Source organism: Clarias gariepinus, chromosome 6, assembly GCF_024256425.1.
Source record: "Clarias gariepinus isolate MV-2021 ecotype Netherlands chromosome 6, CGAR_prim_01v2, whole genome shotgun sequence".
Classification (NCBI taxonomy): domain Eukaryota; kingdom Metazoa; phylum Chordata; class Actinopteri; order Siluriformes; family Clariidae; genus Clarias; species Clarias gariepinus.
In genome coordinates this window covers 29,519,253-29,779,104 of record NC_071105.1, presented here as the reverse complement: position 1 = coordinate 29,779,104, position 259,852 = coordinate 29,519,253, and the positions used below count along the sequence as shown (strand labels likewise).

General features: G+C 39.3%; 3 protein-coding genes across 6 annotated transcripts; 2 read left to right on the top strand and 1 right to left on the bottom strand.

Moving 5' to 3' along the window:
- Positions 1-15,080: 15,080 nt before the first annotated feature.
- On the top strand, positions 15,081-39,850 carry igfbp5a (insulin-like growth factor binding protein 5a). Its single transcript, XM_053499402.1, has 4 exons — positions 15,081-15,791; positions 36,904-37,109; positions 37,284-37,403; positions 38,790-39,850. The coding sequence occupies exons 1-4, from the start codon at positions 15,455-15,457 to the stop codon at positions 38,922-38,924; spliced, it is 798 nt and encodes a 265-aa protein (XP_053355377.1). The 5' UTR covers positions 15,081-15,454; the 3' UTR covers positions 38,925-39,850.
- A 21,732-nt stretch (positions 39,851-61,582) lies between these two features.
- Positions 61,583-120,288, bottom strand: igfbp2a (insulin-like growth factor binding protein 2a). Its single transcript, XM_053499429.1, has 4 exons — positions 119,796-120,288; positions 85,407-85,573; positions 63,687-63,827; positions 61,583-62,189 (listed from the first exon to the last, which is right to left on the bottom strand). Exons 1-4 carry the CDS (start codon positions 120,265-120,267, stop codon positions 62,031-62,033), a joined length of 939 nt encoding a protein of 312 aa, XP_053355404.1. The 5' UTR covers positions 120,268-120,288; the 3' UTR covers positions 61,583-62,030.
- Positions 120,289-142,069: 21,781 nt separating this feature from the next.
- On the top strand, positions 142,070-243,623 carry stk11ip (serine/threonine kinase 11 interacting protein). Of its 4 annotated transcripts, none has more exons than XM_053497653.1 (26): positions 142,070-142,219; positions 143,024-143,110; positions 143,205-143,407; positions 144,725-144,799; positions 145,655-145,750; positions 145,826-145,933; positions 146,069-146,140; positions 146,250-146,379; positions 151,453-151,556; positions 153,814-153,903; positions 154,009-154,050; positions 154,576-154,743; positions 166,736-166,805; positions 167,484-167,912; positions 169,344-169,546; positions 187,141-187,251; positions 187,813-188,014; positions 188,736-188,872; positions 189,126-189,420; positions 190,229-190,329; positions 190,862-190,959; positions 192,788-192,966; positions 205,353-205,437; positions 205,827-205,912; positions 237,962-238,188; positions 242,517-243,623. In XM_053497653.1, the coding sequence occupies exons 2-26, from the start codon at positions 143,044-143,046 to the stop codon at positions 242,643-242,645; spliced, it is 3,507 nt and encodes a 1,168-aa protein (XP_053353628.1). In that variant the 5' UTR covers positions 142,070-142,219; positions 143,024-143,043; the 3' UTR covers positions 242,646-243,623. The 4 variants fall into 4 exon arrangements, with proteins under 4 accessions (XP_053353628.1, XP_053353627.1, XP_053353629.1 ...); XM_053497652.1 differs by having other exon boundaries at positions 166,733-166,805; XM_053497655.1 differs by lacking the exon at positions 142,070-142,219 and having other exon boundaries at positions 143,205-143,245; positions 143,340-143,407; positions 166,733-166,805.
- Positions 243,624-259,852: the final 16,229 nt, after the last annotated feature.

Here is a 259,852-nt window from a genome sequence, read left to right as displayed (position 1 = left end):
TGTGTAGTAGGACCCACTCATAAAGCAGGTCACACTTTAGATTTAATAATATTATTCGGATTAAGTATAAGAAATTTATTCACAATCCCACTATCTGAAGTTATCTCGGATCACTATCTTGTCTCAATTCAAGTGTGTCACAGTAATAATGTACGCACAGCGCCGCGCTACCGTATGAAACGTACATTCACATCAACTACCAAACAGAGTTTTATCAGTAATCTCCCAGAGTTCCCAACTTCGATTAGATCACCGTCTGACCCCACAGAACTCGATCAGCCGACTGAATATTTAGAGTCGACATTTCGCTATACCTTAGATAATGTAGCTCCAGTCAAAAGAAAAATTATTAGAGATAAGAAACTTGCTCCCTGGTATAACGATCACACGCACACTTTGAAACAGACCGCTCGGAAATTAGAACGTAAATGGCGTCAAACTAAATTACTAGTATTTCAAATAGCATGGAAGGAGAGCATCTTGAACTATAGAAAAGCTCTTAGTGTAGCTAGATCAACATATCTCTCCACTCTTACAGAAAATAACAAAAATAATCCTAGAATCTTATTTAATGCTGTAGCCAAATTAACCAAAAATAAGACCACTGCAGAAATCTCCACAACAACATCATGCAATAGTGAGGACTTCATGAACTTTTTTAATAATAAAATTGTAAATATTAGGCATAAAATTGAGGTTTTGAAACCGAACAATGTAATTGATGCAGATGTTAATCTAGCCATGTCAGATCAGAACCTAGAATACTTTACTCCCCTTGAAGAGAATGAACTAATTTTACTTATCTCTTCTGCAAATTCATCAACCTGTATATTAGATCCTATACCGACACATTTTCTTAAACAGATAGTACCAGCAATAACAGAACCCCTGTTGAAAATAATTAATTCTTCACTCAGCATTGGTTATGTTCCAAAATCTTTTAAATTAGCAGTTATCAAACCAATAATTAAGAAACCTGACCTCGACCCCTGTCAGCTGTCCAGTTACAGGCCAATATCAAACCTCCCCTTTATCTCTAAGATTCTGGAAAAGATAGTAGCGGAGCAGCTATGCTCATATCTACATAGAAATGGCATACATGAACTGTATCAGTCAGGATTTAGGCCTCATCACAGTACAGAGACAGCACTCGTTAAAGTAGTAAATGACATCCTATTGGCCTCTGATCAGGGTTGTGTAACTATGCTTGTATTACTCGACCTCAGTGCAGCTTTTGACACCGTTGATCACGCTATTCTTCTTCACAGATTAGAAAATGTAGTAGGAATTAAGGGTACAGCCTTCTCCTGGCTCAGATCCTATCTGACCCATTGTTATCAGTATGTAGACTTAAATGGTGATTATTTTGCATTTTCTCTAGTGGAGTTTGGCGTTCCGCAGGCTTCCTCTGGGCAACATAATCTGTAAGCATGGTATTAGTTTTTTATTGTTATATGTTTCAGCAAAACCTGATGAGAAAAAACAGCTTACTAAAATTGAGCAATGTGTGCAGGACATAAGAAATTGGATGCTAATTAACTTCCTTCTGCTAAATCCGGATAAGACAGAAGTTCTAGTCATAGGACCGCATACAGCTGGGAGGAAAATTTTAGATCACACCGTAACTTTAGATGGCCTTTCTGTTCCATCAAGTGCAACAATAAAAGACCTTGGTGTGATTATTGATTCCAGCCTTTCATTTGAAGCTCATGTTGATAATATTACCAGGATAGCATTCTTTCACCTCAGAAATATTGCCAGGATAAGAAATTTATTGTCGCTAAACGATGCAGAAAAACTAGTTCATGCTTTTATCACCTCTAGGTTGGACTATTTTAATGCCTTACTGTCTGGTTGTTCAGCTAGATGCATAATTAAGCTTCAGCTAGTCCAGAATGCAGCAACGAGAGTCCTCACTAGGACCAGAAGATATGAGCACATCACCCCTATCTTATCTTCACTGCATTGGCTCCCTGTGAAATTTCGCATTGATTTTAAAATACTACTCTTGACATATAAAGCATTAAATGGTCTCGCGCCGCAGTACCTGAGCGAACTGCTAGTGTCTTACGAACCGCCACGCCTACTTCGATCAAAGGATGCAGGCTGCTTGTCAGTACCGCATATTATGAAAAATACCTCTGGGGGCAGAGCTTTTTCTTACAAAGCCCCAAAATTATGGAATAGTCTTCCAAATAGTATTCGGGACGTAGAGTATTATGGTGAACTGGTATGTTTGGATGCTGTCTTCCTCACTCTCATTGATCACTCAAGTTTGCTGACGGTGAGGTGATTATTTGCTTTACATCTCAGGAAGCCCTCATGTCTGTGTTTCCTTCTGGCTCTCCCTTTTAGTTATGCTGTCATAGTTAGTCCTGCCAGAGTCTCTGCTTGCACTCTACAGTTAATATACATTCACATTATACATTGTGTGACTGTGACCATACCTAACTGCTATCTCTCCTCTTCTTCTCTTCCCCCCGCCTCTTTCTCTTTCCTCTCTCCTCCTGTCTCACTCTTTCTCTCTCTCTCTGTCGAGCTACACATGTCGTTCCTGAGCTCCTGAGCTGCCAGTGATCCAGACTCCCTCTGCCCTCCGGACCTGTCTGACCCATCCTGGTGCCCCGCTTCTGGCTGAAGATCTAGTCACATGGATGCCCCGTGTGTCTCTCTGGGATGCGTCTGGTGTCTGGGGATGATTCTCTCTACCTAGAAAATGGGCATTGACTGGTGTTGGCAACTGTTTCTCTGGGGACTTCACAGTTCGATAGAAATAAAATTGAATTGAATTGAATCGTAGAGAGAGGAGAGACACTAGAGGGAGACACTAGAGAAAAGGAGAGACACTAGAGGGAGACACGTAGAGACACTAGAGGGAGACACGTAGAGACACTAGAGGGAGACACGTAGAGACACTAGAGGGAGACACGTAGAGACACTAGAGACGAGAGACCAAGAGAGAGAGGGGACGAGGGCTAAAGACATGGCAATCAGCTAGGCATGGCTTTTAGCTAAACATGGTTAAGCTGTGCTTAACCATGGCAGTTAGCTACACATACACCTAGCTAAGCAGGTCTTCAGCCCCAACATGCACTAAGCTACACTTACCTAATAGCTTAACACACATTAGGGAATGGGGGCACAGAAACACAGACAGAGGATACCCAGTGGCTAGGCGAGGCGGCCCTCCAAGACTAAGCAAGGCGGCACTAACAAGCTAGTCGGTACTCCAAAGCTAGGAGGGGCGGCACTCTAAAGCTAGGCGCACTGGGACACTAGGGGGATAGGAAACACAGGACAGCTAGAGACACAAAGGGGCTATGGCTAGAAGCATGCTAGTTACTGTAACTCAACATAGATTTTAGCTAAACACGCTCCTAACCAAACACACACCTAACTACTTACCTGGCTCTAGCTAAACACACAAGAACCCAGGAGGACAACAACCACAGTACTTACATACATTTAAGACAGGACTGAATCAGCTCCACTAACACAGACAGACAAAACATCCACAGAAACATTGCCAATAAGAGAGCCCAAGTCAACACAACTAAAATCAAAAGAAACTAAACAAAGAACAAAAACAAACTAAAACTAAATGCCCACACAAGTGACAGTGGTGATACCAAAAATGCTTGACCCAGTTTCCCAGTCTAAACAGCTTTTAATGGATTGATTGATGGCTACCTCGGTTCAGGTGTGCACTCGCATCACCTGACCGAGGTGCCTGCTGGGAAACTGAGTCAGCCAACAAAAACCACAAAATAAAATCAGTGACCTCTAGTGGCGGACCCCTACAAAGGGAGCCCTTTTTAAATCAATTAATTAATTAATTAATTTATTGGTCTAAATTGATATTCCAATTTTCTGGAAAAAAAAGGGTTTTCATTAGCTGTAAGCCAATGATACTTGAAACATATCAGTTTGTGTGTAATAAATAATATAGGTGTTCACTTTTTTGAATTTAATTAATGAAATAAATAAACTTTTCAATTATATTCTAATTTATTGAGATGCACCTGTATGTATGTGACCTGTATGACTATCTTAAAAATGACTACCACTTAAAAGTTTGGGATCAGTTTGGGAGTCTTCATAACGGCTCTAATCCGAGGTGCTGTTAATTAGTGATTTTTGAGGCTGGTAACTCTTAACGAACTTCTCTGCAGCAAGGGTAAGTTTTGGTCTTGCCTTCCTGGGAATGTCTTTATGAGAGCCAGTTTCATCATGGTTCTTGAGGGGTTGACCTCTGTGTCTTAAAAGTAACAACTGACTGTTGTTGTTTTTGTTATATAATTACCTAATTCCATATGCGTTAGTTCATAGTTGATGAAATCCCCAGTATTGTTGTAGAATGCAGAAAATAAATCACCAAACTAAAACAAATAAATTGGCAAGTGATCCCAAACCTTTTAGCGGTAGTGTAAATAAAAGAAAAAAGTGTATTTTTGTAAAAAAATATGTGTAAAACTAGATGTTGTGATGGAAAAACCTTTCTCTTATCAAATGGAACAATCAGCCCATTGTTTATTCATAAACATAGTATTAGCTTACAGTGCTGTGATGAGGGCACTTATCTGTAAGTTACAGAAAAATCAGATAAGATTGGTTGAAAAATGTGGAAAGGCAAATATGACAGTGGATGAAAATATTCCCACAAGATTGAAGTATAATGCAGATAAGTTATGCAATAAAATTAGTTTTTTATAATAATTATAATATTATTATAATAATAGTGCTAATAGTTCAACAAGAAATAATTAAATGCATACATTAATACAGTAGTTCTCAATCCTGGTCCTGGATAATCCCCTGTCTTGCACATACCATCTCTGGCCATGTCCACATGCAACCGGGTATTTTTTAAAACTGTGATTTTTCTTCTTTGTTTTAAAAAATAATTCTGTCCACACAATCTACATTAAAAAAAAAACTATGTCCACATGAAAATGCAAAACGCCCTGTTAATTGCTGTTAGGAGCATCCTTAATCAACAGGGGGCCAATTTGGCCTATACAAAACGTCAATACCTGTGTCAAAGTCGTCAAAGTTTTGTACAGGTTATAGCAGCATTGAGTTTAGTAGTACATTCAGGCACCTTTGTTCATTAATATAATGTGTGAGTAACTGCGCGTGTGTGTACATGGATGTAAAAAGTCCAGTACGCAACGTTACCACAGTCACTAGTTTACTGCACCACTGCACCTCTGCATAAAATATCCTCATAAACATAGCTGACATCAAATTAAGGAGACGAGCACACAGACAATTACATCATCGGCACAAGGTGCCGTTACAACAAGCCAAAATCTGTTTCCCCTGTCCACACAACACCAATGAAAACTGAGTTTTAGAAAATCCTCCCTTTGGATGGAGTTTTCCAAAAGCTTCGTTTTCAACGACCAAAACTGTGTTTGTGTGTGAACGAAAGGCATAATCAGGAGAGAAAAATCTGTTTTTCAAAATACCCAGCTACGTGTGGACATGGCCTCTAACACCCCTACTTCATTTCTGAGAAGGCTGTTCATTGTCTGATTATTAAAATCAGGTGCATTGGGAGCAGAACAAACATTAAACTTTGTAAGGCAGGGGTCCTCCTTGATTACCATTGAGAACCACTGGTGTTTTTACATGTGGCCCTTTTTAAATGAATTAGACTCTGTCCTCTGTTCTAAGTGGACCAGAGAGGAAACCAACAGAAAAGAGACTAAGTTCTTTGTGTATTTACAATGTACATTTAGTTAAATGGGTCTTTTTCTTGTCCACTTTAGCTCTGATGTGACCTGAGTCCCCCCTGAATCCCCCCTCACATGTGTCCTCTGGAGCTCTAATAATAATGTAATATACATTGTAAAAACTCAAACTAGAAAATGTTAAATTAATTAATATTTTTTAGTTGGCCCAATTTCTTACAATGAAATTTGTAAAGACAACAGGTAACATTGTGTACCTGAAAACTTTGAAGACGCATACTAAAAAATATATATTTTTTTACCTACACTAAGATGCAATCACGTAATTTTAAAAGACCCTTACCGCCTTCCCTGTGCCAGACTGACCCTGTCAAACTGCATTATTGAGGTGAATATTACCGTTTTATGGACTTTTTGGGTAAGTATTTATTTATTTTATAAAACATATTTGTTAGCTTACAGGTATTTTAGACAGTTAACATCATATACGTGTGGCTTGTGTGTTTCCGCTTATCGACATACTAAGGCAACATAACATAACTAAGATGATATTAGCTAATGTTAGGCCTTGTATTACCCTACAGTACAGGAGCTAGGGAGATAAACTTTCATAACCATGTCTATCTTTTTTGCTCACTGTTGCCTTGACTTTTCCCAGCAACAGCTCTGCTCCACCCCAGCACAAACGGCCATGCAAGGGCTCAGCTAATAAAAATTTGAAAACATTTAAGAAGTAGTGGTGCTTCCGTAAGTTAAGGAATATAAATATTGCCATTTTAGTTTGGCTTCAGAGTTGCTCATCTATTATGTGTATGAAAACTGTATTGAGTAGATACCTGGTAGTAGTAATTTAAATTATTACTCCTGAGAATGACAAAGTAAATAAAAATATGAAGCCCTTTTGAATATGAAACAAAACACAGCTTTAACCCATCTTTAGAATTCCAAAAAGAGTCTTTTACATAAGGACTCTTGGTGGTATGAGAGTCTTATGGTGGTATTCAGTCATGAATTTGTTTTATTATCAATAGATATTCTGTGAAATTTGCCTTTGCTTTTACAAGACATCTCATGTTTTCTTTAACCAGAGCTCTGGAGGACTGGGCCAGGGCGTTGAAGGTTGGCTTTTTGGAGCTACCGGAGAAGCATGAACAAGCTGTTAAAGTTGCTGTGGTGTTGAAGGGCACTGTAGTCCTTGAGGGCCTGGGAGACTATCCAGCAGTTTTAGGAGTGATATTTGGTAAAGTCTGTATATTGAGTTATAAAATGATTACACAGACAAATATAAAGCCATCCAAATGATTTTTATTGGACTTCAGATTCACATGTTGAGAAACACTATTGTTGCCATGGACTATTTTCTTGTGTCTGACACATTAGGAAAAAAGGCAAAAACTGTTCATCTTTGCTAGTTTTTAAAAATGTCACTTTGTTCCATTTATCTTAATGATAATTAATTAGTAGCTTAAAGTGTGCAATTTTGGCAAGATCATGGCATAGTGGTTAAGACATGAAGTGGTTGGGACATAAACAGAAAAAGTCAATGTAAAAAACTTTCTGAACATTACTTATAGTTTAAAATATGACATTTAATACAGATGCATCTCAATAAATTAGAATATCATCAAAAAGTTTATTTCAGTAATTAAAAAAAAAGAAATTACTTCATATATAGATTCATTCCACACAGACTGATGTATTTCAAGTTTTTATCTTTTTTAGTTTTGATGGTTATGGCTCAGAGCTAATGAAAACCCAAAATTCAATATCTCATAAAATTAGAATACTACTGAAAAGCAAAAAAAAAAAAAAGATTTTTAATATAGAAATGTTGGACTAAAGAAAAGTATGAACATGAGTCAATACTTAGTTGGGACTCCGTTTGCATGAATTACTGCAGAATGTGGCATGGCAAAGAGGCAAGCCATCTATGGCACAGCTGAGTTTTTATGTAAGCCCAGGTTGCTTGAGTTGAGGCTTTCATTTTGGCAGCGTGGGCAGGTGCCAAGTCCTGCAGGAAAAGAAAGAAATCAGCATTAAAGCTGCAGCATAAAGCTAGTCAGTAGAGGGAAGCATGAAGTGCTTTAAAATGTCCTGGTAGATGCGCTGACTTTAGACCTAATAAAACACAATGGACCAAAACCAGCAGATGACATAGCTCCCCAAACCATCACTGGACCACAAGCAACTTGGATTTTGCGTCTCTCCTCTTTTCCTCCACGCTCTGGGACCTTGATTTCAAAATGAAATGGAAACTCCTATTTTATCTGAAAAGAGGACCTCGGCTCACTGAGCAACAGTCCAGTCTTTTTTGTCCTCAGCCCAGGTAAGATGGCTCTGAAGTTGTCTCTGGTTCAAGAGTCGCTTGTCATAAGGAATGCGACAGTTGTAGGCCATGTCCTAGATATGTCTGTGTTGTGGCTCTTAAAGCACTAACTTCAGCTGCAGTCTATTCCCTGTGAATCTCCCCCAAATTCTTGAATAGCCTTCCATTCAACTTTCCATTAATGTGCTTTAATACAGCACTTTGTGAACAGACAAAACACTCTACACAGTAAGTACACAACATTCAGTAACAGAGCGATCACCTTGTACCTTGACCAGGGGGCCACTAGTAGGTTTTTCTCAGTAACTTTTCAGAGAGCGATTACCCCATTTTTTGTACCTTGACCAAGTAGGTTTTAGTCAGAAGAACTTAAACGTTTTGGTTAGAAGAACGTAAAACGTAAAACTTTGTTGAGAAAAGATTACTGTCTCACACAAGTAAAAAGGTGCCAGACCATTACTTGCACTAAAAAGAAACATAAAAAGTTTAAACTGAATCCAGAACTGTACTAGAAGCCAACGGAGGAAATACAGGATGGGTGTGAGCATGTTTAGGATTATTGGTCAGCATACAAGCTGCAGCATTCTGCACAAGTTGCAGGTGATGCAAACAAACTTGAGTGACTCCAACATGAAGAGTGTTGCAATAGTCTAGCCACAAACTAATAAAAATGTGAATGGCTTTCTCTAGGTCACTCAGATTCGAAAAAGGCTTGAACTTTGCGAGGAGGAAAAGTTGGAAAAAGCCTGCCTTGACAACAGTGTCAATTTGTGTCTGGAAGTTTAAAATGCTGTCTAAAGTAATCCTCAAATTTTTTGACTGCTTGGCTAAAATGAGGGACCAGCAGTAACAACTAGGAAAATTGGAGGTGTCAAACAGAATACATTCTGTTTTACTCTCATTCATGCAGAGACAATTCTGTGACAGCCAAAGTTTGATGTCATGCAAACAACTATGGATGGATTTAAGTGCATCAAAAGAATTTGGCACAACTGGCAGATATATTTGTAAATCATCTGCATACAGTACAGATGAAATGAAACATTGTGCTTTGAAATAATTGACCTAATGGCAGCATGTACAAGGAAAATGGATCAGGGCCCAAAATGTAACCCTGTGGTAAACCAGAGGTCAAAGGAGCTGGGGAAGAAGAGAGATCACTAATCATGACAGAGGAAGTCCTGTTTGTTAAATATGTCTGATTAGAAAACAGTTGACATTTTCGCAAAGCAGCTTTACACAATTTAAAGAATTATTTAAGTTTGTATGAAATGTCAATGTCCCTGATGAGCAAGCCGATGACGACGGCAACAGTGGCAAGGAAAACTCCCTTAGATGGCAGTAGGAAGAAACCTTGAAAGGAACCAGACTTGGGAACCCTCACTGGGGTGATAACGGATAGCAGGGCTTGATTTGCATCATACTGTGTGAGACAAGAAGTTCAGTATAACAGGAGATGTGTTTAAGTTAATATGGATACCAGTTCATTATTGTAAGCTCAGGTAGACTATAGGAAACTCCAATCCTGAACTATCAAGCAACTGCAGTCATAACTCCTAAGCATGCCCTCCTCACACGGGGCATCCATGCGACAAGATCTCCAACCAGAAACGGGACACTAGGATGAGTCAGACAGGTCCAGGCAGCAGAGGGGGTCTGGATTACTTGTAGTTTAGGAGCGATATGTATAGCTCGACAGAGAAACAGGGAGAGTTAAAGAGAGAAAGAGGGAGAGAGAAGAGAAGAGAGAGAAGAGGAAAAAGCAGAGAAGAAGAGATAACAGTTACGTATGTTCACAGTCACACAATGTATAAAGTGAATATTTAATGCAGAGTGCAAGCAGTGACTCCGGCAGGACTAACTATGACAGCATAACTAAAAGGGAGAGCCAGAAGGAAACAGACATAATGGATCCCTGGGATGTTAAGCGACCAATCAATTTACAGTCAACAAACCTGAGTAATCAATGAGAGTGGGGAAGACAGCATCTAAACATACCAGTTCACCGTAATACTCCACGTCCATGAGTCCCCCAGATCTGCTCCTTTACCTAAGACAAATCTATTTACAAAAATGCTTGGCTAAATAAATAGGTTTTAGCCTAGACTTTCATAGCTCATTAATTCCTAAATAGATAGATAGGTACAGTAGTACCCCAGCATACAAATTTAATTCGCGCCGGAGGCGAGTTCTAGTGGTTAAGCATTAAAATTAAGCATTGTGAAACACATTTTCCCATACTGTAGGAATTCATGTAAAAGAAGATAATCTGTTGCAGCCACCCAAAAAGTATTGCCAATATTACCAATTTTCAATATTATAATCATATTTTTGCATATAAAAACAATCAAATCAATCTAACATTTAGAAAAGACATGTAAAATATAAAAAAAATAGACATTAAACCGCATTTAACATTAATTTATGATTATTATTCTGGCTATGATTCTTTAGTTTTCCTCTTATTTTTGTTACTTTATTTCATTCAATAATTTTAGTAATTTTCTTACAAACATTAAACATTGTTTATATTTTAATGACTGCTTTTTAACTTGTTATGAATTAGAGGGGCAGTTACAAGGAGTACTGGGGCAGCAGCCGCTGGGACAGGGAGTTGGGAACCCCAGCTCTACTTGCTGTTTTGGCACCCAGGGTACCTGAGATGGGATTTGCTCGGAGTGATGTCCGAAGCTGTAGTTTGAGTCCTCCAAATCCTGTGGAGGATTGCGTATGGCTAGCTCATCTTTTAGCCATTTGGAAATTCCTTGAATTGAGCTGGTGGGCCGGTCACAAAACTCTCCTGTATTGTCCGCTACCTATCACCACCTAACCTGCTGGTGTTGGTCCACTGTGTTTTATTCAATTCAATTAAATTTTATTTGTATATCGTTTTTAACATTGGTCAATGTTGCAAAGCAGATTTACAGAATCAAAACATGGAAATGTAGATGAAAGTGAGAAAATGTGTGTGAGTCAAAATGATCAGATTGATCCAATGGCAAGGAAAAACTCCTTGAGATGGCAGTGGGAAAAAACTTTGAGATGAACTAGACTCAACATAAAATCCAGTAAATGTATATGTATTGCATACTGCAAGGAGAAGTAACTATGACAGCATAACTAATAGGGAGAGCAAGAAGGAAGCACAAACATGAAGGCTCCTTAAGATGTAAAGCAGTCACTCCACCATCAATAAATCTGAGTGATCAATGAAAGTGCATCTAAACATACCAGTACATTATATTACTCTACACCCATGAGGCCCACAGATCTGCTCCCTTACCTAAGCCAAATCTATTCACAAAAATGACTGACTAAATAAATAGGTTTTTAGCCTATACTTAAACACTGGGCCTGTGTCTGAATCCTAAGCATTAATTGAAAGACTATTTAATAAATTTCGCTTTATAAAAAAAAGTTCTGCCTCCTGCTGTAGTTTCATAATACCCAGTACTGACAAGCAGCCTGCATCCTATGATCGAAGTTGGTGTGGCAGATTGTGAGACACTAGCACTCTGCATCGTTTAGTGACAATATATTCCTTTCCTTGCCAATATTTCTGAGATGAAAGAATGCTATTCTGGTAATATTATCTACATGGGCAATTAAAGACAGGAATCTCCAATCACACCAAGGTCTTTCACCGTTGCGCACCGAACAGAATGATGATAGTGATGGCTATACTGTAGGACTGAGTCAGAACAAGTTAAAATCTGTAGCTATGGTGCAGTGTTCCGGCAGTGGTCAGGATCTACCAAAAGTGGTCCAAGGAAGAAAAAAAGGTAATCCAGTGACAGGTCATGGGCAGCCAAGTTTCACTGATGCATGTGGGGAGTAGAGTCTGGCTCTACTCTGAGGCTGGTCATTTTAATAAACTTATTCTTTAATAAACTTATTCTATGCAGCAGAGGTAGCTCTTGGCCTTCATTTCCTGGGTTGGCCCTCATAAGTGCCAGTTTTATTGTAGTGTTTGATGGTGTTGCACTTGGGGATACATTCTTCTTGAGATTTTTTTGAATGGATGTCTTTTCTTTTCACATAACGGAGTGTTTGTTGACATAATATTAATTTGTATAGTAGTAGTAGCACTAAGATGACTATTGACTTTTCCTCTGCAGAAGACTACTGATGGTATAAAAGCATAGTAAGAGGGCAAGAAATGTCACAAATTAACTCATTTTATGTGACTACCTCATGAATCTGATGAGAGAATGCCATGAGTGTGCCAATAAGTTATTAAACCTAAATGTAGCTACTTAGGACAATATAAAAACATATTCTGGGCTATTTATTACTTTGTTTACCAAACACACATAGTGAGAGAGAGAGAGTGAGAGCACAAAGATAATTATATTCCATTGAAAAAAAATTTTAATGTTAAGGTATACAGCGATATTATTTGCAATTCTGTGCTTTCAAGTATGTGGCAATAGTTCGGGGATGTCTACATATGAGCATGATGTTAGGTGTCCACGATTTTATGGCCATCGAGTGTATGCGTATGTTCATCATGTAAGCACATTTTTCATGTAAGCACTCTTCATGGTCCAGAGATGTTCTATTCTCTCTCAGCAAATCTGATAATAATCTGTTGTATCTTTGGAAATTTGGCCTTTGTATGTCCTACTCATATTACTGTCTATTTAAGTAGTAACGTGTTCTATTCTTCTATCCTTGTATCTTTCCTACTTTCCCTCTACATTGAAAGCAAGGTCATACATTTTATACATTACATCATTATACAATAACATTTTGACCCATAAATACTGAATACATGCATACTCTTAATTGTTTTTTTTTCCTTCCCACATTTAAGTAAACATAATTATATAGACAGGTGTGTGCCTTTCCAAATCATGTCCAATCAACTGAATTTACCACAAGTGGACTCCAATTAAGCTGCAGAAACATCTCAAGGATAATAAGGGGGAACAGAATGATCAGGGGAAACGGGATGTGCCTGTTGAGCTCAATTTTGAGCTTCATGGCAAAGGGTGTGAATACTTATGTAAATGTGCTTTCTTAATTTTTTTATTTTTAATAAATTAGCAAAAATCTCAAGTAAATTTTTTTCATGTCATTATGGGGTGTTGTGTTTAGAATTCTGAGACAAAAAAATTAATTTAATCCATTTTAGAATAAGGCTGTGATATAAAATGTGGAAAAAGTGATGCGCAGTGAATACTGAGGAGGAAATAGGACAGACGTTATCAGGTAAAGCAATAAGAGCTTGTGTGTGTTATTGGTGTTCTTTTTTTCAGCATTCCATGAAAATTTTAATACAAAAGTAGTAATACATGCTATTTTTTGCTTGTGTGTGTGCCTATGGTATATGAATGATAAGGGGAGCCATCTGACCCATTTAAAATCACACAAAATATTGGAAACCTAATGTAATATACAGTACCAATTAAATGTTTGGATGTTCTACTCATTCAAGAGTTTTATTTATTTATTTGTTGTAGTATGATAGTGAAGGCATTAAATCTATGAAACTATGATGCTGTGGCATTGTTATAATAAATGTACTGTATGCAATGTAACAACATTAATTTCTTTTCAAGGTCTTATATTGACCATGGGAGAGTCGGACTGCTGCGTTAAGTCTTTTTCAGCAAATACCAAAGATTCTCAATAGGGTTAAGGTCTGGTCTCTGTGTCCATATATGAAAATGCTTTTAGAATGCTGCCTGAAACTCTCTTTTTTTACACTTTGATCCTGAGAAATCTGAGCATTGTTATCTTAAAATATGCCTGTGCCATCAGAAAAGAAAAAGTCCATTGATGGAAAAACCTGGTCATTTAGTATATTTGAGTAGACAAATAACCTTATTTTTGGGAATATAATGTTGCTAAACCCAGACCTGACTGAGTGAAGCAACCCCAGACATTAACACTGCCTGCACAAACTTATGCTGGAGGTGCTAAGTGCAAGATACCATCATTTCACCCACCTCTCTGCTTACTCTAATGCCCCATTATCCTGGAACAGTGTAAATCTGGACTTATTAGATCACATGACTTTTTTCTTAATGGTCCACAGTCCATTTTTTATGATCCCTAGCACATTGTAGTCTTTTTTTTCTGATTAGCCCTTAATGTTAAGTGATTCTCTTCATTTTGAGTCTGTGGAAATGCTATGTTCACTATTAATCATAGCTGTGAATTCTATCGTTGTTGTTTTTTTATTATTTAATTTCACCAACAGTTTAAGTAGGCTATCTCAGATCACGACTTTAACTTTTTTGTATAATTCATCACTGTGCTTACAGGTTGCATTAGACATTTTTTAACGCAATTTTAGTATTTTCAGCAATCTCTAGTTGTTTTCTTTGCTTTACCCTTCCGAAACAGAGTAACATTGTTGCTAAGACCACAGAATGCCTCCTGACATGATTAGGAAATAAGAAACTACTCACTTCAGCAGTTAGGATTAAATAACTTGTTGCCAGCTGAAACATATAAATCACTGCAGTAATTATCCAATGATAGGGTCTCGCCTATTTGCTTGGATAAATCCAGATCCTGACTTTTTTGGCTGGGCAGTGTATATTAATGAGAAGGGGACAACATATTTCAGAGAGACCAACTGGATTTAACCAAGCAAATAGCAAAAATATCTGACAATTAAAGGGTTGACATACACTGCACACCAGCATTAAACCCTATTGATTGAGAATTGGATGTACTCAAGTTCAAATGCATGTTATGGCAGATGAGCAAATACTTTTGGCAATATAGTGTATTTTGCAATATGCTTATTAATTTTAATATTGAACGTTTACAATATTCATTAAATGAAAAATCAACGGCGCACTGTTTTTTAGCATTTTAACCATGTTTGGTGGCCTTTGTGAAGGTAAACCTAAAGTTCATTCATGACTTTCTAACTTTTAACTGTCTTATCATATGTCCAGCTGGTTTGTTTAGATAACAATCCTAAAACATGTCTTATTAGAGCTGGTCCCCATAGGAGTTTTCGAATAAACTATGCCTTTAAATAAGAGTCAGTGCTCTTGCATGGCAGTGGAGCGTAGCTCGGCAGGACCCGCCTCTGGCGTCGGGGAGGTTTAAACTGAATGCGGCGCTTCTCCCCAGTTCATAGAGATGAACATGTGCTGAAACCTTTGCATCCGAAAGTGGACTCTCGGCACTCTCAGGCTCACTGTGCTTATTTGGGAAAGAAGCACTGAGACCATCGCGCTTAATTTAGCTTTATTGATCCGCGGATTAGCGGAGAACGTATCAGTTAAACTCCGATTTTTTCCCCTCGGGCGGGAGACAGAGCCCGAAGCTGACGCATTCGTATCATCGGTGCGTTTGTATTTGGACCAGTCCAACGTTTAAAAAACGTTGAAATTGGAGACTGGGAGACTGCCACATTCTAAACCGATTTTATTTAATTGACCTATCGCCATCAGCTTACTGCTAAATGGATGCAGAGAAGAAGAAGACACTCTTTAGTGCGTGCGCCTTCATAGCTCTTGTGCCGGCCTATTTCACCTCCTACGTGCCGTGCGAACCGTGCGATGGGAGAGCAATGTCTATGTGCCCACCCGTACCCACGGGCTGCCAGGTGGTAAAGGAGCCGGGCTGTGGCTGCTGCTTGACCTGTGCGTTGCGAGAAGGACATGAGTGCGGTGTCTACACGGGCACGTGCGCCACGGGTCTGCGCTGCCTACCTCGCGACGGTGAGGAGAAGCCGCTGCATGCGCTACTACATGGCAGGGGTGTGTGCATGAACGAGAAGGGTTACCGATCAGCCCGCGGTGAGTTCACTTAGTGATGGCAAAAATGAAATTGTGGTACATGCATAGAAACCTTTTTTGTCCCTCCGTCGTTAAACACTAGCAGAGGCGTAGCAAGCTTTTCAAAAGTGTGGGGGATGAATGTGGTTTGTTTGTTAACAAAAAAATGATGAATACAATGACAGAAGGGTACAAAAGGTATTAACATACAAGATATAAAAAGCTTTCAATTTAAAAGAGTGATAGTGATACTAGTGATACTAAACACACTCAGAACACACTTGCTAGACTTGCTAAAGATTTAGAATCAGAAATGCTTTAATAATCTCAGGTAGAAATTATTTTGTTACTCCAAATATACAGACATTTCAAACAAACAACATACTGCATATTCAGAACAAAAATATAAACAACTATGTACATATATAAATGCAACCAAAAACAACAACTGACCAAATAATATATGACCAACTATATCTCTCATTTAAAAGAAAGTGCTCTTTCTGCTCTCCTTACAAGAGGCAAACTGCTCAGTAACCTTTTTTCTGTTTACCCTGTCCAGCTTGTCTTTATGTACATGGCACAAAGCAACACTGTTGAGGCGAGGCTACTGTTTAATGTCACCATTTTTCAACTTTCATCTCTCAACTTCACTTACAGGATTTCTCTTGAAAAATGTGTAAATCTTCTTCTGCCTCTTTCTTTTTTGCATCTTAATAACACTGTGTGACAAAAGGACAGTGGTAAGCTTGATAGTGGCATGGGTCTGACAGGACTGTGACTTCTACATTTTGCTTACTTGCAGATAAGCATGTAAGCAATGAAGATATAAAACAAAAAAAAGTCCTCACAAAAAGCTTTTTCTAAATAATAATAATAAACAAATGTATAATAATATAAATAATAGTATAAATAATTTAACAATTAACTGTTTTTAAACATTAAAATAATATAAACATTAAAATAATATTCTTCCATAGTCAACAGCTATGCAAACTGACATTATTTCTTACTTTTTTCTCCTCAACAGATACAATCAAACAAAACAGGCAAGTCAGCTAATGAACAAACAATGCTCAAAATAACAAAATCAATTGCACTGGCAATAAACCTAAAAATACATTGCTTAGCATTGTCAATTTGTCCCTCCTCATCAATTTCCTGCCTCATCACAGTTACTTTATGCATTGCATGCCACACACATAAATTTAGCTAAGTTAGCTACTGAACACTATCCCAATTAGCAATTGCCATTAGTCTAAAAAACGAAATATAATACAAAAAACATTCGACATGTCAACAAAACATAAACAGAACATCTTCCCAAACATATATCAAGCTTATTTAAAAACCTCAAAAGCATAAACATTCAAAGTACCTGGAAAACGAAGTAAATAATCATTAATGTAAATAATTATGGAAATAATCATAACAACCATAAGTTCCCGCCTCCTCTGCACGAGCTGACCGATAAATCTAACACACCAAGAGAGGCAAGACTTAAGGCAGAACAGCCAATCATCAGCCGGTGTCATGTTTGAGAGGGAGGGGACAGGAGAGCTGAAGCGAGCGTAGACACAGAGCGGCCAGAGAAACGGAGGAGCGAATGCGAAGGCGTTTGTTTAAAACTGCGGGAAAACTGTAGAAAAAGTGTGGGTGTTGAACCCTCTCACAAAGTTAAGATTTGCTCTGTTGTGATTCAGCAAAAATGATTGTATTAGCCGTTGGTTTGCATTGTACATCTTTTTAAAAAGATTACCTTACTGTACACATGTGGAAGAATTTGTTGATACCCTTCCATTAAAGAAAAAAAAACTACAGTGGTCAATGAAATAACTTAAAACTGCCAAAAGTATTAATGCATCATTTTATTTTCATTTGTTTAATTTAAATTCAGTGACAGTGAAAAGTAATCACTCTCGGTTTTGTATTGTGCAGGGGCGGAATGGGACCAAAAAGTAGCCCTGGACTTCCTGGCCCCCAGCAACCCACATCATAATACATTGGCTCATCAATGTAGAGATATACTTTTATACTAGTAACTGGTGTTAAAAATTTAACACAATACCAAAATAAATGCTATTTAAACATATTATTTGAAGTATTTCTGAACATATATTGTGTCAAATTAGTAAAAAAAAAAAATGAAACAAAGGAAAAAACATGAAGACAAACAAAATGGCAATAAACCTGAACAGGTATGTTGAAATAAAATCATTAGTAGCATTAGCTTATGCTAGTAAACTGGTTACTTATTTTAATTATTATGGTAGTCAATATTAATTCAAAATAATGCTGAGAAACACATAATTACTAACATGAGTTAATGCTACTACTGATTTTATCTTACCTGTTCAGTTTCAGTGCCATTCTTTTCACTTGGCTCTGGTAGATCAGGGGAGAGGTGTTGGGCATTATCAGCAGTCACTGTTTCATCATCACTCACCCTGCTTACACGGATGAGTGGTATGTCTTACATTGCATCACAATGATACCCAGATAGCACACACACGTCGCGGAGACGTCTATGCGACGTCGTCTTTTTCATCTGACAGAAGGCGTTTGCTCATCTGACAGACGTCGCTGGGACGTCCAAGCCCGATGTTGGAGCGACTTTTAGCCTACGTATTTAAGACGTAAATGAATTAAAACGACACTGATCCGCTTTTTAGACGATGTTAATCAGATGTTCATACATCTGCCAAAGGTCTGACTCATGTCGGATAGACGTCGTTTTATTAAAAACACCCCCCTCCCATTATTTTAATTAAATACACTCGGTTAATTATAATTAACCATGGACAACAGAATTCTGTGAAGGAAGGAAGCATAAGACAAACGGGATAAAAGGGAGAGTTTTTAAAAAAAAAAAATTTAATAAAAACATTGTTTTTACCAGCAGCAACTTACAAATGAGGTCTCAATTTGAAAAGATGTACAAAACATAAAACACCACAAATAAATATTAATTATAGAAAAAAAATTAAACACCAACAGAAACGTTTTGTACTTTTTAACTGTTCGTTATGACTTTTAAATATGACCGTTAGAGACGGTTGGTCAGGAAACTCCTGAAGTCAGATGCAGACAGGACACTTTTGTGTCACAAACTGCTGTGAAAAAATATAGAGATAGATTCAATGAAAATTCATGATACTTAATTTAGCAAATGAACAATATTTATACTTTGTTTCTCTCGCTTCACAACTCATGAGAACAGACCGAAACCAGAACCGAACCACGGATTAAGCACGCGCATATAACCGTCCGTATTTTAAGTGTGATTAAAAATACGAAAAATAGCTTAAACCAAAATAACTTGACTAAACATCGCTAAACAGGAGTTGACATTTATGTTCAGTATTTCGTTTCTATTTAAAAAGATGGGAATTGATTCCTGCTTACATTTTCCACACGCCCGCCAAACTTGTCTTTTCAACGAACTGTTCTTCTTCTTCGGAGTTTAATGGCGGCTTGCATCCATAAGTGTTGCACTACCGCCACCTTTTGGTTGATTCTCCTTTAGTGTTTCTCCACTCTACTGTATTTCCAGATATTATATATATACTCAGCAAAAAAAGAAACTCTGACTTTCAATTTGTATGAACACTAAAAGAGTCAACACCATAAGACATAAACTAAAAATGTTTCACAATGTGTCCCTGAATGAAGGGAGGCTCAACATCAAAAGTACCAGTCAGTATCTGGTGTGGCCACCAGCTGCTTGAAGTACTGCAGTGCATCTTCTCCTTATGGACTGCCTATTGCGGACAGTCTGAGCACTGATGGAGGGATTGTGTGCTCCTGGTACTGGATAGTAGTGGGTAGTGGGATTGTGGACTCGGGCAGTTGTTGAGGCCATCCTGTACCTGTCACGCAGGTGTGATATTCGGATGTACTGATCCTGTGCAGGTGTTGTTACACGTGGTCTTCCACTGCAAGGATGATCAGCTGTCCTTCCTGTCTCCCTGTAGCGCTGTCTTAGGCGTCTCACAGTGTGGACATGGCAATTTATTGCCTTAGCCACATCAGCAGCCCTCATGCCTCCCTGCAGCATGCCTAATGCACGTTCACGCAGATGAGCAGGGACCCTGGGCATCTTTCTTTGGGTGTTTTTCACAGTTGGTAGACAAGTCTCTTTAGTGTCCTGCGTTTTTAGAACTGTGACCTTAAATGCCTATTTTCTGTAAGCTGTTAAGGTCTTAACGACCATTACACAGGTGCATGTTAATTAATTGATTATGGTTAATTAAACATGCTTGGAAAACATTGTTTAAACCCTTTACAATGAAGATCTGTTATTTGGATTTTTACAACATTATTGTTGAAATACACAGTCCTGAAAAAGGGACGTTTCTTTTTTTGCTAAGTATATATACACAGAGGTGGAAAGTAATGAATTACATTTACTCGCATTACTGTAATTGAGTAGATTTTTTGCGTACTTTTACTTTTTAAAGTAGTTTTTAAAATCTGTAATTTTACTTTTACTTAAGTTTGTTTTGTTAAAAGTATTGTACTTCACTACATTTTAAATCATATTCACTACTGAGAAAAAGATAAATGAATGAAAATGAAAAAACAACAGGGAAGGAAAAAAATTGCACCCCAGAAACCACTGCACTGATTGATTGATAGATGTGGAGAACAAACGCGCTAAATTCACAAGAACGATGAAGTCGGACATAACATACTGAACCAGCTGAAAGTGAAATGCCAACAAATTCTTATGAAGCAAACCCCTGGTCATATTTAAGTGACCACTTTGATTTCAAGCACAACAAAGGGAACAGATTTATTATGCAAGGGTGTTTTATTCCCCATCCCACCCCCGCTGTTAAAAAAAAAAGTAACTCAGTAACTTTTACTCTAAGTAAATTTTTAATAAGCTACTTTTTACTTTTACTTGTAGATTTTTATACGGTAACTTAACTTGTACTTCAGTAAAAGTTCACTAAAGTAACAGTACTTTTACTTAAGTAAAAAATTTTATTACTCTTTCCACCTCTGTGTGTGTGTATATATATATATATATATATATATATAATTTCCCGTCCACAAACCAGCAAATTTCGGATGATAAAGATACGTTGTATAGATGTAAAGACGATGTATCATTTAACAGCTCAAACAGGCGATCTACAGACGTTCTCCAGATCTACGCTCTTTAGCAAACGTCTCTGTGACGTACCTGTGCTATGTGGGATACCCTCTGCGAAATGTTCATGATATCTCACAAACCAAACTGCCAATTTGTCTTTTCTTCATAAAGTGTTTAGGTGAAATTCCAACCATACAAGTTTGACAAATACAGACATGCAAAAGAAAAAAATCAGAAATCAGAAAGGGGCAAATACTTTTTCATGGCACTGCACATGTAGTCAGATTGTTCCACTGGGATGAAACTGTGGCAGGTGGAGTTATAGCACTTTCAAAATCATGCACATTTTGGCAGTATTGTCTTGCATCTTTTGAAATAAATAAACAAAAATCACAATACTGCCAAAATGTCTCATTTTGCTGTCAAACTTTATAAGCCTTCTGGGTCTCTGTAAGACGGGTGCTACTGGACACTGAAAATATTGTCTTTATATATATATAATTTTATATGTTGTTTGTCCTATTGTTCTTTCTTTTGTTTCCTTGTTTTACAAATATGACCCAATATATGTTTTTTATTTACGTTTTTGTATTGTGTTATATTTTTATACTAGTATGTGGTTTTAAAAATTAATCTCCACTTTAATGAGCCAATCAATTTTAATGTGGTGGGCTGCTGGATCCAGATTCACTGTCCCTGACCGTAATGTTAGAGCCATCAGAGCGGAACTGTGACTTTTCTTCACGCCAAAGGCAGAATCTGTTCATTTAAAGCATTCAACAGCATTTACCTTTAAACCTTTTCTTCTTTTTGCGTAACTTTCAGCTCCACCTTTTCTTTTTCCTCCTTTTCATTCATGGAAATCATCATTAATTTGCTCAGAGAAATTAGCTGCATCAAGAAAGGGTCAATATCTCTCCCTCCGTAAATTAAAAGTGATGGGGTAAAGAGGGGGAGGGGGGCTTGTTCCACGGATGGAATAGTCCTAATTAATATTGAGAGAGGGCGATACATCCGCATGCGCGGTAACATAAACACACGCTCTTTGTCGGTGGCGCCCGTGCGATCAAGGCATTCATAAACATGCGTATTGCGTAGAAAAGAGATGCAATATTATGGTTTCCGTCATTTAAATTATTTTTTTAATATTTGCGTACTGACTGGGAAGGTGTTCCAGGAAGTTCAGTGTCCCTATGTTTCCCCTTTTAAAAAATAAAAAATAAAAATTTACCCACTCAAACATCCAGTTCTAATAAACCACCTGGTTACATATCAAACACACAGGTACAGCGATTATAGTACACCACACTCATCGTTATTTATCTTATTCACATCTATCTATCTATCTATCTATCTATAGATAGCACCCGCATATGATGGGGAAACATGATATTCTGAAATCCATGATATACTGTATGGATATCTATGATAAAACTGACATACAGTACATAATTTTTTTTTTTTTTTAAAACATCATCTCACTGTATTACCACTCTATTACACATGTCTCTAAAGCAATTTCAGACATCCCTGATACTTCCACAGCCAGTAGGAAGGGGGAAACCGATTTTCCTGAATTTTTTTTTCAGGAAAACATGTTTCCCATACTTCAATTGGAAGAAAGTGTTTTTAAAAAAACATTATGTGCATTGTGTTACATGTGCCTCATGTACACTGAGGCAATTTCAGACAACTCTGATACTTCCACAGCCAGTAGAAGGAAGGAAACGATTTTCCTGATGACCAGGAAAATATGTTTCCCATACTTCAATTAAAAGACAGCATTTTTCTTTAAAAACATTCTGATCACTATTTTATCTTCGCTACAGGCACACATACCTCTGAGTCAGTTTCAGACATCCGTAATACTTCTATAGTCAGTAGGTAGGGGGAAACGAATTTTCCTAATGCTCAATTGAAAGACAGCGTTTAAGTATTTGGTCAGTAACTAAATTTCATCTCAATACTTCGATTATATATCCCTTGTTGGCAATGACAGAGGTCAAAAGTGTTCTGTAAGTCTTCACAAGGTTTTTACACACTGTTGCTGGTATTTTGGCCCATTCCTCCATGCAGATCTCCTCTAGAGCAGTGATGTTTTGGGGCTGTTGCTGGGCAACACAGACTTTTAACTCCCTCCAAAGGTTTTCTATGGGTTTGAGATCTGGAGACTGGCTAGGCCACTCCAGGAACTTGAAATGTGTGTTTGGGATTATTGTCATGTTGAAAGACCCAGCCAAGTTTCACTTGCTTATGGAAGGAGGTTTACACTCAATCTCACAATTCGTGGCCCCATTTATCCTTTTTCTTTATACTGATCAGTCGTCCTGGTCCCTTTTCCACCCCCGTGCTTCACAGTAGGTATGGCGTTCTTTAAATGCAACTTAGCATTCTTTCTCCTCCATATACGACAAGTTTTTGCCAAAAAGTTCTTTTCACACAAAGCTGCTTACCTATTGCAGATTCAGTCTTCCCAGCCTGGTGCAGGTCTACAATTTTGTTTCTGATGTCCTTTAACAGCTCTTTGGTCTTGGCCATAGTGGAGTTTGAAGTGTGACTGTTTGAGGTTGTGGGCAGGTGTCTTTACACTGATAACAGATGCTATTAATACAGGTAACAAGTGGAGGACAGAGGAGACTCTTGAAGTTGTCACAGGTCTGTGAGAAATCTTGTTTGTTTGTAGGTGACCAAATACTTATTTTACTTATTTTATCATAGATAGCCATACATTATATCATGGATTTCAGAATATTATGTTTCCACATCATATGCGGGTGCTAAGATAGATAGATAGATAGATAGATGTGAATAAGATGAATAACTATGAGTGTTGTGTACTATAATCGCTGTACCTGTGTGTTTGATATGTAACCAGATGGTTTAAAAGAACTGAATGTTTGAGTGGGTAAAAAAAAGAAAGAAAAAAAAGAGTATTGTGGTTATCACGAGTAGGCACTCTACCCTTAAGATACATGCTATAATTAATTACAAAGTATAACCTTAAATATATTCAGAATAAATCAGTATCACACATGGGTGTCTCTAGGCCATTTTAGGGTGGCTTTAGCCCCCCTTACATTTGTACTCAGTCCCCCTAAAAATTCTCCATAAACTTCACAAACACTGCTGATCGCCCATCACCCCCTTTAAATTTCATATGAAAGCGGCGCTAGATTTCGACTCCTTCGGCTCCTCCCCGTCTTTCAGCGCGGTCTTTAATTTAACATCACAGAGGGAGGATTAAGGCAAGGTGTGTGTTTTTCGATAAATTGTTATACTGTATCTGCATCAGTGCAGTCCTTTCTCATCAATACAGTTTACAAAATGTCATGAGGGATTAATCAGTTAAATCTTCGCTGTGTTCACCCTCATCACACCAGCTGTTTCCTCTAGTGATAATGAAGCCCTTAATACACACTCTATTAACCTATGGTCTACTTTATAAAACAATCATGCCGCCGCTGTTTTAATTGGAAAACCTAACTGTCTATATAAGACACTGCACAGTGCATATGGCATTAACTACCATAGAGTTATGCACATAAATGATTAAAAATAGTGACAGACAGCATTCAGTGCACTTATTTTAACTGCAGTGTGATTTACAGAGATAGAAAAATCCTTGTTTTTGTAATAAATATTGTATTGTATTAAATAATATCCCAAATCGTAAAATAAATTTTTTAGCCTTAGAGTAGGGTTTTTGTCACTTTGATTTAGAAAAAGTTACATTTTTAAATAAATAGAAACAAAAAAAGAATAATATTAAAAAGATGCTTTGTTTAATTACATTAAAACAATGTTTGTCTATATTAATAAATTTGAATAAATAGATGCAGTGCCGGTCCCAAGCTCGGATAAAATGGAAGGGTCGCATCAGGAAGGGCATCCGGCGTAAAACCTGTGCCAATTTGTTGTGCGGACTGGATATTCCGCTGTGGCCACCACTTGCTGGGAGCAGCCGAAAGACTAACAACAACAACAGCCTAGTAGCTATGAAGTTTTAAGGGATTTAATAGAGAACCTACTGTCCTATTTATGTAGCTAAAAGATTAAATTAAACAAGATAATCAAAGTTTTAATATTTATATTTACCTGTAGATGGAAGGTTTTTCAAGTCGCATGAAAAAAAAAGATGTTCTATTCTTACCTGCTGCTCATTTGGATGTGACTTGAAAAACCTTCCATCTCCATTTCTCTGTTCAGTTCTACAGTTCAGTTCTCTGAAAGCGCAGCCTCTCAGGCACATTAATACTGTGTCATTGCATCAAAAACTATTTTTCACATTTTTTATGTCTGCCAGTTTTCAACAAAAAGCAGCAGATTTACATTCATACTGTGTGTTAGTTGGCAGGTGGTTCAGCATAACAGTTGATGTTAATTGATGTTTATATGGAGTCCAGTTAGTTATTGAAAACTCAGGTAGACTTGTATGAAGTTCCAGTCCTGAACTATCAATCGGTCAAGTCCTCAGCTGCCAACACCAGTCGAGGCCAGAACCGTCTTCTAGGTAGAGAGAACCATCCCCAGACACGAGACGCATCCCAAAGAGACACACGGCGCATCCATGTGACGAGATCTCCAACCAGAAGCGGGGGGTCCGGAGAGCAGAGGGAGTCTGGGTGGTTGGGCGTTGGGGGCGGGGCGGGGGAAGTGTTCGCTTCAGAACTCCTGACCTGATATTTAGATATACTATTCTTCAATGAATATATTTGTTTGACAGGGAAGCTGTGCGCAAACAGGAATATATATTTTTTTTCAAAAAAAAAAAAAAAGCACCCCGGAAAAAAGGGCACTTTCTCTCCAGGAATAAAAAGGGCAGGTGCTCAAGCCCCCTTTGATCTCTATGTACGTGCCTGACTGAGACTGTGTCTGAGTCCCGAACACAGTTTGGAAGGATATTCCATAATTTTACTAATACCATGCTTACGGATTATGTTGCCCAGAGGAAGCATGTAAAGGGAAAAAAGAAGTGGGCCTAAAACTGAACCCTGTTGAACACCAAACTCCACTAGAGAACATGCAGAATAATCACCATTTAAGTCTACATATTGATACAGATCGGTCAAATAGGATCTGAGCCAGGAGAGGGCTGTACCCTTAATTCCTACTACATTTTCTAATCTGTGAAGAAGAATCAACGGATCAACGGTGTCAAAAGCTGCACTGAGGTCGAGTAATACTACAAGCATGGTTACACAACCTTGATCAGAGGCCAATTGGAGGTCATTTACTACTTTAACGAGTGCTATCTCTGTGCTGTGATGAGGCCTAAATCCTGACTGATACAGTTAATGTATGCCATTTCTATGTAGATATGAGCATAGCTGCTCCGCTACTATCTTTTCCAGAATCTTAGAGACAAAGGGGAGATTTGATATTGGCCTGTAATTGGACAGCTGACAGGGATCAAGGTCAGGTTTTTTAATAATCGGTTTAATAACTGCTAATTTAAAAGATTTTGGAACATACCCAATGCTGAGTGAAGAATTAATTATTCTCAACAGGGGTTCTGTTATCTCTATCTGTTTAAGAAAATGTGTCGGTACAGGATCTAATATACAGGTTGATGAATTTGCAGAAGAGATAAGTGAAATTAGTTCATTCTCTTCAAGGGGAGTAAAGTATTCTAGGTTCCGATCTGACATGGCTAGTTTAACATTGCATAACTTACTTTGTTTGGTTTCAAAGCCTAAATTTTATGCCTAATATTTACAATTTTATTTAGGGATGCACCGAAATTTCGGCCGCCGAAAATTTTCGGCCGAAATAGCATTATCGGTTTTGGCCGAAACGTAAGAAAGCGCCGAAAATAAAAGCCGAAATTGTCGCCACGCCTCTCCCATCCTCCCGTCTCGTTCGCGCTGTCATTACGCATCAAACACGGAGTATGTCAGCGGTTTGGAAGCACTTTAAAGTTTCAGATGAGGACAGCAAAGTTGCAATATGCAACATTTTTTTAATACAAACAAAAAGAAAATATTTTAAACATGTTTTTTAATGAAGCCATTTTCGGTTTCGGTATCGGTTTTCGGCCAAGTGCATCCAAAAATTTCGGTTTCGTTTTCGGCCCAGAATTTTCATTTCGGTGCATCCCTAATTTTATTATTAAATAAGTTCATAAAGTCCTCACTATTACACAATGCTGTTGTGGAGATTTCTGCAGTAGTCTTATTTCTGGTTAATTTGGCCAAAAATATATTTGTCTTATTAGTCTTATTTTTGTTATTTTCTATAAGAGTGAGAGATATGTTGATCTAGCGACACTAAGAGCTTTTCTATAGTTCCGGATGCTCTCCTTCCATGCTGTTTGAAATACTAACAATTTAGTTTGACGTCATTTACGTTCTAATTTCCAAACGGTCTGTTTTAAACAGCGTGTATGATCGTTTTACCAGGGAGCAAGTTTCTTATCTCTAATAATTTTTCTTTTAACTGGAGCTACATTATCTAAGGTATAACGGAACCTCGACTCTAAATATTCAGTCGCTTGATCGAGTTCTGTGGGGTCATCTAAAAATGACACACTTGAATTGAGACAAGATAGTGATCTGATATAACTTCAGACAACGGACTTGTAAATAAATTTCTTATACTTAATCCGAGGAATATTATTTAATCCAAAGTGTGACCTGCTTTATGAGTGGGTCCTACTACACACTGATTTACTCCTACTGAGTCTAGTATGGACATAAATGCTTTACGCACAGGGTCTTCTGGATTCTCAAAATGAATATTAAAATCTCCAGCAATTAACGCCTTGTCTACAGAAACGACTAGGTTTGAGAGGAAATCTGCAAATTCACTAAGAAATTCAGAGTACGGCCCTGGAGGTCTGTAAATGACGATTAGTGGAGTCGACTAAGCTGACTTAATATTTGTAGCTACACTTGTTATATTACTATAGAAAACTTCAAATGAATTAAGTAGGGCTGCAACAACTAATCGATAAAATCGATAATTATCGATAATGAAATTCGTTGTCAACGAATGCCATTATCGATTAGTTGGGCTGCTCACGTCACGTCACTTTCATTCCAGTTACACAATATTACCATTTCTCTCCAACATTCCAGGGTGGCCTTTTATTGTGGGCAGTATAAGGTACACCTGTGCACTACTCATGATGTCAGATCAGCATCTTGATGTGGCACACCTGTGAGGTGGGATGGATTATCTCAGCAAAGCAGAAGTGCTCACTATCTCACATTTAGACTGATTTGTAAACAATGTTTGAGAGAAATGGTAATATTGTGTATCTGGAATTAATTTTGGATCCTTAAGTCCATCTCATGAAAAATCGGAGCAGAAACAAAGGTGTTGCGTTTATATTTTTGTTGAGTATATATATATATATATATATATATATATAATATACTACATTTCATTTAAGGTTTAAAATGTCAAAATTAAAGATTATTAAACTCTTTATGTGGCTTTTGCATTTTTAAAAGTTTATTTTTATACATAAATAACACCCTGATTTTTTTTTTCAATAGTTATAAGCGAAATATCAAATTAAAGAAGCGGTTAGGCGTTATCCGATTAATCGATTAATCGAAAACATAATCGCCCAACTAATCGATTATCAAAATAATCGTTAGTTGCAGCCCTAGAATTAAGTTTGTGTCCGTGTTTTTGTAGAATAGTCAAATTATCATTGTAAATAACTGCAACGACTCCTTCTCTATCAGTTAACCGAGGCTGGTGTATGTAGCTGTATCCAGGAGGACTAGCTTCATTTAGAGCTACATACTCATCCTGTTTAATCCAGGTTTCTGTTAAACAGAGTATATCAAATTCCTGATCTGTGATAATTTCATTAACTATAACTGCTTTAGATGTGAGAGATCTAATATTTAACAGTCCTAGCTTCAGATCAGAGGTGACGGCTGCGCATTCAGTGTGATCCGAGTTTGTGGTATTTATGTTAATTATATTACTAAAACAGACTTTCTGAGTCTTTCTACATTTTTGTTTAGCTCGGAGAACAGACACAGTCTCAATACAGTGAACCCTGAGTGACGACTCTATGCAGCTAGCAGATGGTTGGTTTAGCCTGTCTGTCTGCTCCCTGACCTGGGCTCTGGATTGTCACCGATTAACTAGGCCTCTTCTAAGACTATGAGCTATACTACAGGAAATGAGAGCAGCACATTCCCGAGTGGGATGGACACCGTCCCGCCCTAACAGGCCAATTTTGCCCTCAAAGGTCTTTCAATTATCTATGAAGCCAACGTTGTTTTCAGAGCACCACCTGGACATCCAGCGGTTCAGCGACCATAACCTGCTGTAAGCTATGTCGCCACGTCTCACTGGGATGGGACCAAAGCATACTACGTTAAAGTCAACAACCATCTCCTTTGTCTTGTCAACATTCAGAGACAGGTTGTTGTCTTTACACCAGTCCGTTAGCCACTTCCTCTCTGTATGCTGACTCGTTGTTCTTGCTAGTGAGACCGACCACGGTCGTGTCATCAGCGAACTTGATGATGTGATTCGAATTGCGTGTTGCTACACAGTCGTGAGTCAGCAGTGTGAACAGCAGGGGACTGAGCACACACCCTTGTGGGGCCCCAGTGCTCAGTGTGGTGGTGCTGGAGGTGCAGTTCCCGATCCATACTGACTGAGGTCTTCCAGTCAGAAAGTCCAGGATCCAGTTGCAGAGGGAGGTGTTCAGGCCCAACAGGTTCAGCTTCCCGATCAGTTGTTGGGGGATGATAGTGTTGAATGCTGAGCTGAAATCTATGTACAGCATTTGAACGTATGTGTCCTTCTTGTCCAAGTGTTTGAGGGCAAGATGGAGTGTAGTGGAGATGGCATCGTCCGTTGAGCGGTTAGGACGGTACGCAAATTGCAGTGGGTCTAGTGAGGGGGCAGCAGGGTCTTGATGTGTCTCATGACGAGCCGCTCGAAGCACTTGTAAGTGCAACGAGACGGTAGTCATTGAGACAGGACACAGAAGACTTCTTGGGCACGGAAACGATGGTGGTGGCCTTAAAGCACGTGGGAATGACGGCGCTGCTCAGAGAGAGATATTCAATTCAATTCAATTCAATTTTATTTGTATAGCGCTTTTAGCAATTTTCATTGCCGCAAAGCAGCTTTACACAGTCAAAAGAATTATTTAAGTTTGTATGAAATGTGAATTTGTATGAATCAAAATGGTCAGTTTGTCTCTGGTGAGCAGGCCGAGGGCGACAGTGGCAAGGAAAAACTCCCTGAGATGGTAATAGGAAGAAACCTTGAGAGGAACCAGACTTAACAGGGAACCTATCCTCATTTGGGTGAAACAGAAAGCAGTAAATGATCCGTATTTATACAGTGTGTAGGGTGGGAGCAGTTCAGCTATAATAGCTGATGTTAATTGATGTTAATATGGAGTCCAGGTAGTTATTGAAGACCCAGGTAGACTTGTAAAAAGGTCCAGTCCTGAACTATCGAACTGTGAAGTCCCCAGAGAAACAGTTGCCAACACCAGTCAAGGCCAGAACCATTTTCTAGGTAGAGAGAATCATCCCCAGACACCAGACGCATCCCAGAGAGACACACGGGGCATCCATGTGACGAGATCTTCAGGCAGAAGCGGGGCACCAGGATGGGTCAGACAGGTCCGGAGGGCAGAGGGAGTCTGGATCACTGGCAGCTCAGGAATGACATGTGTAGCTCGATAGAGAGAGAGAAAGAGTGAAAGGGGGAGACAGGAGGAGAGAGGAAAGAGAAAGAGGGAGGAAAGAGAAGAAGAGGAGAGATGGCAGTTAGGTATGGTCACAGTCACACAATGTATAATGTGAATGTATATTAACTGTAGAGTGCAAGCAGAGACCCCGGCAGGACTAACTATGACAGCATAACTAAAAGGGAGAGCCAGAAGGAAACACAAACATGAGGGCTTCCTGACATGTAAAGCAAACAATCACCTCACCGTCAGCAAACCTGAGTGATCAATGAGAGTGAGGAAGACAGCATCCAAACATACCAGTTCACCATAATACTCTACGTCCATGAGTCCCCCAGATCTGCTCCTTTACCTATGGCAAATCTATTTATAAAAATGCTTGGCTAAATAAATAGGTTTTTAGCCTGGACTTAAACACTGAGACTGTGTCTGAGTCCCGAATACTATTTGGAAGACTATTCCATAATTTTGGGGCTTTGTAAGAAAAAGCTCTGCCCCCAGCTGTATTTTTCATGATACGCGGTACTGACAAGCAGCCTGCATCTTTTGATCGAAGTAGGCGTGGCGGATCGTAAGACACTAGCAGTTCACTCAGATACTGCGGTGCTAAACCATTTAATGCTTTATATGTCAAAAGTAGTATTTTAAAATCAATGCGAAATTTTACAGGGAGCCAATGCAGTGAAGATAAGATAGGTGTGATGTGCTCGTATCTTCTGGTTCTAGTGAGGACTCTCGCTGCTGCATTCTGGACTAGCTGGAGCTTATTTATGCATCTAGCTGAACAACCAGACAGTAAGGCATTACAATAGTCCAACCTAGAGGTGATAAAAGCATGAACTAGTTTTTCTGCATCGTTTAGCGACAATAAATTTCTTATCCTGGCAATATTTCTGAGGTGAAAGAATGCTATCCTGGTAATATTATCTACATGTGCTTCAAATGAAAGGCTGGAATCAATAATCACACCAAGGTCTTTCACTGTTGCATTTGATGGAGCAGAAAGGCCATCTAAAGTTACGGTGTAATCTAAAATTTTACTCCTAGCTCTATGCGGTCCTATGACTAGAACTTCTGTCTTATCCGGATTAAGCAGAAGGAAGTTAATTAGCATCCAATTTCTTATGTCCTGCACACATTGCTCAATTTTAGTAAGCTGTTTTTTCTTATCAGGTTTTGCTGAGACATATAACTGTGTATCGTCAGCATAACAATGAAAACTAATACCATGCTTACGGATTATGTTGCCCAGAGGAAGCATGTAAAGGGTAAAAAGCAGTGGACCTAAAACTGAACCCTGCGGAACGGCAAACTCCACTAGAGAACATGCAGAATAATCAATATTTAAGTCTACATACTGATAACGATGGGTCAGATAGGATCTTAGCCAGGAGAGGGCTGTACCCTTAATTCCTACTACATTTTCTAATCTGTGAAGAAGAATAGCGTGATCAACGGTGTTAAAAGCTGCACTGAGGTCAAGTAATACAAGCATAGTTACACAACCCTGATCAGAGGTCAACAGGATGTCATTTACTACTTTAACGAGTGCTGTCTCTGTACTGTGATGAGGCCTAAATCCTGACTGATACAGTTCATGTATGCCATTTCTATGTATATATGAGCATAGCTGCTCCGCTACTATCTTTTCCAGAATCTTAGAGATAAAGGGGAGGTTTGATATTGGCCTGTAACTGGACAGCTGACAGGGGTCGAGGTCAGGTTTCTTAATTATTGGATTAATAACTGCTAATTTAAAAGATTTTGGAACATAACCAATGCTGAGTTAAGAATTAATTATTCTCAACAGGGGTTCTGTTATTACTTGTACTATCTGTTTAAGAAAATGTGTCGGTACGGTATATAATATACAGGTTGATGAATTTGAAGAAGAGATGAGTGAAATTAGTTCATTCTCTTCAAGGGGAGTAAAGTATTCTAGGTTCTGATCTGACATGGCTAGATTAACATCTGCATCAATTACATTGTTCGGTTTCAAAACCTCAATTTTATGCCTAATATTTACAATTTCATTATAAAAAAAAGTCCTCACTATTGCATGATGTTGTTGTGGAGATTTCTGCAGTGGTCTAATTTCTGGTTAATTTGGCTACAGCATTAAATAAGAATCTAGGATTATTTTTGTTATTTTCTATAAGAGTAGAGAGATATGTTGATCTAGCTACACTAAGAGCTTTTCTATAGTTCAGGATGCTCTCCTTCCATGCTATTTGAAATAAAAGGAATTTAGTTTGACGCCATTTACGTTCTAATTTCCGAGCGGCCTGTTTTAAAGTGTGCGTGTGATCGTTATACCAGGGAGCAAGTTTCTTATCTCTAATAATTTTTCTTTTAACTGGAGCTACATTATCTAAGGTATAGCAAAATATGGACTCTAAATATTCAGTCGCCTGATCGAGTTCTTTGGGGTCAGACGGTGATCTAATCGAAGTTGGGAGATTACTGATAAAACTCTGTTTGGTAGTTGATGTGAATGTACGTTTCAAACGGTAGCGCGGCGCTGTGCGTACATTATTACTGTGACACACTTGAATTGAGACAAGATAGTGATCTGAGATAACTTCAGATAGTGAAATTGTAAATAAATTTCTTATACTTAATCCGAATAATATTATTAAATCTAAAGTGTGACCTGCTTTGAAGATGTCGGGAAGAACATCTGCCAGCTGTTCCGCACATTCCCTGAGCACTCTGCCTGGGATGTTGTCTGGTCCATCAGCTTTATGTAGGTTGACTCTGCGTAGAGTTTTCCTCACATCAGCTGTAGTGAGACACAGCACCTGGTCTTTCGGAGGAGGGGTGGTCTTCCTCGCCGCCACGTCGTTCTGTCTGTCGAACCGAGCGTAGAAGTTGTTCAGCGCATATGGGAAGGCCCGTCACCGTCACAGGCAGGTGATGTCGTCCTGTAGTTTGTGATGGCTTGTAAGCCCTGCCACATGCGCTGTGTGTCGCCGCTGTCCCTGAAGTGATTGTGAATTCTCTGGGCATGTGCACACTTCGCCTCTCTGATGCCCCGAGAAAGTTTGGCCCTTGCTCTTCTAAGGGCCACCTTGTCTCCCGCTTTGAAGGCAGTCTCGGGTCCTCAGAAGTGCACGCACTTCCGCAGTAATCCACGGTTTCTGGTTGGGTCGTGAGATGATGCTCTTGGAGACAGTGATGTCATCGGTGCACTCGTTAATGTAGCTGGTCACTGATGACCTGTACTCCTCAAAGTCAGTGAAGGAGAAAGCAAGGAAGAGAGTTGTCTTCTAGGAAAATGTTCTTTGGACAGATGCGGTAAACCTGGAGCTTTTTGAAAGTCACATTTTACAGCTGATGTGTAATATGTAATATTAAAAGTTTGACCTGCTCAGGGTCAGTGTCATTTCTTTCACTCTAACTTGGATGTATTTTAAATCTTTCTGACAATGTAATGCATGTTGGATTGGCTCACTTACCACTCCACTAAGGCGATGTCCACACAAAGCTGGGTAAAGGAATTTTTATCTCCAGTTTTAGACATTTGTACACATACAAACTCAGTTTTGGTTGTTTAAAACTGGTTAATAAAATTTTAGGTGAGGCCCATCTGTTTACAGCTTGTTACATCTCGTATTAACCTATATAACCAAAAATCTGATATGGAGATCTGAGGAACCGGGTTTGAGCACTGCCAATAGTGGCTGCCACACTCCATACCACTTAGCCACTGTATGCAGTGCGGTCCCACGCCCAGATAAATTTGTGGTACGACTGGTACATTCTTTAGTAAGCTAGTATTCTTATAGCTAGCTTAGAGAATTTAACATAGCTTTATACATGCATTGCTACGCTGATTTATAATTAAGTTGCACAAAAAGGAGTGCTGTTGTGCTGGTAGCCACCATGCCACCCATCATTAAAACATTAAGGAATGGTCTGACTCCCTGTGACCTCTCGGGGTGTGTAACCCCTGCTAACATAACAGCCCCAAAAAATTAATAATCCCTAATAAATTCATTTTACATTTGTGAGTTACTATAATTTTGAAAGCTGTGGAGTTTCACTTTTCTTCAAATGTAACAAAATTCCAGAATTGAAATACGAGCCCGCTTCTGGAACGAATTATGTTTATAATCCAAGGTTTAACTGTACATCAAATTTCCCCATAAAAAATAATGGAAACTTCCATAATTCATTCCACAACCCAAAAATATTTATATTAAACAAAAATTAATTAATAATTACAAAATTTTACACGTGTGATGCTAAAGTAAGAGATTGCTTTCTGACACTGACAGACTTTGGATCTTTAAGAAGGAACCTGTCTAATGACACTTGCTTTTGCTTTACGTGTGCGTGCATACGCACAGTCACAATGTTATAATAAACAGTACACACACGGACATTGACTATAACAGTGTGCACTAAGACTGAGACGAAGACGATTACCCACAATCCCAAAGCTTGCGCGAGAGAAGAACCATTGGTTCACTTGTGATCACTAAGCAGCACATATCTCTGTCATTCTCCCGAATGATTATTTGTAAATAAACTTGGCAAATAATTTACTCTTAGCATGAGATAAAATGTGTAAATGTTTCAGATCATCTGTAGGATTATGAAGAAATGGTGACATTTTGCCTCCTCAAATGCCTCCAAAGCCTCAAAACTCAACTTGACAGAGGGCTGCGAGCAAGTAGGAACATATGGGCATGTTTCTAATTGTAGCTTGATTCTAACAATGGTGAAAGTATGTGTAAAAAGTGGGTTTGAGACTAATGTGCTCACAGTGTTTGGAGAAAATTACAGACCAAAGGTTTTTTAACATATGCAATTGTCGATAAGGTAACACAATAAAAATGCATTTCTGTTGCGCCTCTCGGAAACTTCTGTTCTCAGCTCAGAATCATTTATATCTAAGGCTGACGAGCTTAGAAGTCAAGGTCCTGGCTAATCAAACGGAAAACCAGACAATTCTGGTCACTGGCCGGTTAAACCATCATCTCCATTATAAACGTCAAAAATATTTTTTTTATTAATTTTCAAGTTAGTGTGGTGATACATGAATCACCCCACAAAAGAATTCATAACAGAATTGATTTTCCCCCCATCTCTAGTATAAGGTGTGAATGTATATTTAGTGCAGAGTGCAAGCAGGGACACCAGGGAATCCAAATATATAACTCAGATGAGAGGCTTTTCACAAGTGGTTATACTAAATTTTTACAGCACTGAGCTGTTTATTTGGATGTCTGTATGTATAATTCTGCATTACAGCGCTTTTTATAACTGTTAATTATACTAACTCTCGGTCACCAGCATGGGTTCTTCTCTCTCTGCAGTATGGTCAGTAGTTTTGAGGACAGAGAATAGTTGTCTGCCAAAACTTGCATTCAAAACCGGACACAGATGTTATGTCATCTTAATAATTAATATTTGCTTCTAAATTGCATCTGAATTGCTCCACGGTTTATTTTCTTCTCTTAGCTACATTGTAAAGGAATGCATTTAAAACCATTTTTCATCCCTGTTAACTAAGTGACGGTTGCTAACTGTTGGTTGCCAGCTTCACCAGTCACAATTAGTTCTGCCACTTGCAATATGGATGTGTGGTAGACCCTTCTACAAGTGGCAAAACTAATTGTGACTGTTGAAGCTGGCAACCAACATTACGATGGCAGTTAATGTGAATTTTCAGCTGATGTCAGATTTCTTTTAGAATATGTAATATAGGCCTATCTGTCTATATGTTAGCCAGTTAGCTAGCTACGAATGGTTTAAATGAAGAAAACCCTTATATAAGGCATTACTGTGTGTCATTGTTTAGAGGAATATGTAGAAATGTTTATTCACCAGGAAACACACGTGTTGTGCTATTCATCGCTTATCATTTTCACAATTTCACAAGAGCTACTTGTAAACCCTCACTTATGTTAATATCAAGTTTGGATGCTGCAGTGTCGCATGATGGGGCATAGGGAATTGCTTTGCATTACATTTTTTTACTTTTTTTGCTTAGCCACCTTGATAGAAGCCAGGATAACATTGCAATTTTGTTTGGTCTAACTTTAGCAATTATTGCCTTCTTGTATTTATGCAGCCACAATACAGAAAAAGCAGTTGCCCTGGCATCTTCATTTCAGCGCTTGTTCATACAGTATGCATGTCCAAAAACATAAAGGGTTATTAGGAAATTTATGGTTAAAGAAAGACTTCACAAATAGAAAGAACAATATTTTCATTGTGCAAATATTATAACAAAATTGCAGACAATAAACTTGCTTTTTGTATTAATAAGATGGCTGCAGTTTGTATAACTTTCAGCTGGAAGCAGATTATTAACTTTATAGTTTGTTGATTCCCATCCATAGATAAAAAGTCTCCAGATGATGTCCTGGGTCCAGTGACAGAGGATCTACGTTACCATTCCAAGGTGTTATTGTTTCCTCAAGACCACATCAATAACAAGAGGGTCATGGCAGTTCTTAAGGCCAGAAAACAGAAAGGGACCTATTCTAAAGTCATGGACTTTATTGATTACCCCTCCTTCAAAGTAGAGAAGGTCCAGCCCGAAATGGTATGTCTCAAAGGTTATATCAAGCTTGCAATCTTTCCATTATGTCTTACCACTTTAAATGGTTCCATGCAGTTACCTTTCATCATGGTCCCTCCTTATTGTTTTCTAATGATATGGTGCCATGGTATACTGTAAATATATAAACTCTTTTTTGATGATTTGTGCTAATTACAGGGATTATGTCGGAGGAAGCTGGACAGAGCTGTCCGGCAGATGAAGGACATACCTAGAGTTATGGCTTTGTCTCTCTATCTGCCTAACTGTGACAAGAAAGGTTTCTTCAAGCGCAAACAGGTTAAATGATATATCTCTATCATGCTTTAGGCTTTAGAAAGAAAAGTGTACACACACAAACAGTATAGACTACCTGGCCAAAATAAAAAGGTCACTATTTGGATTTAAATAAACATATATTTGGGCAGTTGATTAGATAATTACTGCAATGTTTTTATGTTATGTAAAGTGCCAATAAATGAAGTAAACTACTTACCTGAATATATTGATTAAACCAGTTATCCCTTTAATTGATATTTTTCTTACCTGATGCCAGAGGCATGTTCCAGGACAAAATGACAAGATTTATCAGGCTCAAATTCTGAAATAGTGGCTCTTGGATCAAAACCTATAATTTTTATAGAAAAATAAACCACCACAGAATGCTGGCATTTACTCCATTAAAAGTATCTTAGATGTACATCAGTGGCAGCCAAAAAACAACGCACCTCTGGATTAAAAAAAAATGTTTTCGGAACAATGCCATGGAATGCATGTCTTAATGCATGACTTTTTTGGCCAAGCAGTGTACTTTGTGTCACTAAAGGTTTTATTATTTATTATTTCACTATTTTTTTACTTTTTATTTTTAACTCACTGAAGCTGTTCATGGGAGCCAATGTTCTTAAAGGGTTGGGTTAGTCACCTGCCCTCAGTCTAATTATAAGATATAAGCGTCGTACATCCTGTCATTCAATTAGATTTTCGAAACTATTTTACAAACGTACCAGACCACAGATGTATATATAGTTAGACAGTGCATAAAAGCACATTATGCTGTGTATACCTGCACTCCAATAAAGTGTTGTTTTTCAAAATTGAAACTGGTAAAGGAGGGGACAGATGATTGTTTTTGCATTGTAAACTGAATCTTTTTATTGTTTTTAATGTTTCTTACGAGTCAGTCATTGGAACTGAAAATATTTTGTGCACAACAAAACTGAAAACTTTTTTCTTTGATCCAATATGCTGCTGGCATGAATCAGTACAAAAATAATCAGAAGGACTTTTTAATGTTTGTTGGTATAGCGCAAGTAAATATTCACTTATTATATTTAGATGATTATGTTTTCACAGGTTAACAGTGTATTCACTGCTTTGACAATTAAAAGTACTGTCAGTTATTGTTTATGGTTTAGTGTGTAAATTTTTGTAGAGCTCTGGCAGCCAAGTAATGTGAACTTTTGACCATTGTTTAACATTATGCAAACTTTCTGTCTTTATGTGAAACTTTATGGACCTCAGCTAATTCAATGCTAACTTCCACATTACTACAATGAAAAAGGTTTTAAATTGCGTAAATTGCAGTTGAATTTTGTATAGCATGGGTTGCATAGAGGTGGTTACGTTTAAGCTTATTTTTTTGCCTAACTATTAAATGTTACTTGCTTCTACATTATGTTGCAGTGTAAGCCCTCCAGGGGGCGGAAGCGCGGCATTTGCTGGTGTGTAGATAAATATGGGGCCATGATGCCAGGAACTGACTACAGTGGAGGCAATATCCAGTGCAGAGACCAGGAGAACGACAGCAACAACAAATAAAAAGCATCTTTCTCTAAACAAATACTTTCTTAATCGTTTGCCATGTTCTGTTAAGTGTCTAATCAAGTATCTGTAAAAGCCTCTCAAATGTTAGTCATTTTAACAGAAAGATTTGTTTGCTTGTTTTACTTCACAAAGGTGTATATATAGTGAAACCTTGGATTACAAGCATAATTAGTTCCGGAAGTGGGCTTGTATTCCAAAACACTCGTTAATTAAAGCTCAAATTATTTGTTCTACAGCTCAAATAAATATATACATAAACATTATTAATACAAAATATAAAGTAAAAATTAAGCAAATTAACCTGCACTTTATCTTTTAAAAAAAGTAAAAATAAATCCGACAGATAAGTGTTTCTGTTTATGCGCGCAGGCGCATAAACAGAAACTTACTTTCACACACACACACACACACACACACACTACAGGTGAGAGCGAGAGAGTGTCTGTGTGTGTTTGTGTGTGTGTGTGAAAGTAAGAGTCTCCTCAACACACACATATACACAAACACACATACGCACACAGCGCCTGCGAGAAAATTGGTTTCTAACCTCTCTAATGAGACTTTCTTTTGCTTTACACGTGCGCACACATGTTATAAGAAAAAGTACACGCGTACTGTACACATGCGCTTACAAACACAAAATAAAATGTTTTACACACACACACGTGATCACAGTGTTATAGTAAACGCGTGCACAGATGTTGATTAAAACAGTAAAAGACACGCTCTAAAACCCAGCAGAGGAGACGATTACCCACAATTCTGCAGCACAAGAGAGAGAAAAAACATTGGCTCAGTTGTGATCATGTGGCGCTCGGCGTCGAAACAAGAATCTTTGCTCGTCTTGCAGAACACCAGCAAACCGCATTACTCGCAATTTGAGGTTTTACTGTGTGTGTGTGTGTATGTATATATATATATATATATATATATATACACACACACACACACACACACACCAGTCACTACCACAATTGCATGTTGTTGTTGTTTTTTTATTTCTTTCTACATTCTTGCTAAAGACATTCAAAATATACAATAATCTCCTTAGAACAGTAGATATACTGATGTAATGTTACTTATGCTTTCCTAAAGACCATCTGTATGCACGTACGTACAAGATCTTGCTGTAAAAAGTCCACATGTTTATATATACTGTACTGTATGTATAAAATGCGTAGACTTTTTAATGGCAAAACCTTGTATGTACGTGCATACATACATGGACGAGGTGCGGTCATAAAATTTTTATTATCGTATGAATAGATATGAATAGAAAATATTTGTCCAAATTATGTCTCTGAGATCATATCTCGTTCTGCATGATGACGCGTAGAGGGTGAAAACCAAAATGGCACACCTGGTGTAAAAAATTGAAGTGCGTCTTCCTCGTGACAACACTCCAGCTTATTTAGCTAATGAAACAGTGAAACTTGCAGGGGGCTTGGGTACGAAATTCTGCCTCAAACCCCCTTACGTCCCCGACCTCGCCCCATTGACCTCTTTTATCACTTGAACAAACCACTTCGTGGCAGGCGTTTGATGATGATGATGAGGTAATTACCAGGGTGGTAATCCAACAGACGTTTCCTCAAGAAACAAAAAGAAGGCGGCTTCTTCAAAGACTCCTAGTCTCCATAAGCTCATCCATCATCTGGAGAAGTGTGTCTCCTTAGATTGAGGATATATAGAGAAGAATTAAGCTCATGACCAATGTTTGTTTCCATAACATTATTTTATGTATATACTGTACAAACACATACATGTATTTACGAGGTCTTTCCATGAAAAGTCTAGTTTAATTTTTTTTAATTTAATTTACTGGATTAATTTAAATTTAAGTGAACTGGAATGTGTATGCGTGAACAATGATGGCTTCACTGTCATAATTGTCAATGTGTCACTGTGTGCGTCACAATGAATCTGTTTTGCACTAAGCTTGAAAATTCCTTTTTGAAAATGTTCATGCATCATGTCTCCGTTGTGACCTTTTTAAAAAAAATGTCTTTATTTATTTATTTATTATTTTTTTGAGACTTCTCTTTTACCCAGAACGGAATTCACCTTTGAAAGGAAAGGGATTTTAGAACGTTGACGAGATTCAGGAAAATACATGAGGCAGCTGATGGCAATTCCATGAAAAGGATATGCAGAGTGGAAAAGATGCTGGGATGAGTGTGTGAAGTTCCATGTTGCCATTTTTAAAAGTGACTGCAGCATTATTTTGTATACTTGTATCTTCTTCCAGTATTTACTTTTTTTAACATCAAAGTGAGAGATATAACACCAACATGAAAGAGTCACTGAGCTGGAAAAGGATCACCTCTTTTGTCGGTATTTTGTTGAATCATTTTTTGCGTTAATTACACCCTGTAGTCTGTTGGGATATCTCTATAATAACTTGCACAATACTTTGCAATATTTGCCCATTCTTTTTTTCAGAACTGCATAAGGCCAAGTTAAATTAGATGGTGACAACTGTTTGTAAACTGCGGTTTAGAAGTCATTTCACATATTTTCAGTGAAGTTTAAGTCTGGGTTCTGACTAGGCCATGCACAGACATTCAACTTTTTCTCCTTTAATCACTGTGTGCTTTGGGTTATTGCCATTGTTGGAAGGTAAACCTTTTTTTCTATTGACAGCTTTCTGCTAGAGGACAGTATATTTTTCTCAAAAACATGATGTCTTTGCCCCATCCCTTACAGCTTTACTGTAGAATCGGTGTTATTTGGATAGTGAGCTGTATTAGATTTCCGGCAGACATATTGTTAGGTGTCTGACCATAACTTTTTCCCGGTGGTCTCATAGTCCTCAAGGTGCATTATTGCACCTTTTCTTGAGAACTGGCATTTTTCTTGCAACTCTTCTATACAAACCACATTTGTAGAGAATATGTGATATTTTCACACAATGACCACTCTTTGTTATAAATTCCTGCAACTGCTCCAGAGTTGCTGTAAGCCCCTTGGTAGCCTCTCTGACCAGATTCCTTCTGGTTCTTTCATCCACAATCTGTTATTCCAAATACCTTCAACTTCGTAATAATAGGCTTCTTAGCAGTGATAAAAACTTTTAAATGTTTTTGTATCCATCTCCTGACTTGTGCCTGTGCACAACTTTATCCCAGAGATATTTAGACAGAGCCTTGCCACCCATAGTTGATTGTTTGCTTCAGTTGCACTAACAGGGACTGAAATGCTTCAGCTTTTTGCGCTAATCAAAATGACCATAGCTGATCACAGTTAAAATTCAAATGGCTTTGTGTGCAAAGTTTTTAAATAAATTTAAAATTAATAAACAAGCTAGGTCTTAATATACAAGTAGTACGCATGCACTTTGTCTGCCGAGCGTCACATGATCATAATGGTTCTTTTCTCTTGCCCGCTACAGGATTATGGGTAATGGTCTCCCATGCGCAATCTCAGTGACATACGTGCATGCGTACAGTTTATTATAACATCGTCATCACGTGTGTGCATTCATGTAAAGTGTTATTAGAGAGGTTCCCTGTTAAAGATCCAGAGTCTCTCTCTGATTAGCGAGAAACACACACACACACTGTTCTGTCAGGGATTCTTTTTAAAGGTAAAATGCAGGTTAATTTGTTTTATTTTCACTTTACAGCAGTGATTCCGTGTATGTCCGTGCACAAGAGTGTTATTATAGAGGTTCCTTTGTAAGACGTTTTCTGACAGAGCAGTGTTTGTTAGTATGTGTGTCCTTATTTGAGAGAGGGGAAAGGGGTTACTATGTAAGACAAGAGGACAGAGGGAGTCATTCTTACAGAGCCCCCTTCCTCCTCCTCTCCGCATGTATACAAACATACATATGTGCAAATACGCATAAACACACACACACTAATGAAAACACTGCTCTGTCGGCTCAGGTGCATGATACTTTGTTTTATCTTTACTTTTTATTTTGTATTCATTATTTCTATATAAATATTTTTGGGTTGTAAAACAAGTTTCTCCATTATTGCTTATGAGGGAAATTCGCTCTATTGTACAAGCACACTTTTGGAACAAATTATGCTTGCAATCCAAGGTTTAACTGTATATATATATATATATATATATATATATATACAGCTATATATTAATTTATAATCAGTTCACATTAAATATTACAAACATAGTCCTTAAATATTACAAACATAGTCCTTAACAAACAGTGGAATTATGGATTGATACACTTTTCGAGCATAGTGCACTTTAAATATCTTAGAGCCATTCTCCATATAAACTTAAATATGTGGCTGTTTGCTATTTTGAATGTCTTTCTTAACTTTGTCAAGGAGCATGTAAATAAATTCTAATATCATAACATCAACATTCTTTTTCTCAAAAACAATGCCTGTTACTAATTAAAGAAAGAAAACTCATCAACTCCAAAAGCAAGTAGGCTAATTAGTAGCATATTTGCAGTAATTGGGTTGAACAAACAAGCATATATTTGTTCTGTCTCAGTTAAATCTGAAAGAAGATAAAAACACAAGTTACATAAAAAAGTGTAGCATTACCTGATCATCACATGCTTATGTACTTTTTAAACATCCCATTCAGAATTAAGTCCCATTTTGTTATAACGTCCACTCTTTCTGGAAGGCTTTTCTACTAGTATGTATTGTATTGCTACCTTGGGGATTTGTCCCCATTTAGCCAGAAGCACATTAGTGAGGTCTGGTATGAATGTTGGGCAAGGAGGCCCAGGGTGCTGTCATGGTTTTAGTTCTAATTCCAAAGATGTTCAGTGGAGTTAAGGTCAAGGATCTTTGCTGTAATCACTTTAGCTTATTCTCTCCATTTCTGGCAAATTATTACCTTCATGGACCTTCAAAAACCTTCATGGATTTTGTCTCTCTGGATAAGACCGTTTGCCAAATGTAAACATGTTTGTACTAAGCCCTTCAGTTCTAGTAAAGGAAAATTGTCATGCTACAGAATGCTGATATTCTATACAAATGTTAATTTGTTTTGGGGGAAGGCCTATGTTTGGGTGTGGTTGTCAGAGGTCCATAGTTAACCACATAATGTACAGCCATGACACAAATATTAATTTTCACATAAAGTCTGCTGCTTTAGTGTTTTTACATATTTTTGTCAGATGTTACTAAATTATAATTACAAACATTTCATAAGTGCCAAAGGCTTTTATTGACAATTACATTAGGTTTATGTAAAGAGTCAATATTTGCAGTGTTGACCCTTCTTTTTAAAGAGCCCTGCAATTTGCCCTGACATGCCTTCAATTGACTTCTGGGCCCCATGATGGCAACCCATTCCTGCATAATCAATGCTTGGAGTTTGTTAAAATTTGTTTGTTTTTTTTGTTTTTTTCTCCACCCATGTCTTGAGGATGTGATTATGGTCTGAGGCAGGGGCAAAGAGGGACTTTATCATTCTTCATAACATTCTGTTGAATTCTATGGAGTATTTGCAAATTCACATCATAAGAACTCAGGGAGTTTATGAAAATGAATGTGTGTCATTCTTAAAATGATACAGTCATGCCTATATATTATTAGGAGACTTCACTATTTCAGTATTTCATAGTTTTTGTGATCTTGGCTGTCATGTAAATATGTTTTCCAAACAGATGCATTTAAATTTTTATACAATCTACAGAAGGAAAACACAACATCAGAATGACAAACATTTAATTAGTAAATGGGAATTTAGCGCAATATTTGTATAATAAATAAACAGTAGTTTGTTACTAAAAACATGTTAAAGATCCTACAAGGATATTTTGAGAATAATTTATTTGTGCTTTGCATAAAGATTAGTATTGCAATAATGAAATTGTAAACTATGGATTTAATACCTTTTGTGAGGTTGTAACACTGTAAAATGACCCTAAATATGATCATTAAAGGTTATCCAATTATGAGGTTCAAATATATTTAACAGTAAATTACATGTCTCTACCAATGTTACCATTTTAATGACAACAGTTCTTTACTCGGAGCCCATTAATATCTTTGTTGTTTTAATTCACATATGCTTGGAACAGGGCTTATCTGATTTCTATTTTTTTTTTAAAGAGCATTTGATTGCTGGCCAAATGATAATGTAATAAATTCAAATTTTACTCTGTAACATTTTATCATCAAACTGATCAATTCTATATCTAAAGAAAAATATAAGTGAGAAACTTTGATGAGATTTTCTTTGGTTTGAGCATAAAACAGTAATTTTATTGTCATAAATATGTGATTTAGCAAATTTCTTTGTATCAGAATATCAATATGTACTGTTTATTCGCTGCATAATTTATGTACTAATTTTTTTCTCTTTTGTAATAAAATCATTTATTTAAATAAAGTTATCTATTTGATTGTAAAAATAAAATACAGTACTTACATATTTGTTTGTCTGTGTGACCTGTGTGACCAGTAATAAAGCAATTATTACAATTAAAATTAAGCATTAGATACAGGTGTTCATCACTTTGCCTGTCCATGGCTTTAAGAAACATGCATAAGTGATGTAGTGTGCTAGGTAATTTGTTATGTTCAAAAACCAAATACAAATGCAGTGAATTATACATAAATTCTGTTCATACGTAAATATTTAGCATTTTGTACTGTACATATTTAAGGTTTATTTTTGTATTTATTAATTTAAAAAAAAGTGACAGTACAATCAGTAAGGTGAGATTATGGGCCAAGTACAACAAGGAAGAGGAGGCCTGGGCCTTTCTAAGGACAGACCCCAGTGGAACAAGGCAACTTCATCAAAATGACTTGTTGGTAGTTGGTAGTCCATGAAGTCTGGCAGCAAGATACGCTAAGACACAAGCCAAACGGGCAGTGGACAAACTGGGATGGCATTGAAAAAAATAAAGATTGGTTGGAAGGATGTGGGAAATGGAAGAATCAGGTTCCTACTTAAGTTAAGTCAAGTAGGCTTTTATTGTGATTCCAACCATATACAGTTCAGTACACAGTGAAATGAAACAAAATTCCTCCAGGACCAAGGTGCTACATACATGCAACAACATAAATTAACACAACATAAATTAACAACACACTTTACAGAAAGATTTACATTTTTAAGTTAACCTAAAAACTATCTATTTCTATACAAAAAAGAGACAACAACAGACAACAAAGTGCATGTGCAATGTGCAAACAAGAGCTACAGAACAAAGTAACACGACAACGTAGCACATTACAGTATCTTTTTTTTTTCTTTTTAGTAATGAGGTATGCTTTGAGGTTGTGGGAAGAGAAACAGTAAGCAGTAAACGTTGACATATGATGATTTTCTAAGGTAGCAGCAATGATAAAAAAAAAATAATGTGCAAATAGCAAGAAAAATTAAATATTGTGCAAATATTGCAAAGAGCAGTGCAGGTAGGTAGGTATGAACAATTGAGAGATGGTTGTAAATCAGGGTGATTGTGCATGTGTGTGTTTATCAGTTTAGTCCTCACGTTTTTTAGTTCGTCTAAATGATTGGTGTGTGTGTGTGTGTGTGCGCGTGTTTTTATCAGTCCAGTCCCTTTGTGTTGAGGAGGCGTACTGTATGGCTTGTGGGTAAAAACTGTTACATTGTCTGGATGTGTGTGCCCGAATGCTTCGAGACATTTTTCCAGATGGCAGGAGGGCGAAGTGTGTGTGAGAGGGGTGTGTCCGGTCAGCCACAATGCTGGTGGCTTTGCAGATGCAGCGTGTGGGGTAGATGTCTGTGATAGAGGGGAGAGAGACCCGGATGATCTTTTCTCAGCTGTTCTCACTATCCGCTGTAGGGTCTTGCGGTCCAATATGGCACAATTCCCAAACCAGAAAGTGATGCAGCTGCTCAGGATGCTCTCGATAGTTCCTCTATAGAAGGTGGTGAGGATTGGTAGTGGAAGCTGGGCCTTCCTCAGCCTTCTTAGGAAGAAAAGATGTTGTTGGGATTTCTTGTGCAGAGCGCAGGTGTTGAGGGACCAGGTGAGGTTCTCCTCCAGGTGGACACCCAGGAATTTTGTGCTCTTAACGATCTCCACAGAAGTCGATGCTGAGCAGGGAGTGATTGCTCTGTGTCCTCTCCGAAGTCAACAACCATTTCTTTTGCCTTATCGACGTTCAGAGACAGATTGTTGTCTTTACACCAGTCCGTTAGCCTCTGTTCAGAGCGACATATGATGTTCTTTCCTCACCCAAAAATCTAAATAAAAAAATCAATGGACGAGAACAGATACCACATGCCCTGTTTGCTCAGCGCCAGCCTCCCTTAGACACATCCTCACTGCCCGCAGAGTGAGCCTCTCTTAAGGCAGGTACACTTGGAGACACAACCATCTACTGAAATCAATAGTTACAGCTTTTGAGAAAGAGCCATTTGGACCTGTTTCCCACAGAAAAGAAAACACTGAGAGCGACAAAACCCTTTAGACCTCTATGAAGATAAAATATATAGTTTTTTTTACCTTTATGCTGTGTATAAAACCAATAATGTGTTGCATTTATGTAATCAATGAACTGCTACAGAGAAAACAAAATCTTACTTTTAAATAAAATGCTCAATGTTCACAGTTATTGTGTGTCGCCAGGCTTGCCCTTTAGTGCAGCAGCCCACAGGGTCCCCAGAGTGCAATGATGTTCGTGGCATTGTAAGCCACAAACAGGGTCACCCCAGGAGAAAGAGGGAGTTAGTTCCAACCCAAAAATTAAGGCCCATTATGCAGAGCTCTTCCTTCAGTACCAGCTGGGTGACCGAGTGCGCCCTGCTTGCCATACACTGGACCGCAAACCCATTTAAGAGTTCTATAGGGTCCAGATCAACTCTGACATTGTTTCCAGGTGACGCCACCGCAGAAGCAATCAGCGTGGACATGCTGCACCTGGTGGTTTGTCTATTTAAGGGTCTTGATACACTTTGTGTGATCATTAGGTGGCACCAGTAAAGGTATCAGCGCCAAAGACAAGGCAAAAGACCCAGCCTCAGTGTTCCCCAGATGTCAGCGACTAGAGAGAGAGAGTGTGCTCTCAGTTTAAGTGCAAAGTACATAACACATAAATTTGCGGTAAGGCCAAATGCCCTGAGAGGAAGTTTTATTTTTATTTTTCGTTCGGTCTCAAGGAGACAGCGAAGCTCTGTCAAAAAGCTGCATTATGTGTTTTCAGTTTTCTTTTGTTTCCTTTTTAGTTCACTATTTTATGATCCCACGCTACATCAAAATAGGAGGTTTTTCCTGTGCGTGTCACAAGCACTCTCACAGCTTTCTCACAACACAACTTTCTTTTCACTACTCAATCCAACCAAGCATCCATGGAGTGCCCCAGAAAAAAAAACCTGATCGAGAAAAGCCATAAAAACCATAGGGGCCCCACCCTGCATGACAGCACCAGACCAAAGGATCCGCCGCTAACATCCGCAGCACCCCGAAAGATCTTTTTAAGATATGCCCTGAGAAGTCAATCTTTAAGTTTTAATGTTATGGCTGATTAATGTATGTAGTTCATTTGTAATATACCGTAGTAAAACCTCCTTTCTACTAATAAGAGAATAATATAATAATAATATGGATAAAACGTGCCAAATATGGTAAGGGTCCACCGCTAGAGGTCACTGTTTTTCATTTTGTAGTTTTTTGTTTCCCAGCAGGCACCTCGGTCAGGTGATGCGAGTGCACACCTGAACCGAGGTAGCCGTCAATCCATCTCTATTAATAGCTGTTTAGAGTGGGAAACTGGGTCGAGCATTTTTGGTATCACCACTGTCACTGTGGGCATTTTGTTTTAGTTTATTTTGATTTTAGTTGTGTTGACTTGGACTCTCTTATTGGCAATGTTTCTGTCTATGTTCTGTGAGTCTGTGTTAGTGGAGCTGATTCAGTCCTGTCCTCCTGTGTTCTTGTGTGTTTAGCTAGAGTCAGGTAAGTAGTTAGGTGTGTGTTTGGCTAGGAGCGTGTTTAGCTAAAATCTGTGTTGAGTTACAGTAACTAGCAGGGCTTCTAGCCATAGCCCCTCTGTGTCTCTAGCTGTCCTGTGTTTCTTACCTTCCTAGTTGCCCAGTGTGCCTAGCCTTTGATGTGTCCTCAGCCTAGCCTAGTCTTTGAAGGTCCCCTAGCCTAGCCACTGGGTATCTGTAAGGTTTTATAATGTAGTAAGACAATGTAATCTAATAAGAAGATTCCTGTGCTCTGAGAACAGACCCCTCACTGTGCTTCCTCATGCCTTCTGTGGTAACACCTTCTATATCCTGTATCCAGACGAGGATACATCCAAATGGCTTCTGTCTGCTAGAATCCTTTTGTGTAATCAGGAGAATGTAAATGTATCTCTTCTCATCTGTCTGTCTCCGGGTCCCTCTATGACTGACATGTTAATGACTGGTTCTTTTGATGTTCAGGACGTAGCACCGTTTAAATGTGCTCTCTTTGCTGAGAATAAACAGAGATCTTTAGACATCATGCCTGCGTGTGTGTGTTTGTCTCTCCCGGTCGATCGGGCCCGGACGGGTAAGTGTATCAGGCCAGGGGTAGCTCAGTGGTTAAGGCATTGGACTACGGTTCGGAAGATCCCAGGTTCAAACCCCACAACCACCAAGTTGCCACTGTTGGGCCCTTGAGCAAGGCCCTTAACCCTCAACTGCTCAGATGTGTAATGAGATAAAAATGTAAGTCGCTCTGGATAAGAGCGTCTGCCAAATGACTAAATGTAAATGTATCAGGGTGCGGCGGACACAACAAGCTAAAACTCTTATTCAATTAGCTTAAAACTTAGCTCGGACACACTACATCGTCATTTAAAACCTAACAATTTGGGGGCTCAGTCCGGTCTTCCCTCTCAGAGAAAAAAGTAAGTGTTTATTTTGCTCTTTTTGATTTTTTTCCTCGGTCAGGGGAGAATTTGTTCTCGTGAGATTTGGTTAAAATAAAGTTTAATTCACGTTATGTTTTCTAAATAAGTTTTGTTCACCGTAATTAATTTTACTAGTCTTGTCTAAAAGGTTTTGTTATTTGGAGCAAGTTTTGTATAGCTTTCGTCACGGTGTTTTAAATTAAGAAAGCTTCATTGTGGTGTTCCGCCGTGTTTTAGAGAACCGTTGTTTAATTTTTAACTAAATTTGTTCCTCGTTTCGAGTCACGCTTTAAACAACTCGTTAATTAATTTAGTAAAAACAATTAAAATGGATATGGTATTTGCAAATGTTTATGACAAGCAGGCAAAATACTGTTATTTACAACAGTTCAGTACTTAGTGAAATAGAAACATTACAACGCTTCTGTCGCTAACTTACTATGTCATCGACCCACGTCCACGGTTGCTATGGGTTACTAGACGCGTGCGCTGACCCGCTGTCTGCGTGCTTTAACTGTAGGCACTGTAACATGGTCAGAAGGCCGAAATGGGCAAATATACATTCAGATGTTCAGTTGTTTTTCATGCTGTTTTTTTATTACAATATTCATGATAACTGTTGGCTTGCTTGTAGTTAGCTTCGGCTCTATTCCATGTTGATTCTTTTTCCATCGGGCACTGAATGCAACATTTGGCTCTTGTAGTATTATGTAATTGTAGTTAAGTGTTGTCACTTGTTTGGAATGTTACAAACTGAAATCTGGAGTGCATGAATTTAACAAATATTGAAGAAAGTTTTGGTGTGAAGATGAGAGTCCAAGCAGAGAACAGTAACAGGAATTATCTGTGCCAGAAAGGTATAAGCAAGTATGAAACGAAAAGTTTATAGAATTGTTGTGAAACCAGCGGTCTTGTATGGTTTGTAAGACATCGCTGCTGATGAAAAGAAAGGAAACGGGGCTAAAGATGGTGCAATTTGCTTTGATAGTAACAAGAATGGACAGGATTTGGTATGTGTATATTGAAGGAACAGTGCAAGTAGGGCAGTTTGGAAACAAAGTTAGAGAGGCCAGAATAAGATGCTGTGGACATGTGCATAGAAGGGATAATGACTTTATACAGAAGTGACTGTTAGAGATGGAGTACAGGCAGAAATAAGATTTTGAACAGTTTTGTGTACATTTTAACAGTTTTTAAACAAGTTCTCCATCTAAATTGGGCACCACTAGACACAAGGTCTAGTCACATGACATTTTAATTTGTTTTTAGGTTCAATAGATTCTGATCCTAAAAAAAAAAAAACATGAAAATGAAAATACGCTAATAATAATGATAATAATAATAATAATAATAATAATAATAAATTAATAATAATAGATAACTGTTTTTGTTCACCTGCTATACCTGAAATTTAAGAAGTTGCGTTTATTAGTTTGCGTTCGCTTCATAGGAAAGTCGAAATAATTTAAATTCCCTTCGGGAATTTAAGGGGGAATATGTGGCGAATGTATTTATACCGTGTAAAGCTATTTGTAATTTTTGGAAGAATTTCTGTAATTTAGTGAGGCATTTGTGATGTGCATTAGTGTATAAGCTGGCCCTGGCGTAGCAGCGCGTGGGTAACAAATAAAATAATTAATTGGTTAAAATATCCATATTCCTTAGAGTGCGGACTTTGGGACAGGGAGCGGCGTGCAGTTGCAGTTATACACTTATGATGTGCATAATTTAGCTTTCTTTTGGGTATTGCTCTCCTTGTCGTAGTTACGTGCGAGATCGGCCAGGCGCAACCGAGGCTCGTTTCACTGAGCGGAAAGGCAGAATGGTTAGGGACTGCCGAATGCCTCCTTAAATCACGGTAGTTGCATTCTAAATTGCAATATTAGTTTTGGATAAATATGTAAATCCCCACCTTGGTTAGAGGACATGGACTTAGTGTAAGGCTAAAATCCATTTCCTAAGCATTTCTCAGGAACAAGGTACGGTGTGTAAGTTACAGTATTTTAAAATTTTAATATATATATATTCTGGAATAAGTCAATAAAACAAGCTTAAAGTGTCCGTAATTAAACTGATCATCTTGAGGTGTCCGTCTAACTTTGATACACTACAATTTACCAACAATCAAGATTAATTCATGATTGAGAAATAACCAACTATTGCCACAAGTTGGAAACCAAATTATGCAGCGTTGAGCTCCGCTGCTGGAAATTAAGCACAAGACTCGGCTTGGGAGCTCATGACAGAGCGGCATGCACTCCTGACACAGACAAAGAACTGACTGACTGACTTCAACTAATATTCAAACTAACACACCTAACATGACAAACATTAGTACAGATTGTATGTGACAAAGATTCATGTCTTCCATGTTGTATATGACTGTACTCATGACTGTTACCCATAACTATATTGCTTTTACAGAAAAAACAGCAGCAGCAAGATTTAATCCTAATTTCCTCAACAGAACAAAAGTAAACTGGAAGGAAGCAGGCTGCATAACAAATCGTGACAATGTGTGATGCTATTAAACAACCTTCTCTTTTATTTCAGACACAGAAATTTCATTGGATCAGCTGATGGTTGATTTTATTGTGTCCAATAAAATTTATGAATTTCGTTTATGTCTAACCAAAAGCTTTCTCATAGCAACATCAGACAAGGAGGAATTCTGACACAATTCATCAGAGATATCGCTAAATCATCCATATGCAACTCTAATCTGAGATCTTTCTAAATCATATGCTGATGCATATCTTCTGTAGTGAAGGATTGAAGGCACGGGCCCATAATGAAGTGGTAGTAACCTCTCTTCTGGGCTCCAACTGACTCTTTACTATACGTAAAGTATCTGGGTCGAAGAAGAGATCAGCTTGGAAGATGACTTGGATGTTTTGGACACTGATTTTCCTCACCTTACCTCATACACATACAGTCTATGGCAGAATTGTACACACATTATAGATTGTATTAAGTTATAATTGGCACATGTTACATCTGATGTACAGGTAGATTAGTCAGACTTGAAGTCTTTTACTCTCTCCTAGTCAATTGTGGAGAGAGATGTTTGGCTTCATGGTCTGGGGAACTGGTTTTGAATGGAGTCTATTGATAAAAGACCAGAAGGGCTGGAGATGGCCTGCTGAATTCTTAAATGGAGGTTTGAAGTTCAGGGCTCTGTCTCTAGAGGTAAATATTACACTTAGAGAGAGGAAGTTCATTACCAGTTCCTGTAGCTTAATAGAACCACAGGGATCATGAAGACACCACAAAAGGGGGCATATCTTCTCATTCTTTACACAGGCACAGGGTTTTGATTAGTTAAATTTTTTAATTTGATTTTGTAAATCTCTTCTATGCCATAAACTGTAGTAAATTCTGTTAGAATTTAAGGGGGCACTGTAAGGTTTTATAATATAGTAAGACAATGTAATCTAATAAGAAGATTCCTGTGCTTTGAGAACAGACCCCCCACTGTGCTTCATCATGTCTTCTGTGGTAACACCTTCTATATCCTGTATCCAGACGAGGATACATCCAAATGGCTCCTGTCTGCTAGAATCCTTTTGTTTAATCAGGAGAATGCAAATGTATCTCCTCTCACCTGTCTGTCTTCGGGTCCCTCTATGACTGACATGTTAATGACTGGTTCTTTTGATGTTCAGGACGTAGCACCGTTTAAATGTGCTCTCTTTGCTGAGAATAAAGAGAGATCTTCAGACATCATGCCTGTGTGTGTGTGTGTTTGTCTCTCCCGGTCGATCGGGCCCGGACCGGTAAGTGTATCAAGGTGCAGCGGACACAACAAGCTAAAACTCTTCTTCTCTTAGCTTAAAACTTAGCTCGGACATGCTTCATCAATTAAAACCTAACAGTATCCCTTGTCTGTGTTTCTGTGCCCCCATTCCCTAGTGTGTTAAGCTATTAGGTAAGTGTAGCTTAGTGCATGTTGGGGCTAAAGACATGCTTAGCTAGGTGTATGTGTAGCTAACTGCCATGGTTAAGCACCGCTTAACCATGTTTAACTAAAAGCCATGCCTAGCTGATTGCCATGTCTTTAGCCCTCGTCCCGTCTCTCTCTTGGTCTCTAGTCTCTACGTGTCTCCCTCTAGTGTCTCTCTTCTCTCTAGTGTCTCCCCTCTACGTGTCCAGTCTCAGCTCCACGCATAGTCTGTGTGTCCTGTTATGTGTTTGTCCTCCTCCTGCCTGTGTCTCGCCACAGGATGTGTTTGTCCTCCAGTCTGTGTCTTGACAGAGAGCCCCTGTTAGCACAGAGTTAAATATTGTTTGAGTTAGTTTGTTCCTTTGTTTGTGTCTTTATTTATACTTTGTTTAACCATCATTAAAAGACTCTTTTTTTTGATTACACAACCCCTCTGCCTCTATGCCTGCTCCTTCCGCCCACGGCGTTCAACACCTGCAACAACACCCCGTTCGTGACAAATATAACCACTTTACTCTGTGCATTAGTAAAGCATTTCTTAAGAGTAAGCTTTAAATTTCAGGTTGACAAAAATGGAAAATATATATATATATATTTTAACTACTGTCCAATTAATACCCCTGAAGAACAGACAATTTTTAGTTCCAACAAAGACTGATTAGTTAAACTTACATTTACATTTAGGCATTTGGCAGACGCTCTTATCCAGAGCGATTTACATTTTTATCTCATTATACATCTGAGCAGTTGAGGGTTAAGGGCCTTGCTCAAGGGCCCAACAGTGGCAACTTGATGATTGTGGGGTTTGAACCTGGGATCTTCCGAACCGTAGTCCAATGCCTTAACCACTGAGCTACTCCTGGCCCTACTTGACATGTTAATTTTAGTTTTTACACAGAGACTCTGAAAACAGGGAAACAAATTAAGCAATAACCTCATATAATGCATTCTATACTGTAATATCTGCACACATTGTACATTACATACAACCTCACTCACTGGTACCAGTAGTCTGAGTCTATACCGCTTTATCCTGTATTCAGAGGCGAGGGGGCTGCCTAGAGCCTATCCCAGGAGGCTTAGGGCATAAGGCGCGGCACCTTGGACAGGGAGCCAATCCATCACAGGGCACACATACAATCATTTACACAATACGGGCAATTTGGGAATGCCAGTTAGCCTAACCTGCAGGTCTTTCCATGCACACAGAGACTACACTACACTACCGTGCCACCCTTTCAACCTCAGTAAAATTATATTTTATGCCAATGAGAAGAAACGAACGCATGCAATGATCATACATTAAGCACGCTACTGTACTTGTGTGGAACACATGTCTGCAACAATGGCATGTTTGACCCTTGTCCAGTTAGATAACCGTAAAAGCAAAATCAGGCTAAACTACATAAACACAATGACTCAAATGTAAACGCAAACTGAATAATGAAAGCAAAGCAGGAAAAGAAATGTAAACATAAATCAGTTTATGTTTTTCATTTATAGTGCGTTTTTTTTCGCAATTATTGTACTTCTTGTGTTGAAAAAAACAAAAATTTTAATCGAACATTAAATCGAATTAAAACCTGGAAGAATTGTGGTAAACCAGTGGTTTTGTAAAAGAAATGAATGATGGTGACTGGAGTCAAGTCACACTAAAAGAAGTCAGAATCAATACTTGACATCGAAATAAATTTAATACACAGAAAGAGCTGTGGATGATGACAAAATAGCTTTGTGGCTATAAGAAAACCACTAGTTTGTAAGAGTTAATAAAAAAAGGGCTCCAGTTTTCTAGGGAGCAAAAATTTTTGACTTTGGAGCAAAGGAAAAAAGTCATGTGTTCTATTGAGTCCAGATTGACCATGTACCAGACGGGTGGGCTTGAAGTGAAAGTGCATGAAGTGATGCACCAATCCTGTGTAGTGCCCACTATATGATCTGGTATGAGGTCTAGGCTTAGGAATGTTATGTGGCCCTGGGGTATGTTCTTTGTACGTCGCTAACTCAGTTAGCTGGATTTAATTGTTGTGGATTTGTCCTGATCTTGGATTGTTTCGTTCTTCAATGCGCTTCTCGCATTTGTTGACATAGCTTGAACCTGCTCGGGAGCAGGTTTATTTAATGTAAACAGGATTTAGCCTGCGCTCCTGGCGGGTAATGATTGGTTGAAATGGCGAGGTCACATCTAATTGGTTAAAGAGCACGACTGACTCACGTGGAAAAAGAAAAGTATATGCCCCTGCCATGGATGCCACCCCCCATTTTTCAGGGGTTTGTCATAAAAATATACAATTATATATATATATATATATATATATATATATATTAAAAATAAATATTTTATAATGATAAATTGGACAAAACTAATTTTATTATAAAATAAACAATATAAAAGTATACATAATATTTTTATTTTTTCATGTACAACATTTATTTTCATATTGCTTATTTTATTTTATTGTCTCATGTAATTTGTAATTTGTAAACCATTAACTTGTGAATTTATGTTCTAATATAATATTTGTATAGCGATTATGTTGGGCGGCAATCCATGGCAAGGGGGGCATTTCAGCGCATAACACGTGTTACAAAAAAATTGAGCCGCTCTTTTTCCATTTCGTCAACCAATCGGAGGGCTTGTGATCAGTGTTTCCACTATCGATGCATATCGCCTTTTAAACCAATGCACGAGCACGCAATAATCCTAGACAACTCAATCCAGCTATACTAATCATCAACAACAGGTGAGCTCGAAGAACTGATTTAGCCGGATCGTAATTAGCACGATGATCTCATCTTAGATGTGTCAATTCATCTCGGATGTGTCAAGCGACATACGAAGAACGGACCCCTGATTTACTCTATCCGAACTACACCGACACAAACTTATTAAAGAGGGGATTTGGGAAAATCTCACTGGCAGTGGCAGCCCTATGGTCTTCATAACAAAAGATAACAGCAAGAGATTCCAAATGCAAACAGCACACTTAAATCAACCCTTACTTTTTACTATTTCCCTAGTGTGCACTGGGACCTCTTGTTTTTTAAGAATTATTATTAGGGCCCAAGCACTAGTGTGCACAGGGCCATCTTGTTCTTCAAAGTAGTATTTATTTAATTATTATATATATTTTTTAATATCCAGGCACTTTTGAAAAAACTAATCAAAATTAGCACATACAGTAGGTTGGAATTAGGAGGTCAGTCTGGCTCCGTCCTAAGAGTGGCCCATGCCCGTCACAGCACCCCCTGGAAAATCTTCCTGCATAGTTCGTTGCACATATACTTATAAAACCCAGTATCCATCTACACTGAAAAAAATGACACTTTGGATCAACTTTAAAAAAATGCTTCAATTTGTTACAAGCAATTTTTTTACTTTCTCTCTAATCAAGCGTTAGAATATTCTTTAAGGTTTAATTTTGATTAAATATGAATAGATTTTTAAGTTTTCCCAAAGCAAAATAAAATTTATCCATCCAAATCAGAAACAAAAGTTATTACAATGCCTTAGGCCAGTCAAACTTATTTTTCTACTTTCTAAAAACTTGATTAAATCACTTTAGAAAAACCTAAGATTTAACATTATATTTAAGTTTAGTGTTTACCTTGAAAGAAACAACTCTACATGAGAAACAACTCATGTAGTATAAAGTAATAGGAGTAAATTATAGTAGTAATCTTTTTTATTATTCTCAAGTTAAAAATATGATTATGTACAAACTTAATTTTATGAATTATACAATATATAGTCTTTTTCTGAAATAAAAAATTGTATTATCTCTAAATCAAAAAAGTTATTTTATGTAGAGAAGTTACATTTATAAATGAAGTAAGCAACCTTTTAAAAAATAATTATGTTTAAAAATGAAGATAATGAACACACAAGTTCTTCTCCAAAAACATTTATTACCATCCTTGAAACGATACATTACCTTTTCGTTTTGTTGTACTATTATTTCTCCAATTAAAAGACAGAAAACAAAAATAAAATAAATAAAACAATGCATTTTTAATGACTTAATCTTAAGAACTGTATAAACCTATTTGCCAACCATGTAAAAAAATCTGACAATTGTTTGACAAATGAAGTGACCAAAAAGTTTATATTTTACTGTCAATAAGCTATACATTCCCTAAATATTTTCTACAGGGCCACAAAAGTGTGTTTAAGTTTACCAAGATAGCTCAAGTTTAGCGCATAGATGAGGCCAAACAACATGGAACATTCATGTGCGACTGATAGAAACTCAATAAGTCACAATCCCGATTTCATGTGGTGGCTAAAGACAGTCTTCTTCCTCCCTGAGGACGAACAGGGTTATTTCTGCCTGAACGTCATCTTTCTGAACAACCTAATAAAAGAAAGGACCATCGTTAAACAAGTTGCTCTACTTGGCAAAACAGTGTCTGATGTATGCATGTAAAAATAAATTAATGCTCCATATAAGTGCAAAAAAAACTACTGATTGTAAAAAGTATACTGATTGGAAGCTCACAGGTTCAAACCTGAGCACCACCAAAGCTGCCACCTGGACCTTAGAGCAAGGCTAATTTATCAATTCAGTAATATTTTTCAGTTCTAAGATTGAAATGCCTTATAAAAAACCGCTTGCCAGTGCTTAATCAGTTGGTCCACATCTTCCACTAAATACATAATGCCATAAGACATTTCAGGAGATACTCTCTTCATACATTCACCTCCAAACTCTAAGCATGTAAAAACAAACATAGTATTGTTGGTTAGGTTAGGCTTGTGAAGCGTGATAAAATTAACATGGCAGATATTGAAACCTGTATTCAGACAGCATACACTAATCTGTAAACAAGTTAAACTAAAATGTTTTATTCTGCTAGTAATTTAGTGCGTCACAGACAACTTGATTTGGATGCCTTGCTCAGCTCCTGTGGCTTCAATTCACAATATATATATATATAATTTGACACCAAGCTAATTTCTGCTTTTTTTGAGCAAGCACATACCAGATCAAGAACTTGAAGATGAAGATTATATCTTTGGTCTTCTCTCTGACCATTCCTTCCTTGTTTCTAATTATCTCAATGAGTTTGCAGTGTTGCTTGTTTAAGGAAACCAGCAATCTTGCTTGAAGTTGAGCAGTTATAATTTTTAGAAACTCATTACTGATCTAAAAAAAAAAAAAAAATTTTTAGCAAATCTTAATTACAGTGTGTATAGAAAGAATCCCCCCCCCCCCACACACACACCTTTAAAATAACTGCATTCTGTTGCTTTGTGCTCACTACTGATAATACAATAAACCCATGAACATAATTCAGTTTCGCAGGATAATTTAAATTATTCTCTGATATTATCAGATAATTCAACTACTAGTTTTCAGTGCTTCGTCATTTTCAGGGAGTTAATTTAGGATATTTAGATTACACTGACATTTGTAAATTCACGGCAATTCTATTGTATCATTTCCATTTCAAAATTTATCCACATAATGTTTTTATTTGTGCATTTTTGGACTTAATTTCTGCAGTATGGGTAACATAATGCCCTTTCAGAAAAGCTAAAAAACCTGTAAACACAAAAGTGAATAAAGATTTCATGTTTACTTTTAAACTTCATGACACAGTAATGGCTAACCTCAGCTTGTTGTTCTGTGTAAACACTAGCTGAAAGTGGGACAGTGCTCTGCCAATTAATCCAACCTAATACTACCAAGCAAATTTTAAGTTTTTTTTATAATTGTATATATAAATAATTTACTGTTTTGAGTTTTATTTCACATTTAATTTACATGGTTAATTTAATCAGTTGGTCTGTTGTACTTGTAGTAATGTTAAATCAACGTGTCAAAAATTGCTGCCAGTGTTTATATACTGATAACCTTAAAACGTGTAATAAAGTGTTACCAGTATGTCAGGGACATGTGCTAATGCCCCAATTCATACGAGGGAATATAGTTTAAGCGATATTACATTTCTTACACGTTAGCAAGTCCAGAAGGTTTTAGACATAACTATAAGTAAATTTAGGTCACTTTCCTATTAATTTTTCACGGTACTTAAATGTAATTAATTTTATGTTATTCGGCACAGCCGACTTAGCGTAGAAACTCCTGTGTTTTTGAAAATAACCGCGTTAGTTCGCTAATGCTACTGTAGGTAATATAGGTGTTTTTAGCTAGTAAACACAGACGCAAAACTCAATCTACAAAGTAGTTGTTTCTGTGCTCATTGAAGAGATACATTTAACATAAAAATGACATGAGTTTGCTTTCTTACCTGTTGTTTTCTTTGAAAAACTATGGCCGCCAGCAAACGTGATTCAGTCCGTGATAATACTACGTCATGAGGTCACGTGACACGGCGAACTTTTGGTTTGAAGCAGAAATGTCCTTTCACAAACAGGGGGCTTCGATGTTTGCTTTTAAGCAACGTAAAAATATCAGTTTCGTATAGGAAATCAAAAATTTCCATCAGATCAATGTAGAAACATTCTTTGTATCAATGACACAGCAGTTTCACTTTTCTCAGTGATAGATCTCATTGAGATCAACTTTTGCACTGCATGTCATTAGGTTTAATACACAGGAAGTCTGTTATTTTGAGTTGTTTGCAAAATGCAGGGAATTGATACAGTTGCCACCAAACCAGGCCAATATGATCTGCACAGATTATGATGCAAAATTGCGAAGGGATTTTTAACATCTCAAACTGTTTAGCCGTGGTGATGCATTAAAATTATGGTGAATAAAATAAAACAGGAAGGGGCTAATAACTTCTGAGTACAGTACCATAAATTACATTCGTGGAACCTTAGGATTTTGTTAAGAGTACAAAGCTGATCACGTTGATATGAAAACCAGGCGTCTCAGTCATAGCACCACCACCTGGCAGCAGGAAATGTGTCACTTTATGAAATCTAATATTTTGTCCCTTACTTTCACTTGGTTTGGTTCAAAATCAGTCAGAATAATGAAAATTCATGACTGATTTTAAACTGTTTTTGGGAGATTTTGATTTGTGTTGCTATGGTGAGGATTTAAATAAGAACATAATAGATAAAAAAATATATATTTTCTTATCTCACGAGTGGAATGGCCTAACATTCCAATGTTCTATTTTACAGAGAGTGCGTGTGGTCATGAAAAAGGCCAGTGTCAGAACCTTTGTCAGAAATCTAGCTGCATAACTCATATCGACTTGCGCATACATGCATGAGACAAAGTAATGATTCAGATCTCATTAAGCTGATCAAAGCTCATCCAGTTGTTGTGGGATTTGCTAAACAGAAAGTCATTTTGCATTCCTTAAAAAATACACCTATTGGAATTTGATATGCTTCTCTTAACGGATTTATATGATTTTGACCAAACAGGGTCCAATATAATCAAGATATTAAAGATCTAACACTGTAAAGGAATGTTTGATGTCTTATATAGGTCAGCCATGGTAAGCCCTTAAACCTATGGCAAATAATAGGAAACAGGACATAGCTAATAACTTCAGTGTGAAGTGGGTGATGTACAGGGGTTGGACAATGAAACTGAAAAACTGGACAATTTAATGTTGGAGGTTTTATGGCTAAATTTGACCAGCCTGGTGGCCAATCTTCATTAATTGCACATTCCACCAGTTAAGGCAGAGTAAGAAGGTTTAATTAGCAGAGTAATAGCACAGTTTTGCTTAAAATATTGCAATGCACACAACATTATGGGTGACATATCAGAGTTAAAAAATTGTTGGTGATAATAAGGGACTAACACACCTTGGCCACTGAACAGCTTAACAATCCATAGTTTAATACTTTTATTACATTTTTTAAAATATAATTTGGAGAAAATTTACCCACGTTGAATGTTTACCTTCGAATTAAAACTGAAATATAATTTTAGTAATATTCATTATTTCATTTCAACTCAATACACTGTGGTAGATACATAAAGTAAAAATTACTTTAGTCAAAATATTTAATTACTTAACTGTAGCAGTACAATCTATGTATGATATATATATTGTATATTTTAGTAGGGCCAAATTCACTGTTAGGCATAATAATCTTTAAAATGAACAATTGTGAAAAATAACGCCAAACTTAAGGTCCATTACATACTGATAATATCTTGGTCCATTTAATTTACAATATGTGGAAAAGAATTACCCATATATTTTCTATATGATGTAATCAACTTCTAAAACCACTGGTTGTAAAACCAGCTTGCATTTTTCTGTATCACATACAGTATAACGTCACACATAACCCTGGTATATGCTGAACTTCAATTTACTAAAATCACAGACACTACTACATGTTTGTACTATTTAAATCATAAAAAAACAAGTTAAATGACTGACTCTATAGGTACAAATGGTTTTCTATGCTTTTTAGTTTGGTGGTGCTGAAGGTGGCTCCATCTCAAATGCATTGATGTGTTGACTGCAGTTGGGGTCACCTCTCACAACTGGGGAGGACTGGATGTGTCTGCCTGTGTGTGGATTCACACACCAGCACTCACCCCGGTGTCCGTTCACTGACATTTTACACTGAAACACATGAGATGGTCAACAATGACATTGATCACTAAATAAAGGGATCGACACATCACCTAAAGACCTTACACTTCCTCAAACAGAGATCCGAAGATAACACATGATTCTCCTGAGATACCAGTTATCCTCATTTTATAGTATACAGTTATAGAAGTACATTTTTAATTTTATTTTATATCTGGATTTGTGTTAAGTTGGTTTTTTGAACATGTCTACTTTAAAAGGGTTGAATAAGAATTTAATTTAATTGACCCTTCCTGTTCCCCTGAGTACAGGTAGTCCACAACTTACGAACAAATTTTCCCTGTTCTGGGAGCACGTTTGTAAGTTGGATTTGAGTCTTTGCCTTTGACATGAATATACAATGTAAAGCATACCAGTCCACTTGACCAAATCTCTGTCCACATTTCTCACCCTGCCATCATGTGGCCAAAAGCAAAGAAATAAGAAATTTATTTCCTAAAGAAATAAATCTTACACGTCAAATGTAAGTCTTGTCTGTGCTTCTTTAAACCGCGACGGTAACCCCTGAGCTGTTTTCCACTGTATTGGACTGTAAACTCTGTTCTGTTGAGGATCTTCCAAACTTAGGATAAATCACCATCAGGACAGAGATTTGATCCCTGCACCCGGACTGATTAATTGAAAGTGGGGAGGCCTACTCATTTCTCCCACACCCCCACAAGCACAATATACATACAATATACGGGACTTTGGACATTATATACATTAACTTACACACAGAATTTTTTTTTATATAATTGTAAATACTGGTATCTGGTCTATTTTTTGTACAATACACGTGAGCTACTTCAGCGATTTGTTCGCATCTACAAATCATAGAACTGTGGTCCAGACACATCAGTGAAAATTCATAACTCGAAAGTTTGTAAGTCGGGGACTACCTGTATATAGGGTCTACAAATACGGAAAACATTGCAATGTCCTAGCATACCTTCACATCTGAGTGTGTTCAAAGAATTTGGATACTGTTACTGATATTCCTGTGTTTTGGCCCTTTGACATGTTCTGACCATATTTTATATTCTACCCATTGTTTTCAAATATGTCCATGGGTTTTGACATTTGCTTAGGGTAACAACGCTGACTGTGGATTGTGTTGTTATATTGTCAACTTCAGCATATAGAAGATTTTTGTGAATAGATTTCTCGTTGCAATATTCAACCATTAATTTCATATGATAGTATATACAACAATTAACAAATGTGTTGGGGTTTACTGTCTGAAGAGATCTGTTCCACTGATAATGTCAGCAAAATCAGTTTTCTATTTAATGTTTAAATATATTTAATAAATAATTCAGTAGGTGTTAACAAATATTTATAACCTCATTATAAATGAGAAATGTGTTGTATGCATCATGTGTACACAATAATTGTACATTACAACATACAATAGTATGTATTTAAAATTTAACCTAATATAAAGGGTTTCTTTGATTTCTTTGATAGACCATTTTTTGTTTTCACCTGTTTCAAGTTGTATTGGCCCCTCTTGTCACAGTTGGGTATGTGCACCAAGTAGAGGTCTTCCAAAGGTCCACGATTGTCTCGGAAGGGCATTTTGGAGATTCTTTCAAGTATCTGCTCCAACTCCTGCTGACACTGACTCTGTTGTACACAATTTAAATAAATTATGAGGTAAGCTTGGCATTAAATATTAAACATTTTAAATTAAATAAGTATTTAATTTCCCTCTTAGGTAAAACAAGCAAATGGCACGAGGAAATAGTGACCTATGCAAAGTGATACAAATCAGGAATTATTAGGAAATACAGAAAGTTTCTATTGACTTTTCTTTTATCCTGCACAATCAAAAGTAAGGGTTTTTAATCGAATGCCTCTCGTTTATTGCATTGAACCTGTATATTTTGAAATGTAAATAAAGGAAATCGTTATTTTGATGCAAGTTAAGTTAGCTGGGCATCTACAATTTAGTTGACAGTGAGTTATGCAATACCATAAGCAATTGTTGCTTTGATTTTCCATTTTCTTGTAGGGATTGCTGTACAGTTCCTGTTTGGATCCCATCTACCTCCTGTGTTGCTTTACAGATTTTGCCTTATAATGGTGACTTCTTCTTCTTCTTCTTTGTCTTTCGGCCGTTCCCTTTCAGGGGTCGCCACAGCGAATCATTTGCCTCCATCTAACCCTATCCTCTGCATCCTCTTCTCTCACACCAACTAACTTCATGTCCTCTCTCACTGCATCCATAAATCTCCTCTTTGGTCTTCCTTTAGACCTCCTGCCTGGCAGTTCCAACCTCAGCATCCTTCTACCGATATATTCACAATCTCTCCTCTGAACATGTCCAAACCACCTCAATCTGGCCTCTCTGACTTTATCTCCAAAACATCTAACGTGGGTTGTCCCTCTGATAAACTCATTCTTAATCCTATCCATCCTTGTCACTCCCAAAGAAAACCTCAACATCTTCAGCTCTGCTACCTCCAACTCTGCCTCCTGTCTTTTCTTCAGCGCCACTGTCTCTAAGCCGTAGAGCATCGCTGGTCTCACCACTGTCCTGTACACCTTTCCTTTCATTCTCGCTGATACTCTTTTATCGCACAACAAACCTGACACTTTTCTCCACCCATTCCAACCTGCCTGTACCCTCCTCTTCACCTCCTTTGAACACTCTCCGTTGCTCTGGACTGTTGACCCTAAGTACTTAAAATCCTGCACCTTCTTTACCTCTGCTCCCTGTAGCCTCACCGATCCTCCTGGGTCCCTCTCGTTTACACACATGTATTCCGTCTTGCTGCGGCTAACCTTCATTCCTCTGCTTTCCAGAGCATACCTCCACCTCTCCAAATTTTCCTCCACCTGTTCCCTGCTCTCGCTACAGAGCACAATGTCATCTGCAAACATCATAGTCCATGGAGACTCCTGTCTTACCTCATCTGTCATCCTGTCCATCACCAGAGCAAACAAAAAGGGGCTTAGAGCATCCTTGATGCAGACCCACCTCCACCTTGAACTCTTCTGTCACACCTACAGCACATCTTACCACTGTCTTACAGCTCTCATACATGTCCTGCACCACTCTAACATACTTCTCGGCCACTCCAGACTTCCTCATACAATACCACAGCTCCTCTCTTGGCACCCTGTCATACGCTTTCTCTAAATCTAAAAAGACACAATGCAACTCCCTGTTACCTTCTCTGTACTTCTCCGCCAGCATCCTCAAAGCAAATACTGCATCTGATGTACTCTTTTTAGGCATAAAACCATATTGCTGCTCACAAATTCTCACCTCTGCCCTTAACCTAGCTTCCACTACTCTTTCCCACAGCTTCATTGTCTGGCTCATTAGCTTTGTACCTCTATAATTGCCACAGCTTTGCACATCTCCCTTGTTCTTAAAATTTGGCACCAATACACTTCTCCTCCATTCCTCTGGAATCCTCTAACTCTCCAAGATCTTGTTAAACAAACTTGTCAGAAACTCTACTGCCACCTCTCCTAAGCACTTCCATACCTCCACAGGTATGTCATCAGGACCAACAGCCTTTCCACTCTTCATCCTCTTCAACGCCCTTCTCACCTCACTTCTACTAATATTTGCTACTTTCTGTTCCACAACAGTTACCTCTTCTACTCTTTGTTCTCTTTCGTTTTCCTCATTCATCAACTCCTTAAAGTACTCCTTCCATCTTCTCATCACCCTCCTGGCATCTGTCAGTACATTTCCATCTCTATCTTTAATCACTCTAACCTGCTGCACATCCTTCCCATCTCTATCTCTCTGCCTTGCCAACCTGTACAGATCCACCTCTCCCTCCTTACTGTCTAGCCTAGCATATGCCTCCTTATATGCTCTTTGTTTGGCCTTTGCCACCTCTATCTTCACCTTACTCTGCATCTCCCTGTACTCCTGTCTACTCTCTTCAGTCCTCTCAGTGTCCCACTTCTACTTAGCTAGCCTCTTTCCCTGTATACACTCCTGGACTTCCTCATTCCACCACCAAGTCTCCTTGTCCACTTTCCCCTTACCTGATGATACACCAAGTACCCTCCTACCTGTCTCCCTGATCACATTGGCTGTAGTTGTCCAGTCAACTGAAAGCACCTCCTGACCACCCATAGCCTGTCTCAACTTCTCCCTAAAGACTTCACAACATTCTTCCTTTCTCAGCTTCCACCACTTTGTCCTCTGCTCTGCCTTTGTCCTCTTCGCCTTCCTCACCACCAGGGTTATTTTACACACCACCATTCTGTGTTGTCTGGCTACACTCTCCCCTACCAACACTTTGCAGTCCCTGATTTCTTTCAGGTTACAACGTCGACACAAGATGTAGTCGACCTGAGTGCTTCTGCCTCCACTCTTATATGTCACCCTATGTTCCTGCCTCTTCTGGAAGAAAGTATTTACTACTGCCATTTCCATCCTCTTTGCAAAGTCCACCACCATCTGTCCTTCTACATTCCTGTCCTGAAGACCAAACCTGCCCATCACATTTTCATCACCTCTGTTCCCTTCCCCAACATGTCCATTGAAGTCTGCACCAATCACCCTTTCACCTCTGGGCATGCTCTGCATCACGTCATCTAACTCACTCCAGAATTTCTCCTTCTCTTTTAACTCACATCCTACCTGTGGGGCATAACCACTAACAACATTGAACATTATCCCTTCAATTTCCAGCTTCAGACTCATCACCCTGTCTGATACTCTCTTCACCTCTAGAACATTCCTTACAAACTCCTCTTTTAGAATAACTCCTACTCCATTTCTTTTCCTATCCACACCATGGTAAAACAATTTGAACCCTGATCCTAAGCTTCTAGCCTTGCTACCTTTCCACCTGGTCTCCTGGACACACAGTACATCCACCTTTCTTCTCTGCATCATATCAACTAACTCTCTTCCCTTCCCTGTCATGGTCCCAACATTCAAAGTCCCCACTATCACTCCTAAACTCTTGCCTTTCCTCTTCTCTCTCTTCTTTCAAACACGCCTTCCTCCTCTCCTTCTTCGACCAACCGTAGCCCAATTTCAACCAGCACCCTGTAGGTCAACAACACCAGTGGCGGTCGTTGTTAACCCGGGCCACAACCGATCTGGTATGGGAATTATATTCATGATTCGCATCATTGATTTGGCAAATGTTTTACGTCGGATGCCCTTCCTGACACAACCCTCTGCATCTATCCAGACTTGGGACTGGCACAAGAAGACACTGGATTGCGGCCCCCGTGGTTGCATTGCCTTATAATAGTGACTGTTAAGTTTAAATAATGGGACCAGGCTAAGCTCCAGATTGTTGAGTTTAAAATGTGACATAAAAATCTCTTAATGTATTTACAGCCAAACACACACACACACACACACACACACAATGACATTGTTTGATTGTCTTTAACTTATTTACAGAAAAAGGATATTTACAGAAAATACCCTTTTAAACATGTTTTCACATTTTATTATGTTTCACTTTCATCTTAAAATGGATTTAAATCTTAATTTCCGCATAATTCTACACACAATACTCCACAATGAGGTAAAAACAGGTCTTTAATTGACTTTTATGGGCATAATTTGTAAATGCACACACCTGTGTATATAAAGTGCCAAATACAGAATAAAACAAAGCCATGAGGTTGAGAGCATCATTTTTCGAAGCTGTTTGTGTCGGCTCATATCGGGAGCATTTTGATTAAAGTGGAGATGAAAAGTGTGTAACAACAACACAGCACAATGCATGTGTGTATAAGCCTTTTAGTGAAATATAACAAACACACCTTTATACGTGTTAAAAAAAGCGCTGTCTTTGTGGCGCTGTGCGAAACACACGCCGATGTGATCCGCTTTATTTCAGATGGTTGTGTATCGAGCGATTAAAAACAATACAAGGCGTGTTATGATAAGTAAACTTTCTATCTCTTCCATTCCAGTGATTAAAAAACAGTAAAAATGTCAATTTTGGAATCCACAGACGCTTAGTGGCCCGAGCACAACATAATAATCTTTGCATAATAAAATAACTCGTGGCATGAATTTACACGGGGCATTTTGATCAAAGGGGAAATTAGAAGGGGAAAAGTAAAAGTGTCTACAAACAACATAGCACAATGCATGTGTGTGAATGGCCGAAATGTGGTTGTGAATAAATCTTTTAGTGAAAGTAAAATGTTCGTGTGAGCCCGCGGCGCATAAAGTAGAGCAATGATTATGAATGCTTCGGGAAAAACAGCAATGAAATTCACTCTGACCATTTTAATAATTAATTAATAAATTAGTGATTTCTTTGGTTTCGGCTGTGCTGATGGTGATAATGTCATTTCGTCATCTGCGCACAAGTGAACGCGCCTACAATTCACTTTACATACGAATTACATAATCTAATAATTTGTTTTTCATTAGTTTATATAAAAGCAGACATTTCGGTTTCTATAAGTATATATTTTTCACGTCTGTGAGGCGAGTATACACGAAGTTTCGGCTCATTTTCTGACGCGCTTAAGTTCACTGAAAACAATACAGAACAGCGCACCCTGTTTACTTTCTTTATTTAACAAAATCATAAAGTTTTTTCGTCATTGTGAGCGCACCTAAATAAAATTAGAGTCTTATAAAGGCTGTGTAGCTTATATAGTTTTACTATATAGTTTTTGCACATTAATCTGACAGTGTTTTAATTTTATGGGCGTTTAGTTTAATTTATTTCAGTTAATAAATCTACTACAAATTTAAAGAACACAAAATAAAAGATGACGCAAGACCCTACACGTGTAGCTTTTCTAATTACACATAAAATCTAAAGGCTCAGTGTGTTAACGTTTATGTTGCTTAAATTCAATCCTAAAAATATTTTTAAAATAATTGTAATTATAAATTTGTACTGTAATGTTAATACTGTGATTATGAATTCGTTTAATTACAATGGTTCACTTGATTTTATCTGCAACTACATGCGACTATAGCCGAGATGCGGCTCATTAATCCTGGAGAGAACGAACTAATGCCTGAGAAGTCAGTCTGTAGTTATATAGCGCCACTCAGCGGTAAAAGCCAGCAAACGCACAAACCCAAATGCAGTTGCCGTGCGCGGCGACAGTAAAAGTCGCATACTGCCTGTCCACCTACTGTACAGAATAGAACATTAAAATAACTTAAATATACACTTCTATCATTTGTATAATATGGTTATAGTATAGTATATCGTGGTTGGAATTTTGTTTTACTAAATAATATTATTCCAGTATAAGCAGGACCTCTTATTTCTATTTACTTTAGGTCATTGTTCTTGCATTGTGCGCTTTGCAATGTCAGACACATTCAAATGCAAATAATACACCCTCCCCAGGTGTGAATCGGCTGTTCTCACCTTTACACTCGAAGAAACTAAAATGCACCTCTTCTCACTGTGCATGGTTTCAGCAAAGTGGAGGATCTTAGATCTTGCTTCAGGCCTCTTATTAAATTTGTGTAAATTTAAAATATTCTGGATTCTACATTCTAAAATTGACATTGTTACCGTTTTTAATTCCTGGAATGAGATTTTTTCTTATCATAACACGCATGTTTTTAATCACTCTACACTGTTTTTAATTACTTTACAATGTTTTAATTTTAGATAAAAAAAAAAAAATAAACCAAAAAAATATATTCCATTTGTATTTTTTCCTTTGTAAAAAAGCATTAAAAATGATGGGTTGTATATCGAGCGATTAAAAACAATACAAGGCGTGTTATGATAAGGAAACTTTCTATCTCTTCCATTCCAGTGATTAAAAAACGGTAAAAATGTTAATTTTGGAATCCATAACATTTTGCATTTTGGTCCTAACACAACGTGATAATCTTTGTATGATAAAATGACTCGTAGCATGAATCTAGACGAAGGGCTTCATGTTTAAACAATAATTCAATAACATGATAATAATCAAAAGTAAAATAATATTGTTCTTTTTGCTGTTTATGTCCACCATTTAATAATTATTTAATTATCAATAATTAAAGCTGCTCATATCGCGTGCTTTCACTTTAAAAAAAAAAATGCAGTGTTTAATCAAGTATATGTCGCCTCTCTTTATGAAAGCAGAAATGCTTTATGAAATCAAAATGCTCCCGATATGAGCCGACACGAGCTCATATCGGGAGCATTTTGATCAAAGGCTAGATTAGAAGGGGAAAAGTAAAAGTGTCTCTGCTGCCTTCAGTTAAATGTATGGCTATTCAACCTATGCAACGAGCTAAACATAAGAGGAGGTGGTTCCAGGAACGACAAGACACATCGCTTCGTCTGTATGTCTTTAACTGAAGACTGTTTGTCCTCTTTTAATTCTGTAAGACTGTGAACTTACAATAAAACAATACACAAGCATCAGTATCGCCTCAGTTTGAAACCAACAACAGACGTCAGTGACGCAGCACTTCGTATGCTTTACGTTCGTCATAACATTTTCCTTATAAGTTTCAATAACCTCATAAGTAACAGAAAAGTAACAACTCTTGAAGAAAATGAAGTTACACATTGATTACTTACAGATTATGGCTCAACAAACTCCCAAACAATGTAAATTAGGCTTAAAGTTGAGCAGCTCGTGTTTCTGCTACAGAAAAATGAAAATGTGAAAATGTAATTTGTTAAAATGTTTTTATTATTTTTATTATTTATTAAAGAACATTATGATGATAAAATGACTCGTAGCATGAATCTAGACGAAGGGCTTCAGGTTTAAACATTTAAACCTGTTTAAACCCTTGCGTTATTAATTCTTATAATAATGCAAAAACACATCGACATCTGCTGATGCAGTAGCACGACCTGCCAATGTTTTAATTTTTATGGTAATTAATTTTTGTTTTTTTCAGTTAATAAATCTACTACAAATTTAAAGAACACAAAATATGAGATGAGAAAAACATACATGCGTAGCTTTTATAATTACACATGATAAAATCTAAAGGCTCACTGTGTGAGACATTTATAAGAGATTTCTTTTTCCCAGAAATATAACAATTACACATTTATACGTGTTAAATAAGCGCTGTCTTTGTGGCGCTGTGCGAAACGCACGCAGATGCGAGCCGCCTTCCTATCTCAGTCATAATATAGAAATATGTTTTAGCTGTGTAGTGGACCACGCGCGCACAACCTCTCGCGGGCGAGCCTCTGAATACGCCTTTTAACGGGGGTGGGGATAAGAAACACTCAGGAAAAACAGCAAGGAAACTGACTGGCCATTTTAATAATTCATTGATAAATTGATGTCTTTTTGTTTCGGCTGTGAGTGGATGTGCTGTAGTAATCCACGTTTCATACGAATTACATAAGCTTATTTTTTTACCCTTTAGTTTATATAAAAGCAGACATTTTGCTTTCTGTAAGTATATATTTTTCACGTCTGTGAGGCGAGTATACACGGAGTTTCGGTTTATTTTCTGACGCGCTCAAGTTCACAGAAACCGATACAGAATAGCGCTGTATCCCTGTTTGCTTTCATTATTTTACAACATCCTAACGTTTTGTCATTATGCGTGCACTTAAATAAAAGTAAAGTCTTATAAAGGCTATGTAGCTTATATAGGTTTATTATATAGTTTTTGCCCATTAATCTGACAACACCTGTGACTCACCCACGTTTTCTGATACACACAGCCAGAGTTTTCTGGCTACGCGAGTGTTACACATGATAAAATATAAAAGCTCACTGTGTTAACATTTACTTTGCTTAAATTCAACGGAACTAAGAAACCCCTATATTTAAGTTCTAAATTTGTACTGTAATTTTAGTACTGTGATGATAAATTCGTTTAATGTTTCATTTGTATTTTATAAGGTTTTCAGTTAATAAATCAACTACAAATTTAAAGAACACAAAATATAAGATGACGAAAAACATACATGCGTAGCTTTTATAATTACACATGATAAAATCTAAAGGCTCACTGTGTTAGCGTTTACTTTGCTTAAATTCGATCCTAATAAGATTTAATTTATTTTAATTCTACATTTGTACTGTAATTTTAATACTGTGATTATGAATTCGTTTAAGTACAACGTTTCACTTGATTTTATCTGCTACTATGTGCAGCTCTAGGGTTAGCTCTAACGGCGCGCGGCTTATTAATTCTTGAGAGAATAAACTGTCTATAGTTATATAGCGCCACTCAGCGGTAAAAGCCAGCAAACGCATAAACCCAAATGCCGCCACCGTGAGGCGTGACGGTAAAACCAGAATACCGCATGAGTAACATCTGTAAATGTTATGCCACAATGCAAAATTCTAAAACATTACATTAAAATAAGCATAAAAAACATGGTGGGGAGCCTAAAGATGCAAGATTTTTTAAGGGTGAGGTCTTTGCTAGAGAATGGGCTGATCATGGGTTGATTGTGACAGGTACTGCAATAAGCTCTAACTTGTTTTTTCCCTTACTGGGTGTTTTTATTTGTGTTGAACTTTTTTTTTTGTGTTGTCTCGCCACAACATTTGCTACAATCAATTTTTATACCTGGCATGTGAGGCCCTTTGTTCAACCTCCACAAGGTGCTGAGTAAATGATTTAATGCAAATTTGACCTCCCTATGGTGCTGAGTAAGAAGTGTGGCTTGGAGCAGAACTGTGCTGTCTGCCTCCTCCTGGGGCTCTCTGCCTTCGATCCGGAGCGCAGTACTGGTAGCCACCCACTGGTAGCTACACTCTGAGCACCTGCCTCTTTCTTCCTCCTGCCGACTTACAGACTTTTGCCTCAGATATAGCCCCTCCCAAAGTTTTTCATGGGGAGACTTGTACCTTTTTATGGGAACACTCTTTTCATTAGCTGCATGAACTCCACTATAGTACTCAAGTTGGTGTGGCGCTGTCCCCTTAAATATGCCAGTTCATATATCCCATAATTCTTGAAAGCTACTTCTGGTGGAAGGAAAATTAAGTCAAACACCAATATGCCCAGCCTAGCAAAATGACCTTGCTCAGATATGTAGATGCCCACTGCAACATCAAGTATTTTGTCTTGCCTTTTGTCATGAAGGTAGTCAGGATAGGATTTAAGTGCACACTGTTCTTTAATATGTTTATAAACATTATAAAACACAACTTGAAAAGTATGACTATGACCAGGCTATAAACTCATCCTAATAATAATGCTAGTATAGCTAATGCTAATAACAGCTAATACTAATGCTTACAAAAAACAGAACAGACGTACAACAGTGCTATTAAGTAGTGATGTTTTGATTGCGAGACTTTAAAGTACCCAAGTACTCAAGTCACTTTTCAGCGAAGCCTTGTGCTGTTGCTTGTATCAAAGTGAGATGAGGGCATTACTAATGTCCTGAAGAAGTTTTACTCAGTAATCCCTTTTGATTCTGAGAGTGTGTCGAGTCTTCCTGAGGCTTTGAAAAATTTCCACATTATTTTAATTTGTTTTCTCTCAACAAGGTATGGGCATATTAGTTAATATCTTGATATTATATGTTTATTATTGTTAGTTTGTTGTTTATATGTAATGTGAAGCCACATGATTAATGTGTTCAAAACTAATTTTGTGTTCAAATTCCAAAAAAAATTTATAACTCAAAAAATAAACTGAAATATATAAAAAAAAAAATAAATAATAATAATAATAATGTGGTTGCAAAAATTTGCATACCCTTAAACTAATACTTTGTTGAAGCACCTTTTGATTTTATTACAGCACTCTTTTTCGCTAGAAGTCTATTAGTATGGTACATCTTAACGTGGCAATATTTTTCCATTCTTCTTTGCAAAACGCTCCAAATCAGTCACATTGCGAAGGCATCTTCTGTGCACAGCCCTCTTCATATCACCTCACAAATTTTCAATCGGGTTCAGGTCTGGGCTCTGGCTGGGCCATTTCAAAACTTCAATCTTCTTTTGGTGAAGGCATTCTTTTGTTGGTTTGGATATATGATTTAAGTCATTGTCATGCTGAAAGATACAGAAGATTGTTTTCACAGGTACTACACAGCCATTACTTGCCAGAAATCTGCAAATTTCCGTTACTGCTTAGCGCCTGGAACCAGTACAATGGTCACTACTTGTTTGGAACTACTTCCTGTGTTGTTTCATAAAATCATTATGGAAATGGTTACCATATATTTTTTTTATTGGGACGGTGTCCATCCCACTCGGGAAGGTGCTGCTTTCATTTCTTGCAGTATAGCTCATAGTCTCAGAAGAGGCCTAGTTAATCAGTGACAATCCAGAGCCCAGGCCAGGGAGCAGACAGACAGGCTAAACCAACCATCTGCTAGCTGCATAGAGTCGTCACTCAGGGTTCATCATATTGAGACAGTGTCTGTTCCCCGAGCTAAAAACAAATTAAGAAAGACTCAGAAAGTCTGTTTTAGTAATTTAATTAACATAAAGACCACAAACTCAGATCATACTGAATGCGCAGCCGGCACCTCTGATCTGAAGCTAGGACTGTTAAATATTAGATCTCTCGCATCTAAAGCAGTTATACAGTAGTTAATGAAATTGTCACAGATCAGGAGTTTGATATACCCTGTTTAACAGAAACCTGGATTAAACAGGACCAGTATGTATCTCTAAATGAAGCTAGTCCTCCTGGATACAGCTACATACACCAGCCTCGGTTAACTGGTAGAGAAGGAGGCGTCGCAGTTATTCACAATGATAATTTGACTATTGTACAAAAACACGGACACAAATTTAATTCATTTGAAATTCTTTATAGTAACATAAGTGTATTTAACAATTTTAAGTCAGCTCAGTCGATTCCACTAATTGTCATTTACAGACCTCCAGGGCCGTACTCTGAATTTCTTAGTGAATTTGCAGATTTTCTCTCAAACCTAGTCGTTTTTGTAGACAAAGTATAATTGCTGGAGATTTTAATATTCATTTTGAGAATCCAAAAGACCCTCTGAGAACAGCATTTATGTCCATACTGGACTCGGTAGGAGTAAATCAGTGTGTAGTAGGACCCACTTATAAAGCAGGTCACACTTTAAATTTAATAATATTACTTGGATTAAGTTTAAGTAATTTATTCACGGTTCCACTATGTGAAGTTATCTCAGATCATGTCTCAATTCAAGTGTCACAGTAATAATGTACGCACAGCGCCGCGCTACCGTATAAAAAGTACATTCACATCAACTACCAAACAGAGTTTTATCAGTAATCTCCCAGAGTTCCCAACTTCGATTAGATCACCGTCTGACCCCACAGAACTCGATCAGCCGACTGAATATTTAGAGTCAACATTTCGCTATACCTTAGATAATGTAGCTCCAGTTAAAAGAAAAATTATTAGAGATAAGAAACTTGCTCCCTGGTATAATGATCACACGCGTACTTTAAAACAGACCGCTCGGAAATTAGAACGTAAATGGTATCAAACTAAATTGTTAGTATTTTAAATAGCATGGAAGGAAAGCATCCTGAACTATAGAAAAGCTCTTAGTGTAGCTAGATCAACGTACAGTATCTCTCCACTCTTATAGAAAACAACAAAAATAATCCTAGATTTTTATTTAATGCTGTAGCCAAATTAACCAGAAATAAGACCACTGCAGAAATCTCCACAACAACATCATGCAATAGTGAGGACTTTTTTTTATAATAAAATTGTAAATATTAGGCATAAAATTGAGGTTTTGAAACCGAACAATGTAATTGATGCAGATGTTAATCTAGCCATGTCAGATCAGAACCTAGATTACTTTACTCCCCTTGAAGAGAATGAACTAATTTCATTCATATCTTCTGCAAATTCATCAACCTGTATATTAGATCCTGTACCGACACATTGTCTTAAACAGATACCAGCAATAACAGAACCCCTGTTGAGAATAATTAATTCTTAACTCAGCATTGGTAAAATCTTTTAAATTAGCAGTTATCAAACCAATAATTAAGAAACCTGACCTCGACCCCTGTCAGCTGTCCAATTACAGGCCAATATCAAATCTCCCCTTTATCTAAAGATTCTGGAAAAGATAGTAGCAAAGCAACTATGCTCATATCTAGATAGAAATGGCATACATGAACTGTATCAGTCAGGATTTAGGCCTCATCACAGCACAGAGACAGCACTCGTTAAAGTAGTAAATGACATCCTATTGGCCTCTGATCAGGGTTGTGTAACTATGCTTGTATTACTCGACCTCAGTGCAGCTTTTGACACCATTGATCACGCTATTCTTCTTCACAGATTAGAAAATGTAGTAGGAATTAAGGGTACAGCCCTCTCCTGGCTCAGATCCTATCTGACACATCGTTATCAGTATGTAGACTTAAACGGTGATTATTCTGCATGTTCTCTAGTGGAGTTTGGCGTTCCGCAGGGTTCAGTATTAGGTCCACTGCTTTTTTCCCTTTATATGCTTTCTGTGGGCAACATAATCCGTAAGCATGGTATTAGTTTTCATTGTTATGCTGACGACACACAGTTATATGTCTCAGCAAAACCTGATGAAAAAAAACAGCTTACTAAAGTTGAGCAATGTGTGCAGGACATAAGAAATTGGATGCTAATTAACTTCCTTCTGCTTAATCCGGATAAGACAGAAGTTCTAGTCATAGGACCGCATAGAGCTAGGAGTAAAATTTTAGATCACTCTACTACTCTTGACATATAAAGCAGTACCTGAGCGAACTGCTAGTGTCTTACGAACCGCCGCGCCTACTTCGATCAAAGGATGCAGGCTGCTTGTCAGTACCGCGTATTATGAAAAATACAGCTGGGGGCAGAGCTTTTTCTTACAAAGCCCCACAGTCTCAATGTTTAAGTCCAGGCTAAAAACCTATTTATTTAGCTAAGCATTTTTATAAATAGATTTGCCTTAGGTAAAGGAGCAGATCTGGGGGACTCATGGACGTAGAGTATTATGGTGAACTGGTATGTTTAGATGCTGTCTTCCTCACTCTCATTGATCACTCAGGTTTGCTGACGGTGAGGTGATTGTTTGCTTTACATCTCAGGAAGCCCTGTTTGTGTTTCCTTTTGGCTCTCCCTTTTAGTTATGCTGTCATAGTTAGTGCTGCCGGAGTCTCTGCTTGCACTCTACAGTTAATATACATTCACATTATACATTGTGTGACTGTGACCATACCTAACTGCCATCTTTCCTCTTCTTCTCTTTCTCCCCCTCTTTCTCTTTCCTCTCTTCCCCTGTCTCCCCCTTTCACTCTTTCTCTCTCTCTGTCGAGCTACACATGTCGTTCCTGAGCTGCCAGTGATCCAGACTCCCTCTGCCCTCCGGACCTGTCTGACCCATCCTGGTGCCCGGCTTCTGGTTGAAGATCTCGTCACATGGATGCCCCGTGTGTCTCTTTGGGATGCGTCTGGTGTCTGAGAATGATTCTCTCTACCTAGAAGACGGTTCTGGCCTTGACTGGTGTTGGCAACTGTTTCTCTGGGGACTTGACAGTTTGATAGTTTAGGACTGGAACTTCTTACAAGTCTACCTGGGTCTTCAATAACTACCTGGACTCCATATTAACATCAATTAACATCAGCTATTATAGCTGAACTGCCTCAAACCCTACACACTGTATAAATGCAGATCATTTACTGCTTTCTGTTTCACCCAAATGAGGATGGGTTCCCTGTTGAGTCTGGTTCCTCTCAAGGTTTCTTCCTATTACCATCTCAGGGAGTTTTTCCTTGCCACTTTCGCCCTCGGCTTGCTCACGAGGGACAAACTGACCATTTTGATTCATACAAATTCACATTTCATACAAATTTAAATAATTCTTTTGACTGTGTAAAGCTGCTTTGCGGCAATGAAAATTGCTAAAAGCGTTATACAAATAAAATTAAATTGAATTGAATTGAATATCGATTCCGAACAGTGATCTTGTTAAGGGCCCGATAATCGATACACGGCCTGAGACCCCAGTCTTTCTTTCCCACAAAGAAGAAGGCTGCACCGACTGGAGAAGTAGAGGGACGGATAATGCCGGCTGCCAAGGACTCCTTGATGTAAATGTCTATTGCTTCATGCTCAGGAGGAGACAAGGAGAAGATCCGACCTCTTGGAGGGGAGGAACCAGGGAGCAGATCAATGGCACAGTCATAGGAGCAGTGAGGTGGTAGGGAGGTGGCTCGGGATTTGCTAAACACTTTCTTGAACTGATGATAGCACCTGGGAACTCGAGAGAGGTCAGTAGGCTCCTGAAGCTCTGGACTAGGTGAGGGTGGATTCCGAAGTACGCAAGTAGCCTGGCAGGTGAGGCCCCAGCTAAGAATAGTGCTAGCAGCCCAGTCGATGTGGGGATTGTGTGTGTGCAGCCAGGGGTAACCAAGGATGACAGGGGACTTAGGAGAGTCAATAAGATAGAAGGTCTCCTTCTGCTGGTGTTGAAGAATGGTGAGTTGCAGGGGCTGAGTGGCCTCTGTTACTCTGCCCGGTTCCAGCGGTCATCCGTCCAATGCCTGGGGATGAGACGGGGTTGTGTTGGGATCTTGAGTTGTTTAGCCATTGACAGGTCCAGGAAATTGCCCGCAGCGCCAGAATCGATCATGGCTTGGACCGGAAGCTGGTGACCCTCCCAGGACAGAGTGGCGGGAATGGCTAGAATGGCATTAGTTGGAGGATCTCTAATTTTCCCCCATCACAGCCCTCCCACAGCTGGGCAGGGACCCCCATTTCCCGAAAGCTCAGGGCAAGAGGAGCGAAAGTGGCCAGAAGATCCACAGTAAAGACAAAGCCGCTCCCTCTCCTTAGGAGTGAGCCTGGAGCGACCCAACTGCATGTTCTCCGGGAAATCACAATGCTGGTCAGGGACCACTGGGTGAGGAAGCCCTGACAGGAACTAGGATCCCCAGTAAAGTGTTTGGGAGGTGGTAGGCGAGGCTCTGAAATGGGAGAAGGCCCCTGGGATGGTGCAGTGGCAGGTGGGGCCAGGGATTGTGGGGGGCCAGGGAGCCGTTCAGCAATCTGGTGGATGGAACTTGTCACCTCTGCCAGGAGTTGAGAATGCTTAGCCATCAGCTCCTCCTGTCGGCTGAGAATGGCCTCGTGGCGCTGGAAGGATGATTCATGTTGAGCAACCACCCTCATCAGATACCTGGTACCGAGTGTTTCTGGTCCATGATTGACTTGGTTTTTCTGTCAGGCTCGGGCCTTAAACCCGGATCTCTGGTGTGGTGGCTGAAGAGTAGAGTAGAGGTAGAGTAGATTTATTTGAAAAAGGGCAAAGATATAAACAGGGAGTTAATAATCAACAAAGGTTCTTCTCACTTAGAGGAATTAATAAAAATAAACAAAAACAAACCCTTAAACAAAAGCTTTTACAAGGGGAAAAAACAGCCAGGGAATGAACAGTCAAAAACTTACAGCAGGGAACTCTGAATAGTTACCGAAGGTTCAGCAGGAGACACAGGGCAGGGACTCAAATACCAAGTGAATAAGAGGGGAGAAAATGAACAGCTTAAATACACTGGGGGAAAAACGAGACACAGGTCATCTGAAAAACTAATGAGGAAACACAAGGAAGAACTAAAGATAAGGGGAACACAAATGACCTCTAGAGGCCTGGGTAAACAAGTAAAGATTTTCAAAAAATAATATCAGTTGTATATTATCCGAATAAGAATTATAGAAGACTTAAAAACTTACTCATCATAAAAACTTGCTGAAATATCCTCATTTGAAGTGGTCCTCAGAATGCAATTGTTCGTCACTGGAGTCACAATCTTCTTTTAAGGAAAAGGTGAATTCTTCCTTATTGTCCAGAACAATTGACAATCTTCCTCACCTGCATAGTGTGCTATCTTTCAATTGTGTAGGAAAGTCAATGAATTTTATTGAGATCCGGAATTTTTGATTTTCAAAAGACTTTTCAAAATTTTCACCAAAAATACCTCATGTTTCACTGCTTTAGCACCCTGCCCATAAATCCATGCTATGAATTCAAGCGAATTTATTTTAAGTAATGATAGTTTTTTCTTTTGTTTGTTTTGTGTGTTTTATTGTACTTTTTTGCACTTTTTTTGCAGTTTTTAATTTAACTGTTGACTAGTTGATTGACAGATAACATTAAAAGAAAATCAAAAAGAATATCAAAAATTGCTGACATTCCGGCAGGCTTGATTAAAAAAAAAAATACAGAACACCGTCAACAGGATTGGTCAATGTCCAATTTAAATAAAGTATTTATTATTATTATTATTATTATTATTGGTTATAAAAACAACTGAAAACCACCATAAAAACCCATGACCATAAATATAAGTGAAACTATGTTTTTTCATTTATTTTTTGCCCTGTCATGTTTGTATAGTTGATTAAAATAAAATTTCTTTCATCATATTGCCTTGGTTGTGCTGAAAAAAGGATGGTTGGGGCTGAGATTCTTATAGGATTATTAGGAGGGAGGCTCTTAAATTCCTTGGAAATGTGTCTTTTCCAAGGCTGCTGAAATTTTGTGTAAAAAGAATCACCTAAATTTTTTTTTATAAATAAAACCTCAAACTTTGACCCCAGAAAAAGCTGTTCATTACCATCATCATACTAGCCATCCTTACCCTCCAAGTAAACACAAGCACACTCACTCACTTTCATACATATAGTTCTGTGTACCTTTTCACTTCCATCTGCCCTAAGTAACAAATGAATTCATTCATTCAATACACTAAACAAATCAAAATGTCTTATTTTTAACCAAAATTGTTATGTGGTGTGGTATGGAGAGTCGCTATAAGATGTTTTGATGTTTGTAAGAGCCTTAAAGCAGAGCTTCAGGAGGTACAGTAAATGAAACTGTAGTTTGGGAGAATGCTTATGATACGCACAGGGAGACCTTTCTGATTGGAGATAACGTGTGATTATTAATTTGGAACTTAAAAGGAAACAAAAGAAAACTTAAAAAAAAAAAACAGAGATACGACGTCTACGCGAAGAGGGACGGGGCTCTGGAAACTAAAACAAAAACTATGTCCCCTCGGGGCCTTCACCCTTACCAAGGATTTATAGGAGAGAGAGAATTTCTTTTTCTTTCTTTCTTTCTCTCTCTTTTCTTTGATGCCTTACCGGTGTTACCTAAATGATCGCACAAAGTTTCAGTATCATGACCCTTAAATATACACGCTGATTGCGGCGTTGCCTGGCAACCGTGTGTATAAATGCCCGCGTCTCTGCCTGTGCGGAGTATTTTTGTGCATCTCCACCCCTCACGAGACCTGCGTCGTTACAAAAATGTTATCAGTCATTAGTAGTCATGCATCAATAATTTACACATATAAATATAGAGATATAATTTCTACATGGTAAAAAAATAGTTTAAAGTTTATGTAGTTATAAAAAGTAATGCTATGGAAAGAGTAACTATGACAGTGGAGAAAAGGTTCTTGTCCTGAATGGACTCAGTGTGGTCAAATACTTTTCACTGAAAAAAGTATGCAGAGTTAATTTGAGTATTCCTTATTAAGGTACTTTAATTTAAAACAAATTCACTTATTTTTATTATTTAAGGTTGAATAAATTGCATCTTACATTTTTTTTCTAAATGTTAATTTTTGATTAAGATCCATAATGTAGTTCCTCTAATACTGCAATCTAACAGTATACAATATCCTAACAGCACACTTAAAATGTGTTTGATGATCTTAATCATTTAAGTGTGTAGGCAAAAAAACAAAACAAAAAAACAAAGGGAATGAGGCAAATATGTCCATCTTAATTCATTGCAGAGTGATAACCCATTAGTCGCTGGGCTCAAACCCTGACCGTTTAAACATCAAACCAGAGACTACCTAAGCGACCACTGCTTGAGCGACCACTGCCTGCATCTCAAGTTCGAGTGTATATAATGAACAGACAAGTCCTAATGCAACACAAGCACATTTTCAGTGTCACGTTGTGTTAATGTATCCATTGCTGCTGGATATCTGGAATTTCCTTTGGGATCAATAAAGTATCTATCTATCTATCTACATCTCTCTATGTACATCTATCCATCTATCTATCTATCTGCACTCTCAGCTTTGCACTAGGGGTTGCTATAGCATGGAACAAGGATTTGTTTTTCCCAACCTAGGATTTGTTTTTTAAAGTAATGTGCTCAATTTGCCCCCTTTTGCACACAGTCAGGAAGATAATACAGACTGCATGCTGTCTCTGCTAGAATGTGATGTTTACTGTTCCTCTGTTTACGCTTATTGTTTCTTATATGTGTTCCCTCTTGTGCTAAAAATTTCCTATGCCCATGTAATTATCACAAAAGGAAGCAGGATCGACTGACGTAAAGCATGATTTTAGTATTTTGGAATTTTTAGATTTTAGTATTTTTGAAATTAAAGTATTTTGGAATTTTTCGGGGGGCTTTTTTTAATGTTAGTACTGTATTTTTGTTTTACTTGGGAAGGATTAGCTTTGATTCATTGTCCAAACATTGTCTGGACATTATCTGGACATGGTGGACATTTTGGATTAATACAGACATCTTGACAACAAATTGCCACTTAACAGACTCTTTCTGTTTGCAAATGTAGCTTTATATGTTGAACCAAATGCAGAGGTGGGTAGTAGGTAGTACGAGTTACATTTACTCCGTTACATTTACTTGAGTAACTTTTTGATAAAAATTTTGGACTTTGAGTAGTTTTACTGCACCATACGTTTTACTTTTACTTAAGTAGAATTGTGAACAAGAAACGCTTCACTTACTCTGCTACATTTGGCTACACTTGACTCGTTACTTTTCTAACCATTTATTCTACGCATGTAGCTGAATGGATCTACCGCATGACTTTTTCACCGGTCAGACACAGCAACAATAATCACGTGACTTCTTTTGACCAATCAGGTCTTCAGCCTAGGTAAATTCATCCTACCTGTGAATCCGTCCTACAAAAGTTTCCGCATCTTTCTCTAATTTTGCGGAATGCCCATAAATCCGTGCTGCTACTAGTGGGATCAATCGGAACAATCTTGCAGTAAATATAGAATGCTTTTTTCATGTTTGTGTGATTATATGTTAACTTTTAATTGTACATATAATTTACTTTAAAAGTTTATAAATGTATAAGTATATTTTAGTACAGAATTAATTGCCAACACACGTGTTGTACATTTTTATGTAACCCAAAAAATATGATGCGTCCCTGTAGCCGTGGTTCATAGACAGCCTGCTACAGTGAGGAATGTGAGACGGTGGTCAGATATATATACTGTGTATATACACACACATTACATTACGATTGAAACAGGTACTCAGTACTTGAGTAGTCTTTTACCAAATACTTATTTACTTCTACTAATATTATTTTGAAGCAGCTACTTTTACTTGAGTACATTTTTTGCCTACTCTATCAACCTTTTGCCAAATATATCTGCTGGCCATTTTTAATTAAATGTAGTAGCATCTTAGTAGCATATTGCACATTAGAAATGAGAGCCAGATATGCCATTCTGAGGCTGACTTGTGGCTTTGAGGCTGACATGTGGCTCTGAGCGCTGACATCGGCGATACTCATGTGTGCTGTATGGGTAGGGTTCTTCAACTGTAGTTCTCTGAAGCCCTGGTTCAGAGACAGGAATGTGAGATGGTGGTCAGAAGGAGCCACTGCTACATTACAGGATTGTTTTGAGGCTACAGACTGGGAGGTTCTCTGTAAACCACATGGTGAGGACATTGATGAAATGACAGACAGCATAATGGTGTACATAAACGTCTATGTTGACACCTGTGTACCTATGAGACACATTCGCTGTTTCCCCAACAACAAACCCTGGGTCACCAAAGACATTAAAGCTTGTTTAAAGAAAAATGGGCTTTTGGGTCTGGTGATAAGGAAGTGGCGAAAAAGGCTCAAAGAACGTTAGCTGGCAAAAATTATTAATGGGAAAGAGTCCTACAAAAAAAATACTAGAACAAAGGCTGAAACAAAACAACATGAGAGAGATGTGGAGGGGTATGAGGAGCATTACTGGCTACCAGACAGGTCGCCAGACTATTGAGGGGAATGTGGAACGTGCAAACGATCTAAACACTTTCTTTAATAGATTTGATTTCTTTGATAGATTTGTGAGTAGAGGATGCCATAATACACCTGCTCCATTAAACCTACTCCCACCTTGACAAATGGGACCTGTGTAAGTATGATGTTTTTTGACTTCTCAAGTGCCTTCAACACCATTTAACAAGCAGTACTGGGGGAGAAACTAAAGAAAATGCACATAGACACTTCCTTGGTTTCCTGGACTATGGACTATTTGACCTGCCGTCCTCAATATGTTAGACTACAGAACTGTGTCCAAGACTGTGAACTGCAGCACCGACACTCCTCAGCGGACTGTACTGTCTCTTTTTCTTTTCACCCTCTATACATCTGAATTTAGATAAAACTCAAAGTCATGCCATCTGCAGAAGTTTTCTGACAACTCTGTAGTTATTGGATGTATAAAGGATGGCAATATCTTAGGGTACCTGTCTGTGGTGGTTGAATTCGTTTTCTGTTGTGAGCGTAATCACCTACAACTTAACATCGGGAAAACAAAGGAGATGATGTAACACTTCAAGAGAAATAAGACCCCTGTGATTCCTATATCCATCCATGGGGAGATAGTGGAATTCAAATATCTGGGAGTTCATCTGGACAAAAAGCTTGACTGGTCACCTACCAATGCTCTTAGGTCATACAAATTTACAAGTGCAATTTCAGATTTTTTTTTTTAACACATATAATTTACCTGTGCAATATTTACTTAACAGTGCTCTTGGGCATCTCTCTTTTTCCCCCTTACGTGCAATATCTGTATATAGAATTATGTTTAGTGTGCAACAAAGGATTACGTTTTTTAAATTATTTTTTTATTACTTCTTTCCTCCTGGAAATGACTGTAAGCAACTGTAACCAAGTATAAGCAATTAATAAAGTTCTTTGGATCTTGAATCTTGAATCTAAAGGGCCAGTGTCCAACACAGTGTTTGAGCAGAAGAATCATCAAACTCACAGTGGCCCTATGGAGGTTGGCAATATACAAAGACACCTGTTATACAAAGACATTTATTGTGTGTTTCTTTGTGGAAATGGTTTAGGGGGAAGACCTACATATGGTTGTGACTGTCCAATGTCCATAAAGCTTTGGCTATGTACCGTATGTATACTTTGTGGACACTTTATTAGTGTTCTACCATAAACTTTATGTTATTTTTCCTGACCACAGCTTATCAATTACTTTGCAGAGTTTCAGATGCAATCAATCAGTTCTGGCTGCATTTTGTATCACTTACCAGCTTGGTTCGTGGTATCTTGGGCTCCTCTGTTTTATACTTCATCTTTGTCCTCATCTGCTGCCTGTGATGAATTACAGCGCTCTCTTTAGGGCCTATCCATTGGCTGTCCTTTGTGAGCTTTCTGATCGGAGGAACTTCAGTTTGTTCTGCTTCCAGCACCTCACCTGCAAAACAAGTATTTTAAAAAGAGGATTTAAGATAAATATCAGTTGTTTGCTAGAATATTTCTAAATTTAAATAAAAAAAACAACTATAACTTAGCTGAAAGAACTGGCTCTTCTATAAACACCCCTATCTAGAGGCCTCTGTAGCCAATGGTGACCATAGTGTTTATTTCCATTTTGTACAACCATAGTAGGACCTCTGGTCAACATTCACATCCATATTCACAGACTACGGACAATGTGGGAACGCTAGTTAGCCGAATCTGTCTTTGGACTGTGGGAGGAAACCCTCCAAGCACGGGGAGAACATGCAAACTGACATTACCAATAAACAACAATTAAATTTGTTGGCAACTAATATGGTCATCAATTTTATGCATTTCTATACTGCCTGGCCAAAACTAAAGTTGCAAACTAATATTTCATTAGACAACTTTTTGATTTAGACAAACCTTTGATTACAGTAGTGTTTATTTTGTCAGCCATTTTCAATTTTAGTTTTAGTCCAGGGATAAATGTCCCTGTTAGTTTTTATCATATTTAACTTAACAATCAATCTTATTCTATTTTTGTTTTGTCACATTTTAGACAACCAAAAATATGGCTATTTTAGTCTAGCTTTAGTCAAAGAAAATTTTAAGTATTTTAATTTAGTTTCAGTCAATGAAACATTTTAGCAATTAGATTATTATTAATTAACTCTACAGTCAATCTAGTCTAGCCAAAACCATTTTTTAAGGTTTTCACAAAATAATTCTCTTAACAATTAAGATGTATGTTTTCATCTGATGTTTTCAGCTAGTTACATTTATTTTTACCTATTACAACAACTATTGCATGTCCATATTGTTGCATGTCCACCACTAGAGGTCGCTGTTTGTCCGGTGTAGTTTTTGTTGGCTGACTCAGTTTCCCAGAAGGCACCTCGGTCAGGTGATGCTAGTGCACACCTGAGCCGAGGTAGCCATTAATCCATCTATAAATAGCTGTTTAGTCTGGGAAATTGGGTCGACCATTATGGAGCACCCGAGAGCCTCACGTGGCGGCCCCAGCAGCACCCGAGAGCCTCACGTGGCGGCCCCAGCAGCACCCAAGAGCCTCCGTGTTTTTTAAACCACATTATACAGTAGTCTCGTCTTTTTCGTCAACAATATTGCATGCTGATTTAGTCACTGTTCATTGGTATCCGTGACACCTCGTCATAGTCTTGTCTTATTCACAGGAAAAAAGGTCCGCAACGAATATTTTTTGTCATTGTTTTCATTGACGAAATTAACACTAGATTACAGCGAGCAATGTGGTCACCAATTCACGTATGAAAATAATTCATTTCCAATACCAACTCTTTAACAGTGTGGGACCTGGAATATACCTGTAGAAACTGAAGCTTTTTTTAATTGGTCTCTAACAATTGGTTTCTTATGGCCACACAGCTGCTTAGTCACAATCCTGTAAGGTTTTAATGCATGGGTGTGAAAATGTTCTTTCGTGAATACATACAGTTAAGATTTCCAGTGTAAGTTTTTACAATGCAACTTTATTAAATGTTTTAGCGCTTGTATTTAACTATACTTACTAAGTTAGCATTAATCGTATAATAAGCATTCATAGAGGTCCCTCTAAAGGTGTTTAACACACCTAGCTGAAATATCGCAAATTCCTTCTATTTCACTTCTTTTTAAAAGGCAGTCGTTGCAGTGCCTATGTAAACGGGCTACCCCCAAACCACACCCTGTCATGCTTTGTGACATCTGTTTACCCATCTTTTCCTTATTTCCCCATGGGCTGCTTTTTTTATTTTTTTTTATTAAATTTTTCAACAAAACAGCAGTGATACAGGTACTGTATCTCGACAACAGGTAACATTTTGTAAATGCAAAGACAAAAATAAAAACAAATCACAAACCAAGTTTAGAAAGGCATAGTCAATGAGGACCTTCAAGACAGTTCCAGAGAGAGGACCAAATTCGCCAGAACACCTCAGATTTTTGTGGAAAAAAGAGTTAATTTGACCATAGTAATAATATACATAATATACATTTCTTTGGCCAAATATATACAGAAATTCAATACACATTCTCTATCACAGTCAAGACACAGTTCCACTGTACAATTCAAGAGATATACTGTACTTTTGGGGACAAAGCAAATCTCTTTCCAATTATTTTTTTAACAATTTTGTGAATCTCTTTCCAGTACATTTTGATTTTGTCACAATCCCAAAACACATGCATCACCGTGCCAATCTCCATGTTACATTTAAAGCACAGAACAATTGGAAAATATTTTATGGAGGCAAACTGGGGTTAAATGAGTTCTATAAATAGATTTAAAGTTTTGTTCATGAACCAAAATTGAAGCACTTTTGGGAAAGATATTTGTAATATATATATTCCTCCTCAATAAAAATAGACCCCAAGTCCTTTTCCCATGTCATCCTTAAAGAGTCAAAGGTCGAAGGACCAACATTGGACAGCAATACATACCCAGATAGCACAGGTATGTCGTAGGGACATCTGCTAAAGAGCATATTATCTGGTAAACTTTGCGTTAGTTTTTTTCATAGTCGTATTTTGATCGTCTGTAAATCGCCTGTTTGAGCTGTTAAATGATACATTGTCTTCACATCTATATGACGTATCTTTATCATCCGAAATTTGCTGGTACAGTGGAACCTCAGATTACGAGTAACGTGGTTTAAAGTGTTCTGCAAGATGAGCAAAGATTTTTAATAAAATTTAACTTGAAAAACGACAATTTTCTTGGTTTACGAGCACCGAGTATCATGTTTCACGCAGGCGCTTATTGTTTAGACGCCGACCATCAGGTGATCACAACTGAGCCAACAGTTTTTCTCTCTCTTGCGCTGCGGAATCGTCTCCCCTGCTAGGTCTTAGTGCTCGTCTCTTAATGGTATAATCAACATCTGTGCACGCGTGTACTGTTTACTATAACACTGTGACCTAGGTGTGTGTGAAACATATTTTATTATGTGTTCGGAAGCGCGTGTGTACAGCGCGTGTACTGTTTCTTATAAAACATGTGTGTGCGCGCGAGTAAGGCAAAAGAAATGCTCAAAACAGAGGTTAAAAATCTATTTTCTTCCTCATTGAAGAGACACACACTTTGCTTTTCGAAGAAACTCTGTCACACATCTTTTCAGAGGTAAGGTGCTCGGTCATTTGTTTGTTTGTTTTACTTTACAGCAGTGATTCTGTTAGTTTGCGCTCACACGAGTGTCATTAGCAATGTTTATTGCTTTTTTTAGATAAAACAGTGTAGCAGGAGAGAAACGTTGATTTATGACCTCTGTTTAGGGAAGTGTAGTCCAGTGCGGGAGATGCATTGTGGGTAATGCAGTCCGGTGTGTGTGAACTAGAATGTGAGATTTAAGTTAGGATATTGAGCCTGAGTTTTGTTCTTCAGTAGTTTTTTTAGTTGGATTTAAGTGCAGGATCCATCCCGAAAGTTTAAATTATAACCTGAAAATGCAGAAAATAAAAGAACGGGCATCGACGAGTTTGTTAATCTCATCATTACCATCGAGCTGTTACGCTGTCGCTTCTTCTTCTTCATTGTCTTTCGGCTGTTCCCTTTCAGGGGTTGCCACAGCGAATCATTTGCCTCCATCTAACCCTATCCTCTGCATCCTCCTCTCTCACACCAACTAACTTCATGTCCTCTCTCACTGCATCCATAAATCTCCTCTTTGGTCTTCCTCTAGACCTCCTGCCTGGCAGTTCCAATCTCAGCATCCTTCTACCGATATATTCACAATCTCTCCTCTGAACATGTCCAAACCACCTCAATCTGGCCTCTCTGACTTTATCTCCAAAACATCTAACGTGGGTTGTCCCTCTGATAAACTCATTCTTGATCCTATCCATCCTTGTCACTCCCAAAGAGAACCTCAACATCTTCAGCTCTCCTACCTCCAACTCTGCCTCCTGTCTTTTCTTCAGCGCCACTGTCTCTAAGCCGTAGAGCATTGCTGGTCTCACCACTGTCCTGTACACCTTTCCTTTCATTCTCGCTGATACTCTTTTATCGCACAACACACCTGACACTTTTCTCCACCCATTCCAACCTGCCTGTACCCACCTATTCACCTCCTTTGAACACTCTCCGTTGCTCTGGACCGTTGAGCCTAAGTACTTAAAATCCTGCACCTTCTTTACCTCTGCTCCCTGTAGCCTCACCGATCCTCCTGGGTCCCTCTCATTCACACACATGTATTCCGTCTTGCTGCGGCTAACCTTCATTCCTCTGCTTTCCAGAGCATACCTCCACCTCTCCAAATTTTCCTCCACCTGTTCCCTGCTCTCGCTACAGAGCACAATGTCATCTGCAAACATCATAGTCCATGGGGACTCCTGTCTTACCTCATCTGTCATCCTGTCCATCACCAGAGCAAACAAAAAGGGGCTTAGAGCCGATCCTTGATGCAGACCCACCTCCACCTTGAACTCTTCTGTCACACCTACAGCAAATCTTACCACTGTCTTACAGCTCTCTTACATGTCCTGCACCACTCTAACATACTTCTCTGCCACTCCAGACGTCCTCATACAATACCACAGCTCCTCTCTTGGCACATACGCTTTCTCTTAATCTAAAAAGACACAATGCAACTCAATTGCATTGTTACCTTCTCTGTACTTCTCCGCCAGCATCCTCAAAGCAAATACTGCATCTGATGTACTCTTTCTAGGCATAAAACCATATTGCTGCTCACCTCTGCCCTTAACCTAGCTTCCACTACTCTTTCCCACAGCTTCATTGTCTGGCTCATTAGCTTTATACCTCTATAATTGCCACAGCTTTGCACATCTCCCTTGTTCTTGAGCTGTTACGCTGTTGCAAGCAACATAAAATAAAGCGGAAAAGCTTTAATAATTTAGAACAGAACAATAGTTTTCCGTTAATGTGTGTGTGAGGGTGTTTAAACGAGAGAAGAAAGTTTAATGTGTAAGATGAGGAAAGGGAGACAGGAGGGGCTAAAAGCAAAAAACTCCACTTACTCTAGTCTCACACACACGCACGCACACACATACACAGCGCCTGCATGCACAAAGAAAAACCCTTATCTGCCGAGATTTATTTTTTACTTTTTTGAAAGGTAACGTGCAGATTAATTTGTTTTTATTTATTTTTTGGGGCTGTAGAACGAATAATTTAAGTTTCTATTATTTCTTATGGGAAAATAAAATTTGGTTTACGAGTGTTTTGGAATACGATCCCACTTCCGGAACGAATTATGCTCGTAATCCGAGGTTCCACTTTATGTGGACGGGAAATATGTATAAAAATAATCTGAAAATAGAGTGGAGAAACACCAAAGGAGAATTAACCAGAAGGTGCAACACTTACGGATGCAAGCCGCCGTTAAAGAAGAAGAAAAACAGTTTGTTGAGAACAGTTTGTTGACATTTGGCGAGCGTGTGGAATTAATTCCCATCTTTCTAAATAGAAACAAAATACTGAACATAAATGTCACATGCTGTTTAGCGATGTTTAGTCACGTTATTTTGGTTTAAGCTATTTCTTGTATTTTTAACCACACTTAAAATACCAACGGTTATATGCGTGTGCTTAATTTGCGGTTCGGTTCTGGTTTCGGTCTGTTCTCATGAGTTGTGAAGCGAGAGAAACAAAGTTTAAATATTGTTTATTTGCTAATTTAAATATTATGAATTTTTATTGAATATCTATTTCTATATTTTTTCAACCAAGAATTTAAGTCTGGGTTTTTTATAATTCCAAATATCCCTTGAAATTGAAGAATTAATCCTTTTGAAAAAATTTGTATCTAAGTAACATGGTAGATTTTGGAATAAGAAATTTAATCTTAGAAGGATGTTAATTTTTATGATATTGATCCTGCCGAAAAAAGAGTTTGAAAGAGTCGACCAATCTGATAAATTCTGGTTGATTTTTGTAAACAAAGGAGAATAATTGGCTTTTAAGAGGTCTTTCAAATTAGGAGTAATATATATTCCTAAATATTGAAATCCAGAAAGTGCTAAATGAAAGAGTGATTTAGAGATGGTTTCAGAAGGAGCATACATATACAGAGCTTGGGATTTATCCAGATTGATCTTGTATCCTGAAAAATTACTGTATTTTTCAATTACTGTGAGAATCACATCGGCAGAGATGTCAGGGTATTTATGATACAATAAAACATCATCTGCATATAGAGATATACGATGTTCCTCCAGACCTATTTTAATACCATGTATATTACTGTTAGTTCTCACAGCCAGTGGTTCGATAACCAAAGAGAATAACAAGGGCAAAAGAGGACAGCCTTGACGACAACCTCCTCTTACTGAAAATCCATTAGACAGTATCCTATTAGTGTTAACCTGAGCTAAAGTATTAGAATATAGGCGTTTGACCAACTCAATAAAATTATTTCCTAACTTTAATTTCTCTAAGACTGCAAAAAGAAAAGGCCATTCCACCCTATCAAACGTCATTTCAATGTCTAAGGATACAATGAAGGCAGATTCCTTGGTAAAATGTAATTGATCTATAATATTTAGAACTCTTCGAATATTGTCTGAGCCATACCTGGATTTCACAAAACCGGATTGGTCTGGGTTGACAATGAAGAGTAAAACAATTTCAAGTTTCAAGCCACTGGGTATCCCCTGTCTCTGTGTTTCTGTGACCGTGTTTCTGTGCCCCAATTCCCTAGTGTTGTGTTAAGCTATTAGGTAAGTGTAGCTTAGTGCATGTTGGGGCTAAAGACATGCTTAGCTAGGTGTATGTGTAGCTAACTGCCATGGTTAAGTCCAGCTTATCCATGTGTTAGAATTATTTTATATATAAAATGTGTGCACCATGTTTAGCTAAAAGCCATACCTAGCTGATTGCCATGTCTTTAGCCCTAGTCCTGTCTCTCTCTTGGTCTCTGGTCTCTACGTATCTCCCTCTAGTGTCTCGTCGGGAGTGTTGTCTAGTAGTGTCCAGTTTCAGCTCCACGCATAGTCTGTGTGTCCCGTTACATGTTTGTCCTCCTTCTGCCTGTGTCTCGCCACAGGGTGTTATTTGTCCCTCTGCCTGTGTCTTGCCACAGGATGTGTGTTCGTCCTTCTACCTGTGTTACGCCACAGGAAGTGTTACCTGTCCTTCAGCCTGTGTCCTGCCAGAGAGTCCCTGTTAGCACAAAGTTATTAAATATTGTTTGAGTTTGATTGTTTCTTTTGTTTGTTGAGTTTTTACTTATACTTTTGTGTTTAATGACCATTAAAGACTTTTTTTTTTGATTACACACCCCTCTGCCTCTGTGCTTGCTCTCACTGCCCACGGTGATCAACACCTGCCACTACACCCCGTTCATGACAAGAGGATCTGTCGCAAAAACATTATTTATCACCTGCATCAAAATAGGGCAAAGCTCAGGCCAGAACTGCTTATAAAACTCTATGGGAAACCCATCTGGGCCAGCAGCTTTACCGGATGGCATTAATTAAATGGCATCCCAAATTTCTTTCTGGTGAAAGGGACATTTAATGAGCTCCTAGCATAATCGGAAATACTGGGAAGAGAAATCTCATTTAAATAATTAAGTAAATCCTCATTTAATACATGATATTCAGCTGATCAGAAAAAGAAGTGTTGATGTCCTGGGGATCAAAAGTCATATTGCCAGCAAATGTCCTAATTGTTTTTATAGTTCTTTCATTCTGCTCCTTTTTTAACTGATAAAAAAACTGACTGGGCTTATTACCAAACTCATAGGAGCGCTGTTTAGTGTAAAGTAATAATTTCTTGGTATGTTCTGTATAGTCTAGGTTAAGTTTGGCTCTTGCACTATTCAGTAAAATCCAATTATCTTGATTTGGCAACCGTTTATGTTGTTTTTCCAGGTAAGAGCTTCCAGTTCTCTCCTTTTCAGTATTTTAAGTTTTTCCTTAAAGCTGCATAAGCAATGAGGTGACCCCGCAAAGTGGGCCTTGGGGCCCCTACGCGTCCCACTTTATCGCAGGAGAGACTGGTGAGTTCTAATTATCCTGCCAATACTAAATTATTTCCTGCCTAAAAACAGAACAAAAACTAGTATCACTTAAAAACGAAGTACCGAATTTCCAAGTCCCGAATTTAACATGCTCAAGGATAAACGGGATGTTTTTATGAATGAGAATTGCAGTGCTCCTAAAATTTGATGTGAATGAGGAAAAGTATATTTGCCCAACCCAATCTCTTTTCAGCTTTATGTGTTCTTTATCTGATAAATGCGTTTCCTGTAATAGCGCTGTAGGAAATATTTAATTCTTAGTGTGTTTCATGATATTCTGTGTGCGTGAGAACAAAGTGTCTTTCTTTACCACGACACAAGCTGCACTTTCAATAAACACATTCTATAGTAGTTTATGTTAAAGGTCGTAAAACTGTTGAACGCTCGTAAATGCAGAGCTACTCCTAAATTTATGTTCTTCTTTACCTTATCTTTTAAAAGCATTCCAGACTGGATGTAAACACTCCTGCATCCACCTTTTCTTTGGTTCTTTGTGTGTGTGCGTATATATACTCCTGTCTCCCACAATAAACTTTGAACGTCTTACTGAACACTGACTTGTGTGCTTCATTGAGGGGTTCCCTGAGCTCAGGCGGGACAGCAGAATACAGGCGGAGCACTGAGTAGACCAAAGGGGGGTCTACCAAAATTCAAGAAATCCTTACAAGCGCTATAGATACATTTTCTTTTTCAAAAAATGTTAAAATTTTCTTCCTCTTATTTACATGACCTATGCCTTTCACGTTCCATGTTACTAATTTAAATGAATTTAGCATATTAAAAATCTAGACAAAATAAAGTCACAAAAATTATGATATACAGGGAAAAAAAACGACAGTTGTGCCAGTACAAGATACCAAATAAGAACAAGTACAACATATAAAACGCAAAACAAACCCTTTAAAACCCTCCCCCAAAGACCCCATCCCCAAATGATGAGGCACAGGTAGTATCAAAAAGTCACAGAACAACATAAGAGACCTAGCAACAAGTGACAATAGTGCAATGAAACCACCAAGTTATAGCTCCGTCATAACCCGCATAACCCGTATATTTTAGCCAAGAGTCAAATCTAGCTATTCAGAGAGTCTAAAAATGCCTTGGCTGAGTCCGGATCGTTGAACAGGCGAATCTTTCCATTATGCAGACATCTGAGCCGGGCCGGATAGGCAAACGCTTGATACAAATCACAAGCAGCAAAAGCTTTTCCCACAGACCTGAACTCACAACGTTTCTGCAGCACACCAGCTGACAAATCCGAATAGAATCGAAGCTCCGATCCATTATGCGTTATCGTCTTCTTTATGGCGGCTTTCAATATTACTTCTTTATCGGTAAACCTCAGGAACCGAAGTAAGATGCTTCTCGGAGCTGGATTCGTATTGGCAGACGCAAAAGTGGGAGATCTATGAGCCCTTTCAATATCCAGTACAGGAAAATTAACAGGTAGATCTAATCACTTTGGGATCATGTCTTGAGGATACGACGAGAGAGGGCCAGGGCCCTCGGCTTTCTCCAGCAGACCCACAATCTTTGGATTCTTGCGACAGCCTCTGTTTTCAAGGTCGTCTACTTTGGCCTGCAGTTGGTCCACTATCGTCTTCAAGTTAATCACCTGCCCTTCCATAGTTGTCGGCAAATCCTTGGCAGATGAAATCCTCCGTTCGGCTTCTTTCAGACGTGATTCAGCGCCAGTGACTCTTTCAGAGAGTGCGGTGAACGAATTCTGGAGGCAAGAAACAGAGTTGGCAATACCCTCCAGATGACTTGTGATTCCATTCAGACGTGATCCATTAGCCTTTATTTCTGATAAAATCACTGACATGTCCAAGTGCGGTTCAGCGGTGCTAATGTTAGCATTTGGCAAGGGCGCATGAACAGTAGGCCTTTTCGCCTCCTTTTCTTTAGCCTTCTGCGAACGCATCGATGCAAAAATAGGAAAATCCTTATCAGAAGGTGTGTCCGACATGTTTATAGTCTGTTCAACAAAATTAAGTAAGAATTAATAAAAGTAAGACTAATAAGTGATTTATTAGTCGAGCGGAGCAAAAAACTTACGCTTTTGATACATTATCTATACCTTTGATAATGTAGCTTTGCTTAAAAGAAAAATAATTAGAGCAAAAAAACTAGCTCCCTCATTCACACAGGCACCATAAATTGAACCACTCAAAATGTAGTATTCACCTCACCTACAAGTACAATAAATTAATTAGCATATACAGATGTCGCCATTAAAAACGCACGTTTCGAGAAAAGGGATCCCGCGACTTGCCGCGGCTTTGGCGGCTGCGTGCGGCAAGCTGTGAAAATTCTTTTTTTTTTTTCTCCTTCAATGATGATACTTTTTCGACTCCGCTTTCTTCAATCAGTATTATAATTATTTTTAGTAGTAGTGCTCCGAATTTATTATTGTTATTATTCTTATTATTATTGTAACGCACCCGCGCTTCTGTGCAAAAAGACTCCAATGATGTATGATATGTTAGCCTAAAATAATTGTTTTATTGTTCTTATGTGCTTTAAATATACAATCTTATGCAAAGTGAAAGTGAGTTGCGCGTGCGGCTTTTTGATCAAAAGGCTGATAAACGCGTGCGCAGATATGAGCAGATTTATCCATAAAACAACAGACATAAAAAAAAAACCCACAAAAATATGTACTACTCTCTGAATACAACGCAACAGCACGCAGAATCCCTGGGCTTTGACTGCACTTCATTCGTTAGTACTGTAGTAGGCTAGTACACTAAAAGAAATGCTGAGTTTCTGTAAACACATTGTTGGGTTGTTTATGCTGGGTCAAAATTCTGTGTTATTTCAGGTACTTTAATCACACTGTTGGGTTGCTTTTGCTATAAATACTAAAAGTGCTGCATGAGTAAAATCAATTAAAAAAAAAGAAAAAAGAAACTTCTCTGTTTTGTCCCTAGACCTTTGTGTTTATGCAGTAAACCCATGGGTGAACGCGATGATTTAAGAATTTAATTAAACACGAATATAAGTGACATTTAAATTTAAATCCAGCATTTTAATGGTTAGTGACCAGTGCAAGGGCGTTAACTCGCACGTTCTGCGATATTCCATTGTCCAAGTGTTACTGTGCATGCCCACTTGATCGCCAGGCCTTCCTTCTCCACTGTGGAGTATCGCGTCTCTCTTGGTAACAACTTCCTGCTCAGGAAAGCAATGGGCCTTTCTTCACCTGCCTCTCCCTGGGCCAGGACTGCACCAATCCCCACAGCGGAAGCATCCACCTGTACAACAAACCCCTTAGTGAAATCTGGACTCTTGAGGACTGGACCTGAACACATCTGTTTTTTTAAGATATTAAAGGCTGCTTCACACTCCTCAGTCCAAGTAATGGGGTTCTTTACACTTTACACTTTTTCTTTACGTCGGTACCATCCTACCAACCCCAGGAAAGACCGGACCTCTTTCTTGGTCCTTGGTCTTGAGCTACGCTGAATGGCGTCTACCTTGTCTACTTGGGGTCTCAACTCCCCATTTCCCAGATGGTATCCAAGGTAATTGGTTTCTGATCTGGCCCACTCACATTTAGCCACATTAAAGGTCAGGCCAGCCTTTTGGATCTTACCCAGGGTTTTTTTAAGGTGCAGAAGATGGTCTTCCCAGGTTGTATTGTATATGACGACATCATCCAGATAGGCGGCTGACCATTCTTTACAGCCCCTGAGGACTTGGTCCATGAAACGTTGAAACGTTGCGGGTTCCCCATGCAGTCCGAACGGTAGAACCGTAAAATGGAACAGCCCCAACGGGGTACAGAACGCTGTGTAGGGTCTCGATGCCTCCTCCAGGGGTACTTGCCAATAGCCCTTGCAAAGATCCAAGGTGGTAATATATTTGGCTTGCCCAATTCTCTCCAGAAGATCGTCGATGCGTCGCATAGGGTAAGCATCAAATCTTGACTGGGCATTTAGCTTTCGAAAATCAATGCAGACCCGTAAGGTGTTGTCTGACTCCACTCACTCTTGGAGGTTTCAATAACTTCCAACTCCAGCATCATCTCAATCTCTGCCTTTAGGGGTGCCACCAGCCTTTCAGGCACTCTGTATGGCCTCTGACAAGAAGGTGTTGGATCAAGAAGGTGGATTTCATGTTGTACTAGGTTGGTCCGCCCAGGCCTCTGACGAAACAAAGGAGGGTACTGATCCAGGAGATACTGCAGCTCAGCTTGCTTGGGCTCTTCCAGATGAAGCAGATCAACCCCTGCTGGCTGTGCTGGTTCTCTCACCGTCGGCTCTGGTTGGTCGTCCTCCTGATCCTCTTCTACTTCTCGAATTAGCGGAGACGTTTCAGGTTTGTTGGGTGGCTCTTTCCACTCCTTCAGCAGGTTGATGTGGTAGATCTGTGTTGCCTTGCCTTTGTCAGGGTGATGAATCTCATATGTTACTGGTCCCATCTTGCGAACAACAGGGTAGGGTCCTTGCCACTTCACCAGCAGTTTGTTTGCTGAGGTAGAGAGTAATAACAGTACCTTTTGTGTACGAGCAACATTTAAGTCAACATGAGGGCCATCAGGGCCACTGATAAAACCTTTACAGTTACCTTTCATGGGTTGAGTGCGCTGACTACCACGGTGAGCATTGATGTACTGCTGAGCTAGTTTAGCAGCTTCTAGTCCAGTTGTCGGCTCATGTTCCTTTACCCACACTCGGATTTCATAGGGACGAACCCGAAGTAGCTGTTCCAGGACTACGATCTCGCCGATCTCCTCCTTGGTGTGTAGCTCAGACCTGTGCAGCCGATGGTAAGTTTCGGTTGGTGACTCCCCAGCTGGAATGGAGACGGCACGGAACCGCTGACGGTAAGTCTCTGGAGAGATGTTAAACTTTTCCAAGAGCGCCTCCTTCAAGTCTGCATAGACCTCCGCTCGATTCTTGTCCATAGCCAGGTATGCCTCCAGCGCCTGCCCGGTTAACAGTGGAACAAGACGATAACTCCACTCGTCCTCTGGCCACCTCCAGGTCTTAGCCAGACGCTCGAAACGACGCAAGAAGTTCTCAATGTCCTCCCCCTGTTGGAAGACTGGCAGCTTTGGCTCTGATCGTAGCGTCGGCTGGCTGCTGGGCGCCATGTCGGTCTCTGTCCCTCTGATAAGCTGTTCTCCTGTGCTGAGCTGGTGTTGGGAGCTCCATCCGTGAGCTCTCACCATTAACCGACCCCTCAGCTGGTCGAACAGCTTGCAGAATCGACTCTCGTAGATTTTGTAGCTCTAGAAAATATCGCTGCTCTCTTCGCTCTTGTGTGTTTAGGAAGTCACGCATCACAGCATACATCTCACCTCCAGATGACGCTGCCGGAGAGACGGGTCTGTCTTGAGATGATGTGGACTTGGGACGAACAGTCACGAGTCCTCTCTCTCTTCCTCCGTAGAGTCGACAGTGTCCCAGGCCGCATCCTTCTCAGCCACAGCTTTGGACTGGGAGCGAAGCCCCACTCTAGGCTTCCTGCCTCTCATCACTGTCTTGCGAGTAGCCATCCCACCGCTGCCACCAATTGTGATACGCCTGCACCTTGCCGACCAACGTCCAACAAAAAAAAAGGGTTCAACACCCGGAAAAAAAAAAAGATCCAAAAATGATGGCAATACTCGCAGTGGTGAGTTAAACAGATAAACGTATGCACATTCCGATTGTGAAATATAGCTCATGGCACCACAGTTGCACGCTCGCTGGCCAGGTAAACCGACAGGGACAGGTCACTTTGTGACATAGTCTAAATCAGCACTCAGCCGCACGCAAAAAGTTTTCCAGAGCGCACCGGCAGAAGTTGACTAATGATTGTGAATGCGTCGGGAAAAACATCAGGCAGACTCACTGACCATTTAAAAAAAACGTTTGCCATTATTTTCTGACGCGCTCAAGTTCACCAAAAACAATACAGAACAGCGCAGCTTATTTGCTTATTATTGACAGCTTATTTACAAAATCATAACGTTTTTTTCGTTATTGTGAGTGCGCTTAAATAAAAGTCTTCTAAAGACTATGTAGTCTTATATAGTTTATTATAGTTTTTGCACATTAATCAAAGTCCTCATCCTCGTAGTTCCAAGATGGCGCCGATGAGGTCAGCTGCCGTCACGACTGCTCTGACCACCTTTTCTCTGTTTTTGTTTTTTAAGTTAGTTTTCAGTGTTTTAAAATCGCCAAACTTATCACCATTGAGTACATTAGTTATGATAGAGACACTCTTGTTTCTATTGGTATACAATGTACTCACAATTCAACATTTTTAACTTCGGATCCGAGCTGGCCGAGTGAGATCCTGAGGGAGAACAAAGGACACGACGCAAAGCGGCGGCCACGAGGGAAACGAGCTGGCGTCAGGAACAGGCTGAGAGCCCGTGCACACCGCACACCTCTGCCTAGCATCCTGCTCGCCAACGTCCAGTCACTGGAAAACAAGCTTGATGACCTCAGAGCCAGGATAAAGTTCCAGAGAGACATTCGGGACTGCAATCTCCTCTGCTTCACCGAGACATGGCTGAACCCAGCGGTGCCGGACCACGCCATCCAATTTTTCCTGGTGGGGCTGATGTGACAAAATATTTCTTTGCTTAGTCCAATATAAGAATTAAAATCAACAGTCAGACGATGATTACAATTAACAGTAATGATTTAATCTCCTCCTCAAAATCACCAGTTTCACAGATAAAGTAAATGAACAAATTTCCATTGTATAATACGCCATGCATGCTTAAGAGAGTATCAAATACAATAATCAACATCAAAGGGTATGATCAGTTGGATCACCTTTCAAGCAAAGTTGCATCTCAAAGTTCACACAAAGAAAAACAGTTTTAAAAGTGCAATTTAACACAACAGTCTAAAACGGGTATATTAATAAGGATCTCACCGAATTTGGTGGAAACTGCTCTTCGCTCGTTAAGTTCGCCATCATTACTCTGATTGACCGCGCCTCAAAAGAAAAAAAACTTAAATCTCGCGGTATTTTCTGCTGCTTGGGGCAGAATTTTCAGCGCCCCAAGACCATAAAATTCTGAGAAACTGATTGGCCGCATATTTATTAATTTACCCTAGCAACAGTACATGACAGGCTATTTGGCTGCACTCAGGGGCGCTTTTTCTCAGCGCCCCATGACAGAAACGATACAAGTCTGTCTGTGGAAATTCACTGGTGAATGAATGTCATTAGGTGGGAAATGTTGTATATGTTATTTATATCGCATGTAGGCACATACTGGTGGGTAAACCGAATTTAAAAACTTAATTTGTTAAAATATATTTTAAATTTTTAGCCCCTCTTATCAGGGAGGGCAGTGCCCCAGCGCCCCCTATGGACCGGCCGCCACTGCCGCATGGACAGGACACGGGACTCGGGGAAGTCAAGGGGAGGCGGCGTGTGTTTAATGGTGAACAGCAGCTGGTGCAACAGCGCGAGCGTTCTCCCTCTCACACGCTTCTGCACACCAAATCTGGAACTACTGTCCATCATGTGTTGTCCTTTTTATCTACCTCGGGAGTTTACATCGGTCATAATCAGTGCCGTTTATATTTCACAAGCGGACACGGACACTGCCTTATGCGAGCTGCATGAGGCACTCACACAGCACCAAACACAACACCGGGACGCTGCGCTTATTGTGGCGGGGGACTTTAATAGTGCCAACCTCAAACGCGCAGCGCCGAACTTTTATCAGCACATCACCTGTCCCACCAGGGGCGAAAGGACACTGGATCATTGTTATACAACGGTCAAGGACGGCTACAAGGCACAATCTTGCCCACCGTTTGGTAAATCCGACCATGCCGCCATCTTCCTCATGGCAAAATACAAACAAAGGCTGAAACAGGAAGTTCCAGTTTAGAGGCAGGTCGCGCGCTGGACGGACCAATCGGTGGCCGCGTTACAGGATGCACTCGATGCCGCAGACTGGGACATGTTCCGAAACAGCTCCAATGATAAAGCCTATCAGAACGTTTCCCAACCAGAAGCCGTGGGTGGATAAAACTATTCGCGACGCTCTGAGATCTCGCACCCCTGCCTACAACACGGGACTCGCGTCAGGGGACATGGAACCGTACAAGGCTGTGTCATACAGCGTCCGGAAGGCGGTGAAAGAGGCAAAGCAGCGCTACGGGAGGAAACTAGAGTCACAACTCCAACAGAGGAGTGAGCAGGGATTAAGGACAATAACGGACTATAAAACACCAACAACCGGTATGACGAACGCGGACGCGACTCTGGCAGACGAGCTGAACACTTTTTATGCTCGCTTCGAGGCTGCAGCTAAAGACATTAGCGATGCTAATTCTAGCGGTGCTAACGGCTACAGACAGGAAGACACTGCCAGCACCGGAAGTGCGTTCATCATCACTGAACATGACGTGAGGAGAGCCTTCAAGAGAGTTAACACCAGGAAAGCAGCAGGACCAGACGGCATCTCAGGTCGTATCCTCAGAGCCTGCCCAGACCAGCTAGCACCTGTGTTCACTGAGATATTCAACATCTCTTTATCTCAGTCGTGATAAAGATCCCCACATGCTTCAAAGAGTCCATCATTGTTCCTGTTCCGAAGAAACCTCATCGCCTGGTCAGAGACTTTATAATTTCTTCACTACCGGACACACTCGACCCACTACAGTTTGCATACGATGCAATCTTTCATCTCCTCCACACATCACTTACTCACCTGGACACTAGGAAAGGGAATTATGTTAAAATGCTCTTCATCGACTACAGCTCCGCATTTAATACCATAATTCCCTCCACACTCACCACTAAGCTGGAGCACCTGGGACTCAGCTCATCCATGTGTCAGTGGATCTCCAATTTTCTGACTGGCAGACCACAGGCAGTAAGGATGGGCGGACATGTCTAAGCCTCACTCACTCTCAGCACTGCTGTACTCTTTGTACACAAACGACTGCGTGGCCACTAACAACTCCACCGCCATCACCAAGTTTGCTGACGACACTGTCGTGGTGGGCCTGATCTCTAACAATGATGAGTCGGCCTACCTAGAGGAGATTGTAAATCTGGAGAACTGGTGCCAGACGAACAATCTCCTCCTGAACGTCAGCAAGACAAAGGAGCTGATAGTGGACTTTAGTACAAAGCAGGAGAGGAAGTACCAGACCCCCATCATCAACAGGAGCCCAGTGGAGAGAGTGGACAGCTTCCGATACCTCGGTGTTCACATCACGCAGGACCTGTCATGGTCCTGTCACATCAACACCGTGGAAAAAAAGGCCCGGCAACGTCTCTACCACCTTAGACGCTTGAGAGACTTTAGACTGCTAGAGTGCTCAGGAATTTCTACTCCTGTACCATAGAGAGCATCCTGACGGGAAACATTACGACCTGGTTTGGAAACAGCACCATGCAGGACAGACGAGCTCTACAGAGGGTGGTGTGATCAGCTGAGCGCATCATCCGCACCGAGCTCCCTGACCTGCACTTGATCTACAGCAAGCGGTGCTGGACCAAGGCCAGGAAGATTGTGAAGGACCTCAGCCATCCCAACAATGGACTGTTTTCTCAGTTGCGGTCTGGAAAGCGATTCCGCTCCCTGAAGGCCAACACAGAGAGACTGAGGAGGAGCTTCTTCCCGCAGGCGATAATGTCTCTCAATCACATCACACCACACAGAAGTAATATCTTTTAAACATTGACACTGACTGGACAATCATGGACACATTCATGCAATACATATTTACATATCTGAAGCCATTGCACATGTCACTTTTCATAAGTCACTTTATACAATACATGTTTATCTGCCATTGCACAAGACACTTTGCCACTTTAAAACATTTTAATGTCACTTTAAAACATTTTTAAATTTTATATATATATTCCCCCCCCATATTCCTATATTCTATATTTTGTAATATTTTTACATGCCCTTATCTGTACAGTTTGTTTATTTTACTAGTTACATTTATTTTCCTTTGTATTTTATTTCTTTTTATTAATATTTATTCCTTATATATAGTTTTTTTAATTTCTTTTTAAGGTCACCGGCGGTCGTATAAGCATTTCACTGCATATCGTACTGTGTATGACTGTGTATGTGACAAATAAAATTTTAATTTGTTACATTTTTGAGGACAATGGGTTTTTCAGCCTGTCACGGCGTGCACCCAAATCAATATCGCTCCTCGCTCATTAGTTAGGCGTCCTCCCCTTCAGATATGCAAGAAGCGGGGCTTAGTTAGAATAGGACACTGCTGGTGAGCTATCCTTGCTAATGATCCCGCGCTTGCACCCCACTCTATAAAATCCTCGGGGTTTGTTGGGTTACAGTGGATTTTACTACACGGTGCAAATGCACTCTGTCCGCTGCCCACCGCTCACCAGGCCGTGTCCGCATTCCAACCAAACCTGCACATTTCTTTCTTTCCATCCTCACTCCTTTAACCCTTTTCTTTCCATTTTTTCCCGTAAGACCTCACCGCGAGTCCGTGCTTCATGGTGCTGCCCGGGCACTTAGAGTCAAACCCGTTACACGGCCCAAACGTAGTCAACAATAGGCCTATATATTAAACATTTAATTCTTGTTTTAATGTTATTTGGGAGTAAACGAAATAGTAATAGCTAAAATAGTAAAATTAATAGTTAAAATATTAACAAGGGGAATGTTTTATCATGTGGGCATTATAAGATTTGTATTGAAAACTTCTAACTAAAAAGTGGCAGCTGGCACGCCTTAAAATAGACGCAGGTTAATTTTTTTAATAGTCTAAATAAAAATTCTTCTTTTTAATTTTCTACATTTCCTACAGTGTAATCAGCGCTCAACCGCACCAAAACCTTTTTTTCCGAGCACGGAGGAATGTTGTTGTACTAAATAATATATGTGTGTGTGTGTGTGTGTGTGTGTGCAGTATATACAACGAGACAGCACACTCACATCCCTTTTCTCACCTTTGATGTAGGTGTGAAGTTATCAAACCGGTTTGCGGATGGGGGAATTGGCAGAATTGAGATTTATAATGAGATTTAATGATAGAATAAATAGAAATAAAATGTTTAATGGTCCCACTTAAATCAGACTTCATAATTACTTTGAGTGTAATTTACAAGTTTATTGAATATATTATGTTTATATATATATATATATATATATATATAGTTCATTCATGTCTTTTGATGATGGCGACTTGATTGATTGATGGTAATTGAATTAATTTAAGACCATTTAAACTGAGGCATCGCAGCGTCTTTTATTAATTTGTTTCTGTTAAGACATTACAAAAACTATATAAGAAACTTACTATGAATTTCAAAGCACGAATTTGGGCATCTCATTTCATCCTTATGAAAATAATATGAAGCACATACATTGTATATGAGACGCGCGCGCGGACACACACACCTTAAAATATAAAAATAAAAATAACCAGAGCTCCGCCGTCTACGCGAGAACGGGCGGGATTCTGCAAACTAAATAAAAAAAAAAGGTAAAGATGTTCTCGCGGCTAACTGTATGCCCTTACCGAGGATTTATAGGAAGAGAGAGTTTGTGCTCTGTGCGCTTTAACCCGAGAGCGCGCACTAAACTGTTTATGCGCGGCACTGTTCCTCGCGCGAGCCGCGTCGTTACTGTACATACATATCCACAAATACTTTAACAACATGCACTTATCATGAACTGCATTTAATATGAATGTTACATATGAGACACGCGCACAAACACATACTTATATAATATATTCACATACAAACACATACTGTATACACATAAAAAAATAATATAATCAGTAAATTTGTAAATTACACTCAAAGTAATTATGAAGTCTAATTAGATTGGTACTATTAAACATTTTATTTCTATATTGGCCCATACTATGTTTTGCTGGCGAAATACATTTTAGGCAGAGACGTCTGCTCAGTCTTGTTAAATAGTTTTAAACCCCTCAATTCTGCCAATTCCCCCTGCCAATATTTAACGTTTTTAAATATGTTGGCATATTCACGAATCCGGACATTCGCATAGTTAACACTATCAGATAGCCTACTATCAGGAAATTTAATTATAATTTCAATACCATTTAAACTGAGGCATTGCGATGTCTTTTATTATTTTGTCCCTGTTAAGACATCACAAAAACCATATAAAAAACTTTTAAAGCACGAATTTGAGCATTTCATTTCATCATTATGAAAATAACACGAAGCACATATGAACACGTTCATTATGAAATATCTGTTGTAAAACAAAATAAAATTCATGTTTGCTTTAGCTTTATAAAGTCCTTCCATGCGCCATCTGGCGGATGTTCAGTGAAGAACAAAACATTTATTTTAAAATCCCGAATGTTGCCTCCGGCAAGTTGCGGCACGCCGCGTGCTAAATTGCGGCATCTCGCGGGAAAACAAGCGCAGTCTTAATGGCGACATCTGTACATACAAATGCCCCTCTCAACAGCAGGATCATCCTCAGGATCAGTCTAAATAAGGAATTAGTAGTACAATAGGAAAAAAAAAACACCACTTAACTATTGCACTATCAGTAAAGTATTAGTACAGTGAAACCTCGGATTGCGAGTAACACGGTTTGCGAGTGTTCTACAAAACCAGCAAAGATTTTAAATCAATTTTGACTTAAAAACGAGCAAGTGTTGGTTTACAAGTACCGTGACACCGTCACATGATCACAATTGAGCCAATGTTTTTTCTCTTTTTTGCGCTGCGGAATTGTGGGTAATCGTCTCCCCTGCTAGGTCTTAGTGCACATCTCTCACTGGTATAAAAAACATCTGTGCACGCGTGTACTGTTTACTATAACACTGTGACCACATGTGTGTGTAAAACATATTTTATTTTGTGTTTGAAAGTGCATGTGTACAGCGCGCGTGTACTGTTTCGTGTAAAACAAAAGAAAGTCTCATTAGAGGTTAAAAATAATTTTTTTCTTCCTCAGCCTGTTGTTATTTTTGTGCGTTATGTGTGCGCGCACAATTTGAAACCGTGCCGGTTCACACACTCCCCCTTCTCTGCATTACACACACAGAAACACACACACACTGCTCTACACAGAAACACTGCAGCAGCAGTGATTCCATTAGTATACGCTCACCTGGGTGTCATTAGCGATGTTTCTTGCTTATTTTTTCCAACAAAACTGTCTTTCTGTTAATGTCTGTGTATTTGTGTGTGTGAAATTCAAATAAGAGAGGAGAAGGGTTTACTGTGTAAGATGAGACAGGGGTACCCTAGTAAAAAAAAAGTATACTAAGTATACTAAATCCTAGCATGCCAAAGCATACTTAAATGTACTTGCAGCCAGACTAATGACTAGTATACTTGAAGTTTGCTATTTTGGAACAACTAATTTTGTACTAAGTGTATTTAAGTTGTAATTAAATTGTACAAAAGTACAACTTTAAGTGTATTAAACGAAGCAGTTCTGCCTTCACATTTGGAACTAAATAAATGTTTTATTGAAAAACAACTGTCAGTTCAAAACATTCTGAATGACTAATTCTGTTTTTTGGTCTTGTTTAACCAATACAGAGTTAATAGTATTGCAAAAATATAAAAATTACATTAAAAAAAATTATAAACAGCTTGTGGTACTACATTCTTTTAAATAATTGTAATTTGATTTTGATTATGGGTTTAATACGGTTAAGGCTAGAAGGAATACAGCTCTAGCTATTGGGCATGCGCACATCAATCTAACATTATTTTTCTCTTACTGTACAACAACTTTTTGTATTACAGAAAGGATTAGGCTTAGACGTGAAAAACGATACAATAGGTATAACAATTTATTTCATTGTTAGTTTCCGGTTGGAGCTATATATTCCTTCTAGCCACGACCATGACTCAAATGCGTGAGGATGACATCACTAACCCGTGGCAACGCAGTAGAATGTTTAGACAGGAATATGTGTAATATCGATATTTTACAGGAAAAAAATCTAATTTTAATATAGAGGATTATTTTGGCTGCATTACTTAAATGCATTAGAAAGAACAATAGCGTTTAATATTATCCTTTGTGTGATACAGGCAACCTGCGCAAATAATTATAAAGACCTTTTGGCATGCCCCAACCTTACGACACGCCCCTACCTTTCGACACGCCCATTACTCCGATCTGCAGCTACTCCTGTCTCTGGTAAACTGGGAAAGATGGACTCCAACACCTGAAAGAGTAGATTTACAGGGTCGTGTATGTAAGTTGAAAGCATTTAGCAACGATTTGTATGTGCTCAAATGGTTACTGGGATTGCAGAAACTGATACGATAGAAAATTTGGTTGTGACAGCATCTCACAACAGACATAATCTGCAACCAACTTCTGCAGCACAGATTTTTGCCAGTAGTAAAAATCTAACTGACAAGCTTACCCAATTTCAGTGGTGACTTCTAAGATAGACTTCTACCACTGGGAAAGGGACTGGAAAACAAAGAGAACCCAAAAGGTTGGCTGAGGTTAAATAGATTCAGCTGGTGAAAAGCATTAACAACAAGATCGCTGAACAGTAGAAAAATCCCTGGCAGATTTCACAGACCTTGGAAACATCAGCGCAATCAAGAACTCACTAGTGATAAAGTCCTTTGAGAGCAAGTAACCAAGTTAAAGAGTTGAATCTACTTTGAACAATCATTGTGTAACCTGCTAAGCTGTCAAGCCAAGAATTAAAAAGTGATTCCAGAGTTGATCCCTGTGTCCCCTGTAGTTGGCTAATGGCTTTTTTTTTTTTTGAGTCAGAAGCAGAAGTTGATGTTCAAATTCCCAGATACCTCAACATGCTTTATCTGGGTAATGTAATTTGTATTATTTTTACTGTTTTATGTGATGACACAAAGCTGTATGTTTTAGCAAGATGAACAGTTTTAAGACAGATAAAAAACACCAGCTTAATAAAGTTTAAGAATGTGTAAGAATGTACTGGACACTGGATGCTTCTTAACTACTGTACCTTCTGCTCAATACTCACAAGACAGAAATATTGGTACTAGGACGACATGCAAATAGAAGTAAGCTTTTTACTTACTTTTTTTTGTGCAGCAGGAAAAGACCTCAGTGAGATTTTACTCTTTTAATTGAAGTTCATGCCCAAGTAAAAGTAGTATGCTATTGTGAAAAATACTTGCATGTGTACATGTATATACAGTATGTATACTTGCAGTCAGACTAATGATTAGTATAGTTGAAGTGTGCTGTTTAGGAATAATTCGTTTTGTACTGAGGGTACTTAAGTTGTAATTACATTTTACGATAGCACAATTTTAAGTGTGTAAAGTGTACTTTTATGTGGTAACGTGGAACAGTTTTAAGTATACTTACACTGTAAACCCAAATAAGTTGGTTTTAAGTAAACGGAACTTTGAGTTTTTGAGTTTGTTGTACTAATTCATATTAATCGTTCTTTACTTGCTTTATTGAGTAGCCTAACTCATAATATAGTCATTATCTTTTTTTTAGTTGTTGCAAATCAAATAAATTGTTGTTGGTCTTTCGGCTGCTTCCGGCAATAGGTCGCTACAGCAGACAATCCGATTAGCACACAAGCTGGGCACAGGTTTTATGCCTTTCCTGACACAACCCTCCCATTTTATCTGGGCTTGGGACAGGCACTTAATCCAGTTGTTGGGAATCGTACCCTGGCCTTTCGCATGGCAGTTACTGTTACTTAAGTACTTACAGATGCTAAAAAAAAAATTTTTTTTAGCTAACTTGAAAAGTGTAATTTATACAAACTCATAAATGCCAAAAAGTCCTGAATGCTCATATACGTCTATTAATTTGAACTAATTGTAATTATTTAAGTTAACAGGACTCACTCACAGGACTTACTTTGAACATTAGGGTTTACAGTGTGGTACAGGTTGTCCCCTACTTACAAACAAGTGGCATTTTATAAGCATGTTAGTAAGTCAGATTTGTTCATAAGTCGAGACAAAGTAAGTCTTGCACACCTTTGAGAAAAAAAATATATATATATCGACACCACCCCCTTTGGTGCCTATAAATCACGAGAGCAATCCCGGATGCCATTTGTCTCAGAGCGAATTTTCCCATAAGAAATAATGGAAACTCCAACGATTCATTCCACAACCCCAAAATATTCATATAAAAATGATTAATAGAAAATATTAAGTAAAAAGACAAAATAATTTATCTCTAATTTAATTAGTTTAATTATGGGGCTATTGTGTAGGACGACTTTGAAGAGACTAACAGGCAACCTCAAAGGGAGCCGTGAATCTGTCACCTTCCAGCGAAACGGTGCCACGCTGACAACGTTATCTCTCTTGGTAATACAAAGCAGCTGGAAATGTGACCCCGTCAATAGAGGAAGCCCAGATGCTTTCACCAACACCCTGACTCTGCTTCAACTCTTGGCTCAAGAACAAGGAACATACCTGCTTTAGGGACACTTACAGTATAATGCTAATCAGTTAAAATATGCCAGTTGGGCAAATTATATATTATGTGCTCATATAGAATGTTTGATATCTTCGTGTTGTATTCAACATGGTCATTCTTAACTTAGGAAGTGTAACATTTAACACTAATAACACTTACTATAGATAAGATATAATTGGGTATGCAAGATATGGGATGTTTGGTATCGAATGAAAGCTTAGTGTATTCAAAGAGCGATGATGTGTTAAGTTAGTCATACTGTATGAACTAGACTCATGTTAATACAATTTATCTAAATTACAAAAATTCCACTGAGATGGCCTTCCACGTGACAGACCAACCGCTAGGTTAATGTATGCACGAAAAGGAGGAACCATGCGGGGAGTAGCTACACCCACAACCACCTCTAAATGGGACAAACAGCTATGGGATGGACCCGCTCTGTGAAGTCAAAAAACACAAAGTCCGAACAGCCTTTTTACGTCTGAACATCATGGTTGTCTGAAGGAAGCAAGCTCGCCCACTTTTTCGCCATTCGTGCTTCGGCCCTTGCAGGCGCTTGCCTCACTGAGGCGCTTTCCCGATGGCGTTATCTCAACAACAACACACCAACCAATCAGCAACGCCATAATTCCCTTAACTGGAGACGAACCACCGGATGAAAACGAAACATAATAAAGCTGCATACCTTGCGAAAATTGGTGCTCGTTTCATAACTAAGCCGTAAGAGTAAACCCAGACTCTGATCTTGTGACGTTTTTTCGATCTAGTAAACAGTACTAGAATAATTTACTTAACTTTCACCTCCAAACTGTTTGTGTTTGTGTGCGTGCATTTAAGTTGTGTAATTTAATGTGTCGTAGATTAAGAAACAAAGCTTCATACCTTGCTGAAAATTGGTGCTTGCTTCATAACTAAACCATAAGATTAAATCCAAGGCTCTGCTCTTGTGACTTTCTAGTAAACAGTACTAGAAGATCTTCATTAACTCTTACACTCCAAACAGTTTGTGTGTGTGTGCGTGTGTGTATTTCGACATTTGCCCTGATCTTACGTTTCCTGGCTTATAATTAGTAAATACCAGATTTTGGTATTAAACTTAAGCGTAAACTTGAGCGGGTCAAAAGATTTACCGAAACTCTGTGTATACTTAGCTCACAGACATGAAAAATACATACTTATATAAACTAATGGAAAACAAAAATGTATGAAACGTAAATATAGGCACATCCACTGTTGTGGAGATAATGAGATGACATAGTTACAAAAATTTTATAAATAAATCACTAATTTATCAATACATTATTAAAATGGCCAGAGTTAGTTTTCTTGCTGTTTTTCCCTGACGCATTCTTAATCATTAGTCTACTTCTGCCGGTAATGCAACCACGGGGGGGGGGGGCGCAATCCAGTGTCTTTTTGTGCCAGTCCCAAGTCTGGATAAATGCAGAGGGTTGTCTCAGGAAGGGCATCCGACGTAAAACATTTGCCAAATCAATGATGCGAATCAAGAATATAATTCCCATACCGGATCGGTCGTGGCTCGGGTTAACAACGACTGCCACTGGTGCTGTTGACCTACAGGGTGCTGGTGGAAATTGGGCTACTGTTGGTCGAAGAAGGAGAGGAGGAAGGCGTGTTCGTAAGCAGAGAGAGAAGAGGAAAGGCAAGAGTTTAGGAGTGATAGTAGGGACTTTGAATGTTGGGACCATGACAGGGAAGGGAAGAGAGTTACTTAATATGATGCAGAGAAGAAAGGTGGATATACTGTGTGTACAGGAGACCAGGTGGAAAGGTAGCAAGGCTAGAAGCTTAGGATCAGGGTTCAAATTGTTTTACCATGGTGTGGATAGGAAAAGAAATGGAGTAGGAGTTATCCTAAAAGAGGAGTTTGTAAGGAATGTTCTAGAGGTGAAGAGAGTATCAGATAGGGTGATGAGTCTGAAGCTGGAAATTGAAGGGATAATGTTCAATGTTGTTAGTGGTTATGCCCACAGGTAGGATGTGAGTTAAAAGAGAAGGAGAAATTCTGGAGTGAGTTAGATGAAGTAATGCAGAGCATCCACAGAGGTGAAAGAGTGGTGATTGGTGCAGACTTCAATGGACATGTTGGGGAAGGGAACAGAGGTGATAAAAATGTGATGGGCAGGTTTGGTCTTCAGGACAGAAATGTAGAAGGACAGATGGTGGTGGACTTTGCAAAGAGGATGGAAATTGCAGTGGTAAATACTTTCTTCCAGAAGAGGCAGGAACATTGGGTGACATATAAGAGTGGAGGCAGAAGCACTCAGGTCGACTACATCTTGTGTCGACGTTGTAACCTAAAAGAGATCAGTGACTGCAAAGTGTTGGTAGGGGAAAGTGTAGCCAGACAACACAGAATGGTCGTGTGTAAAATAACCCTGGTGGTGAGGAAGGCGAAGAGGACAAAGGCAGAGCAGAGGACAAAGTGGTGGAAGCTGAGAAAGGAAGAATTTTGTGAAGTCTTTAGGGAGGAGTTGAGACAGGCTATGGGTGGTCAGGAGGTGCTTTCAGTTGACTGGACAACTACAGCCAATGTGATCAGGGAGACAGGTAGGAGGGTACTTGGTGTATCATCAGGTAAGGGGAAAGTGGACAAGGAGACTTGGTGGTGGAATGAGGAAGTCCAGGAGTGTATACAGGGAAAGAGGCTAGCTAAGAAGAAGTGGGACACTGAGAGGACTGAAGAGAGTAGACAGGAGTACAGGGAGATGCAGAGTAAGGTGAAGGTAGAGGTGGCAAAGGCCAAACAAAGAGCATATGAGGACTTGTATGCTAGGCTAGACAGTAAGGAGGGAGAGGTGGATCTGTACAGGTTGGCAAGGCAGAGAGATAGAGATGGGAAGGATGTGCAGCAGGTTAGAGTGATTAAAGATAGAGATGGAAATGTACTGACAGATGCCAGGAGGGTGATGAAAAGATGGAAGGAGTATTTTAAGGAGTTGATGAATGAGGAAAACGAAAGAGAACAAAGAGTAGAAGAGGTGACTGTTGTCGAACAGGAAGTAGCAAATATTGGTAGAAGTGAGGTGAGAAGGGCGTTGAAGAGGATGAAGAGTGGAAAGGCTGTTGGTCCTGATGACATACCTGTGGAGGTATGGAAGTGCTTAGGAGAGGTGGCAGTAGAGTTTTTGACAAGTTTGTTCAACAAGATCTTGGAGAGTGAGAGGATTCCAGAGGAATGGAGGAGAAGTGTATTGGTGCCAATTTTTAAGAACAAGGGAGATGTGCAAAGCTGTGGCAATTATAGAGGTATAAAGCTAATGAGCCAGACAATGAAGCTGTGGGAAAGAGTAGTGGAAGCTAGGCTAAGGGCAGAGGTGAGCATTTGTGAGCAGCAATATGGTTTTATGCCTAGAAAGAGTACATCAGATGCAGTATTTGCTTTGAGGATGCTGGCGGAGAAGTACAGAGAAGGTAACAGGGAGTTGCATTGTGTCTTTTTAGATTTAGAGAAAGCGTATGACAGGGTGCCAAGAGAGGAGCTGTGGTATTGTATGAGGAAGTCTGGAGTGGCAGAGAAGTATGTTAGAGTGGTGCAGGACATGTATGAGAGCTGTAAGACAGTGGTAAGATGTGCTGTAGGTGTGACAGAAGAGTTCAAGGTGGAGGTGGGTCTGCATCAAGGATCGGCTCTAAGCCCCTTTTTGTTTGCTCTGGTGATGGACAGGATGACAGATGAGGTAAGACAGGAGTCCCCATGGACTATGATGTTTGCAGATGACATTGTGCTCTGTAGCGAGAGCAGGGAACAGGTGGAGGAAAATTTGGAGAGGTGGAGGTATGCTCTGGAAAGCAGAGGAATGAAGGTTAGTCGCAGCAAGACGGAATACATGTGTGTAAATGAGAGGGACCCAGGAGGATCGGTGAGGCTACAGGGAGTAGAGGTAAAGAAGGTGCAGGATTTTAAGTACTTGGGGTCAACGGTCCAGAGCAACGGAGAGTGTGGAAAGGAGGTGAAGAGGAGGGTACAGGCAGGTTGGAATGGGTGGAGAAAAGTGTCAGGTGTGTTGTGCGATAAAAGAGTATCAGCGAGAATGAAAGGAAAGGTGTACAGGACAGTGGTGAGACCAGCAATGCTCTACGGCTTAGAGACAGTGGCGCTGAAGAAAAGACAGGAGGCAGAGTTGGAGGTAGCAGAGCTGAAGATGTTGAGGTTCTCTTTGGGAGTGACAAGGATGGATAGGATTAAGAATGAGTTTATCAGAGGGACAACCCACGTTAGATGCTTTGGAGATAAAGTCAGAGAGGCCAGATTGAGGTGGTTTGGACATGTTCAGAGGAGAGATTGTGAATATATCGGTAGAAGGATGCTGAGGTTGGAACTGCCAGGCAGGAGGTCTAGAGGAAGAACAAAGAGGAGATTTATGGATGCAGTGAGAGAGGACCTGAAGGTAGTTGGTGTGAGAGAAGAGGATGCAGAGGATAGGGTTAGATGGAGGCAGATGATTCGCTGTGGCGACCCCTGAAAGGGAACAGCCGAAAGACAAAGAAGAAGAGGAGTCTACTTCTGCCGGTGAGGTCTGACAAACTTTATGTGTGGGGTTAAGCTGATTAGACTACTGTTAGAATTATTTTATATATAAAGGAGTTATTTCTACTCTCTTGCTCTCTTCCTCATAGATCTGATATTAACGTGTTAAATCTTTCCTGTTGCTATCTTCCTGTCTCCTCTTGCATCTGCTCCTTAAGGTGTGAACGCTCCCACGCTCACCTTCCCATTCTCTCTTCATGTCTCTCTCCCCCTCTCTCTCTCTCTCCCCCTCTGTCTCCTTCCCCCTCTCCCCCTAACTCGAGCCAACATCTTGTGATCTGTCTCTGGACGGACACCTCTCTATCTTCCTCTCCTTTGATTCTTCATGATCTCACCAGGACATTTACAATGGTTCATGTTCTTTGTAGTAACATATGTCTATGGCACAGGCGTTTGGTCTAACATATATAAACCCCATCTTTTGCTGTTAATAAACAGAGACCTTTCTGACAGACAACATGTGTGTGTGTGTTTGACTGAGTCTCTCCTGGCGCCAGAGAAGCTTACCGAAGCACAGCGGACAGACCGAGCAACTCGCCTCTCATACTACGTAACTTTAGAAAAACTTTACAACTACGTAGAAAATTAAAGAGGAGGATCACGATGCTGGCTAAACATCCCGAGGCCTAAACCTCATTTGACCTAAAAAAAAACAAATATTGTAAGTAAACAACAAAAGTCCACACGTTTAGAAAAACATTTTTATTTAGATTTTAAAAAATAATTCTGCGTCTATTTTAGGTGTGCCCAAAATCAAGTGATCAAGTTATGCTCGGCATCAAAACAAGAAGCGCATACATGCCGCATGATACTCGATAATACTTGATACATATAACATACGTTTATCAAGCCAAATTTATTAATTAATTTTTTGCTCGTCTTGCGATGTTCCACTGTATATGTACCTTGGCTGAGTATACATATTTCTGAGTTTGTGGCATTTATGTCACATTGTGTTAGATGCAGTAAAAAAATACATGGCTGAAATATGGACATTGTTAAGCGAGTACGACATCCTAGCCCGAACAAAGGGCACAACAAATACAACCTTAGAGTTACATGTTATGAGTAATACTGGCTTCGAAATGGGCAGTTGGAATACCGAAACAGTTATAGATTTTTTTTTAAAGAAAGTGGGAATGATGCTCAGACTGTGTCTGCAATCTGAATAATGGTCCTTTAGCGTAGGTACAAAGCTCCAAAGATGTGGCTTTTAAGGCTTTTAAAGTTAAGGTCATGCAAACATCTTCCAATAATGGTCACATGAAGAATTTTAATGGGGGAAAGTGATCTCAGTATGTATCAGTATCCATGGCATGGTTTTTGGTACCAAATGAACGGGTTGGGTATTTCAAAACCTGATGATCACCTTGGATTTTAAACTTCAATAGTCCCTAGTCTCTAGAGTTTACACACAAAAACTTAGTGTGTGCAAAAGGTTCTGCAGGCTAACACAAGGCACATGCTATTATAGGCACAGGCTCACCCAAAAAGATAGCTGGAATATTAGAAAATAAATCTCTTTTTATGATTTTAGTCTTTTTTTTATATAGTTTTGTTTTGTTTATCCATGATATTTTCAGATTTGTGGCTGACAGAAATTAAACCTAAATGAGCTCTTCTACAGTTCTACAGTAGCATATCCACCTCAAGGTTCTTTTCTTCTCACCAATGTAATACTGTAAAGAGTGATTTACAGTATTTCTGATATTCCATATAGTGTTACTATATCCTTCCTTGCTGCACAAAATAATCTACCCATTTCCCTGTAACTCTTATCAATGAGGCATCTACACCTAACAGGTGTAATCTACCTGTTACTCCCTTAATGTTTTGTTGTTTCATAAAATACTGTGCAAATTAAAGATACTGTTGTTCACGACATTTCCAGGAGATCAACAGGTTTTGAAATACACAACCCCTCCTTGTACCACCATTAATTCTATAATTAAAAAATAACAGATCACATGCTTTGTTAATTCTGATGGTCATTTTAACTAATGCTCTTGATTTGTATCTGCATGATTATAAGATGTTTCTAATAAAGCATTAGCTCTGCCCCATATGTATGGTAATATCCTGGGGGTTTTATGCTTTTGAGTAAACAGCTGTTTGAGTAAATAAGTCTCTGCTTCTGTAAACATGATTGACTTGTAACCACCTCATTGTCAAATAGACACTTGCAGATTATGTAGTATAATTAGTATATATGTATTATACTAAGTTTCTGTTCAGATCTTCAGTTCTACTAATTCCTCCTGTATATGCAAACCTTACACAGCTCAAAAACATTTGTAACATTGTTTGTGTTATCTGCTAGCTGCAGCAGGGGAGCTAGTAAGTTTATTTTGGAGCCTGTCGAACTGAGATTTTTGGCATCCAATTTGCTGAACTGCCCAGCAGGGATACCAATCATACTTGCTCTTAAAGAAAAGCAGGGGAATTATTTTGGACTTTTGTTCAGTTAGGCAGCCTTTTTTATCAGATCTTTGAGTATACCTCCTAAGCAGGACATATATTTTTCAGCTGTTCTACCAGATGGTAAAGCTTGTTTTTGTCGGATGATGCCAACTTGTTCTTGATTTATTTGTAGATAAGACTTGTTTACAATGTCCCAACAAGCGCAATAAACATTTTGGTCCTTTTTTGTTTGTTTGACCAGAAGGTTTTTTTTTTTTTTTTTTTAAGCAATTCATCAATAATTACAGCAACAAAATGATGTTATATTAGCAAGAATTGCCCGATACTATAAAATAAGGAGAAAATGCTCAGTACCACAACTTAACAGAATTTCAAAGTGCTATCATATACAGTGCATCTGGAAAGTATTCACGGCGCATCACCTTTTTTACATTTTATTATGTTACAGCCTTATTCCACAATGGATTAAATTTATTTTTCTCCTCAAAATTCTACACACAACACCACATAATGACAACGTAAAAGAAAAAGTTTGCTTGAGGTTTTTTTTTTGTTTTTTTTATAAAAAATAAAAAAAAACTGAGAAATCACAAGTATTTCCAGCTTTTGCTAAATACTTTGTCGATGCACCTTTGGCAGTAATTACATTCTCCAGTCTTTTTGTCCTGATGCCACAGGCTTTGCACACCTATCCTTGGCCAGTTTTGTCCATTCCACCTCTCAAGCTTCATCGGGTTGGATGGGAAGCATCGATGCACAGCCATTTTAAGATCTCTCCAGAGATCGGGTTCAAGTCTGGGCTCTGGCTGGGCCACTCAAGAACATTCACAGAGTTGTCCTGAAGCCACTTCTTTGATATCTTGGCTGTGTGCATAGGGGCATTGTCCTGCTGAAAGATGAACCGTCGCCAAAGCCTGAGGTCAAGAGGGCTCTAGAGCAGGTTTCCATCCAGGATGTCTCTGTAAATTGCTGCAGTCATCTTTCCCTTAATCCTGACTAGTCTCCCAGTTCCTGCCACTGAAAAACATCCCTACAGCATGATGCTGCCACCACCATGCTTCACTGTAGGGATGGTATTGGCCTGGTGATGAGCGGTGTATGGTTTTCTCCAAACGTGATGCCTGGCATTCACACAAAAGAGTTCAATCTTTGTCTCATCAGACCAGGAAATTTTGTTTCTCATGGTCTAAAAGTCCTTCGGGTGCCTTTTGGCAAACTCCAGGTGGGCTGCCATGTGCCTTTTATTGGTGGATTGCAGCACAGATGGTTGTCCTTCTGGAAGATTCTCCTCTCTCCACAGAGGACCCCTGGAGCTCTGACAGAGTGACCATCGGGTTCTTGGTCACTCTCCTGACTAAGGCCCTTCTCCATCGATCGCTCAGTTTAGATGGCCGGTCAGGTCTAGGAAGAGTCCTGGTCTTTTTGAACTTCTTCTACCTACAGATGATGGAGGCCACTGTGCTCATTAGGACCTTTAAAGCAGAAGAAAAAATTTTTGTAACCTTCCCAAGATTTGTGCCTCGAGACAATCCTGTCTCTGAGGTCTACAGACAATTCCTTTGACTTCATGCTTGGTTTGTGCTCTGACATGAACTGTCAACTGTGGGGCCTTATATAGACAGGTGTGTGCCTTTACAAATTATGTCCAATCAACTGAGTTAACCACAGGTGGACTCCAATTAAGCTGCAGAAACATCTCAAGGATGATCAGGGGAAACAGGATGCGCCTGAGCTCAATTTTGCAAAGGCTGTGAATACTTATGTACATGTGTTTTCTCATATATATTTTTTTATTTTTAATAAATTTGCAAAAATCTCAAGTAAAACTTTTTTATGTTGTCATTATGGGGTGTTGTGTGTAGAATTCTGACAGAAAAAATTAATTTAATCAATTTTAGAATAAGGTTGTGACATAACAAAATGTGGAAAAAGTGATGCGCTGTGAATACTTTCAAAATTCACAATAAATACCACTAACTCTTTTTACCATAATCCTTTTTATTAAAAAATAAATAGCCATTTGTTTCCCTTACAAACACCAGGTAAATCAATAATATTTTGTAAAAGCTTAGTTTTAGGCAATGTGAGGAGTACACATTGTACTCTTGTAGTACACTGGGGTCTCATATTTGATATGAAGGACAAACACCTACAAAGAAACTCATAAGTCAAGTGTGTATCTTATGCCAGTCTGTCATTTCCAGATAACATGCTTTTTGCTCTTTTACTTACTTGACATGGGCTCTACAAAACAGAGATTGGAACAGAGCACATTGGTAGTCATTTACTGCAAACTGCATTCCTTTTAACACACACTGTGAAAAATTTACCACAAGACAAGGCCAAAGTCCACCTTGCTAATCAATCTCTATATTGTAGAGATAAAAGTAGCAAATATGTTAAAACGAAAAAAGATAACAGTAGAGCTTTTTTCGACACTTGTCCGACTCTTGTGAATATATGCCTATGTATATCTACAATTTCTGCATTTAAGTTGTCTAGATGCATATGCTCAAAATGTATAAAAATACTGAGGTCAAACCAATGCTTTCCTTATCACCAGACTTAACTGCTGACACCATCATTCTTTGCGGATAGGGCGTGAAATCCCAAAATACAGTATGCACAATTCAAGCAAAAAAAGTCAAGCATCCAACTCAACAGTTATTAGACCCAATTTTGATTTCAAATTCGCTAGGCAAGGATAATTATTTTGTACGTTATATATACTTTACATTTGTATAAAGGACAAAATAATTATGCTTGTACAATTTAATAATTCTTTTTTGCTGTTTTGCCCACAGCATTAAAGTTCTGCATTGAAGTAAAATCAGTCACTCACCGCTAAGTTCAGCGCTCCCCGTGCTGGGCTCTGCATCTGCTTTGAGCGCGCACCGACCGAGGCCGCGCACTAGCTGCTCCAGCGGCAGCTCCGAGTCCGGCTCAGGGTAACAGCGCAGGCCGCTGGCGCAGCGCGGTGTGTAGACACCACATGGCTCTCCGACCCGGCGTGCACATACAGGGCAGCAACCGCAGCCCGGTTCACGCACGATCTCGCCGCAGCTCTCAGCAGTGAGAGTGGGACAAGCCGCCTGGCGCTCGGCGCTGCAGCTTGGGCAGCGAAACGCGAGCTCTGTACGCGTGACGTCCGCAAATGCCACCAACAGCAGCAGCTCCAGCAATACGTGCGACATTGTAATTGGGTATTTTAAAGTGCTCTCCTTTCGCTTTTTATCTGAAGCTAAAGATAATGGAAACGCAGACAGGTGAAATACAACAACTTGGCTTCTGCTCGCTGGCCAATCGGGGCTCATGTAGCGCTGACATAACACAACAGCCTGAGAGGAACGTGTGCATTTAGGTCAATACAGAAATGCGCGCAAGCTGCTCCTTTTTCTAACGGTCATTGTAGACAGAAATATGCAGGCAAGTGATTATGACTCCTGCAAAACTTGTACACGTTTACATGCCCTGATTTGAACTTGACACTGATAAAGTGTCTGAGGCACAAAAAAGGGGGGGGGGGGGGAAGGGGGTTGACAGATAAATAGGAAGCTGTACTGTAAAAAATTACGGTAAAAAAAAAAAAAAGAAAACTGGCAGCTGTGGTTGCCAGAAATCCACTGTAAAATACGGTGGAAATGTTCTTAAGGTAAAGGTATAAGTGAACGGTAAATTTTACATTAAAAACTGGCAACTGTGATTGCAAGAATACTTTTTAAAATACGGTAGAAAATGTTATGGTTGCATATACCTAAAGGTGAACTGTAAATATATGCACCAGTGGCGGCTGGTGAAAATTTTTCCTGGTGGGGCTGATGTGACAAAATATTTATTTGCTTAGTCCAATATAAGAATTCATCATTTTCATGATGAACAACATCAACAGTCAGACGATGATTACAATTAACAGTAATGATTTAATCTCCTCCTCAAAAATCACCAGTTTCACAGATAAAGTAAATAAACAAATTTACATTGTATAATACGCCATGCATGCTTAAGAGAGTATCAAATACAATAATCAACATCAAAGGGTATGATCAGCTGGATCACCTTTCAAGCAAAGTGGCATCTCAAAATGGTCCACACAAAGAAAAACAGTTTTAAAAATGCAATTGAACACAACAGTCTAAAACGGGTATATTAATAAGGATCTCACCGAATTTGGTGGAAACTGCTCTTCGCTCGTTAAGTTCGCCATCATTACTCTGATTGGCCGCGCCTCAAAAGAAAAAAAAACTTAAATCTCGCGGTATTTTCTGCTGCTTGGGGCAGAATTTCCAGCGCCCCAAGACCATAAAATTCTGAGAAAGTGATTGGCCGCATATTTATTAATTTACCCTAGCAACAGTACATGACGGGCTATTTGGCTGCACTCAGGGGCGCTTTTTCTTAGCGCCCCATGACAGAAACGATACAAGTCTGTCTGTGGAAATTCACTGGTGAATGAATGTCATTAGGTGGGAAATGTTGTATATGTTATTCATATCGCATGTAGGCACATACTGGTGGGTAAAGCGAATTTAAAAACTTAATTTGTAAAAATATATTTTACATTTTTAGCCCCTCTTATCAGGGAGGGCGGTGCCACTGATATGCACCCTAAAAATACTGCGACCCAGTTTGGGTTGTTTTTACCCAGCTGCTGGGTAAATATTGGACTAACTACATGCTGGGTTAATTTAACCCAGCAAAATGGGTTAAATATTCAACCCAAATGCTGGGTCATATTTAACTATAATGCTGGGTTAATTCTACCACATAAATTGGTCAAATGTTCTACCCAAATGTTGGTTCATTTTAACTGGAATGTTGGGTTATTTCTACCTCACAAATAGGTTATTATTATTTTATTGTTTTACAGTGAATCTGTAAAAATATAAACTACCCATGTCTATTAAACAGTTAAATTACTTTGATATACTGGTCTATTGTTTATATATATATAAACAACATCCTATTAAATGTTCATAGAAAAAACATTTATTTTTCAAAAGCACAAGAGCAGATAATCAACAGCGACATCATTACTATACTATTACTCACAAGGGCAGAATGGAGTAATAACACAAATAGGCTGAGGCAGCTTCTACAGAGCAGAATCTCTCTGTGACTTCAGATATCTTTTCTGCAGAACAAAACTATCCAGCCCTGGTCTCATTTTAACATACAAACACTGTCTATGACTTTTCAGGTAGAAAATGACATTACAAAAAGTCCTCTACAGGAGCACACTGCTTTCGATAGTTAATGTCAAAAATATCAAATGCCTTGAAGCACACATCAACCACCCCAAGTAGTGTGCATTGCTCCAGAGCCTGTCCCACCAGAATGACGAATGCCTGAAAGCAGCGCTGGTCATTATCTCCCAACGTCAGGATGTAGGGGTACGGCCTTGACACTTCAGCATGCTGGAGGTATTCCACCATCTTGGTTCCAACCTTAGAAAGAAAGAAATGAAAGAAAGTAAAAATTTTGTTGAATAGCAAAGATTAAACTGAATAAGACTATAAATTTAGTGTGTTATCAGATTGATACTAAATAAAAAATGAAAAAAGCTGTCCATTAAGATAGGGTATACATAACCTGAAACAAAAACATGGAGACAGTTGCTACCAAAAATAAAACAACTAAATTAACATGGCTTTTAAGATAAAGCTCCTCCATATTATTATTATTTTTTTTTTAATATGTTTATATGTTTTTATATATTTTTGTTTATGTCAGACTAGTTGATCTTGTGGTCTGCGTTGATTTTAAGCTAATTACCGAAAAATGTCATAGCTGGGGTCACACTGACAAATTTCAATCACCAAAATATTAAAATTAATACTTCATCTAGTAGTTACCTGTTCAGCTGTGGTACTTTTTCCTGTGGTTGGCGTGTTGACTGATAGTTAATTTAGCCTAAGTCACAAGCAGCTTTGGTTAAAGAGGGCTACCTGGTTAGCTTACATGCAATTACTGGTGATACATTTGCATACTTGCCAAAGGGGGAAGGTGTAAAGTATTGTTATAACTCAGGAGAAACACGGAAAAAATTTGCAGAGTAAATTAAACCGCGAAGTGAATTACTAGCAAGTGAAAAACGGGAGGATTAGGTTATACCTGTATATTAGATTAGGGAGTCTGCATATTTGTGAGAAGATCAGTGTTTTGTATCACCCCAGCATTTTATTCTCTCAAGCAGTGAGATTAATAAAGTTCTAATGCTAGCAACCTAACAAAATGCCTTCGTCATGCTAGCACTACAGTTAACAGTGTAGCATTCATTCATCACTTTACCATCTTCGTACGCCCTGCAAACATTCTACAAAGAAAGCTAAAAAGCTCAGACATCTTAGCTGTTTCTTTCATACACAGGTGGGGTTCTTTGTTTAACTAGCAGCTATTCTCAGCTAAATTATCTTACCTCAGACCAGCCTGAAAGTTTGAGTGTAACCTTAACACGGTAACAGTAATAAATGTTACATTTAGTGATACTTTTTCAGTCATATGTGACTTAGGGGAGTGAACATGTGTATACAGACCTTGTATTTAACGTCATTTCTCCTTAAATGCACGAGGAGGATGACCCATCATCAGCGCTCAAAGGAGAAGACACGTATGGAACTCCAAAGTGTTCAAAATTAAATAAATAAATAAATAGGACATGATGAAATAAATAACTCTATGAATAAATAAGACACATCTATGTAATATGAAAATGATATTGTGAAATAATGGAACATATTTTGAAAAAAAGGTAATTATTTAAAGCTCACCTGCCCCAGGTAAATTCTCGGCATGAGAATTCTCCTACAACCTCAACCCCGCATGTTTCTCTGCCCAGGTCCAATTGTATCTGGACCGCTTCCCACATTTCAGCGAGGAATAGATAGGTTCAGTAGATTATTTGCCTTTAATGAATGGTTACAATCTTGGTGTCAACAACAGAGATTACCCTTTGTTGATAACTGGAATGTTTTCTGGGAGCGTCCTAGGCTCTACCACACTGATGGACTGCACCCTAGCAGAGCTGGAGCAGCGGTCCTTTCAGACAATCACATTAGCCACATCACAACTCACCATACTGATAGACACACACACACACACATAGCTTGTCCTATAGAAATTGTGTCTGTTCCCCGAATAGTGGGAAAAAAGAATAAATTTGTTAAATTTGCCCGAAACAATCTGATAACCAGAAAACCAGAAAAAGGCCAAATAAGTAATCAAAATCTACCTTTAAAGTTTGGACTTATTGTTAATGAAATGATCTCAGATTATTGCCTTGACGCACTCTGCCTCACCGAAACCTGGCTTAAACCAAATGAAAATATTAGTCTGAATGAGTCTGAATGAGTCTACTCCGTCAGGATATTTCTATAAGCACCAGCCCTGTCTAACTGGTCGCGGTGGGGGTGTCGCCACTATCTACAATGATTTACTCACTGTTACTCAGAAAATAAGGCCCAGGTTTAACTCATTTGAAGTGCTCATCATTAATGTTGCACTCAATGAAATACGTAATAAACTCCTTGCTATATTTTACCCTGGCCATGTGTACAGACCCCAGGGCCATATGTCGATTTTCTTAAAGAATTTGGACATCTGCTATCAGACCTATTGGTTAACTCTGCGAAGTGTTGACAGTAGGAGACTTTAACATTCATGTAGATGATGCTAACGACGCTTTAGCACTTGCATTTATGGATTAACTAAATTCCTTTGGGGTTAAACAAAATATAATTGGAGCAACTGACCGCTTTAATCATACACTAGATTTAATTATATCCTATGGTGTAGATGTCTCTAATATAGAGATCTTACCTCAAAGTGATGATATCACAGATCATCGCCTCCTGATATATACCCGTAGAACAGATTAGCTGTGTCTCCCCACGTTATCAATTTTTTAGAAATATGAATCCGACTACTAAAGACAGATTCACAAGTAATCTGACGGATCTGTCCCAATTTCTTATTTGACCCCTAAATGCAGATAATCTAGATGAAGTGACTAGCAGCATGGGCACTATTTTTACCAGTACATTAGACACTGTTGCTCCCATCAGATTAAAAAAAAAGTCAGAGATAAAACACTTGCACTGTGGTACAACAGTCATACTCGCGCCCTAAAGAGAGCAACCCGTAAGCTCGAGCGAAAATGGAGGAAAACTAAATTAGAAGTTTTTCGAATTGCGTATAAAGACAGTATGTGCAGCTAAAGATAGTCTCTAAAAACTGCTAGGACCGAGCATCTTAGCCAACTGATAGCAAGAAACCAAAACAACCCCAGGTTCTTATTTAGTACAGTGGATCACCTAACAAAACCTAAGATGCCCGCAGAGAGTATTCCATCACAGTTTAGAAGTGAAGACTTTATGGACTTCTTTAATGAAAAAATCAATAGTATCAGGAAGAAAATAACGGAGGTTCAACCTCTAATAGTATCTCACGATCCAGTTCAGCCTATAGCTTCACATTTAGATTTTCAGTGCTTTACAGGTATAAGACAGGAAAAGCTGTATAAACATATCACCTCAACAACGTGCCTGTTAGACCCAATCCCAACCAGATTTTTAAAAAGAAGTGATGCTTACAGAAGTGATGGAGAGCCACTTCTAAACATTATTAATTCTTCATTATATCTTGGTCACGTCCCTAAACCTTTCAAGTTGGCAGGTATTAAGCCGCTTCTTAAAAAATCTAATTTGGACGCGAATAAAATTACAAATTACAGACCGATTTCAAACCTTCCCTTTATATTAAAAATATAGAAAAAGTAGTATCAGCTCAAATATGCACATTCTTGCAGGAAAACACCATCCTTAAAGAATTTCAGTCAGGTTTCAGTCATAGTACAAAAACTGCACTGGTTAAGATTGCAAACGACTTGTTTTTAGCTTCAGACCAAGGCTGCATCTCAATACTAGTCTTACTTGATGCTTAGTGCTGCATTCGACACTATAGATCAAAATATTCTCATAGATTGCCTACAAAATTATATAGGTATATGTGAAATATGGGGTCCCACGAGGGTCTGTTACAGAACATGAAAAAAAGAGTTAGCCAACAATAGCGTTCAGCACAAAACCTTTAATCAGCCTTTTTCAGCGTCACAAAATTATAATACAAAACATCCAATAAAAGTAAAGAAAAGGGTAAAACAATAGAGCGTTTCGGAGCACAGCTGAGCTCCTGCTCCGTTCTCTCCTCCTCACGCGCACACTTTCTCTGCGGACACACGCAGCAACTCATAAAGGGCATCATACTGTACATACATGCACTGTAAAAAAATAAATAGTACATTTTATGTTAAAAAACTGGCAGCTGTGGTTGCCAGAATTCTACCATAAATAATACGGTAGCACCGTTATTGCACTGTAAAAAAAATATTTTAAAAAAATGTAAATTTTACAGTAAAAAAATGACGGCTGTGGTTGCCAAAAGTTTACCGTAAATAATATGGTAGCAATGTTTTTGGTAGTACGGGATTGCACTCATTGTACTGTATATTTTACAGATTTGAGTGTTAGTCTAATTAAAATGTTTATGTTTTTATAAAAACAGTTTATTTCCCTCAAATTCCAGGGTTTACATTGTAACAAATACGGATCATAACCATGCTTTTTACAGCTCAGAACTGTCTAATTTAAAGATTTATATTGTAATAATAATGAGAATCATTATTCATGGGAATCAAGCCTGGCCAGGAATCAAACCCAGTGGAAGGCGACAATGCTAACCACTACACTACCATGCTTGCTACACAATTGCTATCATTGTTTTTTATTATGAATAACCACAGTGAATTCATTCAGCAATTCTGTGAAAGCATCATTTTATCACACTAGCTGGGAGTTAAAAGAGATAGAAGTTACATTGCTAAGCATTCGGATTTTACTGTTAAGAAACTATAAAGAGTACTTGATACTAATTGATGAATACAAACCTAAATCAAATTGTCAAAACCCATGAAAATGTATTCAAGTCTCAGACATCAGCATGGACCTATGTATTTTTATTAAGACAGCAAAACAATATTTAAATTCTTAACATCAAATATACAAATGTCAGGGTGGACATTTTTAAGCGTTTTGGGCAGACAATCTAAGCATATAATTTTATAGAAGGGCTTTTATTACAACTTTACAGAAAAAATGATTTTATCACACACATGTTAAAATTGTTTATGTCCTCTGTCCTGCATTGTGGTTTTTAAGTGCACACTGCACCAGGGTGTTAGGTTCATGTATTTTGTAATGGGTTTGGCACAAGGGGGTCAATAAGAAACACGGATGAGGTCTTATGGAAAAGGGGAAATTTTACTTAGGGAAAGAAAGGGTTAAAGGAGGGGGGAAGGGAAAAAAAGGGAAGGAAAGGTGCTCACGTGCATGTCTGGTAAATTTCTGGCAACCACAGCTGCCAGTTTTTTACCGTACAATTTACGGTTTATTTATAAACCGTAGGAAAAATTATTTAAATACCTAAAATATACAGTATAATGAGTGCAATTCCGTACAACCAATAATGTTGCTGCCGTATTTTTGACGGTAAATTTCTGGCAACCACAGCTGCCAGTTTTTGACCGTAAAATTTACGGTTTATTTTTTACAAAGCAGATATTTTTCTGATTTTTAAACTCTATCAACAAAGGTTTAGTAAAATATAAACTGAGCCTTTATGATATTAGTAACAAATACCTTCTCTGAAGGTTTTCATTTTATAAATAAATAAATGATAATACTATAAATTTTACTCCAATAAACCATATTTTTATATGTTTTTAACTGTTAAATTTAAGGTCTTACTCTGTAAAACTAATTACAGTTTTTTTATCCCAAGTTTTGTAAAATACGGTTTGATTCTGTAGCATTTATATGGTATTTTACTGTTAAAATTACGAAAAAATTTTACAGTGTGATGTGATATACAACACAGTGGTGGCAGTTACAAAACACACACACTTTATCCGCGGCGCCTGTACGATTAACGCACTCATCTATCTGCGTAAAAAAGAAATGCAATATTATACATTCTGTTAAATTTACGTACTGACTGGGCGAGAAGCCCCTGTCTGCAGCCTGCAGATCGGGGCGGGGCTGAATCTGGGGCGGGGCTGCACGTGTTTCTTATTGGTTGTAAGTAAATTAATGACATGGACTCAAAGTTCCTCCCACAAATCCTCTCATTGGTTAGTGAAATGGATTGAAATCGCTGCCACGATAACAGGAAATGCCATGGAAACAATACTTATGAATTTTACACAAACGCTGAATCCTTTGCTTATTTATTCAGCTTTCAGATGCGTACAAATCTCACTTAATTTTTTTTTTTATGTACGCTTATGACAAGTTTGTGGTTTAAGGTTACATACATTTACAAGCGAGACTTATCTTTCCGCTATTTAATTCTCCCATTTCTGGCAATACGTGACTATAAATCAAAATACCAATCGAGTTTATTTACAGCTTTTTCAAAATATTGTTAATAAAATACATAAATGTGGAATATTCTCAGCAAAAGTATCCACTATTCTTATGTTATTAAATTAATAAATAGAAAAGGGTTGTTAAACATCAGAATTGTTTATAAATACAAACATTTATGACACATGAATGAATTATGATGACATAAATTAATTTCACTGTTATTTATTTAGGATGATACTGTTTACAGGTATTTCTGATAGAGGAGAAAGCAAGTATTTATACATCTCTCTGTAGTCAACCCTTTAATTCTCCCTCCCAATTTAATAATGGCACGTGAAACAGCAGTCTGGGTCCTCTGTGCCATCATAAAATCCTCTGAGACAACCACGTTTCCCATTTCCGTAATAACCTAAGCAGGTCTTGAATAACGTTTTACACATTTTACATTCTTTTATTTCAAAAGGCACTCATAATTCAGCCCTTGATGTTTTACTCCAATTTTCCAAGTTCACAACACCTGTAGCCAAAAACGCACACACAAAGCAGAACTCATCTAGGATTGTTAGCCATGATACAGCTTTAAAAATACAATAAGCAAAATTACATAAAAAAAAACCCGGACATGCTTACTGTCAAGCTATGCATAGTGTGCCTTCTGTCTGAACTGGGTCCTGTTCACAATTGCACTAAAGCAACTGCAAGTAAGCGAAAGATTTATGTAGGCAGCATCTCCATCCTGTAGCATTACTTCCAAAAGTATCATTTCCAAGATCTCCATGGGTAACTGGAAAGTATATGGAAAAGGTTTAACCCTTCATTTGCTTAAATGAAACAGGACAGTATTGTGGCGTGGGCGGGGTTTGCTTTGCGGGCAGTATTGTTGCACTTAAGAGACTTACATCCAAAAGTTGCAACTCAGGAGTCATGATTGCATTTTGTGCTTAAAACGGATAAAATAATAAGTGCTACGCCTTTAAAATTAAAAATTGACTGATTTGTATTAAACGTACAAAAGTTAATCTTTGTGCTTTTGTTCATGACCCTAAATAGATTAAAAAACTGAAGCGATTGTGCATATTGCAATATGTACATTTACAATACTTGAATCATTTTTATTACATTGCACAGGCCTAGTATATATAATGTAAAAGTGACACCTCAGCAAAAAGTTTAGTGCTAGTTCATATGTAGAGAAATAAAGGAAAGACAATAAACCTCAAGGTAAAATTCTCTAAAAGAAGCAAACACCACCATCTCCTAATACCAGGCATGTCTGTCTGAGGAGGAAAAAATATATACTTTCTAATTACTTTCTATTTATATGGCAAATATACATTAGAGTTTTTACTCACCTCTGTAAAATCAAAGTCCCCTGTGGTGCAAAGCTCAGGAATTACTGGAATTGTAAACATTACAAATACATTTGTTTTATACTGGATCAAAATCTAGTATAAAAACATCAGCTCTATAAACTTACCATCAAGATAAAGATTCAAGATTCAAAGAACTTTATTAATCCCAGAGGGAAATTGCTAATAAACAACAAAAAAGCGACGAAGGTGGGATGCCCACAGTTGTTGCTAAAATGTTGTTGTGAAAGGACCTGTTGATGTACACAGTCAATCTACCTTAAAAAACGAATTATTTTAAATGCTTTTACATTTATTTATTCAAATGATTATTGGTACCATATCGTTGACATAGTATTAAAAAATCAGACATACTTAAAAATCAGACATACACAGACATACTTAAAAGTTATGCACAGAGCATTACTGGATGGTTTGGCACCATAGTAAACAAACTAAAGTGACAAAAACAAAAATGTTAAACTCACTATCATGGTGCACTGCCAACTGGAAATGGTTTTTAATGTGATAGTACACCAACTGTGGCATACTGGTGTAGGGCAGAAAGGGCATTTGCTGCAGCAGTCTTTTAAATACTGCTCACACCACCCCTTGCTTAATAGTGTTTTGTGCATGTTTGCAAGGAAAATGGCTCTTAAAAAAAACCCTTGGGTTATGTGAAGAAAACAAAGAGAGAATTGATGAGTAGCGTAAGGGTTAGAGAATTACAGCAAAACAAAACAAGCTAAACAAAATAGAAAATGTGGTGCACAGGGAATATTAATCAACATCAAGGATCTGCAAATAGAAGAAACAGATCATTGGTTTTAGTATCAAATGATTTAAATTGTGCATATATAGAAGTTGCATATATAGTTGTTATTATTAAGTTTTTAGTCACAGAAACAAATCCTAACATTTTGCTCTTTTAAAGTACAAGTTAAAATCACTACATTAAAAATGAAACCGTTTAATGAAACTTCTTAGTATCATGGAAAATACATCACATACCCTACATGTGTCACTGATGTCATACAGGAGCTTGTTCAGCCATAGACTGAGACTAAAGGACATCATTTATACCAGTGGCAATTAAACTCTATAACTCCTCCCACTTCATTCGGGAGCTGTCATGACAGTATAACCAATAGAACTCTATCATGCCCTGATACACTGTGTATTATTATCACAATAACAATATCACATGCAAAACCACTAATTATACAATATTATAAAAATCATGTGCAATATTTATATATTTCTGGTGTGCTATATCATTACTACTCTATTTGCAATAACAAATATTATGTGCAATATAACCATGGGTGCAATAACATAAATGTACAATAGACAATTCTGCACCTTTCTGTACAGTCTGTAGTTTTTTAGTTTTCTCTCTATATTTTTTATTCTATTTATTATTTAAAGTTTCCAACCCGAGTGACACATGTGCACTGAGGCCGAGCATGCGAAACAATTCCGCAGTGCGCGAGGGAGAAGAACCCTTCTCACAATAAAAAATGCTGATGCTTTACTTACCCATGGGCTATCCAAGATGAACTTAACCCTTCATCAGAAAAGCAAGTTTTTTTTTTGAGAAATAAAATAAATGATTAAAACTGTAACATAAAAATCCCCCAAATGTAAACAGTGATGTCTCACTATTACTCACAGGAAATCAGTATCTTTTTCACGATTAATATTTGTTTCACACATCACTTCAAAATATGTTCACTGGTGGACAGGAATTTGGATTACTGTGTAAAACATTATGTACATCCTGAATGAACTGTAACTGAGTAAAGCAGTAAATTTAAACTTTTACTAAACTGCTCCATTAACATATATCAGAAATTCCATTGGTTAAGAACAAAATGTTTAAGTAAAGAAATGCCAGGAAAAAAAGTTATTGTAGAGACCAACATTGTAAAAAAAAAAAAAAAAGTCACAGAAAAAATAAAAGACCAAATAAAGTTGTGAAGCATTATCTGGGCCAATTTACTCTTCAGACAACTAGGTTTTTTGCCCAACCCTACTCCAAGGGTTAGCCAGGTCTGCTATGTGTGTAAGGACTCTGGGGTTTACTGTGAGCTGTTACTTGTTTTTCCTTCATTCAACTTTGGGGCCCTTTTTTTGGGATTATGCAGAAGAAAGGAGAATTTAATGACTGAATTCACTGCTAATACACCAATTAAAACGATGAGAGTTCACCCAAAACCTGTCATCATTTACACACCCTTCATTGAACCCACAACTAGTTCATTGAATTCTTTTGACTAGAATTTTTTTTTTACATTTTCAATAAATTGATATTTAGTTATAAACTATACAGGAGAGAGCGAATATTAAATTTTTACATGTACCTACATGCACTGTTCACGCACCTTTCTCAGAGAGACTCGCTAATGTGAAGCAATGGAGAAGAAGAAAATGGGTGGGAAGGAGGTTAGTGAAAGAGTTAGTTTCATTCATTTATGCTGTAGGAGCAGTCCATGGAACAGAATCCTTTAAACTCTCGGTCAGAATAAAATGACACGGTCTAAAACATTTCACGAGGCCTAAAAACATCTGTAGCGCAAAACGGACACTGATACAAACTGCCAAGCCTTACTTAGAGAGAAAACCTGTCCATGTTTCGTCTCACAGTAATATGCATCTGTCGACAATAATTAAATGACAATAATAAAGAAAAAAAATTATTTATATTGACGAACCAAACCAAGCCTTACCGCCGCCATGTTCTTCCACGCTAAAATAAAGGTACATATAAATAGGATTACCGCTGATTGACCAACGCAGAAGCTCCTTTCATCAAAGAAAAAGCTTTCGACACCCCCCCTACCTTTCGGCACGCAGATTGGCCAACGCAGAAGCTCCATTCACCAATGAGAAACCTTTCTGGCATGCCCCTACCTTTCAGCATGCCCCCTACCTTTCGACACGCCCCCTACCTTGATGATGCCATCTCTTATCTCCTCCACACATCACTTACTCACTTGGACACTAGAAGGGGGAATTATGTTAAAATGCTCTTCATCAACTACAGCTAAGCATTTAACACCATAATTCCCTCCACACTCACCCCCAAGCTGAAGCACCTGGGACTCAACTCATCTCTGTGCCAGTAGATCTCTAATTTTTCTAACTAGCTGAACACAGGCAGTAAAAATGGACGAACATATCTCAGCCTCTATCACTCTCAGCACTTGTGGATCCAAGATGGCGGCGCGGCAGTAGCACGCAGCGGCCGCTCCGGAGCCAAAATGGTGCTACGTTGTTTACGTTTTGTGTGTAGCGCGTTTATTTTTCTATGTGTATGGATATCTTCGCAACTGGTGTCCGTACATACAACAGCCAGACACTTTTCAACCTAAATAACCCGGTTAATGATATCGACGATGAGCTGCGGGAAAAGCTACGCGACCTCGGCTTGCTGCGTGAACCAGGCCTCGAAGCCTCGGCGTTGCCTGATGCCGGAGGCTGGAGAAAGGGTCATCGGAAGCGGTGCGCGAGGCAGCGGAAGCGCGCCAAGCGGGTGGGAGTCTGTGCTAGGCTAAAAACAAACCCTAGCCGGCCGGCTCTCCCGTCCATCATCTTATCTAACGTCTGCTCCCTGGACAATAAACTGGACTACATCCGACTCCAGCAGGCTACACAGCGTGAGGTTAGAGACTGCTGTGTCTTTGTTTTCACGGAGACATGGCTCAGCGACAGAGTACCGGACGCCGCTATTCAGCTAGACGGGCTAGCCTCGTTTCGCGCCGACAGAAATGCAGCTCTGTGCGGTAAGACTCGCGGTGGCGGCTTATGTGTTTACATCTACAAGAAATGGTGCAAGAACTCTGTGCTAGTTTCTAGTTATTGCTCATTGCTAGTGGAGTTTGTGATTGTTAGATGCAGACCTTTTTATTTACCATGAGAATTCACCACTGTTTTCATTATCGGAGTGTACATTCCACCTAGCGCTAATGCTAAGGAAGCGCTATGGGAACTGTATACAAAGATCAGTGAACTGCAAAATACACACCCGGATGGACTGTTTATTGTTGCTGGAGATTTCAACCATGCAAATCTCAAGTCAGTGCTTCCTAGATTCCATCAATATGTGGACTTTGCAACGAGAGGGAAAAACACGCTAGATCTTGTTTACACAAACATCCCCGGCGCATATCGGGCAGAGCCCCGCCCCCACCTCGGCTACTCAGACCACATCTCTGTTATGCTAATTCCAGCATACAGACCACTCGTCAGGCGCTCAAAACCGGTTCTGAAGCAGGTGAAAACCTGGCCAGCAGGAGCCATTTCTGCTCTTCAGGACTGTTTCGAGAGCACTGACTGGAACATGTTTAGGGAGGCTGCAACTTACGGCGACTTCACTGACTTGGAGGAGTACACGTCATCAGTGACCAGCTACATCAACAAGTGCACCGATGACGTCACTGTCTCCAAGAACATCATCTCACGACCCAACCAGAAACCGTGGATTACTGCGGAAGTGCGTGCACTTCTGAGGACCAGAGACTCTGCCTTCAAAGCGGGAGACAAGGTGGCCCTCAGAACAGCAAGGGCCAAACTTTCTCGGGCCATCAAAGAGGCAAAGCGCGCACACGCCCAGAGAATCCACAATCACTTCAGGGACAGCGGCGACACACGGCGCATGTGGCAGGGTTTACAAGCCATCACTCACTACAGGACGACATCAACTGCCTGTGACAGTGACGGCTCCCTTCCAGATGCGCTGAATAACTTCTATGCTCGGTTTGACAGGCAAAACGACGTGGCGGCGAGAAAGACCACCCCTTCTCCGAACGACCAGGTGCTGTGTCTCACTACAGCTGAGGTGAGGAAAACTCTACGCAGAGTTAACCCACGTAAAGCTGCTGGACCAGACAACATCCCAGGCAGAGTGCTCAGAGAATGTGCTGAACAGCTGGCAGATGTTCTCACCGACATCTTTAACATCTCTCTGAGCAGCGCCGTCGTTCCCACAAGCTTCAAGGCCACCACCATCGTCCCCGTGCCCAAGAAGTCTACTGTGTCCTGTCTCAATGACTACCGTCCCGTTGCACTCACACCCACCATCATGAAGTGCTTTGAGCGGCTCGTCATGAGACACATCAAGACCCTGCTGCCCTCCTCACTGGACCCACTGCAGTTTGCGTATCGTCCTAACCGCTCAACGGACGATGCCATCTCCACTACACTACATCTTGCCCTCACACACTTGGACAAGAAAGACACATATGTTCGAATGCTGTACATAGATTTTAGCTCAGCATTCAACACTATCATCCCCCAACAACTGATTGGGAAGCTGTTGGGCCTGAAACCTGTTGGGCCTGAACACCTCCCTCTGCAACTGGATCCTGGACTTTCTGACCGGTAGGCCTCAGTCAGTACGGATTGGAAACTGCACCTCCAGCACCACCACACTGAGCACTAGGGCCCCACAAGGCTGCGTGCTCAGTCCCCTGCTGTTCACACTGCTGACTCACGACTGTGTAGCAACACACAGTTCGAACCACATCATTAAGTTTGCTGATGACACGACCGTGGTGGGTCTCATTAGCAAGAACGACGAGTCAGCGTACAGAGAGGAAGTGCAGAGGCTAACGGACTGGTGTAAAGACAACAACCTGTCTCTAAATGTTGACAAGACAAAGGAGATGGTTGTTGACTTTAGGAGGACACGAGGCGACCATTCTCCGCTGAGCATCAACGGCTCCTCTGTGGGAATCGTCGAAAACATCAAATTCCTGGGTGTCCACCTAGAGAAGGACCTCAGCTGGTCCCTCAACACCAGCTCCCTACACAAGAAAGCCCAACAGCGTCTCTTCTTTCTGAGAAGACTGAGAAAGGCCCAGCTTCCACCACCGATCCTGACCACCTTCTATAGAGGAACTATCGAGAGCATTCTGAACGGCTGCATCACTGTCTGGTTTGGGAATTGTGCCATATCGGATCGCAAAACCCTACAGCGGATAGTGAGGACAGCGGAGAAGATCATCGTCTCTCCCCTCTATTGAAGACATCTACACCACACGCTGCATCCGCAAAGCCACCAGCATTGTGGCTGATCGGACACACCCCTCTCACACACACTTCACACTCCTGCCATCTGGAAAAAGGTACCGAAGCATTCGGGCACACATTCAGACTGTGCAACAGCTTTTTTCCACAAGCCATCCGTCTCCTCAACAAAAAGGGACTGGACTGATAAACACACACACACACACACACACACACACACAGACACACTAACACAAACATTATCACACAGCTTAACTCAACTACCTCAAAATATTGGGACTGGACTGACTAATCAACACAAGTGCAGACACACTGACCTACACCACCAAATTATCGTACACACCAACCTGTAAATGCTTCACTGTTTATCTTTTGCACAATGATCATTACTGGACAAATTTTTGCACTAATTCCTCAATTCTTGCTGCTGTTTTTAAAGAATGTTTACGTTTACCCACTACCTCAACACCATATTTTATGTTCTGTAACTGTTACGTTTATGTTTACCCACTACCTCAACACCATATTTTATGTTCTGTTATGTCATGGTTGCGCACTGTCACTTTGTTGTTGCTCTTGTTTGCACATTTGCACGTGCACTTTATGTTGTCTGTTAAAATAGTTATACTTAGCTAGTTAGTTTTTGTTAATTTATGTTGTAAATTTATGTTGCATGTAGCACCTTGGTCCTGGAGGAACGTTATTTCGTTTCACTGTGTACTAACTGTATATGGTTGTAATGACAATAAAGCCTACTTGAACTTGAACTGGAGCCCCCCAAGGGTGTGTTCTGAGCCCCCTGCTGTACTCTTTGTACACATATGACTGTGTGGCCACTTCCAGCTCCATCACCATAATTAAGTTTGCTGATGACACAGTCGTGGCCTGATCTCTGACAACAACGAGCCGGCCTAACTAAAAAAGATTGGGAGTCCGGAGAACTGGTGTTAGAGGAACAACCTCTTTCTAAACATCAGTAAGACAAAGGAGTTGATAGTGGACTCCAGCACTAAGCAGTAGAGGAACTACTGATGGGGGTACCAGACCCCCATCATCAACGAGAGCCCAGTGGAGAGAGTGGAGAGCTTGAAATACTTAGGTGTTCACATCACACAGGACCTGTCATGGTCCTGTCCCATCAACACTTTGGTGAAAAAGGCCCGACAGCGTCTCTACCACCTCAGACGCTTGAGAGTCTCAAGACTGACAGGAAACATCTTAACCTGGTTCGGGAACAGCACGACGCAGGACAGACAAGCTCTACAGAGGGTGGTGCGATCAGCTAAGCGCATCATACGCACCGAGCTCCCTGACCTGCACTCGGTCTACAGCAAGCGGTGCTGGACCAAGCCAGGAAGATTGTGAAGGACCTCAACCACCCCAGGACTAATAGACTGTTCTCTCTGTTGAGGTCAGGAAAGCGATTCTGCTCCCTGAAGACCAACACAGAGAGACTGAGGAGGAGCTTCTTCCCGCAGGCGATACGGTCTCTCAATCAGTACACCACACAATACTAATCCAGTTTGCACATCCACATACACGGTTTTGTACACACGGTGGACATTCTGCACATTCACTTACACTAGTGGCCACTGCACAACTACACATTCGTGGACATTAGTTGAATTATCACAAGTCACTTTAAATATGTCACTTTGAAGCATATTTGCACCCCCCCTGGACGATATTCTGATATCCGGATGCACAGTCACTTTAAACACTTTAAACAGTTTAAATCCGTGACATTTCTATTTATACTCAACTTATATTAAACCTTATACTCACACATACGGTCCTAAATTCTATATCTCTGTATTGCTCAGCTGTTCTTATTTTCTTATTTTCCATATTTTTCATATATGTTTCTTATATTGTATATTTGGTCCTGTACAGTACAGCTGTCTCTTATTTTTCTATATTTTTCATATATTTCTCTTATATTGCATATTCTGTACTGTGCAGTACAGTTATGTTATTGTATTTTAATTCTATATTTTATTTTATTCTTTCTTAGTTAAATTTACCTTCTGTTTTCCTTTTCATATTTATCTTCTATTTCATAGTCTTTTATTTTAAGGTCACGGGCAGTTGTCCAAGCATTTCCCTGCATATCATACTGTGTATGACTGTGTATGTGACAAATTAAATTTGAATTTGAAATTTGAATTTAAAATCAAAGAGAATTCATAAACTCCCAAAACACAATACAACACAAGCATATTTAAATAGCTAAGCAAATTTACATATTTTTAACTTTACAAAATGTATTATACTGTACAGTATATTATTTTTTACTCACCTTATGCCTGTTTCAGAAAAAAACACCAGTTGAAGGTGCCTGCGCAGGTGATACAATGCCCTGAGCACAGATTGGACATGTCAAACTTCCCGCAGTCACGCCAAGTCACACACTCATTTAATTCAATCCCCTTTAGCTTTAATTACAGCACACAATGTGGTGGTCCAATCTTGTGTGAACATGATTGCTCAATCTTCCAAAACCACAATTTGAGAAATATGCCTGTGCAATTAGGAAAGAAAAGATTCATTGATTAGATTACCTTGTCATTCTTTACATTCATGTCATCAGCTGACACAATGTTGCAGAGCCTAGACCTGAGCAACTGAAGCTATCACAAATGATAACAGTGCCTCCTGTAGGAATTATGAATCATGGGCACATTGCTTTATGCCTTACCCTTCTTATTCTGATGCACCCATTGCACTGAAATAAAGTTGGTCTATATTCATCAGACCATGTGACATTTTTCCAATGCTCCAAAGTCTAATTGTTATGTGCACAAGCAAATTTAAGCCTTTTTCTGCCTCACATACAAGTGGTTTTCTTATGGCCACACATCTATTTAGTCCCAATCCTGTGATTTTTCAGCACATTATATAAATATGGAAATGTTTATTACAATTACTATTGATTTTTCTTTAAAATGCAGATTTTTTTTCTCCATTCATTATTTTTATTTATGTATTTTTTTCCACAAAAATGACAGTTCAGCATACTTAAGATAACTACTACAGTATACCATGGTAACATCTGACAAAACATTACTCTTAAAACTGTTGCATTGTCACCCAGGCCCTCAAGGACTACAGCACTTTCCAAGACCATAGCAACTAAATTAGCAAGGTAAATTGCTGGGTCAACTTGATATTTATTTTATTCAATATATGTCAACACAATATTACCTGTTGTCTCAACAAATTCCACTGTAAGAAGTAGGGCCAACAATATTACTTTAACATTTATCTAGTTGGAGTTTTTACAGTGTATATTATTAGCTTAAATGCAATAGGGTGTATAAAATAATATTAACTATCAAGAGGTAGATATAGATAATAGATAATAGATAATATATTACTGAATATAAAATATGTAAGAAATGTAAATGTTATTGTGCTTTTCATCCACAAAAAACATAGGTCACAACTGCAGAAAAACTGCTCACAAAAGCTGAAAAAAATGTCTGAGAGCACCTAAGGACATATGAGAGAGGGGGACTCAGGTTACATCCGAGCTAAAGTGGACATAGAAAAAAACTGATTCCTCTTTTAACTGAATCACAATGTGCATACAAAAAGAACTTTTTCTCTTTTCTGTGGTTTACTTTCTGGTCCAGGTTAATAGAACCTAGTCTGGTTCATTTAAAAAGGACCATATGTGATAAGATAAGAAAAGATACAGTAAGAGAAACTTTATTTATCCTGAGGGAATTTTTTTGGTCACAAACATGCTCAACCGCTTCTTACACCTTAACCGCTTCTTGATGCAGTGGTTCTCAACCTTAATCATGAAGGACCCATTTCTTACACATTTTAATGGTCACTTAGCTTTCAGTGCTCCTGATTTAAAAAAGGAGCACTGGAATCTGAGCAAACATTAAAATGTGTAAGGAAGGGGTCCTCCATGATTAACATAATTATGAACTAATTTTATTGCATAATTTAGCTGCATTTAGTTTACATAGATAAGTAGTATTTCTAATTTGAAAAAAATGGCCAAGTATTGGCACTTAAAAGTTATTAAGAAAATATAAAAAAAATATTCTGTCTTGTGGGAATATTTTCATTGGATAAGAGAAAACGTCTTTCATCACAACAGTTCTGGTTGTACACAGACATTGCATTTTCCTTTCAGTTATATACATTTTAGTATAGTTTGTGACATACTCACATCTCAATAAATTAAAAAATCATAAAGTTGATTTATTTCACTAATTAAATTAAAAAAGTGAAACTTACATTTATTACACAGAGACTGATGTGTCAAATGTTTTTTTTTTTTCATTTTGATCATGGCACTAGTGAAAAAAACAAAATTTAGTATCTCAGAAAATTTAAATATTATAAACTAATATAAACCAATAATAATAAAAAAAGATATTTAAAACAAATGTTGGACTACTGAAAAGTATGAACAACATAAGCATGTACTCCGTTTGCATGAATTGCATGTCTTTCGGATGCTCCCGACAAGGGGTTGCCCCAGCGGAATACCCAGTCTGCACTACAACTTGGCACAGGTTTTACGCCGGGTGCCCTTCCTGACGCAACCCTCCCATTGTCTTCGGGCTTGGGATCGGCACTGCATCCAGTGGCTGGGGTTTGGGCACTGGCTGGGAATCGAACCCGGGACTTTGGGACCTTGATTTCCAAATGAAATGCAAAATTTACTTAAATCTGAAAAGAGGACTTTGGCCCACTGAACAACAGTCTAGTCCTTTGTCTTTACCCAGATAAGATGCCTTTGACGTTCTCTCTGGTTCAAGATTGTTTTGACAATCTTGAAGGAATGTGACTATTGTCCTGGAGATGTCTGTGTGTGGTGGCTTGAAGCCTGACTCCAGCTGCAGTTCACTCCTTGTGAATGTCCCCCAAATTCTTGAATAGGCTTTCATTCAATTTTCCATTCATGTGCTTTGATACAGCATTCTGTGAACCTGTGAGTCTAATGAATTAGACTGAAAGACCATTTAAAGGCTCAGGAAACCTTTGTAGGTGTTTTGGGTTAATTAGCTGATTAGAGAGTGATTTATAAGCAAATATTATATAGATATGTGTCCATAAGCACATAAAGTTGTTTTAAAACATTAAAGAATACAGAATGAAGAATTCCAGAAGATTCCATTAATTGATGTAATGCAGTTTAAGGTTCTGATTGGTCAGTTGCCATAAATTTTACTCGAAGTTAATAGGAAGTGCACATGTAGCTGTAAATGGGGCGAATCATTAGAGAGGGCAACTTTTCTATTAATATCATGGAGAAAACTAAGCAACTAGACAAGATCTCAAGAAAGGTAGATCTCCAAAATTTTTGTTTCTAGTTAGGAGCTATTTTTAAGCAACTGAACACAATGTATACAAACAGTTGTATCCGAATATAAAAATATTAAGTTAATAAAGAAGTTCAGAAAGGATCCATAAATTAACTGGACAAACTTTGGTTCAAAAGTTTAAATTAAACACAGACAACAGAGGAACAAACAACAGAAGGAACTTATTAAGAGAGAGTTAGAGGCATTAATTACCAAAGGATATACTGTACACTCATCTTTGTGAAAGGAAGAAGCCCATACTTTGTGAATCTTATAATCAAAAGGACAAAGTCTTACCTTTTGGAAAAGTGTTATCTGGTGAGATAAAAAAAAAAAAAAAACTATTAGGACCATAAATATTGGCACTATGTCTGGAGAAAAGTGGTGAGAGGTTTAATACAAAGTACACCATCCCAACAGAAGCATATGTGGATGGCAGCATGTTGTGGGGGTGTTCAGAAGGTAAATGGACTAGTTCGTTTTAGAAAATAGACATCACGAGAAAGGATATTTATTACTAATTATAAAACAATACCTCAAGACAATCAGACTAAAAACAAGTCCACATGACCCCAAGCAATGGGAACTAAGTTATGTAATCAAATACTAACTCTGCATGGCTAACTCATACTGTGTGCAGCAGTATAAAATCTTGATTTGATGAATTATTCCAAAATTTAATTTAAAGCACATGTACATAATATCACTAAGATAGCCCTCTTTTATATCAGAAATATTGACAAGATATATAATGTGATTACATAAAGCAAACTGGTTCAGGCTTTTGTAAACTCGGATAGAATTGCTGTAATGGCTTTCTATCTGTACGTTCAACTCTGTCTATAAACAAACTCCAGTTAGTCAAGAATGTAGCAGCCAGGGTCCTTATTACCAGTAAAATTATCTGATAAACGTCCCGTGGCAATTGCATAATGACTAGTTTGGGCTGTCCGGGCCACCGTACGTGTGTTTGGCGTATTGCTCACATGACAGGAAGTATTAAGTGACAAACAAAATATTAACGTGAAAATGGAGCAAAAAGAAGTGTAAATACAACAGTGTTTCTTACGCTGTAATGTGTCTTGGTATTTATTTTGTTGTTTCCACAATTTGCGTCTTGGTTGACACAGAAGGAAGGTAAAGTTAACCATTGCTGTCATTTATGAGAAGGAACATGTACGAGTGAAGTTTGATCAGTGTAACTTCCTAGACAGGAAAAGTGTTGTGGCATGTGGTTTTGATTTGAAATGAAAACCTATATATTCTGTTTAACTAGAAATTACAAATGACAGGAGTATTTATTTATTTATTTATTTTTTTGCTTCGTAAACGGGTCTGCTTTTGCGAAGACGTCTTATTAGAATATCTACATCATCAGAATATGCTACCCTACGTATACAAATGTTCGAAAAGTATATTAAAAAAAACATGCTCCTCTCATATTTATAGTACGTTTACTCCTTTAAGCAGCATTTTTCGAGAGTGAAGACTCTATCAATTGATACTACAGGAAGGGTTGCAGTTGGCCGTAGTCAAATGTGCGAATCTGAAGCCCAGTGTGGAAAACCCTTAACGGGAAAGACATCATGTATGTTTATGATGTATATATGATGTGTATTTGTTCCTGTGTGTTTAATTTTGCAGTTGGTGCTTTATTGCTGAAGTCTCATCCATTTGAGTTGATGCTTTTGTAATGTCTATGTAATTTATTAATCTCATATTGTTAGTTAAATGGTAAGTTTAAAACTAAACTAAATAGTTTAACAATCAATTTAAATATAGGTTTTATATTTTCATTGCAGAAAAAAAAAATGAAAATTCCTTTCTCAAATTGCCATTTTAAAATGTGCATTCAGGTGCTAACGAAGATTGCACTGTTCTCCAACTATCATAGAAACCATTTTTGGTTAAGTTGTGTACTTTCCCAACATTTATTTTCAGTGACTGTTGATTCTCTAAGCATGTCTACTACTCAGGATGATCAGTCCTCTCTAGTGCACAGTCTTGCCACACTGTTGCGGAATAATGGTACTGTCCTCTTCATTCTTTTCCCACTGATTGTAATCTGTATTTTGACCATTTACAGTAGATCGCAAAGATTTCACCTTTTTGTCATTCTTAGGTGACACTGTCCTGGACGGCTCAAGAACTCTAACTCTTCAGGTGACTTGCATACAGCATCTGACACATCTCTTTGAACAATACTTGATCCCTCACACACATCAGTATGGCTTTCTGGCTTTGCCATCACATCCAGCCGATACCACCTCTCTGCTCCAGTTGCAGTTTCTCTTTGACATGCTACAGAAAACCATCTCACTCAAGGTATGGGATTAATAAGCTTCCAAGAACATTTTTTGACAAATCAGAAAGGTAAAACCCTTCAGATAAGGAAGTATGATCTATATATTTAATTTAAAAACTATTAACAATTAGTAAAAATATGAGGAATAATTTAAAGCTAACTTTTTAGACTTGAGTTATCAGGAACAATTACTTGGGATTCCAGTTCATCCCAAAGGTGTCCAGTGTAGTTGAAGGAAGGGCTTTGTGAAGGCCACTTAAGACCAAATTTGGCGATCCACATCATCATAGACATCGCTTTGTGCACTAATTGTAATATGTTGGGCTTAGTTCTAGTGAAGGGAAATTGTAATGTTACAGCATACAAAACCTCTATGCCAGGGGTCGGCAACCTAGGGTTTCGGAGCCGCATGTGGCTGTTTCATTCTTGTGCTGCGACTCCCGGTGGCTTTGGAAAATAATGAGTATTCAATTAAATTTTATTTTATTTTAGTTTCTTATTTGTTACGTGTTTAATTTCTTGTCACGCAAAATATGCATCACAATCTCTGACACAACCCAGCAGGCAATTTATTAAGTTTTTCGACCCCCTGGTTTTTTTTTCAGGTTGGAATGACAGCACAAAGATGCAGATGGCATTTATGGTTTGCTGTAGGTGGATAATTTAAGTTTGGCGTTTTATTTTATTAATATAAGGATCTCTCAAATAGACATTGAGTATTTTATTTGAAAGTAACCTTCAACCTAACGTCTTTTTTCGGAGTTCAAAATGTTTTTGTTGCATGCAGATTTTTTTTTCTCTGTTTCTTTAAATGCAACACACACATACACTGCATATATAATTTTTTTATATATATGCAGAATATATATTAGAGAGAGAGAGAGAGAAAATATACATATATGTATATACATATATACATATACTGTGTGTGTGTGTGTATATATATATATATATATATATATATAATATTTTTTTTTATAGTACATACAGGTTTTTTTCAAGAGAGTTTTGTGGCTCCTGGTGTTTTCTTTTTTTGTGGGAAACGGGTACAAATTAAAAATGGCTTAAATTATTGTTTAAGGTTGTCGATCCCTGCTTTGTGCAATTCTTTCTTTCCAACTTGTTGTGCTAATTTGGGACAGGCCCACATATTGGTGTAATTGTTAGGTGTCCACAAACCTTTAGCCATACAGTGTATTTTGCTGAAGGAAATAACTTTTGTTTTGCATAAGACATTTGCACTTTATACTACAGACTAACTTCTAGATTGCATTTAGATTGTAAAAGAGCCTCTGCATACAATGATTGTTAATATTTTGTTTTGTGTTAAAACACAGCTTGTCCATCCACCTGGGGCAAGATTGCAGTCCATTGTAAAAATTTTCCCTTTCAAGTCTCTTAAGCACTTAGAGGTAAGCTAGGATCCTTCAGAAATGTTTATGTAAATATGTCATGAGATGTCAGCATTACCACATTAATGCCTGCAATCAATAAAAAATTACACATTAAAAGAATTTACCACCAATTATTTTTATTCCTCAAGCTTTCTCCATGTGTGATGCAGAACACATCCGACACATTACAGAATAGACATTCCATAGTCTATTTGGAATTGCATAGTTTAAGAATTCCAAAATACACATTCCATAGTCTTAATGTTCAAACAAAAACAGTTCTGTGAAGATATTTAGAATCTAAGTTTCATAGACAGAACTGTTTTTCTCAGTGAATGTCCAACTTTAAGGCTAAGATTGAGTCAAAATAGCTGCACCCTGCATCCCATTGAGGAAGTACAACCCCATTGGCAGTGAGTGTGTGTATGTGGGAGAGGACCTGCTGGATAGCAAAATAAAATGTCAATTTGCATAAAACTCCTGTTTCCATCCTTCACTTTTTACCTTGGTGCAGAAAATTAAGATAACTGGGAAAAAAGTAAATAAAAGCGCTTAATTGACTCCCACTGTCTTCAGTTTTAATATGCCTCACCATCTGACATCAGACATCACATTTTATAAGTCAAGTATGACATGCATTTTTTTGCATTCACCACTGAAAATGGAAGAACTCAATGTGTGTATGCATTATTTGCATAACAAGAGTTATGGAAAACCTGCTGACAGCTCCAGTAAATACAAATTATCAACTTTGCTTAGAAATGAATAAAATGAGAAATTATTTTCAACTTTTTTATTAAAATTGTTCTAAATGTGTACAAGTGGTTTTATTTTTTTTTTACTGACTGGGTTACTTAATGTGATTTGGTACAGCTGAAAAGAATTCCTTCTCATTGTCTGGAAGGGCTTCGTGGCATCTACTCTCAGTTGGAGGTCTTCATCTGCTCCAAAAGCCTCAACACTTTGGAGGTATTAGTTTCTGATATCGGCATTAAAACGATTACTCATAGTCCAGAATTCTAAAGCGTACTTTGTGTGCTAAAGGAGCTACTGTTATTATGTGGAGGAGATCTCAGCACTGCTCTGCCTTGGTTAGAACTTCACACTCTAAATTTCAGCTACAACTATATTTCATGTCTTGATGAATCCCTGGTAAGGCACAATGCTTTTCTCTCCTTATGTCCATGTAGATATGAGCGAAACTTATGATGATGTTTGATTTTTATATCAGTTGTTCCTCTAAGTTTCTGTAGTGCATCTTAATTTTTGGCATTGAAAATTTTTTAGAGTTTGTTGAATGTCCTGAAATCACTGGATTTAAGCCATAACAAGATCCAAGAATGTGGTGAATTCCTTAAGGCAGGTTACAGTCTTTGGTCTAGTTTTTAATTTGAGGTTCTGCTTTTATAGCCTTTGTTGGACAAAGAGTGTGGTGACACTGTATAATATGTGATCTTTTCATTTTTAGCCACTGTGTGAACTTGAACATCTCAATCTTGCTTACAACAACCTGCAGAGGACACCAGACCTCAACATAAATGCTAGAGCAAGACTGGTCTCTCTGGTGCTCAGACACAATGAACTGGAAAGCATTAATGGTGAGAGTACTGCAATAGTCTTTTATTGAAATATAAAATAGATTTATTATAAAGCCAACACATTTTTAAATCATACAACAACAATAGGTTAAGCAAAAGCTGAAATTATCTCCATGCAGTTATTTACACAGCCAGATATTGTATTTAACAAAAAGTGGTACAGAGCATATTGTTCCTAATGGGGCTACATTGGTATTCTGTATGTAGCCAATAAATATTACTTGGCTGGGCTTTCATTTTTTTCCTGTTTGGCAACATGTGTACCGTAACATTTCGAATGAAACTGAAAAGTGATTACAGTGAGAGTATGGTTATTGCACCCTTTTAAAATGGCACATTACTGCTTCTTATATGGACTTGGTTGTCATTATTTTGCTATGGTTTTTAATTGCTTGGATTGTTAGGACTGGGCCATCCACCCTCTATATATTTCATGATGATCAAATTGTAATTTAAGTGGTTATCATTATTATTGTTCATTATTGCTATTATTAAAGGGTCCAGGTGACAAAGGTGCTAAAGTTTGGTGTCTATGTACTAATCTGTATGCAGATTTTTCTGGTTATCTAATTAAATTAAACAAGTTGCCAGTGCTTATCCATATGCAAAAGCTATTTGACAGGGTTAACATTTAACTATTATTTAGACATATAAATAAGATGTTCAGGTAGCGAAGTGATGTGACCACACTCAAATTAGGAACAGAGGGTACAACTTATTATTATATTTTTGTAACTTGACAGTACATTTTTAAATCTGCACAATAAGAGTCATTATTTATATGCAAATATCAAAAACAGATGCAGCCTGTACAAAAACCTAAGGTATAATAAGAAATTTGTTTCTTACCTCGATTTTATTGATAAAACCATAGAAAATAGAAATTTGGACCATGTTTTCATACACACTCAAATTAAACTGATTTGCATTTATTTTCGTAAACCTAATTATTACAGCCATACAGTACTGTAAGTGATTGACGCAGTACTGCCACTTACCGTGTTATTAAATACTTAGCAATTTTTTTAAAAACTAAAAAAATTCAAAAACTGTTTTTCAAGAACTGTAAGAAATATTACTACTTTAGACAAATCAGACAAAAACACAAATTTTAGTGTTACTGTATCAAATCAAATTAGGAAATCTTATAGCCCAAAATTAAATCAAATCCAATTTTCATACTTTTTGTTTGGGATTGAGGAATAAATATTTCTTTTGTTTATGCTGTGCACACAGAATAGTTCTTTTTCTTTTTTCTTTTTCTTTTTAACCTGCTGTGGTGTGTTCTGCCTTGTTGAAATATGCCATCATCCAAATGCAAAACCCTTGGTATGTTTAAAACGATCTTGCGGTGGTTATGCTGTAAGGGCAGTTTACTTAGACAAGTGTAATCGCTGCTATTTGAGCTTCTGTGCACACCAAGCAAGTGAACCGAGGTGAAATGTGATTGTACCATGAATGAAAGATATAAATAAACATAAGTCTTTTTTGTTAACATTATGTGATGATGATTACTGTACCTGAGAACATTAACTGACTCTATATTTGTGACATTAGAAGTAGAGACAGTGTTTGGGCGTCCAGGAAGTGAGAAAGTTCTAGCATGACATAAATTAGTTAGCTCGGCACTGGACAAGTTTTAAAAGCTATATAGATAAAAAAGTATTCTGTTTAAATAGTTCTATGGCATAAAATTGGGCTTCTTTTCATGCAAAACCAAAAAGTTGCAAATTCAAAAAAAAAAAAAAGTTACCAGAAGCTGAGCCTGTTTTTAAGTGGGTGGGGGTAGTGTTCATTGACCACTGAGTGATGAACACTATCTTTGTCATCTGACTAGACGAGAGTCAAATGTGATATCACTGCAGACTAGTGTTGCAGTTCACTATGTTCAGTGTGAACAGATGGCTCATCATTTAGTATCATATGGGTTAGTTTATAGCCTTATTTTTTTTCTTATTAGTGTTTGTTAGTAGTTTGCAATTAAATAGATTTTAAAGTATAGAATGGCAGAGGTGAATGCTAGTTTTTAGTCAGAAATATGGCTAATACATGCAGTATACTGTATAAGAGTGGAGAGATGCGTTGATCTACTGTAGCAGCACTATTGGCTTTTCTATAGCTTATGATGCTCTTTGTCCATGGTATTTAAAATAATGCAAATTAAGTTTGACAATATCTACATTCAAGGTTTAAAACTGTCAGTAGTGTGGCAGTGTACAAACATTATTACTAAGACACTTAGTCTTGAGGTTAGTTAATTATCTGTGATAACTTTAGACTGTTGATGTTACTATATTTTCTAATACATAACTTCAACTAAATAGTATTAAATTTACAGCTCTGAGTTACACAAAAAAACTGAAGTTTACATACACTTACAGTGACATGAAAAAGTATTCATACTTTTTAAAGTTTTTTTTGTTTGTTTTAATCACACTTAAATTATTCACATCATCAAAAAAAAATTGCACAAAGATAATCTGAAATCATCAACAAACTGTGATTAGCCACATGTTTTGGAAAACTGATTTAAAGTTTACCTGCCGCACCCAGGCTTTGCTGTCAGACCTTTTGAATCAAGAAATTACTAAAATAGAATTATTCTGACAAGAAGAAATAAAAAAAAAAAAATTCAAGAAACAAAATAATTGACTGGAAAAGGAAAATCTGTCTGGAAAGAGTAACAAAAGTGTTTTTTTAGGCTGTGGAACTCAAGCAAACCATGGTGGGCCATTATCCAGAAATGGAGAAAACTTTGAACAGTGGTGAACCTACGTAGGAACCTACCTTCGTCTCACATTTGCTATTAAATATTCTGTATTTCCCCCTTGATTTTTGGGCGAATATGCTATGAACTGATGAGACAGAAGTTGAAATCCCATTACATTTCCCATTACATTTGGTGTAAGACTAACACAACATTTTATAAAAAGAACATCCTACTAACAGTTAAACATGGTGGTGGTAGTGTAATGGTCTGGAGCTTTGCAGACTTGCTGTAATTGATGGAACCATGAATACTGTGCTTAATCTGATAATTCTGAAGGAGAATTTGTAATGTCAAGTTTGTGATGTCAAGCTTAAGCTCACTTGGCTTATGTAGCAAGGCTATGATATAAAAACAACAACTTCACCTCTGACTGGAACAAATGCTTTAGTTGCAGTTGATGCAGCCAAGCAGGACACAACCAATTATTGGGTTTAATTACTTATTAATTATTAATATTTTTTACATACTGTAGGTCCAAGCAGATTTGATCAGATTATTTCCCTCAATAAATAAAATGATTATTTAAAACTGCATTTTTGTTTACTCGAGTTATCTTTGTGTAAATTAAAAATTAGTTTGATGATCGGAATTATTTAAGTGACAAATACGCAAAAGAAAATCTGGGAAAGGAAGAGTACATTTTCATGACACTATAGGTTGAAGTTAGTAAAACTAGTTTTTAACCGCTTCACAGATTTCATGTCAACAAATTAAAGATTTGGCAAGTTGGTTAGGGAATTAACTTTATCCATGACACAAGATTTTTCATTGATTTCTTTCCAGGTAGATTATTTCATTTATAATTCCTTATATCACAGTTATAGTTGGTGAGAGTTTTGCATACACTAAGTTGACTGTTCCTTTAAACAACTTGAAAAGTTTAAAAAAATTATGTCATAATGAATTGACATCATTTAAGGATGTACTTGTAGATACAGTATTTTAAGGTCTACTTTAAACTCTGTTCCTCTTTGTTTAACATGATCGGAAAATCGAAAGAAATCTGCCAAGATCTCTAAAAAGAATTGTGGACCTTCACAGTCCTGGATTATTCTTGGGAACAATTTCCTAATAAATAAACACCAGGGAGGCCTACAAACTTAATCAGACTGAGCTCAAGCTACATTGCAAAGAAGAATGGGCAAAACTTTTACTCTTTAAAAAGAAAAAAAAAAGTTTTCAGACAGAGCAGTGTTTGCATGTCTGTGTGTAAATGTCATCCTACACAGTAGCTCTCTCCCTACTTTTATTTGAGACGAGAGGAGCGACTTAATTGTCCTACTTGCGCTTCGCGGACAAACGTGCACTAAGGGAAACACTGCTTTGTCAGAATTTTTTTTCAAAGGTAAAGTGCAGGTTAGGGCCCAAGCACTAGTGTGCGCGGGGACCACTTGCTTTCTTAAGGATTATTAGGCCCCAAGCACTATAACATCAGCCATATGTGGCCATTGTGTGTGAAAGGCCCTATTGTTTTGCTAAGTATTATTAAGTGACAATGCCTTAAACATTCTGATAAGTGGTTAATACTTTTTCTTGTGGCATCACATTGAGTGACATCATAGTGTGATACTTTTTTTACAGCATCTGCTGCTTTTTGGAGGTCTTACCATAAAATCCCCCCTTTACTACACACATACACATCACAAATATTAACACTCACATCTCTCTTTTACACACATGCACGCTCACATACACCCCCACACACTAACAAGTCACATACACACATACTAACACACACACATCACAAATAATCACATACAGAATCACACAAACATGCACAAATATTCTGACATTCGCTCATCTCACACAGACTTACATAATTCTCTCGCTCACATACACTAATACTCACATGTCGCGTGCACACACACACACACACACGCTAATCCATTCAACAAATATTTAGGGCCCAAGCTTACTTCAGCCCTATTATGGGCCCGGGTGTAGCACAGTTTGTGTTTTGACTTCTGTGGGATGTGCGGAAAAAAATATCTGATTCATGGAGGCCCTACCTTGCAACTTACAGGACTTAAAGGATCTGCTACTATTGACTTGGTGCCACATACCACAGCATACTTTCAGAAATCTAGTTGAGTTTATGTCCTGATGGATCAGTGATGTTTTGCAACAAAAGGGGGCCCCTACTCAGTCCTAGGCAAGTGGTCATTACATAGTGGCTGATTTAGTCTATGATGGCTTTGTCATGACAACCTCATATGCTGATGGGAAAAACAGTATGTTGGCTTAGTCAAACCAACATAAACCCTCAAATTACCCATATCTGTTTTTTTTTTTTTTGCCTGTAGGGGTGGAACATTTATCTTCTCTTCAGCATCTTGACTTGGCCTACAACCTGCTAATGAAGCACACTCAACTAGCTCCACTGTCCCTTCTTCACAATCTCAATATGGTAAAAATTCTCTTCATTTGAAGTTTAAAATGTTCATTTAGTGACTGATGCTATGCTAGGTGTACTTGGTAATAACCATTGAATATAGGATTAATCTTGCTGTGCCTTAGAATGGAGACTGTCTTTGTAAACATACTGCACAGTACAGTGGAAAAGCATTTGTGAGAGCTGTGGTGTCCACTACTGTTGCATATGTCACATTTAAAGGTTTCAGTTTTGTATACAAAATGTAAAGTATGACAGTTTTACAGAACAGAGGGGAGTAAACATAAACAGTTTTTAATCATAATTTTTTTAAAAAGAAAATGGTTATGTAACCTACGAAAGCGCATTGCATTCACAAAAGAGAATAAATCTCAGGACATATGTCATAATTATGATAATATCTCATAAATATGACATCCTGATCTCATAATTACGACTTACTAACTCATAATTATGGGATAATATCTCATAATTATGAGATCCTAAAACTGGTAGATATTAATGTCATTAAGTAATTTGGATAATATTATCATTAGTATCTCAACACTGCACAGGTATCTAAAGTGCTTAGGACTGTTCAGGAGGAAAGCACATTTTGTCCTTCTCGAAGTGGCTCTCTGTCTTCAGGAGCAGCTAAACCTGTAACAATGCGGGTCTTAAGATGGGTAGAACCACGCATAAATACTCTGCAATATTCTGAACGGGCAGGTCCGCAGAAAAGAAAGACAGACAGACAGACAAAGTGTGCTGTTCAGAGACAGAGGCAAAGCCCCAGCCTCTGCCTGTCTGAGACGCCGACAAGAGCAAGAGAGAGAGAGAGGGGGAGCGGCACGCATCAGTCCAGCGTGCGCACTCAGGTTAAGTACAGTATGAAAGTACAAAAAAAAAGACACAAACCCCTCTCTCTCTTATAAATCCTCGGTAAGGGCGAACGTTTATTTTTAGTTTCCTGAGCACCGTCCGTTCTCGCGTACGGCGGAGCTCTGTTCATTTTGTATTTTCAGTTTAAATTTTGTTTCCTTTTGTGTTCCTAATTAATAATCCCCTGCTATCTTCAAACGGAAAGTCCTTCCCGTTTGTATCATAAGCACTCTCACAAAAACTCCTATTTCATTGATCCCCTCTAAAGACCTGCTTTAATGCTCTTATACACATCATAACACTTCGTAGTGCGGCTATCCATACCAACCTACGTAACAGAAACCAATATGGAATGCCTAATGGATACACAATCATTCATTTGAAATGCATCCAAGCTGGCTTTGTGGTATCTCAGAAAATTATTTGACACCTACTTAAAATTCTGGGTCCTTGTTTCAGAGCAAAAGAATGCAGTAACTTTCGTTTCCGATGTCATGCGCTAAAATGCCCCTTTCATAAACTGCCTCCCCTTATCTCATAATTATGAAATAATTGAGTCATTATTATGAGATCAGGATGTCAACTATGAGATATTAAGTCATAATTATGACATAAGTCCTGAGATTTTTTTTTTAAAATGCAATGAGCTTCCATATGCAACACCTGTTTCTCCCATATTAAAAAAATAATTGGTTCTTAAAATAGTGTACTGCGGAACATTGTCTTATGTAAACCAAATTTGCTCGAACTTAAGTTTGTAATGTAATTGTGTCAATTTGGCCAGGCCTTGAGGCAACACAGTATCACTACACAATCACTCTTGCATCACAACATTTGTTTGAACTCACATTCCACATTTGAATCGACTTTTGAAAAAAAGTCCTGGGAGTTATTCAGCATGTTTGAAATGTGGTTTGAGCCTCTTGCTTAGCAGTAATTCTTACTTCTCACTTAAGGATACTGCTCTGTTCCAATTTGGCCACTTATGGGAAGATTCATCTGTTTTTTAGACTGCTGTAGTATTTCTCCAATTAGGAGTAATGGCCCTTACTGTGGCTTGCTCAGGTCCCAGAGCCTTAAAATGGCTTTGTAATTTATTTAAATTACTGATTTATTAGGGTGTCAGTAATTAGGCCTAGGTATGTCTACTTTAGATAAACCCAGTGGTCAGTTATTGCAATTAAATTAAATGTTTGATTAAGCAACAAAGGTACAATTGCTTTTTCACAGATAATTATCTGGTCTTGGATAACCTTTTCCAATCAATTAAACAATGGATAATTTTAAACAATGTATTTAATGTAAAATTAGTGAATAAAACCTGAAACTCCTATCTATCTGCTGTCAACTTTAATGTATGTTGTTATTGTTTTATTATTGTTTTTTAACTTACTTTTTTATCCCCTTACAGTTAAATCTAGAAGGTAACCCACTGTACTTCCATAGGACACACCGAAACTCAACCATTCATCACCTTTCTCCACAAGCTACTTTCCAAGGAGTGTGTACATATAAATGCTGCTTTTGTGTATACATGCATGTTGTTTTTTGCTAACTTGTTTGTAAGTTAATTATTATAAATTTAATTTATGTGTTTTTCTTTTAGCTGCAACTTGATGGTTCTGCATTGTCTTCCGCTGAGCTTGCAGTAAGGAGTTACTTTTTTTTAACACTATTTGGATACAGATTGGATACAGTATTGTTTTAGACAGTGCTTGAAGTGTATCTCTTGAGCAGATAACATTAGGAATGTTTTTAAAAAGTTGGTTTCATAGTGTGAATAATTATTTTGGTAATCAATTATTCAGTTGATAGTTTTTTCTGATTACGTGATTAGTTGTATTTAAAGAAATGCAAAAGTATTTAAAGTATTTATTATAGCATTTTAATAAGCACCAATAAACTCTGTTAAATGGGCCTAATTAATTAACAGTTTATAAAGTATAATACAACATGATTTAGACATTTATCATACAGTTTGGCACAGCATGAGAATATTATCAAAGGCTCCTTTTAAACAAATGAGGCTAATAAATTATATTTCTTATATTACAACACCACTTATGTTTATAGTTTGACTCTGGTGGTCATGGCAGATTGATAGGGTATTTTTAATAAGTTTTCTGCATGCTTAGTGGGTGAAAAATGTCCAGGTTTGTGCATGATTCTGCAGGTCATGTCAAAAGCCAGGGGGCTAATACACCAGATGTCTCAAGCACCCCAAATTGCCATGGCACTTGAGCAAACCGTTCAGGACATGTCCAGTGAAGGAGGAGAGTTAAGTGACAGCTTGTCTATCAAAGAATCAAGAGCAAGTCAAGTTTACAGAAGAAAGTCCAAGGTAAGGTTGCCAAAGCCAAACACATTTACAAGCTTTGATAAAAATGGAGGCGGTGAAAAATCATAGAAAAAGTAGCTACATTTAATTTTGATGACATGTTGGCACCATTATGGCATTCTCTTATCAGATTTACAAGGTAGTCACCTGGAATGGTTTTTAATTTATAGGTTTGCCTTGTCAAGAGTTAATTTGTAACATTTCTTGCCTTTTTAATGTGCTTTAGACCATCAGTTGTCCTGGGCAAAGGAAGGTTGGGTACAGAGCAGTATTAGTGTTACAACTACTATACAAATCCATATTATGACAAGAAGCAATCGGATCAAGTAAAGTAATTAGATATACCATCATTATTTTAAGACATAAAGGTCAGTCAACCCCAAATTCAAGAACTTTATATGTACCCCCAAGTGCAGTTGCCAAAATCATCAAATGCTATAATGAAACTGGCTCTCATAAAGACCATCCCAGAAAAGCAAGACCAAAGCTTACATTTGCTGCAGAGAGGTTATAGTTACCAGACTCAAAAATCAAATAAGCACTTCAGATTATAGCCATTATAAAACAGAGCAAAACTTTTTTTTACAGAGCAAAACTTGGATTGTGAGCATAATTTGTTGTGGAAAATAGAATAGAATCAAAATAGAAATAATGAAAACTCAGATGATTCATTTCACAGCCCAAAAATAATAATATAGAAATAATGAATACAAAATATAAAGTAAAAATAAAATGAATTAACCTGCATTTTACCTTTGAAAAGAATCCTGACAGAGCAGTGTTTCTTTTAGTGTGTGTGTGTGTGCGCGCATATCGGTTTGTGTTTATGCTCACACAAACATGTGTTTAGAATGTTAACAGTACACGAGCACGGTTGTTGACTATGCAAGTAACTTTTGCACACTGTGTCTGGGCATTGGAGACAATTACCCATAATCCCGTAGTGTGCAAGTGAGAAGAACCATTGGCTCAGTTCTGTTCATGTGACCTTTAGCAGACATGGGCACTACTCATATATCAAGACCTCGCTTGTTTATTAAAGTTTTTTAAGTCCTGCAAGCACCATTTTAGAATTTAAATAAATGTGTTGTGCTTCACAGAATATACACAAGAAGAACTTACTTTTTTTAAAAGCCAGACCAAATAGCTTTTAATTCGGATTGTTAAATATGCTTATGGCTACATAGGTTTCTTTTTAAGGACATTAAAAAAGCAATTTACACATCAGTGCTCAGCTGGGCACTGGTGGCTCAGTGGTAGGTGTTTCGCCTGCCATGTGGAAGGCCCGGGTTAGATTTCCCAGCCAGTGCCCAAACCCCCCAGCTACTGGACGCAGTGTCGGTCCCAAGCCCGGATAAATAGGAGAGTTGCGTCAGGAAGGGCATCCGACGTAAAACCTGTGCCAAGTTGTTGTGGGGACTGGATATTCAGCTGTGGCGACCCCTTGAGCAGACGAAAAACCAACAACCACACCACATCAGTGCACAGCTGTAAAGCAAACAAAACTATTAATTTGTGTAATTAAACTTTATGTTGTTTTGTATTTGTTGTTTTTTTGTGATCCGAGTATGATTTGAAATAAGACTGCTCACAATGACTTTACTTTACAAAAGGCAGTGTTCTCAACGCAGTTTGAGAGTGTCCTGTAAGACGAGCAAAGATTTTTTATAAATTTTGACTTGAAAAACAAGCAGGTCTTGGTTTACGAGTACCGAGTATCATGCATGCGCTTCTTGTTTTGACCCCTAGAGCCATTGTTTCTCTTTCTTGTGCTGTAAAATTGTGGGTAATCGTCTCCTTTGCTGGGTCTTACTGGTATAATCCGTGCATGCGTGTACTGTTTACTATAGCACTGTGACCACGTGTGTGCACATAAAACATTTCATTTTGTTTGTAAGCGCGTGTGTACAGCAGATGTGAACTGTTTCTTATACTACAGGTGGGTGCATGCGTGGGAAGCAAAAAAAGTTTTTTTTTTGCTTTCCACGCATGTTAAAAAAGGTTAAAAATCCATTTTCTCCCCCTCTGTTTCAGCCTGTCATTATATGTGTGCGTGCGCGTACAGTAATTTGACACCAGGCCTCTTCACCCCCTTAACCCCTCTCTACTTCATATACACACAAACACACACACACACACACACACACACACACACACACACACACACACACACACACACACAGTCTCTGCTCTGTCACGAGGTAAAGTGCAGGTTCATTTATTTGTTTGTTTCACTTTACAGCAGTGATTCTGTTAGCTACTGTAATAACACTCGTGTGAGTGCATACTATGTTCCTTACTAATTTTTCTGACAAAACTGTCTTTCTGGTAATGTGTGTGTGTGTTCAAATAGGAGAGGAGAAAGGTTTACTGTGTAAGACGAGAAGGGAGAGACAGGGGCTGAATGTAAGAGTCTCCTCTTACTTTAGCTTCACACACATACACAAACTCACACAGCGCCTGCACGCATAAACGGAAACACTGATCTGTCAGGAGTTATTTTTACTTTTTTAAAGTGAAAATAAAAAAGGTAAAGTGCAGGTTATTATTTATTTATTTATTTATTTTACTTTATATTTTGTATTAATTATTTTTTGGGGCTGTAGAACGAAAATGAGCCCACTTCCTGAACGAATTATGCTCGTGATCCAAGGTTCCACTGTATATATTTTAGTTTTGTTGTTTTTCTGGGCTACTTTTATTGAGTTTACATCTTGCCTGCTTTGCAAATGTTGCCACTCTTTATGACTAGAATCAGGCTGTCCTTATCACCTTTTACAAAGTGGAAGTGCGCACGATGTGAGCAGCTTTATTGTGTGCTCTTGTGCGATGTGAGCAGCTTTATTTCAGTCATAAATTTACAACCACATTCCAGCTATTCGTGGTCAAATGATTATTGAATGCTGGACACAATCAGCAAAAAAAAAACATGGTAATTATTATTTAAATAATAAAAAAACCTGAAGAGCCTTGTGTGGATTTATGTGACAAGCGATTTTTTCGGGACAAGATTCTTACATCGATATAGAAGATTTTATTTTGTTTTTTGTTCTTACGTCTAAAAAGAAAACAAATTAAAAAAAACAAACAATGCATCAATTAGCATCTGAATAGAGCCATGTGTGTGGAGCGCTAAGCACAGGGAGGGGGGCATCTCCAATGCGTGTGGATACGAGAACCATTTATGTACATATGTTTTCTATTTACATACTGCTACAATATCATTTCACATTTATAAAAACACTTGCAAAGACAAAAAAGAAATTGGCAAAGCTGGCTCCACTTTTTCTTCAAGTGAAGAAAAAGAAATACACTTAACAAAAATATAAATGCAATACTTTAATTTTTGCTCCCATTTTTTATGAGCTAAACTCAAAGATCTGTAACATTTTCTAAATACACAAGAGACCCATTACTCTCAAATATTGTTCACAAATTTGTCTAAATCTGTGTTGTTGAGCACTTCTCTTTTACCAAGATAATCCATCCCACCTCACAGGTGTCATATTAAGGTGCTGATTAGACAGTATGAATATTGCAGAGGCATTAGACTGCTCACAATAAAATGCCACTCTGAAATGTGCATGTCGCAACCTTTGTGGGAGCATGCAATTTGCATGCTGACTACAGGAATGTCTACCAGAGCTGTTGCTCATGAAATTAATGTTTTCTCTACTATAAGCCTAGACAGCTGCAGTAACAATCGGTTTGCATGATCAAAGAATTTCTGCACAAACTGTCAGAAAGTGTCTCAGGGTAGCTCATCTGCATGCTCGTCGTCCTCATCTGGGTTTGTACCTGAATGCAGTTTGTCGTCGTAACTGACTTGAGTGGGCAAATGCTCATATTCGATGGTGTCTCGCATGTTGGAGAGGTGTTTTGTTCACGGATGAGTCCCTGTTTTAACTGTTCAGGGTAGATGGCAGACAATGTGTGTGGCATCGTGTATAGCCAGCATACTCACCAGACATGTCACCCATTAAGCATGTTTGGAATATTCTGGATCAGCGTATACGACAGCGTGTTCCAGTTCCTGCCAATATTCAACTTTGCACAGCTATAGAAGAGGAGTGGACCAACATTCCACTCCATGCGACGGAGATGTGTTGCACTGCGTGAGGCAAATGGTGGCAACATCTGTGGCATTGTGCTGTGTGATCACACTGCACATTTCAGAGTGGCCTTTTATTGTGGACAGTCTAAAGCACATCTGTGTAATATTCATGCTGTCTAATCACCACCTTAATATGCCACACCAGTGAGGTGGGATGGATTATCTTGGCAAAGGAGAATTGCTTACTATCACAGACAGATTTGAGAACAATATTTGAGAGTAATGGGTCTTTTGTGTATGTAGAAAATGTTACAGATCTTTGAGTTCAGCTCATAAAAAATGGGAGCAAAAATAAAAGTGTTGAGTTTATATTTTTGTTCAGTGTATTTGGGTAATTCCATTTTTAACACACTTTTATAGATTTGTAAAGACATCAATCACATGGAAAAGCTGCACCTAAATAAACCTGCTCTAAAACAGAGTAGGGAGTTATATAGTAAATGACACCGGCATCTCCCTGAAGATAAGACGATGTATAAGAGACATCATTGTGGAAAAAAATATTACTTATCTTTATTTACATTTAAACAAAAAGTGGCATATCCAAAATTATCCATACCCTTCTCAATAATCAATAGAAAAGGCTTTATTGGCTATTACAGCAATCAAACGCTTCCTATAATTGCTGACCAGCTTTTGCATGTTTCCACTGGTATTTTTGCCCATTCATCTTTTGCCATCACCCTGATCGTTAGTTCCCTCCACAGATTCTCTCCTGGAAATCAGGACTCTGGCTGGACCACTGCGAAACATTAATGTTTTTGTCTGCTAACCATTTCTTCACCAATTTTGCTGTGTGTTTTGGGTCGTTGTCGTGCTTTGATTTCCTGGTCCACCTGCTGAAAAACACCACGAAGACATAAGGTTCCCATCACCATGTTTCACAGTGGGGATGGTGTTCTTAGGGTTGAAGGCTTCATCATTGCGGCCAAACAATTAAATTTTTGTTTCATCTGACCGTAAAACAGAAGACCATAAGTTCTTTGTCCAGATGAGCATTTGTACTATTTAAAACAAAAGCTGAGAGATTTTTTTTTCCACAATGATGCCTCACTTGCGGTCAAAAAATAAAAACGTGCTGGTTAGATAAAAGAACCTTTAAGTTCTTTGTGTGTGTGTGTATGTATATATATATATACACACACACACTGTGTTCCAAATTATTTTGCAAATTGGATGTAAGTGTCATAAACATTAAATTTTTAGTTTTTAAATTAAACTCATGGATGGTGTTCAAAGATTCAAAATTCAAATAACTTTATTAATAAAATAAACTTTTTTTGGAAATTGTTGTGTCTCTGGGCTCTTTGTATCACTGAAATGAATCTCAGACACGTGTGATAATTAGTTTGCCAGATAAACCCAATCAAAGGAAATACTGAAGAAAGTTGTTCCACATTATTAAGCAGGCCACAGGTTTCCAGCAATATGGGAAAGAAAAAGGATCTCTATGCTGCTGAAAAGCGTCAAATAGTGCAATGCCTTGGACAAGGTATGAAAACATTAGATATTTCAAGAAAACATAAAGGGGTCATACGGTCCTACATGCACTTTTTCAAGCTGTTTGGACTGGAATGTGTGTTAGGAGAGTGTGTACACAACCACTCTACAATGATAAAGAGCCGCCCAGTGATTTTCTTTTCATTTATTAAAATAAGATGCCCCTTCTGAAATCAGGCCAATCTCAAGTGTCTGTCGATGTGACGCCACACCAACAGAGGCCGCTCCTACTATAGTTGATTGATTGTCGGCCATTGTTTTTCAACGCTGGAGCAAAATGTCGCCTAAGCGAGTGTGGTGTACAGTTGTTGGGTGTAATAGCGAACACAGCAGTCGTCATTCACTACTGACATCTGAGCCGCTGAGGACGCAGTGGCTAAATTTTTATTTTTGAAGCTAACATCCCCGCCGTCTACCTAAATGCGTTCATGTTTGCGCTAATCATTTTTCACCAGACTGCTTTATAAACGCGCGTCAATATAAAGCAGGTTTTGCTAGGAAGCAGCTCCTAAAAAAATGGATCTGTACTAACTGTTCCTGCTTCATCTTCACCAGGCTTGGTGAGTGTAATTTCTTTTTTTTTATGAATCTCAGGTTCGTGCAGATAAAGGCAGAATGAGGAAGGTTTCTGCCAGACAAATTCATCAGATTAAGAGAGCAGCTGCTAAAATGCCATTACAAAGCATCAAAAAGGTATTTGAAGCTACTGGTGCCTCTGGAGTCCCACGAACCTCATGGTGTAGGATCCTTCAGAGGCTTGCAGTTGTGCATAAACCTACTACTGTACACAAGCAGAAACAGTTGCAGTGGGCCCAGGCATACATGAAGACTAATTTTTAAACAGTCTTGGTTACTGATGAGTGTCGTGCAACCCTGGATGGTCCAGATGGATGGAGTAGTGGTTGGTTGGTGGCTGGCCACCATGTGCCAGAGTCATGTTTTGGGCCGGAATCATGGGGAGAGAGCTGGTAGGCCCCTGTAGGGTCCCTTAAGGTGTGAAAATGACCTCTGCAAAGTATATTGACTGACCACTTACTTCCATGGTAATAAAAGAAGAACGGTGCCTTTCGTAACAAAAACATCTTCATGCACGACAATGCACGATCTAATGCTGCAAAGAATACCTCTGTGTTATTAGCTGCTATGGGCATAAAAGATCATGGTGTGGCCACCATCCTCCCCTGACCTCATACCCAAAACCTTTGGAGCACCCTCAAGCAAAAGATCTATGAGGGTGGGAGGCGGTTTGCATCAAAACAGCAGCTCTAGGAGGCTATTCTGACATCCTGCAAAGAAATTCAAGCAGAAACTGTCCAAAAACTTACGAGTTTAATGGATGCAAAGATTGTGAAGGTGATATTAAAGAAGGGGTCCTATGTCAAGATGCAACATGCCCTGTTAGGATGTTTTTGATTAAAATAGCTTTTAATTTCAGTAAATATGACCCCCTAAAGCTGCAAATTCAACAAAAGCCCATTTTCAGTTCTTTACAGCCTATAAAATGTTTTAACTCTGTTGTGCATAATAATTTGGAACAGTGCATTTTCAGTTTTTTATTTTCGAAATAAATATCATCAATAGGACGTTTGTTCAATAAAATTCAAATTATACACTAATGGTTGATAACTAGAAAATTATACTGACTGCCATTTGCATTGACTTATTATGAAAATCTGAGAAAGATATCATTTGCGTAATAATTTGGAACGTAGTGTACATACACACTACCATTCAAAAGTTTTGGGTCACTTTTTAACTTCATGATCATTCCTAATTTTTATTTCTTTCTACGTTGTAAAGGAATGCTGAAGGCGTCCAAAAAATGCATTAATCTCCTTTGAACAGTTAATGGCGAGATGTGTCTGCTACTTGCTCTGTAAAGACTTCATAACGCCTCTAATGAGGTGCTGTTAATTGGTCATTTTTCAGGCTGATAACTCTAAATGAACTTCTCGTCTGCGGCAGAGGTAGGTTTTGGTCTCGCCCTCCTGGGATGGCCTTTATGAGAGCCAGTTTCATTATGGTGCTTAACGGATTTTACAATACTGTTCTTGCAAGAACTATTACAGAAAGACTGACCTCTGTCTTAAAATAACTGTTTTTTCAATTCAGTTAAATTTTATTTATATAACGCTTTTAACAATTGTCATTGTCGCAAAGCAGCTTTACACAATCAAAAGAATTATTTAAGTTTGTATGGAATGTGAATGTGTATAAACCAAAATGGTCAGATAGTCCCTAGTGAGCAAGCCGAGGGCGACAGTGGCAAGGAAAAACTCCCTGAGATGGTAGTAGGAAGAAACCTTGAGAGGAACCAGACTCAACAGGGAACCCATCCTCATTTGGGTGAAACAGAGAGCAGGAATGTATCTGCATTCATTCTGTGTGTTAGGTGGCAGGCAGTTCAGCATAACAATTGATGTTAATATGGTAGTTAGAGTAGAGTAGTTATTGAAAACTCAGGTAGACTTGAAGGAAGTTCCAGTTCTGATCTATCGAACTGTCAAGTCCGCAGAGAAACAGCTGCCAACACCAGTCGAGGCCAGAACCGTCTGCTAGGTAGAGAGAAACCATCCCCAGACACATCGCAAAGAGAAACACGGGGCATCCATGTGACGAGATCTTCAAGTAGAAGCGGGGCACCATGATGTGTCAGACAGGTCTGAAGGGCCAGAGGGAGTCTGTATCACTGGCAGCTCAGGAACGACATGTGTAGCTCGACAGAGAGGGGAAAGAGAGAGGGGGAGAGAGAGAACAGAAGAGGAGACATAACAGTTAGGTCTGGTTACAGTCTCACAATGTGAATGTATATTTAGTGTAGAGTGCAAGCAGAGACTCCGGCAGGACTAACTATAACAGCATAACTAAAAGGGAGAGCCAGAAGAAAACACAGACATGAGGGCTCCCTGAGATGTAAAGCAAACAATCACTTCACCATCAATAAATCTGAGTGATCAATGAAAGTGGGAAAGACAGCATCTAAACATACCAGTTTATCGTAATATTCTACATCCATGAGTCCCCCAGATCTGCCCCTACCTAAGGCCAATCTATTTATAAAAATGCTTGATTAGCTCTGCCCCCAGCTGTAGTTTTCATAATATGCGGTACTGATAAGCAGCCTGCATCCTTTGATCGAAGTAGGCGTGGCGGATTGTAAGACTCTATAAGCTCACTCAGATACTGCGGTGCGAGACCATTTAATGCTTTATATGTCTAGAGTAGTATTTAAAAATCAATGCGAAATTTCACAGGGAGCCAATGAAGTGAAAATAAGATAGGTGTGATGTGCTCGTATCTTCTGGTTCTAGTGAGGATTCTCGCTGTTGCATTCTGGACTAACTGAAGCTTGTTTATGCACCTAGTTGAACAACCAGACAGTAGGGCATTACAATAGTTTAACCTAGAGGTGATAAAAGCATGAACTAGTTTTTCTGCATCGTTTAGCGCAATATATTTCTTATCTTGGCAATATTTTTAAGTGAAAAAATGCTATCCTGGTGATATTATGTACAGTACAGTACATGTGCTTCAAAGAAAGGCTGGAATCTATAATCACACCGAGGTCTTTTACTGTTGCACTTGATGGAACAGAAAGGCCATCTAAAGTTACAGTGTGATCTAACCTTTTTCATTCTAGCTGTATACAGTCCTATGACTAGAACTTTTTAGGAGTAATCTTTGACTCTGCACTCTCCTTTCAGCCTCACATTAAATCTGTCACTAAATCTGCATTCTTTCATTTACGCCGCATTGCCCAACTGCGTCCATTCATCAGTACCAAAGATGCCGAAACTCTGATCCATGCATTCGTCTAATCACACATTGATTTCTGTAATGCTCTTTTAATTGGTCTACCTGCCAGCTCCATCTCCAGATTACAATATATTCAAAACTTTGCGGCTAGAATACTCACTCATACCAAACGCTCTGCTCATATAACCCCAATCCTGTCTGATCTCCATTGGCTCCCAGTTTTTTACCGTATCAAATTCAAAATCTTTCTCCTTGTTTTCAAATCTATACATGGCTTAGCTCCCACTTACCTTTTTAATCTGCTTGCCCCCTAAATTCCGACTCGTTCATTACGCTCTTCCAATTCTGGTTTCTTTGCTGTCCCTCGGTACCGCCTCTTTTCAATGGGCGGCAGATCATTCAGTGTTATCGCTCCCAAACTCTGGAACTCTCTACCTCAATCTCTCCGTTCTGTTAACAACATCTCCATATTTAAATCTCTAATCAAAACTCATTTGTTTTCAAAATGTTACACTTGAATCCACCTGTCCCCTGCATGTTTTTTTTTTCCCTTCCTCATTGCAAAGCGTCCTTGAGCTCTGGAGAGGCGCTATATAAATAAAATTTTTTATTATTATTATTAGTGGTGCTTGCAAAGCATCACTATTGTTATCTTGCAAACTTATTATTCTTTTTCTTTATCTTATTCTTCTTCTTCCGTACAAAGTTCGGCGCGTAACTAGTCCCGCACCGTTTGTCGTAGACCCATGAGTGAGGTGTCAAATCGTGCGGCCTATACGGGAATGGGGTGCTATGACTTTTCTAAGGGGTGGCCAATTAACCGGCCAAATAATCCCATAGACTTAACATTGCGGCCAACTTTGACGGATTGTAGCGCAGAGAGGAAATCATGTAGAAACTTAAAATTTTCCAGATTTGAAGAGGTTTGCAACCTGTGTCAGACCATACCCTGCACAAGGGTATAAGTTTTACCCCCGGGGCAAGAGAGGTCCCCAAAATTGCCCCATTGACTTATAATAGGGATTTCGGGGAATAACTAGTCCCTCACCGTTCATCGCAGACCCATGAATGAGGTGTCAAACCGTGCAGAATATTCGGGAATAGTTTTCTATGACTTTTCTAAAGGGGTGGGCGGTTAATTGCCCCCGCAGGGGGCAATTAACTGTTCCATTGACTTATAATGGGGATCTTGGCGAATAAGTAGTCCTGCACCGTCTGTCGTAGACCCATGAATGAGGTGTCAAACCGTGCGGCTTATTCAGGAAAGGGGTGCTAAGACCTTTCTAAGGGGTGGGCAATTAACCGCCCACAGACTTAACACTGAGAACAACTTTGACTGAGTCTTGCACCGTTCGTCGTAGACCCATGAATGAGGTGTCAAACCGTGCGGCTTATTCGGGAGTAGGCTGCTTTGACTGTTCGAAGGGGTGGGTGGTTAATTGCCCCCGCAGGGGGCAATTAACCACCCACAGACTTAACATTGAGACCAACTTTGACTGAGTCCCATGAGTGAGGTGTCAAACCGTGCGGCCCATCTTCGGGAATGGGGTGCTGTGACTTTTCTAAGGCGCCCCGCAGGTGGCAATTAACCACCTACAGACTTAACATTGATTTAACTGTGGAACCGACTGTCGTAGAGACACTCTTTTGCATTTATCATCATGCTCATAAGCCACCCTAGCAACCTCATTAGCATGCTGTTAGCATAATGCTACAATATTAGCATGTCTCTAGCATTATGCTAATTTTATCAGCACATCGCTAGCATGATGCTAACGCTATTAGCATGTCGCTAGCATTATGCTAACTTTAGTGCCATTTCGCTAATAACATGTATAGAATGTTCCTAGCATCATGCTAGTGTAATTAGCATGATGTTTAGCTGATTAGCATGGTGCTAGCTTGATGCTAGCTATATTAGCATGTTGCTATCAAGAGTTTCGCCACGGCAAGCACCACTCATTTTCTTCAGGAAATGTACCTAGTTATTATTAGAACTTCTGTCTTATCAGGTTTAAGCAGAAGGAAGTTAATTAGCATCCAATTTCTTATGTCCTGCACACATTGCTCAACTTTAGTAAGCTGTTTTTTTTTTTTTTTTTGTTGCAATTACCTAATTCCATGTGTTATTTTATAGTTTTGAAATCCTCAGTATTGTTGTAGAATGTAAAAAAGAAATCACTAAACAAAAACAAAGAAATTTGCAAGTGACCCCAAACTTTTGAATGGTAGTGTGTGTATATATAAACCTAACAGCTGTTTTCGTATAATACTGCACATATCTATGCCTAAAACTCTTGATTTTAAGCAATGAGTTTTCACTCCAAATATTGACTGTTTTATTACTCCTTATTGCTCTTCATAAAAGTTTCTTTTATTCAGAAACGTTTTTAAAAGCATATTTTACTTATGCCATATTTTTGTATGTTCTTTTGCACAGTACTATAAGTGCCCTGAGGGGGCAAGAGCCGAGAGCTGCCTGTGTAGCACAAAGAGAACCTATACTTTCCCCTATAATGTTGGAATATTGTTGGAATTATGGCTAATCAGTGTAATGTTGTACAATGGATTAGATGTGTGTAAATATTTATTAATTTTTTCCACTTGGTTTCTGTTTTGCAGCAGAAGGTAAGGGTGAGGAAAGCTAGCATTTCAGAACCCAGTGATACAGAGCCCAGTTCATCATCTTTGCAAAGTGAGTGCTAAACATTCTATAATTTTATGCCATTTAATAATGTGATTCTAGGTAAGAGCATGTTTTGAGAACTCTTTAGACTCTTGATACATGTAAGGGCTTCTGGAAACATCTTGTAAATATAGAAAACAGTTTAAGCATATGATCTTCAAAGAATTTTTAGGTGGAGCTAAATCCATAGAACAAAACTTAATTAAAATTAATTAAATAAAATTAAATTAAAAAAAGTGTTATTTGTATATAGCGCTTTTAACAATTGTCATCATCGCAAAGCAGCTTTACACAAGAAAAGAAAACAAGATAAAATGATTGGTAAAATTTAAGAATAGAAATTAAATAACTTTAAAATTTGTTTTACTACTGTATCTTGTTCTTGAAAATAGATATTTAGTCATTGCTTAATAATTGCCAGTGACTTAGCTGTATGGAAGTCTAGTGTACACTAGGTGTAGTCACAACGCACAAATTCTTAGCAGTACAACAAAACCTGTTTGCAGAGATGTCTATACTTATGTTTGTATACTTTTTGACCTACTTATTAGAATGATAGAATAATGGTATTCTAATTATTATTTAATATTATTAGTCATTTACATTAAACGCTTGGTTTACATTTTCTTTTAAAACCTAAAAACCACTGAATGTAAATGTCCCATTTATGTCTTCTTTTTCTCTAAGATGTCACCCTGTGTCACCACAAGGACATTAAAAAACTAGAAAGCTTTCAAGAACAGATGGGCAAAGACTGGTTGTGTTGCCAGCATCATCTTCATGGTACGCCAGCCATTGTATCAGGTCCCAGGCCGGGGAAACTCGTAGTACAAGTGATCCCTGAGAACTACTGTGCTCCTTCACCTCCACCAGCCGAAACGGATTGCACCACACCCAGATTAGACTCTCTCCCTGTGCCACTGCTATCCATTGAGTCAAAAAGGGAAGAAGAGGAGATTTTGGTCTGTCAGCCGGATACTGAATCTACCCTGCAGTGCACAGGCCACAGCTTTGTAGAAATAGAGTCTACACTAGAGATAAGTGTAGAAGCCTCACAACCTCCAGAGAAGGCCAACATCGATCCAGCATTTGCAGAAGAAGAAGATGACCTTGGAGGTCTGTGTGGCACCTAATTGTAATAATTTTTATTGGACCTGTCAAAGTTTCAGTGAGAGATTTTTATAGTTTATGTACTCTTGGGGCAGTATTCACTTATTCTGGGCCTGGTCTCTAAGTGTCTTGGAGTAGGAAATCGCTTCTAAGTGGCCAGAATTTCTCAGAGTGATGTAATTTTGGTTCCACTTTTAGGAGTAGGAGTAAGAGCAATTTATCAACATTGGTAAAATGGGAAATCACTCCTACCCACCAAAACCTAGGAGAGCTCCAGAAATGTCCTAACTGGTCAGCAAGGAAATGGTGTTCAGGCAGAGACGTGCACAGGCGAGAGACATTTTGGTAACACTAACTGACGTGAGACTCAAAAATTAAATACTTTTCGTAACAGATCGTGTGCGGTATGCAACTGGTCCATTAATAAACATTTTGTATGCTGTCTCCACAGGTAGGTGCTACATTATGGTTTTTATTAACAGCAACGATACAGCTTTGTGTGATGATTTGGGTTTGTCACAGCCGACAATAATGAATCAAAATATATCAACAGTGCAGGTTTTTTTCCCACCACACGGCATGAAATAAACCAAAAATAAGCTGCCTTCAGCCCAGGAGTTCTGGAAAATATTTTTCCCAAACACCGACCAAGAGGCTTATGTGAACCAAAAACATTATCACAGCATCAACACCCAAGTGGTTATGGATGCAGCATGAAGTTTGATCTTTTATATACCTGTACATATACTGTTATTAAAAAAAAAATAATAGCTTGGAACATTTTCTGTCCTAAATTATCTAAATACTGTATGGTCCTTAGGAGTAATTCTAAAATGATTAGGTCATACGGGCCATATTAACTAAGCAGCTAGGAATCGTGCTCAAATTTCATTTAGGACTGAAAATATGACTCTGTAACTGAAAAAAGATGTATGACTTTGCTGCATGATGTTTAAAATTGATATACTTTTACCTTTTGAAGATAAAAAGTGAGTGATTTTTGAAAGCATCAGTGCCACCTATCAGTTTGCCGCCCGTAACCCTGAGGAGTGTGAAAAATGAGGGTACACTATTTAAATGAAGTAATGAACAGTTGTATACACTTGAGTAATTTAATATAAATATATATAACATTTTATATTAGTCATTCTTGAGACCTGGGATAAAACATAGTATATTTGTTTTTCTGTAAAATTTAGAAATAATTCATATTTTGTTCATGATTCGATAAGCTGAAATAACTCTGCATAACAAAGTAGTTTTTTAAATTCTTCTTCTTATTATGATTAATATCATGTCATACATGGTGGAAATGGGCGTGATTTCCTATTTAAGAATATTGAGAAATAGGTCTTACTAGTACTTCTAACAGCAGGACCAAAATTTATTGTTAGGTTTAGGAAGCCTAAATGTTCATTCCTGTACTGGTTTTTACAGTGGACCTGTATAAGCCTGTGCTGGTCAGGGTGCTCTCTGAGATTGAGGATTTTAACAGAATAAAGGAGTCAGAGCTGCTGTTCTTGAGAGTGCATCAGTCTTATATTTTGGAGGTGGACGTGCACCAGGGATGTATCAGGAGACGGTTTGAGCTGGACAGCTTGCGGCAGGTTATCACCTCTCAAGCCACCTGGACAGATAAGGTCAGATATGTTATATTTTCCAGTGCAATTAAATTAAACAATTAATTATTATCTAATGCAACTTATACCACATTATGATGGAAACCCTGTACAGTACATTAAGCCTTTAACGTAAAGTATAGTACACAATATTGTGACCAATTCTTGTGTAAAATTTTATGTTTGATGTTTCCAGGCACAATATTTAATAATTTAAGTCCTGGAATATCCTTATGCCATCAAGAAAAAACTAATTTGGAATAAACAGACCACATGACTTTTTGCCATTCCTACAAAGTCTAATCGTTATGCTCCCTAGGAAATTTTAAGCCTTTTTTCCTGATTAACCTCACTAACAACTGTTTTTGGCCACACAGCTGTTCAGTTCCAATCACGCTTGCACGGTCATGGATGGGGAAATGCTCTTATTTTCACTATTAAGTAAACATTTAATTAACAACTGATTTGTTAATTAATTGATCATTAACACAGCTACCACAGTACTTAATATTAAATCTACCCAGGTCTGTAGGTATCATGCTGGAAAAGGGATTGTTTGTCACCAAACTATTCTTGGATGTTGGGAGAAGTTGCTCTCTGAGGATGTTTTTATAACATTCTTTATTCATGGCTGTGTTTTGAGGCAAAATCATGATGACAACATACTGTAACTATGTGGTCATCACCATCGCGCTGATGCTGTTGTTGGTCTTTCTGGTGCTCCCAGTAAGGGGGTTGCCACAGTGAACAATGCTGTTTTAATAGTGCTGATTATTTTCCTTTCACTTATCAAGGCCCTTTTGGGGGTTTTAAATGCTTAAAATCCCAGGACAATTGGCACACAGTTTGGAATCTGCTGCCATTAGGAGGCCTGCAAGCCTTGGTCCCTGACCGTGCCTTCAAAGGAGATTTTGCTGCATAGCTCATACACACTTGTACATGTCAAACCTGTTACACTTCTAGATCTCATTTGCAAAACGCACACAATGAACACATTACCTACACTACACTACACACTAGGGATGTAACGGTATTCGTACCACAATAACAATTTTTTTCGATAATATCGTGGTCGCATGACTTGATAAAACGACAGGTCTTCTGAAAAAAGTTTGCTCAGGTGAATGGAGCGAACGGGAGGTAGCGGGAGCTACAATTCCCATCAGCCCAGGCGTGGCCATCATCCTTTGCGGTCTGTTGTCGCTACAGATCCAGTAATGCGCACACCGATTTAAAACTCGCTTACTCCATAATGATTAATTACTCTTTCCATCTCCTTTCCTTGGCCGCTAATAGCAGCACCCGCTATTTTCGCATTACTGGATCTGTAGCGACAACAGACCGTCTGGACTGATGGAAATTGTAGTTCCCGCTACCTCCTGTTCGCTCCATTCGCCTGAGCAAACTTTTCTCAGAAGACCTGCCGTTTTATCGAGTCATTTCGGTTTCTCTCTGAAAAGAAACGAGAAAGGAAAAAAAAAATCCTGTCTCTGTCTGAATAAGTGAGTGAATGAGGTGAGTGTTCTCAAATACTCATGCAGCACATGGGCCAGCTGCAATAAGTAGACTGCTATTTTTATTTTTTCTGAGTTTTCAAGAATACTAAATTGAAACTTTATTTTTTTACATGGTTTAATAATTTTTTGTTATTAAAATTGAAAAAAAAAAATAAACGGCCTAAGCACCTGGGGCATTTTTAGAGGTCTTAGCATGCTCAAAAGGCAGACACGATGCCCTGGTGCTGTTGAAAAAAGTGCTTGGATAATGGTATTGAAGGCAGAACCAAAGTCTTTAAAGAGTATGCCTCACATATTTTATTTGGTGTTAAAGGTGGGTGAGTGTAGTAAACTTCATGGGGAAATGATGGATTTGGTCCGAAACAAACTATAGATCTTTAAAGACCATGGAGTGCTGGACTATACATTTCTCTAGCACAATTCTGGTCAATCACTCACATCAGGTAGGTCTAGCAGCTTTCTTCCTGTTTACTGCTCTGAGCACACATGCTCACATGCTTCTGTATAGTGAAGATGTGGCTATGGGAGACTGATGTAGGGGCCATGTTTGTTTTTTCTGCTGTCAGGGCATAACAAGGAAAGTAAATTTTTTTTTCATCAGTAAGGCACACCTTCAACACTTATTTGGTTGCTGGGTTCATAAATTGTGGTTTGCTTGATGCCCTGTCTTACTAGTCATGGGTCATTTTTCGCGAGGTGTCCTCATTCTTATTCTTTTAGACCACTTTCAGCATCCCTAATGCCTCTACTCAGGTAAGCTCTTGCAGCACTGTAGATGGGGCTCTGTCACCAGAGCTAAAGGTGATGGTTCTTGAGGAGACCTTTGTTGTCATCTAGGACTTCTGCTTGGTGTATACCTTAATGTGTTTGCCAACAGTGACATTGTCAAGACAGTTCAAAGTACATTTGATAAGTACTTCTCTGGGCCCTGATCTTGGGGAAATAAATACAGTAAATAACTTCAAGGCAGCCTCAACTTTATTAATCAAGCACCCAAGGCAGCTATCATTTAGTCCAACTATTACAGTATGTAGTCTATCTGCAGTTACTGTATGGTCACAGTTCCAAAACAGTGGAAAATATTAATATTTTAAAATAATATTTATATTTTTTAATCCAACAGATTTTTCTTGACATATTGGTCAAATACTATTTTACTTCTATACCCTGAAAATGCAAAAAAAAAAAAAACTGTAAAGTACTGTAAGGTCAAAATGTAACTAACCAGCCCCTTTTGACCTCCAGTAAAATAGCTAAAAATGGCTATTCACCAAAGGTCAGCTGTGCAGAAAAGTAAAGAAAAACCAAAAGGGATAAATCAAAGTAAAGATGCAAGGGACTTTAAAGTAACAGTTTATCATGGTATTTATTTGATAGTAGGATAAAATATCCATTTAGCCAGCTTAAATATCTGACAAATACAGCTAATTTTAGCTGTTTGTTTGTAGCTGTTTAGTTTTTAGCCCTGCATAATATCCGGCCCTGCTCTTTCTCGCGCTGTCCTCAGCGTGGAGATCAAAGGGCGGAATTCTAGTGTCCTTGTTTAAAGTCCCTGGGGCGCGTCACATCGCCCCACTGACATGCTTCTTTCATATTCTCCAACACATCACGTACTTCCCAGACCTCGGACAAAACTCCGCGCCTTGCTTTTATAATGCGGAGCAAGCCCGAAATCATATTAACGTTAATTATCGCCAGCCGTCACGAATAGGCGGCTCCGTCCCCTTTGCTGCCTATTCAGGGAGCCTACGGAGTGAGCGAGTAGCGATAGTAGATTTGGGCGCACGCCTATCACAGACGCAAGCCGTGGCAGATCATCATAATTGTCTTTAACTTGTATTTCATAAGGTTTTCCGAGCGGTGGTACAGCGCAACGGGGGTCATTATTTACTATTAAACATTAAACGAATTTACAAAACTTTATGCGTGCGATTAAGCGCTAATTCTACGTAGGAAAGTAAAGAAGAGGATCCTGATGCTCAACATTCCGGAGACCAAACCCCATTTAAATTAAATTAACAAATATTGCAAGTAAATAACAATAGCCCACGTTTAAAAAAGCATTTTTATTTAGATTATAAAAAATAATCCTGCATCTATTTTAGGTGTTCCAGCTCCCACTGTTCTAGAATTCAAATTAAATCAAATCTTATTGGGATCAAATTTTAGCACAATAAATGTTAACACAGTGAGCCTTTAGATTTTATCACTTGTAATTAGAAAAGAAGCGTGTAGGGTTTTGTGTCATCTTATTTTTTGTGTTCTTTAAATTTATAGTAGATTTATTAACTGAAATAAATGACCATAAAATTAAAACAGTGTTAGGACGTTCTACTGCGTCAGCAGATATCGGTCTTTCAGCCCCGCTTGTGTTTTTGCGTTATTATAAGAATGAAATGCAGTAGACTGTTATGATTTGTAAGGGGTTCGATCCATGTTACCCAAACGACTCAGTTCAGATGTAAGTAAATGGATAGAAAGTAAATGGCTGTGCTGGGGGAGGGAGGTGCTAATGATTTGGTCGGCTCCGTGTGTGTGTGTGTGTGTGTGTGTGTGTGTGTGTGTGTGTGTGTGTGTGTGTGTGAGAGAGAGAAAGGTGTCGCGGTGGTTGATTATTTTAGTGAAACAAAGGCTCAGCTGAAAAATGAAAAATCAGTCACTTAACCCCCAATAAAAGGTATTTAGTTGTATTATAACAGATGCGCACAAATACCAAACCTAAACCAGGCACAAGGATTAATAAAACAAGATAGCCCCATACCTGTTTTTTTAATAATAAAAAAACTAAGAAGATTATTGTGTATAGACTGATTTAAAACAATTCAATTTACGCTATTATAAGGAAAATCTCAAGTTCTTCCATTCCAAGGATTAAAAAGGCAACAATGTTAACTTTAGAATCTAGAATCCAGAAGATTAAAATTACACAAATTTAAATCACTGAAAGTCTCCAGAAGAGCCTCAGATTCAAGAGGTTTTTAAAGTGGGGAGAAGTGCATTTCAGTTCCTCTGAATGTATAGGTGAGAACAGCCGATTCACACCTGGGGAGGGTGGATAATTTGTATTTGAATGTTGTCTGGCATTGTAAAGCACTATAGTGACACTAAAAGAACAACCCAGGATTAATAGAAATTATTATACTGCATAATTATTATTTATCACAAAAAATTTGACTTTAGGAAATTAAAGCGGAGGGTTTTTATTTAGACTATAAAAAAATAACCTGCGTCTATTTTTAGGCGTGCCAGCTGCCACTTTTTAGTTAGAAGTTTTCAATACAAATCTTATAATGCCCACATGACATGACGGAATAAAGGCACGGCTTAATATGATCCAGGGCTTGCACCCCGCGCTATAAAATACTTAGGGTTTGTTGGGTTACAGTGGATTTTACTACGCGGTGTGAGTGCAATGGCCATCCGTCCGCTCGCGCTGACTCTGCTCTCCGCGGATGGCCGGACCGGCCCCTCCCACCTCTCACTCCTTTTAAGTCCCCGGGGCGCGTTCCATTTGCCCCACTTGCATGCCGCACTTCCGCGTTGTTGCACGCGCGTTGCATACACAGAGCGTTGTAAAATCCACTTTAACCCAACAAACCCCGAGTATTTTATAGCGCGGGTGCAAGCCCGGGCAACGATAGCTCACCAGTCGTGTGTAATTCTGCGGTCCCGCTGCTTCGCATGTCTGAAGGGAGGGACGCCTAACTAGTGAGCGAGGAGCGATATTGATTTGGGCGCACGCCGTGACAGGCTGAAAAAACTGTTGTCAGATTAATGTGCAAAAACTATATAATAAAACTATATAAGACTACATGGCCTTTATAAGACTTAACTTTTATTTAAGCGCACTCACCATGACGGAAAAACTTAATGATTTTGTAAATGTTTAAAAGCAAATAAGGTGCGCTATTCTGTATTGTTTTTGGTGAACTTAAGCGCGTCAGAAAATAAACGCAAATGGTTTTTTAAATGGTCAGAGTCAGTCTGCTTGCTGTTTTCCCGACGCATCCATAATCAAACTTCATGGAAAACTTCATGAGTGCTGATTTAGACTATGGAGTAAATTAAAGAGGAGAATCACGATGCCGAATCAAAGTCCTGAGCCCAAACCTCATTTAAATTAAATTAAATTAACAAATATTATAAGTAAAAAAACAATAGCCCACGTTTAGAAACCGTTTATAAATTCTTTCCGACATGAGTTGGCCCGGTGTTATGCGCAGAGCGCCGGGAGATTTCCTGAAGCTCCGAAATCACTGGGCATTTTTTCTAAATAGACGCTATCTTTAATAACTGATGGAGGTTTTGAGCTGTATACACACGCATTCCTGCCTAAACAACTCTTAAAACTACACCTGTGACACAATAAACAGTAATATTTCAAACATTCTGCAGGCTGATATTTGGAGAAACGAAAGAATAATGAATAAACCAGTTGTTGGGTCAAAATAACCCAACCAGGTGTTCATTTGTAAACTACATCTCATATGAGCCAACATGAGCAACCCAACAATGTGTTTAAAGTACCTGAAATAATCCAGAACTTAAATAACAATAAACAGATACAGAGATACGTTATATAACAGTCACTATTGTATTTACTGCAACGAGCGAAAATGTCACTTTGCGCCACCTGGCGGCCATTTTACGAATGACTTTAAAATGCAACTGATTTATTTTGGCCACTGACGTTTTTACACGGCGGTGAGCGCGACGGTAATAACCATTCCAATTGATCAACTACTGTACAGCCTTAACCATTTGACCCACCACTGCCCTATCACTTTATCATGAATGCTATGTATGCGGTGTCTTTATCATGAATGCAGTTTTTTCAATTCAATTCAATTAAATTTTATTTGTATAGCGCTTTTAGCAATTTTCATTGCCGCAAAGCAGCTTTACACAGTCAAAAGAATTATTTAAGTTTGTATGAAATGTGAATTTGTATGAATCAAAATGGTCAGTTTGTCCCTGGTGAGCAAGCCGAGGGCGACAGTGGCAAGGAAAAATTCCCTGAGATGGTAATAGGAAGAAACCTTGAGAGGAACCAGACTCAACAGGGAACCCATCCTCATTTGGGTGAAACAGAAAGCAGTAAATGATCTGCATTTATACAGTGTGTAGGGTGGGAGGCAGTTCAGCTATAATACCTGATGTTAATTGATGTTAATATGGAGTCCAGGTAGTTATTGAAGACCCAGGTAGACTTGTAAGAAGTTCCAGTCATGAACTATCGAACTGTCAAGTCCCCAGAGAAACAGTTGCCAACACCAGTCAAGGCCAGAACCATTTTCTAGGTAGAGAGAATCATTCCCAGACACCAGATGCATCCCAGAGAGACACACTGAGACTGTGTCTGAGTCCCGAATACTATTTGGAAGACTGTTCCATAATTTTGGGGCTTTGTAAGAAAAAGCTCTGCCCCCAGCTGTATTTTTCATAATACGCGGTACTGACAAGCAGCCTGCATCCTTTGATCGAAGTAAGCATGGCGGATCGTAAGACACTAGCAGTTCGGTCAGGTACTGCGGCGCGAGACCATTTAATGCTTTATATGTCAAGAGTAGTATTTTAAAATCAATGCGAAATTTCACAGGGAGCCAATGGAGTGAAGATAAGATAGGGTTGATGTGCTCATATCTTCTGAATGCAGTGAAAGCTATTACAGTGTATATGAGTAATTGTACTTAGACATAGAACATAATACACTGCTGTATATAGTACCCTCCTTTTACTTTAAATGTGCATTTATCAAGGTTAGACTACATTCTGGTTACATCCCTATCAGATTCTCAATGCATCTGTCATGTTGTCACTAGTTTCCTATCATGCACATGATCACGCGCTCACAAGGTCCAATGAGATAAACAGAGTTATTACTATGTCCAATCAGTGGTTTAAAATACTCGCTAGTTTGATTCCCAGGTGATGGTGTAGTCTCTTGCAGTCAGGGGCCTAGAGAGAGCTGATTGGCCGTGGGATGGGAGACACTTGGCGCCCTCACATTAAATACGGCTTGTAGCGCAGCCACATAAAAGGGCATTTTAAAAAACAGGGAAATGGATTAAGGAGCTAATGTTGCTCACCTGTGCCCAGAAATATGCCCGATCTGGTTTTACTTGTCCCCATTGACAGTGTTGGTCACAGGGTAAGCTCTCGTGAGCATGCGCGATCGCAGCGCGAGAGAACCCGGAAGCGGCGTCGGGTCATCTGTGCCGGTATAAAGCCTGAACCGGCAAGCGGCCCGACACAGAGAGATTTTTCACAGCGCGCTGCTTTTTCAGAGAGAGAGTTAGTTAGATGAGTCTGAAGGAGTACTTTTCCCCGGTCGGATTATTCCTCGAGGACACTAACCATTCACCTCTCGTTCCGTTGCTCGAGCTCCCGGATTTGTCATCTATACCGGTGAGGCCGAGCCAATCTCTCCCGTGCATCATTTCACACACTGCAATAACATTGACTCTGGACAATCATACACGCACTCACACACCCGCATACATCACACACATTGTTTATATTTGTATATATTTTGTATATATTGGTTTTGGTGCCCCTTGTTTGTTTGTTTGTTGGTTTGTTTGGTTTAATACACTTTGGTTTGGTTTATACATAGTTATTGTGTCGCGTCTTTACTTGTCCTGTCTTGATTTCGCAATACCGGAAGTGTTGTTTAAAAACCCGTATTTTGATTCTTGACCCCGTAGCAAAGTAACTAGCGGTTTAATTAAATCCAAGTGTTACATAGTGGTGGCCCGTACGTACGGGGAATCGGTATTTTCCGGTTTTGTGTGTCTTGGCAGAACAAAATGGATGCTAACATTGCTAATGCTAATGCTAGTGGTGCCGTGCCTAGAAATTTCCCATCATACGGTTTTGAACAAGAACCATGTACAAACAGAGTGTCACCAGTTGCTAATGGAGTAGAAGACAGATCAGGGCGTATACTAGTGGAGTGAATGATCTCTGAACAGCAGTCATGATCTGTATCTACTAACGTGTCGTCCTGTGCATTGATCAAGCGTGCCAGAGCATATCCAAGGGTGTCAAAAGAAGAGGTGGATTTTATCTCTAAGTTACTTGTAGAACAAAGGATAATCTCATACCCAGACCGTCTCTGAGCCGTCATATGTTGTTTGAAGGTTCTGTAGCACTTGTTTAACCTGATGTGGAGAATACAAAATTAAAGGATGAGAGAGAACAATCTTCTCAGCATCTTGTACCATCACCGCACAGGCGGCCACAGCCCTGAGACAGGCAGGCAAACCTTGTGCCACAGCATCTAAAGTTTTAGATAAGAAAGCACATGGTCTCATCCCCCCCATGCTCCTGTGCCAATACAGCAGAAGCGCTGCCCCCGTGCTCACACGCATATAGATGGAACGTTTTCTGATAGTTCGGCAGGCCCAGTGCTGGAGCGGAACATAGGGCCTTTTTTAGTTCCTTGTATTCCTCAACCATGTCAGCAGTCCATGTCAGAGGTTGTTGGAGCGGATCGTTGTGTGAGATAGCTGTCCTGATGCGTTTATCATGAAATAAGCAGTCAGGAATCCACTGACGACAGTAGTTTATCAGTCCCAGGAAAGCCATGAGAGCATGTTTAGTGTCGAGAATAACCTGGATTCGTTCCTTTGAGAGCCTTCTTTGGCCTTGGGAGAGTTCAAAACCCAGGTATTTTACAGTGTCTCTGCAAAACTGTAATTTAGTCTTTGATACCTTGAAACCCTTCTGTGCTAAGTGTTTCAGGAGACAAATGGTGGCTTCTTCGCAGACAGCAGGCGAAGCAGCGGACACCAGTAGATCATCCGCGTAAGATAGGACAACAGAATCAGTGGGTAGAGTTACATCACTAAGTGCATCTCTTACTACAGCCGAAAAAACAGCCGGTGAGTCAACACAGCCTTGAGGAAGACGAGACCAGGTGAACTGACGCCCCCTGTGGGTGAAGGCGAACAATGGCTGTGTCTGCTCTTCCACAGGAACACTGAAGAAGGCAGAGCAAAGGTCAATAACAGAAAAATGTGAATGATGACAAGGTATAGAAGAAACAATGGACAGCACATCAGGCACAACAGGTGCTACAGGGATAATTATGTCATTTATTTTTCTCAGATCTTGTGTAAATCTCCACGTACCATCAGGTTTCAAGACTGGGTTAACAGGTGTGTTATGAAAACTTACACATGGTTTAACAACACCCTGCTTGAGCAGTGAGCTTAAAATCTCATCTATTCCTGAAGCCTTGGCTTCGGAGAGTGGATATTGTTTGATGTACACAGGTTGCAAGTGTTTTAATTTAGCTTTATAAGGCACACAGTGAACTAACCCCACCTCATCCTTATGTTCAGCCCACAGACTGCTTGGCACACATTCAAGGGCAGCAGGAAGAGAGCTGTTCTGTGAAGAAAGGAAACAATTATTTACACGCATATTTGTAAGGTGGGAGAAAGAAACTGAATCAGGCACTTTAACAGTGAGTTTCGCGTCAGAAAAAGTCAGGGACATGTGTAGCCTGCTCATTAAATCACGACCTAACAGATTAAAAGGACAATCAGGCATGCAAACAAAACGATGAGAAAGATGAATTCCCTTATCTAAAGGACATGTTACAGTTAACTGGGGAGTAAAATAATTCCGTTAAGCAACCCCTTCAATTCCCACAGAGCTGATACTTTTATTCGAGAGCGGCCCCTCGTAATCACGACCCAAAGACGACATTGTGGCTCCCGTATCAACCAAGAAAGAGAATACGGAACCATCTATACATAATTCTATAAAGGGCAACTCATTAATCTGAGGTGACTCGAAAGTACAAAGTAACATCGCGGGGCTGGAACTCTGCGGGCATCCCTATGCATCATATGCTCCTACCTGCATCCCTGAGAAGGGATTGGGTCTATATTGCTGCTGTTGTTGTTGTTGTATTCGCTGTGGTGGCTGCTGGGAAGGATTAGGAGAAAACACCTCATTAGCATCATTCAATTGATTATACACATTTTGTCCACTACGTCCCTCATCTCGGGCCTTCGTGTGACATTCACGAGCCCAATGACCTTCTTTATAACAATAATAACAATAACCAGATCTACGGGGTACACTCTGACCCTGCAGACCTCCTCTACCTCTTCCACGGCCTCTTCGGCCTCCTCTACCTCCCTTTTTTCCACCTCTGTATCCTTCACTTTCCACAAACAAACATGCCACTTGTTTATTTTCTAAAATACCATCTCCTTCTAGTGTTCTCACACGCTCACCTAATTTTTTAATAGTCATTGTAGAACGATCTGACAATTGAAACTTTAAAATTTTCACGATTTCTGGTCGACAATTATTCAAGAAGGTTGTAAGGAAAAGTGGGTTAGGGTTTTCTTCAGGGAGGGGCATACCACCCAAAAGGGTCCAGGTCTCTCGAAACCGCTCAAGAAACCTGGATGTAGTCTCACTCTTTTCTTGTCTACAATTAGTTATCTGTGACAGATCTTGACTAGCTTGTTGACGTGCAAGAAGATAAGTAGTTAGCTCATCTTTTAAAAGTTTCATAGCCTCATTAGAATTACCCCAATGGAAGTCATATTCCTTCTCTTTCCGTCTTCCCCCACCCTCTCCATCTTCCTGTTTCACCACTACAGTCCATGTGTCTTTTTCAGGGTCTAAGCATTTTACTGTTTTTATCAAATCAGCCTCATCGTACCCATCTCCCAAAACCGATTGCAAAATAAAGCAGTAATCCGCACCCACGAGCTGACAGTGCCTAGAAGCCTTTATCAGCATATCAACAAAATGCAAAGGTTTGTTGGGAGAAGGGAGCATCTTAATAATATCCTTCAGCGTGCTTACGGATGGTGGAAGGATTTTTGGACCCTTTGGAAATAGGTAGAGATAGATAGAGATAGAGAAAACAAACGCAGTGTTTTCTTGTCGAGGTTTGGGGCGAGACCTCTCATCCGGACCTTCATCGTCCGAATTATCCTCATCCTCACCATCAGTATCCTCGGGATCATCCGATAGAGGGCTGTCAGGAGTTCGTCCTGACACCTTCTTGGGAGTCTCCCTTTCCTGAGGCACACACTTCCGACGAAGGTGAGCACGGTTTTGTGGGTACGGGGGAGACAGGCACAGATGGGCAGCTCACAAAAGGATTAGTGGGATTCAAATTAGGATAGATTTTCTCAACAATTAGTTGGTTAGATGCTGACGTTACTATGTCAGCATGATATGGAGGAGGGATCGGAAAGGTTGAGTGAACAGGCGGCTTGAATTTAGTTTCAGATGTGACCTTTGGAATCTTTTTCTTCTGTATTTTAGTTTCTTTTATGTCTAAATATTTATCCCAAAGAGCTTTCATTTCTACCCATTTTGATAACATGAACCCATGTAGGGATAATCCCAACCTGGATCACCCATACCCTCATATATCTGAGAATAAGCAGAGGCTAGATATTCAGGCTTAAAAGTACCTCCTCGTGGATAGGTTAAAAATTGAGATTGTGGTTCAGTCCACCCTGATAAATTATCAAGAAAGGTGTGGTAAAGTAAGTAAGTCCACACCTGTTCATCCAGTCATGCGGAACCTCTTTTGGGTCCGGCTTTGGATAAGTAGTTGTGTTCTTATTACCCATTTTATAAATGTGAATTAACCCGCGACAGAAAAAACCAATATCTTCAACAAACAACACACAATACTTCAACAAGGACATCAATGAAGAGCTCAACAAAGACAATAACAAAGAGCTTAACAAAGACAATAACAAAGAGCGGGCAACAGAATACAGCTTCCACACTATGCTTCAGTTCAAGGAACCTTTCAGAAGCGAGCGCGTGCTAAAAAGGCGTAAAAGCCCCAAGACAATCCTCCCCCGTACTGTATATGGTCCAGATACCAAAAACCAGGGAGCGTGCTTGCTCTATGCTTATAGAGAAAAAAATTTAAAAGCAGCACTCACCTGATTAGAGGTATCCCGGACAGAGCCCCCAAATTGTAAGGATTTCTTGAATTTTGGTAGACCTCCTTTTGTCTACTCAGTGTTCAGCCTGTATTCTGCTTGTCCCGCCTGATACCAGGGAACCCCTCAATGATACACACAAGTCAGTGCTCAGTAAGACGTTCAAAGTTTATTGTGGGAGACAGGAGTATATATACGTACACACACAAAGAACCAAAGAAAAGGTGGATGCAGGAGTGTTTACATCCAGTCTGGAATGCTTTTAAAAGATAAGGTAAGGAAGAACATAAATTTAGGAGTAGCTCTACATTTACGAGCGTTTAACAGTTTTACGACCTTTAACATAAACTACTATAGAATGTGTTTATTGAAAGTACATCTTGTGTCGTGAGAAAAGGAAGAAAATCACTCTGTTCCCATGCACACAGAATACAATGAAACATACTAAAAATCAAATATTCCCTACAAGTTTATTGTTACATTATATTGTGATGCTTTTGGAGGTCTTAACATAAAATTCCCCCTACTCTACACACTTGCACATCACAAATGTTAACACTTGCATCTCTTTCTCACACGCACAAACACATTTACTAGTCACACACAGACTAACACAACCACACGTCTCTCTCACTTACACACACACACACACACACACACACACACACACACACACGGTCGTCATTGCTTGCAACTAATATACAGTATACAGTGGAACCTCGGATTACGAACTTAATTCGTTCCGGAAGTGGGCTCGTATTCCAAAACACTCGTAAACCAAATTTAATTTTCCCATAGGAAATAATGGAAACTTAAATTATTCGTTCTACAGCCCAAAAAAATAAATACATAAATATAATTAATACAAAATATAAGGTAAAAATAAAAAAAATTAACCTGTACTTTACCTTAAAAAAAATGTAAAATTAAACCCCGACAGATAAGGGTTTTCGTTTGTTCATGCAGAGTGTATGTGTGTAAAATGTGCACGCGCGCACACACACATACACATACACACACACACATTAACGGATATATGTGTGATAGTGAGCACTTCTGCTTTGCTGAGATAATCCATCCCACCTCACAGGTGTGCCACATCAAGATGCTGATCTGACATTATGAGTAGTGCACAGGTGTACCTTATACTGCCCACAATAAAAGGCCACCCTGGAATGTGCAGTTTTTTGCTTTATTGGGGGTCTGGGGACTCAGAACCGGTCAGTATCATGCTTCACTGTTTATCTTTTGCACAATGATCATTACTGGACTAATTTTTGCACTAATTCCTCAATTCTTGCTGCTGTTTTTAAAGAATGTTTATGTTTACCCACTACCTCAACACCATATTTTATGTTCTGTTTATGTCGTGGTTGCGCACTGTCACTTTAACTACTGTCACTGTAAGATCAGCATCTTGATGTGGCACACCTGTGAGGTGGGATGGATTATCTCAGCAAAGCAGAAGTGCTCACTATCACACATTTAGACTGATTTGTAAACAATGTTTGAGAGAAATGGTAATATTGTGTATCTGGAATGAATTTTAGATCTTTACGCCCATCTCATGAAAAATCGGAGCAGAAACAAAGGTGTTGCGTTTATATTTTTGTTGAGCATATATATATATATATACTGTATATATTTTCCCCCAATATTCTGGCCATTTTTTGGGTCTTAGCATGCTTAAAACTTATGACAATTGGCAGACAGGTTGAAAACGATGTAATGCGGTTTGTAAGCATTCCGCAAGACAAGCAAATATTTTTAATAAATTCTGACTTGGAAAACAAACAAGTCTTGGTTTACGATTACTGAGTATTATGTATCACGTATGTGCTTCTTGTGTTGACAACGAGCATCACCTGATCGCAGCTGATCCAACTGTTTTTCCCTCTCTTGCGCTGCGGAATTGTGAGTAATCGTCTCCCCTGCTGGGTTTCTCTCTTACTGGTGTAATCAATATCCGTGCAGGCGTGTACTATTTACTATAACACTGTGTGTACAGCGGGCATCTAAGTCTCATTATAGAGCTTAAAGAGCCATTTTTTTCCCCTCCCACTTTCGCCTTCACAGACACACACACACACACACACTCTTTCTCTCTGCTGTACACAGAAACACTGCTTTGTCATGATTCTTTTCAAAGGTAAAGTGCAGGTAAATTTGTTTTATTTTTACTTTACAGCAGTGATTCCTTTAGTGTGTTGCTTAATTGAGTGTCATTAGAGATTTCTTGTGTTTTGAAATACGAGCTTGCTTCCGGAAAAAATTATGCTCGTAATCCACGGTTCTACTGTATGTGCACAGTAGTCCCACCTATCAATTTTGGGGACACCCCTTTTCAGTTCAGGTCATTTCAATTTTATTTTTTATAACGCTTTTAACAATTGTTGATGGTAATAGGAAGACAAGTTGAGAGGAACCAGACTCAACAGCGAACTCATCTTCATTTGGGTGAAAACGATAGCAGGGATCGATCTGCTGTGTGAGAATAGAATTCAGTATAACAGGAGATCTGTTCAATTTAAAATTAAGTCCAGTTTGTTATTGGAGGCTCAGGTAGACTGTAGTAAAGTCCAGTCCTGACCTATCGAGCGATTGAAGTCCTCAGAGAACAGCTGTCTGCATCAGCCGAGGACAGGACCGGGAGCAGGACACCAGGACGAGTCAGACAGCTCCAGAGGGAAAAGGGGGTCTGGATCACTGGTAGCTTAGGAGTGACATGTATAGCTCAACAGAGAGACAGGTAGAGGGTAAGAGAGAGAAGAGGAGAGAGCAGAAGAGAAGGAAATGAGGCAGTTAGGGATGGTCACTGTAATACAATATATAATGTAAATGTCTATTTAGTGCAGAATGCAAGCAGGGTCTCCGGCAGAAATAAATATGACAGCATAACTAAAAGGGAGACCCAGAAGGAAACACAGACATGAGGGCTCCCTGAAATGTAAAGCGACCAATCACTTCACCGTCAACAAACCGGACTGATTAATGAGAGTGGGGAAGACAGCATCTAAACTTACCAGTTCACCATAATACTCCACGTCCAGGAGTGCCTCAGATCTGTTCCTTTACTTAAGGCAAATCAATTTACAAAAATGCTTGGCTAAATAAGTAAGTTCTCGGCGGCATACTTCTTCAGCCAAAGCTAACGCTAAAGCTAGCCCACCGGAGCACGCCTCCTCTGTGCTTCATGTGTCCAACATGTATGCTCTCCTCAGTAATGCATCCTCCGAGAAACCTGAAAGAGTTCTGGTTATAAGAGACTCTATACTGAGGCATGTGAAATTAGCTCGGCCTTTAGGGGGACCAGCGGCAGTGGTTAGGTGGGAGACATAGCCACGAATCTTAGGGCTCAGGACAGCATAGGTTCTCTAAGATACTGGTACATCCTGGAGTAATGATATACGCCTTCGTCAGTCAGAGGTTAGCAAGAATAAATTGTCAGAGGTGTTTAAATTAACGAAGGCGATGTCCGATGAAGTAATATGCTCTGGTCCCATCTCAATGCAACATAGAGACATATTATACAGCAGGTTATGGTTGCTGAACCACTGGATGTCCAGGTGGTGCTCCAAAAATAATGTGGGCCTCATAGACAACTAGAAGACCATTGAGGGCAAACCTGGCCTGATAGGGCAGGACGGTGTCCATCCCACTCGTGAAGGTGCTGCTTTCATTTCTTGTAGTATAGCGCATAGTCTCAGAAGAGGTCTAGTTAATCAGAGACTACCCAGAGCCCAGGCCAGGGAGCAGACAAACAGGCTAAACCAACTGCCTGCTAGCTGCATATTCAATTCAATTTGAAATTTTATTTGTATAGCGCTTTTAACAATTGACATTGTCGCAAAGCATCTTTACACAATTAAAAGAATTATTTAAACTTTGCATGAAATGTAAATATGTATGAATCACATGACTGTCCCTGATGAGCAAGCCAAGGACGACGGCAACAGTGGGAAGGAAAAACTCCCTGAGATGGTAATAGGAAGAAACCTTGAGAGGAACCAGACTCAACAGGGAACCCATCCTCATCTGGGTGAAATGGATCGCAGGGATTGATCTGCATCATACTGCGTAAGACTGGAAGTTTAGTATAACAGATTTGTTATAAAAGTTAAAATAGAGTCTAGTTCGTTATTCTAGGCTCAGGTAGCCTGTAGGAAATTTCAATCCACACAATCGTGTGACTGAAGTCAAAAGTCTTCAGAGAACAGCTGTCTGCATCAGTCAAGGACAGGACTGTCTTCGTGGAACAGTGGAACAGTCCCCAGTCACCACACGCATTCCCAGGCAGACCACATGGGCATTCATGCGACAAGATCTCCAACCAAAAGCAGGACACCAGGACGAGTAAGACAGCTCCAGAGGGGATCACTAGGCAGCTCAGGTGCGACATGTACAGCTTGACAGACAGGGAGAGGGAGAGAGAGAGAGGAGAAGTGAGAGGAGAGGAGAGAGCAGAAGAGAAGGAGAGATGGCAGTTGGGTATAAACAGAAAATAAAAAAGTCAGTAATTCTAGTGTTAATGTGGGAGCGCCCTAATGACGGGAAGGAATTGGACACAACTAAATTAGAGAAAAAATCGGGGGAAAAAAAAACAAAAACAGTGAGGATACAAAATAGTAGAGGGATTTTTGATTTTCAAATGCTTAAACCTATGCTGAAAAGTGGTTAATAACTTTCTATGTGGCATTATATTGAGTTGACATCATATGGTAACATTACATTGAGTGACATTATAGGGTGATGTTATCATAGGGTGATTTTTCCAGCATCTGTGGCTTTTTGGAGATCCAAACATAAAAATTTCCCCCTTTTTTAAATTATCTCACAATAGTATTGGTATGTCCCCTTTAAATGCATGTGCCTGGTGTGCCCATTGTTCTATCATGTCGTTCTGGAGCACTTGGGTGGTGAAGGCACAGCGTGCTTGTGCCCCCTCATAGTTGCTTGCAACTACAGTATATATACATCAAATTATAGTTATTTATTCATTGAAAAATATCCACACAAAGCAAACCGACAGGAGATTGGAGAGGGGGAACGGTCATGTTCAGGCACGGAATGGAACAATCTTCCCGATGTGAAAACTCCCTAAGAACTAATAATTTCTTTTGTTTTAAAGATCATTATATTTATCTGTCCCTTTTAGGGCAAGGAGAGCTCTTACCCAGCTCTAGAATTGCACTTCAACTACGTTAGTCCCGAAAGACAAAAACAGCGCTACCTCATACTGGATGATGATCCTCAGGAGGCCTTGCAGGTTACCTTATTTTATCTTCTTCCATCATGCACAATTGAAGTGTTAGCAATAATAAATTACTGCTAAAAAACTAACGAATTTAAACATGCTTTTGTTTCATTCAATTTCAAAATGTTTTGCAATATCACCATAGTCTTCTGCAGTAAAAGGAGTTTATCATGGTTCTGTGGAGTCTGAGAAGCAGGAATTCTGCATTTAGAGGCAGTGTTACTCAGGTGTAATAAATGTGCACACTGAATTCTGATGCTTATTCAGAATGCATGTGTGCTATATTAAATTTGTCTGTGTCCAATTCAGTCACCTTTTTAAAACTTTTCATCTTAAATTGGAACATAGTGTAATAAAAAACAATCCTAAAAGTGTGGAGATTATTAAAACAGCAAATAGCTGTAAATAAGGTATAGGATATTCATAGGTTTCCACTCTTCATGAAAAAAAAAAAAATATATATATATATATATATATACAGCTTAAAATGCCTAATTCTACTTATTGACATTACGTAGATCCTTTATGAGCAGTTTAAAAGAAAAAACAGTATTGATATGTTGCTCTTTTCAGGTTCTGCTGGAGTTGCTTTCTAAGATAGCACTGGAAAATGAGCAGCAGGCAGACAAAGGAAAAACTGCAACTGTTCGGCTACAATGTCTGAAGTGCCAAGCTGAATTTGCCCAGGTCCCATTCAAAAATCTAATCAGAGGCCGGGTTATTTCCGATGTCCATCACAGATATCCAGACATGACAGAGAAAGAGCGCACTGCTGGTAAGAACAACAGCAAAATATTCTCTAAGGTGTTTACATAGTCAGAGCAGAGATTAACCTAACTGTTTTTGCGGTTTTAAAATATCCATGAGCCCCCAATTAAACTGGGATCTGGGGACTTTAGAGGTCGGCGGCCTTGGCCTCTTTGCCTGCTGGGCCCTGTGAGTGGGTGCGCTGGGCATTATGATGCCTTTCTGTTGTAGCCAGCATTGACTCTTTTTCTGCAATTTGTGCTGCATTGGCTTTTTTGTGGGATCCCCATAGGGATGGGTGAGCATTGGGTGCCCAATGTCCTGTCACCAGTTTGCTGATGTGTAGTTGATCAGTGTTATGTTCACTGGGCAGTGGTAATGTTATGACTGAGCAGTGTATATTTTATAAAATGTTGATTCTTATTATGAAAGAGAACAAGAACTTTCTTGCAGAAATTCCACAACCCCAAGTTTAACTGTAAATAAATAGATAATATATAAAAGCACAGTTTGTCATTTATCAAAAAATATATCTGCTCTGGTTTACATGAAAAAACATGAAAATGTGAACGAGAATGTGTGTATAAAAATGCATTAGTTTTATGCATCACACTGCCCTAAGATAAAACCATTTACATATAATATTATTTTTTATTAATTTGATTTATGGAAGAACTAGTAAGGTAATTATCATACAGTACCTGGTAAATTAGAAACTTCTTTGACAAACGATATGCTGTTATTTTCAGGTGATACTGTATTTTGCCCAGAATGCAATGGTGATCTTGTCATTCAGCTAACTGGCCAAACAACTTCTTCCACCAGTACTCCAGTCCCCTCTGTCTTTGATCAGAATAGTGAAAGATGTTTCATTGACAACCAGAAGGTATGTGTTCCTTGTGTAACAAAATTAATAAATTTATTGATACCTTTTCCCTTAATTTTATTCACCGCTGTGGTTATTTGTGGACTATTTTATTTTTTAGACTCTAATTCTGTTTGCTGCTTACCTGTAATTGTATCTTTAGTCCATATCTTTTCAGTTGTTAAGTAGAATAGATGTAGTATAGATTTCGACCTTGCTTTGCTTATCATAACCACATTTATAACCTCTTATAACTTATATCCTCCATTTTAAGCCCATGATCCAGGGTGAAATACCTCACAGTCCCATCCATGTAACAAAGTCTTATGAAGCCTCAGCAATGACCAAGAAGATCAAAGACGCCAACTTTACTGCGCAGTTTGATCTGTTTTTTAATGAATCCAGTCAGAATGAGGACTGCCCCAACCATCAAATTAGCATCCACCCATCTAACAACCAATTACTCAATGGCCAGGAAGGATCAGAGGATGGGCTTGATCAAAGTTGTAGAGGTTCTCAGTGGCCATTGAAGCACCAGTTGCCTCAAGACGCACAAGGATATGGTCATGGTGAGTGTTGAGTAGAGATATAAGGGGGGTTAGAACATGGAGTATTCAACCTATTAGCTTACTTTAAGTTTTATTTAGGAGATAAAAGGGGATTCTTTTCTTTGATCAACACTAAGTTAGAATTCTATGGTACAGAAAATTATAAGAAAGACAGAACATGCGATGGTAGCCTTCAATAAATAGGTTACAGACTTTTCTGTCAATCCCTATCATAATGGGAGCCATCTCAAGGAGATGTCGACAACATTGTCTTACTGCCATTCCAGGATGTCTACGCATTACAAGAAACTAAATTACCGTTGCATAATAGTGCCATCTGGCCTAGACACCAGTTAGGCTTAATTTCCATCTACTAAACAATGGTCTGCAAAGATGTTTACCTTTAGCAGGCAGTTGATTGATTGATTTTTAAAAATCTGAGGCTAATGTTTAGGTAGGTGGAAAGGGTACACTATCTCTGTTCTTTTTGCTGTTAAGGAGCTGCTAAAAATGTATATTTATTAAATGTGTATACAGCAAAATCTTGAATGACGAGTAACTTGGTCTGCAGGTTTTTAAAATAAATTTTAACTTGATAAACGAGTGATTTCATGAAATATAAGTAGTATTTACAGTACTACTCTTATTACTACTACACAAGCGTCACATGATCACAACGGAGTCAATAGTTTTTCTCTCTCTCACGCTGCGAGATTGTGGGTTATCATCTTCCATTGCCGGGTTTAAGGTTTGGGAGTTTGTATAATTGTTAGCTGATTAATGAGGCCTACTCTTTTTAAAGCAGATCTGTGTTTTTCTGCTCACTAAGATCTGCTGTTTAAAGATTTTGAAACTGTCGACCACCGATTGAAACTTTTCCTGGATGTGGAAGTTTTTGAGGGAGAAGAAGAGATTCACTGCATCCTAAGAGTGAGATTTTTTATGTTTTTGTCTCTTAATTCATACAAAATATTTCGTGTGTGCATAACTACAGGTATGTATTAAAATTAGGGGTTTTATATAAACCTAGCTAGAACTACTCTTTGAGGCATATTATAGAAATTTCCTCAGCACTTGCTGACCATACAGAATCGAGCATTTAACAACAGTATAAAGCCATATATGATGTATGGGTGTCAGGAGCACTAAAGTTTAGTGTTTAGTCAATTTCTACTTCTATTTTTCTGCTTATAAATGAATAAAGTTTTTTCTACCTTGGACAGTTGTCTACATCCAGACGTCCAGTACAAAACTGCACCAATAATAAGCTCTTTAATAGAAAAGTTAGCTTTTATTTACTGTCCATTTACAATACTTTTATTTTTATATTTACCATCTAGGTAAACTTTGCAGGTCATAAAATAGTTTTTTGAAAATTTAGCCCACATTGACACAGAATGCATTACAAGTATAAACAGTAAATGTATATGCTTATTCACTGACATGATTTCTTTTATTTCAGATGTCTGTTGTGAAATTTGGAGATCCAGTAGAATTCCCATCCTTAATGGTTGTGTCCAATCACCGCATCTACATCCTAGAAATAATCTCTCAGCCAGAGTAAGCCACTGGTTTGGCAAAAATGTTGAATTTATTATTCAGGAATTACAGCCATTTTATACACCTACACATTTCAGGGATCACAATCGCATATACAGTGCATCCGGAAAGTATTCACAGCGCATTACTTTTTCCACATTTTGTTATGTCACAGCCTTATTCTAAAATAGATTTAATTTTTTTTTTCTCAGAATTCTACACACAACATCCGATAATGACAACATAAAAAGTTTACTTGAAATTTTTGCAGATTTATAAAAAATAATAATAATAAATTGAGAAAGCACATGTACATAAGTATTCACAGCCTTTGCCATGTAGCTCAAAATTGAGCTCAGGCGCATCCTGTTTCCCCTGATCATCCTTGAGATGTTTCTGCAACTTAATTGGAGTCCACTTGTGGTAAATTCAGTTGATTGGACATGATTTGGAAAGGCACACACCTGTCTATATAAGGTCCCACAGTCAGTTCATGTCAGAGCACAAACCAAGCATGAAGTCAAAGGAATTGTCTGTGGACCCCTGAGACAGGATTGTCTCAAACCACAAATCTGGGGAAGGTTAAAGAAAAATTTCTGCTGCTCTGAAGGTCCCGATGAGCACAGTGGCCTCCATCATCCGTAAGTGGAAGAAGCTTAAAACCAACAGGACTCTTTTTAGTGCTGGCCGGCCATCTAAACTGAGTGATCGGGGGAGAAGGGCCTTAGTCAGGGAGGTGACTAAAAACCAGATGGTCACTCTGTCAGAGCTCCAGAGGTCCTCTGTGGAGAGAGGAAAACCTTCCAGAAGGACAACCAACCCTGCAGCAATCAACCAATCAGACCTATATGGTAGAGTGGCCAAATCCAATGTGGTGGTGTACAAATGGCATAAAAATGATTCTTCTTCCAAATTCATGAGCCTGGCTGTATATGAATTTCCTTGAATAATACTGTAATAAAAAAAAAAAACTCTTACTAATTTTGTAAACTTCTTGCCTCTGTGCTGTTGACATGAAAAGCCATGTCATAATCAACAAGACAGCTATTCTGTAAAATTAGGACCTTTAAATTCACAAAATGCAGTTTATTTCTTATTGTGGATTCAGGCCATTTTTTTAAAACCCAAATTTGCTTTTTCTTTTGTCTTAACATTTGCATACTACCAAATTACATTGCAAAGGCTTTTTACTTTATTTAGGCCTTTAAATTTGCTGTGGATGGTCTTGCTTGTGTATCCTAAAGTACACAGTACAACTACTTTAAATATTTAAACTGGAAATTAAAGACATTTCAATTATTTAAAATTATTTATGATAATAAATAATTTAAATCCTAAATAATTAAATTCATTAAAATTTATATGGGCAAATATGTCATGTTCATCTTCTTTGTTGATCAAATTTGTAATTAAATGTTTGATTGGGCCACAGTTTTAAATTGGGCATCTTTATTTTAAGTTATCAAATAGATACTTTTCCACAGTTTTAAACACTTCTTTTACATGGTACATAGTTACTTATACTGAATTATATGTTGTGCATTTTTCAATAATTATTAATGTTCTTTATAAATTTTTCCATTATTGGTAGTCATTATGAAATGTTTGAGTTTGTCTCTGAAATAAGAAGCTTCTCAGTTCGCAAAACAATAATAATAAATGTTTAAGACTTTGCTCACACAAGATTATACAGCCTGATTTCTTAGTCAAGAAGTTATGCACTGTCAGGGCCTAAAATTCACAATTATTTGCATAATGAAAATACCGAAAATGTATACGTATAATTATTTAAAAAAATTATAATACTTACATTTACATGTAAATTATTTGTTTTCCTTTGTATCTGAAGAGAGGATCCCTCAGAATGGTTGCAGAAAAAAGCCAGCCATCAGCTGTGTGAGCTCAGTTACCTGGAGGTGGGTCTTGGTTCACAAAGCATCCACATGGAGTTTGATGCAGCTATTGCTACATACACACTTTTGGTTCGTGACAGTGCTCGATGCAAACACTTCTTCCACCAACTGACAGGCAAGTGCCCTCCTTCACATTTATACTGCCTGAGCCCTCATTAATAAAAAATGTACACACAATTTTTTCTTTGAATCTTTGAACCTTTAGCTTACAGAGTGCATTCGCCATAACAACCTTATGCAATTTCACAAAATTTATTTATGTTATGAGTTGCATACCAAGTTGATGTCATACTTATAAATCATTTTAATCAGAATCCATATCATACCAGAGTGAGGGGAACGCCTGTGCACATGGTACAAGCTTCTGGAGGCAGTATTATGTTTTAGGTTTGATTCAACAAGTCAGATCTTGGCGCAGCAACATCATGTACAGTAGCAATACAATAAAGTCATCTTACTATGTAAAAATTTCCTTATTTGTCACATGTACCTTACACTACAGTGAAATTATATTTTCATATATTCCAGTTAGAAGGCTGGGATAAGAGTGCAGGGTTAGCGCCCCTGGAGCATGTAGGGTTCAGGGCCTTGCTTAAGGGCTCAACAGTGGCAACTTGAACAAATTATCCTTTAAATATAAATTTTTTTTCCTGATGCCACAGGCATTTTTCAGGACAACAGTGCTAAAACTAATTGGCAGATTTGTACATATAGATCGGTCACCACAGATTCCTGACCTAAACCAGTGTGTTTTTAGGATGTTCTGGCAAGGACTTTTGTCAGTGTCACAACTCTGGATGGAAATACACATTGTGACATTGCATGAGGTTCTCAAAAAAAGGCAAAAGAAAGTGCACCGTAATTAAAGCTAATAGCTGTCTAGCAAAATATTTCTGCACACAAGTACACATAAATATTGTTGTGGGAAGGTTTTCTTAAATTTATGGCTGAAGTTGAATAATTGGACTACACTGGCAAATATTACCAAATTATCATTCACAATGTTATTCCCATTGTTGGAGAATGGATTATTATTTTTGGCAAGTGAGACAGCAACAGCTGTAAAGCAAGATGTGACATTATACAGACAGTATTTTACATTTTGTCTATTATGGCTAACTTAAACAAGTATGCAACTATTTAGAAACCATGACTTAAACATGCTTTTCAAACATTTTGATAATCTTTTTGTCTTGTGCACTGACAGTTGCTTAGTCAACCTAGTCAACTGGCCTACTTTTAGAAAGATGTTTTTTTTGCTAAATAAGCTTGAATAAAATATTGTTTCATATATTATCAAAACTGATATTTTATTAAACAAGATTTTCTTTTCATATGAATAGATAGATAAACATAATTAAGTCATATTTGGGGGAAAGTGTTACCCTGTTTATTTTCATTATTTTACAAAATCACAATGTTTGTTGATATGTGAGTGTTCATTAATACATTTAGACACTTTACCGATGTTTACTATAACACTGTGACCAACATATAACATGTAAAACATATTTTATTTTGTGTCTGTATGCTTGTGTACAGCGTGCGTTTAATGCAAAAGCAAGTCTCATTAGAGAGGTTAAAGATCCATTTTCATTCTCTGCTTAAGGCTCAGCCTGCTCTTTGTGTCTGTGTGCGTGCGCGCGCGCATCATTGGACACCATGCCACACACACAGACCCCTCTTACTTTCGCCTTCGCAGACACACAGACTCTTTCTCTCTGCTCTACAAAAAAACACTGCTTTGATTCTTTTAAAAGATTACACTACAGTGATTCTGTTAGTGTGTCGCTCAAACAAGTGTCATTAAAGAGATTTCTTATTTATTTTTTCGATAAAACAGTGTTTCCGTTGTGTGAAAAGAGTGGAAGAAGGGTAACTGTGTAAGACGAGAAGGGGGAGAGGGGAGCTTACATTAGATTCACACACACACACACACACACACACACACACACAAACACATACACAGCACCTGCGCGCACAAACTTATCTGTCGGGATTTATTTTTTTACTTTTTTTTAAGGAGGGGGTGGTAGTGTTTAGGGGCGTGGCCTTGTATGTAAATTACCCTGACTGGTTTCCTGTGAATAGCATGTGGGCATGTCCTGTCACAGGTTATCATCAGATAATGAAGTCTGGCAGAAAGACTGTACCTTTCCTTGGATTCATACAGATTACATAAAAAGAGAATATTTATATTTAATTAAGCTTGCTTCATTTAAAAGTATACACTTTAAGCTTTCTATAGATATATGTATAGATATATATGTGTACAGTATTCACACAAAAGATTTCCAAATATTTTTTGCTGAGATTAAGACGGTACACCCTGTTTATTTTCTTTATTTTACAAAAAAACAATGTTTGTTGATATATGTAGACAAGAGTGTTCACTAATAAATATAGACCCTTTACAGATTCAAATTGTGCATTACATCATGTGTATGATTAAAAATGACAGAGCATTTTAAGTTCTTTTCACGGTTACTAGATAAAAAGGCAAGTGGTCCTATCGCCAGGACCGCCAACCCCATGATGCTGGTAACCCTGCTGATGCCGGTGATCAGCATCATAATGCTGTGGTGCTGGTGACCAGCATTATAGGCCATGATGCTGTTGCTGGTATGCTCGTCACCGTACTGATGCTGGTCCCCAGTATAACAGCACCAAAACACAACATATGCTGGCATAATCCCTGCTAATTCATTGTTGCTTGTCATTCCGACATGGGACAACAGAGGGCTTTTTACCCTGTGATGAAGTTGAACCTTTCTTGACCTTGTTATATGTGCCTGGAGAGCAATTAAATGCCTTTCACACTATTCTGCTCTACAACCACATAACAGAGGCGCCACCATACCACAGACCTCAACTCTTCCATACTGCTATTAATGATACTAGTCTGTCCTATGTCCTTAGGCTCTTATTGTGAAGCCATGTGTCTCTCTCTGTGACCTTTACTGCTGTTTGTGGTGTTAAGAGCATCTGAAATGTGCCTTGAAAGTCCTTTACCACAATCCAGTAATGTATATGCAAATAATGCAGGTGAAATTGTGGTGGTGTTGGAACGTCCTCCATTACCTGTTTATGGATTTGAGACAAGGCAGAGGACAGTTTTGCACGATAGCAAAATATTTCATTCTCAAACATGATAAGGATACCTTTGGTTATGTTTTTGGCTCTAGGATTTTAAACAGACTTCTAGTTCCCATATAAAATAATATTGTGCCTTGCAAAAGTATTTATACCCCTCAAACTTTTCCACATTTTGGCAACAACCACAAACATACAGTCGTGGCCAAGAATTGTTTTGAGAATGACACAAATATTATTTTTCACAAAATTTGCTGCTAAACTGCTTTTAGATCTTTGTTTCAGTTGTTTCTGTGATGTACTGAAATATAATTACAAGCACTTCATACGTTTCAAAGGCTTTTATCGACAATTACATGACATTTATGCAAAGAGTGTTGGCCCTTCTTTTTCAGGACCTTTGCAATTCGACTGGGCTCTCAATCAACTTCTAGGCCAAATATTGACTGATAGCAATCCATTTTTTTATAATCACTTCTTGGAATTTGTCAGTATTAGTGGGTTTTTGTTTGTCCACCCGCCTCTTGAGAATTGACCACAAGTTCTCAATGGGATTAAGATCTGGGGCATTTCCAGACCATGGACCCAAAATTTCAATGTTTTGGTCCCCGAGCCACTTAGTTATCAGTTTTGCCTTATGGCATGGTGCTTCATCGTGCTGGAAAATGCATTGTTCTTCACCAAACTGTTAGATTGTTCGAAGAAGTTGCTGTTGAAGGGTGTTTTGGTACCATTCTTTATTCATGACTGTGTTTTTGGGGCAAAATTGTGAGTGAGCCCACTCCCTTAGATGACAACCCCACACATGAATGGTCTCAGGATGCTTTACTGTTGGCATGACACAGGACTGATGGTAGCGTTCACCTTTTCTTCTCCAGACAAGCCTTTTTCCAGATGCCCTAAACAATCTGAAAGAGGCTTCATCAGAGAATATGACTTTGCCCCAGTCCTTTCACCATACTTTCTGCAGAAGATCAATCTGTCCCTGGTGATTAATTCAATTCAATTCAATTCAATTTTATTTGTATAGCGCTTTTAGCAATTTTCATTGCCGCAAAGCAGCTTTACATAGTCAAAAGAATTATTTAAGTTTGTATGAAATGTGAATTTGTATGAATCAAAATGGTCAGTTTGTCCCTGGTGAGCAAGCCGAGGGCGACAGTGGCAAGGAAAAACTCCCTGAGATGGTAATAGGAAGAAACCTTGAGAGGAACCAGACTCAACAGGGAACCCATCCTCATTTGGGTGAAACAGAAAGCAGTAAATGATCTGCATTTATACAGTGTGTAGGGTGGGAGGCAGTTCAGCTATAATAGCTGATGTTAATTGATGTTAATATGGAGTCCAGGTAGTTATTGAAGACCCAGGTAGACTTGTAAGAAGTTCCAGTCATGAACTATCGAACTGTCAAGTCCCCAGAGAAACAGTTGCCAACACCAGTCAAGGCCAGAACTATTTTCTAGGTAGAGAGAATCATTCCCAGACACCAGACGCATCCCAGAGAGACACACGGGGCATCCATGTGACGAGATCTTCAGCCGAGATCTCTCAGGAACGACATGTGTAGCTCGACAGAGAGAGAGAGAAAGAGTGAAAGGGGGGGACAGGAGGAGAGAGGAAAAAGAAAGAGGGGGGGGAGAGAAGAAGAGGAGAGATGGCAGTTAGGTCTAGTCACAGTCACACAATGTATAATGTGAATGTATATCAACTGTAGAGTGCAAGCAGAGACTCTGGCAGGACTAACTATGACAGCATAACTAAAAGGGAGAGCCAGAAGGAAACACAGACATGAGGGCTTCCTGACATGTAAAGCAAACAATCACCTCACCGTCAGCAAACCTGAGTGATCAATGAGAGTGAGGAAGACAGCATCCAAACATACCAGTTCACCATAATACTCTACGTCCATGAGTCCCCCAGATCTGCTCCTTTACCTATGGCAAATCTATTTATAAAAATGCTTGTCTAAATAAATAGGTTTTTAGCCTGGACTTAAACACTGAGACTGTGTCTGAGTCCCGAATACTATTTGGAAGACTATTCCATAATTTTGGGGCTTTGTAAGAAAAAGCTCTGCCCCCAGCTGTATTTTTCATAATACGGTACTGATAAGCAGCCTGCATCCTTTGATCGAAGTAGGCTTGGCGTATCGTAAGACACTAGCAGTTCGCTCAGGTACTGCGGCGCGAGACCATTTAATGCTTTATATGTCAAGAGTAGTATTTTAAAATCAATGCGAAATTTCACGGGGAGCCAATGCAGTGAAGATTAGATAGGGAAGAAACGTATTCTGTTGTCGCTCTTGTTTGCACATTTGCACATCACTTTTTGTCTTTTTTCTGTATAGAACTTAGATAGTTTCTGTTAATTTACTGTATAATGTTAATCTGTTTTGTCTCAACCCTATGTAACCCTATGGTTGAAATGACAATAAAAGTCGACTTGACTTGATGCAGCTATAGGCGCAGTGAAAATGTAAAGAGAAACTTACAGGACTGTCCACCACCTCTTCGTTTGATTCTTTTGGCTACATCGTACCAGCAAGAATTTAAAACTACTTTCACCCCTGTTCACTAACTTTCAGGTTCTAACTGTTAGTTGACAGTTTTGCCAGTCATACTTACTGTAGTTAGGTGATGTTTGTGGAACTGTTTTATAAAACCAATATCTCGAGGTTGTGTTGTTGTGCTGTATATTTGCTATACTTTGGCCATAGCCGCATCACAAAATTTACATTGTGTGTGCAAACAAAAATGACAAATATTTTCACAAAATTTTCCTTCTTTAAGTAATATTTTTATCTATAAATTCTTTAAATTATCCTCCTCTTGCTTTTTTCCTGTTAAAAAATGACACTCTTAAATTTGTCCTCTCTCATGATGTCCACGCAATCTTTCTAAAATAAAGAGGTGGTACAGTATAACTCTCCTCTATCCCTACCACACTTGGTAGGCTCTACCCAAGAGTTCATTTATTTATTTCAAATTAAAGTTTATGTACACTTTTCATATTGGACTGCTTCCTCATGACAGACAATTCTGGTATGTGCTAAAATAAAACTCAAGTTTAAGTGTTACTATTTTGAAGTTATCGTTTAGGTTTATTTACTGAATTTAGGTACACTGTAAGGCTAATATCGGTGTATTTGTATTGGCTTTTGGTAAAGGACATCTATATGCATAGATGTATTGTTTGTGGACATAATAGTGTTATTCCACTATGATATCCTCAGTTTCACCTTTTAGTGATATACAATTTAAAATGGGGGAAGGGATCTGCAGGCCATCTGCTTCTTAAGAGCAAAAGAAGGATGGGTCAGCAGCTAACCATTCATAGCTTTCTGTAGCCCTTCAGTTCTGCTTACAATTAAGGATGCCATTGTGAATCATAACGTGTGTGTGTGTTCTCTTTCAAGCATACGTTTCGGTGTCTCACTATGGGGATACGCCCCTTCCGCGTATTCCTCAGAAACCCTATTACACTACGCCAGCCCCAATTGGCTGGCAGACATGACGTTGTGTCTGGGAGTGGCCTCCCCCCCTCCGTATAAAAGGAGCAGCACAACGTCACTTCACTATTCAAAAACCTCTTCTCGCTTCACACCAGAAGCCTATCTTTCGAAACGACTGGTCACCACACCGTCTTTCACCTAGCTCCTTCTATTGACACTCCAGTCGATTCTAGGACCGTTTTAAAATCAATATGGCTGCAGCAACGCGGACCGCCAAGGCTAGAGAGGGAGGAGACGTGCGTATTTGTGTTTGTGGGAACAAGATTTCGAGCAAAGACACACACCAGGTCTGCTCGGCGTGTCTTGGGCTGAAACATGCACAACTAGCGGTAGACAACCCCGGTTCATGCGAACACTGCGCACGCTTTACCGCGAAGAGCCTTCGTCGCAGGCTAGCGCGCCAAGCTAGCCTGTCGGGCCTCGACCCACTCCTCTCACCTAGCCCCACTCCAGCTGCCACCCCACAGGTATCCATCCCTGTAGAGCTGCCCACCACGGCAGCCTTATCCTGGGGTGAACCGCTCGACGTCTGCGCCCCTCTGCCCAGTGTGCTCAGCACTGACGAAGAGGAAGGCGCGCTAGACTTCGAGGAAGAGGGTCAGTCCGACTTTCTCCTATCTGAGGAAGAGGAGGATTTCGAGGACTCCCCTTTCCTCCCACCCGTGCACTCAGCACAGCCTCTTGCCGCGACAGAAGCCGCTGAAGCTATGGACGGGGCACCATCCCCGCTCCTGAGCGTCGACCTGCAGGACGTGTGCAAACGCGCCGCGGAAAAGCTAAATATTCAGTGGCCGACTGTAGTGGCGGACACTGCAAAGTCTCGCTATGAAGGCAAGAGGCTGCAGAGAGCGAAACGGGCGGCACGGCAGCTCCTTCCAGTCTTCCCAGAGCTCCTGAAGGAGCTCGCGGTGACATGGAAGGAAAAACCGTTTACAAGCAAGACGCCAGTGCAGGAGGGATCTGCACTCGACGTGGAGGGCATGGAAAAAGAGGGACTTTTCAGGATGCCCCCCATGGAACGGTTAGTGGCTGCGCACTTGCTCCCGAGACACACGGCGGCTGCAAATCCGTCGTTGCCGTCGAAAACGGAGCGTTTCCAGTCAAATATGACGGAACGCGCATACAAAGCAGTCGCGCTCTGCGTCAGAGCTCTAAACGCGACCTCTCTGCTGACCGCGTACCAAGTGGAGCTGCAGGACGTAGCCTCAGCCACACCAGGTCAGACACAGTGGGAGGAGATCTGTATAGTGACAGATCTCTCTCTGAGGCTTCAGAGGTGCGCGGTACAAGCCGCGGGAAAAGCAATGGCCACGATGGTCATTCAGGAGAGAGGTCGGTGGCTCAACTTGGCGAATCTCTCCGACAGAGAGAAAGAATCTATCTTGGATGCACCAGTGGTGGGCGACGGAATCTTCGGCTCGGCTCTCACCCTGATGCAAAAGAGATGCGAGGAGAAAAAGAGGGATGACGAGGCGTTACAGCTCTGTATGCCCAGGAAGGCACAGTCGGCACCACCCCCACCCCCCCCGGCACTTCGGCAGACCTTTGCACAGGTCACAGCCCGCCTTCCCCCCAGTTATCTCATTCCCAAACGGCAGAGGCCGAACACAAGTTCAGCTGGCCAAGGCGGAGTCGCAGAGCAAAGATCTCCCTGGCAGAGGAGAAATTATCTGCCAGCGGCAACTCAGACGGCCCAGCCTGCCTCTCAATCCCATCCTCATCCTCAATCCCATCTTCAGGGAGTGAGGAGGAAGAAGAAGGCCGTTTGATGGGGTCTTTCCTGGGGAAGGGAACCAACAGCCTCCCAGTTCGCTAGTTCCCGACCCTCAAAAGTTGAAAAGGACGAGTTCCGAAGTCCAAAGTTGTTCTGTGTAGAGGGGAGAGCCCGGTTGGGCCAGGGGCCAGACAGTGAAGCGAAAAAGGAACGGTGCATCAATGTATCACAAGCATGTCTTACGTTCAAACCCCAATAAAGCTTTTACTGAACCCCCAAAAAATATCAAAAAATATATCACCCCAAAAAATGTTGCAAAACATATCAATGAAACAAAATATAACGTCACCTCGGGGAGCTGTCGCTCTCACAGAGGTGATGAATCACACAGACTCTGTCAAAGCGCTAAGTGCCTGCGCATGCGCAGTACAGACCACGGAACCGTCCGCGACTCAGCCGCGCGAGGGCGCCAGAACACTGCAGATATGCAGCTGGCAAGAATGCACGCAGTCCCGCTGGGTATTAAAGACAATACAATTCGGGTACAGACTGCAATTCGCAACTTCCCCTCCAAAATTCAAAGGGATAATTCATTCCCAGGTGAGGGGGGAGTTGAAGCATGTCCTTCAGGAGGAGATTTCCTCTCTGTTAAACAAGAGGGCAATAAGAGTGGTTCCACCAGAGGAGAGCCGCAGCGGCTTTTACTCGAGATATTTTTTCGTTCCAAAGAAGGGAACCCAAGCCCTCCGCCCAATACTAGATCTACGTGCGCTGAACGTATACCTAAGGAGATACAAGTTCAGAATGCTCACGCATTCTACACTCCTACAAATGGTGCGCCAGGGAGATTGGTTCACATCAATCGATCTGAAGTACGCATATTTTCACATAAAGATATACCCACCACACAGGAAGTTTCTGAGATTCGCCTTCCTTGGTGTGGTATACGAATATCCGGTGCTACCATTCGGCTTGTCCCTCAGCCCCAGAGTATTTATAAAATGTACAGAAGCGGCGCTGACCCCGCTCAGGGAGAAAGGCATTCATCTCGCTACTTACATAGACGATTGGCTTGTGACAGCTCGCTCGGAACAAGAAGCGAGAGAACACACAGCGATACTTCTGGAGCATATACAGAAACTGGGGCTGAGATTGAACACAGAAAAGAGTGTTTTAACTCCCACACGGTCCATAACGTATCTGGGACTGTCGCTGGACTCAGTGAACTTCAGGGCGCGACTATCGGCAGACAGGGTGAAAAGATTCACCTGCTGCATGACCCATTTTCAGAGGGGAAACAAGGTTTCCTTTCGTACATGCCTCAGATTATTAGGACTGATGGCCTCAGCCCTGATAGTTATTCCGTTAGGGAGACTACATATGAGGGAATTTCAACGCTGGGTAGCGTCCCAAGGGCTGGACCCGGTACGTCACTCACGGAGAAGGGTAAGAGTGACGTCAGAGGCAGTTCTAGCACTGCGCCAGTGGAAACACCCGAATTTCCTGATTCAAGGGGTAACCATGGGTGTAGTTCGACACAGGAAAATAATAACAAAGGACGCATCGCTGTCCGGTTGGGGGGGCATTCACGAGGGCAGAATAGTGAATGGGAGATGGGGTCAGCATATGACCAATCTTCACATAAACTATTTAGAAATGCTAGCTGTCTTTCTGACACTAAAGCATTTTCTTCCTTTTCTGAAAGGAGAACATGTTCTTGTGAGAACGGACAACACTACAGTTGTAGCCTACATAAATCTTCAGGGAGGCCTCAGATCACTCCTTCTGCACACGTTAGCACGCAGACTGATCTTATATGCAGTGTCAACCTTCTATCCCTGAGAGCGACACACGTACAGGGTGTGATGAATTGGGGCGCGGATCTGCTGTCCAGGGAAAATCCCTTCTACGGGGAGTGGAAACTGAACAGCGAAGTGATCGAACAGATCTGGAGCATGTATGGCAGAGCGACAGTGGATCTGTTCGCGTCCCAAGACAATGCCCAATGTCACCTGTTCTTTTCCCTAAAGGACCAGAGCGCGCCCCTGGGAATAGACGCGCTAGCACACGAGTGGCCTCGCACTCTTTTATACACGTTCCCACCGATAGCGCTGATATCACCAACACTCTGCAGAGTAAGGGAGGAAGGTATGAAACTAATACTAATAGCCCCGAGATGGCCGGGGAAACACTGGCTTGCAGAGATTATACATATGCTGTACGACGAACCGTGGTCTCTCCCGCAGCGCAGAGACCTTCTGTCACAAGAGGAGGGGGAGATCTTCCATCCTCATCCGGAACGGCTGGCACTATGGGCCTGGCCCGTGAGTGGTCCAATTTAAGTAAAACTGGTCTACCCGACAGTGTCATCAAAACCATACAGAATGCCAGAGCGGCATCAACTAGGTCTCTTTATGACTGTAAATGGAATGTATTTGAGCGCTGGTGCGCAACTAGACACGAGATTCCTTTTCAGTGTTCAGTGGCAGTGGTTCTTTCATTTCTTCAGGAAATGATAGACAAAGGCAAAGCGTTCTCAACCATAAAAGTGTTTCTGGCTGCTATATCTGCTTGTCACATTGGTTTTGATGATAAAACAGTGGAACAACATCCTTTGATATGCAGATTCATGAAGGGCGCTCGCCGCGCCCTGCCGGTCTCTAAACTACTTACCCCATCATGGGATTTGGGGTTGGTGCTTGATGCATTGTCTATGTCCCCATTTGAACCACTAGACAAGGTTGATTTCAAGGCACTGTCTTTTAAGACTGCACTATTAATAGCTTTGGTCTCAGCGAAGCACGTGAGTGAGATTCATGCACTTTCTGTGCATTCAGCATGCTTACAGTTCATGTCCGGGGATGCAGGAGTAATTATAAAACCTAACCTGGCATTCATGCCTAAAGTCATTAATGCGATAAACCCTCTTGAGTTAAGGGCCTTCCATCCACCTCCTTTTGCTTCATCAGAGCAGCAAAAGTTAAATACGCTGTGCCCAGTGCGCGCTCTGCGCATCTATACAGAGCGGACCAGAGGTCTAAAGGAATCACATTACAGGATATGTGCGAAGCGGCGAGCTGGTCATCTCCGCACACATTTGCCAGATTTTACAAACTGGATGTTACAGCTCAGACTTTAGCTCATGCAATACTGAGCGTAGGGACAGAATCTAAAAACTAAACTCGTTCAGCCCTGAATGCGTTGGTTGGCAGAAGACTTCAAGACAGGCTATCTGACAATACGGGAGTTAGGATATCCCATAGTGAGACACCGAAACGTATGCTTGAAAGAGAACAATAGGTTACTTGCGTAACCCCGGTTCTCTGATAGCATTAAGTGAGGTGTCTCACCAGATGACCCTCTTTGCTGTGTAAAGCGAGGAAGAGGTTGCTTGTTTGGAATAGCGAAGTGATGTTGTGCTGCTCCCTTTATACGGGGGGTGGGGGGGTGGCGGGGGGAGGCCACTTCCAGACACAACGTCACGTCTGCCAGCCAATTGGGGCTGGCGTAGTGTAATAGGGCTTCTGAGGAATACGCGGAAGGGGCGTATCCCCATAGTGAGACACCTCACTTAATGCTATCAGAGAACCGGGGTTACGCAAGTAACCTATTGTTTTTATATATATATATATACATTTTCTTTTCTTTGGATAACTCTGTATATAAACTTTTTTCCACTTTTGTGGAACTTCTGTTTGTTTAGCAGAATACAGGTTGGAAAATCAAATAATTGCCTTATAATGTCTCGAACATATACGAGTTAAAAGGTTCTCCGGTTTCTGTATTCTGATTAGCTATGAAAATTAAATGTCACCAAATGGGCTTTTCAGGGCACTTTATTTAAAAGTACAGACACTAAACTGCCATGTTTAAAATCCATGCCATACAGGGATACAGGATGAGAGTTATATTTTAGCTGGAAAACAGACACATCCTGGTGACCTACAAGAATTCAACTTGTTTTAAAATATGTATAGTTGAAGTGCTTTAAATAAAACAACTTATAAATCACTCTCACAAACCAGGCAGCATTTATTTGTTGCAGTTTTGAGTCTCTTTTAAGAAATGAAAAAGAAATTAAAGTTTTATTTACAGAGCTACTTTATTTAATAAAGGATATAGGCTGTTATCAATAATACTCATTCCATCAATAAATCAATAACCCTCTTTCTTCCTATAAAAGCGATCGCAAGGGAATTTGCCCCACAGTCTGACAGCAAGCTTAAGGTCATCACAACCACACGACTGAATACCAATCATCATCTGTGGTATGTATTGTAATTTTTTTTTCTAAAACCTTACTTTTTATTAATCTAAGTAAATGCACCTAAAATTTAGTATTTCGAAAGTCATACAGTATGCTTATGTTTTCCATATTATCATGTCATATTAGGTGCTACGTGACTGCAATTTTTCATTTAGATTAATTATCTCTACTCAGACCTTCTCAATTGTACTAAGGCTATTGAAGACTAGAGTTTATTGTAATATATGCAGCTATATATCCTTTACTTGCTAATGATTTTGTATATTGAAGCCATATCCCCATGCTTGTGTTTTTTACTTATTTGTTTTGTCATGGATTGGCAAATGGTCGACTGAAGGTGTTTCTTTTTATATTTGTTTTTCTCTTATCATCATCTGTGTGTCTGACAAGGCCCCTGGTTTGTGAGAGCAGAATGCCAGGCAATGACGAAGATAGCCATCCTCCATTCTTTTACCTACTGGCCTTCCTCCAGCTAGGTTAGTGTTTTGTTACCCAAACAATGTGATAATTGCAGTGCACATGCAATCAAAACCGTTGCAGAAACTAGGAGGAGCATTCAAGTCAAACTAGAACATTTGTTATGCAGAATAACAAAACACAGTTATAAGAATAAAAACTCTCCTGCTACACTAATGCACTTATCCCAGCATTGTACTAGTGCTTAAAAAACCGTGAAGGTAGAATGTTTTCTCACTATGGTGGAGCCAAAATCTGACTTTCTGCTTCACATCTGATTTGCTTACCTCCAAGTAACTTCATAAATGGCCCATACCTGTGGAAATCAGGAGGGGTCAGGGCTGTATAGGGGAATGTGGCAATAATTCCCAACTTAGTTCCTGTAATGTGCAAGTTGTGTTCATAAATAATAGTACAGTTTCCACAGACACAGGTTTGCTTCCGGCAACTGGCGACAAGTTAGTCAGTATTCCATTTCCTCAATGTAGACAAGAATGACTGCAGTGGGCTCTGAGTCACCTCGCTGGGATCACCATTGAGTCTCATCACCATACTGTGCCTTAAGTTTTCTGCAAATCAATCTGTTTTACACCTTTATTTATTAGAAATTTTCTCAAGTCCTGGTTTGACTTGAATGCCCTCCATACATGCATTAAGTTGCAAGCCTTTCAGCAGTTGGTTTATAGTTGAGATTTTCTGGCAAGTTTGCATATATTTTATTTATTTTAATGGCCAAATATTCAGGATTTGCTCTTGAATGCTACTTTTTTCCCCTCTCTTAATTATTATTAATAAATGATTTTTATAATACAATTCTCTCCCTTCAAAGGTATAACATTTATAGTATTCCTAATTTGTTTGTAAATAAATAAAACACACTGCCCAGCCTAAAAAACTGTCACCCATACTATTATTTCATTGGACTGCTTTTTGCTTCGATTATGGCATGCATTGGCAATGGTATCATTTCATTAATGTTATACAATGTCACAATTTATTTTTCTCCAAGATCTTGTATTGATGATGGGAAAGTTGACCCACTGTGTAGACTTATCTAGCACGTTCCAAATATTCTCTATTGGATTAAAGTCTGAACTCTGTGGTGATTAATCCATGTGTGAAAATGATGTCTCATCCTCTCTAAACCACACTTTCACAATTTGAGCCAGATGAATCCTGGCATTGTCATCTTGAAAAATGCCTGTGCTATCAGAAAAGCAAAAAGAAATTGATGCAAAAAAAACTGGTCATTCAGTTTATTCAGGTAGTAGGCTGACCACCTTTTTTTTGGCACACAACAATGCTGACTCTAGACTTGACCAACTGAAGAAACTCCAGAACATAACACTGGCCCAGGCTTGTACAGTAGGCATTAGGCATGATGGGTGCATCACTTCATGCACATCTCTTTTTATCCTAATGCGCCCATTACTTGAACAATCACACACATCAAATACATCATGGTAGTTTTCCTTCTGTCTTGGGAAACCACCATAACTGGGCAAAGTGTGCAATTTATAACATTTAAAACATTATTGTAAATGCCTGTCACTTACAATGTGTCTGTATGTATACATATATTTATTGTGTACAGCCATGTCACCCAGTCAACTTTGCTTACTATAGTCCAAAATATATTTATGTAAATTTTTACTACACAGATCTCCATATTCTATATCCAGATTGTATAGTGTTATATCCAGATTGAATAGTGTACATTTTATACTGTTGGCATTCTATTTTTTTTATTTATTTTACTTTATTGTTGTCTCTTAATTTTTAACTTTGTACTGTCCACTTGCTGGCGTGGCAAAACAAATTTTCCACTTGTGGGACTAATGAGGGTTTATTTTACTCTGAAACAGGATAAATCTGGACTCATCAAACCATGTGACCTTTTTCCATGCTCCCTATTCATGCTTCCTAGCAAATTAAAGCCTTCTTTTTTTTTTCAAATTAGCCTAACTGATAATATTTTTCTTAAGGCTATAAAGCTGTTTAGTCCCAGTACCTTGATTTCTCTTTGCATGCTCTTCCTTCTACTATTAAACAGAACCTGCTGTTTTTATTATTATCTTATTTCACAAAACGGTTTAGTGATGGTTCAGTGATCTGTACAATATTACATGAGAGAATCTGGAGAGAACTAAATTAATGTGACTCCAGAGAAAAAGCACTCTCTTAAAAGTCTCCATACCTCACTTTCTCTAAAAAGTCTTTCCTGAAAGTAGGAAGGCTGTCTTTGGCTGTTGACAGCAAGTAGCCCTTCACTGTACTGTAATTAGATTTTCACCTTAAAATGACCAGCACTCCAATTTGTTAAGTACTGGAATGCCTGAAGACTGAAATCATTCAATTCAATTAAATTCAATTTTATTTATATAGCGCTTTTAACAATGGTCATTGTCTCAAAGCAGTTTCACCAAAAATTAAAGAATTGTTTTTTTTTAGAAAAGAAAATATTTGGAAGTGTGTATGTGTGAGAAAAATTTGTCTAGATAATAATGAGATGAATGAATGATGAATGAAATGTCTCTGATGAGCAAGCCAAGGGTGACGGCGACGGTGGCAAGGAAAAACTCCCTGAGATGGCAATAGGAAGAAACCTTGAGAGGAACCAGACTCAACAGGGAACCCATCCTCATCTGGGTGATAACAGATAGAAATAATATCATGTGTGTTGTGCAGGTGAAAGTTCAAGTTAACGTCCATTGAAGTCCAGTTCAGCACAGGGAGTCAGTAGGTGCAGAGGGCAGATGGGGTCTGGATCACTGGAAGCACAGGAGAAGGATGTGTAGCTCCAGCCATCATAAAGCAGAATTCAGCTGGAGCTGGTCCTTCTCTGGATGCCTTAGAAACCTCGCAGGGTTGGCCTTTGTCTACTAAAGCTGGCACAATCTCCAGATGCCTCGGGATGGGTAGAAAAATACAGAAAAGATGGAGAGAATTAGCGTAGTTGCCATTCAGGATAGGTGTACTGGAGTATGAGGTTATGGGATGAGTTACGCGTATGCCAGATTAAAGAGATGCGTCTTGAGTCTACTTTTGAATTGGGAAACCGTGTCTGGTCCCCGAACACTGTCTGGAAGGCTATTCCAAAGTTTTGGAGCCAAATATGAAAATGCCCTGCCCCCTTTTGTAGATTTTAAAATTCTGGGAATTACCAGAAGTCCAGAGTTTTGTGATCTTAAGGGACGTGGTGGATTATAGCGTATCAGAAGGTTAGGTATGTGGGAGCTAAACCATTTAAAGCCTTGTATGTAAGTAGTACTATTTTGTAATTAATTCTAAATTGAACAGGTAGCCAGTGCAGGGATGATAATATAGGTGTTATATGATCATATTTTCTGGATCTAGTGAGAACCCTGGGGGCTGCATTTTGGACTAACTGTAGCTTGTTTATTGAGGATGCAGGACAACCACCTAGTAATGCATTACAATAATCCAGTCTGGAGGTCATGAATGCATGAACTAGCTTTTCTGCATCAGATACGGATAGGATACTCCTAAGTTTGGCAATATTTCTAAGATGGAAAAAGGCTGTTTTTGTGATATTGGAAATATGATTTTCAAAAGACAAGTTACTGTCTAATATTACGCCCAGCTCTTTTACTGTTGAGCTAGTAGTAACAGTACATCCTTCTAAACGCAGGCTGAATTGTGAAAGCTGTTGTGTGCTGGTTTTTGGGCCGATGAGTAATATCTCTGTCTTATCTGAATTTAGTAAAAGAAAGTTATTGGTCATCCAATCTTTTATGTCCTGGACACACTCGGTTAATCTAGACAACTTGGGTATTTCATCTGTTTTTTTTTTAGATGTATAATTGGGTATCATCAGCATAATAATGACTGTCTGATAAATTAAGTCTGATGACTGAAAGCCAATACTTAAGTATTTTTTTGTTTTTTATTAGAAAGCGTGTGTTTATATATATATATAAAATGTGTCCAGCAGAACAAATGTAAGAAACTTATATTTTTAGCTTCTAGCTTATTTGCTAATTATACATTTTAACATTGCAACATTAAATAAAACAGCTAAATTAACCACGTTTCTACCACGGTCAAATTTTTTCCCCGCTTAATGCAGTGTTTGTGTGGTCGTTTGACTACATGAGGTTATTGTTATTGCGGCTGATTGGTCAATCGGAGTCATGTGATTATTGTTGCTACGTCTGACTGGTTAAACACAGTTACGTGTTGATCCACCGGCTGCATTTTTCTGGCAAAAATAGAGAGTATGTAATGTGTAGAATACATGGTTAGAAAATTAACAAGTTGAGTGTAGCCAAATGTTGCAGAGTAAGATTCTTTACAGATCTGCTCAAGTAAAAGTAAAAATTATGGTGCAGCAAAAAAATAGTCATAGAAAGACTTTTAAAAAAAAAAAACCCTCAAGTAAATGCAACTCGTTATTAGCCATACATACAGGGGTTGGACAATGAAACTGAAACGCCTGGTTTTAGACCACTAAATTTCATTAGTATGGTGTAGGGCCTTTTTTGGGGGGCCAATCATCAATTCATCTTGGGAATGACAGATACAAGTACTGGACAATAGCCAGAGGGATTTTGAGTTATTCTTCTTGCAGAATAGTGGCCAGGTCACTACTGATGCTGGTGGAGGAAAACACCCCAATAATATTTAGATCTGTTGACTGTGCAGGCCATGGGAGATGTTTAACTTTACTTTCATGTTCATCAAACCACTCTGTCACCAGTCTTGCTGTGTATATTGGTGCACTGGTGCATTATCATCCTGAATCATGGCACCACCTTCAGGATACAATGTTTGAACCATTGGGTGCACACAGTCCTCCAGAATGGTTTGGTAGTCTTGGCAGTGACGTACCCATCTAGTACAAGCATTGGGTCAAGGAATGCTATGATATTGCAGCCCAAACCATCACTGATCCACCCCCATGCTTCACCCTAGGCACGCAACAGTCTGGGTGGTATGCTGCTTTGGGGCTTCTCCACACCGTAACTCTCACGGATGTGGGAAAGACAGTGAAGGTGGACTCATTAAAGAACAATACATGTTTCAAATTGTCCACAGCCCAAGATTAGCCCAAGACGTTTGACAGTGACCAAAGGTTTGGCATTCTTCATCATTAATATGTAGGGTTTATATAATAAAGACCAGGGGCCAGGGGTAGCTCAGTGGTTAAGGCATTGGACTACGGTTCGGAAGATCCCAGGTTCAAACCCCACAACCACCAAGTTGCCACTGTTGGGCCCTTGAGCGCAGCCCTTAACCCTCAACTGCTCAGATGTGTAATGAGATAAAAATGTAAGTCGCTCTGGATAAGAGCGTCTTCCAAATGCCCAAATGTAAATGTAAAGACAACTAATGACGGTTGCATTGTCCACCAATAAATGTAGACATTTTAATGTGGACACAATGCCAACGCATTCTTTACCATTAATAAGTAAGGTTTAGCTCTGGGTCAGAGTTGTATCAAATCTTTAACGATTCGGGTTAATTTGATTAACTGAATCAAAATTATAATGTACACTTTTTCGACTACCCGTCCAGCATTTAACAAAATTTAGTGTATCTTACCAGTTCTGGTTATCACATGGCCAATGGCTATGATACAAAATCTAGTATTTAGAAATTATGACCAAGACAACAGTTCTTTATAAAGAAACGAGAATTTATTTGACTAATCTACGATATACATGAAACTACGCTACATAAACGCACGCACACACACATACACATATATACAAACAGTTTGGCAAGTGAAAATGAATGAAGTTATTCTAGTACTGTTTACTAGATCAACGAAAGTCACAAGAGCAGAGTCTTGGGTTTAATCTTACGGTTTAGTTATAAAACGAGCACCAACTTCAGCAAGGTATGCAGCTTTGTTTGTTTACTTGCGTTATGTTTCATTCTCATCCGTGGGTTCGCCTCCAGCGAAGGGAATCACGGCGTTGCTGATTGGTTGGTGCGCTGTTGTAGAGATGACGTCTGTCGGGAAAGCCCTTCGGTGAGGCGCTGGTTGCCTGGTTTACCAATGGCTGCGCTCTGGGACTTCTCCTGAGGTTTCCTTTGTTGCGGGACTTTGGAGTTCTGGCACGAAGTCTCGTTGAGAGTTCTTAAAGAGCGGAGGACGGCGCAGTGCCCGCAAGGGCCGAAGCCCGAGCTGCTTGGAAGATGTTGTAGGTTGCAGTTGTGATGTTAACTTCTCTTCTCCTCTACTCCTTTCTTTAGACTTTCTTAGGGTTTTTGTCCCTTCGGGCTTAGTCCGTCCCACGGGTGATTGGTCCAATCGGATTGCGGGGCTTAGCCACAAATTTTAATGATGCTGAATTCGCCAATAAATTGCTGAGTAACATCCCCTTCTTGAATACTCATTTGCTGATCCTTGGTGGAGATCTAAATTGTGTTTTTGATCCAATCTTGGATCGATCTAATTCTCATAATCAGACTCCATCAACTTTGTCTAAAATATTTTTAGATTTTATGAAACAGAACGATCGTTTTGACCCATGGAGATTTTGCAACCCTTTTATCAAAAAAAATTCTCTCTGGTGCCCCATTCTTATTTGTATGAATATTGTGATTCAATTATCAATTTGAGTGGCACCCACTACAGATTTTAGTCAATAAATCACATGGTCCATGTCCATTAATAAGCTTTACTGTAAGCATACGTCAATGTGTGTGTGGTTTTTCAGAATTTACGCACACAGTATGTAGTAAGTAGTAAGTAAGTAAACTGAAATGGGACCAGAACGGCGCACAGCTTGCTACAGAACTATCTAAAAAGTTAACCGCTTTTGTATGTGCCTGGGCATGTCCTACTTTTAACCAATTAGATTGCAGCAATATTAGTCACAAGTTTCTAAGCGCAGTAACTTAAAGTGCCCAAAAAGGGGCACTATTGTCATAAAATCAGGCCTTTTATACAGCCGCCCCCTAATTTGTTGGACAAATTTGTAAATAGAGAAAGGCCTATTAAACTTTATGGTCATCGGGTAAGGCAGGTAGTCTAATTAGACGAGCCACAGGCCTTGTGTAACTCTTGTCTTTGATATTAACCACAGCTGTATGGACTCGTCCGTCTAATCCGGGAATTACTTACTTCTGTGGCTACAGTACCTACTTGCCATAAGAGCCCTGGGAGATTGGTGGTCTATAATCATTACCACTGCTCCAATTGTGAGGTTTTCAGAGTCTTTTAGCTATTTTTGCCGTTGTTGTAATCCTGGAAGGTAATGACATATGAAGCATTTCCAGAAGTTTTCAAGTAGAATCTGGCTGTGTCACCATCTCTTCCGGCTGAGTATCTCCGATTCTGGATACATGACCTGTGGCAGTGCAGAAGTTGACCGTCCCATGAGAAGAGAATTAAGTGTTACGGGGTCAATATCTGCTATGTCTGAGGACACATATCCTAACGGTTTGGAGTTTAGTATTCCCTCGATCTCCACAAGCACAGTGGTGAGCACTTCTTCTGGCACAGATTGAGAACCAAGGGAGGTACGCAGTGCTGTCTTGATAGACCTAACCTCTCTCTCCCATGATCCTCCGAAATGCGGTGCATTTGGTGGGTTCAGATGGAAATGAATCTGCTGGGAAACCAGGTGCTCTTTTAAAGATGGGTGAAGTGAATTAAAAGTGCCCTGAAGTTCTGTGTTACCCCCCTTAAAGTTTGTCCCACGGTCGGGAAGCAGCTCATATGGTTTACCTCTGCGAGCTATGAACCTCCTCAGGGACATGAGAAACGAGTCTGTATCAATGCTTGCTAGCAGCTCAATATGAATAGCTTCAGTGGTGAGACATTTAAACACTATCCCCCACCGTTTCTCTCATCTGCTTCCTATTTTACACTGAAAGCATCCAAAACAGTCGATACCCGTTGAATAGAAGGCAGGACGGAAGAATCTAAGATTAGACTGAGGAAGATCAGCCATCATGGGGTTTTCTGGTCTCCCTCTCCACCTTTTACATTCACAACAGCTGCGTTGGTGTTTTTTCATTGGTTCTCTGCCTCTTATGATCCAATATTTCGTCGCAGCTCTGCGAACACACTCTCGGGTCCTGGATGTAACAAAAGGCTGTCGTTATGTTGAATCAGAAGCTTCGTAAGAAGGTGCGCAGGATCTAGGACAATAGGGTAAATTGTGTCCGGGTTTAAGTGGTTACATCTACGGAGACGTCCACCTACCCTGATTACTCTGTTTTTATGGTCGTACTCTGAAGCTAAGGTGAGGAGTCGACTAGAGTTAGGTAATGGTTTACCTAGTAGGAGTTGGGCTGTTTCTTCTGGGAAACTTTCAGTTTTGAGCGTGTCTCAGAATTTCCTGCTCTGCTTGTGAGTAGTCGTCAGCAAAGAGTTCACTTACAACTGTAAGTGTCGCTACAACTGGAGAATGTTGTTCCACAGAAAGTAGAACTGCGGCATTTTTGGATATCATTACATACAACATCAGGTGGTTGTTTGGGCCAGGTACTGACTGGCTGGGTCAGAAACTGTAAGCCTTGAGTCCACCTACTTTGCTCTGAGAGATTCACGAGTGTAAGCCAGAATGGACATAGCGCCAGGCTCTTGTGTCTGTGAGGTCCTGTATCTCAGCCACACGCGTTCTGACAAACACCTTGTACTTGCATGAGCCAGAATGGAGCCAAGTCAAGACAGTTGTGGAGTCGGTCCAATAAAGTTCTTGATTGATTTTGATGGTGAGTTCCTTCCTCAAGGTGGGGCCAGCTGAGCGCCAGTAAGAGCAGCGCAGAGTTCGAGTCGTGGTATAGATTGCTGTCGCCTAGGGGCTACTCTTGATCTTACGGCAATAAATTAAATCTGGATTGTGTCATGTTTATCTTTGGTGCTGAGGTATGCAACTGAACCATAAGCACGTTCTAATGCATCGCAGAATACATGCATCGTGCGGTGGCTTGATGATAGATCAGTATTTGCATTGGTGTAACATCTAGGGAATGTGATCGTCGGTAGTTGCTACAGTTCACTCTGCCAGGTTAACCAATCCTGGAGTAAGTCTTTTGGGATATCTGGATCGTCCCATTCACGCTTTTTGTCCCATAAGCGCTGGACAATGATTTTGGCTCTTGTTGTGAATGGGATCAAGAAGCCTAACGGATCATATTGACTCCCAAAAATTTTGTAAATGCTCCTCAATGTTGGTACAGAACCCTCCTGGTGTTTGTATCTGTAGCCAATAATATCTGAATAGCACTGCCAACATAAGCCGAGAGTCTTCTTGCAGGTCTGCTCCACTTTGAGTAAACCAGAGGTGACTGTTAGCCGATTTCAGCTCATCAGGGAAATGAGAAATCACAGTTGGAGTGTTAGTAGCCCATTGCCTTAGTTCAAAACCACCTTCTGATAGCAGTTTCTGCATCTTAATCGCAAGGGACTGTGCTTGGGCAGTGGATGGAAAGCTTTGCAGCCAGTTTTCCACATAAAAGTGATGCTCTACCGAGAGATATACATCTTCATCTGGCTTGCTGTGATCAAACACATGTTTCTGCAAAGCAAACGTTGCACAGCATGGGCTGCAAACTGTTCCAAATGAAAAGACCTGCCATTCAAAGATGGTAGGGGGTATTCCTTGATCCAACTTTCTCCATAAGAAACGTAAAAAGTGTTTGTCCTCCTCCAGCAGGCCCACCTGGTGAAACACACCTTTTATATCGCTACTAATAGCAACTGGATGTTCTCTTAAGCACAGAAGTACTCCTAACAGAGTAAGTCCAAGTGTTGGTCCAGGGAGGAGATGATCGTTCAGGCTTTCTCCCCTATGCTTAAATGAGCAGTTAAATACAATTCTGTGCTTTTCATTGTGCTGAACAATGTGGTGTGGTATGTACCATGCATGAAGGGTTTTGTCTGCTCTCTCTGGTGTCACCTTTGCAATGTAGCCAGAATCCTCTAGTTTCTGTACTTCCTTGATGTACAGTACACTGCTGCGAGATCATTATTCTGTAGAAGGTGTTTCTCTGTGTGTCTCGGGTGAGCTGTTACTGCTTTTTTATCTGTATGCAAAAGAGGAAGTTTAGTTTTCCAAAGGAGAGGGGTAGGGATACCTTTGAACATCTCTAACTGCCATCCTGACTGACTTTTCCTCAAGCGCTTGAACTGCTTGTGCATCTTGCTTAGATCTTGTGATTAATTTTTCACTTCTATAAGGAAGTGTGTCCATTTGCCACAATTTCTGAACGTTGCTCTGCCTCTGGTGACAAAATGGAGGTAAACAGACACTGCTGAGAGCTGACTGGCAAGGAACTTGAGGGTCCTTGCAGGGTCCATCCGAGTCTAGTTTTCACAGCAGCAGGGCCACCAGGTGGGCCGAGGCGTACTGGCTGGGTGGCTGTAATTAAGTGTGGATAATCTGAGCCAATAAGTAAGAGTGGTTGAGCCTGCTGTAGTGAGGGAATAGGCAGGCCTTGCAAATGTCTGTATTTCCTTTGCAACAATTTAACGGGGTAAATGTGCTTTGCTAAACTCAGTTCTTTAGCGGTAAAGGCTCTTTCGATGGTGAAGAATTTGTTCGGTTGAGCTACGGAAGCTATTGAGAATGAAACGGCCACCCCGTGAACGACTCGAATGGCCTGCCTTACGGTACGAAGTGCTATATTTTCTGGTGATCCTTGGAGATTAAGTTGCAGTGCTGCTTCATACAAGAGCATTGTCCTTTCTGAACCGTTGTCCTGTATGGCGTATGTATTCAGCTTTTTCTCTCCATTTCTCAAAATCACCCGGCTGATCTTTAATAGCACTTTACTGCTTGCAGTTGGCCTGTCCAGATACAAAGTCTCTACTTCAGAGCTTACCAAACAGCTGTTAGCTTGTGAAGATTGGGCCTGAGGTTTCGTTTTGGTATTGAAGTCATGCAATATTTCCAAGTGTCTTTTATCACATTTCTTGCATTTGGCCTTAAGCTTAACCTAAATGTGAGATCTGATAATCACGTCCACATTTGAAGCACTTGTGGTTTCCCCTCAGCCAGCACTCCACTAGGTCTTGATTCAACAGTTGGAAGTTTTCAAACTGGTTAAAGTAGTGCTGCACATTATTACAAAAGGGACAGTACCTTTTTGGTTTCTCCTTTGAAACTGTTGTAGCAGTAGATGGTTTACTCTGCTCTCCGCCATGCAGGACAGTGGCAAAGCGCGGAGTTGACTTTGGGTTTTTCTGCTGGCTGCTCTGTGGCGGGGGGAAAACTCTACTTGGATTACTGATGCACTGTGACTCGTCCTCTTGTATTCTGAGCTCATATTTAAGCCAGCCACTAAAATCTAGCAGTGTTGGGACTGGTACATCAATTGGGTTTACAAACCTTCTGAAGTTTGCTCTCAGGTCATGAGGCAGTTTAGCAAGAGGACGGGACACATGCGATCCACATTCAAGTTCTGTTCGTCCTTTAGCTCCAAGCTGGACCAGCATTCCAACTAATGCCCGCACTTTCAGCGCAAACAGCCTAAAGGATCTAATGTCGCCACTCTTAAAGTGCAGTTAGAGACCTCATAGTGTCAGTATAAGGGTACCTGCTGTTAACATATGAATCCGCAATGAGCAAAGCATTCTCTTGTTTTAAATGACCAACCAGAATTTGGAATTTGAAGTGTTCTGTAGCCTCAGGAGGTAGTAAATTCTCCAGTGCAATCTTAAGTTTGGCGAACTCTCTGGGATTCTCACTGCAGAAGTTAGGACTTGTCGGCATTGGACCTCTGTACGACGGCTCGACATAAGGGTTTTGAGGGGGAGGATGCCTGGAATGGTAGGGCTGATGATAATTTGCAGACGGCCCTCCGATATCTGGATAACTCTGAGACGGTCGCTCATAACCTGAGTAATTTAGACTTGGACCCCCTTGCCCATCATAGAACTGAGCATAGCCCTGTGATTTAGCATGAGTGGAATAGCTGACAGGTCTGTGGTTCTCCGCAGGGTAAGTCTCATTTTGGCTGTAGGCATGAGGCATAAACTGGACAGCTGCATCTAATCGTCCATAATCCCTATAGTCAGTGAATGGATCATTGAAATTTCTTTGATCCAGATTATAGTATTCATAAGGTCTGCCAGTCTGTCGGACGCCATGTCGTGGTTGACGATTGATAGTCATCTTGTGACACCAGTTTAGGCTGGGCTTGAGGCGGTCCATACACTGAGAAGGGCTGAGCTGGTGTTGGCTGGATTACGGAGCTTGGAGGTCTCAGATCCCTTAATTTGTCAGCGAGATAATTAAAATCTTTGTTTTTGGCTGCATGAGAATACAGAGGGTTTTCCCTTTGCATGTACAGGCAGTGCCCTTATGGTATGGGCTGAGGAAGATCGTCTTGATCTCTGGGCAGTTCTGCCCTGCCCCCTATGGCTGCTGTATACAGTGGTTAATCAATCGGAATGTAGGTCCTACCGTCGCCGCACTCGGCGGTACCGTTTGGCTTTGTGCGTTTGCTGGCTTTTACCGTTGAGTGGCGCTATATAACTACAGACTGACGCCTCATGCCTTAGTTCATTTTCTGCTGGATTAATGAGACACGGAGTTTTAGAACTGCACGTAGTAGCGGATAAAATCAAGTAAAACATTGTAGTTAAACAAATTTATAATCACAAAACTAAAATGACGATACAAATGTAGAATTTAAATTAAATTCAATCTTATTAGGATCAAATTTAAACAAAATAAATGTTTACACAGTGAGCCTTTAAATTTTATCACGTGTAATTAGAAAAGACGCGTGTAGGGTTTTGTGTCGTCTTATATCTTGTGTTCTTTAAATTTATAGTAGATTTATTAACTAAAATAAATGACCATAAAAATTATAACATTGTCAGGACGTTCCACTGCGTCAGCTGATGTTGGTCATTCAGCCCCGCTTGTGTTTGTGCGTTATTATAAGAATTAAATGCAGTAGACTGTTATGATCTGTAAACGGGTTCGACCCATGTTGCACGGGCGGCACCATAAAGCACGGACACGAGGCGAGGTCTTACGGGAAAAGGGTAATTTATTTAGGTAAAATGGGGAAGGAAAGTGTTGAAGGAGGGAGAAAGGAAAGAATGGGATAAAGGTTGTGCATGTGCAGTTCCGGGGGCTGTGCCACACTGGCATGCAGGCACACAGCTGATGATAAGTGTTGGTGCGAGTGGCAGAACTGAGCACGCGGAGGCAGCGCTCCTGCACGCTCCCTCGTGACGGCGCTTCTCCCGCTGTCGATGGCCGGCGCGAGTTCTCGCTGACGCAAAAACCTAACCACACTTTTCCTCTTCGGCAGCGGGGCTGCGAGGGCGGGCACGGTGCGGGAGTGAAGATGCCGCGGAAGCTCGCGCAGCTCTTTCTCGCGCTGTCCTCAGCGCGGAGATCAAAGGGCGGAATTCTAGTGCCCTTGTTTAAAGCGCCTGGGCCGCGTCACATCTCCCCACTGACATGCTTTTTTTTTTTTTTTTTATTCTCCATTACATCACGTACTTCCCAGACCTTAGACAAACCTCCGCGCCTTGCTTTTATAATGCGGAGCAAGCCCGAGATCATATTAACGTTAATTATCGCCAGCCGGCACAAATAGGCGGCCCCGTTTCTTTTGCCGCCTATTCAGGGAGCCTACGGAGTGAGGGAGTAGTTATAGTAGATTTGGGCGTACACCCATCACACGCGCACGCCGTGGCAGATCATCATAATTGTCCTAAACTTGTATTTCATAAGGTTTTCCGAGCGGTGGTACAGCGCAACGGGGGTCATTATTTACTATTAAACATTAAACAAATTTACAAAAATTAATGCGTGCGATTAAGCGCTGATTCTACGTAGGAAAGTAAAGAAGAGGATCCTGATGCTCAACATTCCGGAGACCAAACCCCATTTAAATTAAATTAACAAATATTGCATGTAAATAACAATAGCCCACGTTTAAAAAAGCATTTTTATTTAGATTATAAAAAAATAATCCTGCATCTGTTTTAGGTGTTCCAGCTGCCACTGTTCTAAAATTCAAATTAAATCAAATCTTATTAGGATCAAATTTAAGCACAATAAATATTAACACAGTGAGCCTTTTGATTTTATCACTTGTAATTAGAAAAAAAGCGTGTATGGATTTGTGTCATCTTATTTCTTGTGTTCTTTAAATTTATAGTTGATTTATTAACTGAAATAAATGACCATAAAATTAAAACAGTGTTAGGCAGATGTCGGTCTTTCGGCCCCGCTTGTTTTTTTGCGTTATTATAAGAATGAAATGCAGTAGACTGTTATGATTTGTAACGGGTTCGACCCATGTTACTCAAACAACTCAGTTCAGGTGTAAGTAAATAGATAGAAAGTCAATGTCTGTGCTGTTTGGGGGAGCCCACACGGAAAAAACCTATATAAAACATATATGTTTTAATATAGGTTTGATATAGGTTTTTAATATATGTGACATATATAAAATTGGCCGTTTTCCTATATTATATGTACATATATGTACATATATGCGTGCGTGCATATATGCGTGCATATATGTACCTATAGACATATATGTGACATATATAAAATTGGCCGTTTTCCTATACTATATGTACATATATGCGTACATATATGCGTGCGTGCATATATGCGTGCATATATGTACCTATAGACATATATGTGACATATATAAAATTGGCCGTTTTCCTATATTATATGTACATATATATGTACATATATACGTGCATATATGTACCTATGTGCATATATATGCACCTATATTTTTACCTAGATATTAGTAAAATTATTAAAATCTATAGCTGTTAGACAACATAAATAAAAGCCCAAAATGTAGAAATTGTATTTTTTTATTTTTTTAAGAACAATCAAATAGTAAAAGAACAAAAATAAGACAAAAAAACTCAACAGGAAGAAAACATATATATATTTTGAGGACCTTCTCAGCTTCGTGAGCTTTGAATTGATAGATGTGCCTGTCTGCCCTCGGGTGGCTGCCGGCCACTTCTTCAATGTAGCATCTAGAAAAGACAAAAATAATAAGACAGTATAATAATAATAAATGATTATTTATTAAAACGTTTATAAACATCTGTAAACTCCATAAGGCATTAGCTTAGCCACCGGGAAATATCATGTTTGTGCTACATACAGAAAGGCAGCATGTTAGCATGATTTACCTAAACTATGTAAATGGCATTGAAAGCCAATGTGTCACACAAGCTGACAAGAGCTAGCTGAAGTGAGGAAAATATTTACTAATATTAGTTTAATATTATCAGAATAAGAGTTATATAAGACTTAATAACTTACCAAGTGTGTCCTCCTGGATTCTCTCTTCAAAATGCTCCCGTTCGTCGTCAGGGCCACACAGTCTTCTTCTGAGGTAAATGTAAACTCCTCCCACTTTCCAGAACATTCTGAAGAGTTTCCTTGTCCGGGGGCGTGGCCTAGTATGTAAATTAGCCGGACTGATTTCCGTGTGATTGGCGTGTGGGCGTGTCCTGCCTCGGATCATTAGCAGATAATGCGACAGAAATTCTAAAATGTGTTTTTTATTTAGTTAGTTCTTAGTTATTGCCTTAATAATAGAAAATATGAGCGCATCATGTATGACAGTTGCCAAAGTGAGATATGAGCTAAAATGACCAGATCCTGCCATGAGCTATATAGGAGACATATCTTGTATGTACATATAGGGCTTATATGTGGATATAAAGAAGCAATACAGGAGACCTATATGGCCTGTATATGCACATATATGCACCTCAATTTTGCCTATATGCAGCATATATATTATCATATATATGCATATATACTGCATATAGGCCTTCATATATGCGCATATATCCTCATATAGGTGAGGATATATGTGCATATATACTGCATATAGGTGAAGATATATGCGCATATATCCTCATATAGGTAAGGATATATGTGCATATATACTGCATATAGGTGAAGATATATGTGCATATATCCTCATATAGGTGAGGATATATGTGCATATATACTGCATATAGGTGAAGATATATGTGCATATATCCTCATATAGGTGAGGATATATGCGCATATATACTGCATATAGGTGAAGATATATGTGCATATATCCTCATATAGGTGAGGATATATGCGCATATATACTGCATATAGGTGAAGATATATGTGCATATATCCTCATATAGGTGAGGATATATGCGCATATATACTGCATATAGGTTTCATATATGCGCATATATCCTCATATAGGTTCTTTCCATGTGGGAGGGACGTGCTAATGATTTGGTCGGCTCTGTGTGTGTGTGTGTGAGAGAGAGAGAGGGGTGTCGCGGTCGTTTTCAGTGAAACAAAGGCTCAGCTGAAAAATGTTAGGCACATCAGTCACTTAACCCCCAATAAAAGGTATTTGAGTGTTATGATAGTTGTAATATAACAGATGCGCACTGAATACTAAACCTAAACCAGGCACGGAGATTAATGAACCAAGATAGCCCCCATACCCGTTTAAAAAAACAAACAAACAAAAAAAAAAAAACAAAGAATATTATTGTGTATAGACTGATTAAAAACAATGCAATTTATGCTATCATAAGGAAAATCTCAAGTTCTTCCATTCCAATGATTAAAAAAGGTAACAATGTCAACTTTAGAATCTAGAATCCAGGAGATTAAAATTACACAAATTGAAATCACTGAAAGTCTCCAGAAGAGCCTCAGATTCAAGAGGTTTTTAAAGTGGGGAGAAGTGCATTTCAGTTCTCTGAATGTATAGGTGAGAACAGCCGATTCACACCTGGGGAGGGTGGATAATTTGTATTTGAATGTTGTCTGGCATTGTAAAGCACTATAGTGACACTAAAAGAACAACCCAGGATTAATAGGAATTCTTATACTGCATAAACATTATTTAGCACAAAAAAATTCCTCGCGCTCGGGAAAACTATGCGTGCGGTTGAGCGCTGGTTAGACTATAGGAAATTAAATCGGAGGGTTTTTATTTAGACTATTAAAAAAATAACCTGCGTCTATTTTTAGGCGTGCCAGCTGCCACTTTTTAGTTAGAAGTTTTCAATACAAAGCTTATAATGCCCACATGACATGACGGAATAAGGCACGGGTGGTGATGATTGGGGTTTGTTGGGTTACAGTGGATTTTACTACGCGGTGTGAGTGCAATGGCCATCCGTCTGCTCGCGCTGACTCTGCTCTCCGCGGATGGCCGTATCGGCCCCTCCCACCTCTCGCTCCTTTAAAGTCCCCGGGGCGCGTTCCATTTGCCCTGCTTGCATGCCGCACTTCCGCGTTCTTGCACGCGTGCTGCATACACAGCGCGTAGTAAAATCCACTGTAGCCCAACAAACCCCGAGTATTTTATAGCGCGGGGTGCAAGCCCGGGCAACGATAGCAACGATAGCTCACCAGTCATGTGTAATTCTGCGGTCCCGCTGCTTCGCATGTCTGAAGGGGAGGCCGCCTAACTAGTGAGCGAGGAGCGATATTGATTTGGGCGCACGCCGTGACAGGCTGAAAAAACTGTCAGATTAATGTGCAAAAACTATATAATAAAACTATGTAAGACTACATGACTTTATAAGACTCAACTTTTATTTAAGCGCACTCACAATAACGAAAAAACGTTGTGATTTTGTAAGTGTTGTAAGCTGAAAATGAACGCAAACGTTTTTTTAAATGGTCAGAGACAGTCTGCTTGCTGTTTTCCCGACGCGTTCATAATCATTAGTCTACTTCTGCTGGTGCGCTCTGGAAAACTCCATGCATGCGGCTGAGCGCTGATTAAAACTATGGAGTAAATTAAAGAGGAGAATCACGATGCCGAATCAAAGTCCTGAGCCCAAACCTCATTTAAATTAAATTTAACAAATATTATAAGTAAAAAAACAATAGCCCATGTTCAGAAACCGTTTATAAATTCTTTCCGACATGAGTTGGCCCGGTGTTATGCGCAGAGCGCCGGGAGATTTCCTGAAGCTCAGAAATCACTGGGGCATGTTTTCTAAATAGACGCTATCTTTAATAACTGATGGAGGTTTTGAGCTGTATACACACGCATTCCTGCCTAAACAACTCTTAAAACTACACCTATAACACAATAAACAGTAATATTTCAAACATTCTGCAGGCTGATATTTGGAGAAAGGAAAGAATAATGAATAAACCAGTTGTTGGGTCAAAATAACCCAACCAGGTGTTCATTTGTAAACTACATCTCATATGAGCCAACATGAGCAACCCAACAATGTGTTTAAAGTACCTGAAATAATCCAGAACTTAAATAACAAAAAACAGATACAGAGATACGCTGTATAACGGTCACTGTTGTATTTACGGCAACGAGCGAAAATGTCACTTTGCGCCACCTGGCGGCCATTTTACGAATGACTTTGAAATGCAACTGATTTATTTTGGCCGCTGACGTTTTTACGCGGCGGTGAGCGCGACGGTAATAACCATTCCAATTGATCAACTACTGTAAGGGCTTGAGTTCAGAATTTTCTGCTTCGCATTACGAACTTGAGGTGTCTAAGACTGTGGGTGTGGCACGTCTTGATGTCTTTCCCCCCCAGCGAGCTCCCATCAATCGACCCAGTGCTTATATCTCTTGTTAGTTCTGGTCAGCTTCCTGTATCCGAGACTGAGGACAGAGGCTTTTCCCCCATTGCAGGTTCAGTGGCACCACTGAGTGGTTGCACATCATCTGAACAAATTCGTTGACGTTGTACTGTGTAATCAACATAGAAGTCATCCAAGTATCTTGGTGGGATGGCCTGACGACGTGGTCGAACGGCTGGCAAGGATGGTGTAGGTGGTCTTTCTGTTCTGGACATGGTGATGCTGTAGTAGCTGCCTGATCCGGCTTGAAGGACCAATTTTGTGTGAATGTTGCGGTTCGATTATCAATTTGAGTGGCACCCGCTACAGATTGTAGTCAATAAATCACACGGTCCATGTCCATTAATAAGCTTTACTGTAAGCATACGTCAATATGTGTGTGGTTTTTTAGAATTTAAGCACACAGTATGGTAAAGTAGACTGAAATGGGACCAGTTAACCGAAAAGTTAACCGCTTTTGTATGTGCCTGGGCATGTCCTACTTTTAACCAATTAGATTGCAGCAATATTAGTCACAAGTTTCTAAGCGCCCAAAAAGGGGCACTATTGTCATAAAGTCAGGCCTTTTGTACATTATTTCAGGATTGATTACTTTTTTATTGACAGAACTCGTGTGTTAATTCTTCTGACTATTCTGGTATTGTAATATATGATCATTAACCTCTGTTATTGGATATTCAACTTTCTGCCTATAAACGTAGCCCACCACTTTGGAGATTTAATTCTCTTCTTCTGGCAGATAAAGAATTTTGTGAATTCATTTTAAGTTCTATTGAGGAGTTCTTGTCCTTCAATCAAAACGATTCAGTCTTATATTCTCTGCTATGGGAGACACTTAAATGCTACGTGAGAGGTCAAATTATTTCTTATTATGTTCTTGCTAATAAAAAGATTAATGCCAGGCTTAAAGAACTTACAGCTGCGATTAGTAACCTTGATCAAAGTTATACAATACACTGAACCCGTCTCCAGAATTACTGAATTACTTGATTTGCAAGCAGAATTGAATCTAATGTCAACTAAAGAGTGTTTGTTACTACGCAGCCGTGGCTCATATTATGAATATGGTGACAAGGCAAGTCGCTTGTTGGCCCATCAGCTATAACAATATTTCAATACCTAGTATTCAAAACACTTATGACACTATTACCACAGATCCCTTGGAAATTAATTCTACCTTTAAAACATTTTACGCTTCGTTATACAAGTCAGAATTTCCTACGGACAAAGCTAAAATGAACGAATTTCTTAATAATCTTTTAAATCCTGTTATTGATACTAATATTAGACTCTCCATTTTCCGTTGAAGAAATATTAAATGCTATTACAGCTATGCAGTCTAATAAAGCCCCAGGCCCTGATGGGTTTCCAAATAAATTTTATAAAACATTCATTGGTAAATTGCCACCATTGCTTTTATCTGTGTTTAATGAATCCTTGGAAAGGGGTTCATTACCAAAGACCTTTACACAAGCCACTATAGCACTTCTTCTCAAAAATGACAAAGATCCAACTTCATGTGGTTCCTACGGGCCATTATCTCTGCTTAATGCAGATGCAAAGGTGTTGGCTAAAGTAATTGCATCTGTTGTAGAAAAATACTCAGAGTCAGGCTTTGCTTACAGAAGATTACGACCTTTATCATGCAATAACGGCCGGAGCTGCACCATGGACACAACTGAATCTCTGGTCCATTTTCACCATTATATATGCAGGGCTCGCTGTACATCCCTTCAACATCTGTTTCCCATTAGGGGCCCTCTTTAGCTCACAATGAAGGTGCCCCAATGTAAAGCTCTGGTTTCCTATGCACGCGCACACAGAGAAGCCTATGTCTCAGCTCGCACGCACATCCCCGATTATATACAGATATGGTACCTTCTATCCCCCAAAAGTAAGTAAAATCAAATGAAATTAAATAAAAATTTCTTCCATATCCCCCCCTCTAGGGCTTATAAGTCCCACACTAATTATTTACTCTAGTGTGCGACTCCATGAGTTAGTCTTTCTTACACTAACTGGTGATTAAATTAAATCGCTGGATTTTTATCATTGACCAACCTATGGATTCGTACTCTAGGGAAGATCAAGCCAAACGTCTCCGCCCTTATTTGACTAGGACAGAGTAAAAGACTCGACCTCCATGACCTTATACTTCCCATAACCCAATAACATTACATGAACATGTAAATAATATAGTGATTTTCTAGGATTACATCAATTGGATAAATCATATAACCTACAATGTAACATACATAACACAATACAATTTTTAAGAATAGATAGATTTTTTTTATGATTGTTTATTTATTGTAGAACAAAGCCAGCTGACCTAGCTAGCAACAACTATATACAAGCCAGGGTTTGCATTAGCAGAAAGTACATGAGACCATAAATGAGAAAAAAAAAAAGTAAATAAATAATAAAAAAAATAAAAAATTCTAGGGTGACAAACAACCTACCTACAACTGGGATGTAGTACTATTTGCCTTACAGTAAAGTTTAGTCTATCTAGTTATTATAATAGAAAGTTTTTCAATAAACTTAGACCATGCTTTGATTGTATGGGGTTTAGCTCTGTTCATCCTTGCTGTAGAGCGCTCTAGCAGGCAATATTTTTTAATTCTATAAGCCACATTTTATCCGCTGGGAATGTGGGTTCGTGCCACATTGAGAAAATAACCTTCTTGGCTGCAGTCAGTGCAGTATGAAATCCGACGTTGGTAAACGTTTAAATTAAGGTCGTAGTCATCATTCAATAAACAAATATTGGGGTATTTAGGAATAAACCTATCACAGAGTTCAGAGATTGTTCGACAAACCTTATCCCAAAATAAACTGATAATTGGACAGTCAAAAAACATATGCATGTAAGTCCCCACCATATTTGAATTACACAATGTACAAAAAGGAGAGGGTAAGCGCTGTGTAGCACATATGGAGTTGCATAAGCCTTGTGGATCAGTTTATAATGTATAAGTTGATGCGCAGGATTCTTGGACATCACTGAAATACTTTCCCAAATCCAGTCCCAATTGAGTTTGTAGATGGGTAGTTCCTTATCCCATATCGTGATGATTGGAAGTGCAGCAGAGTCATGATTAAGCAGTTTGTTGTAAATATTTGAGACAGCTCCACGTGACATATGAAAATTTACCCAGCTCCTCAGTGGATGAGTGACCAAATTACAGTTCCAAGGTACTCTGTAAGCGCGCATTGCACTTCTCAACAGAATAGATAGAATTTTAAACAGCCTTGTCGTAATATAATAGTCTTCAACCCAGATGCTTTGCGCATCGTAGAGAGTCAGTTGGAGCCCACAAGAGAGGTTGCCAGCACGTCATTATGGGCTCATGCCATGGACGATACGCATCAATATATGAACCAGTAAAGTCTCTTATTAGAGTTATATATGGGTGAGTTAGGGATATCCTTGATGACTGTGTCCAGAAATTTATCCTTGTCTGTTGTTGCTAGGACATGCTGTTAATTTTAGAAAACCTCAAATATAAAATTCACTTTTATAAATTTCATTAGACACAATAACGTCACCCATTAGCTGCTTCAATTGAATTTCTGCATCTGAAATAAAAGAGAACGTTGTTTAGTGGCATTACACATTGTCATAATTTGTTTAAGGCTTGCTTCTTTCTCGTTCACTTTTCCTGTGGAGGAAATTAAAATTAGTTGTCGCTGCTGCTGTTTTATCTGTGAAAGCAATATAGTGTTAGTTAAACAGAAATGCATTAATACAATATAGAGGACATGAATCATTGTCACACATAATCTGTACAGTTGTTTGTCCTGTCAGTTGTGTATCAGTCAGTCAGTCAGTCTCGTCTGTATCAGGAGTGGGGTGCTGCTCTTAAGCAGTTTCTCATACTTAATTTGGAGCAGCGGAGTGTTTGACGCTGCGCAATTTGGTATCCAACTTGTGCCAATAGTTGGTTATTTCCCAATAAAGATTTACTTTCTTTGCACTTTTGTTACTATTTGATGTTAGGTTCTTCTCTCTTTTTTCCATCGTTTTTGGTACTCATGTTTTGGGGATTCTTGTGTAATGGTTCAAGTGTTACCACGTGGTTTTGCCTTTCATTTGAATCACTGTTTGAGTGGCTGCCACAACTTTGTGGGACTCCTCCCTCCTGGGCTTGTGCCATATCCTCCTGAACACTTGCAGATAGACCTGGTCTCCTGGAGTGGTGGGACATGGAGCGTCTTTTCCTTCATGGCCTCCTTGCTCTTTTCCTGCACATAATTGCTTCATACAGTATATGGAAGTTAGTTATGTTCATATAAGATTGTTGCAGTTGTTCTAGCGGTGGGCCTTTATATGGCTTCTACAGAATGGCACAGGCATGGGTCGACCCGAAAGCATTTCATGCAGGGTTGTTGCAAGTGTGTATTTCTGTTAGTTTGCATGCTTGTTAATTCATTGGTGCAAAAAGTAAAGCCTCAACCCAGTTAAGCCTTGTACTACTACAAATATTATTAATTTTGGCTTTGAGATTGCCATTTATACTTTCTACCTTCTCCTGGGACTGTGGACATACCCAAATCTTTGCTATGTTCCCAACCGTTGTAATACCTGCCTTACATTTTCTGAATGAATACTGATCCATTATCTGAACTAATCTCTAACGAAATTTCAAATCTAGGTATCACTTCCCTTGTGGTTTGATAACTATTCCTGCCCCTTCATCTGCAGATGGTATTGATTTTACCTATATACTAAATATGTCAGTTATTACGAGCATGTACCTTTCGCCTCGAACCCTACTTTATCATGTCCACATAGTTTACCACAAAGTGCTTGAATGGTCACTCTGGTACCAGTATATGACCAATAGGTGTCGCTGCTTCCTTCATGACATTATGCTTAGCACATATTTCAAATGAAGCTAGGAACTCATCCAGCATAGCATGCAGATATGAAGACCAATACCCAGGTTGCTTGATTTTTCTCACAACCTCTCCTCTTGCACAATAGTCAAATCTATGAGCATCTAAAATCAAAATGTTTAACAGTGCTGTGGGTGCTATGATCAGACCTTAATGTGAATGGCAAATACCCTGTGTGTCCTTCTGCGCTCCCCTCTGGAGCCACATTGAGTGCTCGTATGGACCTGCTTGATGTTGAACCCGAATTATATCCTCCAACTGAGGCTGCGGTTCTATAAGGACTATTGGCACCTGCACTGCCAGCTGAAACTTTGATGCTCGCTTTGCTTCTAAGTCTGCTATATTGTTACCCTTAGTGACATACTGTAATCATTTCCGTTTTTATGAGCCTGGCATTTAATGACAGCCAACCGTCTTGGTAGCATCATAGCAGATATTAGGTTACTTGTTTGTTCAGCATGTTAAATGGGATTTCCTTCACTCCTTTTAAACCCTCTTTGCTTCCATACTTCTCCAAACAGATGACATGCACCATGCAAATAGGCTGAATCTGTAAAAATATTTGCCATTAGCCCTTTTCATAATTGGCAGGTGGCTGTGGGCACCTTTCAGCTCAGCTAATTGAGTAGAACACGGTTACGAACAATTCTGAGATAAGACGGTTTAAAGTCTTCTCCATTCTTCATTATTATTGAATACCCAGTGTGATTTTCTACATGGTTTTTTAAACTAGATCCATCAGCAAAGTGAGTTCTGCATCAGATATTGGTTTAGACTTGATCAGGCCGTAACCTAGTAAATGCCAATGAATTCGCCACACAATCATGAGACACTTCTTCATAGGCATAAGGGATTAATTTAGCTGGGTTAGCTGTGTCACATCGCTTTATAGTAATGTCGGAATATGTGAGCAGTGAAGAATAACCTAGAATGCGAGCTTGAGTTAGAACAAATTTCCCTTCCTTTCACTTTATACAAACCTATAGGTAACCTAGTCAACGGAGATGATTTTCCATATGCATAAGGTACAGCTGCAAGGCCCTGTTGATAGCATGGTGGGTAACCTTAAAGTAATATTATCTAGCTTAGTGCTGTAGTAAGCTAGGGGCTGGTTTTCCCTATCACTGCAAGTTCATCACTACATCGATATAGCTGAGGCAGATCCATCAGCTCGGTTAGCCACATACAGATAGAACGGCTTGATATAATCAGGTGTACCTAAAATGCATTTCTTGTTGATGGATTAAAATGTGAAATTAGTCACCTTACCCATTCAACTTGAGGCTTGCAGTATTGTAGTTTAGCGTTGGACACTCTATGACCTCCCTGAGCTACATAGCTTACTGAGTACCTTAATAGAATCCCTATGGCATGCTTCTAATGATGATAAACATATTAAACACCCATCCATATGCTGACGAAGGCTATTTTCTATCCTTAAACCTCCTAAATCAGCTTCCAAATCTGATTGAATATATGCAGTGAGTGATTGAACCTCCATGGCATTTTTGGTACATATATTGTTTACCAGCACATGTAAATGCAAACAAATATCTACTCTCTTCTGCCACTGAAACACTGAAGAAGGCTGAACAAAGATCAATTACAGTGAAGTAAATCGCTTTGGGAGGGACATTAGTTAGCAGTGTGTGTGTGGATTTGGAACATCTGCTGGATAATTTACCTGTTATACTATTAAACTGCATCCAAATCATGCACAAGACGCCATTTATTTGTACCTGGCTTGATCACTGGGAAAATAGGAAAACTCTTCTAGTACAGATGCCTTTATTAGGCCTTCAATAATGTTTTTTTTCATGCCAGTTCTGCCTCAGATCGCAAAGGATATTGTCTTATTCTGAGCAGTTTTACATCTGGTTTAAGTTGTACTTGAATTGAGCTGGCTGATTTAAATAGGCCTACAACTGTGTCATGCCGAACCCATAATTCAGGTGGGACCTGACTCTCCATTCTCCTCTACAATTCATCTTCGACAGTCTCAACTACCTTAGATGCTGATGCCAATTGTGTTTGTGACTTGCGGCTAACTACAACTTCCCTATAAGGGTTACCAATCAAATTATTACCACACAAGATTTTAATATAGGTTTTATCTGTAGCATGAAAAATCAACAGGTTTATGGTTAACTCCCACTGGACTTCTTTAGCTTTCTTCTTTATTGGTCCTATGTCCTTTGAGCTGTAATTTATCCTACCATACATATAATGTCACCTGAAAAACAGAATCAGTTACATTGAACCACCTCTTTACAAAATCACACTCATCTACACTGATAGCTGCTCCTTGCACTTGATCTCGGGGAGGATGTTGTAACCCCCCTCCTATCGCATCCCTTCGGGGCTGGGGCCATGGATGTTAGGCAGTTTGATCGGTTGTGTGCAGCCTGTCCACACCCCCAACATATGCCTGGGAGAAGGTTAGAGTGAGTGTTCCTTTGTCCTCTCTGTTGCTGGTTGGCTCTCCACTCCCTCTGCCCTGGCTTTTGAGTGAAAATGTTAAGGACAGGCGCAGACATCTGGTTTGAGTTTGGATGTAGTGCTGCTGATGATGTCTCACTGTTTCTGCAGCTGGCTGGATCCTTGGTGGAGGACTGCTTGGGGCCCTCTCTGTTTCTTTGGTAATCAGAGTAGCTTGGGCCTTTTTCTTGGTTCACTCTGTAAGTTTTTCAAGCTGTAACTGCCTCCAGGTCGCCCCTTTAATGTCTTTGGGTCAAGTCTAGGTGGATACTCGGCACGAAAGGTCTTCCACACAACAGGGCGGTAAGCCTTAAAGACAGTTTATCCATGTGTTATAAATTCACAGCCTTACTCAAGTAAAAAGCACGTTTTTCCTCCCCCCAAAATCTTTGCCAACAGTTTTCATATTAATCACCGATAAAAGCTTGCCTGAGGTCTCCTCTTCTACGACCTTAATCCATTTCCCTGCACCCTCGTGAATGTTAGGGAGGCGGTTGACAAGTCCCTCGAGATCTTGAGCTGCCCATGGTACAGTACAACTGTCCCAGTACACCTTTAACTAAAATTTAGGGTAAATTGGAAAATATGGAGCTAGGTTCCTAAGTCTTCCAGTGTTCCTTCTTTGTTTCCAACTGCCCATATTAAATAACAAATCCTCTTCACCATCATCCCCTCTACTGTACAAAAACCTATGCCCAGTCCTTAATGTTGTATCTATCTGACTTCTTACTTGTCCTGGTGATTTAGTGCTCCTGTCTAACCTCACTCACTTATCTGCACCCTTTCCTGTTCCTTTATCTTATCCTCTTTCCCACATAGCTTTTTCACTCTCTGTAAATCTGCCCCTTCTTTCTTATAACAATCAAATGGTGTGCTTTCTTCCCTACTCCTTCTCCTCTCCTTTCTTAACTTTACACTTCACTCTGTCGTCTCCATCTAAATCTACATGACCTTCCATTTGCATTTCTTTAACATTCAACATTCACTTAAACATAGGGAATTGACCTTCTGTCTGCACATATGGGGAAGGTGTAGCGCTTTCCCTCCATTACTCTGTTTTTCTGTGCCTCACTGTCTGACTTTCTCAACTTTTTCCTCACTTGCATTTTTTTTCTTACCAACTCTACTCATTCTTCCTTAAACAGCCTTTCTTTCCTGCTGTTTTTTCAACTCCTCTGGACACGCTTTTTCTTTCTTGCCGCCGTTTTATAATTATAATTAAGGTTCCATCTCCTCACCATGCCACATCTAAGGTCCCCTCCTTTGGCCATTTTGTAATCATATCTTTAGTTCGCTTTTGCCATAGTTATGAGATCTGCACACAAAGGATGCTTCAGCACTAATATCTCCACTGGAGAGGATGCCATTATGCTTTATAGCCTGTCACCACAACTTAGATATTACTACGTTATTTTATGCCTAAGCCCTTACTTAATGATTAAATTTGCTTACAATAACATACAACATTGTATAATCACAAAAATGTCCGCCTTCCTTAACAAGGCTCAACAGTTATAACCACTTTTTAATATACAATATTTTATTATTTGCCTATTAGCTTGCCAAAAAGCACATATTCTTATACACAGTGAACACTTCCATCAATAACTGATTAATGCCACAGTATTAATATGGGGTTCAGACACATTCACCACTCCACACTATTTATTTATTTATTTATTTATAGGCTTATGCATTCATACTTTGTCCCTCTTTTCCTAGAAAATATGGCTTATTCTTTGCATACTTGTCCCCTTTGCTAATTAGGGCTCATACACACACATCTCCGGTCCGGCAACAAGCTGCCCCCGCCTCTGAGGGTTGTACACACAATTCCCTTGGGAGGTCCAGCCCTGTTCACTGGACACAGAGCTTATGGGTATCACTTACCCAGATTCCATCTCTTTTTCTCTCTCTTTCTCTCGCTCTCTCTCTCTCTCACACACACACACACACACACACACACACACACACACACACACACACACACACTTAGGCGAACATAGAGCTCTCACACACTCAGACAGTAACAGACAGACACAACATCAATTAGACACAAACAATTGCAATTGCATTCAACTTAATGGCACAAAATAGTGCTCCACATAGAAAAAAGATATAAAATAAAAGTCACAAAAACCTCATACAACACATTTGGGTGGCTACACAATGCTTATGATGTACGATTTCCTCATAGGAAAAGATATCAATAAAAGCCACAAAACCTCATACAATACAAATTTTAAGGTGCCTACCAAATGCTTACGACACCGAAAGGTGTTCCTCATACGAAAGGGTATTTTTTATTAATTGCTGCGTATCCTCACACAAGCAATATTACTAATTGAGCGCAATTCCTTATTAACTTGCTTTACACTCATGTCATCCATTAAGGCCTACTTGACAACGAGTGCAAATTAATATCAAGACTATCTACCTTTTTACATTGTCCTTTTAGCAACTCAAATAGACACTCAAATGCGCTCTCTCATACCGTCTGTTATTGCTGCCATCAATCAATGCCCTCTTGACAACAAAACAGACAAATACAATGCTTATTTTATCAATTTACTATCAGTACAACAGTTAGTAAGCTGATGCATGCATTCTCTTCTGGAAACAAAGCCCATTTTAAATTACTTGAGTTGGAGAGGCCTTTATCAGGCGTCCTTACCACCATGGGTGATCCCCAGCAAACAACACAACCTAAGTATATAAGCAAAAGTTGCTTACCTTCGTAAGTGGCCACTTGTTTGTGTTGCTGACCAAGGAAGCCCATGCTGATCAGTCACCTTTGCCCTTTTACCACCCTGCTCGCAGCGCCAAGATGTTGTGGAAAAATACTCAGAGTCAGGCTTTGCTTACAGAAGATTACGACCTTTATTATCATGCAATAACGGCCGGAGCTGCACCATGGACACAACTGAATCTCTGGTCCGTTTTCACCATTATATATGCAGGGCTCGCTGTACATCCCTTCAACATCTGTTTCCCATTAGGGGCCCTCATTAGCTCACAATGAAGGTGCCCCAATGTAAAGCTCTGGTTTCCTATGCACGCGCACACAGAGAAGCCTATGTCTCAGCTTTGCACGCACATCCCCGATATGGTACCTTCTATCCCCCAAAAGTAAGTAAAATCAAATGAAATTAAATAAAAATTTCTCCCATACATCGCGCCTAGAGGATGTGCTACCTTGTATTATATCTGAAGAGCAAAATGGCTTTATAAAGGGACGTCAATTGTTTTTTAATACCCGTACAACTCTTTAATGTTATTTACTCAAAGCATCTATCTGAACTTCCTGAACTTGTGATTTCTTTAGATTCTGAAAAGGCTTTCGATAGGATGGAGTGGGAGTACTTGTTTGCAGTTTTAAAGAAATTTGGATTTGGCGATAAATTTATTTCTTGGATTCAGGTTCTTTATTTGTCCCCTAAAGCAAGTGTTCATACTAATGATGTTTGTTCTAATTATTTTGCTCTGGGTCGTGGATGTCGTCAAGGTTGCCCTTTGTCACCTTTACTCTTTGCCATCGCCATCGAGCCTTTGTCTATCACATTGAGATCTTCCTCTGTATTCAAGGGAATCATCCGTAATGGAATGATAAACATAAATTATCATTGTATGCAGATCGTTAAAGATTAATGTTGTTAAAATAAATATCTTACCAAAATTTTTCTTTTTATTTAAGTCAATTCCCTTATTTTTGCCAAAACATTTTTTTGTCTCACTGGACAAGATTATTGTTTCTTTCATTTGGTGAGGGAAGCCACCTGGGGTTCGTAAAACCTTACTGCAGAGATGCAGATTTAGTGGAGGACTTGCATTACCTATATCCATAAACTTTGCTACTGGTTAAAATCTTCTGAATCCTCTCGGTGGAGCCTCTTGGAGTCATCATCCTGTAAGGGATCTTTTATACCGGCTCTGCTCTATTCCTTTTTACCCATAAAACCCTCTCTGTATACTAATAATCAGGTGGTTCTTAATACACTCAAGATCTGGTTTCAGTTTAGACGGCACTTTAAATTTGTAATGGCATCATCCTTAGGTCCTCTTAACAACAACCATTTGTTTCCTCCATCACTCTTGGACTCGACATTGTCAGTGTGGTGTGACAAGGGTATAAAACAATATATTTATATGTGGATGGTGTCTTCGATAGTTTTGCCAATTTGTCATCTCGTTATGGTCTTCCCATTACCCATCTGTTTCGCTATTTTGAAATTCAAAATTTTGTTTCCCTAATTTTCCCTCTTTACCTCCAGAACAGCAGTGGGGGAAACTATGCTATCATTTATTCCTCATCATAGAGGAACCATTTCGAAACTCTATGATACTATCCTGTCTCTTAGTAACCACTCAAATGTTAAGCTTAAGTGTACATGGGAAGGGGAATTAGGAATTCAAATACACGAGGAGTCCTGGGAACAGGCTATAGCGAGGGTATGGTCTTCCACCTTTTGTGCTCGTCTTGGACTTATTCAATTTAAGGTCATACACAGGGCACATTATTCTAAGTCTAGACTTTCTGAAATGTACCTGGAAGTGGAAAACAAATGTGATAAATGCCATGGCTCTCCTTGTCACCTTAGCCACATGTTTTTTTTTGTGCCCTGAGCTGAAAGGTTTCTGGACATGTTATTTTGCTATTATGTCATCTGTTCTTGGGGTAACTCTCCAACCTTGTCCTCTGATTGCTATATTTGGGATTCCTGATCGCTCACTTACACTTAATTCTAGACAAAAGGATATTATAGCTTTCACATCCCTATTAGCGAGACTTCTATTATTATGCATCGTAAGTCTGCTAAATATCCTACCATCTCCCAGTGGCTTAAAGATGTCATGTTTAAAAAAAAAACTTGAAAAAATGTAATGTACGTTAAGAGGATGTACAGCCAATTTTTTTACAATTGGCAAACATTTATTTCTTATTTTACTAGTCTAGAAGTATTGCCTGATTAAATGTATACCTGTTACTGTTAAATTTATGTAATATGTTTGGTGGTTGTCTGAGCCGTGTGGGGGCTTTATATAAATAAAATATATTTATTTAGAAAAATGAAGAAAGGTAAATTGTGTTTCTGTAGATGCAAGTACTGTACTGTTTTTTTTTTTTTTTGCAAATATTTTTATTGAAAAAAGAAAAAAGGGATGAACATGGTCAGAAACAATGCTCAGGTAGCCCGTGGCATTTAAACGATGCCCAATTGGCACTAAGGGGCCTAAAGTTTGCCAAGAAAACATTGGGCGTTTTCGCCCACAGGACTGCCACATACTGGACGTTTTTCCCTTTTCACACCATTCTTTGTAAACCCTAGAAATAGTTGTGCATGAAAATTTCAGTAACTGAGCAGATTGTGAAATACTCAGACCGGCCTGTCTGGCACCAAAACCATGCCACGCTCAAAATTACTTAAATCACCTTTCTTTCCTATTCTGACATTCAGTTTGGAGTTCAGGAGATTGTCTTGACCAGGACCACACCCCTAAATGCATTGAAGCAGCCAATTGCCATGTTTAATTAGATAATTGCATTAATGAGAAATTGAACTGATGTTCCTAATAATACTTTAGGTGAGTGTACATACATACATACATACATACATACTTTATTCATTGTAAAAGAAATTCCAGTCTTTTAGTCTGCTGATGTTTTCTTTGAGAATGAAGTGAATGTTTGAAACAGGAAGGGAATTTGCAAGGCTAGAAAGCTATTCAAAATTTGCGTAAAAACAGGAGCCATCTGAGACACATAGACTTTCAGGTAGGAAGGATCAGTCCAGATTGAGTCAATTTTGTAAAGCCCATAAAGCTTTTGAAGGCTGTAAAATGATCTGGGGTTGTTTCAGTTGGTCAGGACTAGGCACAGAATTGCTATGAGACAAAAAAAAAAAAAAAAAAAAAAGTTAGCTGACTAACTGACTGTCCTGAATGACCACGTATCCCAAATTCCCTTTTTTTTTTTTTCTTCCCTGATCTAACCTGCATATTTGTTGACTTAAATTAAGGCGTGAGGAAATTCTCTCCTGTGTGAAAATTGTAAAATGTGCCAGAGAGGACTTGACTTGACTTAAAAGGGTTTGGACTCATCAATACATCTGCTGTCTCCAGGTGATTCTTTGATCTCAGTGACTGTTCTGGCCACTCAAGAAAAGCTTTGCCTTCTTGAAGAAGATCACCAATGGAGAAAAAGCAGCTCCAGTCCTGCATCCACTGAGGAGACACAGACCACAAGTGGACATGCCACAGTTCGTGAAATGCAGCCTATCAGCTGTGTTAGCTCTATTCTTCTGTTCTCGTCTGATCCATGCCAGGTGGACATTCAACTTTATGATGAGGTTTGTTTGTACTTTAAAAACACAGGAGTACAATGTCACTGCACAGAATATACCCACATCAGTCACAGCATTAAAACCACCTTCCTAATATTGTGTACATACCACAGATGTGCCACCAAAATAGCTCTATTACTGTATGTGTGTAAATTAGTTAAAGAAAGAAAACAGACTTTAAAAAAAAATGAGTACTGACATTTATAGCAGGTAAATAGGCAAGACATGCTGGCTTTTAATAAAAAAAACACCATGCTCCCCCTTTGAAATACTAATGAAGTTAGTTAATTTTAAAAGTTTATTTATTTAAAAGTGGAAATGTTCCTACAGTTATCTTTAAAGCAATATGTGACATTTCACATTGGACTGCTTGTTGTATGACTAAACAGTGACTCAACTACATCCTAAAGCTGAAAGTGTTGCAATTTTTTAAAGTTACTTTAAATTTAATACTAAATCTTTTCCTAACCTAACTTTTTATTGCTATTCTATCATCTAGCTAAACAAGTAAGCAACAACAAGGTTTTAATAAAGTCATGCAGATCATTGCAAACTGCATGAAACACTGTTTAAACTGCAGTTGGATGCGCTTGGACACATCATTAATGATGTTTTCTAAGATCATTGGGTGACATCCACTCTCAGGTGACCCAGTCGGGGTTGATCAAGCCCCGACTTGTGTCCCAGCAGCACTGGCCCACTTTGCGGACCTCTTGATCCAAATGCATCTAGAGTTTTTTTCTGCAGCTCCTGCGCAGCTTCCTGGCGAAGACCATGCACAGCGAGTGAGCGGCAAAACTTCTCTATCCCACTTTTATAGGCTCACAGCAACCCATCCAGCTCGTCCTCTTCCTCTATGAGCTCCTGGTACCTGAGCCACTTGCGCTCATTTGCCTCTTCCATACGGTTCCTTTCACAGGACCGTCAGTTCCAACAAAAGAACTTGCTTGGAATACGTAGATGTTAAAACCACATCAGGTCTCAACGAGGTTGTTATAAATTCTGGGAGCTTAAACTGCCTGCCCAGGTCGACCCACAGCTAACAGTTTGCTGCTGATGAGAGCAGCCTGGCTGATTTTTGCTGTGCCTACAGATGCTCACCATCCATTACAAAGGCAATTCTCTTCTGGCTGCCAACATATTTGTTGTTACCCACTGTCAGTGCAATAGCCTCTGCTACACACTTCAGTCTCCAATTTCTCCAAAGCTCCCTTTCCATTAAGTCCCAAAGATGCTCTACTGGATTGAGATCTGGTGACTGTGGGGGGCATTTTAGTACAGTGAACTCATTGTCATGTTCAAGAAACCAATTTGAAATGATTCGAGCTTTGTGACATGGTGCATTATCCTGCTGGAAGTAGCCATCAGAGGATGGGTACATGGTGGTCATAAAGGGATGGACATGGTCAGAAACAATGCTTAGGTAGCCCATGGCATTTAAACGATGCTTAATTGGCACTAAGGGGCCTAAAGTGTGCCAAGAAAACATCCCCCACACCATTACACCACCACCACCAGCCTCGTGCAAATGGAAACCTCCTTTTCCTATTTGTAGTGGAGATGAGTGGTACCCAGTGGGGTCTTCTGCTGTTGTAGCCCATCCGCCTCAAGGTTGTGCGTGTTGTGGCTTCACAAATGCTTTGCTGCATACCTTGGTTGTAACCTTGGTTCAGTCAAAGTTGCTCGTCTATCAGCTTGAATCAGTCGGCCCATTCTCCTCTGACCTCTAGCATCAACAAGGCATTTTCGCCCACAGGACTGCCGCATACTGGATGTTTTTCCCTTTTTACACCATTCTTTGTAAATCCTAGAAATGGTTGTGCGTGAAAATCCCAGTAACTGAGCAGATTGTGAAATACAGTGAAACCTCGGATTACGAGTAACGGTTACGAGCACCGAGTGCATGCGCTTCTTGTTTTGACGCCAAGCGTCACGTGATCACAACTGAGCCAACGGTTTTTCTCTCTTGCGCTGGGGACTTGTCTCCCCTGCTGGATATTAGTGCTCATCTCTTACTGGTGTAATTAACACCCGTGCATGCCTGTACTGTTTACTATAACACTGTGACCACGTGTGTGTGTGTGTAAAACATATTTTATTTTCGGAAGGGCGCGTGTACTGTTTCTTATAACACACGTGTGTGCGCGCGAGTAAAGCAAAAGAAATTCTCAATACAGAGGTTAAAAATCTTATTTTTTTCCTCATTGCGGTGTGTGTGTGTGTGTGTGTGTGAAACCTTCATTCACAAACTCACACGCACACAGAAATTAAGGCGAGAGACACACACTCTGCTCTCCGAAGAAACTCTGTCGCAAATCTTTTCAGAGGTAAGGTGCTGGTTCGTTTGTTTGGTTTACTTTACAGCAGTGATTCTGTTTGCGATGTTTATTGCTAATTTTCAGATAAAACAGTGTAGCGGGAAAGAGACGTTGATTTATGGCAGCTGTTTACGGAAGTGTAGTCCAGTGCTGGAGATGCATTGTGGGTAATTCAGTCCGGTATATGTGAACGCGAATGCGAGATGTAAGCTAGGATATAAAGCCTGAGTTTTGTTCTTCAGTATTTTTATTTTTTTTTTATTTAAGTGCAGGATCCACCCGAAAGTTTGTACTATAACCTGACAATGCAAAAAAATTAAAGAACGGGCATCGACCAGTTTGTCCATTTCATCATTACACAAGCATAAATTAATGGGCTGTTATGCTGTCACGAGCAACATAAAAAAAAGCGGAGAAGCTTTAATAATTTAGTGGACAACAACAGTCTTTCCTGTAATGTGTGTGAGAGTGTTTTTAAACGAGAGGAGAAAGTTTTAATGTGTAAGATGAGGAGGGGGAGACAGGAGGGGCTTAAAGCAAGAGTCTTCACTCACTCTAGCCTCACACGCGCACACATACACAGCGCCTGCGTGCACAAAGGGAAACACTTATCTGCCGGGATTTATTTTTAACTTTTTTGAAAGGTAAAGTGCAGGTTAATTTGTTTTATTTTTATTTAATATTTTGTATTTATGATCTTTATGTATTTATTTTTTGGGGCTGTAGAACAAATAATTTAAGTTTCCATTATTTCTTAGGGTAAAATTAAATTTGGTTTACGAGTGTTTTGGAATACGAGCCCACTTCCGGAACGAATTATGCACGTAATCTAAGGTTCCACTGTACTCAGACCGGCTCGTCTGCCACCAACAACCATGCCACGCTCAAAATTGTTTAAATCACCTTTCTTTCCCATTCTAACATTTAGTTTGGAGTTCAGTAGATTGTCTTGACCAGGACCACACGCCTAAATGCATTGAAGCAACTGCCATGTGATTGGTTGATTAGATAATTGCATTAATAAGAAATTGAACAGGTGTTCCTAATAATCCTTTAGGTGAGTGTATATATATAACTCAACTATAACTTTATATATATAAACTTTATATATAAAACTTTTACATTGCTAAACAGGTTTAAAATATATTTACACATTTGAAATATGAATATCTAGTAACTACATGTCCTAGGCAAACAAAATTAAATTAAAACAAAATTAGTTTTTCATGTTGAAAAAGAAAATATAACATATTCAAACAGATATAGATTATATAAACAATTTCACAAAGCTTTACAAATGTTTAATATGCGTACTGCCTGTGACACAAGTCGATAGTATAGCTCCAACACATTTAATTTCGGAGAGTTACTCATGTGCTCAACTGTACCATGTTTTCTTCCCCCCAAATGCGAACATTATGCTTGTTGACTTTGCCATTCGTATAAAATGTGGCCTCATCACTGACAACAAGTTGCTAACTCCTCTTCTTCAAGTTTCTGTTCTGCACCACAGAATTAAAATTAAAACATTAAACATTAAACTTAACATCTTGTTAGAATTTAAGATCATTTGTGCGAAAATTTGCTATGTTGTTTGACTACGAAATGATGTCAAATTTTTGGGTTTTGGGTACACCAATAGAACTTATATACTACAAAGCACTTTTCTAAGTCACTCTAGATAAGTGTATCTGGCAAAACCCTGTTTTTGAAAAGAACTCATATTCTCCAGCTTGCTCAGTAAAACCTAACGACCATTTTACTAATACATTTTGCTAATACATTAAACCCCTTGACAGGTACCACTATAATGAGACAGTTAATGTTGTTTACTGCTCCTGTCGGTGGTTTTAATGTTTTGGCTGATTAAATTTAAAATACTTTATAAGAATCATTTAATAAAATTTGAGAATGAAGAAAAATGTATCCATTCTTTACTTACTTGCCTCTAATTGTTGTCTGTGTTCCTCTGTGTGTCTGTATTTGTGTTTGTGTGCATGTGTATGGGGTAAGCAGCTGACCAAAGTGGAGAAGACATGGCCTTTAAGGACTGGAGCTGTAAAGGAGATTCAGCATTTAGTGAATTGGATCAAGGACCAGTGGGAGGCCATGTTTGGTGTCAAACTCATCACTGCTATTCAGTAGTGACTTTGTTGACCTACTGTTATATTTTTTATCACTATACCATTCCCAGTTTTTTAATGAGCACACAGTTGCACTCATAGTTACACTTACAGTAGTTACATGCAGTTGTGCATTGTCCAGTTGTGGTTTTCCATTTTTAAATGCATATTATCTATTAATTTCCTTTGTATTATGAATGATAATGTTGCTTCCTCTAGGACATCATACTTTTAGGTCCTGTAAAATAACATCATGATTAAAGTCCTGTATAAGTTGTTCTTTTGTATTAAAAAGATAATTCAGTAGCCATGAATGTACATAGTTAAAGTACCGCTGTTGTTACACTTGGAAATTTAATTAGTTATGAATAAGTCTGTTATGAATAAAAGATTTTTTGCAATCCACTATTCATGTACTGAGCGCACTCATTAGGTGTAACCCTAGTAACGCTAGTAAGAACTGGTTTGGACTCCATTTGACCTTCAGAGCTTTTTTAAATTTTTGTCCATATTGACACAGGATGGCTACACACAGTTGCTGCAGATTTGTTATCTGCATATCTCTGATGCTAATCTCCCATTCCGTCACATCCCAAAGGTGATCTACTGGATTGAGATCTTACTCATTGTTGACATACAGTCAACTCATTGTCATTTTTAAGAAACCAATTCAAAATTATTTTAGATTTGTGGCATGGCAGGTTATTCTATGGTCATGAAGTGATGGTCAACAGCAATATTCAGGTGGGCTGTGTTATTAAAACAATGCTCAATTGTCCCTAAAGAAAATAAAATATCACATCATTACACCACCACCATCAGACCAGCCAATCTGGGAAATGTCTATGCCATGGTTAAAATCACATTTCTTCCCCATTCTGATTCTTGGTTTGAACTAGCAAATTTTCTTGATGTATACATGTCTAAGTTTATTACATTGCTGCCATTTGAGCAGCTGATTAGATATTTATGTTAATGAAAAAGAAAGGGTCTGCCTAATGAAACAGCTGGTGAATGTACAGTACATGCTTTCAGTTGTTAAGTCTTGTAATCTGTGAGATACACTGATGTGTACCTGGATGTACAGCTTTTTTCAGTTTTTGTTATATAAAATACCTAAATAAACAATGCATATATTGACACAACTTCTTAGTTGCACTATTATATTTAAAATTATGGAGCACTTGGTGTTTGTCATTAAAATTCAGAAAAAAACATGGAATGAAATCATGTTTATTCGAGGCCTTAAAAAATTTGTAAAATGAATATCAGAAGGTTTTGGAGAACAATATTTTGCGGTTTAATAACAACGATGGCTTGTTTGTGTGTGTGTGTCAGAGGGTTGGGGTTACACTTCTGTTTTACCTCAGATAACTTTAACCGTCTCCAAAATTTGTAGTCCAATGTAATCTGTTTAGATATGTTACCTGGGTGTTTCTACACATCTGGTGCTTCCATGTGCATCACTGTTGCTGTCTGGCATGACCATCCATCTAATTATATTACTGTATGTTTGGTGTATCTCCCAGCACTATTCTGAGAAAAATAGCAGAAGTCTTTCTGTAAAAAAAATTCCCTCTCTTATTTTACAAAACACTTGAGTTAGATTTTTCTCAAAAATCGTCCGACAGCTGTCTTATCTGGATGATAATATTAATACAAGAAAAATATTGTCACTTGCTTTCATTGGGTGGGAGAGGCTAACACTATAACATTAAATATCAGGTCCTGCATTCAGTGCCACACTGAGCAAAGACTTATTGACCCAAAGCCTAAATAAAGACTGAAAGCAGGGAAATTCCCCAGTAGTACCTGCATTTGTTAGCTTTTAGTTGAGTTACTTTATTTCAGGCTAAAACATTTTAGCTTTCAGACTGAGAAGGTAAGCACATGAAGTGATGCACCTATCATGCAGAGTGGCCAATGTACAAGCCTCTGAAGGTAATGTTATGATTTGGGATTGCAGCTTGTCAAGTCTAGGCTCAGCAACGTTATATGGCAATAAAATTAAGTCAGCTGACAACCTAAATACATATGTACATATGTAATTTTTATAATCCCAATTCCAGGATTTCAATTGTGAAAGTGTGGTTCTGTGATCATGGGGAATAATTTTCACGTTTCGGCATTACGCTGTGTATCATAATCAAACCTTAAGGTGGTCAGTGTGCAATTTTTTTCAATACAGGAAGGGTATGTAGGTTTATATTGTACATGATTTATTTTACTTTTTTTGTGCAAGTCATTTAACACAAATGTCTTAGCAATACTTCATTTGTTTATCTTCAATGCTGCTTATTCTACAATGTCTTGGACTGCGTGAGAAAATCGGAATCTGCATGAGGTGGAAATCAAAACCTTGACCCTGGAGGTGCGGGGCAACAGTGTCAAACACTACGTCACTGTGCCGCCATAAATTCGGCAAGTGATGCTGGAAATGCTGTTAATGAATAAAAGTCTTGTTGTGAAACCTCCCCTTTAATTGTGGAAACCAATAGAACACAAATTTCCATATTTTTAACTGCAGTCATTCATTAGACAAGGTGGCTGCAATACCAAATGGCTTGCATTGTTTAAATCAGCAATAAATTTTACCACATAAATAGAACAATACATAGTAGGCTACACTAGAGCTGTGATATGTCCAATGTAGCTGTGAAAATCAATATTTCTTTTTTAAATGTGATCATTTAATAAATAAGGCACTGCTGAAATGACAAGGGTTTTGGCCTTTCCAAATCAGGCCTATGTTGTATAACACAAATAACAATGCATATTAGGCCTTATTACTGTTGTGAAACCTACCATGTACTTGAGAAAATTAATAGAACACCCAATTTATATATTTTATTAAATCCCTCTCTAACCTCTGATCAAGGGCACTTCTTGATGTTTGGAAAAAAAAGAGACCATACATAGCACCCTAGCTTTCCATTTTACACTATTTTGGATTCATCCCGCGATAGTTAAACCGTGGGCTGCACCGTCATGCTTATGACTGAATCACAGACGTGTTTATATTCAGTACATCATGCCCTCTCATGTAATATTGCTCATGTACAGTGGGTATGGATCAGGGACGTGCACAGACATTTTGAGGGGCAGGGGCTCAAGTGAAATAAAGGGCACTTCTCATAATTACGTATTTTTTTTTCTTTTTTTAAACAAAAAAGTATATATATTAAAGCAACACTGACTTCCTTTTTAAAAAAAATAATTAAAAAAGTTAATTTTATCTTCCTCAAACTCATGCAATTGTTTAATTTTTAAAAGATGTCTACAAAATAATCAGTTCACACAGAAACCATGGTCTCCTTAGTATTCACTAGGTTTATAAAGCAGCAAAGGAAACCATTCCACAATGTGCATGTTTTGAAAACATTTTCTATGCTACTAGTTTCAAGTATATATTTAGATTAGAATAACCAAAATAACTGCATCAAACAGAGGGGTGTGTTTTACTAATAATTTGCTTATTTTTAGCACAAGCCACTACATCATTTTAATTATTTTGGTGTTATCAGAACACATAACACTTTTAAATCAACACAAATATTCAGGCTAAACTGAAGAGGGTTGTTGCTGGTATTTTGTTAACTTTACTGAAAGAAATTACTGCAAAAATGATTGAAAAAATACAAAAATACAGCAACTTAATAAAATTATTACAAAAAAGGTCTTCTCCTTCAAAATAAAATCTGTTACTTTTCTGTCCTATGGACTCACAGGATTTTAACCGTAGAGACGGAGTGTACTATTTTCTTTAGCGGAAGCAATACAATCAGGCTTAAATCAATAAACTCCCTTTTAATATTTTGTGTCAAAATAATTATTTATGTGGTAGGTAGCCATGTAATAAGAGGGATAATATATAGCGATTATCCCACACACATTAGCTCGTCTAGTAGCTCATTAGGCATGCATGCTAGCAAAACACAGCTTAACTATATATTTGTCTTTGGCTAATTAGCAGTAAATTTAAGCCTTATTCGAGGCACTGGTAGTTTAATCTTTTGTTCATCACCAGCTCCACTCACCTCAGCACAAGCCAAGAAAAACACTGCTGTGAGGGGCTGCTGCTGCCTGCAGGTGTGTGTATATGATGTGCGTTGCTGCGCGGGAGTGGTGGGTGGGGATGTTCGCTTCAGAACTCCTGACCTGATATTTAGATATGCTATTCTTCAATAAATATATTTGTTTGACAGGGAAGCTGTGCGCAAACAGGAATATATATTAAAAAATATTTTTTTAAAAAGCACCCCCAAAAAAGGGCACTTTCTCTCCAGGAATAAAAAGGACAGGTGCTCAAGCCCCCTTTGATCTCTATGTGTGCACGTGCCTGGTATGGATCATGAATCATGCATGTTAATGCTGTTGAATTTTGTTTATTTGAATATTTTATATTTATATATTAAGGCCTTTGATGTAAATAGTTTGTTTATAATTAATGACAGAATTTTATATATCTAAATAGAGAAAACATGACGTATTACACCATGGTATAGTTAATTGTAATTGTTAAGATGTGACGTAATGTGTCTCGCGCGAAAGCAAGGGAGATTTAGCGTGAAATTCAGTAAGATCTCTCCCATGGACTGCAGGTGAGCGGACGTCTTCCACGAGCTCTGCTATTAAAAGTAGGACAAGGGGACTAAAGAATTTAAGCACTTCTTTTCATGACAAGCGGCCAATGAGTTCTCACGGCGTGAAAAGGAGATTCAAGCAATAAACGCCCGTTTCAAAGAACCGACCTGTGTCAGTGTTGTCGTGAAAGGAGCTACAGTGAGAACGTCTCGGGTTACTTTGCTGTAACCCTGTTCCCTGAAAAGGCGGGAATGAGATGCTGCGTGAAAACGCTATGGGAAACATCTTGTCATGTTGCCGGTTGTGAAGCATGTGTGTATCAAACACGCCAAATTTTGGCTTATATAACCTCGGTCGGGTGACGTCATCTGATGAGACGCACCTGCAGGTTATAAATAGGAGTAAACCGGAAACATTCCTCAGATTGATTTGTCTGAACGGACATCCGGTCACGTAGGCAGTGCGGCATTGGGATGCAGCATCTCGTTCCCGCCTTTTCAGGGAACAGGGTTACAGCAAAGTAACCCGAGACGTTCCCTTTCAAAGGCTACACTCGATGCTGCATGAAAACGCTATGGGAACGAGAATACCAACGCCGCCGCACTGCAAGTGTCTGGACCCCAAGGTTGTGTAGCGTGTGCGCACAAGGCCGAGAAGGTCTCAGAACTATATCTGGGAAGCTGACTCGAGGACCTGTGAGCCCGGAGTGGCATGAACATCCAGATTATAAAATCTAGCAAATGTGTGCGGAAAGGACCACGCGGCCGCGTCACACACTTGCTGCAGGGGAATACCTCCTGCTAGTGCAGTAGATGAGGCGATCCCCCTGGTTAAATGAGCCCTGGTTCCTAGAGGCAAAGTGAGCGCATGCGCCTCATAGCAGAGGGCAATAGCATTTCTCACCCAGTGTAGTGGCGGCCACCCCCCCCCCCCCCCCCCCCCCCACCACGGTTGTGGCCCCAAAACATGTAAAAGCTGCTCTGACTTATGCCACTGGCTGAGGCGGTGGACGTAAATCTGAAGAGCACGTACTGAACACAGTAAGTCTCTCCTGCTCCGAAGCTGTAAAAGGCGGAGGACAGAAGGCTTCAAAAACAACAGGGTGCATGTTGAGAATGGAACTTTCAGAAGATAGTTCAGTGAGGATGCAAAATGGCCCTGACCAGCCCAGGGGCAAAGTCTAGGCAGGATGGGGAGACAGATTTCCAATCCTCTCAGAGAGGTAACGGCCCTTAGAAAAACCATCTTAAAGTTCAGAAACCTGAGGCGCTGACTCTAGTGGTTCAACAAAGGGTGTCAATTGGCTCTTCAAGCACGATAGATAAAACCCACAAAAGGGATCGTGTCACAGTAACCCCACCAATCAGGACGTGGCAGGCTGAAATAGCAGTTACGTACGTCCTGAGGGTACTAGGGCACAAGCCCGAGGACAACTTTTCCTGCAGAGACTCCAGCACTGAAACATTTCGGCAGTGGACTGGGTCTACCTGCTTCATCATGCACCAACTTTCAAATACATTCCATTTGAGGGCATAAGCTCTTCTAGGGGAGGGAGCCCTAGCACTTAAAATAGTCTTAATTACGCTGGCTGAAAGACCAGCTTGACTTAGTTGGTCCCATTGTGGCAGGCTAAAATAGCAGTTACGTACGTCCTGAGGGTACTAGGGCACAAGCCCAAGGACAATTTTTTCTGCAGAAACTCCGGCACTGAAACATTTCGGCAGTGGACTGAATCTACCTGCTTCGTCATGCACCAACTTTCAAATACATTCCATTTGAGGGCATAAGCTCTTCTAGGGGAGGGAGCCCTAGCACTTAGAATAGTCTTAATTACGCTGGCTGAAAGACCAGCTTGACTTAGTTGGTGAACATGAAGGTTCCAAAACCCGGGCCGGGGATGAAATATCATCCCCTGCGCCTGAGATAGAAGATCCCACCTCATTGGAATCACCCATGGTGAGCCGTTGAAGAGGGATACTAGAACCACACTCTGGTCGGCCAACAGGGCGCTATCAATAAGAGGCGCAAACACTGTTGATGGACCCTCGCCAGGACTCCCGGGAGCAAAGCTATCAGGAAAATACGCATACGCGTAACCAGGGCCATGTACGGGCCACGGCGTCCAGACCCGGGGTAGCTGGAAGAGTCAGAGAGTAGTAAAGGGGACATTTGCTGATCTTGCGAGGCAAAGTGGTCTACCTCTTCTACCTGAAATCTCTCCCAGATTGACTGACTATTTTTGGGGTGGGCTTTCCATTCCCCGTGTGTCAGAGATTGACAACTGCTCCCACATTCATATGCCCTGGAATGTAATTCGCCCTGAGGGACAGAAACCTGGTGCGCTAGCTATTTAGCAGCGCGAGCATAGTCCGCCCTGGCGATTAATATATGAGACTGCCATTGTGTTGTCCACCCGCACTAGGACATGGTAGCCTCTCAACTGCTGGAGGAAGTGCTTTAGGGCCAGAAATAGAGCCATCATTTCGGGGCAATTGATGTGCCGCGCGAGAAGATGGCCTCTCCAGCTCCCTTGGGCTGGATGGTCATCAAAGACCGCACCCCAGCCCATGAGGGAAGCGTCTGCGACGACAAGACGAACTTAGAGTGGGACCCAAAGTCAGAAACCGGGGTCTGAACCACATAGGAAGGGTACGAAGCACCTGGCGCGTAACCTTTATTGGGGATTGGCCCTAGAGTGAAATCCCCAGGTTCTTAGCCACAACTAAAATGCTCTCATGTGCAGAAGGCCCAAAGGTGTCACTGTGGATACAGCTGCCATAAGAGCTAAGATCTATGAAAGTGATGGTCACTTTCCGGTCTAGCTTGATTTCCTTGAGGGTGTTGAGAATGGATTCGACACGAGCAGGAGACAGCTGTGCCCGCTTACGATCGAATCCCATGTGACACCCATTATGTTGTCCTCTGAACAGGAAAGAGCACCCTTTTCATGGCGTTGGGTCTCAATCCTAAGAAACAAAGATGAGCTAGGATGACATGCTGATGTCAAAGCGCTAGCTACAGTACTGAGACTGGGCCAGCCAGTCGTCTATGTAATTCAAATACGGATGCCCTGGAGTCGTAAGCGCCAGGACTACATCCATGCATTTCATACATGTGCGGGTGAGAGAGCTAGACCAAATGGAAGGACCCGATACTGGTAAGCTTTGCCCCCGAAAGCGACCTTAGGAACTTCCTGTGTTGTCGCAATATTTCTATATAAAGTAAGCGTCCTTCAATCGATTGTCCCGAATCAATCGCTTGTTAGGATTTGAGAGCAATCACTTTGACAGTCAACATTTTAAAGCTGTATTTATTTATTTTAGATAGCGGAACAGCCCGCGAAAATCAAAAAATTGGACGTAGCCCCCCCCCGTTCCTCTTGGGAACCAAGAAATACCGACTGTAGTAGCCTGACTCACTGTCTGGTAGGGGAACATGTTCCATGGCCCCATTCCCCAGCAACTTCTGTCAGCAGAAACACGAAAGGCGATGTGAGAACTACATCCTGTAGTTTCTCTCTACAGTGCTTAGTACCCAAGGAGATATGCTTGGCAGTAGTTTCCACGCTGCCAGTTTCTCGGAAAGGGGCAAAAGTCTCGACGGCTTGGTTAAATGTGGGGGGTGGGGGGGGGGGGGGGGGGGGGACAAAGAGCTAACACTTTATTGGAGACTGGTGTTGCCCGAAACACCAGTGGTGGCGGAGCAAAAAACACAGACCTCCTGGGGTGCCAGGGAGAACACTTCATTCTCGAAAGGAATCCTGCGTGCCTCTCCCCATTGGGGGGCCACCCCCATGGTCCTGGGCACATGAACCTCAGGGCTTCTTTGTGAAGAAGACAATATGCCAGTCTGAGCTCTTTTGAGGCGGATTGTGAAGCGCAGGCACGATGCACCCCAATCTTTACGAGGGGGTGCCCGGCTCAAAAACACTCTCCTTGTGTGTTTCACGCCTTGCAAGCGTCAGACCCGCTCGAGACTGGGTGGCCGACAGTCCCGACTCTTGAACACGGCGGGGAAGGAATTTCCGAGGGCTTGTTCATATAACTTCGCCTCATGAACCTAGTGGCGAATGAGTTAACGACATCGCCAAACAGGCCGGAAGGCAAAATAGGGGCATCAAGGAGGAATGCACGATCCTATGCTTGATGCTGCTGAGATTCAGCCATAAGTCTGTGGCCCGGCGTAATTCCGGAACGCCCTATCTTGAAGAGCCCCTCCAGTACTCAAGTCTCTCAGCAGGTCAGCCTGGTAGACCTGCAAAACCATCATGGTGTGCAATGGAGCACCAACCAGACCTGCTGCCTGAAAAGCTTTTCCCTCCAGGGAAGATAAAAGTCTACACAGCTTGAAAGGAAGTATTAGCTTTTCAGGGAGGATGATGTCCCAGGAGAGATAGCCTGGAAGCGTCTCTTCTATCTGGGCGTCATCATATAGCACTGTGCTTCCACCTCAACTATATTTAAACAAATAAATAAAGTAGATGGCAGGAAAACACAGAATAGATACAGCTTACTCCATGAAAGGGTTAACTCATATGGAGATTGCTAAGAAAAAGGGAGGGAGCGTTGTTGAGGCTCCGCCCCCCGGCCACCCGACAGAACCTGCCGTCTAATGTTTTATTATTATTATTTTTTTTGTAGTGCTTGGGTGCTATTTCCATCTTCACAGAGCGAGAGAGAATGTTTATCCTTGCCCATTCACAAGAAGCGCAGCGCGCGCTTGCGAGCGGACAGAGGGATTTCCCGATCCAATGAGGAAGTGAGAGATAGGATTTTTAAATCCGTGTTTCACAGCTCTGCTGGATACACGCGTTTTAAGCCCCAGAAATGCGCCGCGGCCCAGTGCTTCTCAAGGAATGCGGGGCCCGCGCGAGCACTTTATTCGAAGCAGTAAAGTGTAGAGATCGCCCTCCGATATGTGTTTATTAGACACGGAGGAATATCTCAATTAAAACTCTGCCATATCGGTGAGTTAAACACTTTCTTATTTTGCACACACCCATACACAACAAGGTCAGTGAAGACAAAAGATCTGAGGAATGTTTCCGGTTTACTCCTATTTATAACCTGCAGGTGCGTCTCATCAGATGACGTCACCCGACCGAGGTTATATAAGCCAAAATTTGGCGTGTTTGATACACACATGCTTCACAACCGCCAACATGACAAGATGTTTCCCATAGCGTTTTCACGCAGCATCGAGTGTAGCCTTTGAAAGGGAACTCACCTGCTCAACACGGGTAGGAGAGACAACAGGACCGCAGCGGATGACGTCGCGACGGAGATCTGGTGCATTGGTTAAGCAGACCCCATAAAACACTATCTGCATAGTGATTGCAAGCAACGGCGATTAGACTGTTAAAGCGCAGTTTTCATGCTAAAATCCGGAAGCGCTCTACCGCAATAGTCAAGTTAAAGTGGTGTGAGAAGTGGTTCAGCTTGGAAACTGTAACAAAGTACTCAGATTTATTAGCCTTGTGTCCTGTGCTTTGTGTCTGCGGTTGGTGCATATTACGTGGTTTAAAGTGCAACGTAATCCAACAGTTAATGGTAGTTAAGGTAATGTTTTGGAAAAAGAGACATTATCATAAGCCAAAAATAGAAGTTTGTAAGGAAATTTAAGTTTTGCAGGAATAGACCTAGTTTAAAGAACCCCTTTAGTGAAGTGTACTATACTGAAATGAAAACCCTTTGCTATGTAAATTAGTTATTTGATGCATTTCTAAGCATACTCATGCTGTGATTAAGGTTTTGCTTGTGCCAAGGCAATTACTATTGTTCTTGTTTTGTTTTGAAACTGAAGGTTTGTGAAATTTAGGAAGGTTTAACTCAGTTATTTTAACAATATTGGAGTATACAGTGTTTTTAGAAAATTTTGCACATTTACACACTTTCCTGGCTATTAAAATTTAAGTCTAATGTAGTTTTCACTTACACATAGTCCAGAAGAAACCCAATTCTCATTTAATAGCTACTTAGTCACATTACTATCATCTCAAGATGTCTGACATAAACACTGAGACTTGTCATAAAAATGTCAAAGCACCTGCTGAAGCTACAGACACCAAATCTACAGCAGAAGTAGAAAGGCTACGAAAGGGTGAAAGAATACGAACCCTAACAGAAAAGGGAAAAGAATTTCAAGGAGAAAGACTGAAGATTATACAACGTCGTTATAAAATCATCTATGAGAAGTGGAGGTGTCATGCAAGAATTGGCAAGGAATTATTAGATGATGATGCCTCTGAAAATGAATTGAATGAGCTTGTTGAGAACATACAACATACCTGTTCTGATGTCAAGGTCATTTAAGAAGAGTTACGTCGAGTACAAACTCCTGAACCAGACCTGCGGCGCAGGGTCGATACCTGCATATCACTCTCAGACTTCCTTATTCAAAGAGCAGAAAGACAGCTTAAAGGGCACAAGGCTTATAAAGATGAAGAGCCATGGCCTGATGTTGGGTCAATCTTAGATTCAACATGTTCGGTATCTAGACCACTGTCTCATCAATCAAGATGTAGTTCTACCCACTCTAGCGTCCGCTCAGTCAAAAGAATAGAGGCAGTGGCTGAAGCTGCTGCTTCTCAGGAAGTCTTGGCAGTATTAGAGGAACAAGAAAGGGAAGAAACAGAACTTCAAATGCTTGAGGCTGAGAATAAACAACGGCTGGCACAATTTGAATCGGAAAATCTCATCAGACAACAAGCAATCCAAGACAAACGTAGAAGGCTTGCACGCTTAGAGGAAGTAAAGAAACTGAACGCCCCTAGAGCTCGAGTAAAGGTCTATGATGAAGTTAAAGAAAACAATGAAACAACTGACTTGTCATATGATCTTAAAGTGGCAGAAGAACTTCATGTCTCTAAACCCATATTTCCTCCAAAGATAACACACAACCTCAATGCATCAATTCCTTCTTTTATACCCCATTTCTTGTCAGACACAGCACAAGCTCTCAATGCTTCGAGTCCCTCATTTATTCCTCAAACCCCAGCAGTTCCAAGTCAAGCCCCTTTACCGCAATTGCTATATCAACCTCCTCTAGCCTCAGTGTTTATGCCTCAAGAGCAGAACAGCACAGAACTGATTAATGTGCTAGCAGAAGCTATAAGCGCTAACCTCTCCCAACACCAGAGCCTTCTCTATTTACTGGTGATCCCTTAAAATTCAAGGACTGGCAACTATCCTTTGAAACATTAATAGAATGGAAAAACATCCCAAAGAATGAAAAACTTTATTACCTAAGGAAGTACTTAGGTGGCACAGCAAAGAAAGCTGTTGAAGGATTTCTACTACTAGGCACAGATGAAGCATATGACTCAGCTTGGAAGCTGTTAGAAAAACGTTTCAGAGACCCATTCATAATTGGGAAGTCCCTCAGAAACAAGTTGCACGCATGGCCAAAGATAAACTCTAAAGATGCCTGTGAGCTAAGAGAATTTGCAGACTTCCTTAAGAGTTGTGAGGCTGCAATGTCCCACATTAAGACACTAGAAGTCCTTAATGACTGCATTGAGAGTCAAAAAATTCTGCTCAAATTGCCAGATTGGTTGGTTTCCAGATGGAACCGTAAGGTGATGGAAGTCAGGCACGTAAGTGCTGAGTATCCATTATTCAAGGAGTTTGTCAACTTCCTGTCAAAGGAAGCAGATCTCGCTTGTGATCCCATTTCCTCAATACAAGCTCTCAAGAGTGTGGAAGGTGAGAAACCAAGGCAATCAAGGCAAACGAAACCAAATACTTCAAGCAAAGACACTGAGCACAAACACAACACAGAGCAGTATTCAATCATGTGTCTTCTGTAAAGAGACAGGAGACAGGACACATAAGTGTAGAAGGTTCGCTAAAAAGACAGTTCAAGATTGTGTCAAGTTTGTGCAGATGGAGAGGCTTTGCTTTGGATGTTTGAAGACTGGTCATCACTCAAGAAGGTGTGAGAACAAAAGCACATGTAAAATATGTCAAAAGAGACATCCAACATGTTTGCACAATGACAAAATTAAAAGAAAATCAAAGACCAATGCACCTAAATGGAGGTGACATTTCAAAGGACAAAGCAGAGACAGAAGGGACTGCAACTGCAACTACCAACAGAGTCATACAAGAGGGCCTAAACACACAAACATCCTCTATCTTGCCAGTCTGGGTATCATCTGTTAAACTGTACAACTTTTATCTTAAATGAAGTGGCTCAAGACCTCGACACGAACAAAGAGAATGTCAGTTTGCGGCTATCCACGATGTCTGCCAAATCCACACTCATATCCGGTCAGAAACTGACAGGTCTACAAGTAAGAGGATACAATTCAAGGAAACGAATTCCATTACCACCTGTTTTCACACGAGAGTTCATCCCAGCAAACAGGCTACACATTCCAACTTCTGAAACAGCTCTAAAATGGCCTCATCTGGAGGAACTATCAGAAAGGATTCCGCCACAGTTGGACTGCGAAGTAGGCCTTCTCATTGGCTATAATTGTCAACAAGCCCTTCTTCCAAGAGAAATCCTGGCTGGTAACGAGAATCATCCATACGCACAGTGAACCGATCTTGGCTGGAGCATTGTTGGCTGCTCAGTTCAGCTAAAGGGAGAAGTACACTTTGTATGCAGAACTCAACTCAAAGAGATTAACCCATCTGACATAATTAAGACTCTTGAATCAGATTTTATAGATCACACTGCAGATGATAACCCAGTGTTTCAGGAAGACCTCCTCTTCTTGGCTAAAGTGAAAACAGGTATAAGGCAGAAAGAAGATGGACACTATCAACTTCCGCTTCCTTTCAAAACAGACAAACCTAAGCTCCCAGATAACAAACAGTGTGCAGTTCAAAGACTCAGTTCATTAGAACGACGACTGAAAAGAAATGAACAATATTACAAAGACTATATTAACTTTATGAATGACATCATAAGCAGAGGAGATGCAGAGAAGGTACCAGAGCTTGAACTTGATAACCAACCAGCATGGTACATTCCACACCACGGCGTCTACCATCCCCACAAACCTGGGAAGATTCGTGTGGTTTTCGATTGTTCGGCACGCTATAAAGAATGCATCTGCATATCGTACCGTGTTTGACTGTGTATGTGACAAATAAAATTTAAATTTGAGAAACATGTTTAAATGATCATCTCTTGAGTGGTCCAGATCTGACTAACACATTGGTTGGAGTGTTGTGTCGATTTAGAAAGGGTCCGATAGCCTTAATGTGTGACATTGAAACAATTCCATGTTGCAAGAGAACACCAGGATTATCTCAGGTTCCTCTGGTGGGACAAGGGTGATTTGGACTCCCAACCCTTGGTGTACAGAATGAGGGTACACCTGTTTGGAGCAGCTTCTTCCCCCGGGTGCTCCAACTTTGGACTCAAGCATCTGGCATCGCAGCGTCGTGGGAAGTTCAGTAAAGAGGCCATCGAGTTCATCCAGGGTAGCTTTTATGTGGATGATGGTCTAACTAGTGTGAAGTCTCCTGCTGAAGCCATACATCTGGTGGAAGAGTCAAGAGCCCTGTGCAGAACAGGAAATCTGCGGCTGCATAAATTCGTATCCAATGAGAAAGGTGTGATTGCAGCAATACCACCACAAGAATGTGCCCTAATCAAAGATCTAGACATAGATCTAGGAGAACTCCATATCGAGCGAGCACTTGGTGTTCAGTGGTGTGTTGAAGCAGAGTCCTGGTTAAAGAAAACCCACTGACAAGGAGGGGGGTTCTTTCAACTGTTGCCTCTGTCTACGATCCGCTAGGGTTTGTGGCTCCATTCATACTGGTTGGCAAACACATTCTTCAAACACTGTGTAAGGACAAAGTAAGTTGGGATGAACATCTCCCAGAGCACATTGTACCACAGTGGTAGTCATGGCTCAAGGTTCTGCCTCTCTTGGCAGCCATGAAGATTCCTAGAAGCTACCATCCAGCACGTTTTGGTGAAGTCATCCTGTATGAACTTCACAACTTTTCTGATGCAAGTTTCAAAGGGTATGGTGCATGCTTATATCTTAGAGTGGTGAGTGAAACAGGACAAATCAATTGCTCACTTGTGTTAGGGAAGGCAAGAGTAGCCCCTACCAAACTAACAACTATACCAAGGCTTAAGTTGTCATCAGCCGTGACTTCTGTACGCATTGGTGATGTCATCAAAAGGGAGCTTGAGATTGAAAACTTGCTCCAGTATTACTGGACTGACTCAAAGGTGGTCCTTGGATATGTGAACAATGATGCCAAGAGGTTTCACACGTTCGTGGCAAACCGGATACAACGAATAAAATTCAGCACAAAACCTGAACAATGGCGACATGTCAGTTCTGAAAATAACCCAGCTGATTATGCTTCAAGAGGATTGAGTGCAGTTCAGTTAAAAGAGTCTAACTGGCTCAAAGGACCTGACTTTCTTTGGCAGCATAATCTTCCACAGGAAGAGAGAATGGTGGGAGAAATAGAAGCGATTGATCCCGAGCTACGCAAGACTCATGTTCATGTAGTCAGGGCAACAGAACTGAATTCAATGGTAAACCGCTTCACTAAATTCTCTGACTGGTCTAGAGTGGTGAAAGCTGTTGCCAGGCTAAAAAGATTTGTCAGAGAGTTTAAGAGATTTCAAACAAGAATTAATGAATCAATTAATATTGAAGAACGAAGAGAAGCAGAAATATTTATCATTAAGCTAGTGCAAGAAGAAGTCTTTGCTGAAGACATAAAGAAAATCAAAGCCCAGAAGGAAGACACCCTGAACAAGCACAATAGGCTATGCCAGTTGAATGCTTTCTTGGACAAGAACAATGTCCTTAGGGTGGGAGGACGGCTCTCTCAATCAGCCTTGCACTATGACGTAAAACATCCTGTAATTCTCCCGAAGAAATCTCATGTGTCAGTCCTGCTCGTCAAACATCATCATGAGCGCATACACCATCAAGGAAGAGGCATGACCATGAATGAGTTGCGCGCGAATGGGATATGGATATTGGGATGTGGAAATGTGGTCTCCTCACACATTTACAAGTGTGTAAAATGTAGAAGATACAGAAGAACAACAGAGGTTCAACACATGGCAAATTTGCCTGAAGAGAGAACTGAAACATCTCCTCCTTTCACTTATTGTGGCATTGATTGTTTTGGTCCCTTCATTGTAAAGAAAGGAGGAAAGGAAATAAAACGATATGGACTGTTATTTACCTGCTTATGTTCCAGAGCAGTGCACATAGAAATGCTTGATGACTTGACAACAGACGCATTCATGAACGCTCTTCGAGCGTTCATAGCTATCAGAGGACCTGTGCGCCAATTAAGATGTGATAGGGGAACAAATTTTATTGGTGCTAGAAAGGAGCTTTCTGAGTTGATAAGAAAAATGGATAAAGACTATCAAAGAGCATTTGGTTGTGAATTTGTGTTGAATGTTCCATTAGCTAGTCATATGGGTGGAGTCTGGGAGCGCCAGATTCGAACAATTCGAAGCATCCTGACCGCTATGCTCGACAAGTCCGCCCGCAGACTTGACACCACAACCCTGAGGACGTTTCTCTATTAAACAATGGCCATAATCAACAGCAGACCACTAAGTGTTGAGCATCTTAATGATCCTACTGGCCCCGAACCCCTCACTCCCAACCATATACTAACTGTGAAATCATCAGTTATTCTGCCACCTCCTGGACAGTTCTGCAAAGAAGACATTTACCTGCACAAAAGGTGGAGGAGAGTGCAGTTTTTAGCCAACGAATTTTGGCATGATGGAAACGGGAATACCTGCTAAACCCTCAACAAAGACACAAATGGCAAAAAACCTTGCGAAATTCACAAGTAGATGACATTGTAATTTTACAAAATGACAGTGCACCAAGAAATGAGTGGAAACTCGCCAGGGTTGTGGAAGCTCAACCCAGCGCAGATGGCAAGGTCAGAAAGGTAAAACTTCTAATCAGTGACACTACATTTGATAAAGGAAAACCACTGACTAGATCAGTTCAACTTGAGAGGCCTGTTCACAAAATAGTTACCCTACTTGAGGCCAACTAAGTCCCACACATAAGGCTACACCACCCACACTTGGAATACTCAGACACCTAATTTCTTTAGTTATCTTTTAAGAAAATCCCTCACTCCAAGTTGAAGAGTGATTTTGGTGGGAGTGTTAATGCTATTGAATTTTGTTTATTTGAATATTTTATATTTATATATTAAGGCCTTTGATGTAAATAGTTTGTTTATAATTAATGATAGAATTTTATATATCTAAATAGAGAAAACATGACGTATTACACCATGTTATAGTTAATTGTAATTGTTAAGATGTGACGTAATGTGTCTCGCGCGAAAGCAAGGGAGATTTAGCGTGAAATTCAGTAAGATCTCTCCCATGGACTGCAGGTGAGCGGATGTCCTCCACGAGGCTCTGCTATTAAAAGTAGGACAAGGGGACTAAAGAATTTAAGCACCTCTTTTCATGGCAAGCGGCCAATGAGTTCTCATGGCGTGAAAAGGAGATTCAAGCAATAATCGCCCGTTTCAAAGAACCGACCGGTGTCAGTGTTGTCGTGAAAGGAGCTACAATGCACCTAAAAATAATCACATTTGTTGTTTTGCAGCCTAAAAGGAAACAGACACAGTTTTTCATATATTCAGTCGTATTTAATTA

Excerpts from the sequence above, each read along its gene's own strand:
- igfbp2a (XM_053499429.1), bottom strand. The coding sequence starts at position 120,267 with ATGAGCCCCGATTGGCCAGCGAGCAGAAGCCAAGTTGTTGTATTTCAC. Across the intron at positions 85,574-119,795 it reads GGGGAGCGCTGAACTTAGCG|GTGAGGTGCTGGAAGCAGAA; the intron begins GTGAGTGACTGA and ends CTTGTTTTGCAG. Across the intron at positions 63,828-85,406 it reads AGATACCACGAACCAAGCTG|AGTCAGTGTCAGCAGGAGTT; the intron begins GTAAGTGATACA and ends TGTGTACAACAG.
- stk11ip (XM_053497652.1), top strand. The coding sequence starts at position 143,044 with ATGTCTACTACTCAGGATGATCAGTCCTCTCTAGTGCACAGTCTTGCC. Across the intron at positions 145,751-145,825 it reads AAAGCCTCAACACTTTGGAG|GAGCTACTGTTATTATGTGG; the intron begins GTATTAGTTTCT and ends TGTGTGCTAAAG. Across the intron at positions 166,806-167,483 it reads CAGTTCATCATCTTTGCAAA|ATGTCACCCTGTGTCACCAC; the intron begins GTGAGTGCTAAA and ends TTTTTCTCTAAG.
- igfbp5a (XM_053499402.1), top strand. The coding sequence starts at position 15,455 with ATGGATGCAGAGAAGAAGAAGACACTCTTTAGTGCGTGCGCCTTCATA. Across the intron at positions 15,792-36,903 it reads GGGTTACCGATCAGCCCGCG|ATAAAAAGTCTCCAGATGAT; the intron begins GTGAGTTCACTT and ends TCCCATCCATAG. Across the intron at positions 37,110-37,283 it reads AGAAGGTCCAGCCCGAAATG|GGATTATGTCGGAGGAAGCT; the intron begins GTATGTCTCAAA and ends TGCTAATTACAG.